The following is a 288,358-nucleotide window of genomic DNA, read 5'->3' as shown; positions in this document are numbered from 1 at the left end:
CAAGGAGTAATGGGTTAAAACTTAAACAGTGGAAGTTTAGATTGGATATAAGGAGGAAATTCTTTCCTGTTAGGGTGGTGAGGAACTGGAATAGGTTGCCCAGGGAGGTTGTGAATGCTCCATCCCTGGCAGTGTTCAAGTCCAGGTTGGACGAGGCCTTGGGTGACATGGTTTAGTGCGAGGTGTCCCTGCCCGTGGCAGGGGGGTTGGAACTTGACGATCTTAAAGTCCATTCCAACCCTAGCTATTCTATGATTCTATGATTAATACCACTGCATCTTTTGGGTACAGTTGATTATAAGGGTCATATGTGAGGGTCACCTGCATTAAAAGCCTTAGGCCTAAACACACTTTAAAGAAACCTAATGTAAATTATTGAAATTATATTTTCTATATAACTAAACCTCCAGTCACTGTCAAAGATGTTATACTCACCAAAGAATTCTTAGGATTATAATCTGAAATACATACGAAAAATCAACACAGAGTACAACATTATTGCAAGTGTGTAACTCAGCAGCTTGGTACAGACATCTCACTAACAATGTGTCCTCCAACTTCCTCATTCCCTTTTATCTTTGAAAATAAGCAAGAAAATAACGCAACTGAATACTTATAGCTCAAATATTTCCTTCAAAACAAGACAGACTTTCTTGTAAACATAAATAAAATTCAAGAGCCATATAAGGTAAGGTTAAAAAGTCTCAAGCCATATAAGTTTCAAGACAAATACCAGCTAGATGGATATATTTACCCCATTGAGCAAGTAGAATTATTCGTGACAAATCACAATAATGCTATGCCAGTATCATCTACCCATTTTCGAAGAGGAGCACCACAGTGCTCCAAGAGCAAGCCAAGAAACATCTTGCAACTCAGGGATCACCAAATGAGGCCCTGACACCTTCTTTCCAGGACCAATAAAAGTACCAGCCGTTTATTAAGCTCTGAATACACTGCTTCTGGAATGACTCAGCTACACCAGTCATCATGATTTTCCAAAAAATCAGCTATGTGTTCTCCACCCTCTTCTGCCCATCTGTCAGAGAGGAGTCATCCCCCTCATTGCCTGTTGTTAGCCACTGCCGAGGTGATCAGTGGGTCAGCACAGCAGGGAAGGTATTTGTTTTCTGTTACTGCTGCAAGCACTGCAGGAAGGGGTTAACTTTTCTATGACTGAGTGATTAAATGAGCTTTCTGAACACTACATTTCTTCTCATAACATGAAATACCTCACATCTTAGGCATCTGACTTTGAAAGATCGTCATATAAACTCTTGGAAACTTGAGCAATAATTAAAAAAACATTTAAACCCTTGTATTTACCCTGCATGACCAGCAGGTCAAGGGAGGTGATTCTACAACTCTGCTCTCATGAGACCTCCCCTGGAATACTGCATTCAGCTCTGGGGCCCCCATCAGAAGAAGAATGTGGACCTTTTGGAGCAAATCCAGAGGAGGCCACAAGGATGATCAGAGGGCTGAAACACGTTTCATAGGAAGACAGGCTGAGAGAGCTGGGCTTGTTCAGCCTGGAGAAGAGAAGGATCTAGGGAGACCTTAGAGCAGCTGCCGGTTCCTAAAGGGGTTTACAAGAAATCTAGAGAGGGGCTTTCTAGAAGGACATGTCATGAGAGGACAAGGGGTAATAGCTTTAAATTGGCAGAGGGGAGATTTAGATTAGACATTAGAAAGTTCTTCCTTGTGAGGGTGTTGAGGCACTGGCACAGGTTGCCCAGAGAAGCTGTGTCTGCCCCATCTCTGGTGATGTTCAAGGCCAGGTTGGACGGGGCTTTGAACAACCTGGTCTAGTGGAAGGTGTCCCTGCCCACGGCAGGGGGTTGGAAATGGATGATCCCTCCCAACCCACTCTATGATTAAGTCTGGTATCTATTAAGAGCAGATTGTTGTACAGGGATGAAGAACCTGTGCGCAGCATTAACTGCAGACCCCATGTTATGGTATTCTGGAAACAAACCTGATTAGGGATGTGTGGGAAAATCAGGTTTTTATTTTGACAATTTCTGCAAGCAAAGAAAAATGTTGCTTTGTAATGAGCTAAAAGTAATGTTTCCAGTGAATAAGTGAAAAAAAAAAAAAGGTTATGCAGAATGAAAGGGCTTTTTTTCCCTACTGTACTCTCAAGTCTCTGAGAAAAGGAAAGAAGAGAGGTTAGAGAGACGATTGTAGAGTTTGGGGACATTAAAGAGATAACTGTACAGTTTTTCTATGTTGCCCAGAATCATGTTTTGTTTGTTCTAGTGAGGCCTTTCTCATGTGGGGAAAGGCATTCTGAACTTCTGTGGAGTTTCCAGACCAGGCCCTTGCTGCTGAGCCTTACTTAGTGCTGTAAAGCAAAATTATGTATCCTTCCTCTGTAAGAGGTAGAGTATTAACTGCAAGCTGTTCCTTGAAACTCTTCAGCATTTTAAAATCTGGGTTTTTACATAAAGCTATAGAGGTAGGCTTGTTTTTTTTTTCAGTTTCAAGAAACACTATACCACTACCACAGAATTCAGATGAATTATGGACAGATATGAAAATGGCTTTGCCCTATTAGATTAATCTGTCTTCTGGGAAGCAGAATGCAAGAAAATCCTACATTCACTTTTTCTATACCACTGACAGTTGAACACATGGCATTTACCTGCAAAAATCTCAGATACACAGACATGGATTACAAAACAGGAGAATTTGTTATGTGCAAGCTCAGACCTTGATCTATCAAATGAGACCATCTGCTTGAAATTTGACTCTACTCTTCCAACTAGAGATATGCCTGATAAAGTTCCTGTCTTCACATCCAGGTTTTGATTAAATAATGTTCCCAAAAGGTGACTGATTTTAGACCTGAGCACTATAGATTTGTTACAAACTGAAGAAAACCAATTTGGCTAAACAGAAGAGATCCAATCTGCTTACATTTAACACATAGAAGAAACAGTTCTGTAGTATGCATATTTGTGCTGAAAGCTCTCCATGGGAAAAAAAAAAAAAAAAAAAGCTTTAAAAGTTACTTGAATATGACATCTGATTGACACAGCTGGAAATCTAAGGACAAAATAACTTGCACGTTAAGTTTGAATTGATGCTGGTGGAAATAGGAATCATTTCTCAGGATTTCAGAGCCTGTTTAAGTGTTTGCCATGTGGCAGAAAAAGAATTTAACGCTTAATGATCATCTTTTGTAATGATCATTCTTATTCCTAATTTTATATGAAAAGCTATTTTAAAATTATATTAACCATTTTAAAGCATAGATTTATTCTGTATTATTAATTAAAATCACAAGGTATGCATAGATAAATATGTTAAAGATTAAGGATAAAATTGTTAGTCACTGGTTCAATGTCAGGCTACAAATGCTTAACAGATATTAAATTCCCAGACACTGAAAACATGTTCCAGAGCATGTAGTGTTAACACTCAGCTAAGAAGGCAGGTGTTTACAGAGAAAGCAGACAGCATTTCATTGATAACTTCTTGGTCATTTGAAAGCTTGAGCAAAGACCATGGCCGAGAGGGTGCCCAGAGAGATGAATAAGGGGTTGTGGCACTTTCTGATGCTCAAAGGGAAGGAAGGTCACTGTAAAGTCTGCTGTGTCAGGATGAGACAAGGAGTTCCTTTCACCCTGGAAATAAGGCAGTTGATCTGGGCATGTGTTGCTGAATAGCTCAACTAGTGGTACTTCCCTACTTCAGGAAGGAAAGAACCAGAGTTATAACCGCTGCTTTCCTCTGTTTCTGAAAGAAAAATTCTGAATGATCTCTCCTTACAAGAATGTCTTGGTGCTTTTCAAGGTTTAGGAGCTGCCAATTTAAGATTTCCATGTTTAAACAAACCAGATATTTTCCTCAGTTTTGTGGGGGACTTATCTTTGCATAAGAGTGGACTAGGAGCTCCTATAATTTCAGAGGCAGAGCTGCAGATTAAAACATCAATCCTTTTTCTATTCAGTGATTCTTTTGTCAAGATAAGCACAGTATCTGAGAAGGATTTATCCCTCTATCCCAAGTCACAGGAGCAAAAAAGTTGGAAAAGTTCTAGAGAAAGTAGGTGTAAATGTGTATGGAGACTCACCATGTTGTACAGCAGCTCATCTGGCAGCCTGGGTATACAGTTTGGACCTGACACTGAGGTGAGTACTCTAAACAAGCCTGGCTTCCCAAATACCTAATGTAAATTCATTCACATTCTGTGCCAGTGACCATCTCATGCAAAGCTTAACACACAGTGGTGTTTCTACAACAGCCTTTTCCAGTCTCAGATGCGAGGGATAAATTGCGGTAAGGAGGTGCTGAATCCTGTGTCCCCATACAGGCAAGGCTGCCACTGTTCCTGGGTCTGGCCAGTAGCAAGGCTGAGCATATATTCCCAATAAGTACAGACACAAATATGTTTATAACACACACCTATATACATAGCCAACTACACAGACCAAACACTCAGCACTCATAAGCACAAACAACCCCAATGGCTTCAGCCTGCTCCCCTCTCTGCCACTTCAGGGTGAAAGTCTGTTAGTAAGAAATGACACACATATATTTACCTCCCTGCAGCACCTGGGTTTAGACAACCTGGTCCATACAGTATCTGCTCCTGGATCCCCCATTTCTGGCATCTGAACATGCAAGCTCTAAGGCCCACAGCCCCACCTAAGACACTGATACGCCACCAACACAGATCCACACAGCCAATCCATCCAGTAACTGGCTTCATATTCTGTAGCCTTTGCATCCTTTTGTTTCCAGTCCCTCACACACTAGTAGGTGTCAAGCAGTCCCGAGTTCACACTCGCTCTAGTAGCCAGTTCCTGCAGATTCCCTGCTTCCAGACACACACACAGGGCTCACAACCCACTTGTTCCACTTACCAGCTAGCACAGCTTGATATTCTTTAGCAACCGCATTGGCATGTAGACCCTTACCATCTCCAGTTACTGACACCAGACACCTGTGCTTCATAATCTCATCTCAGTGTTTTTCCCTACATCCCATGATGAATTCCATACCCCTTTCAAACATCACCCTCTTCAGCCCAAGGTGCTCAAGAGGGCCTTTCCTTTGAGCCATCATGATGGGCATTGCCCCCAGACCATGAGGCTTAGCACCCTCCTGGGACAGCCTCAGGAAGAGGCAGGTCAGGATGCTCCTTTCCATCAAGTTATGGGGGTTCCGCCAGCCACCTTTGGTCCTGTGCACTCCTTTGCCTGTATGGATGGGAGCCTTCTGTCACAAAACCTAACAATAATCATTTTGAAGAAGGAAGAGTTTGAGAGAAATCCCATTACCAGGATATGATTAGGGTTTTCAGATAGGTTCATTAGTAGACTGAGAAACCATAAAGTTACTCCACATGGAAGCAAAATAATGTATCAGCTAAGCTATTCAAGCCACAGATTCAGTTCAAGCTGAAACTGAGCATACCAAAATAAAGCAAATTTCTGTGACACTGCAAACTCTCTGAACCATGAAAGTAATCTCATTGCAAAGAATTTGTAATCATTTTTGGACACTGTTAAATTTTGTAGAAAGCAAATTAGTTACAGTTGTAGAAAAAAATTTGAAATGTCAACAATCCAAGCTTTTTGTTGATTGCAAAAGACATTTTCCATCTGGTCCCAGGCATGAAAATATCCTAAAGTGACCTGCATATGCCAGAGCTCAGCTGAACTGAATGATAATCTAATCCTGCAAAAGTTTCCAAACAGGGAAAAGCCTTTTCATTTAGGGCTAGAACCTTCTTCCACTGAAGTCAGTAACAGAACATCCATGAACTCATTAGGCAAGACAGATCTTAAAGTGATCCAATATAATCATTTTTTTTAGGCAGACACAGACATACAAAGAAAATATAGGCTACGCACATGTGGGGCAAATAACTGGCATAAAGAAATATAGAACAACATCCCATCCCACTGATATTTGAGCTTTACAGTTAAAATACAGCTAAAAAAAGTAGTGCACTGAAGCCGTTTTTTATGAACTACAGTTAATGAAAAGGATTATTTTCCAGTCTCAGGGAGAAGGGGGAAGAGAGAGAACATTTGCAAGCTTAATGATACACATTTTCCCCCTCATTATAGCTTAAATTATGTGAAATCACAATATATTGCCTCTTACAACATACACACAGTAAAAGCCAATTACAATAAGTCTTTACAAAAATGCTCATAAACTCACTTTTGGCTCTCCAAATGGATCTTGTAATGTATAGAAAACCAGATATGAAAATCTTGCTATCAGCCATTGAACAAATGGACTGTAATAGGGGCTAAATCAACCATAATAATATAACAGATACTATATTTAGATATAGAAATGAGAAAATGAATATTAATTAACACAAATAGTAAGTTTATAAATCTCAGTAATGGTGATATCGTGAGTTACAGTCTTTGCTTTATTTATTCATCTGAGGTGATACTTTGAATAAGATTTTACATTTTTCAGCTCAAGCTTGCTAATTTCCTTCCCATGACTAATTTCTCCAATTTGTTAAGTTATTTTCTAAGAAGTGTTTTATAGAGCTGCATAGAGGTCCCAGCGGATGGCTTAAGAGAACACACTGGTTCTGAATAGGAAGAGACAGTAGAGTTCTTCCCATTATCAGCAACATATGATTGTTTTAAAAATGTAATAAACATACAGATATCCTTTTGGTGTTCATTTGAATGCAGTGTTTTCTTCCAAATTATTTTCTGCTAAACTTGAAGTACCAGACTCTATTATTTTACGTTTGGTTCTTTTCCAGAGTTATATTGGAAACTGTGTGCTCTGAGGCTCAAATATTTGCAGTTTCATAGCTAACTCCACACTGCAGAAGACTTAAATCGCACCAAAGAGATATTGACTTGTATGCATTACTTGTTTACATATACTTCACTAAAGAAAGAAGAGCCAAGCAAACCTCTTACCACTCAGATAAGAAAGTTTGTGTACTATGCAGGAAAAAGGGAAAATTAAGTGACTATCAAAATATTTGTCTCAGTTATTTCAATATTATTTTAACAATATGTTAATTGCCCACTAATAAACCATCCCTTCAGGCCTAGCCTTTGGAATGATGCAGGACATGTGCAGAGTGTCTTTGGGGAAAAAGAAACATTGCAGCCATGGACTTAGCCAAGCCACAAGACCCTGAGGACTCCCTTACAGTTTTGGAAGGAGCAGGAGAAGAAACTCAGCAGCGCTTTTTGCAGTACTGCTCTTTGGAATCCATCATATGTCCATGTACATGGGCTGACACACAGAAAGGCAAAATACACTCCCTACTTCTCCTCCTGAATTTGCTTTTGAGAAGAATCCAAGTGTTTGACATTGCCAACACTCATGTCAGGTCCCAGCGCTAAGGTCAGGGTAATTCTTCCATGGCTGTGTGGAGGGAAAATTTTTCCTCCCTTCAGAGTCGGTCACAGTTAAGTTCTAAATTCATAACTGGAACATAATACACAGAGCAATTTACATGCACCAAGAGATTATGTGGCCTCACTCTGGAATGTTGTACAACAAAGAAAGTTTCTATAGTTATTTAAAGCAAGCAAGCCTTTCCCCAGCCATTAAAGAAATTTAATCTTCTTATCCCTATATGGAAGCAGTCTTTGTTTATATATAAAAAAAAAAATAAAATCCCTTTGCAATGTCCTATTCCCTCACCAGTATGTTTTTTGTTCCTTTTTGCTTTGGCAAAGAAATTGTGAAGGAATGTGAAAAACTTTTATTAGGTGTTTATTATCAATTCCCAGTTAATCAAAACCAGCGATGCTAATGGAAAAGGTTAGGCCTGGATTTTGGGTTAGATTTTCCTTTTCCCATGGGAAACCCTGTAAGAGAAGGACAAAGAGGAAACAATCTATGAGGTTCTCAGAAGGTTCCAGTGAGGCAGAGTTATTTTCTATTCTCCTCCCTCACTGAACTATCAGGGAATCTGACCCCTATAAGACATACCAGTGTCACAGAAAATCAGGTATATTCTTCAGGAGAAGTATTAGTTCAAGCTTGGAGGGCTTCCTCCACGAGTTGCTCATGAAGACAAAAGCACAGCCAAGGCTGTTATATTAGGCTGGTTACCAGTGTCACAGGCAGCAAACAGGAGGGGCTGTTGGTTTCAGCCAAATTCCTCCTTCAGTAAATGAATGAGAAATGTTTTAATAGGGGAAGAACTGCATAGATTAAAGACTCCATCCCCCCAGAAAAATCTTCTTCATGATGTCTTTTATATTGCTTCCTCAATGAATTTGAGAGACAGATTGCAAGTTATCAAATCTGAATATCTCCTGGGTGTTTTACTAAATACTGTGTTTGTGTACACTGTCCTAACCAATGTTCCCATGACTATAAAGACAGCTACAAGAAAAAGAATTGAACATCTCTCCCCCAAGAATAAATCACGTCTTTCAGATAAGTCATTCTTTGTTCACGTCTTATCTTGGAGATTCTCGTTGTACACCAGCACAATTCTGTGTAGCAAACAAACACCTTCTGCACAGCTGAAAGGATACCTGATCTAAAATAAAATTCTAATGCTCCAGAACACTCTAAAAATTACATAATAACTATTATTCCAAACTGCTTGCAAATGGCCATATGGCTACAGCTGCGTTATCAAGTTACATATGATACTGAAGCTGATATAAAAATATCATCTCATCAGAAAGCTTCATCCTCTGTTTTCCAGAGTTTTAATACAAGTTATAAGCCAAGAATCCTGTGTAAGGAATTAATGTGTTTTGGAGTTTTATGTAGGGTAGAATAAGCAGCAGTGAAACCAAGACCAAGCTCAATTGACATTGACAACTTTATACATGTAGAAGGTTCAGACACCATTTTAGACATTTCAAACACTACTTCGTGTTCCAAAACTAGGTACATCTGTAAATAACAGACCTTTATCAGAAATAGTATTCATAAAGAGTGATAAGCTACAAATTCTTAACCTCCTCAACTTTGGAAAACTAAAAATGATTATACAGTTTTAGTTGAATGCAATCATAAAATTAAAATATTCATCTGATTTTATTTCTTTCAAATCTGAAGCAAAATACAGACTTAATTTTAAAGGAGTGTTCTTACGGATTTTGTTGCTGTCATACATGTTTGAATACAAACAGAAAATATATGAAAGAAATGAAGCTCTGTAGCAGTTTTAGGGGCTAGATAAGATCTCAAGATGAATAAACAACAAAATAGAAATATTAACTATCTTTCATTATACACTTTCCATTGTCAATAAGAGTACTGATTTTTTGCATAGTGTAGAGATCTTTCTTCAGGAAAGAAAATGGTTATTGAACCATCTCTATTAGATTTAGAGCTGTAATTACAAATACAAGTGCAAACAAATTAAGTATGTACAATTAAATTAAAGCTGTGCATACCGTAGCATAAGTACAACTCTTAACTCTTCATATCAGCTATACCTGGGAGACATGATTCTTAACTGAATTAATCCAGATTATTCCTAAACCAGATCTTTCCAGAAAGAGTCCCTCCCAAAATTCTAATGCCACAAGAAGATAGGGCCAGTTGCTGTGGACCGGCTGAAGGCATGTTGCTGGTGTGAGCACTTAGATGTGATGTATTCAATGTACTTGTCAAACCTACAGTCACAGTTTTAAATGCTCAAGAACTGTGTGACAGTGTCATAGCTGGGAAGTAAAATTATCTACATATCTTCATTATGGGTCAAATTCACAGTGCATAAAAATATGTAGAAACATGTTAAATGAGGATGTTTCCCAGTACCGTAGTGCAGCATGTGTCTATGTTTTTGAATGTCTGTCCAGTTTTATGCCTTACATTATTTATTGCTTCATTCTTTTTCTTTTCCCCAGTTAGTTACAAAGGGAAGTACTATCATGTAATTAATTAGCTCCTTGTGGACCATAAGCAAATATCCCACAGATGGTTTGCAGACCTCCGTATGTTATGTTCCTTCCATTTCGCAGATTGGAGTTGAGGTGTCTCTCTGCTCACACAGGAGGTAGAAAGTTCCCAAGGAGCCTTCAGGACTGTTTTTACCCTGTGGCATGCTCACTGTGCCACAGAAACAAACACGTACCTGGCATGTTCTGCTCTGACCACTCTCAGAACACCATGGATACTATTGGAGTATCACCTAGCAGCCAGAGCCTGAGACCGAGCACTTCAGGTCACTGGGACACGTGGCTACAGACAGATCAGGAGCTTGCTGTATGCATACATCCAGCCTTTTCTACTCGTTCTGTATAGCCTTGTCCCATGCTTCATTTTTATGTTATTTATGGGGGAATCAAGAAGCTGCCTTAGCAGATTTCCTTTTGAGATTTACTCAAGATATACTAAGAGTACTATGCTACATTTTTATCTCCTAGCAGGCTTGTGCTCTTTACATAATCAACTACGTAAAATAATATGGGTAGATGTTAATGCTTATCTCCATCTCAATTCCATATGACCTTGAAAGCTATTTAAGGTGAGAAAATAGAAGTTTCAAAGTCAGAAAATGTATCTGTAACAAATCAAACATAAATCTGTTAAAAGCGAGAAAAACCCTGTGTTATCAATTTAGCACATAAAAATGGAGCAAGGAAAAGTAATTTCTGGCCTTTTCTGAAGAGAAGAAGCCTTCAGGTTTGAAGGTAGCATGCTTTCCACATTGATCTTCAAAAGGAGAAGATGGCAGAATAGAACCGAAAGCTTGCACAGCTTTTTCTCAGCACTGCCACAGCAGGACTGTCTCCTCCCCCTGCAGATTCCACTGTACCAATGGAGGAAGACAGTGCTTCAAAACCATAACATTTTCTCATTCATTGATTTCACTCCAGTCAGAATTTTTCCTTCTAAAATGAAAATTTCAGTTTGTTTCTACACCTGACTTAGTTTTCTTTAAAAACATTATGCTATCCTTGACTCTCACGAGAAAAAATAAGCTGAAAAATCTTTGCAGTCCCACTGCAAGAGCATTGTTTTATCTCTCAGATGTCTAATCAGTATTCCTAAAAGTGCAGACATTGTGCATAGATGTATTATAAAACAAACGAGCCTTTCAAAGGAAAGATGTCAAGATTTGACATGTACAAACATGGGAACTTTCAAAGTTGTGTGTTGGGGCTTGGGTTTTTTTGGTTTTTTTTTTGCTTTAAGCTGGCTTCTGTCATTGATTCATCCCACATACAGTTCTTGGTAAGCTACCTTTTTGTTGTTGTTTTTTTGTTCCTCAGAAAGAAAATCTATGTACCTATCAATCTATGCATGGTATCTATTTAATCTATGGCAAGGATTCAACTTTTTTGTACACAGCTTTCAGTTATTCACCGCTTGCTGTCAGGACTAATGCATGCCTATCAGTTTTTATCAATGCACAGTGGATGAATACGACATTGCATTTTTTTCCCAATGTCACCAGGTTCAGTATGTAATAAAAGCTCAGAATTTAGGCTAAATCACAGTGGCCTGGACTCAGATTTACGTGATGTTGCTTGAAGGGAGTATTCAGGGGCTCTTTCATAGCTCTGCCATAGTAACCTGCAAGTGCTTTATTCATTGACTGAAAAGGAAAATTTTGGTATGTTTATTTGAGGCACACATGACCCAGGTAGAGTGCTTTGGAGTTGAGGCTGACAATCCTGTTTTGATTCTCTCTAAACAGTCCAGGACAGAAAAGCAAGTGGCATATGCTCGGTATGCTTTTTTCTTTCTCTGCCACAGAGGCAACAACTTACTTAAACCTGATGACTTATTCACCTTCTGACTTCACCTGCACTTCCTATAGGTTAGTTCATGGGCCTTTTTAATCTCTACAGTAAATTCATTCTGTTGACTTGCAGTAAGTGATGACTTTTTCAACAGTTGCAGAGATCATAACTAGTTTAACATTAAATTCATGTTTCATGAAATCTCTCCAGTTCAGTCTTCACTAAGGGGAAATACTACCTGACCAATTTAGTGGCCTTCTATGATGGGCCTATGGAACTGATGGACAAGGGTAGAGCAGCTGAAGTCATCTACCTGGACCTGTGCAAAGCTTTTGACACTGTCCCACGCAACATCCCTGTCTCTAAATTGGAGAGACATTAATTTGATAGATTGACCACTCAGTGGATAAAGAACTGGCTGGATGGCCACACGCAAAGAGCTGTGGTCAATAGTTCAGTGTCCAGCTGGAGACCAGTAATGAGTGGTGTCCCTTGGGGATTGGTGTTGGGACTGGTCTTGTTCAGCACCTTTACTGGTGACATGGACAGTGGAATTGAGTGCACCCTCAGCAAGTTTGCGATGATACCAAGCTGTGTGGTTCGGTTGATACGCTGGAGGGAAAGAATGCCATCCAGAGGGACCTTGACACACTTGTGAGGTGGGCTGATGCCAACCTCATGAAGTTTAACCATGCCAAATGCAAGGTCCTACACCTGGGTAGGAGCAATCTCAGGCACAGCTACAGGCTAGGCAGAGAAGAGATTCAGAGCAACCCTGAGGAGAAGGACTTGGGGCTGTTGGTCGATGAGAAAATGAATATGAGCTGGAAGTGTGCGCTTGCAGCCCAGAAAGCCTACTGTATCCTGGGCTGCATCAAAAGGAGTGTGACCAGCAGATCAAAGGAGGTGATCCTGCTCCTTTACTCTGCTCTCGTGAGACCTCACTTGGAGTATTGTGTACAGTTCTGGTGTTCTCAACATAAAAAGGACATGGAACTGTTGGAACAAGTCCAGAGGAGGGCCATGAGGATGATCAGGGGACTGGAGCACCTCCTGTATGAAGGTAGGCTGAGAAAGTTGGGGCTGTTCAGCCAGGAGAAGAGAAGGCTGTTGTGAATGCTCCATCCTTGGTGGTGTTCAAGGCCAGGTTGGACAGAGCCTTGGGTGACATGGTTTAGTGTGATGTGTCCCTGGTCATGGCAGGGGGGTTGGAAGTAGATGATCTTAAGGTCCTTTACAATCCTAACTATTCCATGATTCTATTATACTGAGCCAATAGATCTTGAGAATACTCACACAGGTGTAACTTCCAATAAAACCTTATCAATATATCAACTTCCCTTCATTAATTTTTGCAATATCCCACTACACTGAGCAAAACAATATAAATTGCAGAGATTGTCACTGTTGACTATGTTGATAATTTGTTTAAGAAAAGGTAGAAAGTTTAATTTTTGTAATTTCAAGCATAAATTATTCTTATTCTTTTATATGCAAATCAAATCCAGCAAAGATTCTATCTGACTGGCCTTATTTATTTGTTACTTTGTTTCATTTTTTTCTTTTTTACCTGTATTTTTGCTCTCCAGAAAATCAGTAAAGTCATTACACTAATTGAGGAGAATATCTGGAGAAATACTGTAGGGACTTCTGATAGAACGTTCAGTTACACATACAGTTAATTAAAATAAAGGTGGTAAAACTAATTTGGTTGTAGCTCATGTAGTATTTAAGTTATGGAAAGCATAAACCTCAAAGCTTAACCCTTCCTTTTGCTGCATTTCTAACCAAAGCCCATGGGACTCACTGCTCAGTAGGCAATGCAAGTCAGGTAGAAACAAGAAGGTAAAAGAATAAGTCCTATGGGCACTTCCAATCTGAAAACAAGATGCAAGAACTACCACTTGATGCAATACAGAAAAGGCCTTCTAAGGTTGAATCTCAACAGACAACAATTCAGACTGCTTTTTCTTTCTAACTGTAGAGCATGGCGCATGACATTTAAAATAGCTTAAAGGATAATACATTTCAGATGGAAGATTTTCCTGCTTCCAGACATCCTTGCTTAGTCAGTAGTAAGCCTTGTGGCTTGTTTGCACTGTCAAATGTATGCAAAGATGTTCATAGCAAAGGCAATTCCTGGGCATACAGTACTTGAACAGTTACATCAAGTGACCAAGATGCTACACTGTTCACTATTAAATGGGCAGAAACTCAGAAATTCATCCATCATCATGAATGTCATGCTTTAATATCATTCCTGTAGCCAAATCCATTTTGTGATGTAAATAAAAATACTTATTAAATGTATTGTCACGTGGCATGGATTCATTCAAAATTTGACACAGTACACTCAAACCTAGTCTTTATGAATATGGACACTGTGAATGCACTGCGCTTTATAATAATGGGACCTTGCATGCTATTGATTTGAAAGCTTGCTTTGAACTCCTTGAGTTTATATAGTGTGAGACAGATCATTACAAAAGCAGTAATGAGAACAAGAGCAAAAGGGGGAAAATAGGATCTTCTGGCAGGATTCAGCAGCAGTTATTTTGTCTTCTCTGTCTACTATTTCTCAAAATTCTGTTTTTAAATCAAACCTTTCATAATCTGGGTTCTTAGGGTTTTATATTTTTTTCACATTTTATTCTCTTACATAGAGAATTTCTTCCTTTGCATATACAGATTGTTTTTCAATGCGGATCCCTTTCACAGTATGAACTTTCCGAGTCAAAGATCCATAACTCATTTTTGTGGTTCTATACCTATCTATCTCAGACACATCCCATAAACGAGATGTTCCCATGGTACTCAAACTTGCTATAGGAGTCAAAGCTGCCTTCAGGCTAAATCTGCTTTATCAGAAATTTCATGGAAAATCTACTAGCACTTTTCACAGGCTATGAAACTATCAATCATGACTATTAGAGTCTCAAAATCAGAATGTTGAATAAGCAGAAATTCTCATTTCTTCATCTCCAGTGACAAAAGAGAACAACAAAAACCCAAAACACCAAAACAGGAAAATAGAAACAAAGCCTGCATGCATTTTTTATTGTTTCTAGCTTAGAAAAATTTATGTGGTAAAGACAAAAAATGTGTACAGTATGTTTCAGAACAATATTTTCCTTCAAGTTAGTGATTATATTTTTATTATTATTTCTTGAAGGGATTCACTTTTGGGAAAAAGGAAAAATTGTTTTTAACTGACATAGAAAAATAATGCTTTGTCCAGTCGACATTTATAATACTGGTTTTACATATGCAAATTAGTTTGAGAATTGCAAAACTGAGAGTTTCCAATCTTTTTGATGTGCTCTGTACAACAATTACAAGTTTGCCATAACCAAGAATTCAAATGTAAATGCTACTATATCTATTAGTAGCTGGGTCAAATGTTCACATGTGTTTTAAATGCCCAAAGTTAGAACACAGTTGATTCTCTCTCTTAATTCAAAGCCAAGCTATTTTAATGACATTTCTGTGTTATTTTCCAGTAACAACTGGCTTAATTTAGCATATTTTTTTTCTAACATGAAAGCTTACATTTTATAATTAAGTTTTCACTACCTAATTATAATTTCCATGAAATTATCTGTGAAATTAGTAGGCACAAAATACTTTCCACAGTGTCTGAATGGCTTAGAAGAGTTCATCTCATTTTCAGAGGAGACTGAAGAGCTCAGATCATACTGACTTTTTGTAGGACATAGACTTTTGCAGGCATTTTTGTCAATAGCATCTGATTCAGCATAGAAAACATCACACAATGCCTAAATCTCTCTGTATTACAGCCTTGTTTATTGAAGAAGTTACTGTATACCACTGAGGTTTACATTTGTCTCATCCATGTATTAAAGCAACACATTCCTAAGTGTCCTGATCATTTTTATTCTTTTGACAGCTGAAAACAAGAACTGCTCTTTCAGCACCAAATGCTAATCAACAGCATACATTACTGTTGTAAAACTGCATTACATAGTGTCTAAATGCATACTTATACACGTACATATACAAGAAAAGCTTAAGGGAAGATATAGGATCAACCCCAGTATGAACATCTGTAAGCAATGCCATGAAGCACTATGGCACTCAAATGACTAAGAGATTAAGTTGTACCGCAGAAGCATGGCCACAATTGCCTCTGTCAGCCACCTTTGAGCAGATCATGACTCAAATTTATTTGGCTGTTTGTAGTATCCTGAATTATAGTTATTTTAGAAGTGACTTTACCTTTGTACCCTATCAAGGCAGAAAGGAATGATGAAACTTAATGTTAGAACTGGATATCATATTGCTTTTCAGCATTAGGTGCCCTGTGAGATTCTTTGCCTGTATGATTTAAATTGGTTTAAACTTAGTTTGGTTCAGATAGACAGTTCTCAGTCCCATTTTAAGTTTTGGTGTCCCAATTTCATTTATTGACAATTCCATCTTGTCATTATCCCTGTAAGATCAAACTACTACTTGGAATTTCTGGAAAAATGGAAAATGAACAGGATCATCTGGCACTTTACTAAGGTCATTAGCAAATAATATGTGAATTGGTAATATCGCTGCTGATTGCTGTATACAGAGATACTGTCTATTTTACTCATTTCAATGTGAAGGATGAGTTACTTCTTTCAGGGCTGAGTATGTTGATCTTGAAATTACTTTAGAGCTGCTTTGAAAATTTAGGTAGCAACTGAAACCATGTATGGCTTTATTCAACTTTGTGGCATGTTGATGCAATAAAACAGTTCAAATAATCGATAGAAATTGTCTAAACTATTGCATACTTTTTATATTATATTTTAATAAAGTAACTGTTGACTTACATGAAGCAATTATTAATATATCCTAATACAAATAATGGATAAATCAAAACTTCAGAGGTGATTCTTTTACCCATGGTCCACGGCTGCTTGATGTTCATTATAACTTAAACTTCGTAAAGATGTTTGCTTTCACATATATCTGCAGAGAAAATACAGTGAGTTCAGCTGCTCATAGCAGAACTTTTCTTGTCATTAAGGAAAACATTTTTAATTTTTTTTTCTTCACATGCAATATTTGCTTTTTTTAGAAACTTGGAAATCAGATACATGTGCACATGCATGCATACCCACCTACACAAGAGCACTTTCCTTGTCACAGAAAATGTCCAGGCACTTTTTTGTGTCCAGGCATACTTTTTTAGATGCTTAGCTCAAAATATAGCGCATAAATCAAATTTAGTTTCATGGTAGATGCATCCATGAAGAATCAATGTAATTGTGATACAGCGCTCCCTTTAGATATGAATTAGTGGTGGAAATGCTGGCACATCATTAATGGTAATATCCCCTCTCATCCAATTGCAAAGATCATAAAAATGTATTTCTCTCTTACTCTCATCTAGGGAGCTCATCAAACCTCAAAAGACCCAAGTTGCAGAAGTTCACCAAACAGATTACAGGCTTGTTTTTCTAAAGCCCCATATCAGGGTTCCTGAATAGTTTTACTATGGTCTTGAATAATTCATTCTCAAACCTTTGTTTTTTCATCAGATAGTAGATTTCCAAAGAAGTCTGTCTCTGTTCCTCAGCTGGCTAACATTATGCCTTGTACACTCCCACTCCAGAAATGTGTTTCCAATTAGGCCACATAATAAGAGTTTCCTGTGCAGGGGAAAAGATGGGGAAAACAAGTAGTTTTGAAAGTGGAAGTTTAATTCCATTTAGGTCTGTTAGAACTAAACCTCATAATGTTTAAAAGAATGCATACAGAAAGAAAAAAAAGAAGCACAAAACAAAACAAAACAAACAACAACAACAACAACAAAAAAAAAACAGAAAAAAAACAGAAAAAAAAGCAACCCAAAACCAAACAAGAAACAAACAAAGAGAAACCAAACATACATTTGTTGTGGAATATGATCTGTAGACTTATTTGTGGCAAAAACCAGATTTCCCTTTCCTGAAATAAAATAGAAGACCTTCCACCAGTGAAATCTATTCTACACCACTATAGGAAAAAGACCAGAAATACTTCTTGAAAGGAGCTGCCTCACTTACTGGCTGTGACAGCTTATACTGGTCTGTTAAGTTCGAAAACAGATTGTTGTATCATTATTCCATCCTTAGAGCAGCCCTTAAGGGTAGAAACAGAAGGAGTCTGCTGAATATGAATTTCCATCTTCTGGGACTTCTGAAAAGATGTTGACTCTAAATCAGCTTTCTACTGTCCTTCTGGTTTTGCCACCTTCTAGGCACCTGATAACAGTTAAAATGTTATTTTTCTTGTCCTTTGAAATGCATTTCTGAAACAAATATGTAGATGCCAGCCCTGAAAAAAAAAAAAAGTTATAAAGATATCCCAACAAATCCGCCTCATTTCTGCGAAACATGGGGCATGATATCTTTTCCTCTCTCTTCCATTTTTATTTCCTCAATAACACCATTTATTAACTAAAAATGTTTAAATCATGTCAGATTTGGTTTGTGACAGAAAGATCATTCAAATCTGTGGTGAGTCTGACAGTGTTTGGAATAGGGATTTAAAGGAGAAAATAAGTTGTTGCAGTTGGTTTCTCAATCAAAAGAGAAGCTAACGGAACTTGCTCATTACTTGTGTGTTCATGAATAACTTATTCTGAACACTGTTACTGGAAAAATATCCTCAGGGCTGACACATATTCACATGTCACTATAGAGCCAGAAGTTGACAATATCAAAATAGAAATACATCTTTTTTCTTTTCTTTTTTTTTTTAAGGAGGAATATTTTAATTTTTGTAAGTATTTTATAATCCTAAGAACTATGGAACAAAAACACACACACACACCTTTGGGGAGGGGAAATTTATGGTGGATTTTGTTTTTTATCCTTGTTCTTTGAATCAAGTGGCAAATTTGTGCTAGAAAACAGTATTTTAGGTACTTTTTCCATACTGTCACAAGCTGATTCAGAAAATTTGTGCAGCATAACACTCAGGGCTCTGCCACATTCATGTTACCTATTTCATATCACAGGCAGACTGTTGACTGTCTCTCATGAGCTGCTCATCAACATACACAGTTTGCCAACCGCATCCTGGGCTGCATCAAAAGGAGCGTGACCAGCAGGTCGAAGGAGGTGATCCTGCCCCTCTGCTCTCATAAGACCTCACTTGGAGTATTGTGAACAGTTCTCGTGTCCTCAACATAAAAAGGCCATGGAGCTGTTGGAAGAAGTCCAGAGGAGGACCACGAGGCTGATCAGGGCACTGGAGCACCTCCCATACGAAGACAGGCTGAGAAAGTTGGGGCTGTTCAGCCTGGAGAAGAGAAGGCTGCGTGGAGACCTCATAGCAGATTTCCAGGCCTATAAGGGATGCTGGGGAGGGACTCCTCATTAGCAACTGTAGTGACAGGACAAGGGGTAACGGGTTAAAATTTAAACAGGGGAAGTTTAGATTGGATATAAGGAGGAATTTCTTTACTGTGAGAGTGGTGAGGCACTGGGAATGGGTTGCCCAGGGAAGTTGTGAATGTGCCATCCCTGGCCATGTTCAAGGCCAGGTTGGACAAGGCCTTGGGTGGCATGGTTCAGTGTGAGGTGTCCCTGCTCATGGCAGGGGAGTTGGAAACTGATGATCTTAAGTTCCTTTCCAACCTTAACTGTTCTATGATTCTATGATACTATATTCTGACATGAAAAACTTGCACCAGTGAACTCTGCATCTTGTCATTCAATGATTTCTTTGTGTTATGATGAATATACAAACTATTGCAAGGAACAGCAAAGTACTAAAAGAAATTTAATGTTAGGTCTTAGAAATTTGGATGGAAGTTACAATAAATATTATTACGGTAAATTATTACAACAGGGAGACTATTTCTTGCTGGTTAGATGCAACTTCAATATTGTACAGTGCATAATGTCTTTTATTTGGCCAACTAGAAAACTTAAAGGTAGGATCTCAAGAGTGCAGCTTTTTTTTCAAGTCGGAAATAGTGTAATTCAGAGCTAAGTACAAGTGATGAACTATTGCTTGAGTTTGACATGATAATATTCAACAGAGCATCTGAGAAAAACATTCATCTTTCCAGAGGGTCTTAAATTTCTAACTCAGTGTTTGTTATAAGTAATCTTTTCTTTCGTGGTCTTTCTTTTTCTTTTTTTCTCTAATCATCTTCAAAGAATAGGGGAAAACGTCCCAAACAGTTCTTCATCCTCTTTGATATGTTCAGGATACATACCCTTAAACAAGTTCTGCCTTAGGTAAGTAATCCCCTGAGATAGGCAATCGCTTTTCATTGTCTTCAAAAGTCCTGTTTAAAATCTGAGGTACTTTGCAAATATAGAGCAACATGAAAGAAAGAATTCTAACAGGCAGAAGAATAACAAAAAGTATTGTGTAGTCAGAGGTAGTTTTACCTATATTAGGGTCACCATTCTGAGCACAAAAGAGCAGAAAAAGGCTTTGAGCTACATTTAGTAATAGACGTCACCCTGTCCTTTGCCTTCAGTGATATGAACTAATTAATCTTGCACCTTTTTCCTTTGTTGCACCAGACAGAATTTATTCCATTTTTTGACAAAATAACTTTTGAACATGTGCAAAACAGCTAACTGGTATTCCAATCTTTTGCTATGCTATGCCAAAGCTTCTACTCTACCACTGTAGTACTATAATTTTCCTATGGTCTCTGATTATTATCATCTCACTCAAACAACTACCTCTAGTCTGACCACATGTCAATTGTGTATGCAAACATAACAAACCAAGCCATGGTTCTTCCAGAAACCTGGAATGTACTCCTAGGTATTCCCATAGCAAATCCTTCCTTAGTACTGCAGTGGTAATCATGGATGTAGAGACCAATCATGGATGATGATCTTTGAAAGAAACAGAAGGGTGTCCAATATGCAAATACAGCTACAACACACAATTTTAAGAGCAGACCAACTGTCCATTAAATACTGCATACAACTGTCATATTTTTGCATAAGGTCAAATTTCATTATAGCACAACTCCCAAACCTGTATTTTACTACATATTTCTGGAGTGCCTAGTTCTTGCTCCCCTTTTAATCTAATCTTCACAAGAGGCAGATAATTTACTTCTATGTAATCAAGGCTCTAATTAATTATAAGCATTTGTTAGGCACCCCCCATCTAAAAGGTGAACAAGCCTGATGGTGTTTGAAAATCTGAAATGTTCTTCAGCAAAAGACAAACTAGATAACGAAACAGGATAGGATAGGTGCACTCAAACTACATTTCTATCTTAGGTAGAGTAAGATCAGCTATTTGTAGGCAGTGAGAACACACAGTATCAATTTACTCAATATATGCAGCTTATTAAGGATATAGGCACACAAAGTCAGATTTTGATGGCAAGTCTCCCAAGACCACGAACAAAACCATCAAAGGAACTGATGAAACCTGCACTGAATACACTGTTGTGTTCTGAACCAACTGGGAAAATAAACATAATTCCTTTTTGACAACTTGCTGTTACAGAAAACATAAAGGACACACTGCTGTTTAAAATAAAACTCATCTAGGCACAGTCATCAGTATTTAATTAGAGAGCATGGATTACTGAACATGTGCTCTTCAAGCTTTAAAACTAGAGCCATGTAGACTCAAATTATGGCATGACAAAAGGGCATGTTGCTCTGAATCATTTTCTAGTGTTCTTTTTCTCTTCTTGACTGCAACCTTTCAGCAGTAAAATCATCAACTGAAGATGCTAAAAGCAAAGATATTAAAGATGAATCTGTTTGTATATGTGCAGGGAAACAAACCAAAGGTAAAAGATAAACCCTTATCAAGTCAGTTTTTGCCATGGTAAGTCTGATTTTCACCAGTTCCCTTGCTTGCTACTATAGTGTCTGTGTGATGGTAGAGTACTTTTAGATTTTGAGCAACCTGACTTAGGGGATGTTGTCCCTGCCCATGGAAGGTCCCAGGGTTGGAACTAGATGATCTTTAATGTCCCTTCCAATCCTAGCCATTCTATGATTTTATTATTTTAATATCTACATCTACTTGTCAGTAAAAGGTAGCTTCCTTATTCATAGTTTGAGTTTTTCTGCTGGTGATGTCTATCCTAGGAGAAGTATTGTCAAGAGAGAACTTTCTGATCCCAGTCAGGCATTACCCGAGGTAATTTTGACTTGCAGCTATTAGAATCCCTGGAAAGAGAGTAGTCTACCCTTACCATATGTATATATGAATCTTTTTATAACAGATCTCTGGGTTACAGCTGTTAAGATAGTATTTCAAATAAGAAAGGAGAAAAATGTTAGTCTTGCTGTTTTCTGCTTATGTTTGTAAAGCAACACACTCTAGCTATTTTAGCTATTTCTACCCTAAGAAAAATACTATTTTTGGTTTACATTAAAAGATACATTCCTAGGTACTGTATGTTACTGACCTCTTTCCTTTTGTACTGTTTCTAGATCACTTCATGTTTGATAAAATTTCTCCAGGCATGCTGTACTGTCAGGGCTAGCTTTCCAAACAGGTACAACATCCCTAAATACTTATGTTGAGCCCAAATGGTTTCCGATTCTATTCCCAGGAGAGATTGTTCCTCATCAGTGTGTTACAAGAAATGCCATTGTAGCCATGATGCTGCTAGATCCCATTGCAGAACTGGAGTTGTATGTATTGAAAAAGTATGAAAGCACCAAGCAAGAGGTAAAGCCTTGTGTTAAGGTCAACAGCAAAACTCCAGAGCAGTACCCAGGGTTTGGTTTTGAATATTTACAACCAACGTGAGATTTGTATGTAAAGGTCTTTATTATGGTCTGGCTCTAACAGATGGAAAATGCTACATCTCTGTGAGGTCAAGTTAATTGCTTTTATTACAGAAAGTTGCTACTGTCTTTTTTTCATATGAGTCTATATTCCATATAGTAGTAAATAGAACCATTCTGCAATAAGGCTAAAATTAAAATTTTACGGTATTCAAAATACATGATACAGAAAATACAGGGAAATTGTATAAAATATAATGAACAGGCCCTTAGTGAACAAACAGAGATCGCATCTGAACTAAACTACCCTTGGCAAAATCAATTACAAAACTATCTGGAAAGAAATATGCACTCTATTAATTTTTCATTTGGATGAACATGTTTTATGCATCTATTAAAATATCTTTTAGACTAAGTAACATTTTAAAGACCAAAAGAGAAGTAAATATTTTATTCAAACCAGTTGTGACTAACATCGAAAGTTTATTATACGTGCTATGGGTGATTTAAAATTCATAAAGCTGATCTGGTTTGTATAAGAAACCAATTTTGCTTTATGCAGAGAAACTTACTCTAAAAAGTAAAACTAAGCATCTTGTCAGAAAAAAATACCTTTAAATTGATCTATCATCTGTAATAGCAGGTATGGGTTTCTTTTCTATTTTCTTTTGGGTTTGTTTTGTTTGGGGTTTTTTTGCAGTCACAGTTAAGTTATGGATATTTGCCAGCATTTCACTGAGCACCTTCTTCTGTGCTTACCTCAAGCTAAAGAGATTTGGCTGCAAATCTGTTTCAGAGTTGCCAAGCCTTTACTGGGAGATTTACCTCTGAAGGCTTTCCTTCATTTTGTTTTAAAGACTTTACAAAGACCTTCTTTATTTTTATTTTATTTTTAATAGTAGCAATCATTAATATTTCTTCACAAAGAGCTCCACTGTGAGAGCCTGCAAAGTCTAACATGATTAAAGAAATCACCCTTTGAATTCTGAATAAAGGCTTGAAAAGCATAACAAGAAAGCAATAGGGGTAGGGGTATAGAACCATTCGTCCTGCACCTATACATCATCTATAATATTTCTGTTTGCTACACTAAGAGTCAAATTAGTATTTTCAAATGAGTCAAATGATATTTTCTAGTATCTCTTAAAACACAGCTGAGGCATTAAGAACCTGTTAGGCTACACAGTATTTAGACTGCTGTGCAGATATACTACAGTCAGATGCTTATACTTTACTCCAAATTTTCAGGTACAGCAGGGAGCAAAATTCAAACCCTCATTGGAGAAACTGGATAGAAAGATAAGGATTATGATGAGGTTGGACTCCGGGAAATGGTAATCAGGGATAAGCAGAAAGATGAATCTAAACCTAAGGCTGGTATTTTTTAAAGTTCTTCTGGATTTCATCCAGTAAAAGGATGCGTATGTCAACAAAAATTTTTAGGGAAGAGTAAAGTGCTAATGCCCGAGAGGCTCCTTCTCTTTAAAAGCTGTAGAAGCTCTTCAGCTGTTTCACTTCTGATGCTGAAAATTCCAAAGTCAGAGTTAATCTGGATACAGATATCTTAAATCATCTCAATACTGTCTTTACTGAGACTATGGAGTGAGAATTCATGCTTGAGCCCTTTCCCACTCCATTTTCTCCTCTTCACACCATGTATTGTTCAATCCCCCTTCTTCAATGCTCCATCAGGATATGACATTATATCTCAATGCTAGTGCAGAGCAACGCAGGGCTGGTGGACACAGAGGTTAAAACCTATAAATGATCTCTGTTCCCAGTAGGAACACTTTAATGGGATTCAATGCTATTTTCTACCTTACACTATTGAATTTGATATATATAACGAATGAAAGAGGAGCTGGCAATCACACAGGCTTGGTTTTGCAGTACTAAAAACTTCTTCAGAATGACTTGTTCCTAAATGACTTAGAGTTTTACAGTCTTGATATGTTTTCAAGGCTTCTATTCATAACCATGCTATGCAACGTAAACATGCACACATGCACGTGTATTATGTTATGCATATATATAAAGGTTATGCATTCTATACAGAGAAGGTAGGTGAAAATGGAAGTTTAGGAGGGAGGGAGCAGGCACAGGATTCTCATTTACAGTTTCATGGAGGGTGAACAAAAATATGGCTTTAAAGGAATAGAAGCAAAGAGCTACCAATGACAATGGTTGCGTGGAATGGGCACATCTATGGATGAGGCAGACATGAAAAAATCCTTATGTGTTCTGTACAAGAAAAAGAACAGTGACATTTCATAATATGTGTGTCATTTATTTAAATCTGCATTAGCTAATAATAGCTGACAAAATTTTCCCTCTAGTAGCAACTAAAAGTAAGTGAAGACTAATAATTAATATCCACCAGGCAAAAATCAGGACTGACAATTTTCACCACCAGGCAAAATGTGTCCCCCTTTGGAGAAAAAGAAATAAAAAAATAAAAAAATGAAGAAAGCAAACCAAACAAAAAACCCAAAACCAAACAACCCCCAAAAAAACCTAAACCAACCAACCAAAAAAACCCCCAACAACCTAAATTTAAATTTTGTCTATCTCTATTTCTGACCTTTGCCTTTTTCAGCAAAAAGCAGTTTTTGTAAAAACAGAAATTTTTAGGAATTTTTTGTCATTCATTGTTTTAGATTTTCTTAAAGAGGTTTTGCTGTATTTAAAATCTGTGAGAGTTTTGTCAACCTTAAAATCAAAGATCCTCTTTACTGCATGTAGGATTGTAAGCCACATGCCGGACTAAATGGGAAAATAGCATAGGACAAGTAAGGTGAAGACTGAGAAAGAAATCATAGATGAGGAATAAGCTGATGTTTTAGTACCTTACTTCCCACTTGTCATCAGATAAAATTTGTTTGGTATTAATAGTTGCTGTCAGTTTTGTTCTCTGATGGTTTTGTATTATACTGCAGGCCTAGGATGTGTCCTTGGCTTTGCAAGGAAAGCTCTCAACTTTTATGCATTGAGATTAAATCATACTTCCAGACACCTAAATGTCATGAGTCAGATTTTTAGATAGCAACCCAAGGCCTTCTTAGCACATGTGGTGCCAACATTCAGCTAAGGCTGGTTGTGTCTTGCCTGCCCTGTGCAATCCTTCTTACGCAAGCAATCATGAAGGAAAGGACAAGCTCATGCCTCCCTCACCCCTCAGCATGAAGTCAGGAAGTGGCTTGGCCTCAGTTTCTGCAGCTTCACCACAGCCTTTGTGGTGCCACATCTTGGATCTGTTGAAGTTCATACCAGAATTTTAACTACACGGTTACTTTACATTCCAGAAAGTGAGAACTCCCTGCACTGTAGTCTTATGCCAGGTGCTAGCATAACTGCAAATGTAAATTCTACATAGTTTGTTTCTGCTACTTAAAGAATTTACAGTAAAACTAATTTTAAATTAGCATTCCAGTTCCCAGTAATGTGGCAATTTCTTCAATAAAGACATCGATTATTTGTTCTTAATGGGAAATTGTTATTATGAATTTTGCTTAATTCCAAAGGACTTTTTCACTCTTTCCTGATGATGTTTTTTTTAATGTTGCACCTGGTTAAACAAAGCATTGTTTTTATCAAAGTGGATCAGAACATTACATTTTTACTATAATGTAGAGTATGTGTTAACTTCATCAACATTTCAAAAACAAGTATTGTTTCTAAACAAAGACTTTGAACATAACCATCCTGTTTTTTTCCACTTTATTTATAAATAACAATACACAGATATTTTTTCCTCAGAATGTTTTCGTTTCAGTGAAAAGGTGTTTTCCAATTAGAAAAAAATATCACTTTGGGAAATTTTTGAGCATTGAACCACACTTGCTCAGCCTTCTTTTATGCCATGTTCACATACAAGGCAATTTTGTCAGAACCTTAAAGGCTGTTCTGGGGGCTTGTGGGGCAATAGACAGGCAGGATATAAACTGGGCTTTTGTGTAAAAAAAAAAAAAACAAACATAAAAATAAATACATATATACGGAAAACCCCAAACTTGTTCACTGTCTCCAGACATCCACAAGCCATTAAGTAAATTGTTTTTTCTTTTGAAATATCAGACCCAGTTCAACCTTCCAGCAAGTTTAAGAAATATCTATTTTTGCAGTTATGATGATAAAGCTTTGAACCTTCATCCCCTTTGTTCCGCATTCCCAAAAGAGATTTCAAGGTTTGCTCCTGCTTGATGTGCTGTTTATGAGCCAAGAGATAGTTACTCTACATAGCCTCATCAGTACAGTCCCCAAAACAAAGGTTTAAGACTGCAAAACAAAACCTGACTAGGTAAAGGGCTCCTACATGACATTAAACTTCCGCATTGAACATTGATGTTTTTAGTGATGGGAAATCATGAAACAGAAGTAAGCAACAGTATTCCTTTCCATCTGGTGGAGCCGCTCCCCCAGAGCAGGAGCAGGGCTGGCTCCTCAGAAACACTCAGCCTTATGTTTGGGGGCCTCCCCTATTAGTTCTGTAATTTACTGTCACTTAATAAGACAGACCAAGAAACTCGCGCCAGTAGGGATGTAAAAATCCCAGCCTCCAGCTGGGGTGGGTGTTCTTGAAGCTCACCCAGCTCTCAAGCAGGTACAAAAGACATCCACAGCTGAAGCTAGGGACGCAGAAAGGAGACCTTCAGCCTCCAATGAATTACACACCAGCGCGAGGCCCCATGAACAGCAGATCAGTTCTCACTTTGAAGGATAAATCAAAGCTTTAATTGGGCCTGTCAGTAAAGCAGGTGTTTTGACTGCCTTTATGGTTCATTTTTATGCAAAAGGGCTGTGGGGATACAGAAATCATGGGGGATTGAAAATAAATGGCACTGACAGCACTGATCCCACCAGGCGAGGGGGTCAAAATCGGTCTGTCCTTTCATATTATGAAATATACCTAACGGCAGGCTCTTTAAATCCCGCTTACACAATGCGCTGTCTGTGCACCCAGGACTTGCCTTTCTTTGGTTTTCCTCCTTTCCTCCCCCACTTTTTTTTCTCTCTTTTTTTTTTTTTTTTATTTGATATGCCAGGGGCTCTTTTCTATTCTCTGGTGATGAACTGCCCCAGCAGCCACAGCAGGTTCAGAATGTTAAAGAGCCACCACTCACCCGAGCTGACAAAAGGATCCCGCTTTACAGGGCTTAAAGGACACTGTACACAACTATCCACAGCCCCAGTTTAGGATAATGTCTTTTTTGTCTTGGTTTTCATCCTTCAACAACAGCCACAAATAAAATGTCATAAATATGTGTCAATGCAAGTTTTCTAACATTATTAAGAGAGAGGATTACGGGGCAGTGCTACTGGGTCCCTGCTGCTCAGGCTCATCTCTCCTGCTTAGAGGCCATTTTATGAGCTGAGTGGGCACTCAAGGCTACCCAGAGTTATACTTTAATGCAGAGTTTTAACTTTGCTTAATTCCTACGTCTCAATATTAAAAGCAGGCATACTTTTTAAAGTTATTTAAACAAGCTGTTTGAGCACACTGAAGTTGAATCGTTGTAACATCCTGTAATATTTAAATGGTGGTTGGGAAATGTTCTAAGCTAGCACACTTTTCCAGAAAGAAAAAAATCAAGGCATTTTTCTTTGGTTCTGCTATAACTCAATATTTTTTACAGCGTATTCTGTAGAATAATTTGAAATATTACTGCAGGGCTTCGCTAGTAAATTTCATTTATCATTTACAAGCCATAAAGCAGACAAGATGATAAAAAAAAAAAAAAAAAGAAAAAAAGAAAAAGGCAAGTGCTTCCTCTCCTGTAGTTTCACACACAGAGTTATTCATGCCTAGCACCTCACAAATGACAGTTTTTCACCAATTCTACCAAGGAATTGATTCTTTTCTTTTTCCATATGGATTAAAAAACAGATTTTAAAGAAGCAACACCCAGCTGGCATATCGTTAAGGCAGACTGCCTGAGGACAACTTTTTTAAAACTTTTCATAGATTACATGTAAATGAAATTCATTATGCTTGATTGTGATCATTCATACTGCTGTTTCTAGACAGAAAACTTTGCATCTTCATGAAATGAAAAGAAAAAAATGGATGAATTTTATGCCTTAGTTGCATAGGAAATGAGATCACTATCCTTTTTTCCAAGGTAGACTGAGGCTTTCACTCTCTATATGTGTTTATGCATCTTTGGGTTTTGACCCATTAAACTACTCCACGAATTCCAAAGCAAATTTAATTAATACATAAAAGTCACCATACTTTCACCCTCCCAGAAAAAAACACATATTTGTGGGCTTATTGCAAGTAAATAAATATAATAGCTCCATTTAAAATAGTAAGATTACGATACTCGAAAAATACGTATTTTCTACTGAGGCCTAGGTGTTGCACATTAGCACTGGCACTCATGTTGCCTTTCCACCAAACCTAATTTCAATATAATTTCTCATGCCAACGAAGACATTCCATGCCAACAAAATTCCATACATGCTTGCAGTACTGAGCCTCAAAACCCCAATTTTCTCAAATATTTCAGGGCCACAGTTTATGCAAGCTTTGAAAATGAACTGCTTCTGACAATTTGCTTGCAGAAAGATGATACAAGTCATTAATCATGGCAAATTTATTTAGGTACTGTGGATGTTAGCTGAAAATTCATTAACTTTCTCTCTGGAAGAGTTGTTATGCTCAATAATATTTTGCGTGTTGAGGTCATAAGGTACTTCCAACATTTTGATTAACAGTCTTTTCAGAAAAAAAACCTCAGCAAAATTTAATGAGAATTAAAAGTCTAATTCGAATTTGCCAAGTCCCTGTTCCTGATCACCTGTTTAATATTCTTGCTGCGAGTCCACTACTGTTAGTCTAGGCATAATATGATAAACAGTAATTAATAAATAAATCAGCAATATTTATTTGCATTCACCTTCCACAGAATTGCAATGATTTTCCTAATGAAGCACATTATTGGGATCTGGTTTACAGACCAACCTATCTGCATTGTCCTAAGCAGAAGCAACATTTCTGGCATAAGAAAATGTGTAAACAACTAAACCTTTTGATATGTACTGTTAGCAAATGCCTTAGTTCTGAAAAATGCATGCATCACTTCTGGGAGTAGAATCATCAAACATTCCCATATTTGATTTCAAGTCAATTGTTTCTAATTAGTCTGCCATGGAAAAAGCTCATGTTTCTGCTCTCTGTTAGATCTTTATCTTACTCATGAGTAATTTTGGTATTGATAGATTCTCATCTACTTCATATTAAAACGTCAATCTTTCCATCATTTGTTGCCTCCAATAATTCAGATACGACCTAACATGCAGGGATGAAGTCTGTTTCACGTATACCAAAATGCCAACATATGGGCATGAATTGGGGTGAATTAAAGGAGAACATATTGTAAAATTGTAAATCAACTGGAGAATATTTCAGTATAAATCTTCAAAGCTCAGTCTCAGAGATTTCTTTAAATATGTATGGGTGAGTTGCAGCCCTCATCATTCCTGGCTAGAGCTGTCTTTTGCCCTCACTACCCTTGGCCCAAAGACAATTCTGTTTCCACCCATTTCCTACACAGTGGCATGATGTGGCAAGAGTTTATTTTTATCATGTGTTTGTATTGCTCCTTTCACAGTGGGATTGCAGTCCACAGTGGGACAGCTAGACACTGCTGAAATACAAAAAAACCCAACAAAGAATAGTGCCTTCTAGCTAAGGATTTGGTCCCCACATATTCTTGGAATCACTAAAAACTGCAAATACTGAACAGCTAATCCAACACCAGATAAATCACAAAAAGAAAACAGTGTCAGATGGAGATGGGAGGAGAAGAGGGTTGAAAAACTTTACTTAGGGAAGATAGTATTTGGTTGTTTTCTTTTCTTTTTTAGGCCTCACAGACCAATTCTAATGTTCTTTGCTTTCAGGGTTCTAAACAGATTATAAATGCTTGGTTTGATTTAAGCACATTTAAATGGACAGGCAGCCTACTTTTAAGAGGCTTTGTCTCAACTGTTAGGTAATTCATGATGTAGTTGTAGCTGTATTCCCCTTCTTTTAATGTAAAACAGACATGGGTGTACCTGTGTTAGTCTGGCTTTTATTTTGTTAAGAAATCAGGAGGATCTAAGCTACATGGGCACATAATCCCAGAAGCTCTGGTCTTGGTTATTGTTTAGCATTCACATCAAACTTGATGTATTTATCACTGATTTTTAAAGACAGAGGATGGAAATAGTGATGCTCTCACCTTGGCTTCTCAGACCTTTGGGGCTGCTTTTTTTTTCACTGGGGACCTCCCCAGGATCTCAAGACTGTGAAAACCTAGATATGTTGTAAGACCAGCTTTTCAATCCCTGCCTAAAATTCGATGTAAGAGCAACAAAATAGTTCAAAATGGGCTTTGTGAAGACAGATTAATTATATTTCACATTCTTTTAGCATCATTTCCCAGGATTTGTTTACATGCCGGTGACTATGGAAGGAACAGTGGAGAGTCTGCAGATAATATTTGGTTATGCTTAGACTGTAGTTTGAACAGAGATTAAACTTGCATGAATGCATAAGACTTCTGCTTGGGTAAATTTATAGGGGGTTTTATCAGAAAAAATATACCAAAATTGTAAAGCCTAACCTCTTATTTGCTACTTGTAAAAGAAAATATTACAAAATTCAAAGGGCTCTTGTAGTTCAAAGCAGTTTTGAAATTGTGAATATGGGGTGTTTTTTCACTGGAAAAAATCCTTCTGCATGTCACAATTTTATTTCATACTTTCATGTTTTTGGACATAAACAAACACTAATTGACAGAAATGTATACACAGGCCACTTAATTCTCTTTCTATTCTCTACCAAATTCATTCTCAGTAAGAGAAAACAATTTGTTGTGTCACTGCCTATTAAAATAAGCATAAAAAAATCTTTTATTATCAATATTTTTCCCAGTTTGCAAGTTTCTGCTAATCTTTCAATTACTTAAAATATTATCCAATGTATGTGATAGTATCAGGCTTTCTAGCAGTACAACACCAGTCTTCAAGGTTTGATTCATATCCATACATTGCCATGAGATTGGCATAGTTTTAATTATTTTTTACTTTATTTCTCTGTAAGAAACCAGTTGGCAATCTTTTGGGAGAAAAATTAACAGATATTTAAACTTTCATGATTTGGCAGTAAATAATTAATTCAACATTTGGTGACTTACAGTTGAATATTTACAAAGTGTTTAACTAGAATTGAAACCACAATACATATTTGGTTCAATTTATAGTTTAACAGTTCCAACTCATATTTTACAGGCTAAAGAAATTTCCCCTTATTTCTCAAATGGTAAAGGAAGATATAAATATAAATCAAAAGTGGTAGCATTTACTTTAATGTCCTGTCATCATGCAATTGTGATAATATTTATGCCCACCTCTATTTTCAAAAGACCACTCTTATCCCATTAGGAGGGTCATAAAGCAGCTGCAACTCAAGCCAGTGTAAAATTAAGAAAAAATAACCCAGAATATGAATGTTATTTTTCAGAACATTCTGATCTAGGTATTACATAGTTATCTCCATTAGGCTGTTCATATTACTTTCAATAACAGCTGCATTCCATGGATATAGAGCTGGATTTTTGTTTGTTTGGTTTGGGTTTTGCTGTGGGGCTTTGGGGGTTTGTGTATGTGTGTGTGTTGGTTTGGGGTTTTTTTGGGGGGAGTGGGTTTGTTTTTTTTTGTTTGGTTTGTTGATTTTGGTTGTTTGGGGTTGTTTTTTGGAGGGAGGATAGTGGAGGGGTGGGAGGGTGTTACCCCCAGGAAGTAGGAACAGTCTCATTTATCTGATTTTGTTCAAACTATGTCAGTTTTTAGGAAAAGCTAATGGTACCTAATCATCTCCTGTGGTTAGAAAGGTGACCCATGAGCTTCCCTGGAATTCTCCATCACATTGCAAAGATACTTCAGACACTGACAATATAAATCTCTTTTTGGATCTCCCCTAGATTTACACAGGAAAGCACTGGTAGATCATAAAACCTCGAGCTGTCTTTTCATTCAAATGTATCTGAGATTAAAGGCAAGACCTCCCCAAAATACAGAAATAATCTGCTAATCAGTTTGACCAAATAGATGACATAAATCTCCTGAGCTATTTTAAGTTCAAAGGACATAGCCATTTTGACACCACAAAGATCAAACCCACAATACCTCATAAACTGGCGACTCTCAGATCTTGCAGACATTGGATGGTAACAATTGCAAAAACATTTGTTGTGCAGTCTCAGACTATGGCTATTAAAAGACAACGCCAGCAGAGTTTGGCTTGTATCACTCCCAGCATATCACATTTCAAGATGACAGAATAATTCTTTTTACCAAAACAAGCAAACAAAGTTTCGCTACTCTTTAAACTTGACAACAGTTCATTTCTGGCCTTTCACATGCTAAGGTGAATAATTTGCATTTATTAATATTTTTCATGTCTGTTTCTTTGTCTTATTCAAGTATGCACACTGCGTGGTCTTTTCAGTACCTGTATAACTGACTGCTTAGGACTGCATTTTTAAAGGTACACCAGCAAACACCCTCAGCAAAAAGAGAGGAAGTATAACTGTTCTTTCCCAGTCAGGTGACTTCAGAGTAACCTGCCAACGTACTCAAAAATAGGCAATTAAGAAACAATAAATCAATCTAACTCAGATAAACTACTTGAACAGAATTCCACAGGGTAGGGAAAAAGAGAAAAGAAAAAACATTCTCTTCTGGTAGCCGTAGAAAAACATTCTCAGCCTGTAGCTGAGTGATTGAAAAAAATCTCACAAAAATTACTCAGTCTTGAATTGCTGCCCACGTGGCCTGGCTTTACTGGTAGTGGTTGCAGGAATTTAACTTCAAAACCAGAATAAAAATAAGAGCACAGAGCTGAACAGCAAACTCAGGGAGAGAGGTAGATCTCAGTTTAAAATTCTGTTACTTTTAACTGTCAGCTGCTTAAGTCAAGTCAAAGGGACTTCTCCCCTCTTACAATGAAACACTGATACTGCTTTTATCATTTTCTGACTATAAATCATAGAATCATAGAATAGTTATAGTTGGAAAGGACTTTAAGATCATCAAGTTTCAACCCCCCTGCCATGACCAGGGACACCTCACAATAAACCGTTATCACCTAAGGACTCGTCCAACCTGGCCTTGAACACTGCCAGGGATGGAGCATTCACAACCTCCCTGGACAACTCATTCCAGGGCCTCACCACCCTAACAGGAAAGAATTTCCTCCTTATATCCAATCTAAACTTCCCCTGTTTAAGTTTTAACCTGTTACCCCTTGTCCTATCACTACAGTCCCTAATGAAGAGTCCCTCACCAGCATCCCTATAGGCCTCCTTCAGATACTGGAAGGCTGCTATGTGGTCTCCATGCAGCCTTCTCTTCTCCAGGCTGAACAGCCCCAACTTTCTCAGCCAAAAGGTCCAAGGAACTCATGTGCCATGATTTTTTTTTCTTAATTTCAAAAATTTCCAAATTTCTGTCAAGTATCCTCTTCGGCAAGTCACCCACTGCTGTCAGAAACAGTATCGGGGCCTGTAGGCACACCTCCAGCATGGGAGCTGTACAGCCCCCAACGAGGGTAGCTGAAGGGAAAGTTTTGGTGTGTGAGCACAGAGACAGTAGCCCTTACAGCAAAGCAAATTAGCATTGCAGTATTTTGTCACTTCCTGTGCCAATAAATTCAAGAAAAGCACATCAGGTCACAAAGCAAAGAGGTTTCCCATCTCTGTGAGCATCACCAAGATTTTTCCTCTGCTGTCCCACTAGCTTATTTACTTCTAAACTGCTCCTGGCTAAAAGTGACTGGGTGGGGCTCCCTTCAGAGTTTATCCATGTCATTTCCAAATATAGCCAGAAGGGACATGAGAGAATGATACGAGATGTACTTTCCACTTCTTTCCTTCTCTGCTAGCAGTGGAAAATGGCCTTCATAACCTAGCAAATATTTTCTGTCTCTTATTTCCATCCTGTTATGTTTTGCAGGAATTGAATGAAGTGCTTACACAGAGCTCATTGCCAGTTTCTGGACTAAAAGGAATGCACTGCCCTTTCTCTTAGGTCCCCCATTTTGCCTTTTTGTTTTCTTTTTCTTTTTTGATGACCATACCATTCATTTTACTCTCTTTTGCAGCCCTGTTCCTACAAGTTCGTGATTCTTACAGAACTTTATTGAAGGTCCTGGAATCCTAAACCAAACTGAAAGACTACATTTAAATTTAAACATGCATCTCTGTTACTCATCACCTAGACAAACACACAGAGAAGAAAAAATTACCATAACACAGAACAGTACAGGAAATACTGAGGGGATGCTTCCTTCTCCCTAATGTTCCCCCGGCTTCCAATATCTTCTGTCAACATCTTCTATTGATATCTGCTAAGGCTATAACTCATGTTTCTGCTTGATGATGCTTTTTAAACATCCAGTGTGAAGAGTTGTGCTTTGTTCTGTAACTGACCAACATGGTCCTAGGCACTTGGATAACTAGCTGTTCTTTTCCTCTTAATCCTGTTTCACATTAAGAAGTCACTTTGAGAACAAACCGAGGTGTTGAAGCGGGATGAAGACATACATTTTTCATTTCTAATGTTTTGGAGATGGATTTTCTGTTCAGGAAACCAGGTACCATTTTCTTTGTTAATGTGCTTCTTGAATTAGATCCAGGAGACATCCTCCTCATTGTCTCTCAGCCTTTGTGTTTACTGTTGTAGATGGGAGACGGGTCTTTAAAGATAGCAGTTTTCTGAATTAGGGAACTGCATAGTGTTATAAACTACATCTCATTAGAGATTAGAGAAAAGGAGGGAACTAAAACCCAGGTGTATAAAGAGTTGTATGAAAAGTATGCTCATTGTCTAAAATTACAAAGCATTTTCACTATCTAGCAGAAAAATTAATTATTCTGCCAGGAAACCGGCTAAGAGACAGCCTTCCATCATTAAATTCTTGCAGATACCAAGATGTTATTTTCTTCAAGTTAGAGTAGAATCTGCCCTATTTAAGAAAAGTCTATTTAAAAGGAGGTGTGTCCTAGAGTTCAACTGCTGGCATATACTGTACTTGGCAAACTTTTGCTGGAAAAGGCAAGTCCCACAATATCAAATTACTTTATTAATATGCATAATTCTAAAAAAAAATTTTAAATAAAAATTGTGATTTCCCAGAAAGCTATGAGAGAACACTTGCCACAGTTTCCATTACCAGTGCTGCTTCTTGGCCTGAACTGCCTTTCTGCAAGTTTTGTTGCATCTCTGTACAACAGAGGTTTGCATTAATATGACACAACTAGTTAGTCTCCTGGCTGAAACAACTCATTGTTGAAAGCACTTCTCACCCTGTTTTGAGTATGGTTTGGAGCAGAAGGCTGCCTGTCCATACATTAATACCTGCTTCTGGTTTCCAGTTGTTCTTTGAACTTGCTTATGCTTGTATAAGTTCTCACCTGTAGAAACTGGAATAATCCTTAAAAGCTTATCTTCTGGAGTTAGGATCATGATGACCGAAGAACATCTTGTATTTTCTGATGTAGTTTGCTATGGCTGATTAGAGATCTAACAAAACAGCTTTTGTCAGTGGTCTGATTTTGTTAGTTTGTCTTAGAGTAGCACAATTCTCCATGCATTCATATGTTTAAATAACCACTGTATTCCTTAATTGAGTGTCTTTTATGTAATTGCATTTGGAAAAAATATATATCTTTTGTAAAGTTAAGGAGCTATACATATTAGGTCATCATAGTACTGATATTCATTTTATGAAAACCTCTTTAAACACTTATGTATTCAGCCACAGCTTGTTTGTACTCAAGCCAATTCAATACAGATGGGACATAAAACTTTCTGATTTTATTTTTGGTATTTGACATACTCTACACTGATCTCCTCAAAATGCAATGAAAACAAACAAATAAAACACCCCAATCCCATACAAAGAAAACACATCGAAAATAATTTAGAGAATAGTCCTCTTGGTTGAACAGATTGAACATAAGTGTTTTGCTGAATTTCATGTTGTGTTATAAAATAAATTTGAGTCCTAGTAATATACATTCTAGGTTATTTGCCCAGTAGATTAAACAAACATAAATATTGAGTGATTCAACTGAGCAGCCAGAGCTGGCTGGGGTGAGTAGCATGTTAACAGATATTGGGGCTCTAAGAGACGCCAAAAAAATTGTGCCTGAGTAAGCTTGCTAAATTACTCAGCAAATAAAACCTCACTAAATGCTATTTTTCTAAACACCTAAGTTACTTATTTTACTAAGGGCTCACCTGAGAATCTTCCAATGTGATTAAAACTCCTCATGGGTCACAGACAAATTTACTAAATTTATGGAGAGGAATACTGGGAGGGTAAGGTGCCCTTCCATGGAGTCAAGACCAGAAAGCCACCCCCAGGTAGGTTAGAATAAGACAGGAAATATAATTTCTATTGTGCTAACTGTTGTCTCCGACAGCTCTCACAAGTGTTCACATTTTATTGACTTGAAGAGATATGATTTATTTCTGTGTTTAGGTATTGTTCCTTCAAAGAATGCTTTATGGAAAGGTACTATTAAACTGCACAACTATACTAAGCATATAACATTGCTGCTAAAGCTCTCTATAAGTAGTCTTTCATATCGTATTTAATGTCGCTGATCTGTACAATGAGTCCCAGACTCAGTGTCTAAATGAATTTCCCAAAGACACTCTTCAAACCATATGTAATGTACAGTAAGTAACTCTTCTGTAAATTATCTGGGAACATACTGCAGAACAAGTCTCAAGAGAAAAACAAGGGCTGAAATATTTTCTCATGCACCTTCCATCTGGGTGACATTCCTCTCTCATTCCAGATTTGCCCCCAGCCTGACCAAATGGATTCTACCGTTTTGCATCCACATTTGTTTGTTTTTGCCTCCTGTTGATATTCATGAGAGCTGTTTCCAGTACCGTCTCAGAATCATCTTAATTTTGGCTGAGGTTTCTGCGTGTTCAGGTTCCAAGGAGGATGGGGAGAACACAAGCTGCCTCAAATTGAAGGAATCAATTTTCATTTCTGAAGTCAGACAGGCTTTCATTTGTTGCCTATTGACTCCATAGAGAGATAATAATAATGTTGCTACTTTCAGTGAAAAAGATCGTTACCAAGGAAAATGCACTCAGTCAAGAAAGATGCCAGATCTCCTCTTCCCCAGACCACTCTTCTTCCCGAGTCACAAGCTGAGCTCTCTCCAGAAGCACTGTTTGCTACCTGGCTAGCTCAGTCAGAGCGCTGGGTCATAAAGAGGGTATGAATCTTTTTGTGCACATGTCCAACAAGCAGAGAGAAAATGACTGTACACAGGCCTTCTCCAGAGGCCTGCCACATCAGCGGGTGGAGGAGCTGGCAAAGCGAGTGCTCATGTCTTGCCAGCCTGAGGAGTCACCATATGTTTGGCTGCCACCCATACAGCCAGCAAACCTTGGGACAAGGCATTCAGACTCTTCTCATCAGCACAGATGGACATCCAGCATTTTCAGGCCTCAGCCAAGCTTTAAACAGACAGTGCCGGAACCACTGGGCTCAATGAAATCAGCTCTGCACTAAGAGAGTCTACCCCAGTCCGCATCAGCCTCAGATGAATCCTACCTGATAAGGCAACAGACACCTGGCAGGATTTACCAGTTACAAATTACTAGGTCCACCAACGACCTAGGCAATTCATCCAGAAAGGCATGTTTGACATCCAGCTAAGTGCCCCCAGACAGTACCTTCTCTGAGGTGCAAAATCCCTGTAACACAGGGCAGAACATTATTACTCTCTAAGCACTGTCTGGGACTTTTCCCTGCCTTTCCTTTTTCCATGGAAATCTGAAAGAGAATAAGTATTTACCTTTTTGCTCAGTTTAAAATAGATTATTAAACTAATAACAGACTTTTGGAAGGCTTCCCTCAAGTTTCAGGGAAATAGTACCTATTCTTATTCTCTCACATGCTAATTAAAGTTGATACTGTTGGTACACGGTTTGCTGTACTATTGAAGCCTTATTTTCAGTGAAACACTACCATTAAATTCTTACTCAACACAACAGCCTTTCAGACTCCTTTCTGACATATTTTAACACGCTTTCTTTTGCCTATATCCTGTATTTAAGATTGCAGTTAATGATGCGCATGCCTTTGCCATAAAGCAGTTTCCCTGTGGTACGAAGGGGATGAGGTAATTTACTATGATACATGCAAAAATGCAGAACTACATATGCTGACAAATCTTCACTGTCGCTCCACACAGTTAACGTGAACTGCTGCATATTCTCTCCGAGTGTTTTGTTGTAGGCTTTTGTAAACAATGCTGAAGAAATCTGTGTTGAGTAGTAAATAGTATCAGATCATACCATTGCTGTCCACCCACGCTGGCACGAAGCCACCGAGTTTTCAGCTGTTTAAAAATGTTTTCAATGACAAATCTCTTTGCTATTTCTCATATTAACTTATGCACTCAAACGTGTAGCATTTACTTTGCTGCTCTAAGTACTACAGTGAGATGAGAACCATAGGAGAAGGAGAGACTTGAATTTTTGTTGCCCCTCAACAGTCACATCTACACTTGTGGTTTTGTTTCACAGACTTTTAAGATCATAAGGCATGGTTGTGATAGCATAACTTGATTCCTGAAAACAGTGCAAATGCCATTCAACTGTTGCACCAGTGAAACTGTAATGCCCAAATTATATTATCTTTCTGAAGGATTTTAAATTACAGGACTTTCCAAAAAGTCATCAGGTATAAGCTCCCACAGCAACAACAAAAAAAAAAAAAAAACAAAATCCACCCTGAGGATGTATAAGGATTTTAACATCAGTCACTGATACTTTGAAAACATGATAAATAGTTCACTTCACCACAAATATTTTTCTAGTCTGGCTACAAATCAGCATGCTCTTTTTAGTTAGGTGACCTAATTATTGTAAGAATTCAGGAAAGCCAGATGGGTCAAAATAAGACCAGGTGGTCTCAAGCCTGCCAATTTACCAAGCTTATGTTTCCATTTTATTTGAATAAAATATGTCCATCATTCTTTGTCAGAGATGCACTAAGTTGCTGTGGTTGTTTGTCATCATTTGTATAAAAGCCAGCCAGGTTACCTGTCAGTTTGCAAATATTGTGGATAACAGGCATTACCTGAAGCAGCACAGATCTGATCAACAAGAAAATTGGATTTTCTTTTTTTTCATTTTTTTTTAACACGTTCCTTTCCTTTTTGTCTTGCACACTACTATAGTACTTTGGAAATGGATTTTTTTCCACACACTTTCTCACACACAGGTAGTACCTTCAGCTCATTAGACCACAAGATTCTGACAATTAGCTTTCTCCAGGGCATCAGCAGTCAGGCTTTCTCACTACCCCATCCAGGATTAAATAGAATGTCCATGAATCGTCCATGTAAAGTTGATTAGCAAGCTTACATGTGCATCCCCTTCCATTTCAACCATATTTTACAGCAATGCACTTTTAAGCATGTAATAAATCTGCTTATGTGTAGAGATTGCAATCATTTCATTTCAAGACCAGCTGGAACCTGTGAAAAGGAGACATAAACACAATCCTTTCTCATACAGACTTTGCTTATTTTCCTTGTCTTAGTTTGTTTTTTTTCTGTACATAATAGTAGATAGCCTTAATTCTCCTTCTGAGATCTAAATATGATCATTGCTGAAGTCTTATCTTTTTAAAAGATAAAGACACTGAGTTATGTAGAGTTATTATAGCCACAGTACCACATGTGGGAGGCTGTTTCATTTTCCATACACAGCAGCAAGAATATTTCCTTTCTTTTTAAGTCATAATTCATGGTTTATATTTAACATTGCCATGGTGATCCTAGGACACTGCCTTACTAGCTGGAAACCAGTCTTGCCAAGCGGGTAAATACTGCAATTCAAAAATACCAGTTTCCACTCAATAATATAGCACCAAAAAACCTCAAAGGTATCACTGTCCACATTTGCTGTAAAAAACTCTGTGGATTTTACATGCAGGGAGCTCTCCTAGCCACACAGGACAGCATGGCTCTCCAGTCCCTTTACTCCCTATTGCTAGTTTTACTTTCCCCCCCCCAGAAAAAAAACATCATTCAGTGTTTCAATGAGATGAAGGGCATTAGCATCCAAACCAGTGAGAGAAGGGACAAGACAATGAGGGAATGATTTGAATGAAGCAAATAGGAGGTAGGCTTCCTCTCACACTGATTTTCACAGCTAAACACACAAAAGAAAATATGTACCTTTTAACAGAGTGGGAGCTATAGAACTCATGTTCTTTCTGCGAAATACGTAAGAAGAACTTTACACTTGACAGAGAATGTCCCACCTGAACCAGTCAGTGAGAAAAGATGATGGAAGCATGGATTAAACCTCCAGTCTACAGGGAAAGATGGCCATGCCTGAACCACTTAGGCCATGGATTACTGTCAGAGAACCCCTAAGGCACTGAGTTCAGAGTCCATCACCCAAAATGTTGGCAGGAAGCCCAGATCCTGCAGCCTGCCTGGCACTCCATGCTATCATAACTATCTTCTTAGCAGTGTTCAAACTACAACAGTTGCATGCTCACCAGTGACCAAGAGCATAGGTCTGCAGCAACCAATGCCAGCAAAGAACCAGTTACACTATACTAAGGACTCACCTCTGAAGCATCATGCATGCCATCATGAGCAGGCCATTAGTTTTCATCCAGATCTACCCCTTGAGCTGCTCCCCATTTTGTTGTCCTGGGCTCAGCAGTAGCAGTCATTTTTCTCTTTCTTGGTAGCTGGTGCAGTGCTGTGATTTTGACTTTCGGCCTGGGAACGGAGCTGATAACAATGATGTTTTGATCTGGCCAAGGACTTTGTGAGCCTCATGCTCTGCCAGGGAGGAGAGGAAGTCGGGAGGAAGCAGAGACAGGACACCTAACCTAAACTAGCCAAAGAGGTATTCCATTCCACAGCACGTCATACCCAGGATGTAAAACTGGGAGTTACCCGGAAGGGATGGGAGACTGCGGGGTTGGAGGAGGTATTGGTCGGTGCTTGGTCGGGATGGGAGGGCAAGGTATGGGTTGGCTGGTGATGAGGTGTTGTATTCTCTTCCCTTGTTATTTCCTTTATCATTATTGGTGGTAGCAGTACTGATTTGTGTTATACCTTAGTTACTAAACTGTTCTTATCTCAACCTGTGGGAGTTGCATTCTTGTTGAGTCTCCTCTCTGCCCCTCCAGGAGTAGGGGGAGGGCAAGAAGGGGGGAAGTGAGTGAAAAAGCTGTCCGGCTGGATTTAAACCACAACATTTGTTCAAGCAACAGTGGCAGCAAAAAGCACAAGCAGGAATGCCCAGGGGCTGTTGAAGGGGGAAGATGAGAAAGCAGGATACTGGACTTGGCTTAAAGCTAAATTAAAAAACAAAACAAAACAAAAAACCTAAAACAAAATAGTTAAAGATAAAAGTATTTTTAAAAATAAAACCCCACCACGATAAATCCTACCTCCAGAACAAGAGCTTATGACAATTCTTCCTTGCAAAAATACAAGTATATGAAAGTATAGTGTGTACTTATATCATTACTTTGAGAAACCCCAGCTTCAGATCAGTTTCTCTTCCCAGGAAGCATCATCTTCTTGTCCAAACCAATACCCTACCCTACATTTTCAATTTTTGCCATTGAAGCTGCTGTCTTTGTTTAACATTTAAACCACATATTTTCATCTAGAAGGAGAAGAGAAATAAATGAGAGTTGAGGGGTGACCACCTAAAAGGGCAGGCAATTGCTTTCCAGTGCCTGTTGTAGCATGCGGCCCTCTTTTTACTCTTCCTCTATTTTCTCTGGAGTCCAGTCTTGCATGCATGTGTGCCCAGAGAGGCAAACTTCTGCAGCACTGAGGCCCTGAAACAAGTTAGGCAATGAATAGTTTTCCCCCTTATCATGCCTGCACTCAGGTATTGACAGAATTTTGTGCGACTGGGCACAGATATTTTCTATATCTATAGAATTGAACGTAGTATTTTCATGGGAATATGCACATATCTCAAAAGTCATTGGCAGTGCTGTAAGTCATAGATATAAAAATCAATCGACAAGTAGACATCCATGTTTTGAGTTTCTATATTTAGGATTTAGATGATAAAAATTATGCTGGATGAGCTTATGGTTACTTAAGAGATTTTGTAGCTCCAAACCTTAGTATGATTAAAAATATTCTTCATGAACACGTGAAAAGAAGTCTGACTTAAGCCATGCATCTTTTTTCTATTACTTTGTATGCTTCTGAATGTGCTCACTGATTGAGATCATTACCAGGATAAAAGTCCTTCAAGGAATATCTAAGTTACATACAAGGGGCGTTGTTGATTCCTTGCGTATTGCTTTATTCACTTGAATGAGTACTAAACCAAAGTCATGTTATGAAATCGAATGCATGGTGATGCTTTAAGTGTTTCATGTAAGCTGTAAAACAGTTTACATGGTCATTTCTCACTGTATTTCCACCAGTGCTATTTGGGCAAGTGGTGGGAGAATGTGTGCACTGGTAAATTTCAGCTTAGTTTATTACCCACTTCTGTCAGAGTCTCCCTAGAGTTTTAATTAAATGAAGTATTATTTACCAATTCTATTGTAACTAGTTTTTACAGTGTGGTTAAAACAGTCTCTGTGTGTCTCTTCAGAAAGGCTCTTTTTTCACTAGTGAGGGTTAAATGATCCCTGAATACTACTAATTTTTTTCTAGTGTTCAGTCATTTCTGGTTCTAATGCTCCAGGGATGTACAGTGCAACAGGGTTGATAATTATGAATATTTTTTATTGATTGAGTTATATTATCACTTCCTTTATTTTCTAACTGCATTACAGAACATGTGGCAGGACAAGTTTTATGTGTGCAGACAGAGTCTGGCCCTGGATACATTTTCAGGTACAATTTCACTCCTTGCTCTGCCAGTCTGCATTGTCGAAGGACAATGTATGTGTACCACAGTCTCCTAGGGATCTCAGTTTAGAGACCACGTTAACCTAATGCTAACTAAACACGAGAAAGCTCTTTTTGTTCTTTAAAGCAACTTGGAGTAACCTCCATAAGTTGCCCTCTCATACAAAATTTAAACATAAGATTTTCTTCACAAATCCAGCTTGTTTTTACAGCTTGCAGGCAAACTTTAGCTGCTTGTGTTGCAGTTTGGAAAGTTTATGTTTCATATATGCAGCTGACAATCGAGGATTTCACATCTTCTAATCTTGGGAAACATCTGACATTCTCTGCAGGTTGCAGAGAAGAAGAGGAAATTCAGGTTCCTGGCATTTTCTATGAATTTCAATTTTTCATTTAAAAAATATAGGAAACTGTAAAGGTTAAATATTTTGTGGTAGCTTTTTTTTTGCTTTCTATTGCTGTTTTTAAACCAAGTAACTATAAACACGACCAGGGTGTAGAATGTAACAAAGACATTTTTGACAGCCACATCCTCCACATCCTTTCAATGTGTTCACCCTAATGGACACGAAATAGTAAAGTGTAATGCAGTGGTTACAGAAGTACTTTAAACACAAATTAAATAAACAGTCAAACAATGCACTATCTCTGATCAGTACTTCAGAACATTTTTGAGTTGTCCATTTCAGAAGTGACTAAAAAGTAAAACCTATGTGAAGTCTGGAGAAAGATAGTGGTTGAACATCCATTAATTAAGCTTTGTATCTATTCAAAAGCCGTACTAATTTTATCCGTGGTCACAATCACAGAACCACCAGCACATAGTAATACCCCGTATTTTGGTAATTATTACTTGCTGGCTTTCATGACCTTTTCTGTCATAATGATAGCAAGGAAGGAAACTTCTTGGCTACCAAGCATTTATAGAAGTTCTAACAACCTAGTGTTCTGGGCAGGATAATTATGCTCGTGTTTGATGCTTAAAATACACCATCGATCCTTAACCCTCTATTAGTTATCAAAATGTAGAAAATGCAGACTTTTTGTTTGTTTGTTTGTTGGGGTTTTTTTTTACATTTTAATCCATGTAATATTAGCTTTCCCTGTTCTTGACATAGAAAAGATTTGGTGTTAGGTTTTTTATATATGTGTATATACACACATATATATACATATGTATGTAATTTCATTTATAAAGGAAGCCTGAGAAGGACTCTAAACAGAGCAGGATTAAGATGCATTTTTCCCTCATTTACCACAATCTACAGATCTTTTAGCAAGCTTCCTATCAATAATAAATGCAGCTCAAACTCCAACGCATTTCAGATATAATCTTAGTAAACATTTTTGCTCCTGGAGACTGGTCTTATAACTGGTCTCTTTACATGATAAGATTCTTGCAGCAGCACACATACCAAATACTATTACTGTGTTGGTACAGAAATCCCCTCTAGGAAAACCTTACGTATTTTATGACATTTTGGTGCCTAGCGCTACCAGAAAAATCCACTGCAATCTTTTTTTGCTAGAAAGCCCCCTCTGCAAACAATGGCTCTTTAAATCATTGAGACTATCCATGTGACATAGGCCAGTGGGCAAAAACTGATTTAAGGATTTTAAATTTAAAAGAGTTTTAAATCCCTAGTAGATGATGTGACTGTGGAAATGGAGCTTATCAGGCTGCCCTGCAAGTCTGCAGGCAGCACAGATCAGTCTGAGCCCAAAGGTCTAATATTTCCTCTTCTAGAAATGGGAAGCAGTATCTATGTGCAATTATTTATGAAGGAGGAGTTTGCACCACATGGAGTTTCATTCTCAGCTGCTGATTTAGCAATAAATAATAGTAATAGCAATGTTTTATCCATGTCAATAGAAAAATAATTTCCAAGTTCAACAGCTATGGTCAAATTATCATCTTCTACACATTCAACACAACTGCCAGCCCCCATGCACCTCTCATGCCCAGGCTGGAATCACTGGTTCCCTAAGAGGGCATGAGTTTTATCTCAGGAGTTGCTCTGCTTGAATCTCCCTCTCCCATTCCACTCCTGTGCAGTCAGCAGCAGGGAGCTGCAGCTGGACACATAAGCCCTTGCCACCCCCTATCGTCACCCAATAAAAGGCTCTGAGTGTGGGGGAATTCAGGAATCCAGTGGAGCTTATGCTTACACATGAAAAAATTAGGGCGAGAGCTTCTGAGGAATGTGTTAACAAGACTTAGCTGAAGAGGTAGTAATTGGGAATTTCAGTCATGGGCAATGTTACTGGGACGTACTTTGTAAACACCAGAGTACAACCATGGGCCATGCAGAATCAGTACATGGGTAAGTGAAGCGAAGTCAGCCAGCTGAGAGGGAAGGAAAATGAGATGGTGGTGAGGGAACCTGGGAGCAGACCAAAACTGGATACTGATGAAGAAGGAAACTGAAAAGGAGTGGGCTGAAGTGAGACAGAAACAAGCTAGCTAAGGAGAAAGCCATGCCTTTGTGAACTTCAGCAGCAGTTCAGTTTGTGAACTTCAGTCAGCAGCAGCTGGAGACGCAGTTAGAAATACGGCTATAAAGTAAGTCCCAGGTGCATCCAGGAAACAACAGTAGGGATCAACACTCAAATAACAATTGAATGCCCCAGGATGAGCTTAAATGAGCTCCTGCACCCTTAAAGTGGGGGAGGAGGTAGGTGGATTCAGGTGAGGCTGGTTGTGGCTATTAAGGCTGTTAGTGGGTGTCCTGGGTTTAGCAGTGGCAGTCATTTTTCTCCTTCTTGGTAGCTGGTGCAGTGCTGTGTTTTGACTTTCGGGCTGGGAAAAGTGTTGATAAAAATGTTTTGGTTTGGCCAAGGACTTTGTGAGCCTCATGCTCTGCCAGGGAGGAGGGGAAGCAGGGAGGAAGTAGAGACAGGACACCTGACCCAAACTGACCAGAGGTATTCCATACCACAGCACGTCATGCCCAGGAGGTAACTGGGAGTTACCCGGAAGGACAGGGGGTCGGCCGGGTCGGACTGGTGGTTCGGCGCGTGGTGTTGTACTCCTTTCCCTTGCTATTTTCTGTTATCATTGTTGTCATTGGTGGTAGCGGTGGTGATTCATATTGTACATTAGTTGCTAGACTGTTCTTATCTCAGCCCGTGGGAGTTGCATTCCTTCGATTCTCCTCCACATCCCTCTGGGAGTGGGGAAGGGGGGGCAGCCCCTGGGGAAGGGGGGGGGGGGACTAACGTGGGCCTCGATAGCTTCCAGCCTGGCACCACTCACTGGGAGTAAGTGCACAAACTGTCTGGCAGGGTTTAAACCACGACAGTGGGAAAGAAGGATGAAAATATGGAAGAAGTTTTCAAATATTTAATAGACGAGCTGTGGTCATTACATCAGTATAGAATGGTTTGGGTTAGAAGGGACCTTAGAGGTCATCCAGTTCCAACCTCCCCAAAAATGGGCAGGGACACCTTCCAGTGGACCAGGTTGCTCCAAGCCCAGTCCAACCTCGTCTTGAACACTGCCAGGGATGGGGCAGCCACAGCTTCTCTGGGCAACCTGTGCCAGTGCCTCATCATCCTTATAGGAAAGAATTTTCCAACATCTTATATAAATCTCTCCTCTTTCAGTTTAAAGCCATTACTCCTTGTCCTATCACTACATGTCCTTGTAAAAGGCTCCTCTCCAGGTTTCTTGTCAGCCCCGTTAGGTACTGGAAGCTGCATTAAGGCCTCCCTGCAGCCTTTTCTTCTCCAGGCTGAACAAGCCCAACTCTCTCAGCCCATTGTGGTATGACTTGTTCCTTTCAGTAATAAACTAAGGTTTTGTTGGCATTCAAAGGGTGCTATAAAAACTCTCCAAAACAGAAATAGAGCCTCCATGGTTAGAGGATCTTCTTGTACCAATGCTGATAAGCCAGTTACCTTTAAGTCGGTTACATTTAAGCCATATTGACAAAATGACATTTTGATAGTTTCATCAGCCAATACAGATACTTTGTTAAGAGATCTGAGGTCCTGGTATTTCAAACCAGCATAGCTATACTCATGAACTCCTGAACTGTAAACAATTTGAAAGTCTCTCCATTATTCAGGTGTATGAAACCAGTTATGACATTAAAGTTTCCTTACACAGAGCAAACCAATAAAACTCATGCACATAACAAAATTCTGGCTTTTTTAGGTACCATTAAACGGGATTTTTCTATAAGTACCATTAAAAAATATTCTACAGAGTACTTTACAAGTGCAATTCTCCAGAATAAAAGTATGTGCCAGTTTTTATGCCTGTGTTCACTGGGATTATTTAAGTAGTTTATCACATTTCTGGTAAAAAATACACCTTATAAAAGTATGCATCTACAGCTCTGATGAAAGCCCAAAATACCAGGTTTTGTGGCCATCTCTTAATAACTTAACACTGTCCTGAAGGGAGCATAAGGAGTCCAAAAACCCACCCATCTTTCTCAATATTGAAATCAATTGTTTGGTATTACAGAAATATGTCTATGCCAGGCCAACCAAAAACCTATTTTTTTTTTTAAAAAGGACCTAGGGACCCCACTGACTTTTATCTGAGAAACATTGGTTAGGTCACCCCTCAAATAGTGACAGCACCATGGGGCACTTTTTACTGTTTATATTACTTTCATTGAGCTACCTTCAGTCCAGGGAGAAGCCCCACTGTGGAAAGATGGGACTCACCTAAAGCCAATGTACCTGCAGCATCACTCTTGTCTAGGAAGTTCAAATACAAGATAAGCATATTTACAACAGAGGCAACATACAGCTATAATCAGCTGCTTTCCTGACAGGTACAACATTCCTTTTATTTTGGTGTCAGTTACAAGGATAAAGCAGTCAATTGCAATTTTTTATTTACATGAATTGAGAGTTCAGCTTGAAGTCAGAAAAGCTGATTTTATGCTGTCTTCCAAGCATGCACCACTCACTTCAACTGGCTTTGCAGTTCAACAACAACAGAACAAATTTTACCTTTTTTTGGGTGTTTTTTTCAGAGATAATATCGTAAGTCCCATCACTGAATTCCATGATTTGTTCACTTGGGAAAATACCTGTAAAACACAGGAAGACCCTAGCCTGAGCCTGCAATAATCCACTGATTAAATTTGAGAATGACTTTACAGACCAAAAGCATCAAAATAAAAAAGGACATTTTAGGCTTCATGGCAGTTGACAACTCTTTATTACAAGAATGAAACATTGCAACAAGGTGTTGGATCATTTATTGAAACTAATGTTTGCATAACTTTCCAGTGGTTTGAATTTGTATTTGTAACATTTCAGACTTATAAGAAATAATAAGGGAAAGCAATACCCCTCCTTTGTCTTTTTTTTTTTTTTTAACATGCCTGTGTGGCAAGAATGGTGGAAGTTTGCCAAGGGTGGTACCATCTATATACATTTAGGAAAACATGCTTGCTGTGGGCGTACAAAAATAAAATTTATTTGTTAAATTACACATAAATATAAGGTACAAATGTATTTTTAAAATACAGATAAAGATAATCACACTTGCATTGTGTACATATGAAAATACAGTATTTTAATATTCAACATACACAGACACATTTATGATAAATGCAACTAGTTGGCAATGCCAGTTCTTCTCAGTCTGGGTTGTTGTTTTTTTTTTGTTGTTCTTTTTGTTCGTTTGTTGGTTTTTTTCTCCAGTTTTCCATAAATATGGAAAAATAGGCTTTTGAAACAATTAGTTCTGCCGCACATCCTGCAGCAGCTTGTTAATTTCTGCCACCAGCTCACTGGCATCCATGAGTTCGTGTTTCCCATCACTGAGGTGGTTGAGCATGTTGTCGAAATCATCCTCTTCATAATTCTCTGGGATCTCCTCCATGGCTGGCAGCCATTTGGAAGAAGGCTGCACGCCCGAGTGAGTCCCCAGAGTGGGCCCGTTGTTGGCAGGATTCTGGAAATGTGTGCTGGCTGCCCAGGCTGCCACCCCCTGTGGATAATTCACAGTCTTGGCTGGCAAATGTCCCTTCCTGCGCTCCAGTGAGCTGGAGCGATCCATCTCATTGCACTCTGTGTAGGCATCTAGCGAGGGAGGCAGCAGGCGCTGGAAGACGCTGCTCATTTCAGAGAGGAGAGAGGAGGTGCAGGTGTCCCCCGACTCCTCCTCGCTCTGGCAGTCTTTACCAAACGTTGAAAAGCTCTTCTTCTTCTCGCTGGTGTCAGAAGGCTGTGGATCTTCCTCGAGGCCCTGCTGCTGCTGCTGCTGCTGCAGCTGAGCTGACTGGAACTCCTCCCCAGGGATGAACATGTTACTTCTGTAATCGGAGGAGGGAGAGGGAAGTGGGGGCATCCAGCACTGGTCAGAGTGCCCCAGAACCCGGCACTCCTCCGTGCACAGCCTCATCGCTGCAAGAGAGAAAATAGGAGAGTAAGCATACCCCATCCTATTTAAATACAGCTCAGTTGCAGGGACTAACACAAGGACTGAACTTCTCCAAAGGTGTTCAAATCCAGTATTTGGGTTCACTTTCTGTGTGAAGGAAGGTGGCAAATACAGATGGTCTGGATCCATATGCACTTCCATTTCTGAATGGTCTTTACATTATGTATATTTTGACCATAAGAATTTTTTGCCCTAATCTTCTATCAGTTAACAGTTAAATTAGCCAAACAGAATAAGTTTTTTTTTCTATTTATATACTGAATACATAAGAAATGTGTGCAGTCATGCCCTGTAAGTTTCCCTAGCTTTCTCATCACATTACCCATCTGGCTCTGGATCCACTTAGTTTATCAAAAGATACTTTTTGTGACGGTGTAAGCAAAACTGAACTTTGTATTTCAGCTTAGGTCGTAACAGAGATTGATAAAGTCCTACTGTCATACTGTCAGCGTTATTTATCTCTGTGCTTTACACAGCCTACCATATTGTTTGCTTTCCTAATGTCCTTTCAGCTCCTTGGAGTATGAAATTTCTCTGTGTCTCACATGTGAGAGTAAGAATTTCTTCAAGAATACAGGTTCAGGCTACAGGCTGGATATTGCACAAGCTCTTGCAAATGGCCTGCTGATCCAGTGAGCTTTGAGCAAACAAAGCAACCTCAAGAATATCAGTCACTGAAGTTTTGATCTAAGGGACTGAAATGCCTTCAAGTGCTTTGCTCCCATGTATGAAAAGCACATGTGTACTGATTTACAAAAAATTCCTAAGTCATCCGTGGTGCCTGGATGAGCTCTCAACTCATCCCAGAAGGTGAGGATTACTCTTCTAATTAAGAAGGCTCCTGTAAATTAATGAGAGACTTTCAGTGGTTTAGCACTTCATTAGCAGTGAAGGTTGTCTTATTGTGAGTTTTGTTACTGATGCTATCAGGATTGGATTTGGTATCAAACAACAAATTCTGACATTCCTGAAAAAGGATTGAAAGATGCTTTGAGGAAATTGAATGGTGTCACAGTCCGTCCTTAAATCAGGAATAAATAAAAGGAAAAAGCAAAGATGTACAACATTATTATATCATCATCCCCCCTCCCCCCCCCCGACTTAAAGCTTATTAGTGAAGATTGAGAAACAAGACTTTCAAGGACAGTTATTGAACTTTTTGATCGTGTAATTTTTGTTCGATGGAGTGGCTCCATTTCTTTCCAGTTCCACCTTAAAGAGACAAACTGAAAGGATTTTTTCACAGCATTTTGCCTGTGTCCAGACTGACAATGCAGAAACATTTCAAAATGGAGAACAGGAAACCTCCAGGAAGTTCTTTTGCTGTTTATTTGTTTGGACTGCAGATCAATTCAGGTTTCATCTGAACAGGTTCAGCATACATTATGCTCCATTCCTGGCAGTGTTCAAGGCCTTGAGCAATCTGGTCTATTAGGTGTCCCCGCCCATGGCAGGGGATTGGAACTGGGTGATGTTAAGGTACTTTCCAACCCTAACCATTCTACGGTTCTGTACTTAGTTGATGGATTAAGACCTTGCAGAGTGGCAAGCAGACATGTAGGTGACATTAAATGCTCACTGTGATATCCCAGCCCAGCTCTATCTGCACTCAGCAGGAGTTTTCCTTACTTTGAATGTGATTAGCTGGGCCCTTTTTGAAATCCCAGCCCTTGGCTTTGTCTTTAGAGAGAGAACTGCAAGAGCTGAAAACCAGTCCTGGGTATCCCAGCTAGCAAAGAGGAAACCACTCCCACCTGTGGGTAGCCCCTGGCTGCCCATTGAGAAGGGGACAGCTTTTCGTTGGCAGCACCAGGGCTGGATGCCAGTGCAAACACCACTCGAAGTTCCCCTGGCAACTGAGAGCTCCAGCAGATCCCTCCTTGCTAATCACAGGGGAGAATGAGACATGCCTCATGCTAGCTGGCAAAGGAATAAATAGTAAGAGCAGGGGGAAATGAGAGTAAAAATATATTAGTACTCCAGATTTAGGTTAAAGGTTCTGAAAAAATAAAAACCAGTAACTCTGCAAGACCTCCAGGTTTGAAACATTGAGTAAATAAGACTAATTTGAAGAGGTAGATGAATGCCTGAGTAGGTGATAAAATGTCTGGAGCAAAATATGCAGAGGAAATTTTAAAGCTAAAATGTGTAAGAAGAACAAATTAAACTGTTGGGGTTTACTCTGGCCTAACAGTGTATTTCTCAGGGTAAACTGCACCAAGGTCAGGCACAACCCCTCACCAGTGTTTTCCATAGTAGCAGGGGGAAGGAGCAGCTCTGCAGCTCCTCTCCTCCAGCCCTAGGCAACACATGGGGGTCACTTTAGGAGGGACTATGTGCTGCACTGCCCCAAAAGCAATGTGCCTCATGTATAAGATGACTTTACTAAACCTTTTAAGTTTGGTTCAGTGAGCGATACTGAGTTACACAGCCCTGACAGTTACACAGAGAAAACTAAACATGATCTGAAGTGTATGATCAAGGGTACAACCAGTGGCTGTGTAATTATTAAAGCAACTACGAAATTCTCATACCTGTACTCAACATGATTTCCCATAGACTATTATATTGAACTTATAACTGGGCATAAATTTAAAAGTGGTACTTCATACACATGAATATGTACATGTGTGTTTATCTTACTTTCACTCCCCCTATTCTAGCTTTTTGTTTTACTTCCCTGTGCCCCTGAATTGTACCTCTTACATTCTTTCTTCTAGAAGTTATGACTTGCAAGATTTACAATCTGGGACATATTTAGATCCTTCCATTGCCACCCAGTTCATTTTTCAGTGTGAAAAAATACACTTTCTTCTCCATCCATATTTGTAGACTACTCACAATCCAGGTAGAAGTTTGTATTGTATGAACAAAACCCACCATGGAAAATGTTATCTCCCAAATTATAGATCAGTATATTTTTAACAAACCACAACTGCCTGGCTCTGCAAAAAAATCCACCTAGTCATTAAAAGTCTAAGAACATGGAGCAGATTGTGATTTGGGGGTAATTTAGAGCCAGCTCATGATAATGTGAATAAGAGAAAAAAGTAGAAATTACTCTGGGTGGATTTTAGTTGTACCTGAGGTTTCGTTTTACTATATATGTGAAGGCTTCAGCTCAGTATTTATCATGAAGCAGAGTAAAAAGGAAGGAAACAGAGGACTTGAAAGCTAAAGAATTTTTGCTTTCTCAGTAGTAGCTTTATCAAACTGACAGCCAGGCAGCAGTGTAAATAAACTGGTCAGCTTCCATTGTGCTCTTACCTGCAGGAATTCTCCCATCTGTAAGGAAAAGGTCACTGAATCCTTCTCCAAGAAGTCTGTCAATTGGAGACTCTCTTCCCAAATCATAATCACTGTCTCCAGCTTCACTGTCACCCCGGCCACTGTCTTTCAAGCTGAATTTATCCATATCTTGCAGGGCATATCTGTGAAGAAAATTGTGGGGATCATGGAATTAGATTATCTCACACACATATTTGTATTAAAACTACGGGTCTGTTTTCTGATGCATATACATGCATACGTAGCAGAACAGTCCAGATTCTTACCTGTAGCTTCTGGAATACTTGTTTCCTCTAAAACTTGGCCTTGGTTGATACTGGCCCTGGTGAAGCATCGAGAGAAGCTGGGAAACCTGCTAAAGAAAAGGTGAGAAGACTGATTCTTTGAAATGAAAGCTCAAATTCCTAGTTGTGAAAAAAATTAATTTGCTTCTCAGATTTGGTTTTGGCTCTTTTTTCCTTTAAAGTTGAATTAAGTAAGCCAAATACCTGCACATATATAATGCAGTACAACAGACTATTATGTAGTACAGTGTCTGCCACAGGAAACATCTGAAGACTTTGTACAATGAGGAATACACTGCTGTTCATCAGCCTCTGAACTCATAATAATTATTTCATTAACAAGTAATTAAACTGAGGCAGAGTTTTGTTTTGTTTTAACACATCAGAATCAACCCTTTACCATTCCAGGATCCTAATTCAAAACTTCATTGCTGTACATATAAATTTACCAGGACAGAATTCTCATTTAAGCCATTACAGAGCATTTGCAGTAAAAACCGATGGGTAGTCTCAAGTTTGAGATGTTATGACTATGTATTACAACAGCTGTACTTAAACTGTGTCAGTGTTTAGCTTTTAGATCTCTATCCCCAATAATGAAAGGGTTTCCTGCATGTTTCTCTATATAAATACTCTGGCACTCTTTCTTAAACAGAGGGAAAAGAAGGGCAAGGAAGACAGTACAAGTGAGCAGTAAATCAGAGCTAAGCACTATGCTACACCCCATTGTTTTGACCTTACAGGGAAGAACCAATAAATACGTAATCTATAAATAATAGTTTTAATCCTGTTCCCCATGGTAATGGATTCAGTCGATATTGGAGTAAAACTGCAAAGCTGTGATATCTACAGAGAAATCCATCATACATCCTCATTAGCCATAGACCTAATTGGTCTCACAGGTGGCATGCAGAGTACCTCAATGCTTCCCAGTGAAGGCGTAAGTGAAGGGATGTGCAAATGGAGGTGTGGACCTTACCTCAACAGCAGGAGTAGCATGGGTGAGTTCCAGTGAGAAATTTTCAGGCACGTGGTTAGAGGAGATTGTCACCAGGCTGTTGAGTGATTGGTGGCTGTGGTGGCTCTGCCGGCTGCTCATTTGTCCCCTTTCCAGAGTCGGAGATGATGATGGAGAAGCTCTGTGGTGAGATCTGATGGGTAAAGTGCCATTAACCGTTGGCACTAATGTAATGTCCCCTTTGTGAATCTGTCTTGAGGGTCGCTTTGGGTGGTGCTGGTAGGTCGATTCTGCCACACGACAGTTGTAAGACCTGGTGTCCTTTTTTTCTCGATTACATCTTGTGGCAAAAATGACCATAATGACCAACAACACAGCACATATTGATCCCAAGGATATAATCGTTATCATGGAGACATCCAGGGAGGGTTGGCTTACCAAAGTTGCTTCTGTGCTTGCAAATGAATAGACATACTCAAAAACGGTACATCTGAGAAGTGCTTTAGTACTAAGCTGAGGACTGCCCTTATCCTGGACGATGACAAAAAACTCCCATTGTTTTGCTGGAACTGATTCAACACTCACATTGATAGATATGTCACAGGTTTTGGGATCCATCACAAAGATGCTGTTTTCCTTGTCAGCTACTATAGAGCAGCTGAGTTCAGAGTTCATACCAGAGTCTCTGTCTGTAGCCCTTATCCTGGTGACAAGAAAGCCAATTCCAGCATCTTTAGGGATTGAGATTTCTGCTGTACTGTTGCGTAGTGCTGGCCCCACGATGACAGGAGCATTGTCATTTTCATCAATGATGGTTAGTACTACTGTGGTATTGCTAACAAGCTGCTGACTCCCTCCATCCCTAGCCTGAACCATGAAGGCAATTTGATTTACTTCCTCATGGTCAAAGGTTCTCAGGGCATAGATCGCCCCATTGGAGGGATCAATGGTCACATAGGTGGTTATAGAGCCTCCTAAAATATAGCTCTCCAAAATAGTGTACGTCACCTGGCCATTGTCACCTAGATCTGGGTCTGTGGCTGTGACTGATGTAATGTATGCTCCCGGGGAGTTATTTTCCAAGATAACAACTTCGTATCTGTTTGTCTGGAAGCGGGGTGGGTTGTCATTTTCATCACTGATTTGGACAGTAAAGTGTTTCACTGCGGAGAGACTGGGCGTTCCCTTGTCCTCTGCTATTACAGTCAAGCTGTATTCAGATCTCTTTTCCCTATCTAGAGTGGCATTAGTCAAGATTAAGTAGTTATTTTCATAAGTCTTTTGGAGTTTAAAGTGGCCATGTCCATGGAGTTTGCAAATTATCTCTCCATTCACACCAGAGTCCTTGTCTTGCACTCTGACCAGGGCAACAAAAGTGTCCAGAGGTGACCCTTCAGAAATGTAAGCCACCTCCTCTTTCTCTGGAGACATCAGGTTTAAGTTAATTTCAGGTCTGTTGTCATTCACGTCCACAACTTTAATTATAATCTTGCAGTGAGCTGGAATGGAATTTGGCCCCAAATCCTGAGCCTGAGCATCAATTTCATAGGATTTGGTTACTTCATAGTCCACTTGCTTCAGGAGGGTGAGGTGTCCTTTTTCTGGATCTATATTAAAAGTCTCTATAATTTTGGCAGACACATGACTACTAAAGGAGTAGACCACCTTACCGTTAGCGCCCTCGTCTGGGTCAGTGGCATTGAGGTCTATGAGCAAAGTCCCAACCGGAGAATTTTCTAGGAGCTGAATTACATACGACTGTTGCTCAAAAACAGGGCTGTTGTCATTGGAATCAGAAATGCTTATTTTCAGGAGGGATGAGCCAGACCTCTGAGGCACCCCTTTATCTGAGGCAGTGAGCTGGAGTTCGTAACTTGACTTCAACTCCCGGTCCAGCTCTCTAACCACAATCAGCTCCGCATACTTGGCACCATCAGTCCTGGTTCTCACCTCAATTGTAAAAAAATCATTTGCAGAAAGGGAGTAAGTGTGCAGGGAATTGTCCCCTACATCTGGATCAAAAGCGCTGTCCAAAGGGATCCGTGTTCCCACTGCTGCACTCTCTGATATCTCGATAGGAATAAGAGCTCTGGAAAACTGGGGAGAGTTGTCATTAATATCCAGCACTTCAACTTCAACATGGAACAGCTGCAGATGTTCAGTGGGCAGAGTGATCACATCAAACTCTATGGAGCAGTTTAAGTTTTTCTGGCAGAGTTGCTCCCGATCAATTTTAGCTCCTATGCTGATCTCTCCGTTATCCTCACGGACTACAAGCAAGGGAGAATTCCCCCTCTGCATGGCTCGAAATCGTACCGAGGAAGGGTTAGGCATTTTTAATAAAACATCAGCTACATCCTCCGTCAGTCTTGCAATTACCGATCCGATTCTCTGCTCCTCATAAATCCTGTATTTCAAATTCTTGCCCAGCACAGCCTTATTGAAAGATATTATCATCAGTGCAAAAATGAATATAAAGTGCATTTTACCGCCGACTCGGTGCATTTGTAAGTTTTTGCAATTCATTTCTCCAAGCAAGTTAAAAAGCAATTATCGCGGCTGCCTTCCGTACCTTAAACCCTGCGAACATCTGGTCCTTCCAAACTTGAAAACGCCTTTTCTGCTCAGCCAAGGATTAATATCTCACCAGATCAGAAAAGTTTTTGGGTTTTTTTTTTATATATACACACCGTTCCAGGACATCCAGGTACAAGCCGTATGCAATCCACGCGTTCTCATTTGACTCCCCGCTCCTCTTCCAGGACGGAACGTGTCGGGCAGGCAGCGGGCTCCTCTCCCGCCGTGAGCATCCAGGGACGCCGGGAAGCCCGCGGGACGCGCCGCGGGATCCACTGCCCGCCCGGCGCCAATCCCCTCTTCACTTCCCTCCTCTCCTCTCCCCGCTCGCGCCGCACTAAGCACCCTCCCTCGCCGGCTCCAGCCTAAAAATCCTCCGCAACTTCGCTCCAACTCCCCAGACAAAGCTTTTACCCGCCGTGTGCTGAGTCCCGTCCAGCCAATCAGCCCGGGGACAGCCCGGCGCGCCGAGGCGGGGGGAGGAACGGGATGGGGGGAACCTGGAAGGGGGCGGGGGGGACCCTGTGGGGAGATCGGGGAGTGGGAGCGGGAGGGGGCGGCTCCTCCCCCAGCCCCTGCTGGCCGCCGGTGTGCCGCCGGGAAGGGGAAGGGGGGGGCACACTTACGCACACTCACACAAATGACTAAACCGCAACTTTAAATCAACGCCCCCCTCCTTTTTCAGGACACTTTCAAGCGGGGTTTCTGGGTTTAATACCTTCCCTTCCCGCCACGAAAAATGCGATCGCGCCCTTTCTCCTTTACGTACTTTTAGGTTGTCTTAACTAACTCGGAGGCTTTCAGTGCGTTAGGTTAGTAACCGGGATGGGGGGGGGGGGGGGGGTTAGAGGGGGAGGTGTGCCGCCTCCCGCCTTTCGCCAGCCATGCCTTCAGAGCCTTTTCCTGCTCCGTATTTATCTATTTACCTGCCTCTCAACACCCATGCTCCTGTGTGGAGCAAAGGGACATCGCACCCTCCTCCTCCTCCTCTCCAAGTCAGTAACGTTCTGCACACTCCTGTACGCCCCCTGCTCCCACCGCCCGCCGCGCTGCTACCTTTGCCCGAGCTTGGTTCTCCCGTGTGTGTCTATGTGTGTGTGTGTGTATCTGTATCTGTGTCTGTGTGTGCAATTGTCTCTGTGCCGGCTGCTGCGCTTCTATCTCTGCTGTTCCAGTGGTTCTCCAGAAGATCTTTTCCACCCTACTTGAAAAAGCGCTCCATGCTTCACAGAGGATTTGTGCTAAGTACATCTCCTCCGTGCCAAATGTCTTAAAGAAGCCACAGGACATATTAAGTGCTTTGACAATGGCAAGTTCCTTGCCTCTCCACTATTGTTAAAAAAATGGTTTTCGTGTTTACACTGCAACACATCTACACAAAAGACAATAATCTTATGGCCAAGTGGATCCTGTACTTTGTGTACACCAGAAATGCTGCAGATGGTTACGTGAGCTTCAGGCTGCACCCAGGTCACAGAGCCTGGTGGGTTCTTCTCAGTTCAAGTGCATCGATTTATGCTGTGATTTCTGTTCCCTCTTTTTTTGTGTGTGTGTTTTTTGTTTGGTTTGGTTTTTTTGGTTTTTTTTTTTTTGTTTGGTTTTGGGGTTTTTTTTTAAGTTTAGCAGTTTAGCCGGTCTCACCCTGCTTTTCATTTTCTGCTTTGTCCATTTGTTTATTGCTGTTGCCCATAATCATACCATCATTCTCTTTTATTGCTCTTCTCTCTCTCTTAAATTTCCCCCATATCCAAAAATGTGAAGAGTAAAGCTCTGATTCCCCCAATTTCCACACTCTCAGCACAGCTCAGCCAAAGTCACTTAGAATGTTCTTGCTGAAAAAGAAAGCAGAGGAGACTCCGCATGAACTCTCCTTCTTTTTAAGCATTCAAAAGCATTTTATAAGCTGTTGTTTCTTTTTTCTTTTTTTTTTTTTTTTTTTTTTTTTTTTCACAAACCAGCACCGTGTGGCAAATTGTGCAGAATAGAAATGCCCATAATGAATGTATTTAGTACTGGGTCACGCTGATGAACATTCTGCCCCCATGAATAATACTGTTTTACAAGTTTGCAGCCCTTTCAAATTACTGATCCCCAAACCCTATAGGCAAACTAGAAAAGCTAACACAAGCAAATGGGACTTTAGAAACCCATAGCCATCTGCCCTAAATCTCTAACAATCCAAGCCAATAATTATATCAATTCAGGCTTTAGTGAACCCCTTTGCAAACACCAAAAGAGCAAAGAAAGGAATTAGTAGCCATTCTAAGTTCTGGTGGAGAGAATTCAAAGATAATCTAATTCTATTAGTTCACAGACAGCTTTTTTTGCAGCTCTGATAAATCTTCCTAACACATTTTTCCAAAACACCAGTGTAAACTCTTTTCTGACGATAATTGGGGGAATAGGTTCAATTAGATGCTGTTCTGAGTGTCAATAAAAAGTATTTTGTTGATAAAAGGAGTCACTGCCCCTTTACATGATGAGTACAGGAGATGAATAATTCATAGAAAAAATAATTTATTTGCTTAAACCCAAGAATATTGTATGTACTCTTAAATGATAACGTGTTCTTCCAAGTAACTCTTTAGTACAGTTAGATATGGAGAATTTTCTTTATGCCATTTTTATCAGTTTCCAAATAGTAATTCCACTTCATCACATTGGTCTTTCTCGGAGACATACTCTGTATATTAACAGATAGTAGGGTAACTCCAGAGAGGAATTACAGCACCTCTTTTTTTTCCCTTTTTTAAAATTTACTTTTTATTTTGCAACTTCACCAGTCAGGTTATATGCAATATTAACTCCAGCAGTCAGGTTATATGTAATATTAACCTCAGAAGTCAGATTATATGTAATATTATCCCTTAAGTCCATGCTGTTTTGCAACTAACCATTTAGAATTACAAGGACTATAAAATGTCATTGGCACAATAGTCCCTATATGAATTCTGAAGTGAAGAAAAAGCCTGGATTTTCGTTTTCTTTTCATCTGGCATTCATCTGAACCTACAAGTAAGGAGGAACACATCTTGGGGTTGTTTGTTTAGATGCTGCAATATTTAAGTGCATGGCACTTCTAGAAGAATCCTTCTGTAGGGTGCTTACGAGCAATCGCAGCACTCCCAAGGCTGATTCCTCCCATACCCAGTGAAAGAGTTTTGTCTGAAAGTCACTTAAACTCCAGCCCACCTTTGACATGGCAGCCTTCCCTTACAAAGGAAAGGGAGAGTCCCACATGCAGCCAGCAGACACTTCTTGGGGAGTGTGGTATTGTGAATGCTGCTAGGCACGTGAGTGGAGTGCTGCTGGCCTCCTGGAAAGGAATCTCTGTTATTCCCACCTAATCCGGATCTATTCACCATAACCTTCTTCTCAAAAGTTGCAATCAAATTCTCCAGCAATGTATCAGAGGGAGATAAGATGCTGCTCCAAACAGCACCTTCATTTGCCTACCGTACTACTTCAGAAACCACAACTGCACAGCAGATTAACTAGTTTTTCACTTAGCTGAAAGTAAATCTGTTTCTGGGGTTGATATACTTTAAAGTCTGTCTTGTTTCTTGAGTTTTACTCTCAAGCACATATTTTCTTCTGAAAATTACTGATCCCCTTGATGCACAGTATATATGCAAAGCTTAGGTAACAGGAAATCTTGCTTTCAAGAATTATTTTTGAGAAAGTGTCCTTTAGCAGGGCCAGGGGAGAAAGAAAATAGTTTTCTTAACAATGATAGAAGCACAGGGAAATTAGCACAGTGCCATTCAGTTCATTCCCCTCCTTATGCACACACACACACACACACACACACACAAATGAGGGTTTATTCACTTTCAGTATGATTTATTGCCTTATGTTGCATTATGTTACAAAATGTCATATGTACTATGCTCCAGCACACTAGACATAGCAGATCAAATTTGATTTGACACCTGTGTAATGAACGTGAAAGACAAGTCTTCCTGAGTCAGAAGGGTATTTTAAAAGAACATTTCCATCACAATAAGTGACAAAATTGGGGGATCCTCTCTCCCTCTCTCTTCTCTTTCTTCCTCCCACTCTCTTCCCACTTGTCTCTCGCCAATCCCCTTCATCAAGTTTGTTTCCCAAAGTAAAACTGAGAACAAGAGCTCTCCCTGGTCTTTGTACTTTACCTTTCCATCTGTTGCAGCATAAGTGCAAATTGAGTGAAAATATCCTTGTAGGCAAACACTGCCATTTTGTACTCACTCTTGGACCCATAAAAAAGCTGATCAGAGGTCAGTATGATGCTGTTCAGTGGAGTGGGTGGAGGATGATGTTTCAGTCTGACTTTTTTGCACAGACAACCATATTACAGAGCGCATCACAAATTAATGCTGCATTTGTCCAATCTAGTATCTATCTTGCCAGTCATGCTTACACCCGATACCTTTTAAAGCACTGAGGTGCATCAGAGGCTGGATTACTTCAAAATATATTAAACGCAGAATGGTCTGTTGGATTATCAGATATGACCTCTGCATCACCTTAGCCTTCTTAATTAATCCCAAATACATTAGGTAGGGACTATATTTTAATCTGTGGAATGCTAAACAGTGTACCTCAGTCAGGCATCAGTTACCTTATTCATCTGAAAAGGCAGAGAATTGATAATCTAAAATGGGGTCAGGGATCCTGGCAGGCAAATCAGAAAAGCAAACCATCCACTTGATACTATAAGTCCTGACCTCCACAAAATCTATACCTGAACTATATTCCAACCCGAATGATTCTATGATCTATATATGCATATACCTTAAAGCAATCCTGCTGAAGATACCCTGCCTAACAGTTTCTGGTCCCAGTCAGAGCACAGCCCCTTTTACAGAGCGTCATAGAATCATAGAATGGCTTGGGTTGGAAAGGGCCTTGAAATCATCTAATTTCAATGCCCCTGCCATTGGCAGGGATACCACACATTAAACCATGTCATCCAAGGCTGTCCAGCCTGGCCTTGAACACTGCCAGAGATGGAGCATTCACAGCTTCCTTGGGCAGTCTGTTCCAGCACAAGCAGTCTCAAAAGGTTCTGTCACCTTGGAGAAACCCAGGAAACATTTGGTAAAGGTAATAGCTGTATCAGGAAAAAGTAGTTCCCTGCTCCAAAAAAAACAGCCAGGAACAAAAGACTAGGTGCTCAGAAGTAGAAATAAACAGAGAAACTTAGTTCAGAGCCCTGATCTATAATTTTCACTTTTTCAAATCACTTAAAAAAGACTCTGATCATTCATTAAAATACATCAAACCACAAAATTCTGTATACCTGCTGGTAGGTGAGAACTTTTTTTTTCATTAATTCAAAATTAGATTTCACATTATCATCAATCATTGTGGCAAAGGGCAGGGGATCAGATTTTCTGCTACATGAGTAAATTTCCATGGCAGTTTTGCAGTGCAATGTTGTGTATGTAAATAGCGAGTTAAGCCACTAGATGTTCCATGCATAGTAAGTACTGTACCTAGATATTCAGTCTCTTTCTGAACCAATAAAACATTTATCACTCAAAACTTTACCAAGTGCAGAGAAGAAAAATGCTAGAGACTTACAGTTCACTAAATCTCCATTAAAAATGAATGCCTGTAATAGGTCACTTGATGCTTTTGAATTAATTTGAGGATTAGTTACTATGTCACAGTATATAATGGAAATTCCACTGTTTGATCACTCTAATGCATTTGTCATTTTGTTTAGTTACTTCCTTGTGAAGCATGAAGTAGAATATCTCTGTTTGATAACTGTTTACCTAAAATTGCCTTTAAGTGCAGTACATGCACCTAAGCCAAATGAGGTTTTCAGCATTATCTATGCGTGGGATAAACTGTGGGATAAAAGGTAAAATAAAAAAATTCAGAACTGTGGCACAATCCAATAAGAACACCTAAGCCAAGAAGGGTAATCAATCCTGTGTGGCACTGTTCTACTTTTTCATAAAGCTGCCGAAACCCAGCTGTAGGTCCTGTTGCATACAATGAATAAAACTGTCCATGACCTAATGCACCATTTTTTTCTTCTGTCCGTCTCTATCACTGCAAATACAAATAATAAAGAGAGCCAGATTCTTCAGAGGGGAGTGGCTAGAACCTTTGGATCACACAAAGTGGAACTTGAAGAACAAAGATGCTCTGTCACTTCCTGTCCCCTAACGATGCAGTCACCTTGGGGCTGGAATGGTGACCAGAGCAGTCAGAGACCCCCAAACCTCCTTTTTCCCTGTAGGGAAAGCACTAGCAACATCTGTGCCCTTTGCCTGAGATATCCTTACTAGCTTTCAGCCTTACAAAGGGCTGTACTTGCACTGGATTTCCCACATCTGATTTTATTCCACATGTTAAGAAATTAATATACTGCATGCACTGGAATGTCAAATATTTTACATAAATAAATTTGAAAAGCTTTCTGAATTGTACACCACTGCTATTCTGTTTTGACAAATGTCTTGCTCTTTTACCCTGCCACACAGTGACTAGCATGTGATGATGTTTTTAAGGCCACTCTAAGTTTATACAGAGCAGGAGGAGCAGCTGCATTTGTGATACTTCTTTTCTTCACAGAAGTAGGGTTTCTGTAAATTAAGGGTTTGAAGTTTGGTGTAGATGTGGATATAGTCAGGGCTGCAGTACATACTTTGTCAAATTGCTGGCTCAACCCAAGCTTTTCATGGAACCGCAGCTTTCTTCATTGCCCCTGGGAGTTAAAAAAAAAAAATGTAATTGCTGTTTCAAGTGTCCTCAGAGCAGACGAAGCATGTGTTCAATCTTCCACTGACAGCCTAAGCCAAATGATCCAGATCCACTCCAGCAGCTGTTTTGTGACCAAAAGGATCGAAGGACGTTGGACACTCCTGTCCAGGGAAAGGGTCCACCATTTTCAGCAGAGCCAGAGCTCAGCTGCATTCAGCCACCGTGGAGTCAGAGGCAACTCCAGAGTTTTTAATACACTTTTGTCTTTTTCTGTCCCTAGGGCTGATGGGAACCAACCCAATCCATGTGAGGATTTTGAACAGCTTCAGGGTCTCTTTAAATTACTTTAGGGAGGGTGAGACTCACAGGACTGTCAAGCTGGACACAAAGTCTTGCAGCAAGAACGGACACTTGATCAGATTTCTCCAGGAGTAGAAGCTGTTGGACAAAAGTTTCCTGGGAGGATCTGAGCCTCTCTGTACTGCAGCATTTAGCAACCTTGAGTTACAAAGGGTTATCATTAAAAGGCCCTTAATGGCCTTCCTTTCTTCAAAACCTCAGGAACAATTCACCACTCAGCCTGCTTTGTGAACAAGGACCAAATATGTTGTTTATTTTATTTTACAGTAAATATTTATACAGCACTCCACATGGGTATCTGCATTTTTTATCCTTGATTTTTCTGGGAAAAAAAGGAGCAAGAAAATGCTCCCTGCTTCAATGTCATGGGAAAACATGTGGAAATATAAACGTGCTGTAGGAAGCAGGCGCAGTGGGAGCTGTAATGGGAAAAAGGCAGGCATGGTTTATCAGTGGAATACGTAACATATACTGAACATCCAGCTTCCCAAGTTGTTAACAGCCCTTAATACAAATGTTTCTCTTTAAAGAATCAGATGTTCCTCTCTTTTTTTTTTTTTTTTTTTTTACAATAGCTGCAGTATGGTGAAACTGGTGCCATAAAGTCATTGCAAGAGACAGCAAACAACTTTGTTATCATAATAGGCTTTTTTTCCCCTCCTTCTTTTTTAAACAATGGTTCTAGCAGGTGGCATGTGGCTGGGACCAGGTCTATCACCATCTCCAGGGTGCCAAGACGTCCCTCAAAGTTTCTGTGGGAGGAATTTGTTGGGGGGATTTGGATTGTAAAGGCACGTGAGCATCTGCTGCCTGCTCAGTCTCATTACCATTGACACAATCAGCTCCTGCAGCTCTCAGCCCAGCAGCCAGAGCGGAGACTCAATTTTCTTGCCTCTCTGACAATGCTCATTACCATTCATCTGGACTTATGTGTTTCTGTGTCTCTGAGTCAGGGCTAAGGGTGTGTGAAAAAAATATCACACAGGGAAACACTCAGAGAACGAAAAGCAAATTGACATAATAGCTAAAACATAACAGCCTAAAATCAACTGCCTTGCATACAGTACCACTGATAAACTTTCAGTATTCATAGTAATGGCTCTTTTTTTTTTTCTTTCCCCTTCTTAGTCATTTTATTCCTGAAAACCATATTCTATGAGTTTATGCTATTGTAGGCATTCTGTAAGTAGCTTATAATCTTTTTGCATGATTCAGGAGATATTACGCAGCATTACTCTTGTCCTTCCATATCCCCATGTCTTCCGTATCCACCACTTGCAAAGTTCTGCCAAACTTTCAGATTATATGTTTCTTTGTTTGATTATGTACAGAAAAAGTCCATTTTCCACCTCTGAGTTCATTTGGAAAACAGACTAAGAAGTGAGGGGTTTGCTGCAGAAAGTAGGAGTCTATTAACATCTTCCTCTGGCAGCCACAGCCTAAACAAAATGTTAACACCACATATCTGCAGATAAAGCCTTCACATTCCTCTAAGTGTCCTCACCCCACATAAAACTGCAATTATTTTACATTTCCTTACAATAGATGGTGCATAATCCCTCTTCGTTGGCCTTATGTCCTTTTATTGCTACAAAAACCCCTCAGCCCCTAAATGGAAAATTAAAGAAGTCACACATTTTTCAAATAAATCACTCGGCTAAAAGCAAGGGGAGGGGAAGGAGAAAGAGGGGGAGAATTTAAACCAATCTGTCTCTTGAATATACGTCAAGGATTTCTGCCTTTGAACAAAGAAAACAGAAGGGCTTCAAGGCCTGAATCTCTGATAATCTTGCTGTTTTCAGATGCTGCATAGATAGTGATTTGTGACCTTACGGAAGAATTTGAGATTAAAGTAGAAATATATTTACCACAATGCAGCCTTTACTAGGTCTTTGTAACACGGGAAGATGGAAAATATCACAGAGCTGGGGACAAGGTGGGGGCATGACATTTACTTTCAGATGTTTTTAAAACTCAAGGAAGAGTCGTTTCCAGAAATCATTACTATAGGTTTATATTTTCCTCAACCCCCTTCTGTCTTGTTAGACAAAACATAAGCTGGGCATTCTCATTGCTCAGGGCTAAAGAGAAAGGAATGGTGGCATTTCAGCAAACTTCCCAAAATGATGATTGTCATGGTTTTAATCCCAGGTTCCAGGCAGCACGGTAGTTTTACAACCCTGGAGCACTGAGACAAGGGACAAGGGACATATCCTGCCACATGGATGTCCAGAGCCCACCCTTGTTTGCAGAACTGCTCCAATTCCCCTGTCTTTGTCATGGAAATGTGAGCCCTGAAAGAAGAGTCTATTATGTCAAATTACAAATTATATTATAGGGTTTTAAGTAATTGTTTGCTGAGTTGTCATGCACATGCTGTTTGTTGGAAGCTGATGTAATCATTTTGGCAAATTTCCACCAGCGACAATCAGCGGAGCTGAACTCTTAAATCAGCTGCTGGGGGGGGGGGAGGGTTCGCATCATGCAATTAATAGGTGAAAGACTAAGGCAGACACCCTTCAAAGTTAATTTACACAGACCCATTATAGAAGTAGTGCATTATGTCTTAACTGTATGAAATGTATTGTGGGCATATTATCATTCATAACATTCATTAGAAATCAGTTCAAATGAAAGAGTTCTGTTACTTTCACACTGTAAAATGTAACAATTACAAAAATATATAAAGTGTACCGGAAATACAGCAAAAAATACATGCTGTTGTTTTCTGGAGCCATTTGAATAAAGTTTTCATCCATCAGAAAGCTTTCTGTTTCAATCAGACACCAATTAAAATAAACATGATAGGCTATTTCAAAATAACCTTAACTTACTGGAATGTATTCTTTCACCAGACTGTATAAATATGGGTACACCCACATTTTTTCCCTAATTCTGTGGTCTTTAACATCTATGTCAGATCCTGGAACACTTCAGTATGATGCAATGAGGCAGCTGGCATTTCTTTTTCATAAATTTTCTAAACAGTAAATCTTAACACTACGGTGACGAAATTTATAGCATAAACTGAACTGACAAATACTTTCCAAATATACCTGTGTAGACTTTTCATTGAAATAAATTACAGGGGTTACACATATATAAGTATTTGTATGCATATATGTATATATAACATCTTTAAATAAACAAAAACTTCAATAAAAAATAACTCTTTAGTGAATCTCAATGAGCTGCTTTTGCAGTTTTCAAGTATTTATAATTGTTCGTGGGTTCCTTTTCTTAGGGCAACTGTGCTATTGAGATATTGGTTTTGTCCTTCCACAGACTTCTATAACAAAATGAAGCAATTAAGCAAATGCAGAATAAATCAAGCATACACAGTATAGCATTATAAATCCTTTCCATTAAAGTAGTTCAATATATAGATAAAAGGAAAATTTGATAAAAATAAATGCAGAGTCTGAGTGGATTCAGTGTGTTGCTATCATGATCAAGAGTTACCCAAGTTAAGCTCCATGGCAGTGCTCAGTATTAGTGCTAGGTACTGTTCTAGCCATCCTGTATTGATTAAACACTGATTTATTTATTTATTTATTCATTTATTTATTTTTATAGCTTCTATAACTAATTCTAATCTATTTTTTCTTTTTTTTTTGTACCTTGGTAGAGAAATGGCTCAATAGCTAACAATAAAAATGCCTCACAATTTGTCACTTGAATTCTAAAAGCTGTAAACCCAAGTGATAAATGTACAAAAGCACATATATTAGGAAAACCTCTGTGTGTTGACAAGTTTGATGTTTTTTGATGTTAGCTTTGTTTTTATGATCACTTTAGACAAAGCACCTGCACTGGTTTTAAAACGGTTAATATGCAGCCTGTCATATGAAAGCTAACAGCATGTATTTCTCTAGGTCTGCTGTGGTTTGAAACTAAACCAGGATGCTTTCTTTTTCAATTTTGGAAAACTTTTTCTTAAATTATTATTACTTTCATTAAGGATCACATCAGCTTATTAAGGGATGTCAAACAAGCTTTTCTCAACATGACTTTAGTACCAGCTTTTCTTTACAGCTAATGCAGATAAACTCAAATTTCTTTGTTGACCTAAGCATACGAAGAATGAAGTCTGTGGACTTGGGTATCTACGTTCACAGATGAGTTAATGGTTTAATTTCAGCCAAAGTGCACATTACTGAATCCACATCAAGTTTAAAGGAAACTCCTACCTCACAGGGACATCTCATACCCACAGTAATAATATTTTAGGAGTTTAGTTTTTGCAAACTATAGTTTATATATCCTCTTAAGCCAGTTCTGTTTATATTCTCTTTCTGCTATCCAACTGATTCAAACAGCATTCAACCATGAAAAGCAGTTGATCTGCTAGTAATTCAACATGGTTATGACCCATAATTAGTACTTCAAGCAGCTGTTATTCTCATAGCTAGTCCTCAAGCTTCATTTCAGTTCATGAGTGTCTGGTGGCTTGAAGGGGTTTTGTTTGCTTGTGCCATTAGGGGGTAAACTGGACTCTCTCTCTCCGGCTTTGGTGGAGCAAAGGGTCATCTCTTTCTCAGCCTTCAGTTAATCAGAATAAGATAAAAACCTAGAGGCTGCAAAAGGAAGTAGTGTTCCCCATCCAAGTGGAAATGGGACCAAAATGATTGACCTCTGTTCTCAACTGTGATAAATTCACAGTCTTCTGATTCACACATTCATGAAATGAGAAGGACACTTCAGAGTTATTTCCCTTCAGAAATTACTAGCCCTTATCTCTGTTACTAGGTCTAATTTATGGTGCTCCAAAATCATATCAGAGAAATGGTTACCTTTTTTTAACAGATCTTCCACAATGGAAGAATTGTGAAATGAGTTTCATGGACCTGAGCACCCTGGAGATTATTAGGTTTGTCATTGTCAGTATACACAAATAGTGAGAGAGAAGAGAGGGAAAGGGAGCACTTTTCTGACATCTCATCATTAGTATTTTGTAGGGCAACCAACCTACTGTAAAATCTATCTGCAAAATACAGTGATTTTATCGTTTATGGATTTTATTACATGTGCTTTTTTCCTAACATTGTAAAACCATGAAAGTCTGGTGTATTTTAAATCAAATCCTTGCACTGCATTTTAACAGTAAGAATCATACCCACCCCAAGAGGAAAAAAATGTAATAAAAATCAGCCTTGAACTACAGGACTGTATGAATTTGCATATGAATCCTATAAAGTCTGCCTGACTTTGCTAAAAGACAAGTGCTATTATGTTATCTTTGTCCCATCCTTCCTAACAAAAAATCCCTCATTAAGTAACTTTTTGTTGAAAACAGAATAAAAATAGTACTTTATAGCAGTTTTAAGTTCTCAGGCTCCCAGTTGGTATGTTTCACCTTACTACAATGGCATATATTTCTAAGGCTCACTCTGGGTTATTATGCAAAATTGCTCTCACAGTATTTTTTATCACTTATTACAGTGGTAAGGGACTGACAAACAAATCCAAGCCTGCAAACATGTAGCCTTCAGGTTATCCCTCAGCCCTAAGCGCCCTCCTTGATGGGGCCTTACTTCTAAATGCTGTATGCTCATGAGAGAAGTATAGTGCACATATTTTGCAACCAATATGATCTAACTCCCCAAACTGATGGTTCAGTTCATTCTTTCAGCAGTTCTTTCTGCTTTATTGAATTGATAGTGAATTCTCTGATAGACTCAGTTAGCATCTAACAGTCAAAGAAAATTACCCATAAAATGTCTGTTTCTGTAGCTAATCAAACTGAGAAAGAAATTGGATTACATGTATTTATTCAGCTCATTATTTGTGCTGGTTTAACAGTCCTAAAGAAAGAATATTTCTATCCCAATTTATTATTCTATCCAGCATGAATTTTCCCATATTCATTTAAGAATACAAATTAAAACATCTGACCATTCACTATGTCTGTATCTTTTACTAATTACTTCCATGAATCAGAGCTGGTTATGTGGCTTATAGAACTGTTATGCCACATGAATGCTACATACAATCCACCATGGCAGTAAACTGAGAACACCGAGATAGCTAGAGATGGACATCTACCTTCATGTAGCAAATCCATTTGAAAAATCTATAGATCAGTCTTGTCTTTGAGATTTGAGGAAAAGAAGCATTTTCTTTGCCCATAATTATCACTGTATTTGATCTACTTTATTTTTTGCTTTATCAAATTAGTTCCTTTTGCTGCTTGTGTACTGATCATTCTGATTTGTTTTCTGAGACAGCTTAAAAGTAGTTTATACAGGTGTATACATACATCTATTCACATACACCCTTCTAAAATAAATAGATTCTTGGTTATTCCAGAGAACCAAGGGCTTTCTCCCATGTAATTTTTTTAGTGGAAAGGGGAGTAGTTCCTTTGCTAAAATGGGTAAATTCTTCAGAGGCCTTTACCAAGTCTAAAACTTTGATCATGGTATCACATTTCATAGGAAGTCAAGAGAAAATGGAGGGCTGCAGTGCTGTTTTGTCTTCTGTCCTTGTTGCTACACATGGAATTTTTTGTATTCTGAATTCAGTGTACCTTTTTTAAGGCCAATTGACAGGCAAATAGAATCCTCAAAGTATAAACAAAACAAAAAAAAACCACAACAACCCAAAAAAAGAAAACAAATGACAAAGTTATTGAGAAAGAATGTCATTTTTCATGATTCTGATGGTGGTTCTGCCAATGCAGAGAACTATATGTTGCAAGCCAGGACATGTGGGGGTCTTTAACTCCCATCTAAGTTATGAAAGTTTGAAGCAGGAAAGAGGAACATTTGAGCAGGGGAACATTTGGGAAAAGCCCACAAGTCAAGAAAAAGCTTTTTGTTCAAAAGCTTTTTGTATTGTCAATTAGTAGTTCAGGGAAAGGAAAAGAAACTTGGGAAGTAAGTTTACCCAACCTAAATGTGTTTTGTTAACAGCATGAATTCTTCTTCAAAGGACTGAAGAATCTGCACTTCTTGGAGGTGAAATCTATTTGAGCACACAAATTATGCCATATTACTTGTACGGGGAACTGCCTGCGACATAAGAATTATTTGTAGAGTATATCAAGTTTCATCTTTCATTTGCATGGGGAAACGTGTCTAGAGGTATATGTGCATGTATGTATGCATATGATTATACATATACATATATATTATATAGATACAAATAAAATTTGCCTTCCAAGTGGGAGACACATTTCAGGTCTTCATCTGGGGAAGGATGAATGTAGACATGCTGTTAAGATATTCACAGAAATACAGCTGCTTCAATGCTTTAGTATGGAGGCTAGTTTTGATCAGAAAATGCTGTCAGAACCAACACACACACACAAAATCAGACCTGATAAGTCGGCATTTTTTAGAAAGATGTATCATTAAATTAGTCCTGAATGCTGCATTTATGAGCAGCAGAAAACCATGGAACAAGCTGTAATTGGAGCAAGTTTAAATCCAAAATGAAAACAAATGCCACAATGTGGAAATAGCCTCAGTGCCAAAATGCCTCACAAGCTGGCTGCAATCAAACAAGTCTAAATGATCAGGAGAAATGAAGGACATTTAAGGCTTCAGCAGCAGTAGCCAATTCCCATCTCTTTAGTCCACATAATCGTTAAACCCAGCACCAAACACTTGTTTTATAAAGCTTATACTGCTTAGGGAAAAAAACCCCAAAACATCCTGAAAGCAGCCCAGTGCCTTCTTAGCCAGCCTGATGTTTGTCTTTGGAGTGATCTGCTTGTGAAAACTCCCATTACTTAAACACCAGCTTAGTCTTTGTAGCTTAATTACAATAATCAATTCCTTTTAAAAGTAAAACAGATTTTTTTTTCTTTCATCTATAAAAGCTTTACCTTTGAAAAATCAATTATTTTACTCCAGATCAATTCCAAATAAACATTTTCATTATCATGATTCAAAACTAACTCCCATAACTCAGCTGAATCTTGTTCACACTGCCCAGGTACTCACAGCTTTGCGGTGGCACTTCTACAATCTTGTAGAAAGTCTATGTTTGATGGTTACATTTTTTTTAAACCTCATAAAGTATGACCAACTTTTTCAATATATTTTGATGTATTTAACCTCAAGGAATAAGTTGCCTGAAAGAAAGGGACCCTGTACATCTCCTTGGCAAAAATATTAATTCAGTTCAGTATGACTTCATTTCCATCACTTATAAAAGTCCATGCAAGAACTTGTGTTCTGTTGGTGAAGAGAGACTCAAACATCTCTCGGTATTGTACGCATACGTAGAAGCACCTCTTTTACACAGATGTCACATACAGATATTTTTACTAAACTTTTCAAACTCAGCTTTTCAATGGCACCTTATTGATTTGTAAGAGAGGTATCTGACCTGAAAATCCACTTTGTTCTTATGTGGATGAGATGAATGGCAGATTAAAAAGCACTAATTTCCTCAGAGAGAAATACAGTGAGTGGAGAACTTTTTCTGGATTTGAAGGCCTTTATTTTACATCCTAGGAAAAAAATACAGAGAATATATGAGAAAAAAATAGATACAAACAAAAAAAAAGTAGGACTTGAAATACATTGGTGGAATTGATTGAAGTTGTTCCATTAAGTTGGAGCCTCTCAAATAAACCAGTAAGTATGATCTTAACTCATTCTGTTAAGTTTTGTAATAACAGCTTCTCGGTGAAATCTTGGTAGGTGAAATTTCATAATTATTTGGTTTTGTTACTGTGGAAAATAAAAACAAGCATTAATAATTGCAAATGATGATGATAATTATTATTTCAGCTGTTTCATTATCTAAAACCATTTTATTGAGTGACCTGATGATTTTTGACACATGAAAACCCCTGATACAGTTGGTTGACTGAACATAGATGTTATTTCTCACCATCGCATACTCTTTCTCACCTAAACACCTCACCTCACTCATGTCTGATTTTGTAGTTTTGCATATTTGCTAATAAAAAAATAATCCATTATGATTACCCTTTTTGTAGATACGTATATATGAATATGTGTATACACATACACACACATACATAATCAGCAGTATACTGAAATTAAATTAATTTTAAAAAGCTGCATTTGCAAATTACAATGAACCAAATGAAGTTATATTTGCTTTTGAAGATATTTTCATTAATTTTTTAAGGAACTCTAATTTTGTCATTTGCAAAGAGAAGCAGCTATCATTTTCAAATGTTTATGCCCAAATTTTGCTCAGAAATCTCATCTTCTTTTAGAAGTCCCCAGCAATAGCATACAGTTTCCAAATGTTATGAAAGATGTACTCTCAATGGCAGATCAGATCCAAGAGCTGTTTTCTTAGACATTATAATACCGATATCCGTATGTGGAAAGGCTAAATTCAGTCATCCAATCAGGTGGTCTTTTGTGACCAAATTTATCCTGAATGTAACAATTTTGTTGATGTCAGAAACTTTTGCATTTAACACATAGTTGCATATATATGTAGTTATACCATTGCAAATGTGCTTTTTGCACACTGAGCTATATTCCATAAGGGCCTTCTGGAGGGAGCAGGCATTATACATTCAGTTTTATATTCATCTTGTTACAGATAGATGCTTACTGCGACATCTTACAGGGAATTTTTCCTGAAATTTCTTCTGTTTAGCAAAAGAAATTTGGACTAAAAAGGTTTATGACTTTTAAGTTTATGATTCTGTCAAAGAAATTTCCTTTGCCTTCTGGACACAGTGGAAGAGCTGGGAAAAATGTTTCAGTGGTAGGAAGGTGTTTAGTGTCTATATAGGTACAACTGGATAGGAAAGGAATATTGCCCTAGATTTACAAATCAAATTGAATGCACAGCTTAGTGAGATTAAAAAGCATCTCTGAAATGTCATTAAATAAAATAATTAAAATAGCTTATAAAGTCTAGTTTGAAAATGACCTTGTCTCAGCCTGGAAAACATGTTAAATTTATAAGCACCCATGAACATTTTGTTAAGGAAACAATCTTTGAAGCAGCAGTATAGGACACTGAAGTTTCACTGTGAAATCATCCAGTCTTTCCTGGAAATTTCAGAAGTAAAAGCAAGTTTGGGTGTAAGTTTAAAGCCTTTATAGTTTGTTATAGGTGCTTTAGGGTGAAATTTGGATAAGACTTGTTCTCCGGTCACAGTTCAAGAATGAAAAAGGACAAGCAGAAAAGGGAAGGCAGAGAGAGTGGACAGGAGAACCTTTCCAAGTGCATGTAGCTCTCCTACAGCCTGTTTGACATATCTCAGTGGAGTGTGCACTGTAGGAAAAAAGACGTGTCACTGCTCTAAAACTGTCTTTTCTAATTCACTGCATCCATGTATTGTTATACATCAGTTTCCCAGTGACTGAAATATACAGAAACACGAGAACAACTTTGACTGTTAGCCATCAACTCAGATAACGGAAACTTTCTTTCAGCATTAAGCCTCCAGCTTATGAAAAAACAGACTAAATATACAAATCAATGTCTGCATGTTTTGCCTAGGAAAGAGTTCCTAAATGCTCATAGGAATCAGGCATTTACATTCACCCCAGTTTGGGGGTTTTAAAGGGAGTTTTAAAAGCATCTGGAATTCTGCATTACCCATTGCAGCCACTTACGTTTCCATATTCTTAAATCCTCATTGGCTTGGCTTGGCTTGGCTTCACAAGCAAAGATTTGGGAAGGGCTGTACCCCCACTTCCGACAAGCATGATGACTAAGGGCAATGTGGGATAGGCAAATCTGGTTGGAGAAAAGGCTGCTTGGGCATTCAGAATGTTTCCGAACAGGACTGTCATCTCCTGGGTCAATCTCGAGCAACCAGTGTTCTGAACCACCCACATGTAAGGTTGGATCTGCAGCTCCCAGTGCACCTTGTCACCTGCTGTTTCGACCCTCACCTGTCCATAGAGACAAGTAAGAATAAGCCCTTCCAGCCTGCGCAGTGGATTTTTTAGGTGAGGCACAGCGTGCGTGGAACTGGCCCCACCCTTTACACCTGAGGTTTAACTGTCAAGGCCTAGTTAGCTAGGACAGTGACAGCGAAGTCCACAGGTTGTAGGTTTTGTAAGAGTGTCATTCTCTTAGATGGAAGACCTTACAAGGCTAGCCGAGCTCCATCAGCCCGGGTGTGAAGATAGGAGTTTTCCTTCTCCTATGAGGAAGACCTGACTTCACTAATGAAGATTCAGGAAGGGCTTTAACCCTTTAACATATTCTGAACAAGACTGTCATCTCCTGGGTCAATCTTGAGCAACTATCGATGCAACAGCACAACATCAAGCATCTAAGCGGGATTCTGACTTAGAGACGTTCAGTCCTAAGTCCGCAGATGGTAGCCTTGCACCAGTGGCTCCTCAGCCAAGCGCACGCACCGGCAGTCTGAACCTGCAGTTCCTCTCGTACTGAGCAGGATTACTATTGCAACACATCATCAGCCTGTCTCATGACGACATCTCAGCCAGCTCACATTCCCTATTAGTGGGTGAACAATCCAACGCTTGGTGAATTCTGCTTCACAATGATAGGAAGAGCCGACATTGAAGGATCAAAAAGCAACGTCACTATAAACACTTGGCCACCACAAGCCAGTTATCCCTGTGGTAACTTTTCTGACATCTCCTGCTTAAAACCCAAAAAGCCAGAAGGATCATGAGGCCCTGCTTTTATGGTCTGTATTCATACCGAAAATCATGATCAAGCAAGCTTTTGCCCTTCTGCTCTGCAGGAGGTTTCCATCCTCCCTGAGCTTGCATTAGGACACCTGCATTACGCTTTTAAATCCTCATTATAGTGCTGCTGACTGGCAAAGCTGTTGGGCAGTCAAGGATCCAAACTGCCATGACTGAGGTTAATTTGTTACTAATTTGTTAGAGGTTTACATAGAAGCGTATTGATAACGCTGTACACCTTACACCTGAGAGTCGTATTTCACAACCAAGTCCTTTGAAATATATGTCTATATGCACACATTTCTGAAGGTACACTGCTTTACTATAAAGCTATGTTAAGATGCGCTAAAGATTGAGAATATGAATAAGAAATAGAAAAATAGTGATATTTAAATCACATTACTGGAATGCTGTGCTTATCCTAAGGTCAAACTCATAAACAAAGGAAATTTTGAATGAGTAGAGCAAGTGTTTATTGACTCTGAGAAATGCTTCCTTTTTACATGCACCTCACCATGGTAGGTAGTCTGCTTTAAATTCCTGATGTTTCTGGATAAAGACTTAGAACCACTGGGTCTATATGATCCACCAGCCTCACTTTGTCACAATAAAATGCTACTATCCATGAGCACTGCATGAAGACAACAGACACTGTCTTCATATTAGCATCTGTGCATTTGACAGCAAAGATATATTTTGCTACCTGACTGTCTCAGGGCAGTCAGTTTATTTATATAACTTTGGTTTACCGGTTTTCCTCTCAAAGAATGAAACCTTTCTCTAAATGATAGTCATTTGACCTCTAACAGGCTAGTGATTTACAAAGTCACAAACAACACACTGTATTTAAAAAGCTTTAAGACACCATTTAAAGCTTTTATGGTGAAACCTTGCTCCTAATAATATACTTGCTGCTCTAAGTTCAGACAGTTTTCTGAATAAGGAAATATCTTTTATATGTTTTAAAATGAAGAATTTACTCATGTTATAAATACATTTTACTCCAACCTGTGAAAAGCAGCTCAGAAAATATAGCTACAATTTCCTAGTACGTGGTAGTAAAACAATGAGCAGTGAGGACAAAGCAGGAGGAGAGAGAGGCTGCAAGAGAAACCCCTGGATGTCTGATGGGAGATAAAATGACGTCTTTGATGTAAAAGCACTCTAACAATGTAAACTAGAAGGATGATGTACATAACCATTCTAGTGTAATGGACATGATTTTCACTTGGACAGATAAGATGTTATTTAGATTCTGTCATGAAATGTAAGTCTACATTTTCTTTATACATTCAAGAAACTAGATTTTCCACTCAGCAAAGCAGCACAGTTAAGTAAGTCAAAGGAATAGCGTCAGATGCTCGATGTTTAAACATCCTCTCTCTTGTGGGTCTCTGTTATACTTACTCAGACAGCTGGTTGTAGTAAATTTACTTCAAGGTATCTAGAATGCATAACTCCTTTTTCACATTATCATTTCTGGATAAAACATTGCCTGTGTGCCTGCTCATTTGCCTTTTGTGATAGATGGGGAGGAGGAAGCAGGATCTTACATGGACCAATCTCTTTGTGCAAGTAGCCACTGCAGGCACTTTCTGTGTGTGTAAGGGAAATTGTTTAGGACTGGAACAGCATGAAGTCCAGAGTGGATAATTTATTGCATGCAAATATCAAGCTATCTTTTCTATATAGTTAAGAGCCTCACCCAAAGACCCTTAAAGTCAGGGTAGGTCTTGTCTGCCTCGAGTGTTACTCAGATAAATCTAACAGAGAGGCTATCAGAGCATTTGTCATTACATAATAACCATCTAGAAAGGATTTCTTTCACTTGCCTTTTTTCGTTTCCAAGGGAAGATGCTATTTAGATTCTGTCAGGAAACTCAGGTTTTCACCTTCATATATATATTAAAGTAAGTAAATTTTCTACTCACTGAATCACTTTATGAATAACAATCCTGGACATTTGCAGGACATGTTTTCTCCTCCAGCTGTCAAAATATTTAATCCTTTGAATGTTCACAATTAGGCATTGCAGTTGCAAATGCTACATTTTGTTTCTGCAGCTTTGGGAAGAAACGATATCTTGGTCCTCCTGTGTCATCAAAAGGGTGGGATATCTTAGAATAAACTGTGGCTATATTCAGTGTACTCAAAGCTCTAAGTGTTGTGACTTTCAGAAACAAAACATACTGAGGAGCTCTGGCTATTCGTTTACCTTCCTCTGTTGGACATGTGGATTGATTTATCACTTTCAAGTTCCAGCTGTGTCTTTTGGGGATGGATACTAACAGATGAAGAGAGGAAGAAATTCTTTGCCAGCCAGAAAGAAATGGTGGGGGCAGTCCTGGGGATTAGCAGTGACTGAGCTTAGAACAAGAGAAAATAGAAAAACGAGGAGAGCCTTCACCAAGCTGTGGGGCATCTCCAGAAGGTGCATTGTGAAATGAACAGCGCTGCCATGATCACAGCTGTCTGGATGCTGCAGGTGACCAGCAAAAAGGGGTCCCAGGATCAATATTTGAGACCGGTGGACAGAGAGGAGCAGCAGCTGAGAAAAATACTGCAAGGGGGATCAATTAGCAGCTAGCAGTATAGGAAAGAGAAAAAACCCTGGAAGCAGCAGAACAGTCAGCCACCTGGCAGGACAGGGGAAGAAAGGACCTGATGAGAAGCTGCAGCTTCTTCCTTTGCATTCCTGACGATTTGAGCTTGAAGCAGGAGCACATTTCTTGTGTGGATGCTTAAACAACATAAAAGCAAGCTGAAGTCAGCAGACTGCAAACCAGGCTAACAACATGGTGTAATAATTTGTGCTCCTGTTGGAGCTGGCCAGGATGTTTTCAACTGATCATAATTTTAGCAAAATAAGCTGTTTCAGCTAAATTATGACATTTACTGGAACCTGTTTCTCTCAACAAAACTTTAAATGCCAACTTGTCTGAAGACCAAGGTCATCCAGTAAATTTTGCCCACAGGAACAATATCTGCTTCTGTTCTGCCCCATTTCTCAAAGCATTTGAAAGACTTTGTTTTTATCTCACTTGCCAAACTAAAATAAATCACAATTCTCAAAAACTTTCACAAACAGGAATTCATGAAGAAAACCAGAACAAATGCAGTTCCCAGCTAATAAAAGCTAACTTTTAAAATCCTGTTTTATTGTAATCTGTTCTTTACATGCCAATGCCAGCAAAGGAGCATCTGCGTAAATCAGCACTTTGTAGACATAAGTCAATATGTGGGTAAATGAGTCATGGAAAGGAGTAGGGACAACATGGCCACTCTCCTCTCTTCCCGTGTAAGACATAATCAACAGCGGTGCATAAACTCAAATACAAGTTTAAAAGTGAGATGGATTATATTTGTGGAAGAACTTCTGTAACTCATTTTTTTATTGATTTATCAGTACATAATATTCATTTGGCTATTGCTAACCTCATTTCCCTGGATGGGCACTCACATTCAATAGTACTTTTTCTGCCTAAACTGAAGAACAATTACCCTCTCTGAGAAGGAAAAGGAAACAAAACTGTGGCTCTTCATCTGTTTTGAGAGGTTTGTTGCATCTTTATTTTAATGTACAATTTTTTTTTATTTTTATTCTGAGACTTTCACTCTTATGCCTGCTGTAATTTATTGCTTTGGTGGTTAGTTTCCTGATAATACTTCATCAGACAGTATATTTTTTATATGATATGTATAACAATATGTGTTAGACTTATTTTTTTAAAAATCTTCATATACAGTACTCAGTATCCAGACCAGAGTCAGGATCACATGAAGACACCTTAAAGAGGAAATTTTTTAGGTAAAACCTAATATTAAGTTGTATAGAATCGATGACAAACTATTTTTTTAAATGGTTCTTAAAAGAAATGGGAATTAACTAGGTTCCTTAGCAGAGGTAAAGAAAATAATTTTACTGTGCAGCGATTTCTCACTAAACCAAAGAGAATTTGCAGATCTTACAGAAATGCCTTAGCAAACTGTGAAATTCCAGCTTTCAAAGGCAAGATTTTTGAAGGATGCCCGAATGTCCAATAATCTGAAAGTTCACTGCAGGAAACTTGGAAATTACACTGAAATCAATGAGTTAGGCACCTAGATACAACTGAAATACCAGTCCTGCTAAATATTTAGACAATACCTTTTAAAAAATCTATGCCTGACAGCTTTGCCATTTAGGAGAGCACGAATTAAACTCCTAAATCATGTTTTTGCTAGGTTTACGTACTATAAACAGGATCAGATTAGTTTCTGAATAATTTGGTGAGCGGAGGACTGAAAGCAGATGGTTTTGGCCTACTGTGACGTAGTAAGTCAGAACTCTAGTCCTCCCACTGGAATGCTGCATGAGGCAAACTGTTTAGATGTAAGGACAAAGTTAGGATGGTTAATGCAAATGTGGAGCTGGAAAATAGAAAAGACAGCATCCAAAGAGAATACACTCAGAATTGCATGTGTTCAAACAGGAGTAACTACAAAACCCTAAGATTCTTAAAGAATTTGTGCAAGAAAACTTTAGTATTACTGCAAATTAATCAGTCCAGGCCACAGGAATAACGCATGATTGAGAAACACAAAACTTATGTAAGACGGGGAGGCAAATCCAGCTGTAGATGATATTGTGATAATGTAGAAAAAGTGAGAATTTGATTATATGGATGATAGAGACAATCCTACAATTCACCTCTTTTAACAAAATGAATTCAACACAGAAAAGAAAGTTCAGTTCTCCTTAACATCTTTTTCTGAAGATAATTTGTATTATTAATAAAAGACTAGATTATACTCCTCTGAAGAGGAAGAAAGACTGCTGTATCCCAAGCAGATGGACTGTTAGAGCTGACACTTTTTCCATATTGCCACAACTTTTGAGGCTATTGTTTCAGGAATATGCAAAAGTAGGAGTAAAGGATGATTCTGGAAACAGGAAAAAGGAATAAGCAGCATAAGGGAGAAGTTACAAGGAACTTCTCTATTACACCGAATATTTTCCTTAACACTACATTTATATAAGTTTGGGGTTTTTCATTTGTATTTGTGTGGTCAGCTGGTCAGTTATTTTCTTTCTGGAAAATCAGGACATAATGAACAAGGGAGCAAGAAAACCTTGAAAAGCTTATGCGCTGGAGATTTTTTAATCAAGATATAATATATAAAGGAAATTACTGTAAGATGAATCTAGCAATAAAGAAGTGAATTGCAGAAGAACAACAGTCATAGAATCATAGAATCATAGAATAGTTAGGGTTGGAAAGGACCTTAAGATCATCAAGTTCCAACCCCCCTGCCATGGGCAGGGACACCTCGCCCTAAACCATATTACCCAAGGCCTCGTCCAACCTAGCCTTGAACACTGCCAGGGATGAAGCATTCACAACCTCCCTGGACAACCTATTCCAGTACCTCACTACCCTAACAGGAAAGAATTTCCTCCTTATATCCAACCTAAACTGCCCCTGTTTAAGTTTTAACCCGTTACCCCTTACCCTGTCAGTACAGTCCCTAATGAAAAGTACATCCCCAGTATCCCTATATGCCCCCTTCAGATACTGGACGGCTGCTATGAGGTCTCCACGCAGCCTTCTCCAGGCTGAACAACCCCAACTTTCTCAGCCTGTCTTCATATGGGAGGTGCTCCAGTCCCCTGATCATCCTCATGGCCCTCCTCTGGACTTGTTCCAACAGATCCATGTCCTTTTTATGTTGAGGACACCAGAACTGTACACAATACTCCAGGTGAGGTCTCACAAGAGGAGAATAAAGGGGCAGGATCACCTCCTTCAACCTGCTGGTCACACTCCTTTTGATGCAGCCCAGGATACGGTTGGCTTTCTGGGCTGCAAGCGCACACTGCTGGCTCATGGTCATTTTCTCATCGACCAGCACCCCCAGGTCCTTCTCCACAGGACTGCTCTGAATCTCTTCTCTGCCCAGCCTGTAGCTGTGCCTGGGATTGCTCCGACCCAGGTGTAGGACCTTGCACATGTTTCATTAACTGCTACATTAAAGAGGACACTTGTAATGTCTCCATTTTTAACCTTTAAACATTACCAGACTCAAAATCCTGCCCAAACAGATTTGAATGCAAGGAATATGGAAGAGATTCAAATACTGAATTATGTTTAGATTTAGTTCAATATTGGCACTACTCTTTTCTTACAGCTGAGAAGGAAAATCAAGGTGAAAGTCCCAGATAATAGGAAAAATGTAGCTGAAAAAACTTCAAGAGATTAGTCAAGTGACATTGGAAGAATGGATGATCAGCATCACTCACATGCTTCGTAATGAATACTCAAAGGATGATGTATACTATGCAGTAGAGGCATGTTGCTTTTATATGTATAACAGAAGTGTGCAAAAGCTCTCACATGCATGATAGGTTACTAGGGGTACCTCATACTATTAGACCTGAATGCATATGTGGAGTTGTTCCCAGCTCCTCTCATCTACACGCAGAAATTCTGTATGTAGGAAAGCAAACTATCAGAAAAGACATTACTAGGACCATTATGGAACAAAAGTAGGATGCTGGTGACAGAGAAATTTGATACAGTTGGAGAGGCAGAATTAATTCTTACTTTCAGAGAAAGCTAAAAGTCACAGTCTGAAGAATGTAAAGGTGAAATGTTAAAAGGTTTTAAGAAAATACTAAAGCAGACATCACTAAAAGTATCTGAAGTTTGCAAGGCTTTATAAATTCAAGCAAATTATAAGCCAGGACTGAGGAGAAAGGAATATAAAACCATTTATTTTCTTGCTTAATCTTTGACATCCTGAATAACATTAAGTACCCAAACAGGGGTAGTAATTTAGAATTTATATTTACAAAAAAATAAAAATCCTAAATGAATAGTGCAGATCTATTTACTCAGTAAGATTAAAGGTGAAATATCAATAAAAGAGATACGTCCACATAATTTGGAGCTGTTAGAATTTGCTGAGGGCAGCAGGGTTTCAGGAAATAATTTTTTCCTTCATTGGAATGCATTCTGGGCAGAAGGAAGAAGAATCGAGGTAGCCTGCAGGTAAAAGCAAAAAAGAATTTAAGGAGTCATTGAATTAGTCCTAATCTACAGTATGGTTTCTCCTTAGAGTTGAAGCTCACAAATCATTGTATTCAAGGCCAGGTTTGAGATAATTTCTTGGTAGATGAAGTATTCAATGCAAATTTGTTTCAAAATCAGCCATACCAGCATGCTAACAATTCAGTCAGCACTTCATCCTTACAAATACTTTTTCTTATATATACTATGGATCCATGAAAGTCACCTGAATCTGCATGAGAAAACATAAAGGTAGAGGAGTTTTACCAGTTATGAGCTTTGCACCGACTCACGCGACAGTCACTGTGATACACTGGCCAGCTTTGAGGTAAGCTCCGAATTTCTGCAATGAAATTCAGCTTTTGAAGGACTACTGACCATCAGTGGGCTAGTAGAGCTTCTATGTCTTGAATAGTTTCCTGTTGTTTCAGGACCCGTTTTGACATATAAGCCAAATAACCTGGAAAAAATAAACACACACACCAACCAACCAAAAAAAAAAAAAAAAAAAAAAAAATGTATTCAATTAGGAACACTTCATCTTCAAAAGGACCATAAAGGTATGTTAGCCCAGGATATTCAGAAACTGCTTTTGAAACAACAGTTCATGTAGAGGTTCATTTTATCAAAGATCTTTTTTAGCTGTTTTTTTCAAGAACAGTGAGAAAAACTCAAGGAGAAATAAGATAGAGGAACATAAAATATATTGTTGCTTTGAACCAGGACATCTGCAAACAGAAAATCACCACAGAAGCCCCAGCTGAAACAACCAGACAGCATGGTAAGTTTCATGCCTGTTGCTATTCAATATCTTATTCTAAATATTGTCTCTTTCCATCTTAACTCATCACTTCTACCGTTTGTCCCTGACTTCCAGTTAAATAAAACACTGCAGAGAATAATCAGATTAGAAAAGCTAACATGACAAAATTAGCAGGAACTACTAGATTTTCATCAGATCTGATTTTTCTAAGTGCTAAAACTTTAAATGGCGGTATAAAAGGTGCATATTTCTGGATAGCCTAACCATCTTGTAACAAAACAAGTGAGAACAGAGCATCAAGAAAAGTTGTCAATACTATAAGAAAGAGAAAAAAGTCAGTGAAATAAATATATTAGATTCAGAAAAAGTTTCAACTCACCACCAGGAGAGTCCTTCCCATCAGTTTCTGAAAAAGAATGAAATAGAATATTGCACTTCCCATCTGAACCTGAGAAGCAACCACCTAAAGCAATTTTGATTGGTCAGGCTTACTTTTAGCAGGTTGTGAGATAAGGAGATCAAGAAGGTGTCTTGCTGGTGCAGGCCCCAAGTCTGGACAGATTTACTGTTTGCCATAGGTGCTGGTGGTACAAAGATGTAGACTTAGAATCACAGAATCATAGAATAGTTAGGTTGGAAAGGACCCTAGGATCATCTAGTTCCAGCCCCCTGCCATGGGCAGGGATGCCTCACACTAAACCATGTCAACCAAGGCTCTGTCCAACCTGAACACTGCCACAGATAGGACATTTAACACTTCTTCAGGCAATCTGTTCCAGTGCCTCACCACCCTCACAGTAAAGAACTTCTTCCTTATACCTAACCTGAGCTGCTCCTGTTTAATTTTAAATCCATTCTCCCTTGTCCTATTGCTACAATCCCTGATGAAGAGTCCCAGTCCAGCAGCCACTGGCACACTGCAGTCAAAGCTTCCCCAGGACTTAAAAAGCAGTATGCATAGAGAGGCTATTGAGTTCACAACCTGGATACTGCCTTTGAAGAATAGATGTCACTGGGCTTGATTCCAATCTGGAAGAAGCAGGCGATCTTTGTATATAGTCCTTTCTAACCCTAACTATTCTATGATTCTGTACCACACTAGCATAAGCCAAGAGTCTTCCCTTTTAAAATAAAAACAGAAGTTCCCTTAATCCATGTAAAGTTAGGATTTCTTTTAATGAGACATTCTTTATTTCGGTCATAGAGCAAAAACACTTTTACTTAGAAGTTGTTTTGTGTTTCCAAAGATATTATATAGGTTTTGCTTCTCTTAGAGATAGGTGTCATGTTTTTGTCTATAAAATATGGAAATTGCTTTCAGGTCTGGTGCTGAAAATAATATCTGGGTGATCTATTCAAGAGTGTCTGTACTTGTGTCTCAGCTAGTAATCATGCTTATAAGGCTGTCATTATTGTTCTTGGTTTGAGCTCTGTTAATATATATGTATTCTTCAAAAGAGAAGTACAACACAACATTTTCAAGTCTTGCAAAGTAGCTATCATTTGATGCCTTAGTGTTAAGAGAGGAAAAGCAAGCAACGAAATTACAGGGAGCTGTTTCTCATTAACTATTGTAAGGTGTCAGCAAGATTAAGGTGTCAGGGTATAGAAAGATGAACAGAATTACTTAGCAAATAGGCATAAATGAATAGAAAATGTGAATAGAGGGTTCTATCTGCTTCTAAGGGTAAAAATAGGCCAGTAGACACTACACTGTGTTACAATCAACTCATCCACTCAATCCTGATCTTCATCTTTATAGGTGAGACTAGTGGGAGAAAAATGTTACCGTATAGCCAACGCTGGGAACTTTCAGAACCATTATTTCTGAAAAGAAATGAATATTCAAAGGCCCCTTTGACATAATGAAGGTTAAATCCTACACAGAGTTTTGCAGGCTCATGGGAGTGCTGTCTGACTGGGCTCTAAAATAGCCTGAGTTCAGCCTGTCTGTGAGCTGCCTGGGAGATACATGGCCATGGTTAGTGCAGAGCTGATCCCATGTTTGAACTGATGAGAAACAGCATTACATTGCATCTCACAAATGTAGCTACATAAGGTAGGCAGAACAATAGGAAAGAAAATATCATTTAGACACATACACATACAGAGAAGTCAGTTGTCTGCAAATTATTTCATGACCGATTGGGAAACGTACCTGTCATCTTGCCCGGAAAATATGTATGTTCAGTTAGTGAACAGTGTTAGCAACTGTACCTGCTAAGGAGAGAAAGGAGACGCCATTTTGTCTAGAGGACAAGAAAATCCAGGCAGAAAGTGCCATTAAAATTCTGGTTTTTAGGAGGGGGAAAATAAATAAAAAAAAAAAAAAAAAAAAAAAAGAAGACAACAAAACATTTACTGTCTGGCAACAAACAGTATAGTAGGAACATGGGACCACTTCAGAGAAATATCATCCTTGTGCAAAAGAAACTTAGCAAATTCTGGACAGCATTTCTGAGTTTTTTTTCACCTGAGTTTAATTCACAGTGGTCACTTACAAGTATAGTGGCCTTCCATACCTAGGCCGATACTCAGGGCCATGAGCAAGCACTATACAAAACCTTTGGTACTGAAACCTAGGGCCACTTCTAACATCTTGTATGGATTTAAATGATGAACCAATTTAGCAAAGCTGATGTAAACCCCAGTATAATTACTCTGTATCATTTATGCAGATAGAAAAAGATGTATCTGTTCACTCAACAACAGTTTCAGTGCAGAAATTCCGGAGGCAGAGCACATCAGCTTTTGCCAAGCCTTCAAGAAGTAGTTATTATGTAGTTTTGAGACTGGAGCTGCTAGAAGAAAACTATGTACACATTGCTCACAACTTTAATACTGATGAGATCAATTTAATTTCCACACAGTGTTGGAAAAAGGAACATATCAATACCTCAAAGCCACTGTAAAGAATTTACCTCACACACTTTCATCAAATCGATTAAAACATGCCTCATTCTACTACTTACTTGCAGTCAGTGTGTAGATCAGGAGCAAATTTGCTTTGTGTTTAGTGAGGTGCCATTTGCTGTATAGGTGATAACTATGTTGGTGTTCCAAAAGGACAGAAGAAGAAAGCTTCATTTTGGTAGCTGAGTTCGTAGCCCTTTGTTACCTGTATTTATAAAGGTGCTCTTTACTATGCTTTCATCTTTTTATTTATTTGGCTTGAAAACTTAACTCTCTGTTGCACTGTATTCTGAAAAATTCACTCTCTTTCCCACCTGCTGTCTTTGAGAGATCAACTGTAGATCATTCATCAGTGGAAATATGAGGCTTTTTGACACAATTCCTCTAAAATTCATCTTACCAGTCACATGCAAGCTGAAATGGGTCAGTTTTCATCAGCCTTGGCATTAAGCTTCTTGCTCTCCCATGAGCCCTGTCCAATAACTTAAGAGAAGTGGGAGTGGGAAACAAACAATGTGACTATTAATTCTAGTTTTCTTGCTCAAATGCCAGTACATCAAAAATAGATCTCCCTGGGCCAGAGCACTTTGTCATGTTATCTGGAGTAATACTAGTTTCTGAATTATGTCTGGTCAGTTTAGTGTCTCAGTTTGGTCACATTAATCTCTTTGACCACTGCCTTAATTGCTGAACTCTGCCATCTCATTTTTCATCTTGCAGAAAGAAGCTGTCTGACTTTTTGTCTAGTGCCTGGCACAGTGATTGTTCTGTTGACCCCACAGCAGTCGGAAGAACCCAGAGGTCTTACAGGTGGCAGCAGGACCAGGCACAGAGGGTACCATCTCATCAACCTCAACTATCGACATCCATTTCTCGACAACCGTACAAATAGCATAGTAACCCCAGAGTATGTGAGCTTTCCCATTTCACATACCTTAGCAGGTTAAAAACTTACTGCCTGTACCAAGCTGCATCAAACCCAAAATATCATGAATTCATAGACAAAAATTAATTTTCAATTACTAGAGGTTTCTATATTTATACACATGATTTACATCACCATCAGATATTTGCCTGTATCCTTGCACTGAGAAAATAGCTAGCTAAGCACAATGCATTTGCTTTCTGTATATAATCTTGATAAGTCCATGTAGCAGACATCATTTTGAAATTCCATTTTTATGGATCTGTCTAGTCTTAGATGTTCAAATGATCCATAGATTAGGAACTATGATTGATAATTTCAGTAAATACTTAAGAAAAATCCATACAGAAATTTCAGAACACATTTGCAAGTGGAATCTGTCATCCTGCCAAAGGATTAAATTTTTATTTTGTTGTCAGTAAAAGTAAATACTTCTATATGCTGCTTCTTAAACTAATAAATGTTAAAATGTTTGGGTTCCTTTGTTTTTTGTTTTTTAATTACAAGTTGTATTTGAAATAGAACTTTTTCCTAATAAATCTCTGCAATTAAGACAAGCTAAAAAGTTCTGCCTAGTATGGAAACCTATAAAAGATATGGATGGGAAACAAATTGATCAGCTACTGTTAACAGAAGTCTATAGTAAACACAAGCACCTTTATAGTGTTGTATGAAATTAGCTTGGTTATAATACCTATTTATTTAGAGGCCTTTAGAATGGCATTTTATGAAAGAAAAAAAAAAGTACTTTTTAGTGTTTTTCTTGGAAAAGAACTCAGATTGTTGGGTTTTATTTCTGTCATAAAGGAACAAGGGAACATAGTTCCCCACAGAAACATGAGTAGTACTTTTGGGGTAAAATGAGGACTGTCACTAAAGGCACAAAAAAACCCTTAGTACATTCCTTTCTCTCCAGTCTCACATTGTCAGCCCTTTCCATTATTTGTCTTTTACAGTTGCTTCTGATTTCTTAGCCTCCCTGAGAAAAACAAGTGTGTTTTTTCCTCAGAAATTAAACAGATAAACCACATTCCCATGAGAAGGCAGTCTGAATTCATGAATATATTCCTATCACTATGAGCTTTTGAAAATTGCAGAAGTCAATAAGCTTAAGATTTTGAGAGAGAAACTTCCTATGAACTGAAAAGCATAGTTAGGCAAGTTTCACAGAGATATGTCACAATTTTGAGAAATGTGTCAGGATTTGATTTCTCCTTATATGGAAGTGATAAACTGTGTTAAAAATAGAGATATATTTATATGTTGTAGAAGTATGGCATTTCAGGACACTGCATGATGAATGAGATGCACTCATAGTGCTGGTAAGGGTGCTTCACAATTAATGCAGCTACATCTGAAGAATCTACCCATCTTTATGAGGGGGTCTGAAGGGGAAAAAATGTTGTCCAAAGGACAGCAGCTGCAAATAACATACTTTTTTCAAAACCTCATATAACAGCAAGATTCCCAGCAAGTCAAGGGATTTGATAATACTGCAATATAAGCCACTACTGGCTGCTTTTGAATCTGTTACAGAGATTGGTGTATTGCTCAAAATAGGAAGGAATCAAACTGTACAATCTCAGCTTTCAGGTAAAGTTTCAAAGCATGCATGATTTGCCCTAACAGGATCTTCTTCAGTTGACAGTGAAATAAATAGAGAAGTAGAAGGACAGAATAAATAGTGAAATATGAGATCTAATATTTCCAAGTAAAATCTTATTTGCTTGAACATGGCAGAGAGCTTTTGAACATTATGAGCCAAACAAAGTGATCAGTAAAGTTGGGTTTCCTCATATGCTGGGTATGGATATTCCTTTGGATATGCAACTTTGTAAAATTCAGTAAATTTCTCCATGAGGCTATGCCTGAAACAGACAGTAAAAGGAAGATGAAATATAGATTAGGGTCTACTTTGGGGGAAGAACAAAAAAGAAATAAGATTTGAATGAAACCAATACTTCACTGCCTAAAGATCACTGCACTGTGTTAAAAATAGTGAGAAATTCAGAGGAAGAGCCAACTTTGAAAGAATCACCCTCAAGACAGTATGCAGCCCATCAGGACAGTAAACCTCCAACTGCCCTAAAACAGCTTTTTCCAGGAGGTTAGTTACAAAAGTTTATTTCCTAAAGGCAAGTTGTCAGTCAGCAAGTGTTCTGTTCAGACACATCTGAGTGTTTTTGTGACAAGATAAACCATAGACTTAGAGACAAATGACAAAGGTCAGTTCAAGACTGGAAGAATTTTTCACAGGATCTGGAGCTATCTAGCTTTGCTTAGCACAGTCAGGGAAAGGAATACCTCCCTACACAAAAGAAGGTCATAATGACCATTGTGCTAGTGCCGTGCTATATCAAAACCACAATGTTGACAGCATCCCCATGCAAATAGAAATGTGAATGAAACAGTGAGGAATAACTGCATTTATGAAAGGGCTGTATTTGACACTGCTTGGCCCTGTCAGTGACATACTGGTGGAGAAAATACTGCTATTGAGACTTCCTGTCAGTGCCCATAATCTTTCTCGCCAGTACCAGAATAAATGTTCGAAAGTTTTAGAAAATTGCATTATAGCCTGTCCTTTGTTTTGGGAAATTCCTCCAGAAATCAGGTGCTGCTCTACCTCAAGACCATTCTCCTGGGGTAGACTTCATCCCAGGTAGACATTTCTGCTATTGAAAGAAGATTCATCTTTTTATACAGATGCCTTGTCTTCAAGACAAGGCAGAAATGGATGTTCAAAGCAAGACTGATGTGGTCAAATAAAGTTTTCTTATTCACTCAGTGTGCAGGGACTTATATACGGACCTTATCTAGGTTACACCACAGGTGCTTGCACTCTCCCCCTCCTAACTTGCGGTGTGGGTCCTGCCTGTGCCAGGCAGATTCTCCAGTGTTGTGGCTGAAGTACAAAGGTTAAGCAGCCTTCTGAACAGAAGCTGATTTATCAGAAACAAGGCTGACTTTAACATGGTTTGCATTAAAGAGAAAAATACAAAAGAATATTAAAGTATCATGTTGAGGTATCATGTCCAAGACAGCACAAAACTCTCCAAAACCGTGGCAACCCTCCAACTTCACCCTAGAGTAAGGTCAAGTCCTTCAGTGGAAACTGACTCACAGCTATTTTAATTGTAGCTTTCTTATCAATGAAATGGATAGGATTTCTACCCATCTCTTACTAAGCTAATGATGTGTTAGCCATCAGATTTTGTCCCAGTTGTCAAATTAGACAATCCTGAAAAGAACTTTTATTTCATTACTGGAGTCATGAAATGGACAAGAAGGACTTTAGGGTGAGATATCATGAACCTGAAACTTATGCCTGCTTCAAGGGGCTCAGAGTATTCCAAACAGTTCCAAAAGAGTTATGTATTTTGAAGTAATGGTAAGTAACCAAGTGGGCCCTCCTACCTATTGCACTGGGTGGAAAAAAAAAAAAGCTGCACTCCTCAGGATAATTAGGGCTGAGCAGAATTTAACAGAATTAAGACAACACTTGCAAAGTATATTTGGGTTTTACAGACAAAATATAAAGAGCAGACTGATTACGTATATTCTATAATGTACTTATAAGAACAAACAAGCCAGCAGAGCAATCAGTATGTGATTACTTTATGTACCACAAGAAGGATATAAGGAATGTTGATGCAGCTACATAGATGGCTACCTGACATAATTCTTTGCAAGAAACCTTATAAGGGAAAAAATAATATCAAATAATGAACAGAAAGACTAGCAGAAAATTTGAAATGAGTGCTTATGAAGTTAGGTGCAATTTGCAATACAGGTTGTGGATGAAATGTACAGTCTGTCAATATTTTCTTCAGAATCCTAGATTAAAGATTTAAATTATAGCTTCAAAGACGAGAACCAGAGAGTGAGAATTGCTGCTGGGGAGAATGCTGCTGCTACAGGACATAGTAACATCAAAACAGTAGTGATTCTGAATCTCCAATTTAACAACTGTTAATATATTGCTCACAAATTAAAGCAGTTCATTGATCACCACATCTTTCATCTGGGTAATCTGATAAGGGGTCGGAGTGGCTGGGAAGTAGATACCTCAATAAGTGGAATGAATAAGTCAATGAATAGCTTCATTTTTGGTCCCCAAATGCTCTACCTTAAATTTAGTCACTTTTGGGATCAAAGTCACAATTTTATTCTCTGGTTTCCTTTACTAGACTGGAAATCCTGTGAGTCCTGATGAACCCAGATGAAGAAAAAAAATGAAATTATATTAGCATTGACTTCATATTTAACAAAGAAATACATGTGGGTAGACCAAATTCATATAAGCTCTGATTTTTTTATTTTTAATGAAAATTGATGTATTAGCAAAAGTTTATACAGCTCTTTTTTTCCTAATTAAATCATAGTTCATTGATTAAACTCACTGATAACTCTCTGCAAGAGGGAAGATTATGGTTCAAGGAGACAGATAAGTACATTTCAAGGACTGCTAAGAAGACAGAGAAGAAGTACGTGTGGGCAAGGGCTATGACAGTTCTTACAGGGCAATAAAACACATAATGAATGTGGCTTAGGCCTAATGAATGGCAGTCATCTGAACCCTCCATCCTGGCACTTAAGAGGTGCAGGCTTCCTGGTGTTTTTTCTCAGTTTATTCAATGCTTACTATACTTTCACAGTAGAATGCACAACTTGCATTGTAAAACTGGGTACTGTAAAACACCTGCAAGTTATAGAATTTTCTAAACTAAGAACGGCTCAAGCCTAACTAAGCCAGGATTAGAATATGTTACTGGGACCTCGGACAAAGGATGTTCAGAAAACCTTCTGGTGAAGGTGTTCAAAAGGTAGAATAAACAGAATAAATAGTAAAATCAGAACTTTCAAATGAACTTAAATTTTCAAAGGCTGTTCCCGTGGTTACGGTAATGAACGACATCTGCATTTGGCTTACAACACATGCAAAGGGTTTATGTCAAGAATCACTACCACTTAAACTAGGGTCATCTGATATTTCAAAAGGAAAGAGCCCTTCTCATTGAAGGAATTATGGCCATATGAGCCAAGAGTCTAAGCTCACAGTCATGTACAAGGGCCAGACTGCTTTACACATGCTTATTAGGCAGCATGACTATGACACTCAGGGGCATCAGCTGAGCTTTCTGATGGTCACTGCAGTTTCGCTGGGACAAGGCCACTTAAGTAGCTTGTATTTGTACAGCACTGAGATTTGTGCTTAAAGTACATAGTACAAATAATATAATGTAATGGTAATGACTTCCTAACTGAAATTCTAAGTCAAACACATCAGAGGTAATGACATTAAATGGGAGAATGACCAATAATACTAATCATTACAGTTATAATAGATTTAAGAGTTTTGGAAATGTACGTAGTTACTGCTATTCCTGGAGATAATGATTTTGAGAACTGCCTATTGCCTCTGTTAATCTTGCTGGTTGATTAATGTTGCCTTTATCATTCTGAACAATATAAATCAAGTAGTAATGTCAATCCACCTTTATAACAACTCCAGAGCAAGTTTGATGTGACAACTGTGTAGCTGCTTAGTTTAGCAGAAGTTATGGCACAGAGTCCTAGAAAATTTCAAGTGTGTTTATTAATTTGATATAAAACACATGAAAGAAGCACACAGAGTTACTTCTTTGTTTCCTCCTCTCAAAATTGCAGTTGGGCCAGTAACTCTTAATACAAAGTTAATTTAGTCAAGATACTTGAGAGCCACTTGGCTCTGTTTCTAAATTCCTTCCTTTGTCCTTCACAAAGCTCTTTGAAGTGTTACTCTGCGAGGTGGATGTTGTAATGAGCCTATTTCTAAGAGGATCAAAGTAGAAGAGCTGCCCAAAGCAGCATCAAAGATACACTACAGAGAGCCCTTTAATGAGCAAGAGGGACATGACTGTCTTTTCCCCAAAATAAAACCCTAAAACAGGATTTAGATTAAATATTTAAAATTGAAAATTATTTTATTTTGTCTGCAGCTTGCTAGCAGAAAGCAAGAACCTTAAAGAGAAGAAGAGATTTCTCCAGCTGACTCTGGTAAAATTTAATGACTGTCATCTGCTCCATGCTTCACCATAGCTTAATGAAGTCCAAATACCTGTGGCCTAAGCTAAAGGTGGCAGTGGCAGCGGCTCAGGCACAGGCAGGATAGCAGCCTTGTGCTATAGCAGATTCCTTTCCCATGGATATGAAAATAGAAAACAAACATACGGCAGGAAACTGCGGCAAATACTGTGGAGTGAGAAGACAGCTTGGAGGGGGAATAGGGGGGAAGGGTGGGAGAAAAAAAAAAGGAGTGGGAGGGAGGATTGGACATGTAAATTATGTGCCAGGAAATGAATTCCTTATAATGTCTCTTGCCAGAAGCTAAATCCTAGCAAATGTAAGTTGTCTTTTTTCCCTTTCTTTTGCTCTTTCTTTCCCCTGTTCCTCTGAGGGCCAGGGAGGAAGGAGCAGGGACAGGAAGGGGGTGATTCAGTGTTTACTTACTTATTGTGTGACTGAAGTGCTATATGATCCAGCTTTAACATTAGAAAACATGTGACCCCATAAAAGTGACAAAGAGGATAATATCCTGCTTTTAATTACGTATGGTTTCTCAACTTACTTTATTTGGCCATGGGGATCTTTCAGTATGTTCTAGGGCTGAAATACCAGAAAAAATGTGTTTCTGCTCAGAGTGCTTATTGCACTGTTTTCAGTAATGAAATGGGCGCTTATTTTGTTTGACTTGATAGCTATCTGTGCAAATATTGCCTCTACTTAGGTTTGTGTTTGTTTAAGGAATCGCCTACTGCATCTGTCAAGACTGCAGAAATGTATGCCACTGACCTGTGCTTAACTTGGGGATAAAATGAGAAGACTTGTGTTTAAGGTTAAATGGGTATGTAGGGTTGGGTTTGGTTGGTTTTGTTTTAGAATTGAGCAGAAACCATCTGGCAGAAAGTTAAAAAACCTTAGCAGCAAACCTTAGGCTGCTGATGGAAGTACAATTCTAGATTATGAGAAATCAATGATATATGCAGAGAGAGGAATGACTAATGAAACTGGACACAAAGTAACTGTATAATACATTAACATTCACTGGGCATTCAGCATGAAAGGTAGGATTCTTTTTGTCTTCCCAACACACACATATATATCCCGCAGGTGAAATGCCATGTTTAAACCCAGTACCAGTTTCCTTGAAGAATCCTGTGGGTAAAAGCACTTTGTAAGGAACAAAATTCTTTTTTTTCTTTTTTTTTTTTTTTAACTGCAACACTGCAATAGTTATGGAAGTTTGTACATAGCAAAATTTTGTAACTTTAAGTAAAATTAAGTAAGAGGCTGCTTTTCAGCCAAAGGACTGAGAACCCAAGAGTTTTCAGTGAAAAAGACTGGCTGGGAAACATAGCTCCCAACTTCCTTCCTTTATGGGGCACAAAGCACACGTATCTTCCTACAGTGCTGATATCTCTGGAAATGTAAATATCTATGAATGTTTGTATCATGCTGAAATCAGTAAGACTTCAGAGTTTCTAAAAACTATTGATTTCTGATCAGGATTTGGTAACCTAACAACCATCTGCGAAAATCTTGACCATTGTGATGTGGTTGACATTTTAATGGCAAATAAAGCTTCTAAAATGTCAAAAGCACATACACTTACTAAAGTTGCCCACTGTAGAAATATTATATGTACATATATGTACGACTTGTATTACAAAATCCATATGTTGTGGGTTCACAGTTATTGAATTACTTAAAAAGATTTTGATGTTACAAGTCAAAACAGAAATTCTTAGCATCCATATGATTCTTTCATGGTTCTATTTCTGGCTCCTACAATTTAAATCCATAAAGAATACAAAATACATAAAGAACATAGTAGCAGAAGATATTGCTTGCAATTTTAGGGAGATGCGAGATAACACGTAAACACAAGAACAAAATGAAAAACGATATCAAACGAGGTATCAAGCTTTTGCACTTGAGTAATTGAAACTAATCTCCATAAAAAGCATCAATTAAGGCTTTGATTTGGAGGAATTTGTGTGCAGAAAAGCTGCAGACCCTACATTGTTCCACTTTCTTTGTACGACATAAAATATGTTGATTTAAAGTGATTATCTAGAACTGTCCCATCTCAAAGTCAGTTCTACATAGCATCTTAAAAAAAAAAAAAAAAAACCCACAACATTTTTGAGGACCATGATTTTTACTGATTTATTCTGCTTCAGTTCTGATAATGCTGTAACTCGGGAATAACAACTTTTACATAAGAATGTTTTATTTCTCATATGGGCTGAAAGAATCTCTAAGATTCTTTTAAGAACTCAGCTTGTATTATATTGATCTATTTCATTACTAGCACAGATTAATTATATTTTAAATTAAAACAATCGGGTTTAATTGGAAAGCAGATTTCTACTCAGCCTTTACAAGTAATAATTTCTGAACAGTACTAATTCAAGCATTTTTTGCTGTACCTGTAAGTTGACTACAAATCTTGCTATTTGAAATTTGGGTATGTAATGTTTCCCTGAAAATTAGATGATTATCTAGTGTTAAGTTCTGTCATATTGCTCTTCCAGTAATTTAGTGTATTAATTTAGTTAGTATCTGAGCTATTTGTTGCAGTCTTGATGATTTGATGCTGCTAAAATGAAGAGAGGAACATGCAGTAATAGGTGCTACATTAAGGGCTCAATAAAATCTTCCATGCAATATAAAACCAACTTGCAACTTGCTCATGTATGTTTCTAAATGTAAGTTTTCAGTACCGTTAGTCACAGCTTTCAAAAGGTTTCTCTGATAAACTAGCTGTTGCCTAGTCCTTTCTAAGTATCAGTTTCCTGTGAGTATCATGAATGAGAAACCTTTCTCCAAAAATCCTCCTGTGCTAGGCAAGACTCAAGAACAGTTCCAGTTGTCAAACTATAGCAAGGACCTACCTGGAGGCTGCAGAACAGTCAAGGTACAATTTCTTATTTCCTCTGAAAAAAAGCATAACAATAATTATCACAGGCTATAAAAATATTAGATTATGCTTAAACATCAAATACACATACCTTTCTACAGATATCCTGTATGAGGTCTTACTGTCATTACAACTATTGATAGGGCATAATTTTTCTAAAGTGATGAGGCACCTAATTATGATACTTGAATAACTCTGATATAATAATGTCTTCATTGTCAAAACCATATATGAATAGCGGCAACTTAAAACCAAGGCATTTTGACACTTCTGTGCTCTGTGCTACCCAGAATCATGAGCCAAGATGTCCAAGTAGAACGACCCTTGTCTAATGTCCTGTCAAATGATTTTCCAAAACTGTGTATTAAGTGAAAATCAAGATGGATGTAATATTCTTATGCAGTGACAAACATTAGTTCAGATCCCATGGCCTCGGGGATCCTCTGTAGCTGTGGTACCTGAAGCAAGTCTCTCTTTATTGCTTTAGCATCCTTTTTGAACAACCGGGCAAAACTACCCACACACAATACACAATAGCTTTGTAACAGGGATTCAGAAGCAAGCCATACTGGAAATACTGTGGAGCCCACTGAAATTTTGGGGTTTTATTTGTGTGTTAGGATGTTTTACCTACCTTTGAAGCACTGAGTTTCTAGCTCCTTCTATGCCTTTAAGAATAAGGAAGCTTTACCAGGTAGCCCAAAGAGAATATTAGGAGAGTAATTATCAGAAACAAAGACATCTGCTGAAAGAAATTGTAATTTGGCTTCATGCTTCTGATCTATACTAAGACTAAATACTTACAAAAACATTTAACTTATAAGTCAAAGTTCTTGACCATGTGATACTACTTAAGCAGTTTACTTAGAATACAGAAAGGTGCTAAGTACTACTCTCTTTAATTAAACTTATGAACATTGAATTTTAATATTGTTTTATCATACTTGCATTCTTGAGAGGATTAAACTCATAGCTATAGATGTTGTATTTTAAACCAAATTGTCATTAAATGGATTAAAAAGGGGTATATTCCTGCCTAGTCCTGAGATAGATAGGCCTCTGGTCTGGCCGAACAGAACATTTCTTCCTTTCTTAACTGTAAATAAGAATAGCAACAACAACAATAATATTAATAATAAAAGATAAGGGAAAAAAATATTACTTATCTATCTGTTCTTTTGTGCAACCTTGTCTTTCTCTTCTTACTGTAAAAATAGCTAAAGAAGAGGAATACTGAATAAGTACATTTGTGACTAACACTGGTTCACAGTGCATGGTCAGAATTTAGCCCAAATGCTGCTTTTCTCTTTTCAAAAAAGCAGCAGCATTTTTTAAGGTGATTAGTAATTGTGATGTCTTTTCACTTGACAATATGAATTATTCTTCATGTGGACAAATAAAGAGGAAAAATGTGACAACAAAAAAGTAACACAATAGCTCTTTTGTGACCAGCACCATCTCACAAAAACATTCTTTTCTTTTACTTCGTTCATTTGCATATATATTTATTTGCAGAAGGCAAAACATGACTATATAGAACATTTAAATTCCAAAAGATATGAAAGTTGGATGACTCAGTGGAAAATTCTCAGAAATAATCTTGATGAAGTGGTTTTATTCATCTCATTCTACTTTTCTTAAGGGCTGACATATGCATAAAAGGGGAACATGATCCCTTGCACATGTTCTCCATGAGGACTGAGTGTAGCACAGTCATTAACTTAAAACAAGCCTTGCTGACTCTTGCTCAAAGGCATTGCCGAATCCAAGCCAAAGGAATTCAGACTGGCATTTCTCCCTCTTCTCTGATCAGTGAATAGGGTGAAAGGACAATCCTCTTTCGCTACCCAAGTACTACAGGGTTCTGGTGGACCTACATGATCTGTCAGTGTGGGAAAGGAAGTGACCTTCCTTTCTTGTGCTGCTACAGGCTGAGGATACTCGAAGACAGAGAGAGGGACCTTCTCATAGAAGGGGGACAGCTGGGACTGTGCTTCATTACGCACTGCTAGCATGGTGAGGCCCTATCTACACCAACCACCAACACTCGAGCAAGTCCCATTTTTTTTGTTCATCCTCAAACAGGAAACAACATTGCAATTAGACCATATACAACATGTGCTAAGTATCTGTGAAAGGCACTTGAATCTCTTCCCTGAGAAGAGGAAATCACAGGGTGGTCACATCAGCACCCAGAGCATCAGCATTATCTGAGGGCACAGAAATGTATCTGTGAGGAAAGGGACTCTTGATAAAGAGAGGATTGACAGCAGAAGCCCTCACAATTATCCAGCTTTGCTCTAGTGCCCTCTCTGCTGCTTGTGAGTTTTCCAAGGGCTCTGCCTCCTATTCTTCCTTTGACCATTTTCCTCCTTTGTCAGTTCTACCATATGGTCCTAAAGCTTTACAGGGAGGATCCACCTCCAGGTTGAAAGAAGCCAAACATATGGAATGCTGTTTCAGAAGTCAGGGGTGCGAATCATCTTTAGATGATTAGTAACCCTGGTTACTGTGTTGTGCTCCTAGAGAAAGCCTTTTGCAATGATCAATAAAGTAACCTAACCAGCACATTTTGGGAAATGGAAAATCCAAGCTCTCTACATAAAAGTTATTTCTGTAACAAAGCATGTGATTTGTTGATTCAAAACTAATTTGTCTGTTATAAAAATAATTTTGGGTCAAATCCAAGCCAAGCAGCTGATTTTTCAGAAAAGCAGTGTTTAGTTTTGAGTCAGTTCAACTTCTTTCAGTAGCCACTGAAGCTTCCCATACTGTCCCATGGGAACTGGACTGGAGTATTCTCCCTTAAACTAGCTTTCCTTGGGTGATATTATCTCCCAAATGCTTCAATATATTGCTTCAATATGTTGCCTCCAATTAAACCCCAAAAGTGAACTACAGAAGTAAATATAAAAATGGTACCTGATAGGATAAATGAAGTGTGGAGAGAGCCCAGCTTACTAGAAATGATAAATATTTTATAAAAACAAAAGTATAATTATACCGGGCAGATAAAATGTTTATTTAGTGTACATTTGTGGTTTTATAGTGGTCAGTAAAAGAGATAAGAAGATACAAGAAAAACAGAAATTAATTGATGCCTCTGATATATTGTCCCAGCTTTCAAAAATGTGCCATTTCTAATACTTCCTGATCGGCAGACTGCACCCAACGCATTGTAATATCAGCCTTATGCTTCTTCAAATGAATATCTCAATCTGTTTAAACCCATCAATACTTTTGGCCTTCAGAAATTTCTGCAGCAATGAGAGCTTCAATTTAATTATGCATAGTGTGAAGAAAGGGCTTCCTTGATTCATTTCAAAGCTTCTATTTTAAATTGGCATTGGGTTTCTTTCAGTCATTTCATTGAGACATAGTAAATAGTTCCCTAGCTACTGTGCCAGTCATGACATTTCAAACCTGTACCGTATCTTTATCATTGCCTCTTCTGTCCACGTATCCTGTCTTACTGTGGAAATGGTCTGTACATGAGACCTCTTCAGTCCTCCCACATGCCACTTAAACTACAATTCCCATAAGTCTTTTGAAGCAGTTCAGGGTATGCAAAACACCACCAGAGGAATTTAAAACAAAAATTTCAAAATTTCTAAGCAACATGTTTGATTCTGTTCCTATGCATTCTGCATACTTTAGTACAGTCCCACAGAGGTAGGAAAATAGTTACGTAGACATAATAATTTTTCAGGGAATAAGAATTACAATTTCCATCAATTTTATCAGACTTTTCCCTAACTTTTAAGGAGTTTGACCTTACACATATTTTTCTGAATCATATTGACACCAAGATTAAAGCCCAGTTTCCCACAAAACGTAAATAATCTCCATAAGAAACTCTCTGCATTAAGACCCATACTCATCATCCTCTTTTTTTTTTTTTTTTTTTTCAGGTTGAAATATTTTGTCACCAATCTGAAAGTCAAAGTGAGCGCAGGCAGATGTGCAACAGGCTCCCTTTTGAAGCCAAATGAAGTATAAGGCAGGAAAAATAACAAGAAGTAAACCTGACTTGTGTTTAATATTCTTTTTTAATAGAATAGGTCACCTTGGTAAAACAAGGCTATGACCTGTAAATCTAAACAAACTCAATTGGTTTTAGTGGATTTGCACTCACTGAACAGAGAAAAGACTTTATCATCTGATGTTTTCCTTCAAACAATTCTTCTCCAAATGTCATGGTGGAGACAGATACTTTTTGGAGACTTCTAACATTGCCATACTAATACTTGACAGTTATGCACACATGGTAGGGCAGAGATTTTTTTTCTCAAAAGAAAAGTAAAATCACAAGCTGAAATGAAGTTGCTGAGGTCCAGTGCGGAGGCACTGGGGGTATAAGTCTTTCTCAGATAGCATTACTAAGATAACAAAAATGTGTATGCTTCTTTTCAAGCACTGCGTCTAGAGAACAAGCACAGCACGGCTGACATCTGAACAGCCTGCTCGCCTGCTCTGCAGACAGTTTTATATTCCAAGGCATCCCCCCCCCCTCCACCAGTCGTAGTCACTTGCACCTTTTGCTCTGAAAATAAATCAATTTCATCTGCTGCAGTTCGATTTCTTTCTTCTCTCTGCCTCAGCTCCTGAGTCCCACTCTCTCTTTGAAAGCCTCTTTCCACTGCACCATATGGCAGCTGAGAGAAAGGCAGAGCCATGATCTAGCTCATAACAAAGAGGCTGTGGTGTCAAAAAGCCTCATGAATGCATGAGACACATTCATGTACAGAGAAATGCCTCCAGCTCTGTCAGGGAGGACTAAAGGGAAGGCTGATAGGCCTGACATTGCTTTCGAGTTGAGAAAGGCAGCAGCTCTCTCTGCAGCTCATCCCTTCCTCCCCCCCCCCCCCCCTTTTGGTTTCACGCCAAAATCCTATTAGATCTATTAATGACATGAGTCACAAAGTCAGAGTGTGTGGCAGAACAAGAAATTAAGTCAGGCCACCTTATTTACACCCTATCACTGTTTCTGAGATAGATCCAAACTACCAAAAGAAAAAAAGAAAACAAAAAAGAAGAAAAGCTTTGGTAGTGTGCCTAAGAATAACCAAGCCCTATCCTCCAAAAAGGGTGATTGTGCACACCTCCTGCGTATTGCCTACGGCAGCAGATTTACAGCAGAACTGCAAGCTGAATGTTTGCAGGCCAACCCTGAAATACTGTTTAAAGTACACTGTTGGGTTTATTTTGCTTTCTCAACTTTCTCAAGTTTCTGCTGTTGATACAAACGACTTAGAGGCTGGAAAATTAACTAGACCTCTTATCACATGTGCATGTTGAACTGTCACAGAACTACACTTAATTTTTGAATAAGAAAGAAGTGCAAACTGGCACTTACAAAGCGTGCATTCCTTTGCCCTCCTCTCCCTTCTGTTTCGCTTCCTCTTTCTGTGTCTTGGCAATGTTTGGCATGCTCCAGGCCAGAAATGTCTACAAAATACATTCAGGACTTTTATACACAAAGTTAACAAATTATACATTTATTACAAACTTTTGTCATGAGTAGGGGAGAGGAAAAACCCACACTGTTGTGCAGCAGAATGCAACAGTGTGTATTTTATGAATAACTTTGTTACTGAACTTAAATGGGGAAAATGGCGTTGCTTTATTTCTGTAAAATGAAGCACTAGTTAAACTGTTAAACTAGAACTGCACTGCTATTGCTCTCTGTTCCCTAGAAAGACCTCAGAAATCACAAATCTCTATGTCCCTGGGGTTATTTAAAGAAACCAAAGGTTATTTAAAGCTTCCAAATGCTGGTATCTGTGGCCTTTACAAGTATTCAACAATAAGAGTCCCCTATGAAATAAATCCATTATTTATATATGTAATATATGGTAATTCAGTAATTCAGGAGTGGTGTGGATATTTCAGGATGAACTTCTACCAACACTGTTGAGTCATGTCCCTACAATCTGTTTTGAAGATTTTAATGAAGGCATTGCATAGATCCTTGTATATATACTTGTATATATACATGTATCCTTATATAAAATATGTTTATAGTATCTCCTAAGTCTTCCTTCTTGGAATGTGCTTAATGTAAAGCTATTGAACGGTAATATATATGTGTGTATATGTTAAAGACACTATTTATAGGTTCATCATGAGTCACAAACAACTTAAAATGAGTTAGTTTCAAAAATAAGCTACAATTATTTGAGAAATGTAAAAATTTGACTGGAAATTACTTTGATGTTGTCTTTAAAATTCTGCCGTACAAGTGGAAAGAAGCTGTTCTAAAAGCTGCTCTGGAATGCCTCTGAACCAGCTCTGGGGAAGTAAACTAGTGTTCAATATATTTGATAGACTTAATAAAAACCCAGTGCACTCACGGTTTCTTCAGTTGTAACACGCAGAATTTAAGCTCTCATCTGTGAGCACGACTTGTGCCGGGTCCCTGCTGGGAGGGCGGGAGGGGGGCCGGGAATGGAAGGAACAATGCAGCCATTCAGGCTCCCCCATGAGCCCAGCCACATCTGTTTACATGGCCTGCACCCACCTCTGAAAAGGGTGGTCCTCCCACCTCCATTTCATCTCTCATGGGCCTGAATGGTGAGCTGTCTGAAAGCTTTTCTGCTGGAAATCTGCAGTTCCAAATTTATTTTATGAGACCAGAGCTGAAAGACAGGCTAACAATAACGTTTGCACATTTCTGTAGTCTGGTTTGGATTTTATTGTGATCTGAGAACAACTGTAAAATTGTCCAAAACTACCCAGTTTCAAAATATGTCTAGCACACAGGATATTCACACTGAACTTGTGGGCTCAATTTTACATTTAGTCTTTCAATTACATAGGTTTTTAAGGAGTTTTCCTGTAAAAATAATTTTATGGCTCAAATGTTTTTGAAACAACACTGACAGTGTTCAGAGAAGACCTAGAAGATAAATTTTACCCCAAACCATTTTTGCCTTACATGCAACCATGTTTAGAATTCATACCTTTGCATTCTGCGCTTCACTAAATAGTTCATGTAGAAATACTGTGACTCCAATAAATTTCAATCTGTTTAGATACCTGTTCTACAAATTTCAGACTGAACACTGCTTTGCACAGCAGATACTTCACAGAAACCAACATATTTAAAATAGCTGAAGACCAACAAGCTGACTCCGTATTCTAATTTGAATTGAAATTTCAGCTGATAGTAAAATGATGCATGTCCTTCAGAGAATCAGAGGAAGCCCATGTTAACCTGGGAAAGCAGGAGATGCTCAAAGCCCCTCACGCCTGTGGTTGGCAACTCTCAGTGTACCAGTTTTACACAGAAATGTATATGAACAAAAGGCAGACTTTGTGAATTCAGTGTCAGCATGATTTGTCTCCATTGATTAACTGCATTCAATGAACTTACAGAAATTTTGCCTGAATAAGATATGCAGCCTCATATGTCTGCCAAAGCCATCACAGTAATTGTACCGTAAAACTGCTAAGTCTGCAAGTGTCCTGAAATTTGTGTTGTAGCTGACATGGTGGTATCACAATACATTGTACATATAATACAGAGAAAATCTTGCAAGTTTCAAAGGAGATTACAAAGACAAGTTGTTAAAGAAAAACAAGATGGTCTGCTACTTACGGGGTATTAAATGACAGAAAATGAGAGAATATGAAAACCTGAAACAGAGTTTCAGGAGAAGATTACTGAGATGAACTCTTAGGTGAATTACTGTGAACTTGTGTAGTGGTTGGTGATGGGGTAGTTCTGGGCAGACCTTGATGAACATGTAGTTCAGTTGGCTTATCTCCTGCTTCCAGGTGCCAAAGTACATGCAAGACTAACTTACACTATGTTATTTATTCTCCTGATGTTATTCTTCTAGATTCATTAGTTATCTTGATTAAGGAAAGATCCTGCAAGTGAGAGAATCTGAGCAAAACTTTGCCGATTCATCACTGAACTTGCTCAGTGATGGCTGTCACTGAGCCATCAAAACACTGTTTTGAACTTCTTTTCCATTAAGATATATAACCTAATGATTTCTTTATGCACAAAACAATAATTTATTGAAAGGTCCTGGCAGAACCAGGGACTGTTTTTTTAAGTTGAGCATTCTCTATTTTTGTTGAATATAAATATAAATGGAATTGCCTAAATATAAATGGACAAAGGAGGGAGAAATCCCATTTCTTGTTCTTTATGTTCCTATAGGGTACAAGAAAAGAGTGGCTCCTTCACTCTAGAGGATGCACTATAGTTAAGTAAGGAGAGACTGTCAAAGGGCCCCAGGGTTGCAGAGATTTGCCAGACTATGCCCATTTCACACTAATGTTTGTCTGCTCCATAATCTGCAACCACATCACCTACATCACGGGAAGTAAAGAAAGAAGGTGATGAACAGCACCAAGCTGTAAACTGAATCCTAATACTTTGTGACTTAATACAGTCAATATAGATCTACATCCCAAATGTTATCCTTCACATGTACAGTTGTACCCAAACATCACAGCACAGCTGATGAATATATACTGTTATCTGAGGTGCATCATTCCAAGAGAAGAGCATGTACTTGGTCAAACAAAAAAAAACATACAGAGTGAAATCACAGGCAAAATGAACCTAATCTGAATATAACCTAGAAGCATTACAGTTTTACCACAATGATATCCTTGAGGGTACCCTCCTCCCTGTTCAAGTTTGAAAAAGCTTTGCCAGTGACATCAGTGGGGCCAACATATTACCTTGAAGGGTCGAGATTTACAAAATAAACTGATATAATGTTAGGAAAATGCCTGAACATACAAGAAAATAAATATTTTAGCATCTGAAGTATAAATCATGCACTGTACTGCAGCTGCCTGAAAGAAAAAAAAAGGCTACAAAAGGCAAGTAACTGAGCAAAAGGAGAAAACTGGAGTTTTATCAAAGCTGCAGCATAAAATCAGGTAATTAAACTTCACTAGTTTTTTCCCCCCTCTTCTGCATTTATCTTGCATAGAGGATAAATGTTACTTCTACTGAAGAAAAGAGAGTAATTTAAGTCTATAGCTGAAAGTTAGCAGAGTATGACCAGCTGAAAATTCAAGTTAAGACATATATTTTTTGAATTAATGAACTGCCATGCAAGAATAAATGGTACAGTATTCTGTATTATGGTTATACACAGTGACCCCTCCCACTTTTAGTTGCTTTGGTTTGTTTGTTTTTTTTTTTTTTTTTTTACTGTATTCAATAGTGTTCATTTGAATGTAGATCAATACAATCAATGGTTTTGGTTACTGATTTTCATGATGTTGAAACATAGCTTATAGCCCTCATGACAAGGATTAAAGCCTTTTATCTATCTACAAAGCAAACACTACAAATATAGGGGAAAAGATAACTCCTCAGAACATTTTACCCCACATTTCCTCATATGGTGACTTAAAAATTTGTCTTAAGTAGTATGTAGTCTACTAAGGTTTCCTAAATGATTTTGACTTATTAGCAGTCATGATCATACTTTGATGGTATTTGAATGTGTTCCCCTAAGAAAGTAATATGACCAGAAGCAAACTTCATAAACATCTCTGGCAGAACACTCTCTATACTGAAATGAAAAATCAGATCCCCCCTGCATGTTCACAGATTTATGGTTTACATCTATGAAACAAACATAAACATCATGATGTCTCTTGAAAGGACTTAAAAATAAACTCAAACTTTTCAAAGTGAAGATTTCAGTTTAAACCAGATGAATGTTCTTCTTTTAATCAATAAAGAAATATTCACACAGCCCCTGCATACAAGTCTTCTCACAGAGATGCTACTAGATAGTGACGACTTTTACCATGCTGCCTGTTGTAGATAAAGACCCTTTAAGCTGTGGCTGGCTGGATGCTTATGTTCCTTACTTGAACATTTGAACCTGTTGCTTGAAGGGGAGGGGACAGAGGAGGAAGGTGAAAGACTGTATAGCATTGCTAATCCCTTGAGCCATCTGGTGACTTGAGGCCATGCTTTAGATTATGCTTATATTGAAAACCTATTCCTTTCATTCAGTCCCCTTCCCTGTGCCAATTTGTCATTGGCTTTTTTGCTGTATTAGGATTTCTTGCAGTTAATCATGGTGATAATCAATTGTCTTTTCATGCCACAGTAAATATTCATACTGGAAAGATATTTTTACTCATTTCTTCCTCCCTTGCAGTGATTTGTAAAAGCTGTTGATACATTTTCACCAAACTGAGCTGAAAACAAGGATAAGCTTTAGAAAAGAAGAAAATAACTAATTCCATTGGTATTTCTGTTTAATCTGGAAGAGTTTCGCCAAATGGCAGATGCACTGACATGTCCATATTATGCAGGGTCTGAAACAACTGTACCTTATAATCCAGCTAACAGAGGTAGCATTTGCATGTTTATTTATCTAAGAACCAATTGGAATCTACATTTGTAAGCCTCTCAAACCTGCTAAATTTGCACCCATACCAATATATAGAGTATTGCGCATTAAGCCTGTCCAAAATGCTGATGACTTTTTAGAGTGTAAATGAATTTTTGATCTATCGACAAGTGCAGTTCTATATGAAGCCAAATCAATCATGTCTCTGCCATGAAGCAGATGTGAAATTTCACAGCTATTCAACTTTGTTAGGTTTCCTACACACCTGACAAAATTACTCTTCAGTACTTTGCAGTTAACTTTCAATAGCGTGCAGCCTTTGCCACTGTTTCTCATTCTGCACGTAAGATTATTTTTTATATTGTGTTCCCTGAGGTACCTGCAAGGCAATTCTGTCATAAATGTGCTGGTTCTGTGCACTCTAAATTAAATCATGTTCTGCTGCATGCTCTTTCCATATATTAGTTAATTCCTTGCATTCCTCTTCTGGCTAGATGGCAGATCTGATTTGTGAACTTTTCTTTCCCAAATAACCTTCTTTAAAAAAAAATGACCCTGTCCTTTTCACTGTTAGATCTATTTTTTTAATAGCAAAATGAGAAAAGAAAGTCTTAAATCATAGAAAATGTAGGAAAAAGCAGACCAAAACATCTAGAGAAATTAGCAGACTCTAAAAGACCCCTGAAAGCTGGGACCCTAAGTAATCTTTAAAAAGTGAGTGAAGGAAGTCAATAGCTGCACACAGGTGCTCACTTAATCCCCTGTGGTGTGGTGAGAGAGGGGAATGAGAAAGGCAAAAGGGAAGAAACTCATGGGTCTAAATAAAGGCAGTTCAGCAGAGAAAGCAAATAAAAAAAAAAAAGAAAGAAAAATCTATTCAGGACTTCCCATTGGCAGGCAGGTGTTTACTTATTTTCATTATAAATAACAGTTACTTGGGAAGACAGACTTCAAAACTACAAACATCCCCCCTTCCTTCCTTTTCCCTGAGCTTTTCTTGCTGAGCACAACGTCATATGGTGTGGGATTTCCCCTGGGTCAGCTGGGGTCAGCTGTCCTGCCTGTGTTCCCTCCCAACAACGTGTGCCCCCACAGCCTACTCGCTGATGGGGTAGAGTGAGAAGTAGTAAAGGCCTTGATGCTCTGGAAGTACTAGTCCGCAACAGCTAAAACATCACTGTGTTATCAAAATAGCTTTCATTGCAAATCCAAACCATAATACTGGAAGAGCTGCTATGAAGAAAACAAGCCCTATACCAGCCAAAACCAGTGCACCATTGTTTATGAACCTCATTCACACAGAGCCTTGTTAGAAAGGTGAAGTTGCACAGCTCTGACTCTCCATCCCACATGTCTAATACAGAGACTCTGGTTTAAGGTTCTGGCTCAATCTTTCAGGTCTGAGACAACCAGTAAATCAAATTTCATCTTACGAGACACAAAGGTTCACCATTCTGGCATGAAATAGAAAACAAAGGATAAGTGATACACTTTAAAAATAACCAGTTAACTATACAAACCATTACTGACTGAGAACATCCCACTACTTGACCAACAACAGTGCATTGTATCTTATTAGTTGGAAGTAAGAGCCAGAAATAAATCCACTTTGTGCTTGTTGTTATTTATTAATGCAAAAACCTGCACACTAGAAAATACTATTAAACAGTTTGTACAGCAATACCTCCAAGAGACACTAACGAAGATAGCACTTTGTTGTGGCAAAGGCTGTAGGAGCATGCAGTTAGACACAGATGAGATCAACAAAGCTTTTGGGTTCTGAGGTACAAATTGGATTTAGTAAACCTGAATTACAAATTAGGATTAATTATTGTTATGTCTGGCCCACTCAACCAGAGTGCTCTTATCCACTCAGTTGTAGTATTTATTAAGATTTGTTCCAGTTTCTACTCTAATCAGTACAAAACTAAAATCCCACTGAAATAGGGTGTAACAAGTGAGAGCTGAAGAACAGGATGGTCACTGGAACAAATAACTATATTTCACTAACTTATCTGGCATGGCTATGCTGTGTTGAAAATTGCCTTTACATCATAAAATGTAAAATCCTTTGATCATCTATAGTCAACTGTAAAAGTGAAATAAATTTCTGAAAATGTGGAGGAGAATAAGAAATTTCCAGCATCAGTATTTACAGAATACAAGACTAAAATTGTATTGAACAGTTATAGCTTAAGATTATTGGATAATAAAAAGTATAAGAAATAAAACATGCTCACTTTAAAAAGCATGAGTGAGCCACTAATTGACAGGAGCTGAAAAAAACTTTCTCTTGTTGGCTGGTTATTCGGCTGTAGATTCTGCTGCTCTGTCCTCCGAAGCATCTGGTACCGGCCATTACCAGAGATCAAATAGAGGACCAGATGGTCTGTTGGTTTCATTCATTACAATGGTATGACCGCTGAAATGTAAAAGCTCTTCACAGAACCGGAAGGAGAGCATTTACCTCTGAATGCCTGATCTCTTAAAAGACTCGTCATACCTCTGTGAATGCAAGAGAATAGGAACCCAATTTACCTCAATGACACTTTGGTGTGGAAGAAGTCAAATTACTTGGGAACCTTCCTCACTGAAGAGGAACTGGCCTTATAGCAAGCCTGTGTGGCTTCAGGCTTATATTATCACAAAATACTATACTGAGGATGATTTGAGAAGCTACAGCTGAAGCAGAAAATAGGTGGTGTAGCCTAGCAAGAAAGTATTAAATCAACCCTTTAGGGCTGTGCTGAATTCCTGTGTCCTAAGTTAAGGTGTCTGTAATTTAAAAGCACTGCGTATGATCCTGTGCATTTGCCTCATACCAGAGGACTAAAGGACTAGTAGAGGTTAGATGTTTGAAGAAGTCATACCCAAGAGGGGGAAAAAATCGCATCTTAGAGATAGGGAGTATGGGGAGCCTCAAAAAGAGCTGAATATGTGGTACTGCTTCCTGTGTGTTGGCTTCCAGAGTCTTTCGGATGTTGTAGGTATGTGGACTTTTAATTTTCCTTCCTGAAAGTATAATCACAATAAAAAATATGTACTTGATAGAAGCAGGATTGCTAAAATAAAGTAAACCACCCTCATATCTGGGTTTGCTTTGTGATAATGAGCCTCCAGAACAGCATCCCCTCCTCTCCTAATGTCTCCATAAAGGTGGTTCTCAAGGAGCCTGGCCCTGGAAGCTTCATCCGCCTTAGCAGCGGCAGACAATGACAGCTCTGGCTTCTGTATGTTGGAGTTCATACATACTTATTTTCTGAGGTTTTGTGTTTTCCTTTGTTAACCTCCTTTTTTTTTTTTTTTAACCTCCTTTTTTAGCCATCTCATCTATCTAAGAATTATTTGTGTTTTGGTTACTAATTTCTAAATTCAAATACCAAAAACTTGAAATGTTTAAAAACAGAAGTTTGTTGAGGTCCATTTCAAGTTATTTTATAGCCAGGAACTATGTACCTGGAAAGAAGCTTAGGGAAGAAAAAGAATTGTAGGCTTTTCTTCCTTGAATTCAGGAACAGGACATGTGTTTTCCTTATCATCACAGTGAGTCATAGTGGAGAGTTACTGTCCCATGCTATAAACCTTCGATATGCCAAACATGCATAACTGGCTTGTCTCTTAACACTTTCTTCAGAGAGACATGTTGCCACCCTTGTCTTCCCTTGTTCCCCTCTCCTTACTAACTCTAAACCCTCTGAGACCATTTTGTGTGCAAAACCAAAGCCTGAAATCTACAGCATTGACTTACAGTGTAACTTGCACTGTGAGCTCCACAGATAACATCTTGTCTGTCTTGAGTCTTTTAGAAAGAGCTACATTCTAAAAATAGTATTGAAAAACATTGATTCTTACTAAAGAATAGCAAATTACAAAATCACATCCTATCAATGTAAGCAAAGGGAAATACACTCTTGCATATGACATCAACACTGATACCCCTAAATTCAAACTAAACAAAACTGTGTAGAAAATAAAGTCTTTAGTAGCTGCTTTTTTTTATTTTTCAAAATATTCCTGTGCAAGACAGGTTTTTCAGAACAGGAAAGCTGTTATTTAAATGGGAGGCAATGAGGACAGAGCTGTGAGGCTTGCCAACCCTCTTGGAAAGTTGTAGTGATCCTGTGAGAGGGTTGGAGCTGAATGTACTATGATGTATCCCATTTTCTTCAGGCAACAGAGGATGTTCATTTTTCCATTTCTCCTCAATTCGTACAAGGACGCTGGAGATTCACACTCATATCCCATCACCCCATAATATGAGTTTAGGTGCCTAGTTTTCCACATGACCCAAGAAAAGACCCCATCAAACACACAGCAAAGGATTTTTCCTGTGATTTTTCCTATGGCTTCCCCTTCCCTTGTTTTTTTCATTTATTAGATAGATCACATTTCCAGTGCATGATTTTCAGATATAATCAGGACTGACTTGTGGCATTTAAGCTTGAGCAAAGTGATAGAAGCAGTGAAATATGAAACAATAGATCTTAAAAATAACTAGTACCTTGGATGGTAATGTTATCAAACTGCCTTGTACCAAATACCTTCTCACTGCATCATGTTTAAATTTTGGAAGGGAAGAAAAGAGGAGAGACTGAGTTTAAAAAAAGGTTACCTAGGGAAAAATCTTTAGAAAAATCTCTACTTGCATAATGGTGGGAATGCAGAATGCTATTTTAGAAATCAAAATAATACATAAATAAATGAATAAAGCCAGATACAGATTTTCCAATACATGAAAAATAAATCCCAAGAACTTAAGCTGGGATTGACAAGGAATTCAAATGTAGTGTCATATTCCTTATATGGAAAAATGAACCAGCAAAAAGAAAGAAAAGGGAAAACAGATAACATCTGCTTTTTCCAGGTAACATTGAAGAGGAGAGATGATTCTGCTTTTCTTCATCACAGTTTTCCATTTGTGGCTGAATGCCAATCTACTAACAAATAGCAATTGGTCTGAGTGCCAATCTATTTAGTCTATTTCAGTAATCCTGGGTTTAGCATTATATAAATAATGGGGAAACTGCATGAAGTTCTGTACTTCACATTCCACATCAGCTCCCAAGGCTCCTTCTTCAGAAACTTAGCCTAACAGAAGACATGCAAGGATACTTTGTGCCTTCCCAGTTACTCAGAGACAGTACTTTAAGAAGGAAAATGAGCTGTGGAGATAACTCCTTCACCTCTTCAAATTAAGGAAGTTTTCTTTCCCCCCCACCTAGTAACAAAAGGGAGTACCTATCCCAAAGTTACTGTTTTGCTCAACTGCAAAGCCATAGTGTTAAAATATCATCTGAGAAATAACACCCGCATGGGAGTTCAAAGACTGAAAGATGTTTATATTCTTAACAAGATTTGTTTATTTTCACTAAGAAAATGAGTTCCATTGTATGTATTATAACATTTGCCACAGTATTCTAAGTATTGTTTTCTGATGTAGTCATGATTCCTTAATTAAGACATGATCAAAAAAACACTGGCTATTCACTCACATTCTTTGTGTATTCCTACTAACCTATGTTTTGTGAGGCTTTATCTGGACGCAGATTTTCTGTTTGTGCAGGAAAAACAATCACCCAAGATGTCTCACAGAGCAACCACAGAAAATATTTTCACTGCCAAATTTATCTGTCTGTGCTCACTAGATTAAATAACAAAGAAAAACTAATCCCTACCCTTAACCAGTCCCTCTCTGTAGAAAGTATACGCTTAAACAATGGCACATCAGATGCACAGTTGCTATTATTTGTATTCGGATCCAAGTGCGTAAAGTCTAATGCAGAACCTGTATGTTTAATGTGCCCAGTTTTCCACGTGACCTAACATAAGTATTAAAGGAGAGCAGTTGTGGAAAGAAATCCTAGGATCTTTCACTCGGTTTCCATTTCACCTGTCTGTATACTTCTGGAAAATGCCATGTTACTGGGACTGTGACTTTCAGAGGCAGTCAGTCAGATCAGCTTGTGAAATCCAGGGTTATAAGAGAAAAGAGAGGAAGCAAGATAAAAAACATAGCCGGTACTATACCATCACACTGCTTCAGATGGAGTTCTCCCAGTCAGTCAGGGTAATGCATGCAGAAGGCAGGAGGGAGTCATACATAGAATTCTTTTTTAAAAAGACTTCTCTTTCAATTATTAAAGTAGTGCTATCATACAGAATGTCTATAGGGAATTGCATAATTTTATGCTTTTTCTTTGGTGATTGGGGACCACATTATAAAATATAAATGTGTTCTTTTATTTCTTGCAAGTGCCTTCTAAAGGACCCTTGTATTTCACATCTATTTCATTCTGCAGTCTTTTCTCTCTGTATTTGTCCATCCTGGTAGGGCTTTGGGGGGGGGGGAGGAAATAATATTTTAATTATTTAGTGAGGCTTTTCTGGTATCCATTTCCTCAGAACTGTGCCAAATGTGTTATTAGTGGGGATCTCTCCTTTTTGAGTTCTCACAGGAAGATTCATAGGTAAGAAGCAATAATTCTGTTACCTGCCCTGATTCTGGGGGTCACAACAAACAAAGTTTCATAAAACTGTATGTAATTTCCAGTTAAACTTTCTAATGAGATACATCTGCAGGCTGCATAATTTTCTACATAACCTTTCAGAAACAGGAAATTTATAAGATATTACATAAGAAAAGTGTCCTTACTTTTCTTATAACAATTTTAAGATATATACAGTAGAAGCAATATGATTTTGTAGATTTCTCTGTCGAAAATACTGTTTCAACTTTCATCCATCTATAGCAATTCTTCCAGATTTGGGCAAAAGATAGTAGGCTGAGATCATAAAGTTAGTAATGCTCTGGCATCACTTAGCAACTGAAGCCCCCTTTTCAAAAGGGATCTGTGGCATGCCTGGGGTATAGCATAAACTTGGATAATTGACACTGAGGCCAAAGCATCTGGGTTAGCTTAGCAGCAGATGTTCACAGACACTTTCTAAAGCCATCCTCGTGCTTCTGTGATCTGCTGTTGCACTCCTGAGGGTATGCCACTAAATTTCTGAAGACATCTCCTGCATGTTGTAAAGCTCAGCTGCTCTCTGGTTAGTCCCTAAGCTATCCTTCTGGGGCTGCAGCAGGGAAGGGAGGATTTGCAGGAAGTGACTAGAGGATTATTAATACTTGCTATTTCAACATGCCTCAGCACTGCTGCGGGAGAAAGCACAAACAGGAGTGGAATCAAGGCAAGCTAGTCAGACCTGACAATATTATTATTTGTTGCTGACATGTATCTTGGTGTATGAGTGGGAATGTGGAAAGCAAGACAGAGAAAAAAAAAAAAAAAGAGCCTGTTAATACTGTAGTGAGTATGTCTCCCTAAGGACTTTTATCTTATTGAAAGTAAAAGTACTTTGGCTGCCTAATCCTCTGCAGCAATGTCACCAATTACACTAAATTTCTCTAAAATTTAGAGAGGGTAGAAGCACTATTCATTTGAGAAAATATAGCTGACAGGGCAGTAGAACGCTAAAGATGAGGTGCAAGAACTAATTGCCTTCAGAGTTTTGATTCAAACCAGAAGCGGGGACACATGTATTTCCTTCTTACCCATCTTTTTTTATCTATGGATATCTCATTGTAGTAATTTTGTATCTCACTTGTGACAATCTCAGAGATATAACAAGAACAGGGAATTGAATCTACTCATATTGTAAAATTCCACATCTGCTGACAGCTTGTTTCCTCCTCAGTCTCTGTGTTATCCCTATTCAGGGGACCATCAAGTCAAAGATGCTCATACAGTAAAAATGCAACTTCTGTAATGTGTCAGTCATGAAACTATCTCAAAGGGAAAGCACAATTAAAAAACTAGAAATGTTTTAAAAGACGGCAACATTAAACAGAGTTGACACCCAAAAGAATAAGGTGCAGAGCTACTGTGATTATTGACAAGGAAAACCATATCACAGCTTTTGGGGGATGCTGCAGAAATGTGTGGTTTATAAAAACAACCGGATTTCTCCTGAAAGTCACCAACCATTAGGCCTGGCTATGTGAGCATGTCAGCTTACGAATGAACGCAGATGCCACTGATTATGAAAGCTTCCAGCCAGCCATGAGCCTGTCTGCACATAAAGCTGTGGGCAGTGCCTGTGGGACGTCATGTGCTACCAAAAGCAATCGAGATAATTAAAAAAGATGAAAACTCAAAAAAAGGTCTCAATTAAGGCAGCATATTCTTATTCAAAGGGGTTTAGCTATAGCTTGACACACAGGCCCTCCAAGTGATGGGACAGATACATTTTGACAGCACAGTATTCAGAGAAAAAATAAAATATGCAGCCACGTACAGTTACTTGCTAGACTGCACATTTCTCTATGCGCAGCAAGGACAAGGAGAACCCCCTTGGGTGACTGTATAATGTAACTTTGCAAGTCCATAGCTGGATTCATTACTTTGCACAGTATTCAGCAAAAATGAAATAGCCTCTGTCAGCACTGAAGACAATGTGGGTTCATAACAAACTTACTTCAGAACAATGTGTTTGTTGTGAGACTGTTGAGCCTACTAACTCTGCTATGCCTGGTATAATGTCTCTGCAGGTGATCATGGCATCAAGGCTAAAAGCTCAGAAAAGCTGGACCTGCATATTTGGAGTGTTTTGGACATGTTCACAGGAGAAACCTGGATATCGACTACTTGCGATTCTAAATTATGGGGGGGAAACTACTATCCTCAGCAACTAAGTAGCTATATTTCCCCAAGCTGGAAAAAACGGTATAGAAAATCTCCAAGTTCCCTAAGAATTAATGCTGGATTTAGTACTGAGTGGAGATCTTTAGATAAGATCTAAAGCATTCATTTGCACCATGTGAAAGGAAAAAACGAGAGCACCTGCTTACAAATTAATCACTATTTGAAGATAGGAAATGGGTTAAATATTCAGTTTTCACAACTGATGAAACACTTTTTCTGTCACAAATCCTACAGGGATCTGTTCTGACACCCACAGCGTTCAATATTGTCCTAAACCACAGAAAAAAACCCAACAACAAAATCAGTTAGTAATGACAAGATAAAGTTTAGTGATAACATAAAACTGTTCAAGGCAGTCAACCTAAAAGTAAGCTGTAAGACTGCTGCTGCTAAACCCAGGACACTCATGATTTTAAGCAGCTAGATAATAAAAATACATACATAAATAATACAAAAAACACACACACACCAAATACATATCAACTCATAAACATATCAAATATGCAATTTGCCTGATGAGTTAACTCCCGAACAGGTGAAACACTTCCCTGCTCTATCTGTATAGCTTCTGAAAGCACCCAATACTGGCTGTTGTCAGCGGCAGAAAACTAGTACAGTATGGTTCAAGACAAAAAATAAAAGGTGATTCATACAGTGGGTGCTTTAGAGAAAGCAGTAAGTTTCTTTACAAGTTTGTTTTTTAGCCTTCTATAATATGCAGTTTACAGCAGAGTCTGACTGAAGAAGGGACTATCAAAATCAAAGTTCCTATCTCTTCCAAGGGGACACAACATCACTTGATAGTTGTCTTGCTGTCACACTTGGTCCTTCACCAGGGTTTGAATCATCTTGTGTTGCGGTACTCAGCTGTCATCACTCCACTTAAACGTGCCTACCTTTGAGTGCTGCTGATCCAGATTACACATTACGCTGGCACAACACTTTGAGGTCCGGTAGAGTATCCAGCGTGATGTAAGAAAACATTTCATAAATGCATCTACAATGAACTTAGTTGTGCCGAAGATGATGAGTTCAGATTCTGCTATTCAGCCCACTATTCAGCTATGGAGGAAGTATTAGCTGTTTAAAATTTTTCTGTATTGCTATGGTAACCCTCATTCTCCAGCAGCCTCTTACAACAGGATACAGAAATGCATTCACAATTTTCAAGCAAGCTGAATACCGCTCCTGAGAACTGGAGATTTATCCCCCTAAGGAAATGCACACCTAATTCCCGTTACATTTGGCTCATGAGCACATACCAGTTTACTCCGCAAAGTTTATTTAGCTCATTACCTTGCCTGTTGTTCAAGTCCACATCTCACAGACACATACACTCAAATCACATGGATTAAGTGCAGTTACAGACTGAGAAATAACTCTGGTAAGCACAGCACATAGGTGGTTGAGTGACTTCCACATCTGATTTTACTTAGTTTCATTGAAAATAATTTTCTCCTGCATCACAACCCTGGGGCAAGGTGCAGGGAGAAGAAGGGAGGGGGGAAACATCACACATGTGCTGCTTTCACCAGTCATGTGGGGAGCACTGGAAGAGAGAATTGGAAAGAATTCACCACCGTGGCCCTTATCCTGCCACATTGATGGACAGCAGAACAATCTATACCCTTGAAATATCTGGGTATTTGCTAGGTGTGAATCCATGTGCAGAATTTAGGTACTTCAGGATCCCCAAAACTGGCCAGTGTCTAAATATAACAAACTGCAAAGTGGCTCTATGTCAGTTAGCAGATTGTTTCTGCAACTGCCAGCTGTGCACCTCATCTGGGATCTGCAAGAAGCTGAGTTCTTGGTGGCTGATGGTAAAGCATAAACCTAAATGTTTCTGCAAACCAAAAGTTGTCTCCCTGTTAAACTTGTGCCATTGCATGAAATGCTATGTAATAAATAGACAAAGATAAAACTCCTGTCTACATCTCAGGGATTTATATTCATTTATCATTCATTCATTTCATCATTCTTCATCTTTTCAGATACACGGAAAAGAGCTTGTGAAAACTGTTCTCCTAAACAATTCCTATATCAATGAGGATATATCTTGACAAAAGAAATAATCCAATCTCTCTTACAAAGAAGAAAGAAGAAATGTTATTTACCAGTCACAGAAGGATGAAACTATTCCCCTACCATAACTATAATCATGTCTCCAAAGACACAGTAATTGGTACTATTCTGTGGAGGTAAGGAATATCCATTTATCCACTGAATGAAACCTTTTTCTTAGGGACCTTATACATGCAATGAATTACAAAGCTGCTGTTCTCTGTGCCCTGCCTGAAATTTCTTCCCCACACTGAAGGGTTCTATGAGAACTTGTCTTTTAATAACCGTAACCTGAAACAAATACTGTAGGTTCTTCCTCCTGCAACTCAAAGGGGAATGGCATATTCAGCCCATCATAAGCTTAGCTATTACACCTTCCTCTCTCCCAGCTGGAAATGTTTTGGTAGCTGTTTGAACTCAGTTTAAGCTCAGAATAATAAAGGAGAAGCTAAAAAGCACTGCAAAAAGGTGTTGTTTGACATTAGGAAAATGTCATCAGTGAGTGTAGGCAGATGTGAGAAAGTATTCATCAGTTCATTCCCAGATATTGCTGAGTTAGTAAAAAAGTCCCTCAATTTATATGGAACAAGCTGCTTAAAAAGACATCGTCAAAACAGTTCTTGGAGATTAATAAAGTTAGTTTTCCCCAGACCAGATTTTCATGAGCATTAAAAGCTATTGCATCCAGGAGTCTTGCTTGCCCTGTGGTTATCTGATCCTCTTCCCAAGCAAAGCTGTCTGTATAGTTTATTTCATTTTTCTGGTTTTTTTTGTTTTTTTTTTTGTTCATAGTTATTTGAAAATGATCTATCTTCAATAACAGGAAAACATTACAAGAAAAATGTGGGTTTTTTCTTTCAAATGTTTTCATTATTGGCTATCTTGTAACCTAAAAAAAAAAAGCTCATAAAACATGTTTTTGAAGGGATTAGCTATTACAACAACTCTACTTCAGTAAAAAGCTGCTTTCAAAAAAAGAAAAACACCCCAGGACTACTATTAAAATAAATGACAAACGTGTCCCTTCTAAATACACCTTGCTAAATACAAGCATATTTACAAATCGGACTTGTTCTTTCTTAACACTTTAAAATTTCAGTGGCTGCATTTCCCAGGAGATCACTGCTAGCTATGATCTCTGAATCATGCTGCTGTCATCTTCTCTCTCCTAAGTTGAGATACCTAGAGCACCTGTTAGCTGATGTCATGGGTAAGCCTTTTGCTGGTAATCACAGTGGAACTGGCTGGAACTTGACTGTGTCACAGAGAGAGGGTTTGTAACTTCTTGTCTTGATAGCCCGAGGACACTGTGGTGAGCAGCCTGCAAGGGGATCAGCTCTTGCTCGGGTACATTGCTTCCTGCAAGAACCAAGCTAGGAAATGCCAATCAGTAGCAACAGAAACAGTAAAGAGGAAGCATGAGGAAGGTTTAGCAGCATCTTTACTCAGTGTCAATCTGCCTTTCCAGAGACCTTGACTTTCCCTTATAGTGATCACATAGACAACAACTTTTCAACATATGGCTGTAAATACCCACCACATTCTCACCTGCATCTCATCTGCTTTAGTCGTATTTTCCAGTGTCTTGCTCACAGGCTGATGGGATTTGATCAAAGCAAATCATTAGAAATTATTATGCAAATTTACTCATCAGTGAATGTGTCTTGAATGACACTGAAAATTACACCAACCCTGGCAGCCAAGACACCTTAAACCCTGGCTAATGATGAGCAACCCTGTTCGCATTTCTCAAGTGAATGCACTCATTTTGAGTTTGAAAAGCTAAAACGGGACAAGAAGTTGGCACTGGACTTAAAGGGGGAGGTTGCATCAGTCACAGGAAGCACTGAAGAAAAAGGTGCCTCCCACTCAGAGCAAGGAATCTGATTCCCATTACTAAGAAGATGCATTTACTCCTTTTTGAACTGCAAAGATCCTGCTTAAGTTACCCCATCCCCCTGTAAGACTGATGTACGAAGTTTATTACAGCACAAAGCATTTTGCTGCGGAGATTTATTGGAGATGCAACAGCAGACAGGCAGACTCAAGATAGGAAAAAGCATGCATCACCCACTCTTGAGTTTCCTCTCCACAGCTCCACTAAGTGTGGGTTTTGGCACGCACACTGGAAAAACAATATTTTTCATTAATAGTCTGGACTAGTGTATTAGACCAGTGAAATGCCTTCCAAGAACTGTGAGATCCAAAGCATGTTTAATTTAGTCTAAATAGGGTCCCTTATGATCCACAGTACTTCCTGGATATTTGTATATGCACGTCATTTTATAGAGACAGGTACAGACATATGGTTTGCATTTTCCTTTAGCTAATTGTTTTTTCAGAGATTCAGCACTAGAACTGATCAGAAAAACATTGACAAAACCATGTTCTGTTGGGAAATGCAACTATCTTCAAATGGAAAAATAGTATTAAATTCACCGTCAGGAAATTTTGCATCCAAACCTTCATTCTGATCCAGCAAGGGAGCAGACAAACTCTGTGACCTGTGCTTCTAAAGGAAACAGCTTGCATATCAAATACTTGTGACTGATGAAATGCTTGTGAACAAGCAAGAAGCTGCAAATCATTCACAGGAGTTATTCAGCAAGAGTGAATGAAGACATTGCCAAGCCCTACGATGTGATTGCAAGCAACTTGTGAGCCAAAAGAAAAGCAAAAATCCTTACTAATTACTATCCCAGCCTATGAATACGGACTAAAGGAATGCACTGAGATTTGTATGCATTCCTTTCTCACTTTTTGTTAGCTGAATATTGCCACAAGATGTATTTACGTCTTTGGAGCTTTAGCCAGGTCTCACAGCATGCTTTTAGACTGCACATGAAACACAGCATGAAATAATCTGTCACCTTTCTTTAATAGGCCATTATTTTCAGTCTTCTGGGCCAGCTTTGAATCGGATCTGCCACTCTTGGCAAACTGAAATGTTAATATCCCTTTGATATTTAGCTGTGTTTTTGCCAGGCTGGATGAAATAAGTCATGCTGGAATCCCTGATAACAACTGTCTGCTGAGTATTGGGGTGTCCACATAAGACAGGAAAAAAGCTACAGCTGAAGAGGATTCAGATCGTTATAATTTCTAAATGGGAAAAATATAAAATTAAATACTGTGCAGTTTTGTAATTTAGCTGACAAAAAAGCACAGCAATTCTTTAGACAGATGGGAAGAAATAAGTCTTAGGATGCAATCACTGAAATACAGTGAAAACTGAGCTGAAAAGAGGCCATGCATTTTATAATCAAAAAATAAAGTAGGAATGGTTAAGTCTAAGCAATTCCTCACAAAAATATGGACATGCTTTATTGAATAAGAAAGAGCCATTCCCTGGGAGAAGACACAGAATAATCCTTTTAATATTTGAATACACAAGCAATGTATATTGATATTTTCCCTCATTACATAGATGGGATATTTTTGTAATTGTTATGATGCTGAAGTATTAAAAATCATGCCGATTAGAATAACTGAAAGTCTGTTGTTTGATGCCGTTTTTTTTACTGTTCAAACCTGATTCAGATATCTCTTTACAGAGAGAAATACTCTGACAACATAGCCCTGGTGGTGTTTTTTGCATGAAAGGAAAGAAAAAACTTCACTTCTCTGAAAAAACAATTCTATTTCCAAGCAAGCCCATCTACAAATGACTGTGCCTTTATAAAACCAAATAAATTATATAAGAGCCCAAGAGTGTTATCTAAAATATTTTTTATGCTATTTGTGTATGGCTAGAAGATGCCAAATACAGGATCCCACAATTAGCATTCGGACAAATTTTCTTTAACATACATGCACCAGTTTTCAAATCTCAACTATGTTTTTACAGCTGCCATTTTTTGTCTCTTTTGAAATATATTTAAAGAAAAAGGCATTATCTTTACTTCTTGTCTGTACTGAAAAATATGCAAAGATTTGCAGTTCAGGTTAGATGGTGGATTTTAAAGCACAGAAGCTATGTGGTTCAAAATAAGGCAAAAGTATCAAGCAAATTTAGAATTAAGTTATTAACCTTCAGAGCAGTGAGATCACACAGACCTCACCTATTTCTGTATTCCCAGCTGAGACCTAAGCTGTTGGTTCTGAAGGGTGAAGTTATATTCTGCAAAATGGTAGCAGAATGGCTTCAAGTATCTGATTTATTACTTATTGTTTGGATTAACTGGGCTGTAGTAAGGCGTTAGCAAAAAGTGGCTTGGAAATCTGGGAAAGGTTTGCTCTTGGATCTTGTAACAGTCCCACATGAGCCATCTGTAAGTGATTAAAAGGCGTCAAGTAGCTGAGAGCAAGAGAAGCCTTCAGGAATTTATTTAGATCTTTGACTAAACAAAACTTTATCAAACTTAGAGTTCTCTTTTTCTTTAGATCTCCAAGACCTTTCTTCCTGCAATGAACAACTCACATTCCAGATCTGGTTATATGGACAACTGTAAACATCCGTCACATCCAGTCTGGCTCTGAATATGCAGCTAAGTTCTAAAAATGCACTTATAAACAAATATTTTCCAATATTCTCTAGACATTTAGAACTGAAGGCTTTCTGAGCAGGAAATGCTGGGAGGTCGGTCCCTCTCCTTTCAAGATACTAATAAGGAACACATGGAAAGGATGTAAAATAATTCCTGCATTGTTTGAAGTAAAAGATTAAGTACTGATGTGTACCAGCATAGAAGCTATACGTAGGGATAACTGCCAAGTCAAGGGGTAAAATAATAAAGGGTAGATGAACAGAGAGTTTGATTTGAATAAGACTACAAAATCCTGATGCTTTTTAAAATATTATCCAATTTTGTCTGAACTTCCTGATGTCCTTCTGCCTTCCTCTATGCCAAGCTTGTCTCTGCTTATATTCAACTTTATCCGTCCATTTTAGAGCCTCAGATCATCTGCCACTGACCAAATTTCCACACACACAAAAAAAAAATAAATAGCAGACTTCCAGATTCTACTGTCCCACACTCCCTAGTTAGGATGCACAATTCAGTCATCCTACTTTGTGCTTAATTTGGAGGTTAAAATTTCATCAGCAGATAAAGATGTGGGTTTTTTTTCCTCCGATAATTCCCATTATGCTTTGTGTCTTTACAAATGAATGCCATACCCAGGGCTTTCAAAGCTATGTACGTCTCATGTAGTTTGAAATACACACATTCACTAAAATGCAACAGAGAAATTCTAACATGGAAGGATCTGATCATGCTTTCAGTTTTTAATCTGTCCCAGGTGAAAACCTGCTAGAATTCCCACTGAATTAATGCACTACTGAATCAAGATCATGACAGGAAGATTTGGGGTAGAAGTTCTCTTTGAATAGGTGTTTTTATCCTTTCTGGATAGAGAGCATAACAAGAGTAAATAGTCAGGGTACAGATGACTGGGGTTTTTATAATTCTGTAAGGTTTTCATTATTCTCCCAAAGAATTTTGCCATTACCCTGGGCTTCTCATGAAACTGCTTCATCCAATGTCAGGAATACTGGGAGTTTTGCATCACTGATTCAAATGAAATGCAATTACCAGCTAGAGAAAATGTGCTCTGGAAAAGGCAGAAAGTATGCACGTGAACACACAGTCTTCCCAACATGCATGAACATTTCCTCCCAGCTTGAATGTGTTAACATATGTGCAGAGAGCATGCAGAGGAGTAGTTAGGAGGGAAAGCATGAAAGGGGTAAAGCTGGTGTGAAATAGCAAAACTTATCTAAATAAGCTCATTCCTCTTACTTTCCCCTCAGGCTAAACATTTTACTTATTGTGACAGCCCAGCATAAGCTGAACTAGCCTAAAGAAGCATTCTAGTAGTCACTCCTGCAAGACCATAAATGCCTGCCTCAGGAATCTGATCATTCAGCGTCAGAAGGCACTAAGTATCCTACAGGATTAGTGTAAGTCCCATCTCTCTGATCTAATGTAAATTCACTTATTTTCTAAAAAAAAAAAAAAAAAAAAAGACAACCTTTCAGATAATAATATTGGTCCTATTTAGCTTCCAGCTGCTATTGCTATATTAAGTACTTAAAAATATAAGATACATAGCGAAAGCTTTAGAATTATGAAGTTTCAGAAACTGACTATAATTATACATAACTGGCATTTTTTCCAACTGTTTCCATTGAGATTTACTAATTTGTATTGTTTTGTTGCATTACAGACAGCACTTACTGACTTCATGTCAAGATATTTTACCTAAGAACACAGTGATGCACTCCCAGACTGTTGAAAGCACAGTTTAAAGTAAAGAAGAGAATAAATAAAGACTTCTTTCCCTAGCTTTTGGTAGGTGTTCAGAGATATTGCAGTTAATGTCTGTTATTTCTGTGCAAAGAATATTTAAGCCCCTTTTTCACTTCAGCTTTCTAAAAGCGGCAATTAAGAGCAGAGAAGCAAAAGAAAGAAGGAAATCAGAAGAGCAGCTGAAGGCAAGAAGGGCAAAAACTGAGAGAGGCATGAGACATAAGAAAAAGAGAAAGAAAAGTGTAATATCAAATGGAAAATCTTTTCATTTCAAGAAAGTCAAGGCCTCTGAGAGCACAGAAGAAATTTATAAAAGTCTCTAACAAGAACATCACAAAAAAAAGTTCCCCCCTTTAAAAAATAAATAAAAAAATGCCTGGAATGAGAAACAGGTAAATAGGGAAAGTCTATTACATCGAGTGTCCAACCATGGTGAAGTGCTTGTGCTTACAGACCTAATCCATGAATCAAATTAGTCCTATCTCTGTCAGAGAAGTTCCCTTCTGAAACTTCTTTCCTTTGTTTCTTGCTTTTCCCCGATTATCATTCTCAAATAAGACACGTATATTTGGGAACTATTGCACTGAGGAAGACCTAAATCTAATCTGACAATTTCATTCCTTAATTCTTTTCTATGTTAGGCTATTCTTGAGCTTGTGCACTCCGTAGACATTCATATACAAGTAAGCAAGGGTCATCAGACCCATACAGCAAATGTCAAATTCTTCCATGCTAAGGTAATGGAAATATAGTATTCTGCTTCTGAGAGAATAGGGCTGAGGGCTAAGCCCCATAATTTTATTTCAGATACTGACATTTTCCCAGGAAGTGAGATGTCTGAAAGAGTCATCAGTTCTGACTGGTTACTGAAGAGGCAGTTGTGAAGACATTCAAAGCCTGTCAATAGTATGGCATTCCTTTTCTGTCATCAAGTAAGCTTTAGAAGCAATTTGGTCTAGATAGATACTTCTGTCCATTGACCTCTTAGGATAAGACAGCCCCTCGTTCCTCTCAGAAATATGTTTGAAATGTGAATTCCTAACTGAAGAAAAGCATATACAGACTTACAATAGAAAGAGTTCTAGAGAGCCTGAAAGGCCTTTTCACAGACTTGAAACACTGTAAAGGGAAATGCATTCTTGGTTAGGTCTATTAACAGGGCTTCTACAAAGAAACCTGATGTAAAAATTTCCTGTGAAGAAGTAGATTATTTCTACTCCAGGGATAAGGATGGGCCCAGACTGTAAAGTCTGTTGAGTGAATAATGTCCTGTTATTTGTTCTTGTCATTAATTACACAGAGAATTTACAATTGAACCACCTCTCCTAACATATAGGTTTGTCAGATGACAGTGGTCCAGTTTCAAAGACCACTACTTTTGTGAATGCCAGATGCCTGCCCAATCCTGTTTAAGGAAATGTATTGACCTTAGAACAAATTAAAGAATACTTTTTCCTGTGAGTATCACAACCAAGCAAGATTTCCTATACATTGATAACTCAAACTTAAAGAGCAAGGTGCATATCAAAGATAGAAAGTAGGAGTAAGAGTGCCAGGAGCAAGAAAGACATCTTACCATGCTGACATACCTGCTGCTCTCAGCTTGTTAATTAACTCAGTAAACTAATTTCACTCCCCTCCCTCATCCTGGAGTTCAGTTTCTCAGAATTAATTTGCACCCCTCTGTAAACCTTTTCAACTTATGATCAGTTGTACATTTTTTCTCTGGAAGTTGAAATAAAACTCTGCAACTTCTCAGTTAGAGATACAGACAGTAGGGCCTTGGTATGTACTTTAAGCCCCTACCTGTGGTTTTGCTCTTTTACGCTTTGCTTTTTCTCAAGAGCCAATGCTATTTCTAGGTTTTCTGTCTTCCAGCTTTCACCCTCTCATGCCACAGCCTCAAACCACTCTAGAGGACAATTAGTGCAAATTCTGCCTTACTGTCAAAGCACACTTAGGCGCTCATAAAGCAAGCCACACTCAGAAAGTGTGGAAATGAAGTCTGAAGGTGTTTTGAGCTGGCAAGTGTTGAGCAGTTCCTGAGCAGCATGTGGGTGGTGAGAGATTAGTTCATGGAGGCTGCCTGTTCTCAGCACAGCATGGTGTAAGCTTTGCCAATGTTATTGGAAACCCATAGGGATTAATGCAAGGAAAACTGAAATGATAACAAAAGTCACTTTTCCTCTCTTAATGACTTGAACACTTAGATGGTGAAGTATAATCATTCTCAAAATCTCAGACCTGTACTTCCACACCACAGGAGTGTTCTTGTCAAAGTTAGTTATCTGTCAAAGTACAGGTCGGGCAAAGGGAGAGTGGAGGAAAAAGCTAAACTGAGGCATGCTATTTGAGAAGTGCCCTGGTTTCCACTTGTGTTTCCACTGAGGTTATTTACAGAGTTGTGCTACTGCTCTGCTATGGGAAAAATAACCGAGTTTTCACTGTTCAATCTCTACGATCATTACTTTCTCATGGATCTCGTACCTTTAATTTAAAAATGTCAGAAAATTAAAGCAACCGAAAATATTCTTTTTCTCTGCTGTAAATGTACAATGCTTAAACCACGTGCAGTAATAAGGCGTTGTATAAGCACTGGCAGAGTCCCAGGTAAACACTTAACTGTTGGGCAGAGAGGAATACACCTTATATGTGTTAATTTTCACACAGTCCTGCTAGTCCCATTGACATTTTACTAAAAGCTGTGAATTTTTTTCCTTGAACCATATAGTAGGCTCCTGCATCATGTAGAATAGATATATAACATATGCATTCACATGAGCTCTCCAAGTTATCCTAACCGTTAAGAGTCTTCAGGGCAGCTGGAACTGAAATTGTGTATCAGCTTAAGCCTTACCTGATGCACTCCTCACGTCAACATATTTCTGTCTCTCTTTGGAAGCTGATTTAGAGGAGTCACTCCAGGAACTTCAAATTGTTTATCAAAAAATTCCAGTAATCCTCTCTGCTTCTTCTATGAATTAAACATTCTTTTAATAAAAATAAAAATAAAGAAAAATAAATTAAAATAATAATTTCAATAAAAATAAATATTATTTCCTTGACTCAAACATTCAATAAACCTGTGTAAAAGAATATGCTATATTTGAGCACTTCTTATAATGTCATATAATAGTATATGGCTGCAGTTAATTTACCAGATTTGAACTGTATAAGTCATTTCTCAGCACATATGAAACGAAAACTGTTGTTGAAATCAGTGGAAGTTTTATTTAAGGAAAACTTGCTGGGATTCAAAATTCCATAGGACTTAGCTTCAAACCCTCTGTTCCTTTCAGATCAAAATTCCACTGTCTCTGAATAAGGTTGAGATAGATAATATGCAGCACACAGCACTTGACTATGCGGAAAGATAGCTAATACCATGGAGAAAATAAGTAGCTGGAGCAAAAGGAGATATGGGCAGAGCAGAAAAAGAAATACTGAATTGTGCTCTAAAGGTATAATTCTCTCACAAAGGTGTAATTCTTTCAAAGCTGTCTCAGCAAAGTATTGAAACAACAATGGAAGCATAAAAAACACCAACAACCCAACAAACAAAACCAAGCCAAGAAGGTTTTGTTCTGGTTTTTGTTTGGTTTGTTTGCTTTCCCAAAAATGATTAATGAATTTTAGATGCCACCTCAGTTTTAACTAGGCCATCATTCACTAACCCTGCAAACCAAACAAATTCTTTCCTACCCCCTGGTCCAGTTCCCAGAGTCCCAAAGCTATGATGTTAACTAGGCACATCTTCAGGTAGCTCTCAAATCACTATGTCTTCTTTTCCACCATTCATTTTCAGAAGAGACAAATTAACTTTCAAGGCTTTCAGTTTAATGACGTTATACCCTTAACTAAATGGAGAACAGAGAACAGCAGTTGGATCTGTTGGCATATACTACCCAAATCTGGTCTTTATAAAGTCCACACCAACCTTGATGGCTCATGAAATAGTATATATTGTCTGACCTTGTAGAATAGCAGAAATTACAGTATTTTTAAAATACCAACAAAACAATAGAGATTGTAAAAATATACTGAGCACAGGTTTAGATTTAGATTTTTAGTTGACATCCACTGGTATGAAGGCCTAGATATTGTCTGGATAAAGAGGCCATGAGGTTAGCCTATCTATAGCGTTTTAAGTCCAGCCTTCATCTTCTTGCAAGAAAGGGTCACATTTGTTGGTTACCAACATTGTGTCATAGAGTCGCTTAAGTTGGATGAGTCCTCCTCAGGTCCTCTAGGCCAACGCTTCTGTGCAAGCAGGGTCAACTAGAACAGGTCACCAGGGCCTCCAGGTTTCAAACCTGATTTCGATCTGTACAGAATACCAAGCCCACCAAAAGATACCCAGAGTCTGAAGCAGGAGAACCAGCTCATAAAGTGAAGAATTCATTCAAGAAATAGGAGACTTTCTTTTAGGCTTGGACTTGGCAAAACAAACACTTGTATTTATAACAGAGGAAGGCTTACATTTATAACTGAGAAAAATGTGAAAATCATAAAGAAATTTACTACTACAAATACTATATAATCCAATCTTGCTCCCAGTTGAAAACAACTGGAGTTTTGTCATTAGAAGCAGGACCAAGCTATTTCAAAACAAGTGACACAGGTCCTAATTTCCAATTCATTCAGTAGGAGAAATGCTGCGAATACATACTTTCCTGTCTGAAAACCATTTATAAATATGTTTTGGACCACTGACTGGTCAATTTGAGGACTTCAGTGTAAGTTACTTCTTGTTGACAAGGAACATCAGAGAGGCAAGACATCTATAATTCATTGACTTTGAACCATGTAGGTATTCTAACCTATGCCATATGTGTTTCTTGTTATTCTTAAACAAATCTATAATCAACTGGGAGCACATAATTCTGGAAACCATTAAATCATCCTGAGTACTTTTCAGGAATAGTTGTCCTAGCATGCTGGCCAGAAGACCTCAATTGACGTATTTTGGTAGATTCATCACAAAATTGTTTTTTTATGCAACTACAAAACTAGGTGTATGTGCTAATGTTCTGATAATGAACAAATGTGTGTGTAGGGTAATTTTCTGGTTTCTTTTAATTTACAGACTGACTAGCCAGAATAAGTATTTATTAAGCCTATTTTCTAGAAAAAGGAAATAGCATTGGATGTCCATGCCGAATTAAGCATTATGGCATATAGGAAGTTTAAGAAATATGCAATATACTTAGAAGAATTATAAGATGAATAAAGAACTATGTGAAGTGGGAGTAATAAAGGTTGTATTATAAACCGGGGCTAGAGTCATGTTTCTGATAAGGCTCTTCAAGGATCAGTCTTCTGAACAATCTTCTGCATTATTTTCATTAGTCATCCTGACAGAAAAATGTAGAAATATGGTGATAAATTTCCTACCAATGCAAATGTAAGATGCACAGTAAATTCTAGGAGTATTATGCAAGGCAAAGGGATATTTTGAGATGTGAAATTATAGAAAATGGATGAATTCTACAGTAAAAAGCACAAGGTCATGCAGTTAGGGACTAGCAATAGTGCCTGGTTTATACTGTGTATTTTTCAGCTAGATATAACAAAAGATACAGATATCTATCAACAAGCCACCAATGCAGGGAAGATATAAAAAGAGATAAATAGCTTTCTCAAGGCAGCAGAACTAGATTTCAACAAAAATAGGAAAGTTTTTATGTCATGTATACAACACTGCAGCATCTCTGACTGCAATGCTCTATGTTTCTTATGACAAATGTTGAAGGAGATGAACTCATATTGAAACAGAGACTTGTTTTCAGTAAGTTGTCTTACCATCTAATGAAGGTAAGGACTCTAGGATAGTTTGGGTAGTGAATCTACCTGTAAATACAAAATAAAAAAATTGTATCTTGCTTATCCATAGGTACTAGGCTCAGCAACAGCCATTTGTCCTCAGGAAATTTACTATGCTGTTAGCACAAAACCAAAACCTGATATTTACTGGCCACTAATACAAGTAAGGTTAGGAATAAGAAATGTTTCCTTGTAACTGAACAGTGTGATACTGAAGCTGAGTTCCTTTATCAGCAGGGGAAGGCAATCCTTCTGCTTCCGTGGAGTTTCATGGAAGTATGAAAAAAGGCCTTAGGACAAATTAGCTTGCAATTACAGAAAGTGGGAATTACATCTGCAAATAAATGTCTAATGTACCTTTTTCATCCATACCATTACACTACACACTTCTTTCTACTCACAAACACATACTACTTCCTCATTTTTCTCTGATTTAGTACTTATTAATACTAATGTAAGGCTACAAAGGGAAATAATACATTCTTACTTCCTCTTTTCATTTGGAGAATTATCCAAATAAACCACAAAGACTATGTTTATAGAACAACTTTGATTCTGAATATCAGAGTTACTTTTTGACACCCTTGAATGCAGTTATTGCTAAGCTGTGGAGCAACAACTGAATGGCACCAGGTACACCATAAAAGAGAATAAGATCTTACTAAGTCTTATTAGATTGCCCAAGGAAAATAATTTTTATGGAACTCCTTATTCCTCCACATGTTGATAAAGAGTTCCAGTTTCTAAGAAACTGAACAAAACTTTCTGCATTGCCTGTAATCTTAAGAGACATATATTCCTACCTATCTGTAGCTCAGAGAAATTACTAAGTTGCTTTGAAACCTCTAGGATACAATTCTGTGGTTCTTGGCATTCTGGATAACTTAAATCTGATGCAAATACGTTAAATCTGAGCCATCTATTACCTTACATTTTTAATTACTTTCTTGCATATGTTAAAATGATTGACACTTTAGGGACTATTTAAAATTGGCCACTTCATTTGCAATGTATGGTAGAACAATGCATTTAAAAAGCCTATTAGTATGTCAAGGTCTAGTCATACACAGACCATGCATTTAAATAACAGGTACACTTTTCTAAAAATCAATATCTGTCCCACAGCCCAACAGTAAAAATAGCTAGTTAATAATTAGCTTTCTTTATTCATGTGAGATTATTATTTTTTTTTAGTATCTTTTTCCAGCTCATATACCAGCTGAAAGTACCAACAGAACTATTAATGCTGTGCTTAATAACAACAGTATTAGAACTTTCAGGAACAGGCATTTGATTAGTCATTAATGAGAACCAACTCATAATAGCCTTCATCTTTGACATCTAAAGATTCTGTGAGGTTTAAAAACAGAGAAGAACTTCCAAAAGTTATTAAATGTGAACAAAAGTTTTGACCTTGCAACAGTGAAGCCCTTAGTGCACTGTTAAGTATTACTATGCGAGTGGGACTGATAAGTCTAACAGAAGCTGTTGATGTGCATGTAAAGCACATACTTAAAAACACTGAATCATGACCAAGATGTGGAGTCCGTCTATGTGCTGCTACTTTGACAAATTATACTGTCAACATTTCAAGAAGACTTTTTTTTTTCTTTTTTTTCAACAGTCTTCATTGGAAAAAAAAAAAAAAATCCACTAGTCTGAATTTCTTTCTCTCCCATACCCCATCCGACTACATAACTACAAGTTTTCTATACATTATAGAACTATAAAAATCTAATAGGATATGTACTTACACCAATCTTCTTTGTTCTAAACTGTCAGTGTTCCTATATATTAAATTGTATTTAAAAAAAAATAATATATGATTTTATATACCTTTATGTATGTCAGCAGAAATTGTTTGAATTTATAAAAAAATAAACTTTAACCTTCTCAATCAATATTCCTTTCTAAATATTTTCATAGATGAAGCAAAATAAACTGAATTGCATTGAAATGAATACTCTATAAAGCAGACATCATGTCAAGCATTCTTTAGAACAGGATCACATTATTACCTGGAGATACTTTTTCCTGTTATTGCCACTGCTATTTAGTTTTTGCCCTCCGTCCTGTTAAATTGTTTCAGAGTTTGAATATAAGTCTGAACTAAAAATGGAGGATTTTAATCCTTTCTGGGGCAGCCCATTATTTCAAAACTTTCTTAGATGCAACACTTTAAGAACCATTGTGAAAGCCAAGAATTTTCTGAGCCCTGCCAAAATGAGTATTATGAAAAAGGAAGAAAGAAGAGGTGACTGAGACTCAGCCAGAAGTAATATTATTAAAGAAATCTTTATAGACCTGACTGGCCAATTCATCCTGTTCTGGAGACTATAGCCTTGTTCCATTCTGGCAGAGCCTCCTACCTGACGGCACGTTGTTCTTTGATCCTCATCCAAACCCCACTGATGGACAGAGAAGCCTCTCCAGGGAGCTGAGTGCACTTTGGATTGCAGCATAAAAGCATAAGTCAAACAATTTTAAAGGCTTGCTGAATAAGGCATTAACTTCAGAAATGAATTTGTGACTGAAGTTTTCAGATGCTAATGAACGATTCTTTTATATTTTAAGTCAGTAAGAACATGGTTTGTCCTGTCCCAAGTTTAACATTTGATGTATTTTGACCTTTTATTTTATTTACTTGAAAAACTGAAGCTCATGATGAAAATGTTTCTGGAAAATGGGAATAGTATCCAAAATTAACTCAGCAAATAGATCACATTCTTGAAATAGGAAGCAGTGAGGGGTGGGAAATGGTGATTCATGAAATACTCAAGTGAATTGGAGAAAAAGTCTAATTTTTTGAATGGGACAGAGACAGTAAGAGATAGAGTTTTGAATGTATTGCCAATATTTCAAAATGAAAATACTCAAAATAGCATAGGTGTGAAACAACAGTTACTAAAGTAACTCATAGCAAAAGTAGGAGATAAAAAATGAATACATCATTTAAGTCACTCTCTGGATTATACTGGTGGAATTTCCAAAAGCATTCAGCTCTACTTGATTGCACTAACTGGAATCCATAACAAACCACTTATGACTTTGGTAGGAATAAAGCTGGTCACCATGAAGATCTTTTGAAAAAAACCCACCATCCTTAAAAGCCAGAAGTGCAACTAAGTTTGTTACTTTGCCTTAAAATGCAGACCATATGCGTGAAAAAATTAATCATCTTCCTTGCCATTATTAAATATAACTTCTCTGTGAATATACTTCTTGATGACACTGAAAAGCTATCTTTGATACCATATCTGAAAGCAGTAAATTGAAAATATATTATTTACTTTAGTGATCTATTTCTAAAGTAGGAAGTGCACAGTGATATCTGATTGTGTTATTTATAATTCTGGAAGTGCTGCTGCTTTAGTGTTTTGAAATATGGAACAGACAACTCAAGAGATTATTAAATATTTGAATTTGAGATATTCCTGGGAACTTTGGACAGCCAGTCAGAACTAGTGCATGCAAATGGTAAATTGATAGGTGTTTGTAAATTGCCTTAAAAACATCTGCAACCACATACTTAAAGAAGAAGCAATGTTCACTCTCTTGTGTTATTACAGAATTTTTTGTAGTAGAGGCATCCTGATGGAAAGCTGCCCTGTGGGATACACAAAGGTCTTTTGTATAAACTTTTCTTTTTTTCTTTCTTTTTTGTGAGCAAGTTACTTGTCATATAGTAGCTTTCTTTGATGTCACACAAAATGCTGCCATGGACCTGTTTTATGTAACAAAAATCCCCTCTTATATTCACAAAGACTAACGTGTTTTCTCAGTGGTTCAGCTAGCCTCTGCCTGAAGGCTAGACAATCTCAGCCCAATTCCCAACAAGATTTCTGCCCCAGTGAGTGACGAGTTACCAGGCTCACTTTTTTCCACAGACAGGCTTTCTGTCATAAATGGGGAGTAAAAGGAGGAGGTCTCATCCTGTTGCAAGTACGTTAGTTTTTCTAACAAGAAAGCCTCCCACAATCTGTCTAGTGTAATCTGCTCAGATAGTACATAAGCATCCAGACCTCTTCTCTTAGCTGATATAACCAAACTGGATGTGGACAGTCAGTAGCTCCTCCAAAAGCATAAATATTGTTTAAATACGAGTCCATTTACTTGCAGATGTAGTTTTTATCTTGTCTTGTCTGAAAATACTAGAATATGGGTATTACAGGCTCTTGTAACCTTTGTTTCTTCCATTGTATTTACAGTCATGAGGTTTATCAGATATTGTGACTTTATAAAATTCTATATGCCATCATTTCAAAGGTGGGTGAATGCAAATAAAATGTAAATAAAGTGTAAAAACATGAGTGTACTATTAGCCTCTTCTAAATGCTTGACTTACTTGGCAACAGAAGGGGTGGATTTGAGTGAACAGCTTGCTCTGTGATCCTCCCTTACTTTTTTGAAGCAAACAAGATTTCTATTTATTCCCTATAATAAATCTATATAATATGCTTTCAGGACAGCATTTTCAAATGCAGCTTGAATGAGTCCAGTGCTAACCTAACTGGAGCAAAACCAGCTATTAGCATTGATTAAATTGGAACTGAATTAGCTTAGTAGCAACCAATTTCTATAGTTCTGGCTTCAACATTAAGTATTTTATACTGAATTATCATGTAGGTACTAATTATTTTTTTTTTTATGCTAGGCAGAAATCAAGAATAACAGAACTAAACACATTATAAAAAAAAAAAAAGAGAAACTAATGAAACATGATTAATAAAACAAATTATTTCTCCAGGCAAGTTATTAACAATATTCAAAATTCATTCTAGTTTTCTTAGATTACATTTCTTTCAGGAACAGTTTATATCCACCTAGAGATTTTATTCAGGGATATTTCATAATTATGTTATAGATTTTAATAGAGGACACACTTCACACATCAGAATACGAGAACTGCCAGATACATTCCTAAAGTCAGGTAGAAAATGAGCCCAAGTTCAGGCTCAGATGAAATGAAATGCATAAAACAGATATCCTAACATCTTGCAAATCCAGATTAAGTATGCTAGTTTGGTCAAGATAATTAACCCATTAACCTTATATCCCCAGTCAAGCCTGAACAGGATCTCTCCTAAGGACAGCGTTAGTCAGGGAATCAGTGAGAAAAAAGGGAAAGGGAGAAAAATATTGACTGACAGGGGAGGCCATCAGGAAAAATTAATCTTCCTTCAGCATAAACACAACTGTTACCTGGAACTCGCCTGGACAGAGCAAAGTGAAGCCTTCCCTCCCTTCTCCATACTGACTGCAAAATGCTGCAGGAAGCTTATAATGTAGAACCAGACCAGAACTTACCCTTTCATGCTCTTTCCACAGTTGCAGTTTTCCTGCCCTGTTATTCTGCTGAAGCTGAAAGTCTTACCTGGTGCAGAAAACCATAGCATCTCATCTACTACCCTGGAGGTGCCCAGTTCTACCATAAACTCCTGTTACCTTCTAAAACCTTACGTGGTCCTCAAGGCCTTGGTATAGTGCAGCACCTATCCATCAGAGAGCTACACCAAAAGATTTTCTAGGCTTTTCAAAGTTACAAAGCTGGAAGTTTTTGACTGCTGTAGTACCCAAACTGACAAGGTTGCATCTCTGCAGTTCTCCATAGAGAACACCCAGATTTTGGCAATTTCTGAGGCTGTGACCTAGCCAGAACCACTGATAATGATAAATAAATTATTTGTACTTAGATAAACAATAAGAAATTCTTTAGAAAAATGTTTTCAACATTGGCTCAAAGAAGAGGCCACACAAATGTGTTCACTGACTCCAAGGTGTGTGGGTTGGAATGTGTTGAAACTGTCAGAGACCATGGGAAGGAGGAACTACAGCAAGCAATTAAGAGTGACCTGTCCCTGGCTGGTACTTGGAAGATGTTGGAACTGGCAAGGAACAAGGATGTCAGAACTGGAAAGAGGATTTCTAGACCTTTCACCTGATGTAATAACTGCAAGGCAAACACAGATGTGCTTAGCAAATTGCTTGGAAGAACATAAATCTCATGTAACATTTGCAATAAATGATCCAGCTTGCACTCTACCTCTGGGTCCGTGCCTTCCATCCTCACACCAAGGCATGCTCTTCCCCTAAATCTCCAACCCAGCTACTGACAAGCAGTGCCTAGAGAACTGAGCACAGCCAGTTCCAGCTCAGTTGCCAGGCAGACTCTAGTTAAGCTCTTGTGAAACCAGTGAGGGCAACTAGGCAGAGGAGAGCATGTCTGGTGAGAGGAATGGTCTCTGTGCAGGCCCATTGTAAGCATCACATGTGAGAAGAAGCCAGCATCTGGTGAAAACTATTTAGAGAGCACAAGCTGAAAAAGCACAGGCTATATATTAACAACATACTACTTCCTGTAGTTTCTGAGTGCCTGGCTTTCTCCTGGAGCTTTCTTTTTTGGTCTCACCTGGCAGCTAAAAGGGCAAAGTGAGTCCTGAACAGGGGGCAGACAAACAGCCTGACTTTAATGCATGAAGCAGGTGCTCCAGGGTGCTGCCTGTTCCAGACTCAGCTTCTCATTTGTTACAAACCAACACAAAACTCCTCTGGGCACGCTGGACCCAAACAGTTCCTTAAAACACTAAATGAATCAAGACAGCTTTAGTACATAAAATTGTGTTTTTACTTAAGGTGAAGAGATGGAAAAGGTCTGACATTTAGTCTCACGTGACCTTTATCAAGGACAGTACAGAATATACAGGTTTAGCCTTAATAACTCGCCGTAGCCAGGAGTCTGACTTTGATAAAGGTCAGTTGGGCCCAAAATGTTGGGTCATTTTCAGTTACCCTTATCTGAAATTAAAAAAAGGCATTCTTAATAGTACAGTTTTCCTCGTTTGTAGCATTACTAAAAGAAATGTCACTTAGTTCCAGGAGGAACTTTCTATGTTATTCTGTATTAAACATAGTCTTTTCTACTGTGCCTGTTTAATTCTGCAAAGCTCTCTTCTTTGATCAAATATGCTGGCCGCTGACCAGAGAGATCATGTGAACTGAGCTCCAGTGATGTGAGTAAACAGAAACAAATGGCAGAGCAGAGTAGAACCACGGTTCTTTTTCTTTCTTTCTTTCTTTAATTCTTTCTTTTTTTTTTTTTAAGAACTTGTTCGTTAAGCAATGGAACTAAATGGAAATGGGACACATTTATGCATGTAGTCACACTGTAGTTAGGATAATTGGGACCAGCTGTTAGGCTCTTCTGTAAGAACGTTACATTGCACAAAGCTAGCACAGCAAGATGACAGGCACAAGGAAGATGCTGAAACATGTACTTGAAAGCCTCAATAATTTTCCATGTTGTTATTCAAAAAGTTTCATTCTGGCTGTGAAAGACGTATTTTCAAGCTTACATTCAGATTTTCGTTTCATGTATTCCATACACTCTAACAACGATTTTTAATTCCTCTTCCCTCCCTCATTCCCCCACTCCCCACCCCCCCCCCCCCCCCGACTTCAGCATTTACCCAAGACAGGCCACCTTGAATCAATTACATACATAAGGGGCAGAGACAGAGTTTACTTTATTGTCTGCAGAGGAAAATCCTGTCTGGAAACCATTTCTTTCTAGAACTGCCTAGTATTGCACATTCTTCTTTTCAAAATTCATCTCAAGAGTAACTTGACAGAGTTTTGCTTATACAAGTTGCTGTACCACAGGAGAAATACTCATTTGGAGACAGGCTGCATCGGCTGTCTGTTGTGACTGAGTAAAGGTAAGTAAATTAACTTAGACTCCTTCCTCTGTCCCTGTCTTGGGCTTACAGCAAGCTGTGTCAAAAAGGGGAGATAACAGTGTAAAGGGGTCTGTTTTCCCTTGTGATGGTGATGAAAAGAAAGAGGAGGAGAAAGAGGTGAGCTGTGACTATCAGGCGGGACAGTAAAGCCAGCCTAGAGCAAAATCCTGTTACTGGTAAAGGAGAAAGTGGGAAACAAAGTTAGAGACTATGCTTTACTGCAACCTATTCCTAAGTTCTTGGGTCATATATAGTGTTCACAGACTGAGATCAATTCTTAAAGTAGCCCACAGTGACTTACCTTAGAAGCTCTGTAGAGTTATATATATTGCATTAAAAGATTCTTGCCCCTATTGAATAATATACATACAAAACCAAACCTTTGTTTATGTCTAACTTGAGGGATGTATGCTTCATTGAACTTCTTTGATTCCATCCTCTCAAGTCACAAATAAAACCAGTCCTGATACTACTATGGTCTTTACTCTCCTGTCTTGTCACTACTAGAGACAGTGAACTAGCCTGAAGGTGGCTGCACATGTCTACCAACACTAATGAAAGAAAAGTAATTTGGCCTTCAAAATTTTTAGCCTGCACTAGATGCTAGAACAAAAATCAGAACAATCTGCAGAAGATTTCCTACCCAAGACATCTGGACAGAAGTTCAGACTCATTTGAAAAAACAGACCTGTTTTTCTGTAGAGATTTTGGGCAATTTAAGCTGGATCAGACCCCTCAGGTTCTAATGAACAGGGAACGTGCTAAACAGTCCTTATAAGCAATCTTAAATCCATGAAATGGTTACTTTACACACCTTTAGATAAAATAGCTTTGAGACTAATTTGGTATCAGTGGTTTGGAAGACAGTTTCAAACCTACTAACAGAATTCTAGTATTTTCCAAGAAAAAAACATGATTTCTGTAAAGAGAAGAATCTAATATAGCCATGTTCATTTGTGAACAAAGGATCAACGATAAAGTTAAGTCTGAAGTTAAGGTATCCTCAGCCATCTTGTATTCTAGTTCATGTGAGATGACTCCATGATTCTATCAGGGATAAACTTCCAAGTTTCTACATGTAAAACTATGGTCAGGTCCAGAAATAGCATGTTGAAGAAGTATGCTTTTAACTGAGGTTGTTTTGTTTTTTAGAAAGAGCCTCATATGACTGTACTTATATTAATTATGTGAAGGTTATAGTTTTGACCAGAAGAATACATATATTGCATTACATATGCTTAGAAGAAATACCTGGAATGGAAGTTTTTCCTTCCTCTTTTACCAGAAAGATTTAGGCTTATTCACCTCTGGCAGGCATCTCTATATGTATCATCCAATGAGGCTTTTTACATTATGGTCCTTTATCTCTCTAGAGCCAAATTCAAACTCTACATTGGCTTTGCAGTTCCAGCCCTAATGATCCTCTGTTTTGTTTCTCTTGGATTGTTCAGGGAAACAGAGATTCACTTTGGAAAATTAATTAGATTTTAACACTACCATGTGCTTTATATAATCCTACCAGTAGGTGGCATGGCATTAGAGGGGAAACAAAAAGTACTCGGGGGCTGAAAAAGTAACAGTCTCAGGAAGATCTCCTGTGGATGCTCACTATTGATCACATAGCATATGCCTACTCCCACAACAGAAAGAATAAAAACCCTTGCTATTTATTCCATAGAACTATTATTACTTTCCTAGGGGAACAGCAAAAATAGCAATCCACTTTGCATGTGACTTCCAGCTTTACGTTAGCAGAAATGGATGACATGTAGAAAACAAAACAGGTCACACAAACAAGGAGACAAAGTCAATCTCATTTTGTGGCTTTGATTCACTGATTCCCAGTTCTCTTCAGCTTTGAGGAACAGGAACCCTGAGGGAAAAAGTGCAGCTAACTTGAGTGCACCCAGCTTGAGTGGTTAACAGACTTGTTACAGGGCTACTCCATTCCTCATCATTGCCTCAACATTTAGTGAATCAAATGCATGACGTTTGGCCAGTTGATGACTATTCATTTAATAGTAACTATCAGGTGATCTCTCTTGACCTTTGTGGAAGCAATATCTGTATTTAAATAAGCCTACACCAGTGTGACTTCAAGGTAAGATAATAAGCTCAGTCAATGACATACTAGAAAGCAAGCAAACCAAATCCTGTAATGACATGAACTGTGCATACATGTATGCCTTCATACAGAAGTTGAAGTACACATTCTGATTGTCCGAAAGAAAGAAAGAAAGAAAGAAAGAAAGAAAGAAAGAAAGAAAGAAAGAAAGAAAGAAAGAAAGAGAGGCAGGGAGGGAAGGAAGGAAGGAAGGAAGGAAGGAAGGAAGGAAGGGAAAGCAAGGGAAAAGCAAGGGAAAAGCAAGGAAAGGAAAGGAAAGGAAAGGAAAGGAAAGGAAAGGAAAGGAAAGGAAAGGAAAGGAAAGGAAAGGAAAGGAAAGGAAAGGAAAGGAAAGGAAAGGAAAGGAAAGGAAAGGAAAGGAAAGGAAAGGAAAGGAAAGGAAAGGAAAGGAAAAGGAAAGGAAAGGAAAGGAAAGGAAAGGAAAGGAAAGGAAAGGAAAGGAAAGGAAAGGAAAGGAAAGGAAAGGAAAGGAAAGGAAAGGAAAGGAAAGGAAAGGAAAGGAAAGGAAAGGAAAGGAAAGGAAAGATAAATCTACACACCCTTCTTTTTCCACAGATCATACCTAGCATTCAAAAGAGACACTGAGCTGCCACAGACTAATTAAGAGGAAAGAGAAGGATTGTATTTACGTGTAAATGATACTCTAAAATGGAAACTATATCAATAATGTAGCAATAAAATACTTGAAAGGAAATGGATTTTGGATGAAGTCAGTTTTTCAAAATCTTCCTCCAGAAAAGAGAATAATGCTTTTAAATTGCTATTCATGCTGACTGCTGCTACTTGTTAACCTTTTGCCCTGGGGAGAAAATACAGCGTAGCAGTACAAGGCCTCTATAATAAGCTTATCTCCTTGGGATTCTGAGGCACGTTGTTATTTTTTTTCCTCCAGAGCCATACTGTAAACTACATACCACTTGGGCTGACTCACACAGTCCCCGGGAGGAGGATGCGGAAGAGCAGGCTGCTTTCTCATGAGAAGTTCAACATGGTGAAATTCCTCTTCCATTTCAACAGCTCCAAAGCCATTTTGCACCCAGCTTGACCTGGCAGATGTAACTCTTCTGCTCTCACTCCTTAATTTGTCTGCATTTGGCTCAGGTTCATAGCTTTTTTGAGTGCCCGATGGCTTTCCTGGTTGGAGCTATAAAAAAAGTCTGGGCCTACTCAAGTATCAGCATGAGAGCAATAGCGTAGGCGTTCCTTGGAAGCGGCAGAAAGAAAGGGGCAGATGAGCTGACAGCCAGCATTCCTGTCTTGCCAGCTTGGAGGAAGTTGCCCGCAGCCGGTCACCATATGTTTGACTCCAAACTAGGGAGCAGAGAGGCCAGAATGATTCAGAGAGTTCGGATGATTTGTTATCTCTCTCTCAAGAGAGATGGGGAGCCTTGAAGCTTACAAGCATCACCTGCATTCACTGCCTTTCCTTTCCAAAAAGACATGTCAAAAAACTAGCAACAGGAATCTTCCTCTTAAACCCTCTTAAACGTTCTTGGTAGGCAAACACAATGATTTCTGAAAGGGTCTTTTTTCTGGGGTGTCTTTAGGTATATTGCCACTCTTTGAATTTGCTCCAGGTTGTTTTAATCTGGTGAAGAATTTTAAGCTGCCCAGTTAAAGAAAAATAGAGGGGAAAACACTTCCCAACTGTATTTACAGCACATGCATTTTTGCAGCATGTAATGGAATGCAATTCAGAAATCCTTGATCTAATTTAGACCCAGCAAATCCCCACAGTCCAACGAAGTGAACAATATGAAAACAAGTAAGATCAGAAAGCACCAAAACAACTGTGTGCAGCACCATATTAAATATTTACACAGTTTCAGATATGAACTGGGCTGTGACCAGAGATAATAGGCATGCTTTCATGCCTCCCCTGTTCTTCCTTTTCAGGTGTTGGAGACTGCTGGGAGAAGTCTCCAACAATAAAGAAGCTTACGCTATTAAAATTAAAGATCCAACTTATTTATCAACTTAAATGTCCATGCCACAAGAGCTATGATATTATATAAACCTACAAGTGAACTGATCAGCCACTGTTACAAATGCTACTTCAGGGTTTTTTGGTTTGGTCCCTACATCAGTTTGCACATCACCTCATCTTCCACACTGGGTGGACACAAACCTGAATGGCAAGGCAAAAATTTTTCATGTGTAGAGATGAATTAAGGAAAGATAAGAAAACTGAAAGATGGGTTACAGGTCACCCATGACCTTCCAGCATCTGCTGCGAAAGAAAGGGGGATTTGTAGGCAGCCTGAGCATGGGCTGCCTTGGAACAACATTACTTGAGCCATTGACGTACTGAATGCAGATGCTCAGAGCAAGGTCAGGCCATGTTCCCAGAGAAGAACACTCACCTAAACTAGATTCACACAAGAAATATTATTTCTAGGCCAATATTCACAAACAAGTCGTCACCTCGTGCTATTTCTGGCAGGCTGTAGTTCTGTGTTCTGTGTACCAGTGCTGCCACCATGCCAATGTGTTGATGGCATGCGCTCCTCTAAAGCACTTCTGCAGCACTGCTGGTTGCTACAAACATACATATATTTTTGTTACTAATGTGTGACCTCAGAGAATTTATTAATGGAAAACATTGCAGTTTGCAGAGAAAAGGAGTTTTAGCCTGAAGCAGGCTGTCATTGGATGACTGCTCCATTTCAGAGGTCACTGAGTAAAACAGCATGAAGTTAGCTGAAGGTGACCTAGAAAAGAAGAGAAAAACCTTGGGATTTTTGCTCTGTATGGCTTTGTCATGGCACAAAAGTACTTCCTGAAAGGCTTTTTTCTATTTTTGAAGGGGTGTATACCTGTGCAATTACTCATAGTACAAATCTAGGTATTAGATGTGGGTGTCCAGAACATTCTCAACATAAATAATGTCCAACTAAATAATTTTAAGCATTTTATATAGTTAATCTAACCAGCATCTGGACCTCAGAGTTGACAGCTTGCTATTTCATTACTGGTTTTTATCAACTAGGTATTGTTAAAATTTCCAGTTCTAAAGCTGTAACACACAGACTACACAGAATTATTAAGGTTATACAAAGATACTAGTTTAGAAAGTGTCTGTGGCAACAGAACACAGCCTTTTCACAATAAGGCAGCCATGATTTTTTGAAGGGAATTTGATGGTAAACATAAAATATTCAAGTTTGGTTTATTTGTAAGTCTGTAATTTCACTGTATGTACTTTCTCCTGAATGGGTATCAGGCTTTCTGCCTAGCACCATGTTCAGTGGGCCTGAGGTATGATACTGGGCTATGACATAATTCCATGCATTAGGAAGTTCTTCAGGCCCCACAGATGATTACCTTTAACCGCTATTTCTGTCTCCTTCAGTAAAAAGACAAACTTGTACAGGCTGCAAAACAAGGAACAACACAGAAGACTTAATTGCAATAAAGAATGTGAAGGAAGATGGACAGGCCTGTTCCTAGCTTGGCTTTACTACCATTGGCACTAATGACTTCAAGCAGCAAGTAAAACCCAGATCTAGCTTTCAAAAGTAGCACAAATTTGTAATCCTTTTGAAGTTACAGAAACAGTGTGTTAATACTAAGGGAAAGAACAACAAGCAAAATATTCCCAAAGTAAAAATCAAGTATTCTGTAATCGTGAATAAATAAAAAGCAAAAAAGGAAGCTGCAAAAGTCATCTTAAAAATAGGACAAAGACCTTTGACAAGCAACTGTTAAAATATGGAAAAGAAATAAATCTTGAGTGTGCCACATTCTGTGATCTAGAAGACTAAAATAACATTTGGTAAGTCATGAATCAATATGAAATATTTCAGAATTGTTGGCTTTCCCCCAGGCATATCCCCAAAGACATATGGTGGGAACATTCTTTACACAAAGTATTCTAGCTGTGATACAGTTGGTAGCTTCCCATGAAGTTGTAGTTCCAATTACTGTAAATACAGTATGTTAAACAAATTAAAAGATCCTTCAGAAACACAAAGATAATATAATGTACGAGTACTCAAAGCCAGCTGTCCCTGTTTTTTTGAGGTTTAAAAGACCAGATGTTCAAATATACACATATACAATGGCACCTCCAGCTTGAATGAATATACAACTGCTACAGCCAGCATCAAATGCATTGACTTACACTTAACCATGTAATCTAGTGCTTTTTGAGGGGGTAAGTGCTCTTTAAGAGAAAGACTCCATGACCAGCAAACCACACTAACATGAGATGTTGTGTTTTATATTACATGAAATACATATTTTTTGAAAGCTTCTCTCCTCCCTTTTTGTTTCAGCACACATCTCGTATCTCCCATCCCACCCCTATTTTTAAGCCCAGTTTTAGTTATTTCTCTCTAATCTTTCGGCTCCCCACTAACCGCCCAATGCAGTATCCAGATGCACTACAGTGGATGCTTGTCAGGAATTCGTCAGCATTAATCTTTAAAAGCAGGCAAAATTAGTAAGTCCGGAACCAGAGGTCTGAAAAATAGTTGTGGGAGTAAACTCTATTCACAAAAATAGTCTAAAACAATACAGAATAGTTTCTAGTCCAGCAAGACAAAACGTATGTTCCTGCTGCTTCTGTCCATCATTTCATGAGCGTGGCTGCCACTTTGGCTTATGCTCAGTAGTACCTTACTCCCCTGGTAGTCCTATTGAAAACTGTGAGACAACGTGGGGAATAGCATTCTCAGTATTAGCAGCAGCAACGAGGCTGTCCCTTTGTCAATCACCTATAATATGTGCTTTTATTAAAAGTAGTTTGAAGAGTTGATATCTGCACTGACAGTGTCCAGCCCCGGTGCAGCAAACTGGTTTTAAAGGGATTTAGTGCTCGGAATGCTGCAACAAATCATGTAACTGCCCAATTATCACCTGATGGCCACTACTCTCCAGCACCCTAGGGGCAATGTCATTGAAGATAAACTCTTTTTATGTTAACTTAGTGTCAGGATGTACAGCATATGTCTATGAAGCTGGATGAGTGCCCTTTTGCAGGATGTTGCGTACATTCACATTGTGCAGCCAAGAGCCCTGAAGGTGTTGAAAAAGAAAAAAAGGCCTTTCATAGAGTTTAATCCAATTAAAGCACATTAATGAAGGTTAGGATCATCTGTCACATTATCCAGACACATCCTTTCATGCATCATCGTCTGATTACAAAGTCTGATTTTCTTTTAAGGCTTTTCATCTTCACAAGGAAAATGTGATGGGAAATTCCACTCTTAAGATACTGGAGGCTTAGATGGGATTTCTGTTTCTTTCCCTTTTAATCCATTCTCTCTCTCTGAAAGAAAAGAAGTTTATTTTAAAACAGTGGTCTGTCTCATCAGGTGGTACAAACTGGCGTGTATCCAGTGCAGCCTAAAGAGCCACCCCAAGTAACACCTCCTAACCTTTTTTTTTTTTTTTTCCCCCAGGGAATGTAAAATCTTATTACAGATAAGGAAAAAAAAAAAAAGAAAAAGAAGGCAGGGAGACTGAAACACCACACAATACAAATGAATAAAGGATTTCAGACTCTGATGCTGCTAAAATGGTATCAAGCTAGATTGCCATGATAGCATTAAATGCTTTGAGCAGTCATCCAAGAAAGATCTGCCATCCTTGATCAGGAAAGAGGCAAAGGCACATTCTCATTTCCGTACAACATTCTAGAAGCCACTTGAATGAGGCAGAGGTGATGAGAGGAAAGTTTACATAGCCAGGTGAGTATTTTTTCTCTACAGGAGAGTCTGCAGGTACAATGAGACTGCCCTACCCTTCTGCCTTGCACTTCAGAGCAGATGAAGAGTACAAGTCCCCATGCTAAAAGGGCTAATGCTACAACCAGGAGAGGTCTCATTTCAAAAACTCAAGCAACAGGTGAGTACATTAAAGATCAATGTGATGAGCATTAGACATAAGTATGACGATTTCTCACTGTATCAGTCCCCAGTTGGTTACTGCTACCTCCCTACAGACAGTTACTGCTCTCATACCACAACTGATAAGAAAATATCATTGCCCTCCTTATGAATGTCAGTGCAAATACCAGTTACTCATGTCACCTGGCAGCGAAGGCTGCTTGCATTAATTTTGCTCAGCAGTCACCTTCAGGATAAGTCCCACTTGCTCACATTCCCTGTCAGTCAACTGAAAAGTAGAGATTATTGTAACTATCCTACTGCTGTCCCTTAACATTTGGTCAGCCTTTGTGTTTTCTTGGAACTACTGTTTTAGGCTGCATAGAGACTCATGCAGGCAGCATAGATGTAATTTTGCTTTTCCTCAGAGCCATCAGGGCTAACATTTTAGTTTCTGAAGAAATCACAAAATGCTGTGTTGATGTGTAGTGCCCAGTGTTGGCTCAGTCTGACTGCTGTCGTCAGGCTCCAGGCACTTGAGCAGTCTGTACTAAGATATTTGCAATATGGGGTCCAACACAAAAAGGCAAGCAGCCAGACCTACTGGGCCTCTTCAAAGAATTACTGACAGGTGGAAAGGATTAGAGGAATATGTAGGGGAAGAACCACTTATTAGCATTCAAGGAGAAACCAAAGCCTGCAAAGAACGTTAGGTTTTTAACAGATATCTTCTTTTGGGTTTATTAATTTCACTGAGTACTTCAAGCAAAGAAAGCAACGTAGCATGCATGACCAGCGTGCTTAATTTCTCAGTTGCATTTAAGGTGTTACTGAGGAGCATACGCATTTCTGAAAATTCAGTGCAGACTTTGACAGGTCATGCCTTATCTTGCATTGCTTTCCTCTCACACACTGAAATTAATGTTACTTAAAATCAAAGCCAAAACAACTTGTTTCAACCTTCCTCCGGGGAAGGGTGCAGGGACCTATATTCAATTTTAGAACTTAAAATACATGTGAGGACTTACAGCTAGGAAGATACAGCAGTAGTTGATGGATAGCTAAAATGCAGTGAGAAGGCATAGAGTATATCGTGCTATTTTCATCTTCTTCCTATTTCTCTATTTTTCAAGCTAGCACAGCCATAAGACCACTCCCTATATATTTATGCTTAGGACACTGCCAACATCATCTTGATTAAACCACTATCCATCAACTTACCAGGAACAGCCATTTCCTTGTAAGCAGATGCAACTACTAAAGCTCATTCAGCATCAGGGTCACTGTATGCAGCTTTACCCACTTTTCCTGAGCACCGCCTGCCTTATTCTCCAAGCTTCACACAATGTAAGAGATCAAAACCACTGTGAACTTAATCCCAAAGCTTTTAGGGATGGACAAAGTACAAATACTTTGCTGATCAATGTCAGTCTAATCTAACATCCAATACTAAGTACATATGACAAACACCTGGGAATCTAAGGCAACTTGTTCTATACATTCCATCCATTGGCTGTATGTTGACAGTTGAAATCAATGGCAATTGCACAGCAATATCCTGTGAAGTAATTTCATTATTAACAGTTACTTATTCTGCAGTGATTTATTTGTGCTTTCTTGTTGTCATCAGTGATAAGGTAGTGTCCTGATGCACAAGATTTCATTATCATTCATTTAGCAAATACATTTGGCACAAATGTTACACCATGAACGTGCAGATTCACATAGCCTTAAACTTCAGAGAAGTTTGCATCCCATTATAAGCCCTTTCTGGTTTTAACCTGTTGCCAGTTGTCACTGGTCATGTTAATCATTGTATGAATGTAACTGTTAAGTCGACAATTTATGAAAGAAAAAGGGTGCTCTTGTGACAGGCTTACATTTCTGTGTGCCCTGTTTTATATACCAGTAGTAGCAGACTAACAAAGAGTATGTGACCTGATTTCCCAGATGTCTGTAAATGTACTTGGCATTGAATTTTAAATCTGACTGAATTCAAAGCTCTTCATATAAAACACAACTCAAGTTAACTTTTATCTCTCTTTTTTCCTTTCTGTCTCTCAGCAGCTGTTCTTCTTTTATTATTTCATGTGCTATATTCAATATGCAAAGTTGCCTTGTTTGTTAGAGTGCATTACACTTTCTAATGCATGTCATGTTGGAAAACAGGAAAGTAGCATAAAGCCTCTCTTGTGATATCCCCCTCTCCCCAAGTTAAAGGAAAGCTTAGTTAGAATTAAAAAAGAAAGGAAATTTGCCTCTGAGCATCTACAGAGCTTTAGAAAAGGGTTCTTCAGTTTTATGAAAGTTTAAAAATTAAAATACCAGTGAATTTAATGCTTAGAAATGACAAAACATGACTGGTCTTGGGATTTCTCCTTAAAAGGATGATGATTTTGGAGCCAAGACACAAGACAGATAGGAGACCTGGATTCTGCTATACATCTACCAACAGCTTTCTGGTTAACCTCTCAGGCTGTGTCAGTCCTGAAGATATTTAGAAAGATAATCCACTTCCTCATCTGAACCAATGCAGCACACTATGGAAGTAGCTATTTAGATAAAACAGACAGAACTGCTTTCACACTTACTTAAGTTAATTCTGTCAATATTGAGCCAAAGCTAAAGCTTCCCAGAATATAAGCCACTAGAGCCTTGTTGTTAAATTTCTTTGGAGCAGACAGATCACCAGGGTTGGATCTGGGTATTTCTTTGCAGCAGTCAGGATTACTAAGAGAATCCTAGCCTGGGCAATGTTAAACTGTAACTTGGACTAATTTTTCCACTCTCAGTCCCAGCAGCAAAAGATTACTTCTGCAGAATTCTGGGTTGGACACTACATCCCTCCTTACCGTATCCTTCAGTATACCCACAGCACTGAACAGCTTTCAGAACTATGCCCGCTACAGGGCATTCTCAGTAGTAAACAAAAATCAAGCAACATAATTAATGGACATTTAAATAAACGTTAGGTATATCATGGGTTGCTGCAGAACATATCAACTATGTCCATACATGAATATGCTTTGAATGTATAACGTGCATATATATAGACAGCTATGAACTAGAAAAATGAACCCTACACTTTTATACATTTTTTTAAAAGCTAGACTCAATATAATCAACCAATACTTTTTTTCCATTCACAGCAGTGTTTTACAGAGTTAAATGTATTCCTTTTTGCTGTCACTCACTTGGTAGGAGCAAAGTAGCAGCAGAAAGCATAATTATTTGAAGCCAGAGAGCATAGAACGCAAACTCAAAAATATCCTAGCACTATCACTGGAATTAAACTAGAACATGTTAAAATTTGGTTCCAAGAGCACATCTGTGGCTGAAGTGCAACACAATTCCAAAAGCATGTGGTCACAAAAAAATTACACATCCCTGACCAATGTTTTGGCAGTTTTTGCTGGTTCCTTCTGGTTTAATAAAGTTTCAGCAGGACAAATTCCCTGCAGCTCCCTGTCTGGCACCCAGGTCAGAGGCTGGAGGGCACCCCCGGCACCAGGCCAGGCAGTGTGCTGCCAAGCACATACATAGTCTTTCATGGTGAATTTTCAAAGACTGAAAGGTCGTCATTTTGTAGCACAGCAGTATCAGATCTAACATTATCAGCTGTAAAACAGAATAATCTTTTTCTAACCACCACTTCTTCAAATCCAAATATCACAACCATTTTCCATATTATGTGTGGATTTTCTTCAGGTTTTTGAGCATCAACAACTAGTTACCAGGCAAGGTTACAATGCAGATGTTGTCTGAGTTCAGTCAAAGTTTAGTGTTGACAGTACCTAGGTACCCTGAGCAACTCACTACGACTCTAGAGATATCCTGCAGCCTAGTCTGACCCAGCAAACTCTAACCCTGTCCAAATTGGGTCAGCATTGGCTGTGTTGTAACCCACTCATGTGGCTCGCTTGATTTAAAAGCTCGCAGTATTTTCATCTCTGGACCCAGTCAGACCATGTTCCCTGGAGGACGTTCCAAAAGCTGAATGTTCTCACATAGGCCAAACGGAGGATACAACCATTGAACGCATAATAAGAATCATGGTCAATAAAAATAGGAACTTAACACTCACCTTATAGATTCTTTGTGTCTTGATACAAGGGTGTTTGGTCTTTCCTAATGCTATCTTAACATATTGTAAATACTACCTCCCAATCTATCTGCACACTAATGCTTTCAAACAATCTGAAGCCACAAGATTAAAAGGTATCCAAATGCCTAAAACCCTGGAAAACTTCTATTTCCCTTTTAAATACAGGTCTGCATAACTCCGAACTAGATCTACAATCAGGAATTAAATGCTAAACATATTCCTAATTTTAACTGTACAGCTGCTTAGCCAACATCACAACTTGTAGTGCTATGAAGTTATAGTTAAGATCAGATTTCAGAGAGGAAACTGAGCTGGAAAATACCCATTTAAAAAAATTCCTAGGAAATTTGGACAGAAATATTTAAAAAAAAAGAAAAAGGCTGAAGTGATTGATTAGGCATCTCTGCTCTAAAGTGCAAAAGGTCTTGTTCTGTACTGCAGAGAAAGTGAGTATTCTCTTGGTAGAAAGACTCTTCATATGACTCTTCTCATTCAGATATATCATAAACATTAGACCTATGTAAAGTGGCCTGTCCTTAATCCAACAAATATTTAATTATTCATGTGAAAGAGTAATAATTTCAACAGAAGCGGTTTAGCAAGCTCTAAGCTAATGGACATGAACGGCCTGATACCCAAGTCACTTCAGACAAGGTAGGAGCCCAAATCCCCCCAGAGTAGTCTAACCACCTCTGCTCTCCACTCAGACATTATTAATATGTCTAAATGCCTTCCGAACCAGGTCTGCCTTGGCATGCTACTGGAGGTAGTACAAAATTACCTAAGCCAGACCACAGTCTTCTATCCAGGCCAGGCTAAACTATGACTTAAGAGCTTTAAAGCATCATAATGATAACTCTTCTTCCCACAGGTGCTTCTACCTCCTGTTACAGAAGTAGGCAATAGAACAGATGGACAAAGCTGAGGCTGAAGCTGTTTTGAAAAGATCTCATCCTAGGCCAGCCCTGATGTGACTGCATATCACAGTGTGGCCCTCTGTTCTGATCCCAGTGTTTCCCTTTTTGTTCCTAACCGTGTAAGAGGGAAAAACCCAGCCTTCACTCCTTGTGATAGATCAGCACCAAGAGCACCAGAGTGTGGAGATGAATACCCATACCGTTACATTTCTGAGGCCTTTTAAGTTCTTGAACAGTTGCAGTTGGTACTGTGCAAGCATTCAGTTTGCAGCTCATATCCTGCACTTCAGATTGTAATGGATCCACTAAAAATAGATCAGAGCAAAAAAGTGGTGCCTGGTGCACAGTTTCATAGGTTCTTCTGTATCTATTAGTTGCTAGTTATTTGGCAGGAGTAGTTTATCCCTGCTAATGCCCCAAATATAGCAGTTTGTATCTGATAAAAATTGGAAAGAGGAAAACAAAATGCAAGACTTTCAGTAAAACGGTAGAAAGAGTAAAAATTAAGCATTTTATAAGGATGTAGGGGAACAGAAATTCAAAGATTGGTGTGAAGAGCAGGAGGAAGGGCTGCAGGAGCAAAGAAGCAAGGAGGATACTTTAGAGGTAGGAGAGGGGGAATATCTTATTTCAGGCATCTGTCTAGAAAGTGATCAGCAGATGGAAGGTTCACAACTGGCATTTAAAGAAAAAGTCAATATTTAACAGGATTTCCTCTGCCTTTCAAAATATTGATTTTTGAAAATAAACAGCCTTTAAAGAGCACATACATACGTAAGAAAAACCCTCAAAAGCAAGCTAGCTATAGTGCTGGGTCTTGGCACAACACACAGCTGTCTCTAATGCAGCTACCACCTGTCCCAAGGGTAGATTTAAACCGTAAAGACTAGAAATTGAGAAACAGTTGTCCTCAGCTGATCAGGTCATATGACTTCCATGATTCAATCTATCCCTTAAAGTCCATCTGTAATTCCCATGGGCCATGGCCAGAATATGTGTTACATGCATCAGAAAATCCAGTATAGGGCTTGCCTGTCAGGGCTACAAGCAGAAAGCAGCCTCTCACATTCTCCACTTTGGATTTGAACACAGCTGAAATGAGCAGGATGTCCTACGTTTGCATGCACCCACCACAAACATCATGCCTCCTGCTCCTGTCACAAGCAACAGGGCAGAAATGAGCACATGTTGCTGCTGCTCTGTAGCACTCATGGGCCTGTGTTTCCTGCCTTTCCCTGGTCAGGCAGAAAGGAACAGAACTGCAAAAAGCTGTTTTGCTAAAAAAGACATGTAGTGTGGTCCATAGCTCACCTGTGCTTGCAAGAGCTCTCTAGGCTGGGTTGGTTTCTCTCCTGAAACTATTATGTATTTAGATACATAAAAATATTTATCAGATCAGGGACCAGAAAAAAAATCCCACCAGGGTACATTTGTCTATTCTTATAGTAATTATATGTTTCTACATATGTTTCTACATGTACATGTTTTTCCAATCTCAATGATTCTGTAATATAGAGAAAGATTTTAGAAAAAAGTTGCACTCTTTTAGCAGAGTACAGTAACGAATCTGATCTCTCCAGTTTCCAAACAAGACAAAATCTCCATCCACTCAAGCCTGTTGAATCAGTTATGACTATGACCAGAACTGGCACTTTATTCCTAAAAACAAGGTTCTAATGATCTATGCTGCTATCTTGGAAATTAATCATAAATACCTTTTAAAACAGAATAGAGACATTTTAGTTCTATTCTTTTTCCATAGCAACTTCTAAATCAAGTGCTGCTTCCACATGTCAAGTCAGTGTGGCCAAAACCACCACATGTGGATTAATGTGAATGTTAAAGAGAGAACAATATCTGAGGAAAATGCTTTCTCTTTCAGAAGGGGAATTTCTTTTTCTGTTCCTTTCATTAATCCAAAGTATATGCTTCTTCCAAATTGAAAAAACATGTGCATAGAAAAAATGTAACAGGAAACTTGGAGGAAAGAGCCACAACAGGAGGTCATCATTAAAAAATTCTAAGTTTAGAGCTGTAGAAGGCCAGGAAGTGTTATTCACCCCTTAGGCCCTGGTAACAAAGCTACAGTTGGGCTGGAAAAATCTCACTCATAAACAAATTTCTGTATGTGCCTGAAGGGACAGTTAAATGAAATCTGTACCATGTAGCCAAAACTGTAAATTAAATTCTAAACAATCATGCCCCAAAAGAGTCAACAACCTTAGTCCAGATAAAAGCCAGCTTATTTTATGCACTCTGAGAGCTACTCAGATGTCCCAAATTCCATCTAAGCCCCTGAGCCTAGTGTTTTCTTTTCAGTAAATGTTTTTGAAAGCCTGAAGCTAGCCAAGAGAAAACACCAAGCACAAAGACCCATGTGCAATTCTGGCCACATTAATAAGCCCTAAATGAAAAGTCTTTTCCCTTCCAAATTTTTTCCCCCAAGTTTTTTTACTCAAAGCCCCTAACAACAGGTTTGATATCTCTGCCTAGAAATTAATTATTAAAAATTAGGAGATAGACACTGTCATCCCTCAAGGTCTCAGGCTTTCCTTGTAAGCAAAATAAAAAAAGGGGGGGGGGGGGGGGTGGAACAAATCCTTGCAGAGTGCAGTGTACAAAAGCCAGTAGTGTGTAGTTCACCGGAGCAGGGGTAGTTTATTCACAGGTTGCAAGCCTGTATCCCCAGAAGAACATGTGATGAGTACATGAACATGGGCCAGCTGAACTGCTTCTTTCTACTTGGCAACTTATCTTCTATGTAATTTCTTTCATTTCAAAAATCTTTCTTTGAAAGGTGATGTGGAACTAATGCAGCAGCTGCAGAACACTGCTGCTGCATACCTGGTTCATTGCACTGGCAGCTCTAGAAAGCAACTGAGGAAGACCAGAGAGCCTGTCTCCTCCCCTAAAAAATATTGCCAGAATATGTCTGCATGAATAGCTGATCAGTAGGAATGGTCCAGTACTGGGGATCACTTCTGAAGATGATTTGAGTAAGCTACAAAACCTCACTGCTGCAGCCAAAAAAGCTATTTATAAAAGGCTAGACAAATAACTTATTTTGGATTTCTTTTGGATTTCTTTCAAAGTTTCTCAGCAGCTGGCCATATAGAGAGCTGCTTACACTGAAGATGTACGATTTCCTTCTATGCATTATCTAACACGGTTCTCTAAATTCAGACGTTAGGCAATTTATTCTAATTTATTATCTAATTTTATAGCATTATAACCAACGACATCATCTTCAGGTTTATTAATTTGACTACATGTTCTGCTCTCCCCCTTCTCTGTTAATGACCTGGAGCTGTGAATAGGCTGTTGTTCTGCCACTAGTGGCTATGAATGGCCTGTTAGTATTCAAAGTTAGTGCAGGCACTGGTTGTTTGGCATCCCTGAATATATGCCCATCTGTCAAAGTGGTTTTGTTCCCACTCAAACAGTCATATGTCGGCTGCAAGAGAGTATGGGTACCAGGTGTAAGTTTAGAGTAGATGCAGCAAGAGTGTTAACAAGAAAAAAAAAAGGGGGGGAGCTAAAAGTTTTGCTTTGCAAGAAGCCTCTTCTTATAGGAAGTAATCAAAACATATGGAAATTACAGACTCAGATTTGTTGATACTTTGAGGCATTATGCCACAAACAAACGCTTTTATCCTTAAAATGTTTCACTGCTTGGAATTTACATTTGAAAAGCCTAATTAAAGGACAATATCGTCCCCCACAGAAAATAAGCAACCTCCACAAATTCAGTGGATATCCTTTGAAGTAAGCTGAAAAAGCTTACCCTTACATAAGACTTCATTTTGTTAGTGGTGGGCTGGTGTTTCTTGCTCCTTTAAGCGAATTACAGGCATTCAAACAAGCAGAGGCTAGGGAAAGTTGTCCCATGAAGAAAAGAAAAAAAAGTTCTGCTTTTTGGGAACACCATATTCTTTATTCTGATCACATTTCCTGTTCAGAAGAAGAAAAAAAAAAAAAAGTTTACTTGTTTCACAATAAGCAATTAGGGACTTTTCTAAAACTGTGGGCCACATTTAGAGATTTAGGGCATGGGCATATGTGTTAGACGCCCAGTATCTTGTTTAGTTCTAAGGATTTTTAGGAGATTAAACTTAGTAGGAAGCACCCGAGTCTGAGCTCTGACAGAAAACTCTAAATTTTCTCCCTCTTTAGTTATTTCAATAAGAAAAACTTCCTTCCATATCCTACATTCAGGATACCCTCTAATAAGAGAAGGGTCACCTGTTAAACATGCTGAGAAAAGTTGGAGGAGAAACAGAAGGACAATGGGACTTAGCAGGATAGGATGGGGGAAAAAAAACTGGCAAGTGTAAGGGTAGCACCCTTCAGTTGTACCTTCGGTACACAGAAAGGAGAAGGTCCTTTGTTGTTCCAAAAGGACACAGGAGTTAAAAACATTACCAGGTAATTTAGCTCCAGCATCTGGACCCTTCATGTTTGATAAAGCCCTGAAGCATGAGAGTGATATCCTTCACAGTTCATATTATGTCCAGCAAACGTTGGGTAGTGATAATTTAGGCAGCTGGCCTCACAATTGGTTTAATCTTTCTTCCCATCTGTGTTTACTGGACTCTCCAGTTTTCTCATATTCTGTTACAGCAAGCAGCAGTGAAAATGATGTGAAGACGGCAGCACCTCAATAGGTCAGGTGCTCTGTATCAGGCATTTTGGAAGGTGATCAGGCTCCTCACTGAACAGACAGGCATGACACAGAAGTGTTAGAAAAGCCTCCTAAGACAACTCTGCACAGGTCTATGAAACAGGTCTGGCACAAAGCTCCTATCTGGTGTGCAACATGGACATAACTCAAGGAATCTGGGTGTACCCTTGGGGCTTACAGGCCAAACAGAGCCTGGGTGTCTTCACCAAGACATCCCTTAGGGACAATCTGTCTGATGCAGCATGTGTTATTTGGATAACATATGTCATGGTTCTTTGTCCTTCAATAAATTGATCCAGAACTCTGCCAGCAAATTTTGGAAAAGGGAAAGGAGTATTAAAGGAGTGCCCTCTTTGACTGCAGGGTGGAGAATGGGTGAAAGCATCACTGAGATACTGAACCATACTCTCATTAAGGCAGCAGATCCAGACACAAAACATCAGATTTCCAAGACAGCTTTGTGTATAAATAGGTATCAAGCATAAAAAAGGAAACTCAGTAAAACTTTGTGGTAAAGCTGTAAGGAAAAATACAACAAGCAAACATCTTTCTCCCCACATAGAGGTAACTTACAAGCTAACAAGCCAGAAACAGATGTTTGGTATCTTACTTTCAGAATCAGCAGCCCCATAAAATGATTCCTGAGTTTTGTCATCTTTGGTGTTCTGCTCAAAGCCAACCGTTTAGAGGCAGAAATAGTTCTGACAGTACTATTCTGGCTGATGCTTCCAGCTATGCTCTCTTGCCTGCAATTAAAACATTATGCTTTATATCCTTGTGATAAACAGGAATACAATTTTTTTTCTTGGCATCTAAACAGTTACTTGCTTTAGACTTTTATGAGAGTTTTAGATATTGCTTAAGAAAACAGGAAATGGGAAAATGTAAATAAAATAGAGGTGTTGGAACAATCCCATACTGTCCTCCTTTCATTCTCATGATGGTCAGATATGTTAATACAAATCAGAATCATATTAAGATGCAATTCCCAACTGTAGCTCACACATTAAGATTCCTGAACAAAAACGTGGACAGATGACTCTGAAGTTTGTTGGAAAAAGAGGGGGAGAGAGAGGAGGCAGAGAATGTAATTCTTTCACAGTAAGTGGAAGCATTTCTGGATGAAATAGTACTAGCAGTACTTATTAAATTTCATAACAGGATGTTCTCAGCTCAAATATCTTCCTTAGTTCTAGATTTTGTAACTGGCAGTGGCAGAGCAAAACCACTATGAGACCAGATAAATGTCAAAGTTTTACTTACTTTAAATTACTTTCTCCCTCTAGCATTGCTGTTCCAGACTCTTCGTATTCCTGATGCTCAGGCACACTCCTACATATCTCACCTCAAGTCACTTCTACCTCTCAGATTCCTGCAACAGCCTTGCAATTTGAATGTAGTTATCTTGTGGGTCTCTGTCCATCTATCCTTGGTCCCTGCCCCCTGCAAAAAAATCCTCTTCCATCCTCTGAATTTACAGAGAAGGTAGGAGAATCACCTCTACTTTGCACATCAATTAGCTCTAACAGACTGGCATACAATTCTCAGCTTTGTGAAACCCAGACTTCAGGGCTAGACCTTTTATCTTTTATTGACCAAATCCCCCATTGAGACTACTCAGGTGCAAACACACCAGATGGGTCCCCACCTTCTCTCCAGCACACACGAACCTAGTTAGGAAGGGTTGGAACCTTCCTTTACTGAAGCAACAGAGCACTATTTCTTGCTTTGGATATGCTAATATTTCCTGGGCCTCCTCCAAACTGTCTCCCTGCCCAGACAGATTGTTAATGACTATTCCCAGAACTGCCTAAGCCTTTAACAGGTTGGTAACTCATTAGGAGGAACAATGTCCCTTTTCCAAGGCAAGGAATAGCTCCAACATCAAAGTTCTGCCTTTCCATACATTAATCCTTATGTTTCATACAATCTGTTTGTTGATGATCACACTTATGCATACCTACATGACTAATGCATATGACTCACTGCTGAACATTGACTAAGATTAGACAGAGCGATAGGCAGACATTTGTGGGCGATAAGGGGTTTGGAATGACAACTGCCTAAATAAGGGAACAGGATCAGATCATTAGTCTGCTATGATTTACACGGATATGGTTGTGACCACCTGCAGTGTGCTATTAGATTTTAATAAGGGATTTTTTTCAGGTTTTTCTTTTTGCTGCATTATCAATTTTGCACCTAGGTAAGGCTACTTTAGTCTCATTTTGATTTTCTTCTAGAGAAGCTTTCCTCACATTTGTTAAAGGCACCAAAATAAAATGAAACAAAAAAAAAAAACAAAAAAAAACAAACAAAAAAACAGAAAACATACAGTTTGATATTTAGCCTGAACATTAGTAACACATATTAACATATGGGCACAAACAATATAAATATATATCCAAACAAGTACACTTTACAATATATCCCATATGTGCATGTTTATACGTACACACACATGCAAAATCAAAGGCTGTTGTATTGTGAGGAGAAGTAAAGACCATCTTTTACATGAATAAGTTGGCACAAGTTGGAATACTATTTCTTAAGCATCCAGCTTAAAGGGTATAACATCCTGCCCCTCTACTCTGCTCTAGCGAGAGCTCACCTAGAATACTGCATCCAGCTCTGGAGTACTCAGCATAGGAAAGACAACAGCCTATTGGAGCAGGTGCAGAGGAGAGCCACATAAATGATCAGAGGGTTGGAAAACCTTCACTATGAGGAAAGGCTGAGAGAATGTGGGTTAGTCAGCCTGGAGAAGAGAAGGCTCTGAGGAGAACTTATTGTGGCATTTCAATACCTAAAGGGGGCTTATGGGAAAGATGGGGAGAGACATGCAGAAATAGAACAAGGGATAATGGTTTTAACTAAAAGAGGATAAGTTCAGACTAGATACAAGGAGGAAGTTTTTTACAATGAGAGTGGTGAAACACTGGAACAGGTTGTCCAGAGAGCTGACAGATGCCCTATCCTTGGAAACATTCCAGGTCAGGCTAAACAGCTCTCTGAACAACCTGATCCAGTGGAAGATGTCCACTGGACATCTGGTCATTGTGGGGTCTTTTTGGACTAGATGACCTATAAAGGTCCCTTCCAACTCAAACTATTCTATGATTCCATGATTCTGACGCCAGGCCCTACTGGCTGTGGGAGTTTAGCTTCCTACACACTCAGTGCCAGTTCATTGCTAAGACCTGGTATGAAGGAATAGCTGGAAGGAATCTCAGTGTAGGCTCCCCTCTCCTCTCCTTGGAAGCAGCATTTAAGCTGAAGGTCTTGCCCTTTACGATTGCAGGTGGCTGGTCTTGCACCTCCTTAATCCTTGACCCTTGCCCAGTGACTTCACTTTCTGCCTTTTCCTGGGACCTACCTTATCACCATGGACTTGCTAGGCAATCACTGAACAGAGGCTGATCTGAGTCATCGTCTCTGATCATGGCCCTGATAGTACTGACTCAACTTCAGGCCCCTGATTGATGTAGTAATTGCTCCTAACCTGTCACCCTCAGCACCCAGCTCATCTGCCTTCAGGGAGCTGCCAGCTGTCCTTGCTCCCCACACCATTCAGCCAAAACATTAATTTGTTTTAAATTGCAGCTGCTCCCAGGATCTGTCCAGGATCCTAAGCATACAGAGCTCTGCACTACCACTGCCGGTAGCAATGACATGCTGGACAATCCTACAATTAGTTGCCAAATTAGGATGTATATTTGAGAACCTCTCTACCTCTGACTTGTTCTGTGCTCACTCCACTTATTGCTTTTCCTTGAGAAGAGCAAAGATTACTACATGATTTGGAGCACAAGCAGAACCTTAACTGTATTCCTGGCTCCTCATAATATTAAAAGTTTAAAGAAGATGTTAATTCTACATCCCTTGCATACATTAGCAGCAGAAGTTCCTTCAATGCAATTACAGAGAAAGCAGGTGTTTGGTGGTAAGCAGTTTTTCTCTTGTGTCCACTCAAGAGGCATAATGGCAGCACATATCAAGCCTATTGATTGCAAATGCCAGCTATAGGCCTTACATGGAGATACATCTCAGCTTCCAACAGGCTAGGAGGAACGTTATACAGCTGAAAGCCAACCGTGAGTCAAGTAGACTCATAGACAAGTTAAAGAGGCTTTGTTGTGTTTTTCTTTCCTTGAAACAGAATTACATTTCATGGATGGTGAGATAGAGAAGAGCCTCTACAGAGCTCCTGTGGATGCCATCTACAGAATTCTAATATATGCTAAGTTAAATCATTAATATTCATAGATCAGTGTTACTGCCAAAAGAAATAATTTTTACAACAAATTGAGTTTACTGCATGCTGAGCTGTCAAATCTCTACAGGATTTTGAACCTCCCTTTAAGCTCAAACTGCATCCAGAAAACAAAACTATCTTTAATGAACTTCCACTATTCTACCTTTTTTGCTCCTTTTCCAGACACACCAATCCTGTGGATTCAGCTTCTCAATTTCCCTAGCTCACCATGAGTTTGAAGAGGATAGCCACTACTAAAGCAATCAGGGACTATTCTGAGACAGTCCTTTCGTATTTTCAAAGGTTTTAAACCGGTTTTTGGCAGACAGAAAGCACAGAGATTACTTTTAGAATATACTGGTTTGTTCACTGCTCTTCATTTTTCATTGAAAAAAAAAGTCTTCTTGTTTTTTATTAACAGAATTGTCTTGAACTAGGTAATCATTTCAGTAAAAAGACTTAAATCAGCTTCAGCCTAAGACAGCATGTATTTATTAGGTTTTACTTCAGTGAATTGTTTTTTGAGTTTTTGTTCTGTCCAGATACAACTGTGATTTATTAGGCTGTTGTTCAAACCTGAGCAGTAAATGCTATAAATTATCACAGCGTAAGTCACATGGTGGATTCCCTATATGTCAATTACCTGATCTTATCCAAAAATATCAGAACAATCCAGCTCTGAAGAAGCCATACTTCACTTTTCTCTGAGAAAGAGATGAACTGCAGAAATATGTTATTTGTTACACTGTAGGAAGAAGAATAACAAAAAGGAAGTAATTACCTATTACAGTTGATGTCTCAAATCAGACTAGGTAAATTGTTTTTTCTTTCACCCAGAACTTTTTATTCTGTCTTTATACCTTAAAAATTAAGATTTTCCTTAGATGGAAATATTGTCATAGTCTCAAAGCCATGGCAAATTGCACTTCATGGTTATGGAAATCTGTGAAAATGTGCCTAAAATTCAGTCCTTGCATGTGGATTTCTTTAGAACTACATTATAGGAAAGCTATTTTCTGAAAATATGAATATACTTCAAAGAAAATCTTAGATGCTTGTTCTCACACAGAAAATAATCTTTCAAAATAACCTGAGGTTCAAACACTTTGATGGATAAGACAGAATTTGAAGATGAACAATCTTTGAGCACAACAGTCCCCTGAAACCAGAGATCCTTTATTCATGTTCATCATCTGTATCAGACTTACTAGTGTGGGAGGGTAAGAATGTGGCCTTGAGTCAAAGCAGCTTCACTGACATGGCAACATTTTCATAATTGATCTGGCTGTGAAAGTAAACCGGAATGCCACTGATCTATTTTCTTTGCAGGCTTACAAACCAGAGGGACAGGATTCCATGAAAGCTCACTGCCTAATTTGATTTTCAACTAAATTGCAATTTGTAACAAAAGATTCTGGAGAACATCACAGGCATATTTGTGGCAGAGATTCATACTGTTGTAAATTAATGTGTTACTTGTTCTGTAAACCAAACATGAATCCATTAGTGGTAGGTCACATTAATACTACTTTAAAAATAAATTGTGAATAGTCATCAAAAAACCTCCAAGTGTGTAGAATTGGATTTGTTCACTGCTTCATACCATCATTTCCAGCAGTGGAGCAGGTATCTGAAAGCTCCTATGACTCTCCATCAATAGCAGAGCTATGCTTTCCCTAGTCAAAACATACTAATTCTGTCTGCCTGGAATAAATTTCTGTGTCCTACTGAGATCTACAGAGGAAAAGGTGTGTGGGATAAAGACATACTGCATATTTTTGTGCTTTGACTGCTTCTGTCTAATTCTCTTTTATGAATCAACCTCTACGTGTATCCCACACCATTCCTCAGCATAGTGAAGAATTTGTGCTGCCCAGCACAGTGTGATATACTGCTGAGTATTGAAACAGGGCCGCAGAACACATCTATGTAAGCATAGCACTGCATCCCCAAAAGAGTCACAATCTCAAGTAGTGCTATGCAGATTCAGATGTATTACCTCACAGGCTGGAGGATTGCCAGGGCTTGAGTGTACATCCCTTTCTGGATGTGACTGATAAAACCATGACTCCTCTAAAGCAGTCCCTGTTCCATGTCACACTGAAAGGACACTTATCAACAGTGTCCTTTCAATCAAAGTTGCATCTGTAACGCACACTGGTTAATTTATCAGGTTATTTTATCCTCTTATTTCAATAGAAAATGGTTGTGAAGCACCACATCCAGCAAAACCCTAAAGGGTGAAGGACAAGACGGGGAATAAAGGGAAGTAGCTAAGGCAGAAACATTTTCAGCTAACAGAGCTGTATCTGCAAGGGAATACATGAGCTATAGATGAGTCTCAGTAGAGTGGCTACATTGAATGATGCAGATATATCTACATTACCTATTTTGTTACAATAAAATAAACTCCTATATGCAAATATGCATATCTGTCTATATTATGTTCCCCAAGAATTAAATATTCTTTACTGTTCTTCACTAAAATAGCACTGCATGTAAAAGCCAAGACTTCTACAAACAAAGAAATGATTATCATTAATGGTAATTTACTGTCTGGCCTGCATTCTCTTTCTGATTACACCGTGAATTTTAATGTAAATGTCTATTTGTATTCTGCAAAGAATATTTTAACGTTTGTGTTGTTTACAGCTAGGGTAGGAAAACAGTTTATGGAAAGCGGTTTAATTTAATTCTTCAGTTGCCCATGAATACACCACACTTGTCACTGAATTTATTTTGTATTAAAAATCATTGCCGAAAAATATTAGCTCTTAGTCTATAAATTCATTTCCAAGCACTTGATTGCAGACAACTCAAATTCTACAGTCTAGAATTATGTACTGATCACATGGTATTACTGCTGAATATATTTCTACAGTTATTTATTACCAACCCAGCAGTTACACAAGCATTTTTCTGGACAAATGCACTTATCAGAACACATACGTAAAGTGAACTCAAGAACACTCAAACACAAACTTTTTAGAAAATATTCTCCTAAATGCACACATATTGACCAGTTCTCCTGAGAAAATCTTGCACCATTTCCTGCTGCACATTCAGTGATTTATTTTTACATATACTGCACACCGTCAAATGAAAAGAACAGACACAGGAATACATTGCTCAAGAGACTGGACAGAGATCAAGTTATGTTGAGTGGAAAAACTTATTTATGCATACTGTCACCCTTAATGAGAGCAGAAAGACTCCACTAATGTCTTTCAAAAAAAGAAAGTAAATGGCTCCACAAATAGAACAGTTTAGAGCCACTCTTCAGATGGGCACAACATTTAGAGCCACAACACAGAAGGGCAAAAGTTTACACAGTATTTGCTCAGTGCCTAATCTTTCCTTCTGCCCTCAAAGTGAAAGTGATTTCAAAAAACATGAGAGCTACAATGGTGCAGCTAACAAAGACCAAATTCCTAAAACAAAACAAAACAAAAAAAAACCCAAACCATGCAGTATAACTGAAAATTATTTCCATAGGTTAAAAAATGTTAATTAAAATAATAGACTTATCTTCCCATTAATGGGACTCACATGGGAGGATCTATCAGATCAGAAATCAATATCTACACTGCAGAAGCCTACATCAGAGATGCTTTCCCTAAGGTTTCATCATACTCCGTGGAGATAAGTAGGCACTACAATGAGCTATGCATCTCACCCTGAAGTGAGATGCATGTATAACATATCAGATAATTTATGCCCATTAGATATAAGCACTTAGACTGTAGACATTGTAGATAAGATGAATCCTACTCCATGCTAATAAGGAAAGTTGTGACTGCAAAAGCCCCACTATTAAGTACTCTTCAGCAAGTAGAAACACATTTCCTGGATCATTTTAAGGGGTTTTTGCCTGCAAATGGAAACCTGCATGCCAGATAAAAAGTAGATTCTTGTAACATATTCAAATGGACTCAATAGGAAGAAGGCTTCTGATTTTTCTCAGAGTATAATCAACCTAATTAAAATTCAGAGGGACCTTTTTTAACTTCTCTATGGAGTGGTACAAACTTCTCCATTTATGGAAGAAGAGTTAATCCTCTAATGTAAAAAATGTGAAACAAGATGGTTTGGCACAGATCTAATTGTGCTTGCATGCATTTCTTAACTCTGTTTCATCAGGCTTCTATTCTTTGTATAAATACTCAAGTTGCTACATAAGCAAATCTTGCACAAATAATGACTGTCATTAAACTGCTTATTTAAACAGTTGATTCAAGTGAAATATCAGGGTTCTCTAGTCTGCTAGATAAGCACTTGGGAAGTATTGCGCTGTTATTTGACATGTTTCCTTTTTTTTAAAATCCTAAAGAATTCCATGACTTGCATGATAAGCAGCTTTACATTTTAAACTGGATGAGCATAGATACTGAAGAAGAAATCTATCTTTGAAAGAATAAACAACTTTGTTGATGCTTTATTGTCAACAGGCTTTCTTGAACAGAATGAAAACATTTTCTTGCTCTGGGGCACAAACGGATTTAAAATCTCACAGCGGTCAAAGCACAAAAAGAATGCAAGTTCAAGAAACATGGAGTACCTCTGTAAAAGGAAAATCTATGAAGAAGGAATACTGTCTCAAAGTACTATTGCAAGGAAATGATAGACTTGCATTTTTATCCACATTAATTCCCATCTAAGTTAATCCATAAATACTTTCGTTGATTAATTAAATAAAAGGACACATAATGCTCATCAGTTGACAATCAAGATCTCCCTTGCTGCTAGTGTGACCATGGCATTTAGGCACCTCTGTTTTGAAAGATGTGAAGACTGCAAAGGACTGCCTATGGTTAGATATTATGAAGAAGCTCTTCCCTGTGAGGGTGGTGGGGCACTGGCACAGGTTGCCCAGAGAAGCTGTGGCTGCCCCATCCCTGGCAGTGTTCTAGGCCAGGTTGGACGGGGCTTGGAGCAATCTCTTCTAGTGCTCTGCCCATGGCAGGTGGTTGGAACTGGGTGAGCTTTAAGATCCCTTCCAACCCAAACCATTTTATCGTTCTATGATTTACTGAGGTCTCATCTAAAATGCATACACTGAACAGAACATAACATTTTTGAAGTCAAGCTATAGGCCTAGAGCAGAGTTTATATGCTGCCTTTCTCAGCAGGCCTCTCCATGACTAGGCAAAACAAACTCCCATTGCTTTGCTGGTGGTCTGGACTCCAGCAGGCTTTTCTCATCAGCTGGGAGACTTTGGCCTCACGCCAGAGGCATCTCCACACTTCCCTAGCTACCCTTCAAAGTAATCACTATCCAGAGACTCCCTATGTGATAAAAGGTGTTAAATGACAGCAGAGTGGAGCTGGATGAAGACTTTATGAGCAAATGGTAGGTAACACTGTCTATTAAACAAGATACTACCATTAATGTTTGGAGGACAATGGTCTTCAGCATTTGTTTCAGCAATAGAAAAAGTGAGAATAAGACTAAAGAGAAAGAAGCATTTGCACAGGAACAGTATGAACTGAGAGAAGACTCCAAAAGGACAAAATTAAACATCAATCTCAGATTTCAGTTACTTTTGTTCATTTGCACACTGCAGGGTCACTGTAACTTGTTATCCTTTGCATATATTTACATCACTTAGCAAGAGCTAAATGAGAAAGATGGAAATTTCAGCTAATTCTTAGCATGGAATGATCTTACTCTCACTTACCTTTCATTAATTTACACCTGCAAATTGAGACAGGAATTGCACAACAAAAATTGAAGGAACTGGCCACAACTATAACACTAGGAGTCCTACAAAACACAAGCAAAAAACCACCTGTAATGGTTGCAATAGTTAACAAACAAACCTTGAAGGGAAGAGCTCTTGTAGCTGGAAGGGAGCATTTGTGACTCACTACACACAAAAAAAAAAAAGTGTTTCTCAGTCCTCCACAATCGCCACTGTGTCAATCACTGAACATTCTTCATAAAAATACCTCCCTCAAGTTTGTTTCAGACTTTCTCTGCAAGGTATCAATGATTTGGAGCAAAATAGTGAGACACAAAAGGTTATGCTTGAAAAATATTAGTCCTAAACTAAAAAGCAGCTTGTCTGCCTCTTTGTGCCATTTCTCCTTTACAACCTGGGCTTTTTGGCTGTACAACTGGACCACAGACAGTGACATAAAGGCAACAATCTCAGGGTCCTTATGTAGGCTTCAATTGCATTTTAAAGTAAAGAGTAACAGTACAAGTTATGATGAGGAAATATTGCCTGTAGTGAAGCCTTCAAAGTTTTGTCTTGCATAACTAAATCTTTTTCCTCATGTAGCAATCAGCTTTGTCCAGAAGGAAAATAATACTGACCTTTAGATTATGCATGAAAGAGGTATGGAAGTATTATCAACAAACTTGTATACAGCTGTACTGCTGTGTAGGACTAAATATGTGTATTTTGTATCTTAAAAAAAAAAAAAAAAAGGTTGTTGAACATACTGAAGATCCCTAAAATATTTTTCAGCTTGGAGAACTGGAGGAAAAAGAGTAGGAAGGACTTTATATATCCTTTATGAATAATTTTTATGTGCAAAGTAGGACAGATGAAAGGATTTCAAGGAACACCACGTGCTGAGCACTTACATACAGAGGTGGTGAAATGTGGCCATTATTCACCTTCCAAGTAAATCATGTTAAGTACTAGCTATAATCCAGTACGGGTATCATTTAAGCATCAAGGAAAAGATTCATTATTCTTTCTTTGGGTTTCACTCATATAAATTTTATATGTCTTTTGCTATATATAACCAACTCTAGTAAAGCATCTCCTGCAGAGGTAAGTAAGCTCATCCTTCAAAGCAGAAAAATTCCCAGGTTTCTTTGCATTTGGATGGCACAGCTTTTTAAGATTTACTTAAACTCATTCCCCACTTTCCTTCTTCCCCAGCAAGTAATTTCTCTGAATTTGGCTGACTTAATTGATCTCACCCTTGATTCTAGAGAAGCTCTGTTCAAGAACGTTTATCCAGCAGTTGCAATATGTAGACCACGATCCAGTCTCTGCCTGATAGGTAGCCCGACTTCTAAGAAGTCTCAGTTGATTTCTGTTTCAAAGCAGACATCAAATATTGTGGTATAGCTTGAAGAAAATCTCTTGATTAAAGCTTGGGAAGTGCATAATACCAAGCAGGCCACAAAGGCATGATAAGATCAAAATCGAGTTTACGCAAAGAAGAATTACTAAAATTGCTGCAAATTAAAATTCAAAAGATGAAGTAGGTGAAAAAGAAAACCAATGTAAGTTCATATTTTGCCTCTTTGGAAGCATTTCTTTTAATGAATACATTCACACAGTACAGTGTAAATTCAAACATTTCAACACAGTAAAATGTCATTTTTACCACTGTGCATACACAATGCCAAACAAAAGTCACTTTACATATCCTTGAATGCTCTGTTCAGTTGTGTAAAATACTCAGGTTAAGGGAACACAGGTACTTGAAGTTCTCATTTTGTTACTAGATGAAGGTGTCAATATTTAGAAAAAAATGGATTAAACAAAACTCATTTCTCTTTACGAGCAAAAAAAACCAATCAATTCTCAAATTGGACAAGTGCAGCATTTTAAAAATAATAAAAATAAGTGAGAAGTCTCTTACACTAACCAAATAAGAACAGGGCTTTAATATTAAGGATTAATGTACATCCCTTTGTGTATGACTTACAGACAGTACAATTCAAGTCACAACTTTATTACAGTTAAATGGTAAAATAAATCTTGTTTATGAGAGTTTGTTGGAACCCTATTCTGAGTCATATATTGAGATATGCAAGTGCTTCCATGAAAGATTACCTTGCAATAAGTATTCATTCTCCTGAAACATAAATTCTGCACATTATTTTTAGATATGCTAAAATGTAGCTCGTTCAGCAAAGAATAAGCAGTTTGAATAATGGAAAGGAGGGATGTGAAGAAAAAAGTAGTGGGCCTTGCACATTTGCAGATCATATAATTACAGTGAATCTGCCTGGTACTGTGTTCATACTTCTGATTCTCTTGGCAAGACTATATCCTTGAAACACCACTTGTGAGCTTGAGGGGACAAGGCAGCATCTCCATGGCAGCTGCTAAGACAATGCTTCTACATACAAGGAGAGACTATAGAACTTTTACTGGGTAAGTACATCCTTGACAATGATGGAAAGGTGTAGCAATCAAAATCAAATAGTCAGCTTGTAACATGACACACAAAGTAGGAAGCTGCAACACCACTGGAGTTTTTACGAGAGTTCTCCAACCTGCAGTTTACTCCAAAGAAAGTATCATTTGCAAACAGTGAGCAAGGTACCATTCATAGTCAAACAGAGTAGGCGGTTGCCCAGGGCTGATAATCTGTACTGGATTGGGCTGGGATAGGACTGATTTTCTTCAAGGCAGCTTTTATGTGTTATCTGTTGGATTTGTGACCAAAACAGTGAAGTTTTAGCTATTGCTGAGCAGTACTTGCAGAGCATCAAGGCCTTTCCTGCTTCTCACCCTGCCTCACCAGCATTTGACTGGGGGTGCACAAGAATTTGTGAGAAGGTACAACCAGGACACCTGACTCCAGGGATATCCAACACCATGTAAGGTGCTGCTTGGCAATAAAAGCTATGAGGGAGAGGAGGAAGAAGGGGGGAACTTAGGATTTATGTAACCTGTTGCCTCAAGGAGCCCGAGGAACCCTGCTTTCCTGGAAATGGCTAAAGCACCTGCCTGCCAGTAGGAAGTACTGAATGAATTCCTTTTTTTGCTTACTTGCATGCATAACTTTTGCTTTATCTTTTGAATTGTCTTTATCTCAACCCACAGGTTTCCTCCATTTCGCCTTTCCCATTCTTTTTCTCCAACGCACTGTGCGGGGAGTTGAGCAAGCAGCTGTGTGGGGCTTAGCTCCGTACCAGGGTTAAATCACATCATATAAGACTGAAGTCAATCAGATAACTGATAATGGTTTTAAACAAAAGGGTAATACAATACAATCCTTTCAGTGCACCTCTTCTGGCATGCTTCAAAAAAAATAAGCCCCTTGTAACAACTTTGATCAACTTGTATCATTATAGCATCTAAGCCAGAGCAACATGAATGGCAAACCAGGTAAAACAGAAGGCAAAGGTACACTGATTGCAAAGGTCAAGGAGGAGGGAACAATAAAAATAAAAAGAAGTAGCTGTAACAGTAGTATGACATACAACCCAGAATTAGCTTTCATTGTACCGGCCTCTGTATCAACATTGCAGAAGAATTTTCCTGCCTTATTTAAAATTGTCCAGTGACGAAGAGAAGAAACAAGCAGAAGGGAAAGAAGCAAATAAATATTACAATTACGTAGAAGCACAGAACATTTTTGCTATGCTAGTCAAGAAAGCCAAGCATGGAGATCAGCATGGTAATTTCTAACTGCTGAAAGGGAACGTATAGAGCCTCTCCTCGGAGTACCAGCACTACACCACCAATGTTAATGACTAGTCTGCAATTGCAAAGTAACAGTGTTTCAGTACCGTAGCTGTTACCACCTCATATTTAAAAAGTCCTGCTAAACATGAGTTACAGCTGTACATTCCCACTTCTAACCACAGATCTTGCCAGGCAAAGGCAGCACTTCCAGATGTAAAGTGTCCACAAATGAGAAATAATCCTTTTCAGACACAGGTATACCTCTAACACCTAGGAGACAAATATACCAAGAAAATAATATTAGAGTGTGAATCCAAGCAACTTCTTTGGAAAGCCTTCAGCTTCCTATAAAACTTTCAGGAACTTCCTGATTTCTGCAGCCTTTGAGAGCCAGAGAATAAACCATGAAAATAAGTGGTACCTACTAATAGACTTTTTTAACTCTCCAACTTTTAATTAGCAGTACAGCCAGTTTGAAGGTCGCTTCAGGTGTTCACTTATCTGCTTTCCCCCACTATCAGGCCCCACTCCTCTGAAATGCGGGCTAGTAGTAGAATACTTCACAGCCATACTACTGAGCAGTTCTGGCTTCCGGAACAAGGAGCCTCAACCCAAAAGTACTTAGAAGAAATGGTTTGTACCACAGGCTGATCATTAAACCCAATCAGGAGGATAGTAGCTGGCCTGATGCAAAACAACAACAAAGGCCATCTGAAAAACAGAGACAGCTGAGTGTCTGTGCCCACGAATGTCCCTGAACATGCTGAGTTCACTGGTCACTAATCACGCTGTGATTCAAGTCTGACTTGCCTGAGCGGTCATGGTGACCTTGAGATCAAAGTCCTGGCATGTTTTCTACACTGCAGTGTCAGACACTCAGTCAGTGCACATAGCTCCCTCACCAGTAAAGAAGAGCACAGATCTCAGCCCAGCAGGCCCCTACAAAAGCATGGGAACTTCCTGGGGTGTCTGCTGTCATAGGCATCAATGCTAACACCTTAATCTACACTTCCCTTTCTCCAAAAAGACACTGTCAGAAAGTGAAGTTTCTACAAATGCTCTACAGCTCTCACTGCCCATTCACTGATAATTCCAGACACAGCAGAACATCATAGAATCATCGAATAGTTGGGGTCAGAAAGGACCTTAAGATCATCTGGTTCCACCCCCCCTGCCATGGGCAGGGACACCTCGCGTGAAACCATGTCACCCAAGGCTCTGTCCAATCCTTTCTGTGTTTCCAAAGGGTTGTCTTATTAGTGGCAATTCTGCAATCCTACTATGTGGGACACAGTTTAGCCAACAAGCAGGAAATGTTGTAAAAGGAGAGAATTATAATCATTGGAGTCTACAGGGAAACAAAAGAACTGTTCCATTTGAAGGGGGATGCCAACACAAAAAATCTTGCAGCACCGTCAGCCAAACTTAGTGAGGTGCGCATGTGTTTTCCACACTCTTTCCTCAAAGTACATGGAGATCCTGCCACTAAAGCTCTAAACTGGTGCTGCATTTAAATACTACTGCAGCCTTTGCTTCACCATAACTTACCTCATCAAAGCTTTTATATTAAAGGGAATAAGGCCAGGTCTTACTGATGTAAATAAAGAAAAAGCACCACTGAAACCTATAGATATGCTGTTTCTGTTTGTACATGTAAATCACATACTTGGTTAATACTCACCTGCTTACTTAAATAAAGACTTTAAGTCCACACAAAAGGAGGGCCAGTTAAAAACTCATAAGGAAAAAGGGGAAAAGGTAACACCTACGTAAAATAAATTATATAGGAGCACTGTGATTAATTTGTAGAGTCAAACTAGAGTTAGGATTTAAATGCTCATTGAAATACATAGCCAAAATATTTTTTTCTGTCCCATGTGTACTATAAAGGACTTAAAATCAATATGACATTTGGAATTGCAGCTTTCCTCTTAAGCTTTTAAAATGTATAAGCAAAAGTACTTGCACAGCTATTTTAGTCATTCATTGGGGAAAGTTATTTGAATTTTGAAGTCTGGCAGCACATCTGTAATTATATTGTGTTATTTAGAACATGTTTCATGAAACAATTTCAATTAAAGAGTTGCTATACATTTAAATTTGACCATTTGTATTCTTTTTTAAAAGGCTGACTGTATGTGTTCAAGTTAAAATCATAGGAAATAGAGGATTTAAATGTATTGGGTGTGGTGCTATCATTACAACTGGTTTCTCTTTTTACAGGAGTTTTTATTCCGGGATTGCAACAAGATAATTAAGCTTCTGTTCAGAAGAGCCTTCATCTCCAGAAAGGCTTTTCAGCACATGCTTAGTGAGACTCATGCATAAGCTTAAATTTAAGCTTATTTTAATATTACTTCCTGAAGAACAATGTGGATTTAGCACATAGGTAAGGGAGATTTTTCTCTTTACAATTAACTAAATTTCATACTATCCCTCAGGTCTTCTCAACCCACATAGTGTCTGCTGTACTCCAGAAAAATAACACATAGACTGACTGAGATCCACATTTTTCCAATCTGGTCCTTAATTTCAGGGAGATTTTCTTTTCCAGACCAGCCTAGAATCGTACAGATTTTTCCAAAAACGAACACCTAACTGTCTAAAATGGAGAACTCAAACCCAGGCTACTCAAGTTTAATGGTTCTTTCATATTTGGCTGTAAATTGCAGAAAATTAGCTTGTTACAGGAACATTAAATCTCTGGTCACCATTAATGTCAAGAGTCATTAAAGAATGCAAAACATTTGAAGAACATGAAGAAAAGAAAAAATATGCTCACATTTGATCACTGTTACGTGTGCTTCAAGAGCTTCTCTTTAGGATATGAGTTCCATGCAGAGTGATTAAAGCAAGTAGCATGTTGAAAACAGTCCCATTCCCAGCACTGGGAGCCCAGTAGACACAAACCTGATCTCCTCTAGAGGCATGCAACCACATGAACGCAACAATGAACCCAAGTTAACTTCCTAAATCACATAAAGATGACATTTCTTTTCCTGTTTCAAGTTGTAACATGAAGAATATTGCAATGCACTGTAGGAAGGGTTAGAGAATGAGCAATGGGGATAAAAAGCCCACTTTCCATTAGCTCATAGGAAAGGTGAAACATGTCTGACCCAGTCTCACCCACCCTAAACTGTCCTGGCACATTCAAGAAAGCAAGCAAGACCATATGACCAAGAGCAAACAGTTAATATATTGCATTCTTCTTGTATACATGTACATAACATTTAATATTTTTCCTCTTTGTCTAGAGCAGTCAGCTTTGCGGTGTGTAGCCCACTTGCCAGACTAAGTTGCATACTTGGTTTTGGTCATTGCCAAGTCCCAGCAGTGCTCACCGGACTCCTCTTGAAAACCAAACTGCAATTGCCAAGCTCAAATAAGCTTTTTGGTCTCCTTTACACTATGTCTGGCCATCAGAAGTAGGAAAGATAGCAACATTTTATGTGGCCCAGCTGAAGTCTTAACCTGCACCTGCTGTTTGTAGATGAGCTCCAGAAAGACAGATGTTTTAACAAGGTGTTGATAATATATCTCTCAACTCTGTGATCTTAAGCACGTCTTTGGAAGTTACACTTAGCAGTACTTCAACACTGATGCTCTCGAGTCCCTGCAGACATAAGTTCCTTTAGAATTTTATGCCAGTAAGATTTCTCAAAGGAAAATCCACTCTGAAAAATTCCTGCTGATCTCACAAATTAGGAATGCAATAGTAGCTAACATATGGCAGTTAAGTGCTTTGGAATAGGTATATTTATACATCCACTTCCCAGACACATAGGAAAAGTGGTCAACTTTGCTATTTACTCAGAGATGAACAAGCAGTATGAGGTAGGAATCCTAAAACCAGGATGAAGAGAAGAGAGGGATTTCTGATGAATTCTGCCAAGAGCTCTTTCCTGCTGCAACCCCTGGGAGCTCCCAAGCAAGCACGGTGAAGCACTCGCTCAGTGCAACACATTATGCATAAGATTGCTGAAAAACACTGAAGGTTTTGTCATTTCAAACCGCAACATGTCCCAGAAACACCAAGCGCCTGTGTGAAGCAGAGAGCTAGCAGCACAGTGCAATGCTTATTAAACCAACAGCTGGATTCTGTCCTGACTTCAATCTCTAATTTCAGTTTAGCCTCAAGCAATGTGTCATTACTTGTCTCATACTGAAGTAACAGCAACACAGATAATCACAATAACACAATTTCTGCAGAAAATCTCATTTCCAAAAGCAGAACACAAGACACCTTGCCTGGCCCTGCTAGCATTCGCTGTTTGAAATTCCATCTGCCCTAGATATAAAAACATGGACTTTCTGTGGAGCTGGCATGCACTTTTCTCCAGACAAAAAGTTAACATGATCTTGAACTCTAAGAGTTACTTTTTCTAAGTATGACTTTCAAAGGGGGTACTTGAGAGTTACTTGCAGTTTGGGCTTACAGTTCTGGTGCATCTGGAGTCAGAGGTAAACTAGAGACCAGCACTAACTCTGGTTTGTCACTAACATCTGTTAAATGATACAGATTTGATACTTCCTATGACCCGAGCACACATGTCTACCGGTTCTCAGAGATGGCAGCCTCTCTTCTTAAAGGTCTCAGACAGCTTTGGATCTGAAGGGAAAAGATACAAGACCATTCTCCTCTTTCAATGCTTTGAAAGACAGACCTACCAGGACAAGCTGAAGATCAACTCCCGAATGACAGCCGGAGAGATCTGTACACTAATGAAATTACTCTACTGAATCTGGGCTTTGCTGGCTTTTATTTATCTTCCAGGGGACTAGTGTACTGGTTAACTTCACTAAAAAACAGTCCAAATACACAGGCACCCCAAACTCATATGCTGTCATGCAACTCATGCTATGTTGCAGAAAGTCATATGCTCTGACGTGTCATGCCAGCAAAACATTATTTTGCAATGAAGTTAATAATCGAATAATAAAAACATTATTACTATATTAATTATAATTATCATATTATTAATAGTAAAAGAATTAGCATTGCATTTTGTTTCTTATATCATTATCAATAACAAATATTTTGCATTATATAGCTGCACACTGGCAAAAGGCACTTTCTTAAATATTTATTTTGCTTGACATCAGAAGCAGGAAGCCTGAACTGTTTACCACCAAGAATGTCCTGGAAAACCTCCCTGGGAATTGCAACCCCCTCAGAAACACCACACACTTATTTGAAACTCTTGGAAGAGCATGAGGCTGACACAATGTGTGAGATCACACTTTCAGTCTCTCCCCTTTGCTATTTTGTATGGCATTTGCTGTCTTGCGGAGACATTTATTCCACCTTTCAGACCATAATTCTTAATAAGATTTGTTTTATTTGTTTAAACACTGTGATCAGCATCATTTTGCAGACTACACACTAATATCCTTAGATTTATGTTTATAGAAATGTATCAAGATACTGTAAACTGGTGGGTGTTGCCCTCAGTGACCAGGAGCTTGTCCCAAACACTGCAATCAAATATCAGGTCTGATTACAATGTTGCATGCATGCTTTTTTTCTAAATTGGATTAGGTCTATTGAAATATTTGAATTTTCCCAAACCAACCCCAAAGACAGCAAGGCCCCTTAGCAGCAGAAAGATCCCCATGGAATTCTAGCAGACCCCAACAGGAAATGTGTTAAGGGATAAATTAAATCCATCATTTACATGGGCAGAAAAAGGTAAAAATAATACAATGATAGTTCCTTCTTGCCATACCCTGAGCACCACGAGCTGTAAACAGATGAGGGAAAGCAGCATTGTGCCCATCTGGCACATTCAATCCCACTACCCCAAAAAAGTGGTAGAGCCTGTCATGGAGACACCTCTTCTGAAGCAAGACATCTCTGAGCTGCACATTTCTGAAAGACTGGGGAGTATTCAGGGGAAATACTGCCACAAGTTCACTTTGGTGTTATCCTTCCTCCCCCTCCACAAATCTGCTACTGGCCACCTGCAGGAGATTGCAACACTACACAGACCTTTGGTCTGCTCTGGTGTGTCCATTATGTTCAACCTCACACAACCTCAAACCATTTTTAGGAGGGATTTTGTTTTCCTGAAACAGATTTCTTTCCTCTTTCTGAATAGCAAGGCTCATCAGACCTGCCATGTCAGCTAACGTTTTTCTCTCTATGACCTATCAGCCCATATTCTTCTCCCAGAGCATTTCAAAATATCTGAAAGATACGTCTAAGTTTCACAGGTATCTCATCTTTCAATTCCGGCTTACGTATTGCCTATAGCTTTTGAAAAGCACAGCTAAATCCTCCTATTGTTTCTTCTGTTATTTTTTCATAGAGGCTGCTTCTGTTCAGCATGCTTTTGAAATCATGCTAATTACACAGTTATCCTCTGGCATATCTGCACAGATGCATGCATGAAGACCTCCCTAGAAGTTTTAAGATGTACTCACTCACCACTGATATTTCATCTGTTTCAGTATATAGTGGGCTATTCTGGAACTGAAACCAGGAAGATTGTTTCAGCCAAACACTGCTGCAGCAGAGAAGCTGCATCTCCTTCCTCAGGCAGCAGGGTCCCTAAATCTCTGCAGAAGGGAAAGGTAAGACCTTAAACTGTAGCAGCTAAAGCCATCCAGGCTTCAAGTCAGAGCCCTCCTTTAGGAAGTCTCGCTCTTAGATCCTAGAAAAAGTCAAGCATTTAAAGAGATATGAAGCAAAAATATTGTTGCTGCTTAATTTTCAAGGCCATAAGCAGAAGGTTTCTCAGGGGCCTTGAAGCAAATGTCAAGGTGCAGAGAATTTCTTTTCATGAAAACCTTTCCTGCCCAAATGAAAGTTTACAACTCTCAGCCTGCAGAGGAAACAAAGGAAAAAAAAAATATTGTACATACTACAACTGCCCCAAGGCAACAAAAATTCAGAAAGAAATAATTCACAGCAAGGTTAGAGAAACAGGAGAGAAGAATTACAATAATGTAACATAACAGGTGTAAGAAAGCAAAATGAATGGATTAGGTAGGGCTGGATCAACGTAAGACACTAGCATGGCCTGACCTTCAGAGCAAAGGTGTACAAACAGTAAATTACTGTCAAAAGCAATGTGTGATCTACTGCCAGTAACAGCTAATTTGCTACAGTGCAACAGGAGGAGTGGCATGGGATTACAGCTGTCGTTTATGCATGGGAAAAAACAATGCAATGCATGTTTCTGGGCACCACAGTGCAGGCCAAACTGAGCTGTCAGGTGACTTTCTGGTGCATTCCTCATCAGGGTTCAGGGAAGTTTCAATGGCCCAGATGATGTCTGAGGCATGTAAGAGAAAGGAAAGCAAACCCAAAAGTTTCTACACAGAGATACAAATAAAACAGCCTGTGCTTGGAATGGTGCAAGCATAATGGCTGTGAAATGGTACAGACCAGGTGAGGTAAGGGGTTTTTGCATGCAGTGTGTGTGGGCAGATTCCCATGGGAACAAGAAAAAGCTGAAACATGTCCCATCTTTAACTGTGTATGCTAAATATCCAACATTGGGTAAAAGGCCAGAGAGCCTGATATCACATCTGAGAAGAGAAAGCTACCTATGACAATAAATTTAAAACCATTTTGGGTTGGACAGTGGATGCATGTAAAAGTGCCTGTCCTGTACAGAGAAACAGCAGATGATCCAAGGTCAGCAGACTGACAGACTTACTTCAGATATGTCTGCCAGAAGGTAATTTGGAAAGACAGCCATCATCTGCAGGTCATGCTAAAAGATTGTGATGTATCCCAAAGTGAAGAGAGGAAAGAGGACCCCTAAGGAGATCTCAAAGTGTATTCATGCTTGAGGTTTATTCATCTGGTCTGATGGCATAAATTTATGATCCCCATAAATGGATATCTCTCCCTAGTTGGTCTTTATAGCTGCCGACAAGGTAATACACTGACAGTACAGCTCAGTGTTCACATTACTGCTTTCTGAGAGAGTTGCAAATCATAAATATAAATTATATATTAGCATATGAGAAGGACCCATACTCAAATTATAGTTGTAAACATTAGGAGACAGCCAATTTAAATATGGCTTTTCTTGTGTGCTTAACTTTTAATTAATTGTCCTTCTCTATCATGAAGCTACTATAGTCAAAAACATTGGAATGCCACCTTGCTCAGCAGAATAAGAATTCACTTCCCCAATAAGCTGACAAGCAAGTCAAGTTAGTCAAGAATAAATTTAGAACTTATCAGATACCATAAGAGTTTGCAGTTTTATTAGCAAGTACGAAATCTCCTTGATTTTATGATCTTACGAACCTAATTGCAAACTGAATGAAATTATAAAACTGTATATTATAGAGTGGAGTCAGATACTCTCCAGTTACATATCAACAACATTTCCATTACAATATTATTTCATTCTACCTTCTTGGGCTTTAAAATAGATTTTGGTTATAGCAGCCATATAATTTCGCTGCTACATTAAGATGTGAGACTCTAAACTGTAACATCCTATAAATAAATCTGAGAAAGATAAACTTCCGATATTTTGTTGTCACTTAATAAAGGAGGAGAAAAATGGACAGAGAAAAAAACTTCTTTCGGTGAGGTAATCTAGTTGACTTTCTAGTGTAGAGGAAGGAGACTAACCGATTACCTTTGACACTTGGATCATATTGTAATAAAGCAAGAACAAATGTCTTTAGAATCTGAGTTCAGCACTTGCGAAAACCTGTTCCTCTGATAGAAACAGTAAGATGAAATCACAGGTACAGCAAATGCCCAATTTGGTATCATCTGTCCTAGTATTTGTGCCAACAGTGGTTAATCTGATTCAAATATATTCTTATTGGGAGGTATTTCAACACTGTATTTTCAAAAGATGGTACTTTCTGCTTTTAGCTACCAAATTTTCTTCCTCTTTCTTATTTTTTTTTTCCACAGAATTTAACTTGTTGTAGAATGATTTTTAACAAATGATGTTTGCTAGCTAAAGCGGCTGGCAGAAGCATATCCTCCTCACAGCATGAAAGCACATTATACTGATATGCTATAGGGAGCCAGGAGCTAAATTAAAATTTTCTCCCACAGCCTATGGAGTCTGACAATGATAATACTTTAATTACAAAACTGAAATTCAGGCTATGTTGGCTGAAAGGCTTCGCAGAGCTTACCAGTCATTCTGAGCTCATTTCTTTTTTGAAGGAGAAGCCACAGAAACCAGAAGAAACTTCTGAGGCTGTTCAGTTTTGACCCCATGCCAAGCGCAGCTTGAGGGCACAAGTTAGTTAGGGGTTTTAGTCTTGGTTTCCACTCAGATCCCCCAGTACTAAGCAAAATTCAGAGAAAATGGGAAGCCTCCCACCACTGTCGTATCCCATCTCAGCAATTCACTGGGAAAGCTCATTCTGTGACTGCTCTTTAAAACCGCACGATAAACCTCAAAGCGGCTAATTGACTGAAATATATCTCTGCATCTTTGCCTAACGTGGCCGCCCAAGATGCTGTGATATTACCAAATATGTAACAGAGAAGAAAGCAACTAAACTCAAGCCAGAAGCATGGTCATTACTGAAGATACAGGCTTCTCAGAAATGTTAGTTTACAGACAGAAGTGGAAAAATTGTTTCAAAGTATGTAGAAATGGGACAAAAATTACAGTAGAGTATATATACTTCATGGCTTCAGGGAAGTTGTGTGTGGGAAATGGAACTGCTCTGAACATAGGTCAACAGCAGAGGGGCAGCCTCTCTGCAGATCAAATTCACATCTGGAAAACCAACCCACAATGTCCTTGTGGGGCCCAGGCACATACTCCTTCTCCCCTCTGAGGGGGAAGCTGTCTCCCAGGACTGGTAAATTCACTCACCTGAAGCTGTTGTACACATATTTTATCTTAATTTATCTTAAAACTAATGTGATTCTTTTCCAGGCTAATATTAACAGATTTTTCACAGTAATTTGCTTTCAGCTTCCTATAGTTAAAATAAGAAAGTTCTTAAGCACTGTTTAAACCTGAAATTAAGTTTATTGTTTTCTGCATGGCTTTGTAGTAGGTTCATATAGCAAAAGAACGTTTATACATAACAGAAACTAATGTCATTTAGGCTTTCGGTCAACTTTTATTAAACAGATAGGGAGCTTTGTCTATTCTGAGTGTTTGCTGCATGCCTAGGTTCATTCATGCCTATTCAGGTAAGCCAAAAAAGTAAATGAAACCTCTCCATAACTGCAGTCAGAAGAGTAGAGGAGAGACTGAGTCTCACTGATTCGCTGTGCTGGCCTTCTGCTGTTACTTGACAGAAATTTGTGACAGATTCTCCTTTAGGTTTAAGCTCAGCTTAGTGTATGAGAATAGAGATTGGCACTAGTTATATGTTCCTGACTCTTACAGGCAGTCTATACCTCTGACAAAGGCTTAATCCAGCAGCAGAAACCTATCAGAAAGTACATTCAGTAGCCAGAGACTACTGACCTTTCTATCTCAAGCTGACCCCTATTCTGCAACAGTCTAAAGTGGCTTTGGCTCATGCAGATTAGGAAATCTTGTGCCTTCTCTATCCTTCCATTCTGAAACTCTTAACTAAGCAAACTATATCTGAGAATCAAGGCCAGGCTGTAATTCATAAATTACAATGATAAATTATAATAATCACTGAGGTTCTTTGCAGCAGGATTTGATGAAGCACATACACAGTTAACCAGTACTGAAAACTTCACTGTTTCTTTTGATTGTGATTTTGTACTTTAATGCCATGAAAAACCATGGACTATTTTTTTCCATTAAGGAGATTTGTAACATTGCACATTGTTCTATTAGTGACTGAGGGACTGCTCTGTCAAAGAACCAGTAGAAAGAAAGATTTCAGAGATGAAAAGAATAAAAGGATGAACAAAGAACATGGTGGCTTTTTAGGTGATGTGAATGTCTTTCCTAAGTGCTTTTGAGCTGAACTTCACACATGCCTGTTCCATTCTCCTTTCTAAGCCAACTCTAATGGCTCTTTTAGCATTGTGATGACACATGCATATGGATGCGAAGCTCTCCTGAGCTCCCTGAATGCTTTACAAGCCCAAGAGACTGCATTTTAAGTATTTAACCAGAGCACTTGCCTTCAATGTATATATTACCTTGCAAATTGCCAGTGCTACAGAATATTCATGCCAGCTCATAGGGGACCAAAATTATACTAAACCTGACAGCAGGCACACTGCCATCACATATGTTCTGAAATAACCCTTGGTCAAAGCCTCTGAACTACAACTGTATAGGCTTTCGTGTAACCAATCCATCTTTTATTTTGTTTATGGTACAGCGTTCAGATTTCCAAACCATGTCTAAGTTTTCCTGCAACGCGATTCCTTGCTGACATTGTCCCAAGTTCAGACTAATGGTTTTCACGCATCATTAATCATAGAATCATAGAATCAACTAGATTGGAAAAGACATTTAGGATCATCAAGACCAACAATTGAACATATTCAGAATGGGGATTCTACAACAGGTTTCAAAGTAACTTGAACAGATTTTATTATTAAGTTTTTCCTAAATGACCCACTTCTCAGCTTGTGGCTCTGTCCTCATAAACATTTAAAATATATAGTTAATACCTCCACTTCCCAGGAAGTGCCATATACACTCTTGAGTTTTTTTCAAGATGAAATTTATAAATCAAGTGCCTTGTAATGGCCTTCCAGACAAGATAAAGATCTCATTTTCTGCCTTCTATTAGTATTGTCTGGCTTATTTCTCCACAGTGGCCTGTTCTATGTGTTTGTATAGGTCCATAGGGTTTTTTCGTATGAAGGAAAATAACAGACCATTGCAATTCTGTATAAGCTGTCACTAAGGAATCGAGTGACTATGGCACTCCAGCCTTGTCTAGCCTTTCCTTGCCTGACCATTTCCTACTGCACAAAAGTAATAATAAACTCTGTAATAAACATCTTTTACACAGGATCCCCATTATATGCATTTAGCGAAATAGCAGGGCTTAGTGGAGGGATGACATATACTCCAAGAGACAGAAAGAAGCATAGCATAAAAATGACATATGGCATATGTCTTTCCTATGATGACAAAATGAAAGCCTGTATTTTGACTAAGTTTTACTTGAAACTCTTAAGGCCACATTCCACACACACATCAATATATAAGCATCTTAAACCTAGAGTGTGCTAGTGAGCTGGTTGAAAGTGTGATTCCTGCTCCAGTTCAGGCTCCAGCCTTCCTACTGTTTGAGGGTTTAGGGGAAGAACCTGGGACTGAGAGAATAGGCTGGCTAAACTTTCCTTTCCAAAGTCCATTTATTAGCATGTTACATCTTTATTGCTCAGTTGTTTTCTAAGTGCTTGAGTATAACAAAAGCTGAGAAACTAACATTTATTCACACCTTTGCTTTGAATCATTAATAAAGACTACTATTCAATTTTATTTTCTAGCTCGATGAAAACTATCATACTGGGTGGAAAGGAATGAGTGTATTTTTACTTCCTTTAAGTGCATAAAGCATGAAGATTAGCATTTTTATATCGATATAACTGCATCCAGATCTGAGAGCATTAAAGAAGGTAAACTTTTTAACCTGTGCCAGAATAATCAAAAAGTTTTGAACCACATGGAAACTGTGAAAGCCATGGTTGTATTCTGCCTGGTACAAGTTTCCTCCTAATCTGAAATAGCCCAATTCTACTAACTGACAGGGGACATTGCAAGGTGCCTGTATTAATGCAGAATGTGGTAGAAGGTAGCTGTTGCATCTGTGTGGGAGAAGCATTTCTGTTTCTGGCAGAAAGCTGATTCCTGGTTGCTGCTAGGGTAAGCTGCTATTTAATTTCATGGTGAATTGTGTCAGAGATCTGTTTTTCTTTGCAGTATAAATCCTAGTAAATTGCCAAACACAGTATGTGTTTGCTTTAAGCAACCTATTCTTATTGTCCATTGATGGACAAAATTCTAACCTACTAAAATAAGAATAATCCACAAAAATCATTTTACCCTGTGGAGGCGGCAGCACATCAAAAGCTTATGTAAACAATCAACATCTCTCTTTCATAGTTAAATGGTCCAAGTTTCACATGAACTGACGATCTCTTTTTTTAACACGCATATCCCCATAGAGCCCTGTCCAGCAGAGAACATATATAGTGACACTCATTCTAAAGATGAAAAACTCTGACACAGACAAGCTATGGGCCAAATAAACTGCAGCTAATAGGATTTTCAAGAAGTCTTGCATGCCTCTTCAGAGGCTTCAAGCACTGTGACAATCTGGCTTCTTTCTGCTAAATCATTCTTGTTTTGTCCTGCATGTGTTTCACTGCCATAGGTGGAGAGATCTGAAGTTTCCAGACAGTTTCCAGATTGAAAGAACACCTTACACTTCAGAAACAAGGTATTCTGTAAGAAACATCACCGTACCAAGAACAAAGGATACTAAGTCTTTAAGTCACGTATAATGTATTGGTAGCTTGAGGTTATTAATTCAACCAAGTTATTCACCCAAGGAGAGATAATAGCAGACAGAAGTATCGTTATATAGAGATTACAAGAATTCAAAATGCACAAAAAGGTGGCAAAGCTGTAAGAAAACTTCATCCCATTTGTCCTACTGCAGGTGGATGCTGTATCTGCTGAGGCAGAGGAGGATGATTATTTATCAAAGTTTCTTCTTACTATGAGTTTTCCACTACACAAGCCTGTTTTCACAATACCATTTTTTCCTATCAGCTGCAAAATTTCTCTTTAAAAATGCTTCTTTATATGTTCCACTGACAAATAGTGGCATGTGAACATCTACTTAAGTGCTTAAAATGCACCATGTTTGGTTAACCCAGCAGCATGGACTAGGTGTTTCTGGTACTCTAGAGTTCATTATTGTTCTTTATCAAATTTTAGAAATCATTTTGAAATGGGACAATGAGAACTACCTACATACCACAGCCTTAAACAGTCACATAATACTGCTCTGCTTCACTCTCATTTCTACTGCTTGTTTAGTCTTAACATTGAGTTTGATTTTTTGACCACCAAGGAGCACTTTTTCCTGTGAAATGCTTCAATAAAGGAATAAAAACATTTTCATAGGAAGGCTTCCTAACCTTAAGATTTTATTTTTTTTCCATGACTGTGGCTGCAACACCATGGTAATGTTGGTGCTCTAAATTCAGGATGCCACAGTCTCACCCTTCACCTCCCTCAGATCCCCTTTCACAGCACCCTGTGACAGCTCTAATCCTTGTGCAAATGCAAAGTGAGCACTTCAGGACTTTTAGGATTGCTAGGGACCTTGAACCTTCCCCTTAGGAGCCAAGTAAGCACAACAAGTTGAGATCTGAAGCTGGAAATACATCCCCACATTGCCTGGCTTGGTACAAGATGGTGCTCTTCAGCCAAATCCAGTTCAGATTATAATGTTTCAACAATGAACTGACATTACTTTTTATGACACACACAAAAAAATAATTAATCCAATAGAAGGACTTGATTCAGTGGTGTTTTGACTGAGCAGAAAATACGTGACCTGTTAAAAAATTATAATTTCTCTCTAAAACAAAAGACCCCTTCATCCTTTCCATTAGAGTACACAACGTTCACAAACATAGGTTCCTCCTACATAAATTACTGATGGTCCAAACAACATATGGTTTAGTTTGAAAATTTTATTCAGCTCTGTCATGGGATTTAACTTTGAGTGAAGTCTTTATTCCATCTGAAAGGCCCCCAAGACTACTTCCCTAAAAACAAACCAAAATCAAAGAAAGACTTGGACTGAATCCAGGCAAGCCATTATAATTCAGAATTCAAAAGGCAATGTCACAAGGAATGATCTAAAGTCACAGGAAAGAACAGAAATAGCACAAGAAAGCTTTTTCTCACACTGTCTAGTGTATTTCATCTGTGTGAGAAATTGCAAGGGAAACAGTAGACATAGACAGGGAAACAGCATATACTGTTCTAGAGTATCCTCTTGAAAAACTCTAGCAGGCTTTGTCTGCATTTAGGAAAGTGAAACAATATACCGTCATTGTCCTCATCAGAAGATGTAGGAATGAACTTAAGTACTCCCTTAAGGTAGGCTGGGACTAAGAAACAGGATGTGGAAAACTCATGTACCCATTAGCAAAAGATCTTTTGAAAATACCATACAATTAAGCAATACCTATGAAAGATTTCATCTACATTTCAGCTCCTGCAGGGAACTTGCATGTATATAAATTCTGTGAAAGCCTGTCCATGTATCTCTCTGAAATGGTTAATATGAAAACAAATTTATATGATGGACTTTACATTTTCATTGTAAAGCTGCCATTCTGAAGATGCAGGAGAGAATCCCACATTGTTGAGCTACCAGATTATCACCAAGTTTGACTGATGTTTCCATATATCTTTATTTAGCTAACCTGGTTTTGCCTTGCTTAATGAAACCTGGATTATCATCCAAGAAAGTGGTTAAGCACATGCCTAACTTGAAACACATGAGCCCTGACCTCTGCTCTCATTTAGAGTCATAGAGTCACAGAACAGTTTGGATTAGAAGGGATCTTAAAGATCATCTAGTTCCAACCCGTGTGCCTTGGGTAGGGACACCTTCCAATATACCAGGCTGCTCAAAGCCCCATCCAACCTGGACTTGAACATTTCCAGGGATGGGGCAGCCACTGCTTCTCAGGGCAGCCTGTGCCAGTGTCTTAGCAACTTCACACTGAAAAACTTCTTAATATCTAATCTAAATCTACCCCTTTTCACTTTAAAGCTGTTACTCCTTGTCCTATCAGTTGCTTGTTCCACTAGCAACTCATTTTGCTGCTCTCCTACGGCAGCATAAGCGAGTCCTAGGGGAGCCTACAGCAACTCAAATGTGAGATTTATCATTGATTTCATCAGGCTGAAGAAAGGATCCCATTTTTTTGTTTTTTGCTCACCTCAAACATCCATTTATAAACCTATAATAGAGCACAAAAAGGTTGCAGCTTTAGGTGCTGACCAAGACATCCTAAATCCCAGTACTACAATTAAGTTTCTTCTTCAAGGTTTGTCTTGTATGCTAGCTGCTATGCCCTTTTTGATGTAATTTTTGTTGCTGTCACTTGTTAGGGGCCTACATTTGACTCTTTTCTTATACATGTTGCCTAGCAGGGGAAAAAAAAATATAGGTGCCTAATAACAAACTCAAAATAAGATTCAAATCATCTAGGCTTCATTTTTAGCTCTGCAAACACAGGGCCCCAGAGCATTCTAGTTTTGTCATTTATTTTGGTTTTGCAAATCTTACTCTGAATGTAAGGGGATTATGAGAACTGCTGGGGACAAGGGAATAATAATCCTTACCAATATTTCCTTTGAAACGCAGACCTTGAGTTCCCTAACGGTAAATCTTTCCAGTGGATTAGTCACAGAGACTCACTGCGAGAACGTATTCCTGTTAAAGTTAAAACTCTCTTGTAAACATTTAAAGCCATTTATTTCATTTATAAACCAGCTATTCTCCAATTGATGTTCTGCTCACTGATTACTGAGAAAACTTACTAAATTTTCATTTAAAGACATTCAAGGTTAAAAAAGCTTTTCTTTCATTCATGAACTATATGCATGAAAATAGCTTTTTCTACATACATTTACACTGGAATAAATACTAAAATATTTCACTGTAAATAGCATTGGGGAGAACTCAAGAAAGGTCTGATTTGGGGTACTTTGCCTAAATCATATATATGAGAGAAGCAGAAGAGGATTCTTCAAACAATGAGAATCAGATAACTTCATCAAACGCTTGGTTTAGGTACGGTATTGACCGACTAAAGGACAGTGTCCTAATTAGAGGCAGAATAAATATTCTCTCAGTGTCCAAAAGTCTGTTCTTAAAGACAGTCTTTATTGTAAGACCAAACCACAAGTAGTTCCTTTTTGCCACTAGTGTTTCAGTTAGCTGCCACCATCATGAATTAATTATATTTATTCATTTAACTGAAGTATAAATTTTTTATTTATGGAATTATTTCAGTCCAGTGCTGATGAGAAGTAAAACATTCACTTGTGAAAAAGCAAACAAGTCTGGTTTTTTAAACAATGGCCTGAATCACATGGAAGAAGGTGCAGGAAACCCACCACACCTAAAAGGCAGCTTCAGACCAGGGCTATTAGATATCATCTGGCCTTTGCAAAACAGCTATCTAAATCAAGATATTCCAAATTTAAAACAGGAGGGAAAGGACTGAGATTCTCCCCCCCATCAACTGCTTATAAGAGTGTGAGAAGGAGGAGATGTACTAGCACTTGTTAAATCATGTATGGCTGGAAAAAAGAAAGAAATTACTCCCACATACAGAAAATTCAGATACATCAATTGCAGTATTAAGAGACAAAAGAGAGAGTTAATCCCAATCATAATGTTCATGTTATTTTCATCAGCCCTAAGCTGATGAAAACTAAGTGGCATAAAATCCATTGTTCAGCAGCCAAATGTTATCAAACCAACCTGACAGCAAATTGTAAAAGCACTTTAATAAGATGCTTTCAGTGTGGAGACAACCCAGGGAACGCATGCAGTCAGAAAAGCTGAAATATTATTACCATGCATAAACTGTACTATCATCACTCCTAGCTCTCAATTTTGTTGCATGTTCATTGTTTTAATTTTAGGAAAGCACTATCATATTCTTCCTTAATCTCACCTCTGTTATACATGCCACCAGTGAGCATCGTACTAATGAGACTTCTAGTTTTTGTGAGATCTATCTCCCTATCTCTCTTGCTTTTTCTCTGTCTCATTATTTTCAAATAAAATGGCATTAACATTACTCTTAATAAAAATATTATTCTCAGATGCAGCCTTTACAAGTCCTGCTTTAATACCTTCATGAGATTTATCTCTGAGCAAAGACATCATGGTGGCAATTTAAGGCTCAGAACACTAACTGTGCTTGAATTCATTCCAATCCAAGCACAGCTGGCTGGGAATTAATTTTCCGTTGCAATGTGGTGTTGGCATGCTTGCACTGTATAAACTAGGTTGCCTGCCAGCCTTACCACTGCCATGGCGGAGTAATAACATAATATTATATAGACTTACACATTTATTTCTTTGCAAGCTATGAGAAAAAGAACTCAAACTTTTTTAGACTAGGAGCTATATTGCTATTTGATTGACAGACCTTCCAAGGAAAGCTGAATCATTACAAACTTCTGATTCTGAAATATAGCTTTAATTGACTTCATAGTGGAGAAATTCTACTACAGATTTTCTCTAGTAGTCTGATCTAGGTTCTCCACAATGGTTTGTAAGGCAGCAGTGGTGCATTTGCTACCTGCTCATAAATCCCAGTCTGATACCTCTTGGTTTTAGTATCCTAAGACAAACACTGAAATTCTGTGCTTGAAATCAGTGACTGTTTTCCCAACATGATCTTCTCATGGGTTATACATAGAGTAGGTGTTGATCCAAAGAAACAGTTTCAGGAGTACTTTAAGCAGGAACAACATAGGAATTTCACTTAAAGACAAAGATTTGTACTCCACCGAGCTACCAGTCCCTCACCTACAACCAAAATGCTGCCTTTGTGCCATTAAAAGTGATGGAGATACAGCAAACAGGATCAGAAAACCAATTGGGTCTAAAAGGGATTGATGAGCTTCCTGGATTCGCTTCAGCTCCAAAACTGCTCCACAAGATGACTCTACTGCCACAAACAAGGGAGTAAGAAGGAAGAAAGGAAAAGATGGGTAGCTTCTTTTGATGATATGCCAGCAGAAAGCACTCAAATCTACCACCTAAGGGTCATTCTGGTGCTTTTGCTGCCCTGCGAGCCTGTGGTTCCACAGACGTTTTTCATTTCACATTCATTCTTACTGCACCACCACCTTTTATAATCCCTGTGGTGGTACAAGTAAAAATAGCAAGGAATGTATGTAAATGAGCACTCTTGGGGTGAGGAAGTGAATATGTAACAGACATCATAACTTCTAGTGTGCAGATGAATTTGACGGCTGTAATTCAGGTCCCAGCCTATACAGAAATTCAGTGGATTTTCTGATTCTTTTATTTTTTGATCCAAAGCATTCCTCTCAACACAGTATTGAAGAGCAGATCTAGAAAACTAAAAGGAGAAAATAGAGTGAAGAGCAGGACAGAGAATAAAGCTCTATGGAGTCTGAGTATCAAAGTCCAAACTTGTAATTCTGAACTCTCTCATTCAATCCCCATCTAGCTCATAGTGTGGGAGAATCAATTCTGTATATCTTCTGTATTTCTGAATTCAGCTTTTCCTAACTGCCTAGAGACGTACCCTTGCTGAGGCCAGAACTGCCGAATATGTTAATGTCAACAAATCTGATAATACATCCTCCCAGTGAGTACAGAGAAATTCCCTAACCTAATTTGCTCAAGGATTTGCAGACTTTCTCAGGGCATAACTGCACTTTGGGATTACTCTCAATACATTTTACACAAGCAGGTATGAAAAGTCATTCTATGAACTGTAGGCAGGTATAATAACAACACTGTTCACTCACAAAGCAGAGAAATGGAAACTCGCTCCTCTTCCCCACTGAGCTCCATGATCATTTAAATACCCTAGCCACTGGGCAATGATTATATAGCCACAGTCTTTCTTGTACTCTGTTTCTGACCACATGTTCCTACGGGTATTCAAAGACTAACCAAACAGTATTCTTTCCTGGTGTTATGGAACTATCTTGGGAGGAAGAAACTGAATTCATGTCCTGATCTCCTGTGTCAGTGTTTTAAAACAATTAAACTACTACCTAATGAGAAAACACCTTGCAGATAGCTTTTAAAACAATAACTGAAAACTTCCTTAGATTATTGAGAAGAAAAAAAAAATAAATGTGGGGGGCACTTCACCAGCTTAAAAGACACAAACAGAATTTAAGGCATATATATAGTCAGAAATATTTAAGTACATCCGCAGTGGTACATCTACCTGCCACTGGATTTTGAACCACTTTGAGTGATTTCTTGCACAGGGTTCATGCTATTCTGGATTTCATTTTGAGGGTACAAATTTCCCTATATCCACTCACAGCTGCAGAGTTAAAGAAATTTAGATTTCACTGTGGATATTGGGGGTGATACTCATACTCTCTACCACAGTACCTAAACCAAACTTTCTGTGCGCATAAAGACTTCCAGGTTGTAGGTGATGGGTAAATCTGAGCTATCAGAACTTCATTCTTTGTTGCAGTATCTTGCACATACCTGCCAAGTCACCAAAGACCCAAATTCTAAGCTGTGAGAGTATCATTCTCTCTTAGCCTTGCGTTATAGCAATAAGAATCACTTTCCTATTTAGAAATAAGAGCAGTTAAGCTGAATGAGGCCTAAACACTTAAAAATAGAATTGGACACAGACCTAAGTACTAAACTTAAGTGTTATAAAGAGGACTGCTTGTATGCTTAAAATTTGAGTGGATGCTAGATTTATCTGTGGAAGTCATAGCTTAATGTGGGTTTACAGAATTAATCCTGTTTTTCTTAATTTTAATAATTTTAAATATTTGTTTATTTTCAAGGATATCCTAAAACTTCTCATCACAGATTTACTGAAAATATGATCAAGGTAAAAAAGAATTTATGTTTTAGTAGTCTGCACAAAAATAATATAGTGCCCTCTTTCAACTTCATCAGCACATACCAAATAGTATCCTCAGAACTGTGCTAATGTCATTCAAAGATGCTGCTGCAGGAAGATATTAAAGTCCTATTTAAATTGAAGCTGCTAAATAAAAACAGTCTTGCCTGGATTCTGTTACATTTAAGAGAGAGGAAAACAAATCAATGTCGCCAAATGGGAAAGAATGAGATCAATAGGGGAAGAAAGTACATTTCAAGGCATTAAAAATCTGAAAAGTAAAACTAAAAGTTTAAAAACCCTGAACAATTACCTGGTTGCATCCTTTTAAATCAAAGTTTATGGCATTTAAAGAATGCTAGACATAAGATAATACCTAGCATCTGAGAGCTTAGCATTGCAGTTTTCTGATAATGTACCTCTAAAGGCCTAGGCCTTAAACAGAGCTTTGTAATCATCAGCCATGATTTACGGAAGCAGTAATTCCCCTTCTCCCTATATTTCTTACCATTAAAAAGAAAGATTAGTCTGTCAGATGAAATTCTTTTTCTTCAGGTAGAGTTAAAAGAACAGTAAAAACTATAGGTGACCCGTATTTCAGCAAAGTTATTTTCTAAAGATTAACTACATTGATACTGAATAGAAGCCTGAGTCTTCTTGAGCATTATTCACAACTATTTTTCTGTGCAAATTTCCAAAAGGTACATGGAGTGATACCACTGGAGCTGGAGGGAAGAAAGTATACCAAAGCTCTAGAAAGGCACACAGTTTTATAAAAAACCCCACATATTTCACAAAAATACAGTTATTGGCATATAGCCCTACTTTCCATTACACCACTCTATCACATCTTAGTCCATACATGGACCCCAAGTAAAATGAATCATAAAATCACAGGTTGAAAGGGCCCTCAAGGATCATCTGGTCCAACATTTCTTAGCAAAAATGGAAGTGTTCGGGTGAAGTAGTTTTTCTTACTTGTATAAAGAGACATAAATCACAGTTTCAGGATCTTCTTTCAAGTCCATTTTGGGGGATACACATATAATTCTGTTTTCCTCTTAGTACGGGTAGCCACAGAACTAAATACAATTGCAAAGCTTAACAGAGCTTCAGAGAAAACACATCTGCTAACGCTTAGAGCAGAAACTCACTCCATGGCTCCCAAATGCTAGGCAGACATTTTCCATGCATCTTCATAAACATGTGAAAGTGCCTTTCTGCAACCACTAAATTTGGGATGCCACTGAAGTTAATCCCTGCTCTCTTCAGAAGTTCTGTGCCACTTGGCTTGAGGCAAAAACGTCACATTCAAGCTTTGCTTACCCTCCTCATTTTCCATGTACATCAGCATCTGATTTGTACTGCAGATGTGTGCAGCAGTTATGCATGTGTTCGGTTTCCTCCATTTCTTTCCCACAGGCATGGTCAGCTGCTCAGCAGGAAGAGAGAAAGCCCTGAGAGAGAACTGAACAGTCCCCCGGCTCTCAGAGAAACATCCCAGTGATGCCAGTAGAAAGGTAGGGACTGGTTTTGCTGGGCTGAGAGCATACGCTGTCACCTTAACCTAGAAGTGAGCTGGGTGATGGATTGAACATAACTTGGATATTTCTGGTTAAAATGATTTTGGTGTTTATACATAGATACAACTGACACTCACAGGGTACACACAACCAATTATGAAAAGGCAGTGTAAGAACATACAAGAGCATGCCATGTTTCTGTGTGTGGAGTCATTTTACACCTCTTTACATCTGCCACACCTGCCTGCTACAAGATTATTTTCCTTGGATCACATATAGCAGTTTTGCCATTTTACTGAGCAATTTCTACCAGTATATATCGGCTTTTGAGGGTTTTATAATATGTAATGCACATCTACATTTATTTCACTCTTAAGCTTTGGCCTTTAACTTCATATCAGCAAATTATAGCTATCACTCTTATTCAAACAGCTTGGTTATCTGAGTGAATGTTAGGTCAGTGAGATGGGTGTTTCTATGGTGCTATTAACCTTAGCCATTAATTTCTCATTTATTTTGGAGCCTTGTCAGTACTAAACCTTTCATGCTATTCCTCTGAGTCATAAAGGAAGGAAAAACATTTAATGACTGCCAACTAATTTCCAAATCAGAGCATGGTTCTTGCTAAGGCACTTGTAGATTTGTGAATGGAAGCAAGGGTAACGTTTTAGCAGCTGTGGACACTAGCACTAAACCTACTGAGTCTGTTAAAGCTAAAATCAACCGTATGTTCTTACATACTGCTGTGTCTGTGAAGGTATTCAAGTATTACATTAGATTTATTCAAAACTGTCCAATATAAAGGGAAGAAAGAAAGAAAAAAAGGTAGCCTGTCTGGACTGCATTGAGAGACTGTTCTTACAAGATTTTGACAGAAGTCAAAAGCTGTCACTTTAGCAATATGGAAGAACGACAACTTATATTACAGACATCAAGAGGCTGAACAGAAACATACAGCTGATCAATTGAGAGCTAAAACTCTTGAAGTTCCTCGTTAGCCACAGTCTGAAGGAGCACTTCATTCTTCCTTTTTAATTACTTCATCTGTGTGTCACCCACAGCACTTTCTCCATAAAAAACTATTCTGGGAAATGGTTTCCGTGAATGTCTTCTGACTGTGTTCTATAGCTAGTACAGAGGAACGTCCTAGTTACAACAGTCGATAAGCCACATTTCCTAACACTTTGAGACCAAGTCCTGTGGAAGCACCACCTACTTGGAAATGCCTGCTGAAGAGTTCATAGACTCTGAATTACTAGACACACAGGTACGTCACCTGCTCTAATGGCAGAGTTCTGCATTCAGAGTCATTTAGATCTGATGGCAACATTAGAATTATCACCAGAAGCTAATCAGAGACCTTCTGTCAGGTAAGACTTAAGCAGCTTTGCAGAACCATTAAAAACCTAAGGCAGTACTTCAGAGCATGTAAGAGGACTGTTTTTCTTTTAAAGGGTTTTAAATTGTGTTACTGTGGTTTTATACATTATTTAATGACTGTTAAAAGAGTAATACAATTCTCAGCCATCCAGCTACACAGCCCACCACTTCTTTGGTTTTTCAGTAATTGGTGGTAGAAAGCATCCTAAAAACCTTTTCAATCATGCAGTTAAAAATATAAACCACATTATTTCAAAGCCTAATGAACAAGTCTCCTTTGCTTTCATTCATTCACCTATCCATTATGCAATCCACCTTCCTACAAAGTCTGGCTAGCTACCACAAAAGTAAGTGGAAAAGAAGGAGACAAACTTGGCTTGACTTTCAGAAGTTCCAGAGCCAGACAACAGACCATTTTTCAGATTTCCTTGCACAAACCTTCCACAGAGAAAACTCATTCTTTACCTTTCCCACTGCAGTTTCTCAGCCCTGTACACCTGTCCCCTGTCAAATTCATTCTTCATCATCACCTGCCATGTGAAAGTAATACTAAGTGCACCACCTGCAGTCAGAGGGGAGTTTTCAGTACACAGCCATCCAGGTTTTTTTGGGTCACCGCTTAATGTGCTAGAGACCCTGCAACAGGATTTCATAGCCCACAGGGGGCAAAGACCTGACAGAAACAAAGTTTGTGCATATCTCTTTCTGTAGGGAAAGGCACTCAACACTAACTTAAGAGGCAGCAGTACCTAACTCCTAAGCATTACTGAGCTTCGCACTCAGCAGGAGTCATCTTCTCCCATTCCTAGAGTGAGGATTTTGCAGGAGCAAACCTTTTCCATATCTTGGATCTTGCTGAACTCAGAGGTGTAACATTACTTCTCCTCCTTTCACTAAGTTATAATAGTACATACCAGGAAAAAAAAAGGCCAGCAGGTATTAACCTACTGATAATAATGAAGGGCATGTTACAGGGTTGGAGAAAAGCTACCATAAAAGCCATCTAAAATGGATGTTCTAAACAGGTGGTCAGTTTTCTGCACCAAACACTTTCCTACACATTTCCAATATGAAAAACTGCTCACTTCAGTTAAAAGTGCAGATTCTGTTTTCTGAGACATTGACAAATAATTTTGATAGAGCTAGACAATTCCACAGTCTCTGTAGAAGCCTGACAGTTTTATAGTGTCTGTCCATCTTGCAAAGCTTACGGTATCATTGCATTGTTTTGAAAATGTTCAATATACATCAATAAACATAGATGTGTGTTCTCTTGCTCAGAGACCAGTTTTGTTCCTGTAGAAATCAGGCTTTTTTTCTTCAGATCATAAGAAGCAGTCAGGGCTGACTGACACCAATTTCCAAATACATAAAAATAAACTAAAAGAAATACAATAATGATTTGAAAATAGTAACTACAAGGGAGGTATTCCATGAAATGAGGGGCAAGATATGGGTTCACTAATTCTACGTACTATTGGCTTCAACAGATAAGAGATTTTAGTCACATAACATCAGATGCAGGGCAGTAAGAAGAGACATATAATAAAACATACAGATTGGAAAGGGCTTAAAAAAAACCCAGAAACCACAGAAAAAGCAAACCTTGTGGTCTTTTTGCAATCTGTCAACTTCAGCATGTATACTTATGTCTATATGGAGCCTTTACTTTCATTTTACAGCTAATTCCCTTTATACTTAATAGGGAGAGTCCCTTTACTAGGTAAGATTTGTGAAATTTTGTACTGGGACATAGCTACACGTGAAATTCCCCATTACCTTCTTGCTTAATGTACTGTGCCTCAAGATTACTGCTCTTGTGAGACCTCACTTCGAGTACTGTGTACAGTTCTGATGTCCCCAACATAAAAATGACATGGAACTGTTGGAGCAAGTCCAGAGGAGGGACATGAGGATGATAAAGAGGGTGGAGCACCTCCCATATGAAGCCAGCCTGAGAAACTTGGGGATGTTCATCCTAGATGAGAGAAGGTTGTGTGGAAACCTCATAGCAGCCTTCCAGTATCTGTAGGGGGCCTACAAGAATGCTGGGGAGGGACTCTTCATTAGGGACTGTAGTGATAGGACAAAGGGTAATGGGTTTAAACTTAAACAGGGGAAATTTAGATTAGATATAAGGAAGAAATTCTTTACTGTGAGGGTGGTGAGGCACTGGAATGGGTTGCCCAGGGAAGTTGTGAATGCTCCATCCCTGGCACTGTTAAAAGCCAGGTTGGATGGAGTCTTGGATGACACAGTTTAGTGCGAGGTGTCCCTGCCCATGGCAGGGGGGTTGGAACTTGATGATCTTAAGGTCCTTTCCAGCCCTAGCTATTCTATGATTCTATGATTATGGACAGAAAATTTTATTGGTTAATCTTCACCAGTCTCAGCTATGCTATCACAAACCAAAGAACTAGAGGCTCAACTTTTCTGAAAAGGCCCATGCTCAAAAAGCTATCAGAATGTCATCAGCTGGAAATCTGAGAGAATTGCCATTCACTTAGCTATGGGAAGGCAAGAAAGATGAGAACTAAAGTAGCATTTCTAAGAAGATCCTTTTGAAATATTTCTACTGAAGAACATTATAAATATTTTATTGGAAGAATAGATAGAAATTTCACTTGTCCCTTGAAGAGCTATTGTGCCAAATTTAGAGATTAAATTCAACTATTAAAGTATCAGATGTAGAGATTTTAGTCCTGCTTTTATTGGAAATCAAAATGCAATTTTAAATTGTGGCACCCCTTGTGATGCCTCTATAGTAGAAGCATTTTGGTGCTGGACTCAAATGCTTTATTCTACTCATCAAACTGACACTGAAGAGATTTAGTCTTGGAATAAAATAGTAATTTTTCCAGACAAAAAGATTGCTGGGAAGATTCCATCTTATTACAGATACAGAAGGGGGCAGCTGTTGTCTTTGATTATATTTACAAACTATGAATCAGTTTTCACATACAAAGATAGCAAACCAGAATAAATTAATGTTCACCATGTGGGGACATATGCAGATGATAAGGATGATCACAGTTCCACATTTCAATTATAATTTCAGCATGTTGCTGCTACAAATGTCTTCCAGGCTTAAGGAAACAATTTCAGACTATCATTAAAAACTTTACTTAGGAAGGGAGAAAAGAATCCAAGATGAAATTAAGAGGGCTTGTACACAAATAAATTGAAGGATGAATCAAATGCTCCATATCTGAATTCAAACTATTTACCAAATGACACTTGGGCTTTCTCCTGACACTGAAAATCTCATGTATTTAAATTTTTAATATGTGCAGCACAAGGAAACATTTTATCCCTTATGGTGTGTCCTGGGTTTAGCACTAGCAGTCATTTTTTCTCTTTCTTGGTAGCTGGTGCAGTGCTGTGTTTTGACTTTAGGGCTGGGAACAGAGCTGATAACAATGATGTTTTGGTCTGGCCAAGGACTTCCTGAGCCTCATGCTCTGCAGGGAGAAGGGGAAGCCAGGAGGAAGCAGAGACAGGACACCTGACCAAAACTGACCAAAGAGGTATTCCATACCACAGCACGTCATGCCCAGGATGTAACTAAGAGTTACCCGGGAGGGTGAGGGGGACTGAGGGGTTGGAGGAGGTACCGGTCGGTGCTTGGTCAGGCTGGGGGGACGAGTTGTCGGTCAGCTGGTGATGGGGTGTTATATTCTCTTCCCTTGTTATTTCCTTTATCATTACTATTATTGGTGGTAGCAGTAGTGATTTGTGTTATACCTGAGTTACTAAACTGTTCTTATCTCAACCCGTGGGAGTTGCATTCTTTTTGATTCTCCTCTCCATCCCTCTGGGAGTAGGGGGAGGGCAAGAAGGGGGGGAGTGAGTGAAAAATCTGTCTGGCTGGGTTTAAACCACAACATGGTGACAGATAACTACCGCAGTTCTTGGGTCACAGCACCCAGACAGAGCATCCCAATGCAACCCGTACTGTGTATTAGTCAAGTGACCATTTTTCCAGATGCACAAATGAGGCCATTAAACTGAACTATATATTTGGTTTAAGGCCATAGAGAATAAGTATCTTTAAAGTTGCTACAAATAAGGAAAAAACTACTTCTCTCCAAGTTAAGCATTGAATGCAGATTGTTACAATATTCTAAAGGTTACTGATCTGATTGCGTTCATCCAGTTATTTGAAATGGTACCATAACATTTAACCTCTCCCATGACAAAAAGTATATACAGCAAACCAATGTTATTTCCAAATTTATCTGTGCTTTTGGATTAAGGCTTAATATAATAGAAGAGGGAGTTAGGAAGTGCTTTGTGCTGTATAGAAACTGAAGAGTGTGAATTTGCGTAAAAAGAAAAAGTTAAACACAGAATAAGTCTTTGACTTTCTGAATACATTCTGCAGGGTATAGACTTACATAATAAGAGAAATGCAACAGCAGAATGGATAAGGGAAAGAGTCAGATGCAAGCTTTCCCTCAGATTGTCTCAAATAAGTATGTCAGTAATTCATTCAATAACTCATGTATGCATTGCACATTTAAATGAAGAAATCACTAACATGTTCTCCTCCTTTGGCTAGAACAGCCTCCTCCCTGTTGTGCCTTATCTTCACACCCTCAGCGTTCTGCCCAGTGTGTTGTTAGAAATGTATGGTCATCCTCTTCTCCTTTCTTAACCTTCTGTTAAGACATCTTCCCTTTTCAACCCTTAGGTCACAGTCACAGCATTTGACCAGGGCAAACACAACACACTGCAGCACTCCTTCACACAGGTAAGGCCAGGCAGCCCTTTGTCTCCCTCCCTGGTTGTGACAGGTATATGCAGAAATCCTGCCAGACACACACATTGTGCAGAACACCCAAGGGTTCCCCAGGTTCGGGTTATTTTGGATCAATTTATTATCCTTGTCAGGCCCTGAAACTCATCATCATTGGTCTTGACTTCTCTGGGGAATGTGGCCGGAGGCTGTCATTCAAAGAACAATTTCCTCCTTCCTCTCCAAGTGGATTTATTTTGGCAGCTATCTATAAGCAATCCATACTGGAGAGTATAACCTGATCATTTCAGAGGAAGATTTCATTCTATCAACGACTTCAGTTTCAATCTACCAAGGTGTCACTTTTATACACAGTTTCTGTGCAGGGTGTGCCAATATTTTCAGTTTAGATTTCTGCTGCAGTCCCTTTTTTGGAAAAAATGTGAAATAATAAAAGGTGCTCCTACCAATAGTGTATGAGGTCTATGCACACATAATTGTTTCTAAAACAACAAATTTCTCTTTGCTACTGCATAGTTTAATTAAGGAGAAAGAGTCTCATAGCAAAACAAAATTTATTATAAATTTGCATTAAAGCAGAGTCTGTATGACTTTCACATGTGGTTAAAATCAGAATAATTAACAATAACAATACTGCATGATAGCTCATTAACTAGAAGCAACTGTAAGCTCAGTACCAATATTAAGTGCCACAGGCCAGCAAAGGTGATATTCACATGAAAAATCATAAACTTCAGGGCATGCAGCTCAAATACTATTGATGGCAAGAGTGAAGCTTGGAGCATCTGGTTCTGTGTCACTACTCTGTAGTAGCAAGATTTGTCAGACATTGCTGAGTGTGAAGTTGTTCATAGGGCAATTAAACCACAGCCCTCAGGGACAAAAGTGATAGCAGTGGAAAAACAATATTTTTTTTTCTGAGGTACCCCTTGTTATGAGAACAACTGTGACAGCGCCATACACACACTGAACACTTAAAACAGCATAGCAAAATACTAGATAAACCAATTATGAAGCTTAGAAAGTAAGGGGAGTGTCAAACCACACTGACATCCTGTTCTCCCTGGTCAGAAGAATACCTATCAAAATCTTCACTTTAAATATTTGAATAGTCTTTTTTAAGCCCAGAGACTATAAAATCACATATTTAATCTCAGATTTATGTTTATATATCTGCTAAAGTAAGGGTTTTTTTACCCTGTGTTGATTGATTAAGAGTTATATAGGTACATGGTTCAAAGCACTTCAACTGTTCCATAAGTAATCAAAATATATCCATTTGTCTTTAATAATTTCTACTCTTATTCTTCTATATTACTGTATTCACTATTAATAACCATAATTTATCTCTTGATACAACCAAGCCATTAGGAAATATATCTATAGATTCATTTTTTAAATAATATTAGGACATTACTCTTACCCATTTGAGCTAATAAAAAAGATGAGCTTAACCTCTCTGCTTAACGAAGGAAAGTATGTTGCAGAAAAATGACCACTGGTGCAAAGCCAGGGAAAACACAGACAAATGATCCTGTTAGACACATTACATGAATTTCATTCCAGCAATGCCAGAGCCAATGAGTTTAGGAAAAAATATCCATTGAATCCAAAATCTTTTTTTTCATTCAAGACCATATAATCAAAACAACATCTTTCCCCCTCAAAATCCTGAAACTTATGGATATTCCGGTTCTTCACACTACCTGAATTTAAAGTTACTCTTGCAGATTGTCATCTGTAATGCTCCCAGAGTACCACAAAATTTCTAACACTGTCTTCCATGTTCTCTGGTATGGAAGTGTCTAAAGAAATTTTTGTGATTTTGAATGTCACTTTTAATAAATCTGGTTGCCTCCCTGTGCAAGCATTTTAGATTTAACATTACTAGAGTGCCCTTGACTTCCACTCCAGATACATTTCTAAGCACTGATTTTTATCCTAACTGAGCCGTCTAAGAAATAGGGCACTTCCAAGCCTGTGACAAAAGGCTTTCTAAATGTGATTCTGTGTTCTTCTGTGTTAGCTGTGATTTGAAATGGCATCTCCCTTTCATTCTATCATGGCAAACCTTCTCTCTTGCAGTAATCTTATCTTGGCCCATTTATGATGCATAAATGTAGCAACTTTTACACCTACTCATTTAAACTGAAGATAATCAGTACTTAAAATAATATAGCATATCCATTAAAATATCCAGTACTGACCATACATTTTACAGCTAAAGTTACTAAGTCTTTAAGGGGTTTCCTCAACTTTCTTCTGTAGTCTTTGTCCAATCATTCACTATATCATTCCTAGTTTTACTGGTAATTATTACATAGAATGGCAATAGTTTAGACCTGAGAGAGGTTGATTTAACATAATTTTGGAAAATATTAATAGTATGAGATGTTTTTGTGCTATCTGATTGGGAGAGTAAAGGAAAACTTCAAAGAGCTCAAACTTCCTTAGGGTTTACATGCTTTAAAATAACAGTATCTCTGTATTGCCAAGGAAGAGAGGGAAGTGGGGTGAGAGCGGAATGGGGGAAACAATACACCTTCAGATTAATATTACATTGGCAGCAGGTTTTTACAGACTACTTTCAGGGCTGTGTTCTGACTCCATCATTAATAAACCGTTTGATTTAGAACTGAAAATTATTAAGTTTTCTAAGTGTTCTACCAGAGTCATAAATAATGCAGTTTATAATATTCCTATTGAGCATATAAAACTACATTTGTCTTCCATTAACAGCACACTTTTTTTAAGTAGCCTGACCTCTTCAGATACATGAGAACATGCAATTAGTGCAATTTGTCACAGGTCCTTTACATTTTAATACGATGTAATTAATTGTCTGTTTAGCCTAATTAACTTAGAAACCTTGACAGCTCTTGTACTCTGGTATAAAGCACAGCTCTTTATTTGAATTTCTAATGTTGGACAGAGTACATCTATACAACAATAAATTTAAATCTGTATACCTTTGCAGACTAAAAGACACTGGGCTAACCTACCAATATTTGCATTAGCTTTTCCAAAGCTTTTTTTATCAATCTGTGCCAATATATGGGAGTCAATGATATGCAGAAGTCAACATGTTCGTGAAATTGCTGGAGTTACTATATAGTACTATCGGAATTCTATTAATGATCCCACAACTGAATAACTCTGTTTCAATCATACTCCTCATGTTTCATACATGATTTAACAAATGAGTTACAGACTCAGGTCAACAGAGATTTAAATCCTTTTCATTCTTTGAAGTTAACCTGCAGCTCATGAAGAATGTAGTGAGGCATTAAACAGATGACCCTGGAAACATGAGATTTTCCTGATCACAGATCATGATCTGATTTTAGGCTTTTTTTTTTTCCCCAGATGTATGAGATTATGACAATTTATCTTGATTATAATGCAAATCATTACTTTAAATATGACAGATTTATTTTATATTCTCTCCATGATGATTTGAAGTACTTAGAGGATTGAATTTGCAGATTAGTGACGCTTAATTCAACTGAATAGTAAATAAAGGGCAGATTCAGGCATCCTGTCCTCTCCTGAATAAAATCATTCTATGTAAAAAACACAGCAAAAGTTAATGATCTTCAGAACTGTAGAAACAGGATAATGTGAGAATCTGTACAGAAAAAAAAAAGCATATGGAGAACAGAAACCATTCAATGAAGTGTTGATTTATGGTCAAAATGAGCATATATAAGACATTCAATGGAAGTTTTTGCAAGTTGATTCCCCCCCACCCTCCACCCCAAAACCAGAAATAATTTCACAATCTTGGGTTCTGTGCATGGCCCTTACAGAATGCTAAGCAAGGGAATGTATAAATCTTGCCTGCTATAACATATAGACACTGACAGGGACAGAATGAGCACCAAAGCAAATATGAGGTAGAAATGATTTTTTATTACTTTAGGTATTTCTAGATGTCAGATAAAAATGAGAGCATTGCTAAAAATTTTACAGAATGACAGCTGTACCTTATGGGTAGCATTCTATAGTTTGATATATGAGGCAGAAAATGTGGAAAATATTGTGAAGCGCTACCTTGACATGATGATGGAGTGCCACAGGAAGTGCACTAGCTCCAGAGGAATGTAATAGACTACTGTTAAATAAAAGAAGGAGACTTCAGGTCCAGCCAAAAAAATAAAAGAAACATCAAATACTGCCTTTAGAAGAACAAAAGTTGCAAAACTTTGTTTCTTTCTTACACAGCTGCCCAAGTTCTGATGCTCTTTTTTGAACAGGATTACCCCTCAGAGTTTCCATGGGTACAGAAGATTTTGCAAATATTTATACTATGCCTTTGACAAAATACCAGAGGATGCAGCACCTCCAGCTTACAGAATTTACAGTATGAGCTATTGCAAGAGATTATGTATTTTTTAAAAGTACTTATATAGACCACATGAAGTCTCAAAAGGCAGTAGTTATGTGGCTAAAGCAATTTAAACTGTTATATTTTCATTTTTTTAAAGTCTGTTCCAAGCCTGACTAAATTAGATATAAGGAGAAAGTTCTTTACTGTGAGGCTGGTAAGGTACTGGACCAGGTTGCCCAAAGAAGTGGTAAACAGTCCATCTGTGGCAGTGTTCAAGGCCAGGTTGGACAGAGCCTTGGGTGACATGGTCTAGTGTGAGGCACCCCTGCCCATAGCAAGGGGTTGGAACTAGACGATCTTAAGGTCCTACCCAACCCAGACCATTCTATGATTCTATAAGTCAAAAAGGAGTGAGTACCAAATCTACTTAACATCCACTTAAATGTCCACTTAAGATCACAGATATGTACCATAGATGCATCTGTATGTTTCATACATTATATAGAATATTATCCTGTTCTTGCACATTAAAGCAAGTGCTACATGTTAAACCTCAGTAGAGCAAGAATGGCAGGGTCTGCCCTGCAATGTTCATGCAAACCCCATTCCCTGTTTGACATCAGGCTTGGATGAAACCTGCATAAGCAGTGTTCACATATACCTGGCTGACTTCAGCAGGAGACCAGGCCTGCAAGCAGAAAGGGCTGATGGATGGTATGGCAGGTCCCTGATGCGGCAGGTCCCTGATGCAGCAGGTTTGGTCGGGGCTGCAGAGCCTGCTTCATGCTCTATGCTCACCCTGCAGTGATCCTAATTATAGAGCCCCATCCTCACCATGGAGGGCAAATGTGATACAAGTGGTGATGATTAATAACAGTATTAGTTAACATCATTAGCAGGCAATGTACATGAAGAAATTAAATGCATGAAAATAATGAAGACAGGTCAAGATACTACTATGCACAAGACTCCACCTCCTGAATACTTAGACCCAACAAAACTCAGCCAAAATGTTGCATCTAGCATTTAGCACAATTTAATGAGTAAAGACTAATTAAAAGAAGCTTAAAGAGTACTGATAAGAATAAGGCCTTTAAAACCTGATCCAAGCAGGAAGGCAGAAGGAATCCATTTACTAACCTTGGAAAAAAGTTGTAATGCCAAGTCACATGACAACAGATTCCCAAATACATAACATTTGTTCTAAACTGATGGTAATAGATCTCTACTGGGGAAGAAAGAAGTTATTACATATTTGGGAGGTGCGAAAAAACCCTTAGTTTAGATGTTAGAAAACCAGATTTTTAACCCCAGTATTTCAAATACACCGGTCAGGGATGCTTTTGATACATTTGTTTCTGAACACGTAAGCAAATAATTTCATCTTTTGAGGTCCATTCTAGGCTCAACTTTTCAAATAGTTCAAAAAATAGAAAGAAAAAATCATTCCTAATATGCAGCAACATTTGAATGGAAGCAAACTTGTATCAATAGTGACTTACAGATATTCTTTAGTTTCATGGCATGTATCTGAGGTGAAATATAATTTTTGTTTCCTATGAAGAAAAATCACTGCAAGAGTTCTTACATTAATGTATTTTAAATTAATGTATGCCAGTGGAGAAAATCCACTGAAGAAGTTTAGCATTGTTGGCAGTAGTTGACATGCAGGTATGACTGATGTCTGCCTTCCCTGCAAGGATAAATGGGATACTGGCAAATGCCACATATACATAATGCGGTGAATTTTAAGCCAAATTGGTTTTCAGATGTCATGCTTGACATTTTCCCTTCATACTTCAAATTATTCTTTGGTACAAATTGCATGTTTATATAATGTGCTTTGCTGTACAGTCTGGTTTGATCACATCTCCTTTAGGCTTTCTTCAGGCAGCTGCAGTTATAAATAGGCCAAAAGCACAGCTTGTAGTAGAGATGAAATAGAGATTACCCCTCTAAAAAAAAAAAAACAAAAAAACAAAAAAAAAAACCAACCAACCAACCAAACAAACAAACAAAGCCAAAGAAGAGCTGAGGCCTTTGTATCTAGCCATGAACAAGTACACCGAGTTATTACACTGAACTGCCATCGAGTCTGCTGCGTCTTGCTTCTATTAAGAGGTGGTAAAATTAAAAAGGGAAACTTTGGCCTCTCCAATATTTTATGAAGTTAAAATAGCAAAACCACAGAGAGGCATTTCAAAGGGCTCATTGGCATATGGAGCATCCTGGTGTAGCGGTTTAGTAAGGTTTCAGGGAATATACAGTCTTGTGATCTCAGGAACACGGATCCAATCTCTGGACATGAAAGATGTCAGTGGAAGTTCTACCCAATGTCTCCGATGACACTGCCATGGTGCTGACTCTGGTTTGTCATGCTCCATGCCTGCTACTGAATAAGATAACCTGATCTGCGCTCGAGGGCTTCCTTCTGTTGCTGTTTCTGTTTCATCAAAATAGTGGGTGAAGCAGACTTTATAAGCTTACAGGTTATATATTTATTCTTGAAGGCATACACAAAACCTCAGGCAATAAATGTGTGAGTGGTATTTGCTATTACAGTTCAAGACTCCAACTGCAATTCTCAAGTGTCTGTGCTACAAGGACTTGGTGCGCTAAGGTCTAGCTATGGAGTAGAAAACTAGAAATTGCAGCAGTAGCTGGTGATCAGCAGACTGTTGTTTGCTTTAACGCTTTTAAGCATAGCACATTGATTTGCACTCTGCCAATTTCACACATAACTAAAATAGACAAAATCCTGAGTAAAGAAGGTGGAACCCTGATACTGATCCCCAGACTCATATTGACAAGTGCAAGTTCAAATGTAAATATAAACAGCCCGAGTTTCACCTCAAGTTAAGCCCCCAGGCATGCTGAGATAATTTGAACTGTGAAGATTTGCCTACAGGCAAAACAGTTTGCTGAAACTGTAGCACTCCAGTTAGAGACAAGGATGTGTGAACAACTGTAAACCACTCAGTTTAACAGGCCTTGGCCCTGCTTTTGTCCTCCAAAAAACCCACCACCATCTGCCCTCAAACGCCAAAAGGCAGCTATCTAGCTGTGTTAGGTTTGCATTTGCTATTCCTGCGCCCTTGAAGAATAAAACACCAAATCCAATCTGGAAATGCATACAGCTTCTTTCAAAATTTGGAGACAGAAAAATCAGTGCTGCACAAGTTATCCATTTTAAGATCAAGATAGCCTGCATTGACTTGTTTTATACTAATTCAGTTTAATATTATAAGTGAATGCTTCATACAAAATTCTGATCCCATGATTTAATCTATTTAATTGAATCAAATGGCAATCTTTTCTCCCTCACCATTTTATTTTGAAATTATATTCACTGCACTCATCATGATGCAAACTGTCTACATCCTAGAGTTATGCTTTTGACATACATACGGTTAACTCTCTAGTAAAAATACAAAAGGAGAGATAATGAAGGTGCTAATTCCCAACTCTGGCAACTGTTCAAATGTATGCAAGTTGATCGATGCACTGAACGCCTATTCATTTTAGGTCAATTCTGGTTGTGAAGTGCTGATAGGACTGCTCCCTATGCTAGACTCTGCATTCTAACTATTCAATGTAAGAGAAAAAAATGCCAAGGAGCGCTCAGGGGACTGAAGTTGCATCATATCAGAGAGTGTCAATCCAGTTGAAACAAACCTGCCCTAAGCTACAGTATCCAACCATTAAAATTACATCTATGTCAACATTGAATGCTATTAACTTTCATATCTATGTTAGCGAAGAAACATCCTGATGGGAAGAAGACACATAGTTTAGCTATTATTGCCATTTTATTTCTCAAAACTGGATGAAAGCTTTAAAGGTTGATCTCACTGGATACTTTCCATCTTCTGATACCATATTAAGCTTTCTAAAAGTATAGCAATGGAGCCTTGCTCAATATCTCAACTCCATGCACAATTAACACATACTAGAAGTCACAGAATAGCCTGCATTTAGATTGTACAATAAATGCTGTATAATAATAACACTAATAAATATGCACACTTATTAATATATATACTAATAAATAATACTAATAAATATGTCAGTTAAGCAGTAATTTGCCTCCTTGATTGCCATTGATTTCCCTGCATTTCACAAAATCCCTTAAACTTAGGTAGCAGGTTTTGTTGTTGCCACTCAATGACCCTGCAACAACTGTATCCTCAGACTGGGTCAGAAGTACGTCTCTCCCTCAGAGAAAGTACTTTCATGGCAAGCAACCACATCAGATTTCAGTCTGAGTGAGTGTATCTACACAAATTCAAGGAAGTCTATGTAACCCTTTGTTCATTATTAGCTTATAATGAATCTCATCTTAATCTAGGACTTTTGCTGTCACACAGCAGGAGCTAACTAGCGAAAAATGCTAATCGAACTATCAGAGGTCCTAAAAGAAGCATCAGAGAAAAGCACAAAATACAGGAAGCTCTTTAAATCTCTTGCTTTCTCTGCCACCAGACTTCTGCCAGATTCGCATTCAGACTTTGGAGAAGAAAAAGAAAATGCACATCCTTTCCAAAACATTCAAATTCAAACCACTAATAACATGAGAGAGGTCAAGAAAAGAACTGCTGCTAACTGGTATCATAGACTATACAGCAATCATTCCTGCAATTCTAAAAAACTAAACCAGGTCAAACCGACATTGTCCTACATTTGTTTAATAACCAAGTTCAAAATTGCTTCTCGACACTGACTCATACCTCAGTGTCTGAGTGGTAGTATGCACACTTCAGTTTATACTTACCAATAAAATGATTTAGAAAACACACACTTAAGACCTTGGATTTTGATTCTACAGCTTCTAAAAATAAGCAAAATAATAATTTTCTCTTTTAGGAGCTACCGCTGGGTGATATGACAATTTATTAGTTCATACATGAGTGAAATGTGTGATAACCTCCCCCCCCCCAAAAAAAAAAAAAAAAAAGCATAGCCATTACAGAAATAAAAAGTACTATTAAAAACATTTATCTACATTTCTCATGGGAGTTTTAATGGATCTGAGATAGATGGTTTTGGACAGGGGAAGTTTAGATTGGATATAAGGAGGAAATTCTTTCCTGTTTGGGTAGTGAGGCACTGGAATAGGTTGTCCAGGGAGTCTGTGAGTGCTTCATCCCTGGCAGTGTTCACGGCTAGGTTGGATGAGGCCTTGTGTGATATGGTTTAGAGTAAGGTGTCCCTGCCCATGGCAGGAGGGTTGGAACTTGATGATCTTAAGGTCCTTTCCAACCCTAACTATTCTATGATTCTATGATTCTATAACTTATTTTGAATTACACACACTGAATTTTTAATGTATGGAAATCCTAATATTTGGTCTCTGTGGAAAAGCTTGGCTGATCAGCAATCCAACAGTCATTTCCTTGCCCTAGAACAAAACCTAAGGCATTTACTTAGTTTTTATTTGTTCTTTATTTAGGCAGACTTGCTGCCTTCAGTGGGAGTTTAGCAGAGCAAGAAATGGAAAGAAAAATTGAATTAAGACATTAGCATCTGTTCACCTGGAAACAGTATCTGGGTTTTTCTTGGCTTACTTTATATGCCTGCAGCTGAAGAAAACAGGCAATAGCACAGCTCTTCACAAAATATTGTAAAATAGATAATTTTATATAATCCTCTAGAGACATTAAGGATAGGGGAGATACCCGATTTTTTTTCTGGACTATACATTGAAACTCCATGATCAGGCAGCAGCATCTAGCAGAACTTCAGCTGTGTCAAAGAAGACTCCACAAACACTTTTGGCATACTGAAAAACCATTTTGGTATACTGCAGAGAAACTCAGGTAAATAGAAACTATACCATGAAACTCATTATATATTGCTGAGTTCCCTACTAAAATAGTGTCTTGACAGTAACTTACAAGCACCCACTGTTTTGTGTGGACTGAGTGCATTGCTTCTGCTCTCATTCTTTCTGTCTTCCTGTAATACTAAGAATTATTTGTTTTGGCACTTCATCTCTTGTACTACAGGTTTCATTTTTCTCTTCAGTTCTCAGGAGAGTGCTTTGGACGTGTATTTTGCAGGGACATATGGTACAGAATTTCTGTGGATCTTCTAGATTCAGTGTCTATATCAACTGTCTTTTGCATTAAATGAGCAGACTAAATGGTTTCTTGTCCTTGTTAATCTGTGTTCCTTAGCAAAAAGTTTTAGGTTTAATTGTTCCGCCTGTTGGTTTCTACTCTGCATGTTCCAATTTCTTCTGACTGCAATTCCTGTTGTTTCAGGAAAACAGCAACAACAGCAATGCATAAAATGTAACATAGATGTCCTTTATGATGTAATTCTCCAAAAACGATTGAAACAAAACCATAAATTCAAACCTCTCCCAGCATTTCACTCTACACCAGAAGGTATCACACTGTCAGTTGCCTGAGATCTCCAGGTGGTACTCTTGTACCCCCAACTGACAGAAGCACTGGCTGTCCACACAAGCTGAGCATACACAGCAAGTTGGCAGAAGGTTTCCACATCTACGTGAGCTAACTTCTGGATTTTGAAACACAAATTCATCCCAAACCAGGGATCCTGTACCTTGGACTCTTGTAGGTAAGCCTATAGGTCAGAGATATTTCTGTATCTGCTTTTGTTTCTTGAATTGACCAGTTATCTCCCATTATTTTGAAAGCATCAAGCATCTATGCAACAGAGCAATGGTTACCTTTGCAACACAGAAATTGTGTTTCTTTTCTTCCCCTTATTTCTTTCTTGTTCATGCATGTGTTTCCTCCCATGCAAAAAAAACTCCACCATAATATAAAGCTTACTGAGTAATTTCAGTCAGCTTCTATGTAACGTATTTATAGTTTATATCATGCTCCATCCACTGATTCTGTCCAGCAAGCCACAGATGACCAATTATTAATTTTCTCAACCATTAATTCTAGATCAGGCATTAAGTCTCTTTGAGAGATCACCAAGCCCTTGAAATTTCAGAGTTTGACAGTCTGAGCTTCCCATGTCAAATGGTTGCAAACACACTTCTGTGTCTCCATGGATTTTACAGCACCACTGCTGTGCATTCTTAATCTGAAATCACTTTCTGCCTGAGGCTGGAATGCAAACCTATCTTCCAAACAGATGCAGAACCTAGTAGTTATCTAACTCCCATTAAATGCCATTGAAGTTATATTATGTTTGTATCTCTCTGGAAATTAACTGATAGATAAGAAAAAACTGAAACAGTACATTTGGTCTATTTGGTTTAGCCAGGAATTTGGCCAATAAACAGATAAAAACCAGAATATCCCAACTGTTAATTGCTCAGGCTGCTAACAGAATCCAGTCCTTTATGATAATAATAACACAACACATTCCCAGGACTACAAACTGTCCAAAAAAAAAGGTAATCTGTCATGGATCAAGGAGAATATTTCATGCATTTCAGAGCTGTAAGGATGGAATATAATTGAAGTAAGACTCGAATGAATTTGAATTTAACTAAATGGAAGGGCATTTGTGGATGTAGGGAAGGAATTATAGAACAACTGTGAAAATGTTTGATGTGCAGAATTTCCTTTAAATATGCCTAGCTATTTCTTCAAACTCTACATTAACTGTTTGCCAGTGTAAGCAAGCAGTTTGCCAGGGAGAGCCAAGATTGAACCAAAAGGTACGGCAGCAGCTGGAAGAGACAACACTGAAGCTGCTATTTACAGTTACTCTTTTCTCCCTATGTTTGAGAACTGGTGAGTTTGCTGTAGTTCATGTTCTTTTACCAGTAGTAAGAATAATTTTTAAAAGATATCATAAATCGTATTTCCATTACCCATTTCAAGAGACAGAACTGAATTCCTCCTGATTGACCTGTGTCACTCCACGCAGGTAAACAGTATCTGCTACATATAATTGTAGAAAAATAAGTCTCAAAGGGAACTCAAAAGGCCCTGTCATCCACCTCTATATCATCATCATGGCTTGACTTCGCGAATGAAGATTTGGGAAGGGCATTTATCCACGCTTACTACAAGCGCGCTGATGACTAAGAAGGCCAATGTGGGATAGGCAAATCCGGCTACAAAAAGCACAGCAGAAGGTCTCCTTGGGTGGAACAGGTGGGACACGATTCTTCCTGCGTTGTCTTTTCTCCTCGAGACTAGTTCTTCGTGAACTCTCAAAGGAGTCAGCGGCATTATGTATGGTGTGCCTCCAAGTCTCCCAATTGGAGGCCAAGGTGGACCACTGATGGTAGTCAATATGGCCAAGGCTAAGGCATTGTTTCAGGGAGTCCTTGTATCTCTTCTTTGGGGCACCTCTCTTGCGGCTACCAGTGGCAAGTTCACCATAAAACACGATCTTGGGGAGGCGGTGATCCTTCATTCTAGAGACGTGCCCTGCCCAGCGCAGCTGCAATTTCAGCAATGTGGCCTCGATGCTGGTGACCCCTGCCTGTTCGAGGACAGTGACATTAGACACATAGTCAGTCCAATGGATGTTTAGAATTGTACGGAGGCAGCGCTGATGAAAGCGTTCCAGGAGTCGCAGGTGATGACGGTAGATGACCCATGATTCAGACCCATATAAAAGAGTAGACAATACAATGGCTCTGTAGACACTGATCTTTGTACTTTTCTTCAGGTGTTTATTACACCAGACTCTTTTATGGAGTTTTCCAAAGGCTCTATATGCCTTTGCTATTCTGTTGTCTATCTCTTTGTCGATCGTGGCATCCGAGGAAATGATGCTTCCCAGATAGCTGAACTGCTGAACTGTCTTAAGCTCTGACTCGCCGATGGTAATACGGGGATGGCGATAATCTTCTTGGGGTGCAGGTTGGTAGAGGACTACTGTCTTCTTCAAGCTGACTTCCAGCCCAAAACCCTCAGCCACCTCCGCAAAGCAAGATGTTAAACGCTGCAGATCTGCTTCTGTGTGGGCAACAAGGGCGGCATCATCAGCAAAGAGCAGTTCACGGACAAGATGGTTTAGGGTCTTAGTGTGGGCCTTCAGTCGCCTTAGATTGAATAGGCTACCATCGGTACGATAACGAATATAAATGCCATCTTGTTCGTCGAGGTCTGCTGTAGCCCTTTGGAGCATCATGCTGAAGAAGATTGTGAATAAGGTCGGTGCGAGAACGCAACCTTGTTTCACACCATTGGTTATTGGGAAAGGCTCAGAGAGTGCATCACCATACCTGACTTGGCCTTGCTGATCCTCATGTAACAGAATAATCATTTTCAGGAACTTGGGGGGACAACCTAATCGTTCTAAGATCAGCCACAGGCCTTTCCTGCTCACAGTGTCAAAAGCTTTGGTGAGGTCAACGAAAGTTACGTATAACCCCTTATTCTGTTCTCTACACTTTTCTTGCAATTGTCTGAGAACAAATACCATGTCTGTGGTACTTCTATTAGCCCTGAAACCACACTGACTTTCAGGTAGAAGTTCTTCTGCGATGGCAGGTACTAGTCTGTTCAATAGTATTCTTGCAAGAATTTTACCAGCAATGGAGAGCAGAGTTATACCACGGTAGTTTGAGCAGTCTGACTTGGCACCTTTTTTCTTATACAGAGTGACGATGATTGCGTCACGAAAGTCTGACGGTATTTTGCCTTGTTCCCAACAGCACACAACTAGCTCATGAAATTTAGCGTGGAGTGCTTGGCCTCCATGCTTCCATATTTCAGGTGGGACTCCATCAACCCCAGCTGCCTTGCCAGTTTTCACCTGCTGTATGGCCTTAAGAGTCTCTCCCATGGTAGGGGCTAAATCCAATTCGTTTTTCACCGGATGTTGCAGAATGTGCTGGATTCCTTCACCTTGGACTACACGATTAGCACTAAAGAGGGTTTGAAAATGTTCAGACCAACGATTCAGGATGGAGATTTTATCTGTAAGAAGCGTTTGGCCATCTGCACCAAGTAAGGGGCTTTGAACCTGGAATGTGGGTCCATACACTGCCTTCAGAGCCTCATAGAATCCTCTGTGGTCACCCAAATCTGCACGTACTTGAGTCTTTTCTGCTAGGTTGACCCACCACTTGTTCTGGATGTCTCTAAGTTTCTATATACCTCTGATTGAATTAATCCTAATACAGTGCAGTACAGCAGGGTATTCTTGCTCCCTTTCTCTGAACTTTAAGAATATAAGCCAGATAAATCAGACAAAGTATTAATTTATACTCAAAATGGACATCTGTGCTCCAGTACTGAAAAGGTAACAAGTGACAATGTTCTGTCCACAAAGCCAGGAGGGCTAACTGTCTTTGCACAGCAATATAGCATTGCATGTCCTGTCCCTAACCTATGACAAACCTGAATTAAGAAAAACAGCCACCCCCACCCCACCCCCCCCCCCAATCCACAGAACCACAACTATTGCCTGTGCCAAGTTAATGCATTTGCCTGCTTCTGCCTAGATCTAGAAGAGAGCTTTTGTCCTTGTTGGGCTGCACCCCTTATTTATCACTTGAATCTGTCAAGTTCAGTCTAATTACTTCCTCAATAGAGATGGAAGAACAGAGAGTAGTTTCCACCTAATTCATTTATTGACTTGGTAGAGAGGAGTTGGATTCAGCCTTAAATTTCAAATTTCAAGTCAAGCTTTCCTCTCTTCAAAATACCTTTTAACAAACCTCAATATCATGAGCTTGCCATGTGACATTTTGGCTACATGATAAAATAACGTCATGTGATATACATGTAGCAGACGATGAAGCAAGGGTAGGAAGCTGCTACTTGGAGCACTATTTGTCATTGGAAAAAATTGAAGCTCATTCACATGACAGCAACAGAAATCCGTGACACTCCCAGGCTTAGTTTCTCACACTCTAGCCCCAGTGGAAATACTCACTACCAGTCTTGTTTTGCTTCAACTTTTTACTTTCAAAGTTTTAAAATCCAATTGCAATAATCCATTAAGTCACTTGTATACCTGGAGGGCCAGCCCCTCATCTTTCTCATGATGTGTTCTTCCACTTCTGTATAACCGTGCTAAAGTCTGAAATGAGAATCCATGTGATGACTGGATTCTAAGGATTTATCATCACTTCCTTCTTACAAATCATTGCCCTTTTGCCAATATATATAAAAATAGAAAATGTACAAAGCTGAATTGAAATAGTGAGCTTAACTCAGAGTATAGGATGACAGTAACTGCTGTTTTATATCGTATAAGCTGCCAGTGTATCACTCACATAGAGTATACCTTGGGATGTAGGTGCATCCAAGAGAATTTACTATATATCTTAATGACCCTAGGAAATCTCAAGTTATCAGCACTTCATCAAGGTGTTACAGAATTAGATTTCAACAAGTACTCAACCAGTATTCAAATATTTATGCAGTCTTTTACTTCAATCTTTCAAACTACTTAGCAAGTTCAGACCATATGTAAGAATTTAAGTATTATTATTATTAAAAATATAATGCATTTTATTGGTTTGCTTTTTGCCAGAAAAGCAATTATGATACATTACCATTCCTGGCACTGTTATAGGAACTGAAAATGGAATATGCCAGAGTTATTTGATTTCTGCAATAGGCAGAGACACATTTTCAGCGCCAAGTGATTTTTGACATTTAATTTGAAACCCATGATACCTTAAACTTAACTATCTAGAAGTAATAATGGTAAAGCACCACAACATTCCATTTCTAGGAAGGGATTTTTCTGGTTGTTTTAAGTAAATGAAAATACATCTTATGGTCAGTACCTCATGCTTTGAAACTGTCTCTTTTTCAGCAAAGTATTCAGTCTGTTCAAGTACTGACTTTGGGTTGAATCCTCTGTGCATTCTGTTTTGGATTGGGGTTTGTTTTTGTTTAAGGGAGAGGTACCTAAAATATTAAGAGTTTTAGATACATGTTCCAGTTACTTTAGGGGACTGGATGGGGCAAGAGGAAAGCAGTTGGTGGTGTGTGAGAATTAGCAGTGGAAAAAGCCCTCCAAACAAAGCTTTTCACAAAGTATTTTTCAAGCTAAAGTAATTTGTGAACTTGTGCAGAGTGTGATTTGTTTCAGAGAAAACTCCGATCATGTACGAGTTGTATTTCTTGCCTTAATCTACCATTATACTGGGGGTGCATAGTCTGAAATTTTTTGCCACTTTCTTCAAAAGTTATATTAAATAACTGAAGTTATTTAATTTCTTTAAATTCAGATTTCCCTTTTGTTTTTTTATGGTGGTCTGAACCCTACAGTATTTGTGGTACTTTGAATAAACAATTGGCAAAGAATCAACAAGAGTTGAAGCAAGACCACAGTCTAATTTAAACAGAATTATTTAAAAGCAGCAGTAATGTGTGTACAGAGATGTGACATTATGTATGCACACCACTGTAGCAGCTCTTAAAGAATTAATTTTACATAAGTGTTGAAGCTTCTTTAATGACAGATTAGGCAACAATTTAGCATCTCACAAGAAAAGTGTCATCATATGAGCTACATTAGTACCGAGATCAGTTGCAAGCACAAGAAAGTTCCTTTGTCTAAGAGAGCTCAAATGAAGAAGCTGAGCACTTAGAATAAAAGAGGGATGTAAATTAACTGTGTAACATTTGCATGCAAGTCTCTTCAACAATAAAGGCAATATTTATAGTTTTAAAAGAAAATTTAATATCCGTCCTATTTGACCGTTTCTTCCATTAGTGTTTACTGAGGCCACAAAACATATTAGATACATTTAATGCTTTAGCAGCATAAGAACAATCAATTACAAGATATCTGTTTGCTATATCTCACAAACAAGCAGTTCGCATCGGCACAGTTATTTCAGACGAAATTTGTTCCTCAAGCAGCTTGGAAGTTCACTAGGGTTGTGCAAGAAGGTCAATACAACATCTTGCACAGGCTTGCAAATACAAATGTAGGTTATCTCTTTTGTTAACAATAATCCATTTCTGACCCAGTCTGTGTTGCTTTCTCAGTCAAGTTATCGTCTTAATTAATCATTGCTTTTTCAGAGGTTTAGTTTGTTCTGTGGTTTCTCTTTACAAATCAGAGGTGGCATACAGTCTAACTAACCAAACCACTGAATCATAGGCAAAAGGAAGCAACTATATGTGTTTACGTTAATCTCTTTAGAGACCAGGATTATTTGGATTAAAAGGAGCAGCCATTCAAATAGTCTTTTTCCTTACCCAGAGACAACTAATAATCTGACCAGAAATCCTAGAGCATTAAAAAGAAAGCCAAAACAACTCTTCACTAACAAAGAATGTGTTTCAACTGCATGAAATCCTTTCCCATGTGGAAAACAAATAATTTTATCAGTTTAGAGCAAGATTTAAAGTGTGAATAACAAATTAAAATACAGCAAATTAGGTCACATTTAAAATATACTTCATTTATCCAGTAAAAATTCTTGCTGCAAAAGAAATTCTAAGCAGGACAAATGAAAGCTGATGGAAAATGTGTCAACTAGAATGAGATATGTCAAAACTGCAGTCAAAAATTTAAAATCTATCTGCAAAAATTATGTATATGTATGTCCAAATATTCACAATTTTAGATTGTAAGTATTAAACAAAAGTGCTTTTCTTATTAATGAGTAGTTAAGTTTAAAAGTCTGAATTCCAGCAGAAACTAAAGCAATATAAACAGCTCCTAAATAGGCACATTACAATTATATTTCTGCTTCAAGCCCTAATAACCAGAGTTAACATAAAGAGAGGGGTGGCTTTTTTAAAAAGGTTCATCCTCCAAGTCAACGTAATTTATTTATGTTACTAATCTATGTTAAAAAGCGGGTATGACTTTCAGCAACTGTAGCGTTTGACTCTCCTGTTTCTTCCCATTCATCCTTGGGTGCAGGAGTGTGTTCACTCAGGGCTACCACCTAATGAAAAACATAGTTTGAGTTGAGAATTTGCAGTCCATTTGAACTGGCAGCGAATGTGGAAGAAGTCAAAGTCAGTAGTCCTCCATAAAGTATGTTGAAGACTTTTCCACAGATATGTGCCTCTTTTAAGCATAAAATCAAAGCATCTAAGCAAAGGGTGTTAGGTTTCTTGACAAGTCCATATTTTTCACTGGAATGAGTTTTCAGCTAAACAAATAGCCATAACATTGTATTTGCCTTTGAAAATCAGATCTGATGAACTTTCATTAGTGGTATTTGAACCATTTCCATTCAGCTATCAAAGTAAACACTGGGTCTGGGTTTATTCCATGACCTGGCCACATACATACTTCCTAATTACTACTTTCAAGGCCTAATTCAAAATTTGGATCAAAAAATGAAGTATAATATGAAATTAGAAGGTATGAATCAAGCTAAGGTTTCACTGATTGTGGTGAGTTTTTTGTCATAACCGCCTAATTAACAAAAAGTCATAAGATATCCTGAGCTAGAAAGGACCCACGAGGGATCCTTTTCACAGCACCATAATCCTAAGTGATATCGAAGCACTTTTATTGCTATACTCTTCCAAGGTTAAGTAAATGCAAGTTGCGTACACAACTTGCAAAAATACTGATTCACACAAGCACACCTCAGCTTTTTGTATTTAACAACTCTAAATTTAATGTCTGGAGGTTTCTAGGGATTTATGTTGCTTTCTCTAGGGTTGAAATATCTATACTCATATATATCTACATACATGTATTCAGATAGTTAAAAGCAGAAGATAACTATTGAGTAGCTTACTTTCATACTAACTTCAATTTCTAACTATTATCAAAATTATGATCAAGCAGTATTTAACTGTAGCAAAACAAGGTTAGAAGTAAAGAATGGGAACAGGCACAAATTTGAAGTGGGAAAAACTAAGTCTAATACTATGCTTCACTGGAAATGGAATTTCATGTTATGCACAGAAGAAACTGGCAAAGCAGTTGTCTGACTCAATTCAACATTTCATACTACAGTTTCCAAGTTTCTCCTTCATGAAAATGGGATTTTTCCAAATACCAATGGCAATTTCAAAATTAAACACTAAGATAGCAACTGTGACACTTCTTTTCAGGATCAAATCAGCCATTTCCATAGCTTTTTTAATTTCCAATTATTTTTAGATGTTTTCATATATATGAAATAGCACATTTCTGTATTAAAACTGATGAAAGGCTGAGAAACATGTTTGCTTCCTGCTCAATGCATTTTATAACTGGTTCAGAACTACTCAGGCATAACAAGACCCTTAACTAGGGTTTGGAGGGAAAAACAGCTCGATTAGCTGAAGAAATTACTTCTTGTTGGGGGCAGGGAGTGAGAGGAGCTGCCTCTATACACATTACAAAGATTAGAGAAAGCAAGAACATAGACAAGGGCAATTCCACTGATGAAATAAGAATAGTTTAGGGGTTACTACTTGTTGTGGATATAAATGAAATCAGTGAGAAGTACAGATAGTACTATAGGAAACCATCAAAATTAGAAATACAGATAGTGATGTACACCAACAAATATTAGGATATTGAAGTATTAAAAATACATATATGCCAGCGTTCCATTCAAATTAATGGCTATAATAGCCAGAGGACGTATCCAGCTGGGCAATACCCAGTTGTTGACACAAGAAAACCAACAAAAACATCACACAAGACAAACAAATCATGTAGAACTGTGCCTTGAGTAAATACCTACAAAATAAACCTCACACTATTAAAAACATCAGCATACTCTACAACTCTGGCATTTATTGTTGCATAGATAAAAAAAAGAAATAGCAACAATAAGACAGAGGAAAACATAGAAATATTTTCTTCCTTTGGAGTCTAAAGAACTGAAAATTCCAGATGCACTGAGGTATAATTTTTAGTGGTTATAAATACATTTCTAGGAAAAGTGTTCCCTTTCTGAAGTCTTAATGTATTTAGCACTGAACACTTAGGAACTTTATTGTACACTTCTACAAGAGGCTGAAATCCCAACACAGAACTAACATGATGTATGTATATCAACTGTGGCTGATAGATAGTTCAAAATTTTTCAAGTTCACACTCTTCTCATAGTTGTTCAGTGAGAAGACAAGAGGCGAGAGCTACAAGATGCAAAATGGAAAATTCCCTTGGAACACAAGGAAAAAGAAATCTTCACTGGAGTCGTCAAACACTAGAGCAGACTACCAGGAGGACATGGGGAGATCCCAACACTTGAAATTTTTTGAGCTTGGACTGCAAAAAGTTTTTTCCAACTGCAAGATTTCTCCAATTATGAAATCCAATATGCAAATAGCATACAGCACATCCCAATCAGCTCTGAGAAAATAGGGCACTGACATTTCAGAAGTAAGAGAAAACAGTAAAAATCTCTTTCTCCAGCTGATGTGACTTAATTTGTCCTGGAGAACTTTGCTATCTGGTACAAGAGGCCCACCTTTTGCTTGACTTTATGGGAACTGCTGCAGCAGAACATCATCTTTCATCTTTCTCCTTTCCGTAACCTGCATATTTCTTACATGGAACAGATTCAGACTAGGTTTTGCTGGGGATGGTAGGGACATGTAACAGTAGAACAAATCCATGGCAGGTTGAGCATGAGGCTACTGCCAAAGCATGTTTGGCAGGTACATGCACCTGCAATCACAGTAGCGATGTGGCACCCCCATACTACTGCAGCATTAACCTATCACAACTTCTGAACGTCACACGGCGTGGTTCAGATTTCTCTAATTACTTGTCTCCATTACTTGCTACCCCACAGACCTTTATGTCATCTGAAAATTCCACCACTAGGGATTTTACGTCAGTGTCGGGATCAATGATAAATATATAAAGTAGCCTTGGCCCCCAGGAGGCCATCACAAAATGGAATTTCTTATTGATCTCTCCCCATTAGCAACTTAATTTTGATACCTGTCAGTGAGCCAGCTCTAACCCATCTGCTGTGTAGCCAGTTAATGATACACAATGTGGTGTTTTTAAATTGAAATGTTATGTGGTACTAAATTAAATGCCTCAGGGAAATCAAAATATCTAATATTGACACAACTGTCTATCAGCCAGACCTAAAACTCTGCTGAAAACAAAACAAATGCAGATTTGTCTGAGAAGTTCCATACTGACAAGCCTAATTATATTTTTAGTTTCTAATTCTTACTTAACAGCCACAGAGTAGCCATTTCATTATTCTACCTTGGGTTAAGCATCTGGCTAACGGTTTACAGTTCTACTGATTCATTCTTTTTAACCAGCAAGACTATCTTGCACATCCCTTACATCTTTTGTCAGCTTTCCAAGGAGCACAGATAAATACCAGGGCATGACTGCACTCCTCAATTTCTCAAGAGTCCCACATAACTTATTCTTAACATTCACAACATGCTTTGCCAACATGCTGTCCTTGGGGCACATGTTCACAGCTACGTAAAAAGTCATGTTTAATAGGAATGGGGAGGTTATCCACAGGACTAAACAAAAACAATCATTTGCTACAACTTCTAAAGCCAATTTAAATAAATGGGGTAGAGCTGATTCTTCTACTCAGGAACTAGTTTCAAAGTGATGGACTGATTTCTCCTTGAGACTTGTCACCTGGGCAGTAGTAACAGCTCAAGTATGGAAAACCTGGAAAACTCTTCCTTGTAATCTCTGAAAGAGTCCTTTCAAATCCCAGAGTATCCTGCCAAAACCAGTGCCAGACTTGATGTGTGGGTCTCCAAGGAGTTCTGGGGTTGGGGTTTTTTTTTCCCCATTTTGTTCCAAGAGAACTAAGGTGCTCATTCCAACTTTTCTAAAAGAAGAACGTCAAAACTATAAAGTCCTTTACAAATGAAAATTACTATTCTCCTGACACTTCTAGAATAATTTCCAGCTTCTTTCTCACTTAGTTCCCTTTAATGTTTTAAAAACATTAAAGCTCTGCTCCCAACTTGTAAGTTATTTTGAATTTCAAATCCTGTGACTTCTGAAGTAGAATTGTTTCACAGCTGTCAGGAAACACAGAGAGGCAGAGGTCTTTTTCCCAAGTCACACAAAGGCTTAGTATCTTACCAAGAATAAATATTTATTTATAGGTCAGATCATGAAGTATTTATTCTTTCATACAATTACAGACATGCAAGCAGTTATGTCTAATAGAAGGGGTGCTTAACCTGAAGAGAGACTACATAAAAATGGATTAAGTGCTTCAAAATCTCATCAACACTGAAAATATTCGTATAATGCAGCATCATAGAGAGCAATGTGGTATTCATGCTTAAAGCTGATATTAGAGTAAAAATATCCCAATACTTTCTTTGCATCCTTTATTGCATCCTTAATGTATTTAAGATGCAGAAAAAGAGAAACTCAAGACGATGACAACAGAATTCAGACATTTATGCAAAAGGAAGAATTAAATTTCAGTGTTCAGTTTGCCTCAGGTACACTTCAGGGAAACGTGTGACAGATATGCATGTATTTGTTCAAATAGGCATAAACCCCATGCCGGAGAAGCAAGACAAATATCTCTTCTCCATTTCCTTTTTCTGTATCACCAGATATGACATTTGCTTTTAAAAGTTACTGGACTCTCAAAGAACTGCAATATCCTAATTTAACTATGCTATGGAAGCCATCAAAAAACTAATGTCATCAGCCAGCTTGGTAGCTTTACACCCTGCCTTATAGTGGCAAGAAGTTCAGGTCTCCACTGACTGACTGTGACAGGTCTCTGCACTGCAGCTCCAGACACCTGTCTCTAAGTCCATCATGGCAAGAAACAAGGTCTGAGGTGAGAGCTTTCTCCTAATATAAAAAAAGAATACTCTGTAGTTAGTAATTAAACTGCTTTATATAGAGGTGGAACCACACTGAGCAGGAGAGAATAGCATACAGCTAGGTGGACATTTGTATTTTTCATACAAACAGTAGTCAATTATCCAAAGGAAGTTTCCAGCAGAGGAAAAGGCAGGTGGCACATGTCCATATAGCATGACACTGTTCCAGTGCAGGTTTACAGATTCCTTTTTTCCCCATTAGGATGTTATGCACCAAACTGGGTTCTGAAATCAACCTTGCTTTACTGCACATCCAACGGGAGCACAGACACTGGAGACATCTCTTTCAGACACCTAGGTGTGCTTAAGCAGTAAGTTTGAGGACAATGGAAGACTTCAGTCTAAACCTCAAAAGCTTATTTGAGTCAGACAGTGAGACAATTGAGGTGTTAAAGGACTGGACTATGAATAGTTAAAAGACCTTTTTGTAAGTACAAATATATTTAATATACAAGTTTCAAGTTTTGAGAAACTAATTCAGTGTCTATTTCATATGGGTTCAGGCTCACAAGTTACTACATATTGCTGAACGAGAATTTCTTTTTTTTAATCTTGCAAAGTATTTCTGAAGGGTATTCTGTGACCAAAAAAAGAAGTGGTTACCTTTAAAATTTTCTCTTCTTCTATTGATAAAGATCCAGCACAGAAATGAATGAACCTCTAACAGTCATCTTTAAGCTAGGGATACTGAAAACCACACATCCAGCATCCCAGTTTTAAGTCAATTTTAAGTCCCACCTGCTGGGGGAATAGTGTTTTTCTGATTGCAGTTTTACCTAAAATATCACAGAAGTCAATATCTTACAGCAACTGCTGAGTAACTTATAAAATTAAACATGACAGACACTATAAACTGAGTTTCTGTGCTTTCAACAGAATCGCTGTTACTTCTTCCATGAGTATATCACCCTGAAGTTCAACCCATACATGGTCTTGCCAGACCCTTCTCACCACTCAGATCAAATAAAACCAAATAAAGCAAGCAAAGATATTTTTCTTCTGACATTTGAACTGAAACTCCTCACTTTCTTCTGTTCATTCAATTAAGAAAAACAATGTTTATTAAAAAAGAAATCTTACCTCTAGATTTTTTTTATATCACAGTATCACAGTATGTTAGAGATTGGAAGGGACCTCAAAAGATCATCTAGTCCAATCCCCCTGCTGGAGCAGGAACACCTAGATAAGGTTACACAGGAACGTGTCCAGGCGGGTTTTGAATGTCTCCAGAGAAGGAGATTCCACAACCTCCCTGGGCAGCCTGTTCCAGTGTTCCGTCACCCTCACTGAGAAGAAGTTTCTTCTCAGGTTTAAGTGGAACCTCTTGTGCTCCAATTTGTACCCATTGCCCCTTGTCCTATCATTGTTTGCCACTGAGAAGAGCCTGGCTCCATCCTCGTGACACTCCCCCTTTATATATTTATATACACTAATATATAATGCTGATTTCTAAAAAATATATACCTTCAGTTGAAATATTAGCTCTTAAACAGTTGAAAACCAATCTGAAAATCCACCAGCCTTGGAGCTAATGCTATAAGACTTTTAAAACAATTTTCCATTATGTTCAGATCATATTTGAAAAGGAAATGACATTTCTAGAAAGCTGGATGACTTTTTTTTTTTTTTACCTGATGTGTGCACAAAGCTCAAGAAAAGCCAATTAGGCGGTTTCTGAAAACTTCTGCTGGGTCCAGCATATCAGAAGCATTCTGAAGCCAGAATTTCAATGTATACATAGCTTCCATGAACATTTTTGTTGAGAGTAAAACCCAACTTTACCGTGGGAAACAAAGGTAAGAAAAACTCCAACTCTTCCAACCTGCTTTTACCCCTTTAAATGTTAGGAGCTTGGCACAGATTTAGAATTGCATTTGAGGCTAATTAAAACCACTCAGATTTTCCTGAAGATAGCATTTTATAGAGCACTCCTCTGTGGTTGTTATCTTCTGAAACAAGCAGTAGCTAGAAAATCAGTTCCTCTAGGGATAGAAAGAGCCACCAGAAATGAAGCAGTATGTTTTGACTGTGAATTTAGGTCACACTAGTAAGTTCATCAAGCTACCACAACACTTTTTTGGAGTTATGCTACAAATAAATTTAATTTTTCATAACATGTACAGCAGAGACTAAACTTTGCAAACCAATCTAATTACCTACATTCTCTGTATACACTGGCTTTCAATCACATCTTAAAACTTGTTATTCTTTCATAAGAGACAGGATAACATTTCAAATACCACATTTGTATACACTCTAGTTCGTTTCCTTACTATGTTGTAAAGCTCTGGCTCCTGAATATCTCGTCACACATCAGTGCATGGCTTTTAACAAGCCCTTCCCAACTATTGAGTCCAGTACCCTGCTACAACCATGTAGTTCAAAAATAACAAAATCCATTAGCTTCACAATTGGTCTAATTTATACACTAGATCATATCCCTCCCATATTCCACAATTGGATCCACACATTCACTTACATCTGAGTCAGCAGAGCAGCATTATGGAGAAAGTTTTGGCTGTGATTTCAGAGACAGATGTAAGAGAATGGAAATATCATCATTTTCTACTATCTACTGATGGTTTGGGATTCAGCTCTCAGGATGCCTTATTCATCTGTTGGTCTGCACAAAGTTTCCCACACTCTCCAAGGCAGGAAAGGGTGAAGGAACCCACAAGAGTACAGAGCATTCTGATTTCAAGCAGTTTCTCTTGCAGTCAGACACTAATAAAAAGTAGTCTGCTAAGTTAACAGGTCATAGGAATAAATCCTTTTACCAACTCATTTCTCACCATATATCCATTTACTTGAAATTTCAAAAAAGATGTATCCCATTTAAGAGCTTTGATACCCAAACAAGTTCTACAAAAAAAACACTTGCCAACACAAGTGAAACTCACATTAGATTCACGCTGGAATTTGGGCATTCCCTCAAAACATGTTAAATTATTGCAGGATTATACACTTCCAAAGTCCAACATTGTTCCAAGATGCTATTCTTAGAAATTTGTTTAAAAGGAAAAATGTAAAGTCTTAAAACTTTCCTGAAATGATAAAATGGTCTCGCTGCCACCTCCTCCCCTGGCCTTTCTTAAACACACACATTGGTTTGGTTTTTTTTTTCCTGATTTTAGCTGATTAAGATTTTTTACTTTTGTCTAAGTCTCATTGGGAAAAGTGAGACAAACTCTATTATGATTTATGAGCCTTTAAAGGATTCCAGCCTTCAGTCAAAATAACTGATTCAATATATTTGACCTAAGGCTAAATTAATCTAATCATTCAGAAGAATTTTATTAAGCTCCCTGCACTTTCTTAAGTAACTTAGTTAACTATCATAAGTTTGGATGGCATTATTTCTAAACTCCAGCTCTCTTCCAAAAGCTCTAAAATTCAGCTTTTCTGATACTGGAATTTCCTTTGTTCTCCAAAATACAGTTTTTTTGATATGTTATTTTAATCATTGAAAGAAAAATACTACTTTAAGTGTGCACCTCTGTTTCATTTTTACAACCATTCAAAACCAACCAACCAAACAAAAACCCCCTAACCAACCAAAAAAAAAAAAACAAAAAAAAAACAAACCCAAAAAACCCAACATTTCCAAATTGTAGTTAATCAATACTAAATGTTGTAAATGAGTAAGAAACTTGTTGGGAGATGTCTTCTGCCCATAGAGTTGTAGAATCTGCTCTTATTCATACATCTATTTGATTATGTTATTTTTAAGGCTTTTTTTCTGAAGACTCCTCAACAAACTCTGTATTCTAAACATACAGGATGTCAAGTATAATAGATAAGAACAGCAGTACAGGTTTCCTCTGCATGTCAGGACTGTCAGGACTACTATAAAGAGATCAAGGATTTATGCATGATGGTCATAAAGTTTATTTTTAAATTCTGGAAAAAAACACAAGAAATATTTTTATATGATCGTTTCATTTCTTTCTCTGAAGAGAGCTGGTTTCTTCTGATGTCATTGTGCACCAGTTCTACTGATGATTTTAAAAGATGAAGTTCTTTAATACTTCTATAAGGAGCCACACAAATTCACATTTATTTGGACAATTCTAGAGATCAGGGAGACAGCAAACCTTAAAGGCAGATATGACAGTAAAGCCAAGAGGTAGAATTAATGTTCAGGTCCAAAGTGTTGGCAGAATTAGTGCCATTAGATCCAGTCAAAAATATTTAGATCAACTGCTGTGTAACCAACAAACATTCGGGTGACCAACAAACATTTGGATGACCAACAAGAATTTAGTGAAGATTTAAATGCAATGAGAATACAGAAAGTTTCTAGGTAAAATTACTTCCTTCTCCACAATATCCTGTTACCTCTCCTGTTACACCACTTGCCATTCACTCCTCTTAATAAAAGTGAAGGCAGTTAAGTGGTGTCTAAATTATTGAGTCATGCAGGAGCATTGCTTCTTCTCATGAAAGCAACAAAAAACCAGGATAATTTAAGACTTAGGCATACATCCTCCTCTTAAAATCACATTCTGCCTTTTGTGGGAAGAAATCTGGCTATGCAGAATGACTAAGAAGCTGCTGGTCATTCCATCAGAATAACTGAATGAGAGAGAGAAAGCATGCAGTGAGACATAAACTTGACGTACATTTGATATAAATGTATGCACAAGTATCACTCCTGCACCAGGAAATAAATTCTCCTTGGATGCTTGAACATTTACAGGAACCTTGCAGATTGTTTCTTGCTCTGGCTAATCCCAATTTCATAACACAGCTTGTGCTGATGCCCTTAGCTAGCTAGTTGACTTTACTTTCTAATTTCTTTAGTAAAAAAACTTGTAGGCACAAACCCAAGATTTCCTCATGTTTCCCCCCAACACAAACTTTAATTGCCTGAAACAACTTTTTTTTTTTTTTTTTCCTACAGAGCAAAAGCAGTATGCTCCTGAGTAATGTTTTTAACTTCACAAAGCACACTTCTTGCTGTGAAGATCTATTGGCTTTTCCTTCACTACATTAGTTTTTCTTCATAGTGATAATTTGGGGTAAGCTTTGGAAATCAGCAGGCTCTGGAAAACTACAGATGCTGAAGAGTTTGAGAGATGTCCTGTGCCTCCTGTGATTACTCATATTTATAGGGATTGACATCCCCTTGGTTCTGGATACTACTTTTTGCCTTGTTGCACAGTAGTGTTTGTCAGCATTTCCCAGCTACTTTCCACTTTCACAGAGCAATGGGGGTGGACAAACTCAATGTAGATCTGATAGCAATTTACCTGATAAGGAACTGGGTGGTATTGTCTGCCACTGGAGTCTCCTATTATACTTGTTATGGATACACAGTTCAACTCTGATCTTTGCTTTCATTACATGCTTTAAAAGCATATTCTAAAAGACACACTGTGGAACTCAAGCATATGTTATGCAATTGCAGGCTTTTCTACAAGTCCATGACCTTATGAATGTTGAAATTAATAGGCACGTTCATATTTACTTCAGTCAGGTTTGTATTCAGAAGATGTTTAATAATTTCCTATATTTTTGATCAGTGTTTTCCAGCAGACAACACTCCTCACCTGTGGAACTCTCACAGAGAAATTCTAAGGAAAAATAAAAGGACTTTCAGCAGAGCAAGTCAAGTAACTTTTCAATATTGTCTATATTTTTGACCATAACATTGTGTAAATTTCTATTATTTCTGTAAAAGCTCCTGATCTACAAATCCTATAGACACCACCTGAACCAATTTTGAGCTTTATCTACCTATATTGAAGATAGGCAACTTAAAAAAGACACAACATTTCTGAAGACCTTGATGGAATCAACCTGTCGGCTTCGTGCAAGCTGGCAAGAGAAGGAAGAGGTTGTGGGTTTTTGTTTTGGTTTTGATTCCCTTTACTCTGTGGAGACATGTGAGTTCCCAAATTTTTTTTCCCTATCTTTTTCAAAGAGTGAAGGGCCAAAGCTACTCTACAGGTCAGGAGGCAAAGAACAGCCTTTGTTGGAATTGCACAATTAAAAGGGTAACGGTTTTGATTAGCCCTCAACTAGTGTATGAAAGGCAAGAAGCTCAGTCAGGCAGCCACATGATTAGCAGAGATAAAAGTGCATCTATACCCCTACAACAGTTCCCTGAATCAATATACAAATTCTTCTCAAGTAAGAATTGCCATCAAATGAAAGAAATGTTGAATTTGTGAACAGTTAACATTGTGGGGATGGACTTCACTAAACATCTGCTACTTGATCACAGTAAATAGGTTTATGCCATGTATACGATACTAAATTTCTCATCCAACTGAAAGTAAACTCAGTATAAATATGGTGAGGCAAACAAATGGTGTATTTGAATCACATTTATTATGCTCATAAAAGATCACAAATCCTACCTGCCCAATCTTTTGCTCAACTGTTCTAGTTTCCATCAAATCTGGGCAACATTTGTATAAATGCAGATGCATGCGTGCTTTTTTTTTTATTGACTGGCCCAAACTTGAACTTAGCAGACCTTACTGAAAAGTAAACCAAGACATTTTCTGTTAAGGCTAAAGCATTCAGTTTGCTGACCCTGTAACTTCCAGGAATAGCTGTCTGCCCTCACAACAAAAAAAAGAGAAGCCACCTGAAATATATGTGCTATATTTATGACCCAATATAGAAATATGTGTGCAATTGTAACTTAGCTTCACAAAAAAAACATGAGGAACTGAGTATTAAATATATATATGTATGGATATGAAATGTCTTTTATTGCCTTGCCTCAAGGAAAATAAAAGTACTCCTAGGAAGCAAGAGTTTTGCTACAGACAAGAAAAAACAGAGCAGTGTTTCATATGATTAACAGCTTCCATTTCAGTTTGAAACATTTTTGCATTTTTATATAGCAAGTGCAAATAATACTTTGTAAGAAAGCGTACCCAAATAAAACCTATATGGGTTAGTAAAACAGTATCTCTATATACAGCATTATGTATATATAATTTATATATATATATGTATATAACATTTTTAAAGACTAAAAGGTACAGAAATTCTAAACCCATTAGTGTAACTGCCACCTCCTCCTCACTATCTGGGTGTCTGTAGCTTCATGTCTCAGTAGCAGCGTTAATTCTAAACCTTTTCCTAAAACACTTCAGTGAAGGATTTTCCCCAAAGGCAGGGTGCTCTAGAGCTTACACATCTGTACCAAAGAATGGCAAATTTCACAGCTGCTCATGTAGGATTATTAAATACCAAATTGAAGTGCTCCTGTGAAGTTACACTGGACCAAACTCATCCTATTGTTGTCAGATAAGACAGCAAGTAGTAACATTCTGAAACAGACTATAGCCTTTGTCCTACCACTGTGCCACTTATTTTTACCCACAGAACCTCTATGCAAGTGCATATGAACTCAGCTTGAAGCTGCCACTGGTCTTGTGCATGGGAAGATGCTTCACACCAGCTTGTTTTGTGAGGAATTCTGCAAAGTGCCCTTAAACATGCCAGGTCCAATACACAAACCATACTTGTTTTACTGAAGGTTATTTTTCCCTGCTACAAATAAATATTATGTAGTAAGTTAGGTCACAAAAAGCTGTGAAAATTAAGCCACTTATGGTTCTTGGAGATACAGTGTTTAAATTGCTGTTTAAATTGGATGTTCTCTGGTGGTATCTAAAGTTTCTTGCCTGCTGAAATCCTTAAAATAGGATCAAAGTCCTCTAAACTGGTAATGATTTTCAAATGCCCAACAAATTGCTTTTTTTGATTAATGACTAATTTGAATACTCAGGGGTAAACTTTGCAAGCACTTTGTATTAAAGAAGAAAAACTGTATTCTCCATACAGTTCTTCTGTAATTATGTAGTTTAGAAGTTTACCCCTCAGAATTCAGGGATATTCAGAATTTGGCTTAGAACCAGTGGGGAAGGTCTAATGACTTCCTATGATTTACTTTCCTAGGAAAAGTAGGGGAGTTTGTTTCAGGAAAAAAGCCCAAACACATCAAGTACTGAATTACTAAGGTTTACTTAGTCATGGACTCCAGATAAGTACATACTGAACAGATTTATTGATTCTCAAGATATTTATTCATCACTCTGCTCTTTAGCAGAAAAAGATCAGAAAACATTGCAGGATTGGTTAACAATGTTTGTACAGGAACACTCCTGGGGAATCTTCTTGTCTTTACAGCGTACACATTGACATTTATTTAGACTATAGTAACAAAGTATCGGTCCAGCAAGACTTCAGTGTCAAACATGTTTGTCCTGAATGTTCATCATATATGTGCCTGCTGGGCACTTGGTCCTCTGGCTTACCCCCATACACTGTTTTAATTCACATGCTTTTCTTTTTCAAATCATGGCCTTCACTCTGAGTTTCTAGGAGTATGTCTTTGATGAAGAACTTCCTCCCACCAGCCTCCCAGAGCTGAGACTGTTACTCAGCTGCCTCAGCTGCCAGTTCCACAGATTTAGTATCAGCAAGTTGAAAGCATCAGAAACAAGAACACAGGGTATATTCTGGTTCTTAACCTCCATTTCCACACCTGCTGCACCACATTGCTGTTCCTAGGCTTTGACCAAAGACAGTCTAAAACATGCTTTAAAAAAAAGGCAACATTACCATGAAATTTAAAATTCCTGGATATAACAAGTAATAGTGGCTGCAGTTGAAGACAAGCAGACTTTTTTCATTGTAATCTCAAGTAAAAGGACCTGTTTTACATTATTTTCTGCCAAATAAACCCCTAAATTACCTAGGAAAATAATTTAGTACCAAAACTAAGTTACCCAAAATGCCATAGGTTTGACTGAGCCCTCTCACCACATCAGATTTAGTGTAAATATCCTGGTTAGCTTGGCAATAATAGACTGTGGTTTCAAAAAAACCCCAACCGTCTAGGTTTAGAATTTAAGTCAATACTAATTCTATGCTGTTTGCTAATTTTGCTACACTATGCTTTAACACAAAATATTACTTTACTACCAGTGCAGCCTGGTAGTATACCCTTCTGTATATTTCCCATTCTGGTGTAACAGCATGGCATTCGTTATTTTCCCTTCCACTAAGTTTCCCATATGCCTAGTATGTCAGTGTAGTCTCATTAAGAGTTCAGAATTACAGCTTGCCAAAAACTGTTTTCAGAAGCTTCTCAAACTCTGAACAAAAATAATTTAATAGTATACATTTCATGGGAAGATACTTTACTTGTGCTGATGTACTTCCATCAGCTTTAACAGCTGGCCACCTAAATATTTTTGGCACTTTGAAAAACTTAGTTACCACAAAATTACAAGTCATATTTGCTTAATTGCCTCTTCTACTAAACTCAGACTACAAAGAAATGAGGACTCATCCACAGCTTCCAGGTAAATGGATGGTCTAATTTTGCCTCCTACCATCACATGCAAAATTCACTCGTCACTGAACATGGAAAAACTAATTAAATAACAATTTATGATCTTAACTTGTTAGTTGCTTGTTTCTTTCATCATGCGAGTATTGAAAAACAAGTCTTCTCGGTGTTTTCACACAAGCACCAAAAGTTGATGTTTAGGTTCTCTCTCCAGGTTGGCAGATTTACTGTAAAAGCGTAACAAGCTCAAACACCACTTTGTAGCTCTCCAATAGCAATATGATTTTTAGGCTAAGCAAATAAGATTTATTGCTGTTTCTATACAATGGATTATAGATACTGGTTGAAATGCATTAACTATGAAAACATTAAATATACACAATTTTTGATATCAGACGCTAACCCCAGGGATCTCAAATCACAAGCTCCGTAGTACATTAAGAAACAATCAATTTTATATTCTTAAGGTTTGTGAACTGAGCCATAAACATTTAAACCAGTGAACCATCAATACCATACCTATGGAAATGAACACAATGTACATTTGTAACAGTGTAGTTGAACTACTTCTCTTGTTTTTGTGACTGTTTACTTCATGAAGAGCTAAAAATAAAAAAACATTAAAAATAAGTAGTTTGAGAAGTACCTTTCTTGAGCATTTTATGTCATCTTCTTAAGTCTTAGGGTTCATCTTCTTAAGTCTTAGGGTTTTATGAACTTCTGCAAGTATTAGCATCATAATCTATGCCCAGCAATGAAGCTGCCACAAAGGCAACCTGGTAAACACACTGACAGCGAGACACCCTTTATAAGCTCACCATAAGCCTCTTTGATCGGGGGTAGTTGGCAGGACAAAGGAACTTTGATGGATGCAGAGCAAAAACTGTGAGGACGACCTTGCCTGCCAGGAAAGCAGAAGCGAGTAACTGTTCTAGGAACTGATGTCCTACAAGCATTTACGTACAATGAAAAGGCATGCAAAGTGGTTAGCTACTTACCCAGCATCAAATTCTGTGCAAGAGTCTCTCTGCACAAGATCTCCCAGCCCAACCAGACCCTTGCCAGGGACACATGGCTGACTCCAGCCTGTGATAGATAATTTTTAAGTGAGACTTTTCAATCACCGATTAGCCCCATTCCTGTGAGCGGTTCTGGAGGTTTTTTACCATTAGTATCTCAGAAATATACTTATCGCTGTACACAAGTATATGTTTACCAGTAAATACTTGCTGCCAAAATTAGAATGTTGTAACAACTTGTAATAGGCATATCTGCTTTACTGTTATGTTTACTTGCTTTCCTAGTGGTAATTTTTTAGTGACTTGAAATGTTTTTGTGCATGTACATATATAAATATCTATTTATGTATATATAATGCTTTTATTAGTAGCAGTTTTATATTAATTTATAGTAGACAAATTATCAAAACCCCAAATCTCTGTCCTTGTGCACTGCAGAATCGTAAGAACACCATGGTCATGATCTTCAAACATTCACATGCAGTGTAAGCCTCATAGGTCATTACTTTGACTGCTACACCCACAGAAGAAAGTGCAGATTGTGTCATGCATCTAGACCTATGACCAGGATAACCCAGTCCAAGTAAGCTGCCAGTTCACCACAGATCCTTTCTTACCAGTGGAGCCAGGAGACAAAAGCATTCCACAGTCCCATTGTATAGCTACCTCCTCAGGGACCAGAAACCCATAGTAGCCAATGAAAATGCTACCAGCCTATAATATGCTTGCTTAATCTAAAAAATGGTTCTGGTCAGAAAAGTTAAGTGAAACACAGGAAACAGAAGAGTTGTGCCTGCCATAAAAACCCATCAAACTTGTTCATCACGTAAAATGAACCTGATGTATAACACCCACATTCTTGTCCAGTGTCCTTATTTTACAGAAACACCACCTATAAGAATTAGGGCTCAATAACTTTGAGTCTTTTTGGTCTTAGATTATACCCAGCTATTTGAACTTCGTCAACAATTACATACAAACAGCAGCTATTAAATGAAGCTAAAAGATTAAAGACCACAACCAAAATGAGCTCAAAGCTCTCTGCTTTAACAGCGCCTGCATTGTTCAGTCCTACAGTCTTAAAATGCAAATAACCTTCAGTGGGCTTCTGCATGAACAAGGAGGGAAGACCTGGCCTTTATTTGACAATCTTCTTTTAATTAACCTTTAGATAGTTCAGAGTCATCCCTTCGCTTTCGCAGTCAAGTCTTGCAATCAAAAAAGCAACTTGCATTACCAAGAAAATGTCACCGTTACCTTTCAAGAGGAACAGAGCAGGTCTGAGATCTGTAACTATATTACCCATTTGAGTCAGAGATCAGCCCAGCAGTTAACCTGCTCTCCTTACTGCATGTGTGCTGCATTACACTACACTGATTGGTGTGCTGTACACATAACCACAGCACATCGCACCTTAGTTATTGTGACTTAATATTCTTAATATTAATTGCCAGGTTGGATGGGGCTTTGAGCAACTTGGTCTAGTGGAAGATATCCCTGCCTGTGATAGGGGGTCTCTTCCAATCCAAACCACTCAAAACATAGTTTCTTACTTGTGTAACTATTTTCCAAGTTTCTTCTCACTGACATTTTGTAGGAAAAAAATTATAGTAGGAATTAATATTAAGAAGAAAAAACACCAAGGAAATAATGTAATGTTTTTCTGCTCTCTCTCCACTAACTAACTAACTAACTAAATAAATTAACTGAAGCAGTCTTTCACATCATGTTCTTCTCCAGAAGGAAACCGTCACAGAAACAATTACAGACATTACACCTGGATGGGTGTTATTCCAAAGGAGGCAAAGAAAATACCCCTTCTCCCAGTTGAGGGAGCCACCCCAGGGCACACAGGGGTTCCACAACCACAGGGGTTTCCCCAGGCAGAATTACACGTTCCCACTCATTGCAGGGGAGGGTTGGACTTGATGACCTTTGAAAGCCCCTTCCAACCCAAACCATAGAATGGTTCTAACATGACCAAAACCAACATTTTATTTTGCATAATTCAATTTATCACTCTCCTAACTTCATGTCAAATATTTCATCCAATACTAGCTTCATGGAAAGCTTCAGGTCAGCAAACAATGACTTCAGCAGAAGAGCCTATCTGCTCCAGATTAGGTATGAAATAAATAGCTTGCAGAATCAAAGCCAAAGCAGCCACACAGGTAATGTCCTTAAATATTGTTCTCATGGCCTGGTTCCCATTTACCAGCTTACCTTATAAAGCTAGGATACAATTTATTGAGAATTAAGCATACATCTGTTATAAAATGACTTCTTTTTGAAGGAATGTAGGTCTTTAGTAACATATAACAAACATACAGAGTAGAGAGAGAAAACCAACTTCCACAGAGATCCTATGGCCAAAACTGACTCCAAGAGGCACAAAATTTCATCTGAATTCTTGGATATCAGATTGTTTTCCCAGGCTTGGAATTATTGACTCTGCTACTTCCACTCTTCACTCATATGAAAGATATTTCCTTCTGTGCTCATTCACTAATAGCATATTGGAAATGCTCTTTACATGCACTTTTCTCCCATGTATGTTTTTCGTTTTTCAGTGGTTTTGCTCTGCATCTGTACTTCCATCGCTCTGGATTCACTGATTACCTGATAAAGTTCCCAGAGTGACCTCAGAGTGCCTAAATTCAACTTCCTCATCCCCCAGTATGTTCCCTTCCTCCAACATAAAGGACTTTTCACAGTTCAACATCCTTATGCTTCAGACAGAAAATGCTTTTACAGGAGAGGAACAGAAATGCAGGCACAAAATAGCATATATCCATAGAAGTTGAAGGTAGCATTTGTCTCACCTAATTGGAGACATCTTCATCAGCATTTAGTAGAAGATCTTTATAGTAAATGGAAATAGAAGTTTGCAAAAAGGTTTCAATCCACCTCCTGCTTAAGTAGGATCACCCTCAGAGATGTCACCAGCTGCTGTGACACTCCAAACTCAGTGTGGATTAGGGATCAAACCTTTCCATAGACAGCTGCCTTAATGTCAGTGCATGGCTAAATCTTTAGGGTCTGGACCACCTAGAGATATGAAGGCAGACACAAGCTTCCTCTGTGTGCCATGTTCAGCAGCTGCTTGTGCACCTACTCCTCAGCACCACAGTGAATTAATACACAAACAATGTCCCCAGCAGGGACAGAACCAGCTCCAAGTTCCTGTCTTTTATTTTCCATTTATTTTTCTATTTTAAACATTTACAAGGACATGTAGGGACAGGAAAGGGGGAATGGCTTTAAACTGAAAGAGAAGAGAATTAGGTTAGATATTAGGATGAAGTTCTTGCCTGTGAGGGTGGTGAGACACTGGCAGAGGTTGCCCAGAGCAGCTGTGCCTGTCCCATCCCTGGCAGTGTTCAAAGCCAGGCTGGACAGGGCTTGGAGAAACCTGGTCTAGTGGAAGGTGTCCCTGCCGATGGCATGGGGTTGGAACTGCATGATCTTTAAGGTCCCTTCCAAGCCGATACATTCTATGACGTTTCTATGATATTGACTGCTCACATTTAAAGTCCCAGGAAAAAGAAAAAGTAAACACCAATACGTTTCCCATTTAGCACTCTTCTGGCCAGCCATTTGTACTGGCACCACTATTGTACCTTAAAATAAAAAAACCCTAGGGCTCCTAAATTTAAGAGATTTTATGGGGTTTTCTGAACTGATGCTGACAATCTCTGTAGTTGCTAAGAAAAACAACAGAGTTATTCCTATGCATACCGCATTTGCAACACTGCATAGTATGCAAGTATGCATGACATGCAAAAAGCTTCCTCTCAGGAAGGAGGTGGGAGAAAGTGATAATCCCCTTTTTTGTGGTGTTGGCATAGATGATATACAAGAAGACCACATGGCTTTCCTGCAGGCTTTTCCATTTCATTGTAACTTCATTTACACTCATTTTAGAAAGTAATTTAAATCACTCCAAAAAACAGAACTGAAAATTAGTAATGTCCTGTCTGGAGCCTAAAGTAATGCATAAAGTAGGAGAAAACATACAAATGAAAAAAAGCTAGATTAGCCTTCTTAACATGACAGAAATAACACAGTCTCCATCATATTTCCCATTGAAGATGAAAGAGACTAAATATGCACCAACATCTTGAATTTCTACTTCCACCCCCATTCCAGCTTTCCACTGGGAATTGTTAAACATTACTTTCTCAGTATGAAACTGAAGAACTGTTACTGAACGCAAATCTATAGACCTGTAATATATAGATGCACCTACTAGGCTCAGAAGAAGTCATAACAGAAAGATGCTATTAAGTGAGTTAGGGAGTCTTAGCATAAAATTATTCAGGCTGGCGATGTCAGCCTGAGTCAAGCTTGTTCCTGGTACTAGCAGGGTGTAGTCTGAGACTAGCCCTCAGATTCTTATTTTAGTTGCCTCACAATCTGTCCTCCCATCTGACTTAATACTTGAATAGACCTAGAAGTTTTCTTTTGCTTCCTGCCACAGGCTACTACATCTCTGCAGGCCAGGCTGACCTTCCATCGACAGCATCTTCCAACCACACACACCCTGAGAGCACTCCTACCTTCACCTGTCCAGGGAATAGCCATACTGCTGTTTTGCCACATACTTTATTTTTTTTCCTAGGGCTTCAGATTCCCAGTGAAACAGCAGCAACTCTTTTGACTTTAAAGGGTACCTTTTAAACAGACATCCACACAGCCTTCAATTTCAAAGGCTAGCTGAACAGCAGAAAGAAATACTTCAAGGGGGAAAAGGAATAAAAAAATTAGCATGTTCTATCAGTTTTAATAATATTAAAAAATAGTGTTTTAAAATACATGCCTGCTATATTTAGATGAATGCCATCTTAGAGAATGGATAGGAAACATCAGCATTTGGAATGAGAAGAAATCAGTAAAGGTTTTGTTGCTAAAAGGTCAACAACACTTACAAAGAGATCCAATCTTTAAAGCCTTACAGAATTTCATTTAAAAAAATAAAACACCACGGAGAAAGAAAAGCTCCGAAAACAGGAATCAGCAAGTAATTTCTCACTTTGTGACCCCATGTTGGAAATGCTGTTGCATAGCGAATGCCCACTGCCACCTACAGACAGTTAAGTGCACACAGATCCAGCTCAGGGAGTAGCTTTGCCTGAACCCAGGATGTCGCGATTTCCAAACATTAGCCACTCAGCACTCTTTGAGAAGTGTGCTAGCTCAGCTGTTGTGCTAGAAGGCTGATAAAGCTTTCAGAAACACTATACACATTCAGGATTGCCTGTGACAAGAGTAGCAAGGCAAACATGAAAGACAACAATAGCATCCTACTTGATGTGTCTGTTGGCAACAGAGTTGTACAGAAGAAAACCAGGTCCTCTTAAAATGAACTCTACATTTGAAAAAAGCATTTCTTCTACGCACATGTACTGTAATCCGCGCTGTGCCTTTTTGTTTACTGGTATGCTGAAGTACTTCAAGGTGTTTTTCTTCCCCCAACAAATGACAAGCAGTGCTTAAATTTTCATTTCATTAGGTTAAAATATGTCAATGTAATGAAATTCTGCAGGGATCAGAGAAATAAAGGCAGCAATATTAAATAGAAAGGCTAGAAATTTTAAAATACTGCAATTATTGTCAAGGTCTTACAGCAATAACATTTTCATGAATGTTTTCAGATTGAAATAAATATGTACACTCACCTTTTTATTTTAAGACTAGTGAAGCATTTACCTTATTTCTATTTGAAGGAAAGGTCACACGTCTCTTAACAAAACAGCACTATTACAAATAAGTTGAAGATTATTTCCTTGGAAAATCAGATTTCTCAAATACAACTAAGACAACAGTCTTTTTAATTCATAATCAGCTTCACACAACTGAAAACATAGGTTATTGCATTATCAGCGGGACTGGTATGCCATGGAAATCCTCTAAGTCCTGACAGAACCCCTTGAAAGTTCTTGACCTTCTCAACACAAGATAAAAGTGCTGTTCTTGTGTAGACATGGCATGTGAAAAACAGTGTCCAGATGTGGGTCTGCCACAGTTGTCCTTCCTAAACCATTTTAAGTACAACTTTCCACGCTCAAATTAATCTAGCAATGATGCATGTTGACCAACTCTCCCAGATTACAATACTGGTAGCTACATTAGTCATTTATACCACACCCAAATAAATTAATCTAGTTTTTATAACACCCTCCAAATAATAATTTAAGATAAATCATCTTCCTTGCTTTTGGCCCTGAATATGGAAAGGACCTCTCTCCCCCAAAGCGCATAGAATGGGTGAACATATATAAATTAATTTGCAAGTTCAATCTGCATCATCTATGATGCATCAGACAGCACTAAACTCATTTTTCTTGTGCAACAACTTCCATGGGCACAGATCAGGAAGAATCAGCATTGCAAGGTGCTTCAGGTCATCTGATTCCCAGACCATGTACTGGCCACACCTGAAGACATATACAGACATATAAAAGTTTCTATTAGCTTGAGACTGCAGGAAGTTTGAATGTCACAGCAGAGCCCCTGCTCAGTTTCCATTTGAGAAACCTATCCTGGAGGAGCTGAATATCTAAATACTCATGTTGATCAGGTCAGCCCTGGATTTCATCATGGTTCTTGTAGCCCATCTCTGCTCACAAAATGCAGGCTCATCTGGGCACTAATCCCTCTGGTATAACCCCTAGATAAATAACTAAATAAACCTGAATCTGGGAGGATCAGCACTTATCAGGTATGAATCTGTCCCATAAGCCGGGTCCTGCTCATATACAGGAGAAATGCCAGGTAACTCTCAAACCACAAAACACATAGTTAAGACAATTTCCCTGCGGGAAAAGGGCTCTAATAGATGTGATAGGAACAAGGAAGAAGAATGCACCCTGAGGCTAACTGTCCATGCACTGGTTTCGAACTGAAATAAAACATAGTGGTTTAGACAGATATCATTTGCTAGATTTTTGGGCGTTCACAGAAATCTGACTGGGAGGTACATACAGGTTTTCCATCCTCTTTCCATGAACTCTAGTGCATTAGTACACTTCTTATGTTAAAGACAGAGGCATAAGCTCTGACTCATTCTTCCTAATTTCTATCCATAAGAAGAAACACACTAAATGCTATGTGAGTAGAGATGGGGACACCTGGCTAGAGCCAGGTGGGAGGTACAATGGGCAAGAGATAGCGGAGACAGGCCCAGGACCAGTGAATAGTTCAGCAAGCTTGCAAATTGCACCAGAAGCTAAAGAAAACTCCAGAAAGGAAGCAGCAACTTTACGCATGCAGTCATAGCTTGCAGAGCACCCAGTTTAACAAACTAGAAACAAGCAATCAGCTATAAGATAACCCCAGGTTCCAGTATAGATATATAGATATATACCTGTTAGAGAGCAGTGTAGGGGAGAGGGACCTGGGGGTCCTGGTGGATGACAGGGTGACCATGAGCCGACACTGTGCCCTTGTGGCCAAGAAGGCCAATGGCATCCTGGGGTGTATTAGAAGGGGGGTGGTTAGTAGGTCGAGAGAGGTCCTCCTTCCCCTCTACTCTGCCCTGGTGAGACCTCATCTGGAATATTGTGTCCAGTTCTGGGCCCCTCAGTTTAAGAAGGACAGGGACCTGCTGGAGAGAGTCCAGCGCAGGGCAACTAAGATGATTAAGGGAGTGGAGCATCTCCCTTATGAGGAAAGACTGAGGGAGCTGGGTCTCTATAGTTTGGAGAAGAGGAGATTAAGGGGTGACCTTATTAGTGTATATAAATATATAAAGGGGGAGTGTCACGAGGATGGAGCCAGGCTCTTCTCAGTGGCAAACAATGAAAGGACAAGGGGTAATGGGTACAAATTGGAGCACAAGAGGTTCCACTTAAACCTGAGAAGAAACTTCTTCTCAGTGAGGGTGACGGAACACTGGAACAGGCTGCCCAGGGGGGTTGTGGAATCTCCTTCTTTGGAGACATTCAAGACCCGCCTGGAGACGTTCCTGTGTAACCTTATCTAGGTGTTCCTGCTCCGGCAGGGGGATTGGACTAGATGATCTTTTGAGGTCCCTTCCAATCTCTAACATACTGTGATACTGTGATAAGATAACCTTGTCCTGGGTAGAGGCGGTTGTATTTTATGGAAGAAGACTGGAAGCAGATCAGTCTTCTCTGACATGCTTCTAGCTACTGTATTTACCATGTAATAAAACTGTCCGGTTCTTTTGGCTATAGAGAATTCTCTGCTTCTCCTGTCAGTCACTATAACCTATAAATATTTCAAAATATACTTTATTTATTCTCTGTGCCTCTTCAAACTATGTAGGATTATGGAGAAGCACTTAGGAATCACATAATATTTTGTATTTTTAATGAGCTGCAGAACATCATAAGCATATGCATACATGTCAACTTCATCAGCCTCATTAAGCGTTAAAAACATTTCTTTTATTGAGAATTAAAAATGTCAAGTTCACTGATGAAAGACTTAAAATTGAAGCATGATAATTAGCCTGGAGGTCGTGTCTTGTTAAACTAATAGTATAGCTCCTGGAATCTGAACCATTGTCTCCCAGTTACTGAACACAGCTCTGTGCCATGAAGACTTAGCAGTTCAGCCCTGCATCATCAACATTACACTGACATGCCAATGTACAGCTTAACCAAAAATCAAAACTTCCACTTCCTAAAAAGATTGCGTTCATAATCATCTCACCATAATCAATAGAAGTCAGATGCACCACACACAAGAACACAGGCAAGTGCTTCTGCTGTGAAGTACAGGATGATGCATTAACACAAGGGCAAAGCTGGTTAGTTTCTTCATCCCCTGCTTCTGTTTCTCTGAAAAGCTGGGGGGCTTTTTTAACAAACAAACAAACAAACAAAAATTTGCTAAAACTCCCAACACATTGCCATTCTGGGAAAGCTCAATACACTACAAGCCAACCTTACCACTTCATTAATGTCATTTTTGGCACTGAACTTGCTTTACTGCAGTCTTTCACAGAGGAACCTTCAAATCAAATTCCCTTTGTCACAAAATGTATTTACTTTAGTCTTTCTTTTCCAAGAGAGTCAAAAAAAGATCATGTAGCATTTTTATTTTTTTTTTGAGGCTTAGGTTGGATATTTTTTGGTCTTCGGTAAGTCAAATAAGGACTGTGCTGAAATAAAGCTCATGAACCACGAAGTATGCGGCACACTGATACTCAAATAGAAAGACGACTCTGGCACATCTCCACTGCTTCTCAAGTGGTTATGTAGTAAATAACATTCATTAAGTACTCCACATTTCACAAAAAGAGGAATCCAGAATTCACAAAATAATATGGTTTTATTTGTTCTTGCTGTATAACCATTTCCTTGAGAATTCCCCTTGCTCTTAGTTCATATTCCTTTCCCAAATTTCTAGCTATAAATGATTAACTAGCTGATACTCTTCTAAAAACCTATTTCTCTGAGGTGGAGAATACAAAGTACCAAACTTTCCATTGCTAATGCAAGTTCATATTGTTTAGCCATAAACTGAAATTAACAAACATCAGTTGTGAAAATATTTTATTTATACACTACAATTATGTAATAGATGATTAAGTTATCATTGCACAGTTTTCTCATAGCCTAAAATCATTTCAATCCCTTGGAATAAAAGCTGATTCATGACTACAAGTTCACATAGGGTAGAAGGAGCTCTGGCAAAATAAGCAAAATTTGCTAATTTGCTGTAAGAATAGGCCTATAACTGCAGGGCAAGAAAAAAGCTACGTATTAGAAGTAAAGATAAATGTCATTTCAAGTGATTTATTTCTAGGGATTGGGCTAGAAAAAAAATAAATCAAGTGGTAACACAGCACTGAATTCTGAAAGACCAAGTACAAACCACACATATGCATAACAAAAATCTATGTTACTTATAATGGCTGATGAGCCTATTTCACAGTAAATGAACTGTGATCATTTATGTCAAAATAGGGAAATTTTACAAAAACCTCATTATTTCAAACATTTGAGAGGGCTCAGGTTGTCTTTCATGAGAATGACTCTTGTCATTATTAAAGGTCAAATAATCTGGAGAAAACCACTCACCTTCCTTTATTGAAAGTACCAGATTAAGATTTCCAGTATGTATTTTGCTGAGAAAAACAAAGTACCTATGTTTTAAGGTATGCAGAGAAAATTCATATATTGATTCCTTCTGTATCAAAGACATTCTGCACTGACTCTTGACACACAATAGGACAGGTTTTTTTATTCTATGTTTGTGGATTCACTTAGAAAAGAGATGAGCTAGTCTTTTAAATACACTTTGTTCTACAAAAGACAAGCTAGTGTTTGCTCCATAAGAGCTGCTTTCATGCTCTATTTGGGACACATGGTACCCTAAATTGTCTTATACAATGTGGTCACAGATTTTTAGCTGATATGCTCTGGATCAACTGTGAAAAATCTCCAAACCACAGCAGTCACCACAGATGTTCTACCATGCTTCCAATGGAAAACAGCAGTTTTGATTAGACAGACACACAGATCCTCATCTGCAGTGTCTCTAAGGAGTACTGCTCCCTATTGTCAGTTATCACCTCACTGGTGTATTTTCTTCAGCTGCTTCTTCCAGACTAACCTGTTTATGGGACAAAACAAGCATTAAAAAAAAATTATGCCATTTTGACCCTTGAGGAACAGTAGAGCTTTTCAACACAGGATTTTAGAAGACATTAAAGGGAATGGGCAGCTTTTCGTTCCATTTTTCAGAATAGCAATACTTTCGAAACTTTAGTTTTCTTACAGAAGAACAAAGTTGTGCTGGCACTGCTTACCTCTTTTTTAGATGTACAGTTGCAGCCTAATTTCTTGTTCTCTATACATTTTTTTCCTGTCTCCTTGACTTTACCCCTTCTTTCTTATCTGATTACAGCAACTTGTGCCAAAAGCAGAAGATAGAACATCACTGTGATGCCAAGGAATTCAAGTTAGAGATTTGGATTCCTATGACCATGAAAACTTGACACCAGAGAAGGCTGTCTATGATAGGAATAAATGTTGAACTTTGGACACTTGGTAGTAAGGGGGAGAATACTGGAGATGGAAGGGACGTGCTGAGAGATGTGCAGGTGGAAAGATGAGTAAACGATAATCCCTTCCTTTCTATACTTTCTTGCTAGAAAATTTTTATCCTGACAGCTAATTTAAGTCCTTTTTCTGAGGAGGGAACTTAGCAGTTAACTTTTCAACTTATCTGATTTTAAGGTTATTAAAAAAAGACTCAGTTGTGATGTACAAACTGCATGCTCTGCCCTTTTAGGGCCATTTTAAATCCTACTCTCGGTCTTATTTGCACAGCTACTCAGAAACACAGCCAGTAAACTGAGACCAGCACAAGAAGTTTAAAAGTGGAGAGGTCAAGCTCATGACCTCCTCTGTCACTCAGGAAGCAAGAGCCCAGTCCACCTGCAGTTTTCCTGCAGAAGGTCCCAGCCACCACAAACAGACTTCTTCAGGCCCTGGGGCATGGAGCAGAGAAAGAAGAAGGAGTGCACTGCAGCCTGACATGTTTTCTGCATCATAGATGTTGACTTTGCTCCTTGATCCAAATAGACTATTGCAAGTTATTTGTTGTAACTCTCTTCATGGTTTGAACAGTTTGATTTAAAACTGAAAACTCGAGTTCTTCAAGACACCCACAGTTTGCTTACAAGTTTTTTGGCAAATACTAGGAAGATAAAAGCCATACTGTAGCAAGGAGGTGATCGAGAATAGTATACATCACACAGGCTGGTGCTAAAGTCAATGTGTAAATTTTGTTGATGTCAATGGTATTTCACCTACCTGTCCAAACATATTGTGTCCACCTGAACAAATGGTTGTGCAAACTCCAGCTAAGTCCAGGACCTCAGAGTAATGGGCACGCAGAGAAAAGTTTTGCTTTACCAAGTAAAATGACAGGAAAACTCCCATTGATAAGATGCATAGGTAGTTAGGAATAATCTGCCACATATATGTGCCCACTTGCTTTTCCCTGTTCCCTATGTACCATGTCCTGCTGATTCCGGTCCCGGTTGAAAGGCTGGGGGGGGGTTGGGGATGTGGGGGGACCAAAGCTCAGAGGATCAGGTACACTCAAAGAACGTAATCAGATTGTAAAAGTAAATTACTATGTAGTGTAACAGCCAGTCTTACACATAAGTTTTGTGAGACCTACTCTATATAGAAACACTATAGCACTAGAATGTATATGGGAAAAATAGTAATGAGACATGCTCTAGCTAGACAGCTGTATACTTTCCCCTGGTCTGGATTTTCCTATTGTCACGCTGATTAATGGAATGTCCTCATGTTTATCTCCTTTTGGATATCTTAAATCTCAACAAGTCCATTTCATGTTCTTGCCACCAAGATTTCCAGTAGATTTCTTTCAGCATGTCAGAATGACATATAAGTTCCTGCAGCCAACCTTGTAGAGAGCTCATTATTGTTTCAGATTTGTGTACTCACCCTGGAGGTCCTCTGTACAAAGGCCTCCAGAGTTTTAGATCATTTTAAAATCTGTGTTGAGTAAAGGTGTCATTCGTCTACTAGAGAAAGCTTTGGAACAGAGTTCAAGACCACGTTCTGAATTTTACGCTGTTTTATATCATTTCACAGAAATAACTGCAATAAACACTAAGTAATGCAACGCAGCACATGCTTGATCTATTTTATTTATATAGTTGCCTGCTCTATGTTGAAGTGCCATTAAGTTATTTATGAGATAGGTTTATTATTTTCTTCTGAAAGCTTGAAGCTCTCACTGGCAGCACAGCAATATTATCATTTACATTTTTAATTCATTTGTAAAATGTTCCTGGTTTGAAGCTAGCATAAAGTAATTGCTTTCAATGCTTTAAGAGAGTTTTGAGAATGTACAACTGAAATCCCTTATGCTAATTCCAAATAAACCAATTCTTGCCTTCACTATGGATTTTTAGCTGCAATAGTGAACTTAATCAGTCTCTAATGTAACTGTATTAGTAATGGTGCTTTATTATGATCATCATTGATTTTGCATTGAATAAGTAAATTTACGAGTGAGCAATGAGGTGGAAGATTGATCAACACTTGGGAGAGATCGAATCCTACCTCTGCTCTACACTGTGCAATCGTCTTTTCCACACAATTGCCCATACTATCTGCAAGGTGTTTTTAACATCACAACATAATCATTTGACATGGTTAGAATCAGAGATATATCTTTAATTGTACCATTTCTGTTCACTCCTATCAGCCCTTTCCAACATTCTTTGAGTTGGATTTTAGTATTGTGCCACAGCTCTGTACTAGAGAGATATTTTGTCGTACTGCCCTGAGGTGGCTTAAAAGAAACTGTATTCATGACTCATCACATTCTGGAGAGTTGTGGGCTTGGAAATTTTTCCTTTCTAAGGAAAAGGAACATACAAGAACTTCATGGTTCATGTTGCAAATCTTATGATACTATCCTTCAAATTTTGTAGCAGGAAGAAGGAAGGAAGAGGATATTTGGGTTTTTTCTTTTTTTGATTTCTAGGTAATGAGATTGACCCTAAGCAGGAAGTTTCCCCATATTCTTTACTATTGTGACTTTCTCTGGATACGAAAACTTCCTCACTTTGAGGAAACAACGTATTTTTTCCAGGCTATTTAACTAGAGCCTGCTGTGGACAACAAATTTAAACCATGTAGATCTTCCAAGTAATCAGATTACAAGTAATCACATCAAGGTAGAAGTACAAAATGGGGACAAACAGGTAATTGTTAACAGAACTGATAGTAACTGTAAACAAGACACTTAAGGTAGCCCTACATGTGTCTAGAAATGGCTATCACATTTAAATCCCATCTACGGCCCAAGATCTGCACAATGCAATTTTAGGCACCTATCAGTCACACACAGAAGTAATTCGTTAGTATACAAGTGTAGTCATCAACTTTCTGTGTCCAAATATATAAATAAATGTATTTGCAAAAACATTTCTCATTCTTCTCCCTGTCTCAGAATGGTCATCTATTTTGTAAACTCTAGTTACCAGCCAGATACAAGAGACAGTTGTGAAAATTCTTCTTCCCTCTAGAGCAAGGGAAGGCTTTTGCCTCTGTTTAAGTGAGGAGCAGTTATCAGGCTGTTTCCCCGGAAGCATGGTTTTACAGTACAAATCTGATCTTTCATACATAGATCCATACAGTGAAGGGCACTTCTCTCCAGCTGAGATCAGAAGAGTTTCTCAGAAGATCATCTGGTTCAAATCCCATCCTTTCCCCTGCCTGCTTTTCTGAACTGGTTTATGATCACCTGACAAATGCCTTCCAGCCAATACAATTATAATTCCTGATAAAATAGTAAGAATCCCAGAATATGCTTATATGTTAATATATTAACACTTTCTGTCTATTTACTGAACACATTAGTTCAATTTACTTCCCAAATCTGACTGTATGGTTTAACACGATTAACTGTTTAAGACAAACACTTTAACACTTAGATCTACCTTTCACCGGTACAGACAAGCAGTTAGAAGTTTAAAATTATGCCATTTGCTAGTCAAGTCTTCTCCCTTCCTCCCCATATTATTTTTCTTAAACAGTTGTCTTTTTTGGCCTGAGTTGGCAACTATGCTCACTTCCCTCTATACCCCATGGGATGGAGAGGACAATCAGAAAGAGAGGGAAGAATAAAACCCAAGACAGATAAGTGATGCATAACACAGTTGCTCACCACATGCTAACCAATACTCAGCTTGTGAGCAGCAACCAGTAGCTCCCAGCCAGCTCCCCCCAGTTTCTCTAATGGGCGTGATGTACTGTGGTATGTAATATCCCTTTGGCTAGTTCAGGTCTGTCCTGTCTCTGTTCCCTCTCAGCTTCTTGTGCCCCTCCTCACTGGCAGAGGATAAGACTGAAGAGTCCTTGATCAGGGTGCTACTGAACAGCAACCAAATCATTGGTGTGTTATCAGCATTGTTTCCAGACTAAAGCAAAAACAGCACTGTAGCAGCTAGCAGGAAGAAAAATAACTCTATTCCAAGGTTGAAACCAGGACAACAGCAAAATGAAACATACCCTGTAAAATTACAGGGCAAAAGGAAAAAAGAAATTCATATTAGAAACATAAAAGCCAGAAGCAAAAAGTGATACTAGTAAATCCCAGATGCTTCAACAGTTCTGTTTATATTGAAATCACTGTTGATGTGCCTAGCTCTTTTTCACTGATTGGTATTAATCATTAGTCTTTCATTCCTGTAAATAAATCCTTTAGCATTAGTTTACCATTTTACAATATTAATTCCTGAACACTGCCTTGAAAAATAACTCAGATAAAATCTTGAATTAAATCTAAAATTGGTATAATCTTGTTGCAAACATTTCTTACTCAAGCTCTCCAGAAAGTGAAAAAAGGTGTTTATAGAAGTTCAACACCCAGATTAAAAACAAACAAACAAATTCCCCAGAAAACAAAACAAAAAAAAAAAAACCCCACAACAATTAGCAACGATGGAGAAGAAAATATAGCCTTCATTCTGAAAAGTGGTTGCCACTTTCCATAGTGACTTTTTCTCATCTAGTTGACAGGACACCGAATGCTTAAATGAGAACATCTGCAGCATTCTTTCAGCACTCTGGGGAATGGCATGAAAAGCAATATGTTAGAGTATAAGCGACAGGGATTCTTTCTTTGCAACTCGGTCAAAAGATGCTGCATGTAGGCATCTTTAATTTTTCAAAATGAATTTATTTATAAGTCTTAAAGAAACCAGCTGTTGTTATTGTATCAAATTCCTCTGCGTTTAACATTTGGAAGCTGACATACTTATTCCATTAATTTAGATGTCTATGAGCACTTCCCATAGAATAATTGTGCTGCATAATGCATGACTGTTCATTCTCTGGTAATGCGGCAATGTCATTTGAGAAAAGGGTGAGAGGAGAGAAGAATGGGCAGTTTCTTTAACTTGTTTTTTTCCCCATCAGAGTCCAGAAATTAAACTTTATTCAGACTTTCAAAGTGCAGAAGTGTCATTGTTGGTTTCTTAGAGCTGAAGTTAACATGGTCCTGCCTAGGTCAGTGTTTCCTTTTGGTATATATTAGCCACAACATCCCATCTTTTGTATAGTCTGAGTCTGACTACTTCTGAATTTTAGATCTGTCTTGAAAAAGGACATGCAGCCAACTAGTACCCAAAACCACAGACCAGTTGTTGTCTGCCTAACCATCATTTGCTTTCCCAGTGAATTCAGTTTCTAAAGTGATACCAAATGCAGAAAACAAAGCTTGTTAAATTCACTTGGTTTTGGTACTTTCTAAAGCAGAACATTTCATAGGTAGAAAACACCTCCTGAATGCTAATCCTAGCCTTTTTCTTGTTCTCTCAACTTCCTTTCTCAATCTGTTGAAGAAAAGCTTCCCTAGGATACTTCAAGACCCTGTATATTGGGATCACCAAAACAGGTGGTCATTTGAAGAACCTACAATTTTCCCAGCTAAACCCAAGGCCAAGAGACTTCCAAACCCTTTTCCCCCGCCCAGTTATGGCCACAAGCACTCAAACTAACCATATGCCAACAAAACTCTTAAAATTGCTCTTCGTCCCTTATTTATCAGAATAGCTTCTCTTACTGAAGTCCAACACAACTGTTGAGTGTAGAAGGGCTCACATTTCCATGTCATGCCATACATAACATAATAAAGAAATGTTAAGGCTTGTGAAAGGAGTAAGAACACTCCTTACAAGATACACAACAGAAGAAAAATCTACTGGCTCTTGTTTATATGCAGGTTTGTTGATTGTTTAAGCAGAGATTAAATGGCAAGGAAATTCTGAACAATTACAGACCTATCAGCTTTCAGTCTGCACTCCACATCATTTCAAAGACAAAATAGTTGGTCCAGTATGTGAGTTGCAATCAATGGGTAGAGACCTTAAAGTCGTCTTCCCATTCAGATTTTCAACAATAAACTTCTGTCATCAGTCTGCTACTGAAAACTGACATAATTCCACCACCATATACAGTGTTTAGAAACTATAATGAAGATTCCCCTCTGCTGACAATAGTAACCACTATGAATTTATACCTACAGCTATAGCCACTTTGTTCTTGATAATTGTATGTGAAGATGAACAGGCACCAAAACAGCTATAAAAGTCATGAACTGAAGTCACAAACTGAGGTGACAACAGGAATAAAATGACCACATTTTATAAAAGAAAAATATGTAGAGTGCTCAAGAACAAAACAAAAACATCCTACATCAAATATATGATGTAGTGGAGTTAATACAGAAACTCTACAGTGAAAGCAGGGTAGTGTTAACCACAAACAAATCATGTGGTCATCACATGCAAAGGGAAGATCATTAAAGAGAAAAATTACTAGATGGGAGAACACAACACTTAAAACCTCAAGAGAGTCTACAAAGAAGGGAAACTGAAGGTATATGATAGTCTAGAGTGTATTCAAAGGAAATTGAAAATTACTTAAAGAATAGTTTAAATAAAACATTCTTGTGGAAAGAGGGTCTGCAGTTACATCATTTCTTAAAGATTAACCTGCTCTAATTAAGAAGTGGAAATATTTCCCATTATTCAAGCACTTCACCATTTCTCATTATTACCATTATACAAGTTTATACAGCATTGCTGATAATCTTCGCAGCTGTTCTGTGGATCACAGCAGTTTTGGTGACATTTGAATTTCCCCCTCTGTGCTTTGGACCCCTTTCTTTGAAGAGTTTTTTCATTTATTGAGTAACCATAAAGGAAGTTTATTCTTAGGAATTACTCATTTTTATGCTAGCAAGTGTTTTTTTTTTTCTGTGAAAGAAAGTCACATATGTGCAAACATGTTTAACTTTTTTTATTGATAGATCAAAGCTGCTTTAAGTATTGAATACTGAACTCTGGCTGAATGATATCAAAGTGGAAAGGGAATTTTCATGTTTTACTCCATATGATATTTAATACCTGCTTCTTAGGTCTAGAATGCCCCAGATAGGTTTTTAATTTTATAATTTTTTTTAATCATAATTGGGATTATTCTCAGAGTTTCTTTGTTAAAACTGATCCACAGTCTGTCACTATGTTTATTACCAGACTGGCCATATTTACTGAAAAAATTGATTAACTATTCTCCAGTGCGAATTTGCTTTTCTTTTAAGATGTTGGTACCCATGATTAGAAACCTCTCTCCTCAGTTTACTACCTGCATTCATCATTATGAAACATGTACCATATAAATTTACTGCAAATGTAGAGATGAGCTTCAGTCAAAAAAGTCTTAATCAGGTGTTAATGATTTTACTGCTGTTTTAAAGACCAATATAAAGAAAAAAAAAAGGCACAAATCTAATTTCAGGTGATTTCTAATTTTTAACCGTCATCCTGCCCACCTGACATAGTTACATATTTGATCTGCAAATTCTCCCCCAGGGCCTACAGACAAAGAAGCACCCTTATCCACAGCAAAGACACAAATGCAGCCTCCCTTAATGCACCATCAGGAAGGTCAGCAATACTCCACCTTTGGGTATATATGCTCTCTTCCCATACAGAGTCTGTGAGAATGAGATCATGAGCTTCAGACACCACTTGAAGCAGACGATGGCTCTGATTTTAACTTCAGAGGGACTACTCTTTAAACTGTGTCTCTCAGAAGTTTGGTTGTAAGCGTGTTAGTCACAAATATTTCAGCAGTTTTGATATCAGTTTCAGAAAGGAGGCATGTTTGCTGCCTCCCTCTCCCACCCCTCCAAGATTGCTGTATTCTGCAGTTACTCAAAACTAATGTACAGCTAACATTCAGTTGACGCTTGAAACATTAACTTGTTTAACATGGCCACTTAAATCATCAATAAAGATATAATTTAAATGCGATCAATTTCTCTGTATATGTCAACCCATTAGTGCTATATTCTGTGCACTGAAGCATAGTTTAAGATAGATTACACTTACACAGTAAGTGAATTCAATTAACTTTTGGCCAACAATTTCAGGGTGTAAAGACTAACACATCTGGATAACTAACCACTGTATTTTGGCAATTAGACAATGGCCACGCAGTGTGAGTAGCACCTGAGATCTTGACCTGTCCATCAGCTGCTCCTGGTTTAGGCAGAATTTTTTTCCTACTTATCAGCTACTAGCCTTCCATGCAGGGGACTTAACCCATGTATTTACTATTGCATGCACCACTTAGAGACCAAGGTCTACTGCACCCTACTATGCTGCCTGTCCTTTGACCCTAGAGTTATAAAGAGTTTTGAACCCTTTGGCTAAAGATCCTGTAGCTCAAGCTCAGGACACATTGCCAGATAAAACATACTACACAAGACCAAACTCAGATCCAGGCTAAGTGCTCTGTGCCATGATGGTAAAGCAGTTTTGACCATGGTTTGCAATAGACACTTGCGGCTGTACCTGGAAGTGGAAATCAGTCTGTACTCTGCCTTTATACAAAACCTTACACATCCTGTCCATGAAAGTGATTCCTGACTGAAAGCAGGGAAGATTAAGAAATAGCTCAATTAGGAAAATAATCAAGAAATAAACCTACCCCATTTGAACATTCACCAACAGGAACATATCTGAATTAATGCTGTGAGTGGATACAGTATATCTTCAAAGATTTCTCATACAGTTGCAGATAGAATTTGCACTTTCCAACAGTGATACTTACACTTCAGGGCATATTTTTACATAGCCAAATTCAAATTTGAGCTGAAATACATACAGCTGTGAGGGGAGCAGGCCATGAAAGAGAGCAGCACATACGAGCAGACCTATAAGTAGCTGACTGGCTACAAACCTGCCTCAACAGGACCAGCACAACAATTTTAAACCAGCGGTCTCCAAAAGGTAAAAGAAATTAAAAAAAAATCCATCTTCTCACAGAATGAGAAAGCATGGAAAAGACACTGCTCAGTAAATTTTCTCACCAACATCACAGAATTACCCCTCTTTCATTGGCATTCACTCAGAGCACAAATACATGTAGATGATGGACATGACCTATGCAATTCTCTCAATTCTGGCTTTATCCTAGCAAAGGATGACAGGCATTTGTTCCCTGATGCAAGGCAGCTTTAAGAGAATTGGACTGTCCTTTAAAAATAAAAGATAAAGCTGCTTTTTTTCCCCCCCACTGGGGTGGAATAGGTGATTCTTGACTCAGGGGGCCTTTCTGAACCTGAATTTAAATGCTTTTTAGGGAGAGAAAAGCGATTTTAGTAGACTTCCCACACTTCAGACTCTGCAGTCAAACCATGATAACCTTCAGAGGAATTCATTCAAAGAGGTAGATACTGAAGTGGGGGTGACAAAAATGGGGACGAATGTTTTCTCCACAGTGCTATTGTCTGATTTTTCAATCAGAAGTCATGGCTATTAGCCTTTCCTATTTATAAGGAAACATTTCTAAACACTTCCTCTGAGCAAAATTTTTTAGAAATCACGTTCCATTTTCATAGCCTGAACAAAACATGCAAAGTTCAAATGATATATTAAAGCACTTTTTTTTTGCAATATTAAAAAAGAAACCCAGCATGAGTAATTAAGCTTCTGATTCTACTGTGACTTTGTAAAATACAAACACTGCAAATCCCTTATAATTTCCAAAGTAAGGAGCATAGAACTTGATCTGCTATTAATAAAATTTCCCAGTGACCACATACATGTAAGATACAAATGGCATTGAATGTAACAATCTATAAATAATGATAAAAAGCCACTGTTTCTGCTCATCTCAGTTCTCTTACTGATATTCATAAAAAGTGTCAAGTGTGCCAAATTTAATTCCTGGCTCTTTGTATGGGCAGTAAAGATTTAGATAACAGATCTAGTTTAAATCAGCAATATACAGGCACTCATCTACAGCCTCTCTATAAATCAAGCACTGAGATTCAGCAAGTTAGTGTTATAAATCTAGGATAGAAATTCCAAATAGCAGATAAGCAATTCACTTTTATTAAAAGTGGGAGGCATAAAAGTTTTCTGCTTATTCAAATAGGCTCTTTTAAATTAAAAATAATGATTTGCAAATTATTTTTACTCAGTTACATGAGAAATTGGGTTTTCTGGAAGAAGGATGGTCTGCATTTAAAGAAATTCAGTATTGACCTACTCAGCACTGAAATATCCTTCATGGTCTATAATCTAGCTCTTAAGTGGAGCTGGTGACCAAGACCCTTTACACATTCTGCACTTCATCTGAAATTATACACTTAATATACCTCCAGCATAAACCTCATCTGACTGTAGCAGCTGAGAAAACATTTATACCAACTACCCACATCTCAAAGTAAAATGAAAAGCAGCAAGAATATCTTCAAGATCACCCTGTGCCATTTGCAAGAGTTCATTTATTGGAGCCCAGAGTATTCTGACAAGGGTAGATAGGTTCTTCCTGGATTACTTCTTGCTGTTAGGGCTTCAAATAGCAGAATGGCTACTCCAGATTTCCAAGGGGAGTTTGTCGAAGTTCGCATAAAGCTGCTTATTATGACTGGCTATGTTTCATGTGCAGAATAATAATTATCACTACTTTAACATTAAAATAATACAGTTCTGAGCTCAAAGCATTTTGCCTTACAAGGATGACAAGGTATTGAAACTACAGCAAAATTTAGCAGCAGACTGTTTAAGGTTAGAATATAAATAACTTTCTCCAGTAATTATTAAAGTGCAGATGACTTAAGGGAAGCACTTTAGGCTCCAGCAGTATGACATGGAGATGATGTGTGTGGTATTTCCCTAGCATACAAAACTTGAAACTAAATGGATTGCTACTCCACAGTTGACACAAATACAAACATTGCAAAGCAGAAGCCCAGAAGATTTGCAGCACGGGAACTTAGAAAAGCATTTCTAATATTCCCCTGTTAGGATGAAGAAAAAAAACCACAACAAAGCAGAAACAGAAAATTACAGAAGTGTATTTGGATAAGACTTTTCTACTTGCATGCTTTACACCATTAGCATCTAAAAAAGTTAACTTTGATGTTGTAGTGCTGCCATCTTTCACCTTCAAAGTTGTCAGTCTTAAATTTGACTTTCTTATGTGCCAATTTTGAAGTCACAGAAGTTTTTAATTTGTCAAGTATTTTTACCCCTGGCTCAAGGAATGTAGGATTAAGGCTTGCCAACACCAACTGTTAGGTAAAGATTAAAGTAACAGTGACAGGGCATATGCTTGCACCTTAGTTTAATATCAGCCATAAGCCTGTTCCCTTCCTAGATTTGCAGAGTTAAGAGTTGTTGGGAATATATTCACTGCAGTGTCTAATTCATTTGGCTTATGAATCTGAAGCAACTTACTTTTCTGCCTCAGTGACATGAGCATAGGATAAACAATAATAAGCTATGAGCAGGCATAGCTGTGCATAAACCAAAAAACAACAGTTTATCTACAAGTATTGTACCTGCAGCCTCCTAAATCAGTGTAAGCACTACAAGAAACATGACAACAGTTTGGGGTTTTGTTTGTTTTTTCTTTAAGAAAGCTTAAATAAACAAGGAAGTTGAGGAATAAGAGCTATTTTGATGCCTGCTTTGACACATGACATCACAAGCCTGAAATCAAGCATTCCAAATGAAAAGACAATCGGGTTAGAATCAGAAGGACAGCCAGTAACAAAGTTACTGAATTAAAAAAGAAAATTAAGTAGTAGGTGCGGTCTTAACTTGTCTCAGCTATATTTCTATTGAGAAGCATGTTAAAAGCTTGTTTGCATAGGTGCACTTTGCATTTCATTGCTTCACATTTCATTATGTATTGCGATTCTGTACTGCCAAAAATGGCTTTTTATAGTCGAGGGGAGTTTTTTAAACCTCTCATTTAAAAGAAACATACAGAAAGCTGAGCTAGCTCTAGCACTGGTTCATGATTTATTTTACAAGCAGTTTCACACAGCTCTTTACTAAACAGACATTCTTTGTGCTTTATTACAAGTTTGCTCCATTGAGTCATGCTCTCTGTGGGCTATTGCGTCTATATTTTATTTTACTCTAGCCATTCATTACCTCGTGGGCCAGTATCATGTGTCTTGGTCTCATTTATTATAATGGCGCCTGCTAGTGTTGCTCAAGTTAAGAGGCTGTCAGTATTTCCATTAGAAAACCCATCTCTCATGGGTTTATAAGTCAGCTGTAAAACTTTACTCCTGGCTGATGGTTGGCATACAGGACTACAGCCAGAAGTGTTCTTTCTTTTCTCAACATTAAATTGAGCTGGAAAAAACCCTCAATGTTTTAAAGTCTTAGAATCAGACATGAGTTTTGACACTTTGTTTTTGAAACTCAGAAGGAGTTTAATTTCTTTTAAATAACTTTTGTAGGCTATTTGCTGATAATTTAAGTCACTTCTTGTGAATATTTTCTAAAAAGGATTGAAGGAATCCTTCACACTTCTTTTCCATCATTACATCCTTTACACCTTGCCTGCAGCTAGCAGGTCCAGGGTCTTCCTCTCTGTAGCTGCTGCTATCAGAAACAGCTTTAGAGCATTCATTTACATATTTGCCCTTCCATTTAAGCTCACCAACAAAGATATTGATATTTTCTGCCTATATCTCTACAACTGCTACATTCAGTTGCACTTACTAACTTTATGTCTCCATTTTGAGCAGAACTGGGAGGAGGCAACCCATGAGACTTCCATACACCAACACCTGATTTTTTCTCAGTTTAGGATCAAAAATGGGTACCCCAAAATCTTCTTTTTAAGGGCTTTTAAGCAAGCTAGTTTGACAGCTAGAGTTCTGAAAGTCCAAGTGGTCAAGGAGCCATCACAAGACTCAGAGCCAGTATTTGCCAGTACCAGTGGCGGGCGTCTCAGCTAAGCCAGAACTCAGGGCACTGTAGCATGCAGATGTCTAGAAAATCTGACAGGATTCCACCACAACTTTACAGAAAATCAGACCTACAGAGCAGATTGACTATGACAATTCAATATGTCCCTCGATGAAAAACATTCTATCACAAAATTTAAAGCCAGCTATTCTTGTTTTATTCCAATAAATCGATGATGGATTTCAGTGTCTGTCGTTGAAAGCTTATGCTAACCAAAAAAAGACCTTACAAGCCAAGTTTTACAACTAGACCTCTGCACAAAAAGAACAAGACTCAGAAACTGTGATGTGTCTGAGCTCAGTGATCTCATCACAGGGAAGCATCTTTATAGCACAAGAAAGGTACGCATCACAACTATATATTATGGTAGTACTAAACAATTGGAAAACTTAGTGTGACCTATTGCCTTAGCCATATTAAGAAGACTTAATCTAGGATACTTCTTCCCAAATAGTTTGCTGAACCTATACCACAAATGTTTTTCACATGCTACATAAAGGAGCTCATAAAAAAATAAAGCTGAGGTATTTAGTACTGTCATACTGAAAGACAGAGACTACAACATATTATTACATCTGATAAATTTTAAAGCATTCACATTCAAACAATGTTTACCTTTGCAACTCATTTGTACTTCTAATGAAAAACCTTCAAGAACATCTCAACTTGACCAAAGCTGATAATTTCACTTGGAGTTTTAAAGAGACCACAATATTTTGCATCTGCATCAGATGCTTAGGCAAAGCACAAAAGGAATTCATCTCTATATTGCTGCTCTTTTTTAATCATCTAAACCAGCAGCAAGGAGATGCACCACATCCTTAAAAATACCGTGAGCACGCGAAGTTGTTAAAATTTCCACACGTGGATCAAATGTCCCTGCACTGCCCTTCCCTTCCAAAAACAGTTGGGGGGGATAAAGCAACCCCTTGAAACAATTGTATAAAGAAAACAAGTTATGGAAGACTAGATAAAGTCTTGATTCATCTGCGTTTTTATGCACAGATTGATTAACTGCATTATGGTGGAAAATAAGATAGATATCAACCACAGACAGAAACATAAGAATTAAGTTACTGCATTTATGAGCTACAGGTAGGATGATAGTGAATTCTGTTGCAGTAAGTAATGAAACTGATAAAGACCTGAGCACCACTAAATCAACGGAAAAAATATCCGTTTAAATAGAATCACTACTTCTGCAAATCAGCAGCAGTTGTCATTAAGTTTCAATTGTCTTTAACCAGGATGCATCCCAGGTAGTTTATCCAAGAGCATGGAAATAAGAAACCCAGCTAGAAGTTAAGTGATGTAACTTCTGAAATGTCATTACCCTCATTCATTTATTTTAGTTGGTTAGAATATTCTGCTATATATTTGTTCTGCTATATTCTCTTATAAAAAGAATACAATTGCCAATCACTCAGTCCTGCTTTATACAATTAGCACGGAAGAACATATATTACATGGAATGAAAGATGAGGCGCAGAGACAGGAGGACAATAAACCTATTAAAATAAAATCTGCTTTATCTAGTTGAAAGAAAACAATTAGACCCAGGGAAAAGCAAAATATTACTAGGAAAAAAAGTCACCCTTCAAATGCAAAGCTAGATTTTTGTCTCAAAACATATGATCACGTTAGGTTAAGAAGTTAAAGGATTAGAGCTAGTTGAATTAAGCCTTTGTGACCCCCTCCTCTGTAAACTTCCTTTCCAGATGCTCCTAGGAGCAGTACAGCTAACCACAACCTCTTATTCAGAGAATTTTTTTTTCTCTCCAGTTAGAAGTGTAGAATGTTGGGATATTTTACATCACAACAAATCTGGTGCTTTTCCAGCTGCAGAATCGGAACTGACTGTCATAAATATGGCCATAGGGTTGAAAGATATCTTTAGAAGCTCTTGGCCTTCTCTGGTTTTGGATATGTTCTTTTAATTGCTGTTCTTGTGGATGGCCTAGGGATTGCCTTACAACATACATGAAAAACTGAAAAAATCTTACCTTCCTAGGTAAGAAGCTGTACTGACTCAAGTACCAGGCTAGCTGTGGCACTTGCTCCAAACCTAAATACATCATCAAAATGATATATACACAGAAAATGAATGTTCCTTAAAATTTTTTAATAAAAAAGAGATCATGCAAAATTAAATGAAAAACAGACCTTTTTGTTTTAATTTTTGCTCCAAGATACAAATTTAAAGTCATCATGTCTGAAACTAAATTACAGGTAATAAATGCTCCTAGCTCTGTAATATTTTGCTTCATAGACTCTAGCTGCTCTGGACATCACTTGGACCTAAACCCAAAGAAGAGACTGAACGTCAGCTCAGTACTGAATACTAAAATATTCACCTTACAAAATCTCCTCACTTTTGTAGGCCCAATAGTTTGGTATTATCATATCAATTTTGCTTTCCAGAATCTTGAAGGAAACAATCTTGTATACAGCTGGAGTTGAAGTTTTCCTCTAAAGGGTGCTTGCTGGCATTTTTCTGTTCCAGGACTACCCAAACAACATTTTCATTTCACGAACAACTTAAGTATTTCCAAAAATGCCTTTGTTCCAGTGAGTGAAATGGTTTGGACTTTTTAGAAAGGAACAAAAAACAACCCATAGTTGTGTGTGAAGGAAGAGTATATTCACAGTAGACTGCTTCAAGTCAAAACAGGGAGGAAAGGTAAAACTTGCTCATCCATTTCCTCGGTCTCTTCTCAAAGCTGAGAAACACAAAGAAATTTTTGGCTGAGTGATAGATATTCTGGTTTAACAAGTTAGTCACTGGCAAAATCCCACAGGAGACACTGACAAAAAAAATCCCCAAAATGTTCTAACAACTGTTAGACACATAATACCTAGACAGCCTAATATTGGAGTTCATGCCTTGAGAGTGAATCCTCTGATCTCATAGAGCACCCCTGAACCTCAAAAACAAAACAAAACAAAAAAAAAACCATCACAAATAAAAACCCCCCAAAAAACAAAACAAAGAACCACCACCACTACCAAGAACAACAAAAAAGAAGGTTAATTTTTCATACAGATTTCAGGTTTTTGACTGCTGTCCTGCGTTCAGCAGTAGCAGTCATTTTTTCTCCTTAGTAGCTGGTGCAGTGCTGTGGTTTTGAGAGTTCCAGACTTTTGAGGTTCCAGACTTTCAGCCTGGAAACAATGCTGAGAACACCAATGTTTTTAGTTGTTGCTCAGTAATGTTTACTCTGACCAAGGACTTTCTGAGCCCCATGCTCTGCCGGGGGGGGGGGGGGGAAGCCGGAAGGAAGCAGAGACAGGACACCTGACCCAAACTGACCAAAGAGATATTCCATACCACAGAACATCATGTCCAGTATATAAACTGGGGGGAGTTACCCAGAAGGGTTAGATCACTGCTCGTGTCAGGCTGGGTATCAGCTGGCAGGTGGTGAGCGGTTGTATTCTCTTCCCTTGTTATTTCCCTTATCATTATTATTGGTGGTAGCAGCAGTGGTTTTGTGTTATACCTTAGTTACTGGACTGTTCTTATCTCAGCCTGTGGCAGCTACATTCTTTCGATGATTCTCCTTCCCATCCCTCTGGGAGCAGGAGGAGAAAGTGGGGGAGAGTGAGCGAGCAACTGCGTGGTTCTGGGTTGCCAGCTGGGCTTAAACCACAACAAAATAACACGGTGGATGGATGACGGCAGAGCGGTGGATGTGGTCTACCTTGACTTCAGCAAAGCATTTGACACAGTCTCCCACAGCATCCTCGCAGCTAAATTGAGGAAGTGTGGTCTGGACGATCAGGTAGTGAGGTGGACTGTGAACTGGCTGAAGGAGAGAAGCCAGAGAGTTGTAGTCTATGGGGCGGAGTCTAGTTGGAGGCCTGTATCTAGTGGAGTGCCTCAAGGGTCGGTACTGGGACCAATATTATTTAATATATTTATCAATGATTTAGATGAGGGAATTGAGTGTACTATCAGCAAGTTTGCTGATGACACTAAGCTGGGAGGGGTGGCCGACACGCCAGAAGGCTGTGCTGCCATCCAGCGAGACCTGGACAGGCTGGAGAGTTGGGCAGGGAATAACTTGATGAAATATAACAAGGGAAAGTGTAGAGTCCTGCATCTGGGCAGGAACAACCCCAGGTTCCAGTATAGGCTGGGGAACGACCTGTTAGAGAGCAGTGTAGGGGAGAGGGACCTGGGGGTCCTAGTGGACGACAGGGTGACCATGAGCCGACACTGTGCCCTTGTGGCCAAGAAGGCCAATGGCATCCTGGGGTGTATTAGAAGGGGGGTGGTTAGTAGGTCGAGAGAGGTCCTCCTTCCCCTCTACTCTGCCCTGGTGAGACCGCATCTGGAATATTGTGTCCAGTTCTGGGCCCCTCAGTTTAAGAAGGACAGGGACCTGCTGGAGAGAGTCCAGTGCAGGGCAACTAAGATGATTAAGGGAGTGGAGCACCTCCCTTATGAGGAAAGACTGAGGGAGCTGGGTCTCTATAGTTTGGCGAAGAGGAGATTGAGGGGTGACCTTATTAGTGTATATAAATATATAAAGGGGGAGTGTCACGAGGATGGAGCCAGGCTCTTCTCAGTGGCAAACAATGATAGGACAAGGGGCATGGGTACAAACTGGAACACAAGAGGTTCCACTCAAACTTGAGAAGAAACTTCTTCTCAGTGGGGGTGACAGAACCCTGGAACAGGCTGCCCAGGGAGGTTGTGGAGTCTCCTTCTCTGGAGACATTCAAAACCCGCCTGGACACGTTCCTGTGTAACCTTATCTAGGTGTTCCTGCTCCGGCAGAGGGATTGGACTAGATGATCTTTTGAGGTCCCTTCCAATCTCTAACATACTGTGATACTGTGATATTGTAACTGTGCTAACCTTAAAAAAAACAAACAAACAAACCAAAACCTAAGAACAAAACACCACCTAGTTATGTAAATTAACAATCTAAATTCAAAGAGATGCAGAAAGACTAAAGATGAAAATAAATCTTTACACAAGAACAATATAGGGCAAGAGTGCAACCTTTGATCCCAACTTCTTCAGCTGCTTTTATATTTCTCTTCCTACCCCTTTCTTACTGGGATGAATAGTGTGTACTTATTTTTCTCTGCAAAGTTTACACAAGCATTAAAGATTCACTTCAAACAAGAAGTGGTAGCTCTTATTTAAGATCCATGTTTGTATACAGTCCACAGCAAGCTCATAAATCAAACTGATATTTCTCCATAACTCCTCTCAAGCTATTCTGCTCTCTTTTCTAATCCAAAGAGGAACTGTCAATCATCTTTATGGGTCAATTTTCAGTTTATTATTTTGGTTGACTAACAGGCTTTCTTGCTAGATCTGACTTATACTTGCCATTGTAAAATAATAAGAAGTGATGCCTCAAAGTATTTACTGCTCTGGGTTTATTATAATGAAGTGTTGCTCACAGAAAGAAGCAACATGCTTCAGTGAGGAAAGGAGACTTCCCCAGCTACACATAGCTATGGGTTAGGGTCAGTCTTCTGCAATTTTTCACTATTAAATAATAAAAACAGTATGCAAAAATGGCATAATACTGTTGCCCCTGTTTCCCCCCTCCTGAAAACCAGAAGGCAAATTGACAAGTTATGTAAAGGTCTGCTATGCCAACTTTAAGGATCATATGCACTACTAGGCCATTACTAGGACAACATAAAACTCACAAACCATTGCTAGAAAAACACTTAATTACCAGCATGTCTTTATTTTCTGCATCTCACATCACTCTGCAAGCAGCTACAGAAAAGGTGGCAGCATGCTATTCTCCCTAGTAGTGAAACCTATGAGTAAGTCTGCAAAACTCATTCAGCTTAAGTCTCCTAAATAAACTCACTGTGTGATAGAAAAATAAGAGAATAGAAGTGGAGAAGGCATCTCGAATGTTTTGGAAAAATAATCTTAACAGGAAGATGTTACAATGCACTTCTTTGAGAATCCTGAGATAGTGAAAGATCTCAAACATGGAATTGCTTATCAGGAACACAGTTTATTAAAGAGCATATTAAAAATCACAGAAGCCTGTTTGTTTAGTTTTGCAATAATTTTGAAATGTGACATCATTTAGAAGTATGAGAAGCTCATGAACTCACAGCAAACCTCAAGAACTTCAATCAGAAAGCACATATTTATTGAAAGGAAAAATATTTGTGTGCCTGAGGCTTGCTTTAAAAAATATTATAGAAGATTTATAAAATGCTATAAATTGGCTCTAGAGATAGGTATAGCCAGGTTGCATTAGATGGAGTTTGAGGTGGTTTTGACCTGGTTAGCAATGATTACAGAGCCATCCTTTGTATTGCTTTGCAATTTCACTGAGATGTATCACTTGGAAGCACAACTGTCATCTCTGAAGCTTAGATATTTTAGCTTAGATATTGACAAATACGTACCTAAGCCAGTATTTGGCTGTTGCTAATAGATGAATGGGGAGTGCAGGGCTGGAAGTCTAATGAGGCAGACTAGAAAGCCTGGACTTCTGCTACAGGAAAGACGAATTGACCAATTCAGAGGTGATGGGGGACCTAAAGATACTTTAAAACATTCAGAGCTATTTTTATTCCAGTCTAATAGCAGACCCATAGCTTTTGGCTCAAAGGGTTTGACTCAAAATTTTAGACCTTTCATTTCACATGTATGTCACAAATGATAGCAAGGTGCTGCCATTGGTCACAGCAAAACGCAAAGGCAACCTTCTAACATAGCACTAAGATACTGTCCATGGAGAGGAGAACTCAGCACAGTATCATTCTGTAATCCTGCAAAGTTATACTCAGTTTAAGTCTGGAAGCAAGATGTAGACCTCTGCAAACGGTCATAAAAATCTTCACCTTCCCATTTCAGGTGCAGTAACAGTCTTTATTGCCTTTTCATAGTAAATTAAATTTGCTCTTGCTGCATCCAGTAAACCAATTACACTTAAATGAATTTGGAGATAGCCATTAAGTGTATTTGTAAATAGTTAATAACACCTGTATTGCACCATAGAGCCAAATGCTGAAGTTGCTTCAGCAGTTAACCTTTTCAATGACTCTTCCCAATAGAAATGGAAAAAAATGTGTCTTTTAACAGGCTGATACCAAAGGCTAGACTTCTACAGCTCTTGAGTACAACTGCCTGCCCCAGGGGAGAAACTTGAAGAAACAAGAGCACTGTGTAGATGAACTGCTCTGGACCCAACTGTCATGGTCTGGCAGGCCTACCAGCTATGCCACAACAGTAGAGCTGGCAGCAGCCACAGAGGTACTCAGGACAGAAGTAGGCAACTTGAAGGGGAGAAAGGAGGGGGCTAGCTGTATTCACAGCTAAGGTTGTTTATACAAAACCTGTTTACCCTGAAATACAGATGCACCCTACATTCATGCCACCAGCTTGTTGCTCTTAAGGATGGAAGTGGGTTACAGGGTCCCACTAGCAACAAACAGCTAATTCGTCGAAGTTTAGAGATCTATTCCACTGAGGACGTCATAATATTTTCTGTTCATTCAATTCTTTTTGCCAGTACTAGAGAGCATGGGAAAGCAAAATCCTGCAGTGGATAATATCTGCAAGGTTCAATCCCACAAACAAGCTATTTTACGGAAGTAAATGGATTGAAGTGTGGAGCATTCAGCTGCTGAAATACGAGATTTCAGTAAGTGACTTCATGAACAAATTCTTCTGAAACAATTGCAGAAAGTGAACTAACAGCAGAATAGTTGAATTAACTTCTCTAGAAATCGCCCACAAGCCTTACCCAGGGGTGTACATTACTCAAATAACATAGAATCATAGAATAGTTAGGGATGGAAAGGACCTTATGATCATCAAGTTCCAACCCCCCTGCCATGGGCAGGGACACCTCGCACTAAACCATATTACCCAAGGCCTCGTACAACCTGGCCTTGAACACTGCCAGGGATGGAGCATTCACAACCTCCCTGGGCAACCCATTCCAGTGCCTCACCACCTTAACAGGAAAGAACTTCCTCCTTATATCCAATCTAAACTTCCACTGTTTAAGTTCTAACCCATTACCCCTTGTCCTACCACTACAGTCCCTAATGAAGAGTCCCTCCCCAGCATCCCTATAGGCCCCCTTCAGACACTGGAAGGCTGCTATGAGGTCTCCAGGTAGCCTTCTCTTCTCCTGGCTGAACAGTCCCAACTTTCTCAGCCAATCTTCATATGGGAGGTGCTCCAGTCCCCTGATCATCCTCATGGCCCTCCTCTGGACTTGTTCCAACAGATCCATGTCCTTTTTATGTTGAGGACACCAGAAATGCACACAATACTCCAAGTGAGGTCTCACAAGAGCAGAATAAAGGGGCAGGATCACCTCCTTTGATCTGCTGGTCACACTCCTTTTGATGCACCCCAGGATACGGTTGGCTTTCTGGGCTGCAAGCACACACTGCTGGCTCATGTTCATTTTCTCATCGACCAACACCCCCAAGTCCTTCTCTGCAGGGCTGCTCTGAATCTCTTCTCTGCCCAACCTGTAGCTGTGCCTGGGATTGCTCCAACCCAGGTCTATTACCTTGCACTTGGCATGGTTAAACTTCATGAGGTTGGCATCAGCCCACCTCACAAGCATGTCAAGGTCCCTCTGGATGGCATTCCTTCCCTCCAGCGTATCAACCGAACCACACAGCTTGGTGTCATCGGCAAACTTGCTGAGGGCGTGCTCAATCCCACTGTCCATGTCAGCGACAAAGATGTTGAACAAGACCGATCCCAACACCGATCCCTGAAGGACACCACTCGTTACTGGTCTCCAGCTGGACATTGAGCCATTGACCACAACTCTTTGTGTGCGGCCATCCAGCCAGTTCTTTATCCACCGAGTGGTCCATTCATCAAATTGATGTCTCTCCAATTTAGAGACAAGAATGTCGTGTGGGACAGTGTCGAACGCTTTACACAAGTCCAGGTAGATGACATCAACTGCTCTACCGCTGTCCATCAGTTCTGTAGCCCCATCATAGAAGGCCACCAAATTGGTCAGGCAGGATTTCCCCTTGGTGAAGCCATGCTGGCTGTCACCAAGCACCTTGTTGTTTTTCATGTGCCTTAGCATGCCTTCCAGGAGAATCTGCTCCAAGATTTTGCCAGGCACAGAGGTGAGACTGACTGGTCTGTAATTGCCCGGGTCATCCATTTTCCCCTTCTTGAAAATGGGGGTTATATTTCCCTTTTTCCAGTCTTTGGGAACTTCACCTGACTGCCATGATTTTTCAAATATGATGGCCAGTGGCTTAGCAACTTCATTCGCCAGCTCCTTCAGGACCCGTGGATGGTTTTCATAAGGACCCATGGACTTGTGCACGTTCAGATTTTTAAGATGGTCTCAAACCAGTTCCTCTCCTACAGTGGGCCCAAGGTCATCATTCTCACAGTCCCTGCGTCTGCCTTCCAAGACTTGGGTGGTACAGTCAGAGCCTTTGCTAGAGAAGTCTGAGGCAAAGAAGTCATTCAGAACCTCAGACTTCTCCAAATCCTGTGTAGCTAGCTCACCTGAGAGCATACTGAGGGGGCCTATATTCTTCCTAATCTGTTTTTTATTTGCTATGTACATGTAGAATCCCTTCCTGTTATCCTTAATATCCCTAGCCAAGTTTAATTCTATCTGGTCCCTAGCTTCCCGGACAATAACCCTGTACTCTTCCCAGGCCGTCTGTCCTTGCTTCCAGTTTCTATAAAGCTCTTTTTTCATTTGAATTTTCCTCAGCAGCTCCTTCTCCATCCAAGAAGGTCTCCTGGCCCTCCTGCTGCACTTCCTTCTAGTTGGGATGCAACACTCCTGAGCCTGTAGCAGGTGATCCTTGAAGACCAACCAACAGTCTTGAGCCCCCCTGCCCTCTAGGGCTATATCCCATGGAACCTTACTAAGCAGGTTCCTGAAGAGGCCAAAGACTGCTCTTTTGAAGTCTAGGGCAGTAAGCTTGCTGCACGCTCTTCTCACTGTCCTAAGGATCTCAAATTCAACCCTCACGTGGTCGCTGCATCCAAGGCTGCCTTGCAGTGCCACATTTCCAATGAGCCCTTCCCTGCTGGTGAGCACAAGGTCAAGCATGGCACCTCTCCTTGTCAGCTCCTCTATTACTTGCAGAAGGAAGTTGCCTTCCACACAATCGAGGAACCTCCAGGATTGCTTGCTCCGGGCCATACCGTCATTCCAACAAATGTCAGGGTGGTTGAAGTCACCCATGAGAACAAGGGCCTGTGAGCATGAGGCTTTTCCTATCTGCCTATAGAATGCTTCATCCGCAGATTCCTCTGGATCAGGTGGTCTATAACAGATCCCCACAGCAATGTCTCCCATCGCTGTTTTCCCTTTAACCCTAACCCACAAGCTCTCTGTTAACTGCTCACCTATCCCCAGAGTTCCATACTCTCCAGCCTATCCCTAACATAAAGGGCAAGTCCCCCTCTGCGCCTGCCAGGCCTGTCTTTTCTAAAGAGTCTGTAACCTTCCATTCCAACACTCTGGTCATAGGAGCCAACCCACCATGTTTCTGTGATGCCTATATCATAGTCCCGTAGACGATCACACATCTCTAATTCCTCTTGTTTGTTCCCCATGCTACAGGCATTTGTATAGAGGCATCTGAGCTGAGCTCCAAATGCACATTATAAAAGTTTTTGTTCTGATTTTAATACACAGATTAAATACACAGGGAGGAGGAATTAATTCTTTATTTTCAAAACCAGTACACCATACTAAATATGTAAATGTTTAATTACACAAATTTGCTTAACTGACAAATTACAATTCAAGCTGCAGACAACCTGCTGCTTTTTAGGTATTGCTTTTTTTGTTTTTTTTTATTTTAAGTACACCACTATCCTCCAGCATAATGTTTGATTTATGATAGTGGTACTGTGGCAGTTTAAAGTTTTATCCCCACGTATCTAAAAAAAAAATAAAATCAAGATAGAACAAACATCTAACTAGGAATGACACCAAATGTCAACATGCTAGCAATTTATATGAGAAACACTCTCATATGGGTAGCGCTGCAGAGGACCAGGGTAAAGCAAAATAGATGAGTCATATGCAGGGTAAAAAGGCTACCTGGGGATGATTCTATAATATTATTTTTATTGGTGGAACCTTAGTCACTCACACTCAGCTTTTATTCCCCCCAAAACAGAATCAGCACGCCTTTTCCCCCACTTGGATTTGACCTTGTTCACCAGCACATAGCCTTCCCGATAAGCAATTCTAATTCAACTATACAAGTTTCACCATTTCCTATATTTTTCAGACAAGATTAATGTGGCTTATATCTATGCTCAAGACCCTTGTAAACTACAGTGATCCTTCTGTACAGGGAGGGACTCAGAGGTAAAGCAGTATGATTTGGGCTGTCAGAATTTACACAGCATGAGCAGGAACTTAGAGAACATCACAGCAGAGCAGACAGGTACAGCAATACTGTTATATTAACCTTCGAGTTAATAGCAAGGTAAAGTCACTTGATAATTATTCAGTGGCCAAGAAACCTTGCCAGTCAAAAAAGGCCTTTCTGGTCATGATGCTCCACCTAGTCACAGGTAAACAGAAGCCTGCTGTGCATGGGGAAGCAGTCCTAGCAGACAAGATGCATATAACACTGCAAAATCCTCTGCACAAAATAACAAGTTTTGCATTTTAGCCCATCTGCTGTACACACACCACCACACAGTGTGCTAGTCACATCAGGGAGGTCATAGCCCATACTTACAAGGAAAATGAGCTCTTCTCTGAACTCTGTGCCATTCTTTCACATTTATAGATTAACACAGAGAAAACTGCATAGTCACCTCCACCTTAACCCCTAAGGGAACACCACACAATCTCTTTAGGGTGATCTCGTTACTGTTCAGGAAGATGTTAGACATTGGAGAGCAAATCTATTAGATTGCTGATTTTACAGCAGAGGACTATCTAGATGCTCTCTCCAAAGGGTAAGTTTAGGCCTTTTTTGATAAAATCTTTTTATTTGCAAGAAAACGCACAAAATTTTGATCTTCCAATTGATCTGACAGATAGTTTTTTCAGATTTGGATGTGAAGAAAAAAAGCAGCAAAAAATGTAATAGGGAAAGCTAATCAAAGCAAAAATACTCACAATCTAACAGTATCCTGTAAAATAAGTGAAACCTTGCCAAATTTTCCTTTTTTGAGACAGTCAAGAGGGAAAAACAAAACAAACAAAAAACAAAACAAACAAAAAAAAAACCCCACATAAAACTATTGTTAATGTCATAAAATCCTGTATTGACATTTCCAGAACAATTGTCTCAATATTTCCCCCCAAAGTAGAGGTTGCTTTGCTTTGTTTTGCTTTTTTAACTCATCTACTACTGTAGAAATAAATCAACATTAAAATTCATATGTAGTCCAAAATTGGTTTTCCACTGGATTTGACTTGGAGAAGAACTTGGAACTCTGAGCTTATTTTAAAAGAAAATCAAGTGTTGTGTCCTTTGCAAGGCACTCAAATCACATGAATTTAACTAATATACCCTAGTAGCAGCAAAAAAGTAAATTGGCAGGGTTAAAAAAAAAACCAAGGCAATCACATTAAACTTCTCACGACAGTTGCTCTGGTGTAAATGCCTGCCTAACAGAGGATGCCAACTGGAAGTCCCAGCACCCAGCCTGTTTACTAGAAGTTGATGAGGATTAACCACCTTTACCAAGCACAAGGATGCCCTCCCAGCAGATCTGCATAGCTCCTGTACCTCTTCGATCCCCACATATATTCTAACACTTGAATCGTGTCCTCAGTTGGATCTTAACCAGTATTCTGACTGTAGCAGACTTCTCAGCACAGTCCTAATCACATCACAGTAACCTATGGGGCCAGGCAGGAGAGAGCTCAGCTCTCTACTGGTCTGGCATAGGAGAAGCAGCTCATGGCATCTGCCACAACCACAGCTAGCAAGTGGGACTAGAACAAATGACACTGGGTGCAGGGTGACATCTGAAGGGGAGAAAAAGCCCCTGAAGCACTAAGTCTCTGGGAGAGGAAGCACTATAAACTGTTTCTCTTTCCTTGTGGAAATGTTACGAAGTTCACCCTTGCCACCACTATTTCTCCAAAGGCAAAACTCCACAGAAGAGAGGCTGACTAAACCTCCCACATTCAGTCTGTGGCTACAGGCAAGCTTTTTGGGCTGAAATAAGAGTCTGAACATGTGTCTGTGATCGGAGGCCATGCAGAGGGAGTATCTGAGCCTCAGGCAGCCCAGTGTACTCCAGGTGAGCAAAGAGCAGAGCAGCTTCTGTCTCCGCACTTCAAATGGTATAAAAAATACATCCCCACTAATGCTACTTGTTCTGGTCCTGGGGCTAATGGCAGAGATTGCTGTTTCTGCTTTTTCTGATCTTTGTAGAAGCTTGTGCCATGAGGGCTTTAAGCCTCATGTTAAAGTTACGCAGAAATTGAGACTTAAAATCTGCACCAATAGCTACAGATTTTAAGTCGCAGTGATTGGTCTGCTGTGACCAGAAAATACTATATTAAATCTGAGTGCAAATAGTTTTATCAGTAATTCAGCTTAGTTATTCGCTTTACCCCTCACTTTGAAATAACTCTTTAAAAAGTCATTACAACTCATAACAGAAGTGTCGTTCTCTTATCCAGTTTTGAACCAAGGTGCCCACCTACCAGAAGAAATCAGTAGGAGTTAACTGGGTCTGTTGAAAAGGGTGGATCAAAAGTGAGTCTCTGCTTGCTTGCATTACTGCTGTGTAAAAAATGCACTATAATTAGGTTTCTATATACACAGATACCAAAATGGGGTAATTACACCTGTTCCTCTCAAGAAGCCTTAGTACTATTCACTAGTTAATTATCCATCTCTGCTTTCGTCAAAATAAAACAGCGGTTCTAACAAGTATTCATCTTCAGCCCTTGGCTGCTTGACGGGGATTATTCAGTACCTAAAATGCAAGTTGAAGTGAATTAGCAGTTGCACACCTTTTTTTAATTATTATTTTTAAAGGTGAAATGCCTGTCTTGAGTTGCAGGCTTTTTCAGAGTAGTCAGATTCTGTTTCTTTACACTACCTCAGACTTGCAGTGAACTACTTGAGGGAACAAGAGTGAAGGAATGAGAACTGCCCACACAGCTGAGGGATGAGCAATTTAACTTCTATTTGCAGGCACAAGCTTCTATCTCCTCTGCTAAACACCAGCTTTTACTGTTGAGAGGCAGTGGGCCACATCTATTCTTAAATGACTTGTTTTGTGGTGGGCAGATGCAGACTTAACTTTGAAGAGGGAGAAACTAATAAATATTTAAAAACACCCACAGGTAGCCTGTGAATAATAGTTAACGTCTGTTCAAGCTACAAAGGATGCTTCAGAGACAGAAGGCCATAGGCAGTTTGCCCTTCACCACTTGCACAACTTTCACTTCAAACACAAGATGCTTCACTTATCTTTCCACAGCTGCTAACTGCCAATACAATTTGTCTGCTTGGAGTAGCGAAATGGCCCATCATCAATGCCTCATTAAGTATTAAGAGCTGAAGCTTCTGTCAAGAACCATTTGAAGTGCAATTTCTCCTACTCTGGCAATAAGATTTATATCTGCAAATTTGGCGTCTTAAAATTTCCCTTCTAATGATACACAGCAACATACCCTAAGCAAGCCAAACCAAAGCCTTTGACATATCCCAAGCAGCATCCCCTTTCAAGCTGACTTTATATGCCATCTGTATTCCATGTGATTGAGACAAAGAGTTAAACTTGGGTGAAAATGAGTGGGAGAGCATTGTTTCAAGTGCTCTTCAGAATCAGTTGGTTTAGTTCATTTTTTTTTTATTTTTTTTCCTGAAGGCAAGAGAAACAGTATAAATGTATAGGACCTAGAAACTTAAGACTGAATGAGATTTGGATCTCCTCTTGTGACTCTGGGAATCAATGCCTGACAATTGACAGTCTACCAAGCACAGGTAAACACCTAATACAAATTATCTCAGTTGAATTTGGTCACTTAAATATTTTGGCAAGCTGAGTTAGAGATAAGGCTTTAACCTGCCCTTGTTCAAGAAAGCAAGTAAAGCGAGAAATACTGGGAGCTTTCCCTGAAGTGCCACCAAGTTCTCAAAGATAAACGAATCTCTAAAATGAGAGGGAAGAGGCACCCAGACAAGTTACAGAGGGAAGCTGTAATGATTTCATCATCTACTATAGCACTACTGCCAAGTGATAGTTTACAGCCCTGCCACACTGCCCACAGGCTTGTTTTGCCTAATGCTCAGGACCCAAAACTCAAGACAACAGAAGGTAATCAGAGGGTGGATACTTGCTAGTGGACTCAACACCTCTGACTTTTGTAAACTTGCCTGTAAGGTCACAGGTACAATTTCAGTTTGGCACAGACTTTAAACCATTGCCGATGAGCTTTGTATATATGCAGTGGTCTTCCTCAGGGCTATTTAGAGAGCAGAGGAATTTATATGTGCAATTTGACCTCAGTAACATCCATAGAATAGGCGTATATCTTTCTAGAGAGACTGAAGTGTGTATATATCCTCGTACAAAGCTTAGATATAAAGGAGTCAGCTGACTAGATTGGCTATGTATGACCTTGCTTCCAGATGTTGCGAAGCACAAAAAACAATGCTTGAATCGGAATCCATAATGCCAGTCATTCACGTGAGGAGAATGAAAGAGGCATTTCTGGTAAGAGAAGCTCCGATATGGCACTTGCATGAAAAGCCAGCCAAAAAGATACTTGCATCTCCTCATCAGGAGAGACCACAGGCATACTGCAGGTTCCTCATGTTCTCCCTCAAAATCAGTCTCCACCTGCTCCAACAGGTGTGCTTCTCCCTTATCAAGAACGCAATATGCACTCAAACCCTCAACTCCTCTTAAATATACTTGGCACAAAGTCTACCAGTCCCAAACCAAATAAGCAAAACACTTCCAGGAGAAAAGTGGAGGACACTCTGTGGAAGGAATTGCTGCAAGATGTTATTATGATGGACCACAAAAGATACATCTTACCTGTTGCTTCAATAAGAACTCCTGGTTATACACAAAAATTTTCCCTCTGTTTGCAAGGCACTAGACATTTCAGAATTAAAACCCAAGCAAACTAAGAGACTTTAGGTGATGTAAAATATGGCACAGATTATGAGTGAGTGAAAAACATGCCTTACCTTTCAGTTGCATTAAGTCATAGATCAGTCTTTTTTGCAGGCTAATAATAAAACATTGATACAGTCCTTAAAGTATAACATGAAACTACCATTATTCTGGTCACAACTCATACATATTGAAAAACTCTTTCTAAACATTGCTATGTTGCCTGTCAACTGCAAGAATCTGTTTTCCCAGTGAAGCATATTAAGATAAGACTGAGGGATACTCTGGAACCAGTTTTCACCCAAAATATGCTGATGTACATACCTAATGGATATACAGTTCTGCTTGGAATAAAATAATTTTGAATTATAGCATGTGTACTACTAAGAAAGCAGAAAGATGAAAATTCAGTCATTAACCAACTGCTTTATTCTTCCAAATCATCACGAGAGCACAGGAAACTATCCAATGAGTAAGTTTATTTTTTAGTTAGAATCTCAAACTATCCTGTGATTGCAATGACTACACCCTATAGCACAGAAAGATGACCACGGATGTCAGAAAAGAGTGTGCTATGAGCATGTTAGATGCATAATGTAGTTCTAAACACTGTAAAGCAGCAGTCAACATAGTATTTTACAGAATATTTCCTTCTAGTCCATTGAAGGTTAAAGATAAGTAAAGCAACGGTTAAAATGTTTGTCACCTGCATTTCATCCTTTTATGTGAAATGATAATGCGACATTTTCCTGAAATTTCAGACTGTGTGTAATAACTTGTTAGAATTATGTGGGAAGATACCTCTAAAGCTTTTTTTTCCCAGGTTATTTTATTTCCTCTATTACATTAAATAAGTTTTAGAACACTGATTGTGAGAAAAGGGAGAGGGAGACAGGAGAAAAGAATAAGCAACTCTCTGATCACTGGCATTACCAAATGCAGAAAACACAGGTTTTTAATTTAATGACAGCTCCCAGTGTAATTGTTGCTTCCACACTGACTACTCACCAAAATGACAGTAAGAGATGTTGACACAAAATAGCAAGCCATGGCACAAAGCATGTAACACACATAGAAAAAAAAAAAAAAAACCACCTGGGAAAGGGTGTAATAATGACAGTTCATCATCTTATTTCTGAAACACCAGAGTTACTTGTGGATGGATGTCATTCCTTTCACCAAGCCACTCTGACTTTCCTAATTCATTTTAGTTCCCTTCCCTTTGATCTTTCACTTACTCTAAACAAAACGAAATACAGACTAAAGGGCTGAAGGTATTATAAACTCTAGAGCTGCCAAAGATAGCTCAGACAGTTGCTGTAAATGGAGGGCTGCACAGCATCAGGGACCCCACACACGGTATTAGGTCAGATGAAAATACAATGCAAGAGCCCAAGTTCAGGTCTTCAAAGGCATATAACTCCTAATGAAACCTCTGTGAGGCAGGACACCTGATTTTGAGGAACTGGAACAGAAAGGTTTTCATCTGAAGTCAAAGTCCCTAAGTGACCTCTCAGCTATGCTGAAGCCTTTAGTTATTTACCAAATAGAGGTACTATTTACTGAAAAAAAACAAACAAAAAAAAACAAACAAAAAAAAAACAAACCACAAAGCTACAGAACAAAATAAATTTGAGAATTTCACAAGAATGGGTATTTTCTTAATCTTTCTCCTGATACCAATGGAAATTAAAAATATACTAAAATTGTGAAACACTGCACTCATAACAGCATCCTTTATCCCAAAGCACCTGAAAAGCTCCTCTGTGCATGCTTCTTCATGAACACCACAGCTGGTTTTTCACATCTTAGCAATAAAAAATATTAAGAGGAGAATTTTGGGTTTAGAATATCTTTTCTCAAACATAAGCAGTCAAGTCTTCAGTCTAGAGTTACATAATCCTCTAAAGCTAGAAGATAGCCAGTAATGAGTGCAACAAATAAAGAACATTTATTTTGTCTTTTGCCTAAAATTGCATATCCCCTAGAGCAAAAAAGAAAAAAAATCCCTAATGCTGAAGGAGATTTGTTCAGAACTGTAAATCAGGGACTTCCAAACCATCTAGCAACATTTGTTCTTCTTATCCTCCACACCATCTTTGAGGTCTTCCACCCAAGCACAGATGTAGGCAAGCCATGATTACAATAGCTTGTGAAATCTGTCAGATCACAGAACAAGGTGGGAAGGAAGGCTGCAAATTTTCCTGACATTGAGGGCATTAAAGGACAGTTTGGAGTTCCTAAGAACTCCCAAGTACAAAGGGAATCCACATGGAGGCTATAGCTCTGCATCTTCTGACAGTTAGGAATGCTTAATAGAAAATACAAACCTGATCAAAAAAAGAATCGCCCCACAGCCCTAAAAACAAATCCAGCTCTAATTACATGCTTGCAGTAAAACTCAGCTGTGCTCATACACCAGCTGAAGAACTGGAAAAAAATCAGGTGAAGACAAAGATGCAAGGTTTCCTCACCACTATAATCTCAGTTTATCAAAATATAATTAAATGATTTAGACAAAAACCAAGCTCAATTTGTTCTTCTTTCTCAGCAGATTAGAGAAATTGTACTCAAAGGAGCTTGTTAAGCAGCAAGCAACATTTCAAGAAAAGCATTTAACAATCTGTTACTTACACAATGCCTTTCCAGCCAAATTGCACCTATAAAGTTATAATAGAACTGCTTTGGAATAAAACAAACATGAGTTGCGTATTTTTATTACATATGAGGTGGCTAAAGTCTTATAATTCAATTAGTTCACATATACAGTTTCCTTTCACTGCACTGTATGAAGCTCTCCAGCCTATCGCAGGTCACACAATTTCTATCTGTTTGGCACCACCTGTAGCCCAAGTTACAGGGTAGGAATCAGGCTCAGCAATGAAGACCTACCTGGGCAATAGTGTGCACTGTTAAGTCCACCCCTCGATCACGGGCCCATCTATATCTTCCATCTCTGCCCTGATGGCCTGCAGACCGTGGCTCCGTACCCTTTCTAAGAGGTCACTCAGGCTGGCAATCAGGGTACTCTCTTCCACACCTGTGATATTCACTTCACCATGACCTAGCTCCACAGCTTCTTGACCCATTTTTCAACCAACATCCTCTTGGTCTTATTTCAGCATTCCTTCAACAAGCCTACAAACTTCCAGTTTGTTTGCCCAATAATCGATGGCAAGAGGTTAGACAGTTTGGGCTGTCAAATAGCGCTGCCCAGATTTCTGGCTTCTTGGATATACTTCTCTCTCTGATCATTGTAAAGATGCAGTTGCTCTGTGTGTTGCTTCTGTCTGTCCTTCCATCTCCATTGTGCAGGAGCATTTCTCAATGTCCACTTGTTGCTTGCTGGTCCAATGGATAAAATATCAGACTGAAGCTTGAGAAAATATCCAAACTCATATTTCCCTTGTCCAATTTTCATGTCCAGTAAGTGTGGGTGGACTGCCATGTGATCTATTTTTGCTAGCCTTAATTCAATAGATTTCTCAGCCTCATCAATGGTTGTGCACTTTTGATACATAGATGTTCGCAGAGTTGGTGTCCTACCACTCCAGCAAAATTTTTTTATCTGTTTACAATATAAGATTACTTTTAAGTCCGGTACATTCAGTGTCAAAAAGTTGGCATACACAGAATAATGAGTTTGCTTATCACCACCCTGTGGACCTAACCTTCCCATGGGTTTCTAAACATCCCTTTTTTAAGTTTGCTTTAAGCTTCAATAGTCATTTTATACTGTGACAAGTTGGTGGTTTCCAAAGTGCTGTCACTAGCCCAGTTCCCCGTTTCCGAGGACAGGCTGGGCTTTACAACAGCATCATCCATGAGCAGAAAGCACAAGGTCCCAGTGATCAACACAAAGAGGCACAAGGGACCACAGTTAGCTCTTCCACTCAAGTGGTACATTTGGCCTAGAATGAGCAACAACGAACAGAGAAGCAAGGATTAGAACCACTCTGCCACTCATTTCCACAGTCAAGCACTTGCATTAGGGTTACCTTCAGATCAAAACTTTGCTCAAGGTATTCTGTCCTTTTAAAGTGGAATATACTCAACCACAGAGTAAAGAACCCAATACTTCACATCACAAGTATTTCTTACAGTCAATGCCTTGTCAACATGACCTATGTCTGGGATTTCCATTTACCCATGGGCAGCACTGAGGTACACTTTTGCATCATTTCGTACTCAATAATTAACACTAAATATTGCTTGGTCTTCTTCTTTCATAAAGGGTCACTGGTACAATGCAGCATAGAATCTTTTTGTCTCATGAATAGTCAATCCAACATCTGTTCTGCCCTTCTACAAAGTACATTAAGGATTAAAAAAAACCAACACCACAAACAAACAAAAGAATTCTTCCTCCCCCATGTGTGTTTTCAAGAAAATCCTGGTGTTTTGGTTAAACCTTCTACTGAAACCTGCATTCCAGTGGAAAACATATTTGTGTTTATGTGGACACATATTTGTGCTTACCCATATCAAGTGGGTGGCTGAAGAATAACCACAGAATAGGTCAGATCAATTAAAAGCAAAGTGATCTTTGCATTATTGAAGCTTGTTGTTCAGTCACGTATTATCCAGCATAAATTATGAATTGCCATTTCTGAAGCATCAGGTCATTGTTGTTATGTCCTCCCACATTAACTTGCAAAGTAGTCCTGGATGATCTGAAGACATCAGACATGCTCTCCTCCATGGCCTTGTCCTTTCCTGTCACTCAGTACGTGATGGTGCTGCTGTTTTCAAAAGTTGGGTAGAAAGTACACATGGATGTGTGGGCAGAAGCACAGGTACTGTCATCCTGAACAAACATAACATATACTGCATTTCTTGCTTTTGGAGAAATAGAGTGGGCACCAGCAACATTTTTTTCCCAAAATCAAAAGACTCAAAGTATTATGAAAATCTATGAGGAAGAATGAAATGCTAGTCTTTTTCTATTAAATTTCAGATGTACTCTAAATCAGAGAAAGTTTTTCTACTCGTAACTTGCATTTGTAAAAGGCTTAGGGAATTGCAGAATATTCAGGATTACAAAATAGCAGTATTAGTTCTCTTCATTTTAGTTAAGTCATTATTCAGCCCCCCTCACCATAGTAATATCAAGCCTGACAGGTGCTCCAGGCAGGGAGATATCTAGCTGTTGAAGACCAAAACATATATTCAACTTTAAATGAATTGAGTCTAGGTCAAATTTAGTTTCCCTGGGTTGTTAGAGGTAAAATAATTTGAGGAGTCATTGTATTATTCACCTTGTTATTAACAAAATAGATAAAAATGGTTACAGCAGAAGTTCTAGAGACAGAATTTCACTATTCCCCCCCTCAGTTCTGTGACAACTTGTTGCAGGAACTCATATGGGTCAATTATTCCCCCTGCTCCTTTTTTAAACCTTTCAGAAGAAGATGCAACACTAAGCAGAGATTTCAGCCGTTCTGCCTGAGCTTCACATCTGTAAAATGGTAAACGTAGTAAATGTCATTAAATATCATTAGATATTTTGTTCAAGTAGTAACCAGTCGTGCATACACCAAGTGAATTGCTAAGGCAGTATTATAAGATCGCAATTCATACATTTTATTGCTATAAAGTTACTAATTTAGCTTTCTGTATTTTAGGATGGGTGATGTCTTCCGTGCTAGCCTACTGTGCATGGTAGAAAGTGAGAATTTGGAAAAATCTCCCTAGGAGCATACTTTGCATTTTCATCTATACTTACACTGTTACAGACAAGCGTAAAGTTCAGAGAAATAGCAGCACAAGGGAGGAGATAATGAGGGGTTTGTGAGGAGCCAAGACTTTGTGCCTCAGAGGCAAATAGAAGTGTCTCAGGCAGATACTTCCCTAGGACTGAAAACATGGAAAACATCTCCAATAAAACTTCGCCAATGGGACTCCCATTTCAGATTCCCTTTCCCTTACACCTTTGCATCTGAGGCTGGAAAAAAAAAAAAAAAAGTCTGTTAAGGGATAAGAAAACAGAGGATGCCCTTCCCTGATCTAGCAGTCATCTGCTAATCATTGCTTTAAACTGTTCCACCTGTACAAAGTTTCCCCAGTTTCATCACCTCCGGTTCTGAGAATAGGTATTATACAAGAAAAAAAAATCAGAGATAATCATATATTTCTATGAATTTCTTGATTCAGAAAACAAGGATGTTGCTATGGAATGTCAGTGGCCCCTCATTCTGCTGTTTGCCTTATAATAATGGCCATCACACCCCTATGAAAAAACAACCTCAAATAAGAGCTGAGAAAAACAGAATCTAAAGGAATACAAACATGTGTCTCAGGAGTGTCATCTCTCTTGTTACTAGGCAACATCATAATTCATCTAGACAGAGTACATATTCGAGAACATCCCCAAGCATCTTAACAATTAAATACATACTTAAAATTTCAGTTGAAGATAATACAGATCCCATGTACTGCTTTTTAGATAAAACAGCATTACCATTATTCAATCAGAATTATTGTGATTCACACCTATAGCCTTATACTAACATCTTTCAAACACTGCTGGTTTTGATCCTCCAAAAGGTTTCTGTCACAATCCTCCAAGAGGTTGAAAAAAGGCAAAGGTCGTCTACAGATTAATTAACACTGTTTTCTGAAAGTCTATACTAAATCTGAGATAAGGGTAGTTCAACAGAACACAGCTACCTAAATGAACACCAGTTTTGTTTTAAATCAATGCTCAATTAAATATTTCCTGCAGTCTTAACCATTAATTGCTTCACAGTAGAACAAATAACATTTTACTGCCTGTAGGCTGGTAAAGAATCCATTTCCTTATTTTGTAAATGTTTAATTTCCTGACATGGTCACACTTCTTCCTTGCTCCTGTCCAAATACATTCCAAGAGTGAAGGGATGATATGATTATGTACATACAGAAGTAGAAAATGCATCTTTTGGACACACACAAAAAAAGCAAGTAGAAATATTGGGGTAAATAACAGCAAGTGAGGAAGTGCTAACTCTGATCAAAACCCACTAACAGTCTCTAATGGTTTTTTTGTTCTTTACCTGTGAAAGCATCCCAAACTCCTTTTCGAATTTAGAAAGTTATCCAGTTTTCATAACCAGAATATGTTTTTAGAATATTTAAGCCTCTTTTTATATAGTTTGTAATTACACTAAGATGATAGCAGCAATATTAACCTCCAAATGTTAAAAAGAGGGAGTAACAAACATCTATCATAAACCAGAAGGTAAATATTTTGTATCCAACGTTTCCAATGCCCAAATCATGAGAGAAGTTGCTTGTTGCAATTAATCCTGCAGCTCACAGAACAGGAAAAGTCAAAAAACAATGCTGGACTTCATTCACAACATATGAAAAGAACTAAAACATCTGCTCTGCTTAAAATGAAAGGACTCATTTTTAATTTAGAAACTTCGTGCCTTCCCTATGTCGTAACATCACCAGTACAAACCCCTGCTACTACTTCATTTCTGCAGAAAAACCTCATGTGCATGCTTTAATTTCCTCCTTCCCAGAGCAGTGAAATACCCTCCTCTATCACTTTCTCTTCCAGCATGTTGCTCAGGCTTCAGAAACACACAGGCTGAAGGACTACAGCACCTCCCACCTTCAAACAGCTCCATTGACCCCTCGTTTGTTGAGATTAGTTTGCTCACAGGTTGCAAAGACTGAATTGCATCAGCTTCTGTACTTGATCCATTACCTATCCCACCCCATGCCTCTCTGAAAATCTGCATTCATGGCTTCCTGCAGCCTTTATCTATAATAGACTCTCCTCAACACTTAATTACATCAATAATAGAGTTGCAAACTACACATTGCTGCTGCTTCTTATCTTATGTAGCCCATAAAATGTTACAGGAGATAAATGATTAGAAGTGATGGCACAATTCTAAATGGCAAAAGGTAACTAACCCTGATAATACAGGGTACAGTATGCTTTTTAAATAACCTTTATTTTTTAATTTTTATTAAAAACAATGATAAACAGCGAAAATAACTCATGCAAAAAATCTGATGCTTGAGACCACGACTTCAACAGGTAAACTGTGGCTGATAGTCCCAATGAACTGAGAACTCTGAAAACACAGCTTATTCTATTTTATCAATTAACAATTTTGTCACACTGTTGCAAGTGCAAGCTGCAGCACATGAGACCCTTGTCTCCAAGCACTGTTAATTAGGACTTTGTAAGGTTTCCCCAAAACTGGCAGTCTTAAAAATAAAAGTTCCACATATCTCCAAAATATTCTTCTATTAGTAACCACCAAGTAATTTTTTTCCACACAAACATCTAATGAGATGTCACCAAGACTGATCCCAGTGGGCTGAGCTAACATAGGTTTTCCCTGACTGATACAATTTAATTTGCTTAAACCAATTTTTATGCTGTTACCTACTTCAGCGCTGTTCTCTGCCTCAACCCCACTCACATCCAAGATGAGAAAGGAAAATTTCTAATCAAAACACACTTGTTGGGAAAACAAAACACTTTCAGTAACCGGAGAAATTAGAATTCAAATCTTAATTGGAACCTCAGACTTTCTCACACTTTGCAAGACCATACGCAAGCATTCTCTTTTTACAATCAGAGCTGCAAAATACAGGTAACTTCATAACTCCTAGCTTCAGGTAGCTCTAAAAACGCCTACTTAGAACAGAAGTTTGCTAGAATCCCTTGAGCCATTTCAGAGAATGGAAAAAATCTGCTTTTCATAGAATCACAGAATGGTTTGGGTTGGAGGGACTTTAAAGCTCATCCAGTTCCACCCCCCCTGCCACAGGCAGGGATACCTGCCACTAGACCAGGTTGCTCCAAGACTATTCAACCTGGCCTTGAACACTGCCAGGGATGGGGCAGTCACAGCTTCTCTGGGCAACCTCTGCTAGTGCCTCGTCACCCTCACAATGAAGAACTTAATATCTAGTCACAGGCAGTCCTTTGCTGTGTCCACATCTTTCATGACAGAAGAACAGCAAAGAAATAATAGGACAGATTTGGAATCAACACCAAGGTAAGAAGAAAGGGCATAAAATCTTCCTATGAAGAAACTAGAGCTGAAGTTTTAAAAATCAGCAATGATTACATATAAGGTAAGAATTTCCACCTAAATAACCATTAGACCAATTATCTCTTCAAAAAGATCAGTTATCACTCCAATTTCAAAAGCCACAGCGGCATCAATTTATACAACATGCTACTCACTGAGATAAACTCATTATAGACAAAAGCCTTCAGTAGCTTTCTGGAGGGTTCTACAAGGGACAGCAGTCACATTGCGTCAATAAAGTATGTCCATGAAGCACAAACAGCACCATGCATAAGACTCGACCTAAGAAAGCCAAGCTACTTAGAGGTCATCTTTCTACCTGTCTTTTGCACTGACAGCTCTTAAAAGTCCTTCCCTCAGACCAGACAATTCTGCCACATGTGGAATACTATAAACCTCAAAGCCTGCCATCCATAATCAGCTTTGACTCTGGACACTGTAGGGTAAGTTGACTAGATCAAATGAAGGTCATATTCACATCTAAAATTCACACAATAGAAATAGATAAATCCTATGTTACATAGCATATTAAAGCAATTGAACTCAGTGAGAACACAAACTTTAAGATCTTGCTCAAGCTTGATAAAAGGTCCAGCCTTAATGTAAAATCAGAGGCTACATTTCTATCAGCCTGTAAAGGCTTTTTAGCTGTAACCACTCTGATGACTAGTGGCTGTTACTTTACATGGCTCAAGTTCAACACCTTACCTTGTTACCTTTCCAGAACTTGGGAACACCCTCCCTGAAGTTTTTTCTTAGCTAAGCCATCTACAACCTAATAAACAGCCCAGTGATCTTTTAATCCCCTTCCTGCATACAACAACGGTGAAATATATCCCATAACATTACTCACCTCTCACCATTGCCTTGCCACATGACCTGGAAATGAGAATCTACAGCTCTCTGATGTTATTGCTTCTATCTGGAAGAGGCATACACTACCCAAGTGGATAAGCTACCCCTGAAACTTTGTTAACTCCTACGTTTACATCCACAACCAGGAACCACCAGCCCAATTTACTGACCATTTAACCTAGCCAATTCAAAAGCAGAGAACATCTACCCTTTTAATTACTTAAAGCTGTAGAGGTGCACCAGGCCAGTGGATGCAGTCCTCACTTCAGCCATAGGGAGGGGGAAAATTTGTCTACAGATGATCAGCAGAGTCCATCACTGCTGCTAGAGAGGACACAGGAATCATTCATTTGGTTTAATTATGCAGGAGTCTTATCACTGATGGAGAGCTTTTAATGAAACTTAAATTAAAAATTAAAAAAGAAAAAAAGAAAAGGAAAAAGAGAGATTTCCACATTCTGTCTGAACTTCTGAAGTCAGCCATGTTCCTGCTTTTCAAATAGCAAAATTCAGCCAAAGTATTAAAACTCAAAATCCCTAATTCCAGTCCTCTATGTCACTGTTCTTACACCTCCATAAAGTTCTGATCAAAAACTTATGGAAAAACAGTGTTTAGCCTGCAGCTTGTCCTAGGAAGGGACACACAGAGGAATGGACCTCCTAGACTGCCTTTATAGTCATTACCCCCTAAAGCTCACAAGTTTCAGAACATATTAGCTCCTTCTGGAGTGACAGACAAGCTCTGTCAGGCTGTTGACACCTTGAACCCCAGGTTCTGGCTGTCAGTGGTTATTTGCTAGAGCTGGCAGTCATCATGCAGTTGTTTGGATGGGGTGCTCTGTTTTGATGCTCTTCTAAGTAACCTCTCACCAGTACATTTACGATTACTTCTTAAGAACAGTGTCATCTGCTTCTCACAGAAAGAAAGGGTAGACTGAGGAATGGTATAAATGTTCAGCAATTTTTTCTTCACCAGTTCCTAAAAAGATTTGTTTTCAAAGATAATTTAAAGATAAGGGGAACAAGAATAACTTAGAATTGTGGGCATGGAACCAGTTTGGAAATTCCCTCTTTTCTCTCTTCTTTCTTCCACTGCTTTAAAGTTCATTGGTTTCACAGTTATATGGAAACTCAAATTAGGAAACATATTCCTAGATGATCTTTAAGGTCTCTTCCAATGCAAACCAGTCTACGTTTCTATGATTCTATGTCCCTTAAGATTCAGCTTTTCCACTAACATGGATTTCTTATACAGTTAAATTTCAGGTTGACTTGGCAGTGTTAGATTTATGGTTGGAGTCAATGATCTTAAAGGTCTTTTCCATTTTAAACAATTCTTATCCTATGATTCTATAAAATGTCCTCTCCACCATGATGACCATTGCTATATAATGGTAAGATAACAAGTTAGTTATTCATTCTTATGAAGGGCTAATATTAAAGCTGGCAATTAAACCCTAAAATCCCTCAGATGGGAAAGATTTGGAAACTGTCCAGCGTTCTTTGTTCTTTTAAAAAATTGCCTCAGAAACCCTTATTGTAATACAGCTTGTTGTAAATTAATACAACTAACATAGCCCTAGGACTCCAGTAATTTTGTAACTGTTCATGTTGTGCCAGATCACCTGCAGAAAGAGCAAATACATCATCACAATTTTCTTTTCAAAATAAGCCCTTACTCTTCAACAACAAAACCAGCAAAAAGCTTGTTATCCCATATTTGGGGGAAAGACTAGATGCTGGTGCTCCGACTCCTGCCAAGAACTTGTTCCTGCACAAACATTTACTTTGACTTAAATGTGACTATGCAAATCCTTGAATCAACAGGCAAACTTGAACTGTGGCATGTAAAGAAACCCTACTCAAGTCAATTGCCATTCTTTAAGATAAGCATAGGAATAAATTGCTTATTCAATTTTGCTTCAGATCATAGTCAGGTCTGAAGAAATTCATTAGAATTTTATTTTGAAGACTCTAACCAGCCAGAAGGAAAAAATCCTATTATTTAACTGTGTTTAAAATGAATAATTTGGCATCCAAAGACAATGCACCTGTGTCCGGTTATGGCAAAATACTATAATATAGATACGAAACTCATTCCCTGTCTCTTAATTGTCTTTCCAAAATATCATTGTGATTTCAAGTTTAAATAGTTTTACAAAGTTCTACAACATAATTCTCCTCCTAAGGATATAATTCTGGAGGTGAAAACTGCAAAATAAAAAGTTATGATTATTTCCAAAGACTGTTAGTGTAAGACAATGTGAGCAGTGCTTCGGTCATGATATGTAATTATGCAAAACTCAGGAAAAGTACATGAAAGTACACACAGTCTTTGTCTCAAAGGCTATTCAACATGCAAGCTAAAAACCATATCATTTATTATTAGCAGTATTTCCCTGTGCTCCTGTCCTGGATTCGGGAGTAGCAGTCATTTTTTCTCCTTCTTAGTAGCTGGTGCAGTGCTGTTTTTTTTTACTTTTGGCCTGGGAACAGCACTGATAACAACAATGTTTTTAGTTACTGCTCAAATGTTTAGTCTGACCAAGGACTTTGTGAGTCTCATGCTCAGGAGGGGAAGCCAGGAGGAAGTAGAGACAGAACACCTGACCCAAACTGACCAAAGAGGTATTCCGTACCACAGCATGTCATGCCCAGTATATAAACTGGAGCAGTTACCCAGAAGAGCTAGTTCACTTCTAGGTGTTATCGGTTGGTGGGTGGTTAGGTGTTGTATTCTCTTCCCCTGTTGTTTCCTTTATCATTATTATTATTATTGGTAGTAGCAGTAGTGATTTGTGTTACACCTTAGTTATTGGACTGTACTTATCTCAAGCCATGGGAGTTACGTTCTTTCAGTTCTCCTTCCCATACCTCCAGGAGCAGAGGGAAGAAAGGTTGGGGGGGAGTAGACTGTGTGGTTCTGATTTACAGCCTGGGCTTAAACAACGACAGCTCCAGATTTCCTTACAAATGTAGCACAGTTTATAGCTAGTGTATTTATAGAGAATGGGATGAAGCAAGTGCATCCTCCCTTTCAGACAGGGGTAGTAGAGGGGTACCCCCATTGTAGCAGCCTTCAGGCCACTACAGAATGAGCAGGTAGCCTTGACACACATTCTTCTGACTGACCTCACTCTGAAAACATTTTCAAGGTGTGTGGGTCTGCATTTGTAAAAAACCAAAAAGGATATCACAACAGGCAACAACAATAGTTAATATTTTTATAAGCTAATGGTCTTCTGATAGAACAAATTTTCTTTATTATTTTTCTAGGAAAACACTTTTTTTGCCACTCAGCATGGTTGATAAATCTAGTTTCTCTCAAGAGCCCCACAAGCCCAAGTTTTTCTTGCCTTGCTCAGAGCAGAAAAGCCCATACCTATGCCAAATGCTGCCACAGGGGTTGTCACAGCGGAATCACAGGCTTGATGACTACTTGCAGTGTCCCAGGGTACAGAAAGATATGAGGCAGGAGAAACTCAGCCTCTGAATCCCTGGTAAGCAAGTCCCAAAAGAGGCACTTCAATTACTGCAACTTTTAAAATCAGGTTATCCCATCTTCTGGCCTTGAGACCTAATCCAGTGGTTTTCCCTTCTCTGCAGTCAGGACATCCCTGCTTCTTATCCCCTTACTGCCTTAAATGCTTCCCCAGCAAATAGCATATACCAAAGGGTGCTTGATTTCCACGGTGCCTGTAATAGCAGCAATACCAGAAGCAAAGATGATAGCATATGTACTTTGTTTCTGAGTCACATGGTGTTTCTTTCTCTGAGTTTTGACCTTCAAGCTCTGCGTTAAAATTATTACTTTTGGCAGAAGCAGAAGTTTTGGCCACAAACTAAGGATGAGGAGGAGGGAGAGGAAGGAGCAGTGATGAAATGAAAAAAAATTAAGCATCTGACCAGAACCTAGACTGTTGGAAGAATAACATTTCCAAGTAATTATTCCCACCAGAAATAAGGGAGAGAAAGATTATGATAGTTTTTGAAACTGTGGATGGAATGGTAGAATTTGGGGTAAAAAATAATTAAAATAGTGGTACTTGTATTTCCTCCAATGCTCTCTAAACTTTGTACAAAATGGAGAAGTGTTATCATTCCTTTGGGGATACTGAACTGATGAAGTGATATCATGAAACAAGTCTGCAAGGCAACTTTCCTTTATGTCTTCCCCTTCCCCTCCTCATCCCACCAGCCACCTCCTGTTCTGGTTGCGACTAGGTTCAACAGCATAGAGCCAACCCAGGTCCCTAGTCACCAGGTTTCCCCCAGCAGGAGGGCCCTGTCTGCAAATAAAATACATAGCTCCAGGTAATGCCTAATTCCACCCTTATCATTTCCTGCTTGCATCTGATTCAATGACAGGAGACTCAAGGATGACCTTGTGAAGATTTTGTTTTACTTATCATGGCCCAAATACAAAGAGGGACATCAGTCAGCATCTGCTTGTTATAGTCTAATGAGTTTGTATCTCAGAGGAAAAAAGTCAGGAAAAATCAAGGGAGGGAGAGAATTGAAGAGTGATTTTAAAAGATTTCTGGTTTACTGTAGTACTCATTAGCCTGTTTGGCTAACCACATTTGACTACTGCTGCTGTGGTCTTACAGCCAGTTCATTTCTGCTCGTGCTCTCTAGCATGCTCCCACTGCTTGGGATGCGGTACGTGTATGTTCAAGTTGTGTATGCATGTTTGTGTATGCATGTGTGTGTATGCACATGGCTTCATCCTTTGCACCATCATGGCAGGAGTTCGTTTTGCATTTTCAGATGGTGTGGGGCTGGGATGCTTAACAAAAACAAACACACAAAAACAAACCCCCAAAAAGCTATCAGCTGAGGAGGAGCATCAGAAAGAACAGCTTTGGAAGGGAGCAGGCTGTGCACTTCTTTGAGTCTGAAACTGCCTGAAGTTAACAGCTCATATAAGAAGAATAAACTGGTGGTGCTGTAATTAAAATTTTATGGAAATAAACAGGTGGCAGATTTACTATGGCTGCGGGAATAGCAGGGGGTGAAATGCTGCAGCCGCATTAACCTGTTTAATTTAATAGCTTCTGTACTCCAAGAGACGAAAAAAGATACTGAGCAGTTAGTTCAGTCAGCTGGATGCCAAATGTAAGTAACCACAATTACCCTACTATGCCCATGTGCTGGATGGGAAAGGGGCTTCGTGCCAACTCTCACTTAGTTGTCATGTTTATTAATTAAGCTCCAGGAAGTTAAAAAACTCAAAAGTTTTCATGAAAAAACAAGACACACAGGAGGAGCATGCATATGGCATCAAGTGCAGGGTTTACCTGGAGCGGCTGACACTTAAATCCAGCCCTGCTGCCTCACTGTCCAAAGATGTGACGGAGCCAGTAGCTTTGTGCCACCCTACCACCTATTGAGCTACTGAAAGCTGGTCAGCATTTAATAGCAACCTTTAATGCTCACAGGGAACCTGCATCAAATTAGCACAAGGAATCTAAACCTATTATGTATTTATAATCAAGGTAATTTTATGGGGAGGGCTAAAAATATTAGATTTAGCTTCTTTCCCCTTAACTGCTGATGCAAAACAAAAATAGGCTGAGGCATTAGTAGTGCTGTATTTGCATCCTGGCATGTTTAGAGCTTTATGAAAGAAATGCTGCAGTAATATTCAAAGAGGGCTCCAGGGCAGCCCTATAAAATTACACATTAAGGGAATGGGGAAACTGCATAGTTAGGCAGCCACCAGACAAAAATGGGTTCCAGGGTTCTGCCCCTTGTGCATATGGATGATGATACAGTCTTTAAGTGCATGATCAGTGTTTAATGGTGAAATATAATAACAACATATTTCCTGGTGCACTCTCTCAGTTAATTTGTGTAACCCCATACACCAGTGGGTAAGTAGCCATTAAAATACTTTATACATAGTGCTTCTTTTAATTCAAGCAAATAAATGTACTTCTCCAGAAAATTATCTGTTCGAGAAAGGGAGTCACATTCTCTGCTAGTGTATCCTGGCATTGCCTTTAATAAAATTACAGCAATTTATATGCATTGAAGATCTGGTCCAAGTGATCATGTAATTAAAGACTGCAGTGTGATTGCATCTCATTAGTATGGCTGAGGTAACGCTTTAATTTTGTCATTACCTGTTTTCTGAGCAAAATATCTGGGGTTTTAACATACTCTCACTGTTAATCTTTATGTAACTTCTATGCTAACTTAAGAAGAGTATGACGGAAAACAAGATCCCATAATTTGAAACACTTCAGCAAGACATGACTGGAAAAATGCACATTGACCCATGTCTCATCCGCTATGCTCTGTGAAATACACAGACTGCACATACAAGAATCCTTCCTTATTCCTCACTAATCTTCAGTAAATTACTGCCTTTTCTCATTTATTTATGGACAAAAACCACCTGCTTTCCCCTCTGAACCTTTCACAGTTGCTGCTCAACTTACTAAACATCTACAACCCTCTTCTCAGCATATTGATTTGCTTTACCTGCCACTCTAAATTACCTAAAAGGATTAAGAGAACAGCAAAAACAGAAAAGGGTTTTTAAGGAAAGATGTCTTTTAAAACACAGCAGATAACATTTGGGTTGGGAAATGAAATCCCATTTTTCTATTGTTCTAGGTATTCTCTGAATCCAGCCCCAAAAATACAAAACAGGAGCTTGCACTCCTGGCTCCATTTTAAAACTCAAACCTTGTGAAAGAATAATGATTTTGAGTACTTATAGTGATAAAAAATGCAAAACAAATGCAGAACAAGGGCCAACTTTTTCTGTCCCAAATAATGCATCTAAGCAAGCAGTAAATTTGAACACTAGTAAGGATAGCATGCTGCAAACTGTAACGGCTAAAATATAGCTCCTTCTGAGACATAATTAATGACCCTCCTCTTATCTGTAATCTATCCTAAAGATTGCAGTGCACAAGTAGGGTATGCAAAGGATACAATGTACTGAATCTGTAAGCTGAGGGTAAAAACCAAAATAATCTGTTAGATCATTTTTATCTCCTTCTCTCAACAGTCTTCATTGAGGCTGATCTTCAGGAAGTCACTTGTGGGTGCATCCCTACTCCTGGCAGTCAGTTCATCTCTTAATAAACGCTACTATCTCCTTTCATGGGGAGAGCCCCCCCTCCCCAGAAGCATCACGAAGTACGACAGAACAGAGAGAGCACCGTTTTCTTCCACAAAAAGGCAAATCACCATCGCGGCGACATGTTGAAGGCACATACCGCAATGACTGTACTAGCTGGAGTTTTCGGCTGGGTTGATGCTACCACCTAGTGGGTATTGCTGGGAGAAGACAACCACAGCAGCTCTGGAGTCAGCTCATCAGCAAGCCATCAAAACCTAATAAGCCTTCAATTTGACTGAAAGTACAGTGAGAAATGTAAAAAAATAGACGGGCTACAGATTACCAGTCTCCTGGTGTTTGCTTGTTCTCAGGGAGGTCTCCAAGCCAGCAGTGAGGCTTGCTGGAAAAGGTTTTCTTTGAGCAAACAGCAAGTCAAAACTCTTAAAGTCTGTCAGCTGTCTGTCATCTGCTGATGGCAAAGGATGAACGCTGTGTCTTTGAATTATGAGAAACAGCCCTGAGTGTCCAAACTGAAAACTCAGCATTTCTTAGCAGTGAAGCTCCCACTGAAATTCTGAAGAACTATCACTACTATTGCAAATGAAAACAATATAAACTCATATTAATGACATAAAATCTGATTTTTTTAATAAATAAATAAATTAAAAGAATGTTTCTCTTCTCCCTTTCCCCCTTAAGTTCTGATAAATTTTAGGAGGGTTGCTGTTCTGCAAGAAATATCCTCAAGCTCCCCGATCCCCCACAACACTAGAATTTAGCACGCAAGAAGACATTTTGGCTCAATGTTCAAATGGAGATAGTAATGAGTGGTGTCCCTCAGGGATCGGTGTTGGGATTGGTCTTGTTCAACATCTTTGTCGCTGACATGGACAGTGGGATTGAGCACACCCTCAGCAAGTTTGCCGATGACACCAAGCTGTGTGGTTCGGTTGATACGCTGGAGGGAAGGAATTCACAGCTACAGGTTGGGCAGAGAAGAGATTCAGAGCAGCCCTGCGGAGAAGGACTTGGGGGTGTTGGTCGATGAGAAAATGAACATGAGCCGGCTTCAGTGTGCACTCGCAGCCCAGAAAGCCAACCGTATCCTGGGCTGCATCAAAAAAAGCATGATCAGCAAGTCGAAGGAGGTGATCCTGCCCCTCTGCTCCGCTCTCATGAGACCTCACTAGAGTATTGTGCTCATTTCTGATGTTCTTGACATAAAAAGGACATGGAACTGTTGGACCAAGTCCACAGGAGGGCCACAAGGGTGATCAGGGGACTGGAGCACCTCCCAGTTGGGTGAGTTGGGGCTGTTCAGCCTGGAGAAGGCTGCGTGGAGACCTCATAGCAACCTTCCAGTACCTGAAGGGGGCCTACAAGGATGCTGGGGAAGCACTCTTCATTAGGGACTGTAGCAATAAGACAAGGGGTAACGGGTTAAAACTTAAACAGGGGAAGTTCAGATTGGATATTAGGAAGAAGTTCTTTATTGTGACGGTGGTGAGGTGCTGGAAGCGCCTGCCCAAAGAAGTGGTGAATTC

At 38.6% G+C, this 288,358-nt stretch overlaps 1 protein-coding gene and 2 long non-coding RNA genes across 5 annotated transcripts; all 3 read right to left on the bottom strand.

Moving 5' to 3' along the window:
* Positions 1-37,349: 37,349 nt before the first annotated feature.
* On the bottom strand, positions 37,350-41,148 carry LOC133221220 (uncharacterized). Its single transcript, XR_009727940.1, has 2 exons — positions 41,067-41,148; positions 37,350-37,670 (listed from the first exon to the last, which is right to left on the bottom strand). It is a non-coding gene; the product is annotated as an uncharacterized LOC133221220 (long non-coding RNA).
* Positions 41,149-48,990: 7,842 nt separating this feature from the next.
* Positions 48,991-57,398, bottom strand: PCDH18 (protocadherin 18). 2 transcript variants are annotated; one of them, XM_061369929.1, is made up of 4 exons: positions 54,305-57,398; positions 53,308-53,396; positions 53,021-53,184; positions 48,991-49,716 (listed from the first exon to the last, which is right to left on the bottom strand). In XM_061369929.1, exons 1-4 carry the CDS (start codon positions 56,807-56,809, stop codon positions 49,049-49,051), a joined length of 3,426 nt encoding a protein of 1,141 aa, XP_061225913.1. In that variant the 5' UTR covers positions 56,810-57,398; the 3' UTR covers positions 48,991-49,048. The 2 variants fall into 2 exon arrangements, with proteins under 2 accessions (XP_061225913.1, XP_061225914.1); XM_061369930.1 differs by having other exon boundaries at positions 53,308-53,393; positions 54,305-57,397.
* Positions 57,399-135,995: 78,597 nt separating this feature from the next.
* On the bottom strand, positions 135,996-279,971 carry LOC133221219 (uncharacterized). 2 transcript variants are annotated; one of them, XR_009727938.1, is made up of 3 exons: positions 279,735-279,971; positions 153,846-154,012; positions 135,996-136,142 (listed from the first exon to the last, which is right to left on the bottom strand). It is a non-coding gene; the product is annotated as an uncharacterized LOC133221219 (long non-coding RNA). The 2 variants fall into 2 exon arrangements; XR_009727939.1 differs by lacking the exon at positions 279,735-279,971 and adding an exon at positions 200,641-200,738.
* Between the last annotated feature and the right edge of the window lie 8,387 nt (positions 279,972-288,358).

Source organism: Neopsephotus bourkii, unplaced genomic scaffold (assembly GCF_033783945.1).
Source record: "Neopsephotus bourkii isolate Nb327-2 ecotype Australia unplaced genomic scaffold, CSIRO-AGI_Nbou_v1 NB_1524, whole genome shotgun sequence".
In the NCBI taxonomy this organism is placed as follows: domain Eukaryota; kingdom Metazoa; phylum Chordata; class Aves; order Psittaciformes; family Psittacidae; genus Neopsephotus; species Neopsephotus bourkii.
This window is presented reverse-complemented; position numbering and strand designations above follow the sequence as displayed.

What these genes read in the sequence shown, in the direction of transcription:
- PCDH18 (XM_061369929.1), bottom strand. Translation starts at nt 56,809, where the DNA reads ATGAATTGCAAAAACTTACAAATGCACCGAGTCGGCGGTAAAATGCAC. An exon ending in ATGCTACTCCTGCTGTTGAG is followed by an intron (nt 53,397 to 54,304) that starts GTAAGGTCCACA and finishes CCTTTTCTTTAG; the next exon opens with CAGGTTTCCCAGCTTCTCTC. An exon ending in AAGTATTCCAGAAGCTACAG is followed by an intron (nt 53,185 to 53,307) that starts GTAAGAATCTGG and finishes TTTTCTTCACAG; the next exon opens with ATATGCCCTGCAAGATATGG.